The sequence below is a fragment of the Heterocephalus glaber genome, unplaced genomic scaffold, assembly GCF_053883595.1.
Source record: "Heterocephalus glaber isolate CG9 unplaced genomic scaffold, H.glaber_assembly_v1.0 deba00000594, whole genome shotgun sequence".
NCBI lineage: Eukaryota > Metazoa > Chordata > Mammalia > Rodentia > Bathyergidae > Heterocephalus > Heterocephalus glaber.
The window spans coordinates 34,312,599-34,586,493 of record NW_028258151.1 but is presented as its reverse complement, the minus strand read 5'-3'; the positions used below and the strand labels follow the sequence as shown (position 1 = coordinate 34,586,493).

At 49.8% G+C, this 273,895-nt stretch overlaps 13 protein-coding genes and 2 long non-coding RNA genes across 98 annotated transcripts in view; 9 read left to right on the top strand and 6 right to left on the bottom strand.

The window, feature by feature from the left end:
* The window catches only part of Nup160 (nucleoporin 160), a 39,624-nt gene extending 2,836 nt beyond the window's left edge, over positions 1–36,788 (top strand). The window contains exons 3-36 of one of the 3 annotated variants that reach the window (XM_004851811.4): positions 492–702; positions 1,130–1,352; positions 2,270–2,348; positions 2,851–2,965; positions 3,776–3,934; positions 4,610–4,687; positions 5,165–5,262; positions 7,319–7,403; positions 8,335–8,403; positions 10,769–10,852; positions 11,098–11,268; positions 12,442–12,541; positions 12,801–12,966; positions 13,384–13,511; positions 13,590–13,750; positions 15,904–16,037; positions 16,989–17,059; positions 18,004–18,163; positions 18,837–18,906; positions 20,066–20,164; positions 21,207–21,326; positions 23,479–23,574; positions 23,659–23,753; positions 23,832–23,928; positions 24,017–24,122; positions 27,028–27,188; positions 28,668–28,728; positions 29,921–30,031; positions 30,171–30,294; positions 30,586–30,687; positions 31,733–31,874; positions 33,860–33,985; positions 34,812–34,916; positions 35,926–36,788. In XM_004851811.4, coding sequence (XP_004851868.2) covers positions 492–702; positions 1,130–1,352; positions 2,270–2,348; positions 2,851–2,965; positions 3,776–3,934; positions 4,610–4,687; positions 5,165–5,262; positions 7,319–7,403; positions 8,335–8,403; positions 10,769–10,852; positions 11,098–11,268; positions 12,442–12,541; positions 12,801–12,966; positions 13,384–13,511; positions 13,590–13,750; positions 15,904–16,037; positions 16,989–17,059; positions 18,004–18,163; positions 18,837–18,906; positions 20,066–20,164; positions 21,207–21,326; positions 23,479–23,574; positions 23,659–23,753; positions 23,832–23,928; positions 24,017–24,122; positions 27,028–27,188; positions 28,668–28,728; positions 29,921–30,031; positions 30,171–30,294; positions 30,586–30,687; positions 31,733–31,874; positions 33,860–33,985; positions 34,812–34,916; positions 35,926–36,015 — 3,997 coding nt within the window. In that variant the 3' untranslated portion in view covers positions 36,016–36,788. Of the gene's footprint in view, positions 1–491; positions 703–1,129; positions 1,353–2,269; positions 2,349–2,850; positions 2,966–3,775; positions 3,935–4,609; positions 4,688–5,164; positions 5,263–7,318; positions 7,404–7,463; positions 7,530–8,334; positions 8,404–10,768; positions 10,853–11,097; positions 11,269–12,441; positions 12,542–12,800; positions 12,967–13,383; positions 13,512–13,589; positions 13,751–15,903; positions 16,038–16,988; positions 17,060–18,003; positions 18,164–18,836; positions 18,907–20,065; positions 20,165–21,206; positions 21,327–23,478; positions 23,575–23,658; positions 23,754–23,831; positions 23,929–24,016; positions 24,123–27,027; positions 27,189–28,667; positions 28,729–29,920; positions 30,032–30,170; positions 30,295–30,585; positions 30,688–31,732; positions 31,875–33,859; positions 33,986–34,043; positions 34,385–34,811; positions 34,917–35,925 lie in introns of those variants that run through there. The other 2 variants (XM_087205069.1, XM_087205070.1) reach the window with 2 other exon arrangements.
* Positions 36,789–42,296: 5,508 nt separating this feature from the next.
* LOC147829576 (uncharacterized) lies at positions 42,297–43,361 on the bottom strand. The gene is made up of 2 exons (XR_015448873.1): positions 43,141–43,361; positions 42,297–42,908 (listed from the first exon to the last, which is right to left on the bottom strand). It is a non-coding gene; the product is annotated as an uncharacterized LOC147829576 (long non-coding RNA).
* Positions 43,362–43,433: 72 nt separating this feature from the next.
* Positions 43,434–72,379, top strand: Fnbp4 (formin binding protein 4). 8 transcript variants are annotated; one of them, XR_015448861.1, is made up of 18 exons: positions 43,434–43,712; positions 44,747–44,836; positions 50,114–50,250; positions 50,554–50,740; positions 51,635–51,782; positions 51,873–51,993; positions 53,696–54,037; positions 54,995–55,205; positions 56,769–56,893; positions 58,019–58,123; positions 59,845–59,978; positions 60,911–61,098; positions 66,440–66,753; positions 66,836–66,980; positions 67,576–67,886; positions 68,124–68,216; positions 70,724–70,814; positions 71,182–71,339. XR_015448861.1 is itself a non-coding variant. In XM_087205071.1 (17 exons), exons 1-17 carry the CDS (start codon positions 43,478–43,480, stop codon positions 71,548–71,550), a joined length of 3,009 nt encoding a protein of 1,002 aa, XP_087061197.1. In that variant the 5' UTR covers positions 43,436–43,477; the 3' UTR covers positions 71,551–72,379. The 8 variants fall into 8 exon arrangements, 4 of the variants coding, with proteins under 4 accessions (XP_087061198.1, XP_087061197.1, XP_087061199.1 ...); XR_015448862.1 differs by lacking the exon at positions 68,124–68,216; XM_087205071.1 differs by lacking the exons at positions 68,124–68,216; positions 70,724–70,814 and adding an exon at positions 71,460–72,379 and having other exon boundaries at positions 43,436–43,712; positions 66,473–66,753.
* A 1,571-nt stretch (positions 72,380–73,950) lies between these two features.
* Agbl2 (AGBL carboxypeptidase 2) lies at positions 73,951–88,811 on the top strand. Of its 16 annotated transcripts, none has more exons than XR_015448867.1 (18): positions 73,958–74,215; positions 74,726–74,846; positions 75,079–75,142; positions 75,726–75,839; positions 76,816–77,001; positions 78,199–78,306; positions 78,893–79,046; positions 79,539–80,306; positions 80,648–80,804; positions 81,160–81,286; positions 81,754–81,854; positions 82,204–82,334; positions 85,274–85,340; positions 85,736–85,828; positions 85,987–86,133; positions 87,349–87,440; positions 87,740–87,829; positions 88,412–88,427. XR_015448867.1 is itself a non-coding variant. In XM_087205077.1 (18 exons), exons 3-18 carry the CDS (start codon positions 74,814–74,816, stop codon positions 88,562–88,564), a joined length of 2,598 nt encoding a protein of 865 aa, XP_087061203.1. In that variant the 5' UTR covers positions 74,103–74,215; positions 74,420–74,513; positions 74,762–74,813; the 3' UTR covers positions 88,565–88,811. The 16 variants fall into 16 exon arrangements, 11 of the variants coding, with proteins under 11 accessions (XP_087061200.1, XP_087061206.1, XP_087061205.1 ...); XM_087205077.1 differs by lacking the exon at positions 87,349–87,440 and adding an exon at positions 74,420–74,513 and having other exon boundaries at positions 74,103–74,215; positions 74,762–74,846; positions 87,740–87,934; positions 88,412–88,811; XM_087205074.1 differs by lacking the exon at positions 87,349–87,440 and having other exon boundaries at positions 73,951–74,215; positions 82,213–82,334; positions 87,740–87,934; positions 88,412–88,811.
* A 132-nt stretch (positions 88,812–88,943) lies between these two features.
* Positions 88,944–96,560, bottom strand: LOC147829575 (uncharacterized). The gene is made up of 4 exons (XR_015448872.1): positions 95,461–96,560; positions 94,515–94,732; positions 93,425–93,645; positions 88,944–90,611 (listed from the first exon to the last, which is right to left on the bottom strand). It is a non-coding gene; the product is annotated as an uncharacterized LOC147829575 (long non-coding RNA).
* Positions 96,561–96,624: 64 nt separating this feature from the next.
* Mtch2 (mitochondrial carrier 2) lies at positions 96,625–115,544 on the top strand. Of its 3 annotated transcripts, none has more exons than XM_004851813.4 (13): positions 96,644–96,813; positions 99,119–99,203; positions 99,345–99,451; positions 103,007–103,033; positions 105,275–105,337; positions 107,119–107,176; positions 107,548–107,599; positions 107,858–107,917; positions 110,193–110,286; positions 111,848–111,895; positions 112,703–112,770; positions 113,928–114,003; positions 115,337–115,544. In XM_004851813.4, the coding sequence occupies exons 1-13, from the start codon at positions 96,727–96,729 to the stop codon at positions 115,421–115,423; spliced, it is 912 nt and encodes a 303-aa protein (XP_004851870.1). In that variant the 5' UTR covers positions 96,644–96,726; the 3' UTR covers positions 115,424–115,544. The 3 variants fall into 3 exon arrangements, with proteins under 3 accessions (XP_021119828.1, XP_004851870.1, XP_021119829.1); XM_021264170.2 differs by having other exon boundaries at positions 96,646–96,791; XM_021264169.1 differs by lacking the exon at positions 112,703–112,770 and having other exon boundaries at positions 96,625–96,813.
* A 10,875-nt stretch (positions 115,545–126,419) lies between these two features.
* Positions 126,420–132,651, top strand: C1qtnf4 (C1q and TNF related 4). The gene is made up of 2 exons (XM_004851814.4): positions 126,420–128,189; positions 131,277–132,651. Exons 1-2 carry the CDS (start codon positions 127,310–127,312, stop codon positions 132,236–132,238), a joined length of 1,842 nt encoding a protein of 613 aa, XP_004851871.4. The 5' UTR covers positions 126,420–127,309; the 3' UTR covers positions 132,239–132,651.
* Positions 132,652–132,941: 290 nt separating this feature from the next.
* Positions 132,942–136,033, bottom strand: Fam180b (family with sequence similarity 180 member B). 3 transcript variants are annotated; one of them, XM_087205120.1, is made up of 3 exons: positions 135,848–136,033; positions 134,259–134,324; positions 132,942–134,036 (listed from the first exon to the last, which is right to left on the bottom strand). In XM_087205120.1, the coding sequence occupies exons 2-3, from the start codon at positions 134,319–134,321 to the stop codon at positions 133,641–133,643; spliced, it is 459 nt and encodes a 152-aa protein (XP_087061246.1). In that variant the 5' UTR covers positions 134,322–134,324; positions 135,848–136,033; the 3' UTR covers positions 132,942–133,640. The 3 variants fall into 3 exon arrangements, with proteins under 3 accessions (XP_087061246.1, XP_021119832.1, XP_004851872.1); XM_021264173.2 differs by having other exon boundaries at positions 134,259–134,329; positions 135,848–136,030; XM_004851815.4 differs by lacking the exon at positions 135,848–136,033 and adding an exon at positions 135,045–135,786 and having other exon boundaries at positions 134,259–134,329.
* Positions 135,951–140,919, bottom strand: Ndufs3 (NADH:ubiquinone oxidoreductase core subunit S3). The gene is made up of 7 exons (XM_004851822.4): positions 140,783–140,919; positions 140,608–140,673; positions 139,116–139,213; positions 138,759–138,908; positions 137,131–137,256; positions 136,928–137,047; positions 135,951–136,194 (listed from the first exon to the last, which is right to left on the bottom strand). The coding sequence occupies exons 1-7, from the start codon at positions 140,844–140,846 to the stop codon at positions 136,027–136,029; spliced, it is 792 nt and encodes a 263-aa protein (XP_004851879.2). The 5' UTR covers positions 140,847–140,919; the 3' UTR covers positions 135,951–136,026.
* Positions 140,920–140,950: 31 nt separating this feature from the next.
* Kbtbd4 (kelch repeat and BTB domain containing 4) lies at positions 140,951–145,300 on the top strand. Of its 3 annotated transcripts, XM_087205112.1 has the most exons (5): positions 140,993–141,032; positions 141,810–141,821; positions 141,882–142,487; positions 143,009–143,115; positions 143,775–145,300. In XM_087205112.1, the coding sequence occupies exons 1-5, from the start codon at positions 140,993–140,995 to the stop codon at positions 144,633–144,635; spliced, it is 1,626 nt and encodes a 541-aa protein (XP_087061238.1). In that variant the 3' UTR covers positions 144,636–145,300. The 3 variants fall into 3 exon arrangements, with proteins under 3 accessions (XP_004851876.1, XP_087061238.1, XP_004851877.1); XM_004851819.4 differs by having other exon boundaries at positions 140,951–141,116; positions 141,805–142,487; XM_004851820.3 differs by lacking the exon at positions 140,993–141,032 and adding an exon at positions 141,147–141,406 and having other exon boundaries at positions 141,805–142,487.
* A 407-nt stretch (positions 145,301–145,707) lies between these two features.
* Ptpmt1 (protein tyrosine phosphatase mitochondrial 1) lies at positions 145,708–150,261 on the bottom strand. Its single transcript, XM_004851817.4, has 4 exons — positions 150,016–150,261; positions 149,753–149,833; positions 146,764–146,955; positions 145,708–146,001 (listed from the first exon to the last, which is right to left on the bottom strand). Exons 1-4 carry the CDS (start codon positions 150,187–150,189, stop codon positions 145,858–145,860), a joined length of 591 nt encoding a protein of 196 aa, XP_004851874.1. The 5' UTR covers positions 150,190–150,261; the 3' UTR covers positions 145,708–145,857.
* A 9,975-nt stretch (positions 150,262–160,236) lies between these two features.
* Celf1 (CUGBP Elav-like family member 1) lies at positions 160,237–242,021 on the top strand. 45 transcript variants are annotated; one of them, XM_021264182.2, is made up of 16 exons: positions 160,237–160,396; positions 206,733–206,772; positions 210,966–211,121; positions 212,906–213,057; positions 222,661–222,848; positions 223,605–223,687; positions 224,031–224,079; positions 225,484–225,618; positions 227,827–227,906; positions 228,679–228,840; positions 230,705–230,780; positions 232,487–232,615; positions 233,434–233,499; positions 234,247–234,432; positions 235,471–235,614; positions 236,057–242,021. In XM_021264182.2, the coding sequence occupies exons 4-16, from the start codon at positions 212,954–212,956 to the stop codon at positions 236,182–236,184; spliced, it is 1,530 nt and encodes a 509-aa protein (XP_021119841.1). In that variant the 5' UTR covers positions 160,237–160,396; positions 206,733–206,772; positions 210,966–211,121; positions 212,906–212,953; the 3' UTR covers positions 236,185–242,021. The 45 variants fall into 45 exon arrangements, with proteins under 45 accessions (XP_021119841.1, XP_087061232.1, XP_087061230.1 ...); XM_087205106.1 differs by lacking the exon at positions 210,966–211,121 and having other exon boundaries at positions 160,238–160,396; positions 225,487–225,618; positions 233,386–233,499; positions 236,057–236,222; positions 239,223–242,021; XM_087205104.1 differs by lacking the exon at positions 210,966–211,121 and having other exon boundaries at positions 160,238–160,396; positions 233,389–233,499; positions 236,057–236,222; positions 236,310–242,021.
* Positions 242,022–242,169: 148 nt separating this feature from the next.
* On the top strand, positions 242,170–255,047 carry Rapsn (receptor associated protein of the synapse). 2 transcript variants are annotated; one of them, XM_004851847.3, is made up of 8 exons: positions 242,170–248,961; positions 249,262–249,600; positions 251,779–251,937; positions 252,335–252,433; positions 252,502–252,624; positions 253,073–253,126; positions 253,874–254,073; positions 254,777–255,047. In XM_004851847.3, exons 1-8 carry the CDS (start codon positions 248,770–248,772, stop codon positions 254,847–254,849), a joined length of 1,239 nt encoding a protein of 412 aa, XP_004851904.1. In that variant the 5' UTR covers positions 242,170–248,769; the 3' UTR covers positions 254,850–255,047. The 2 variants fall into 2 exon arrangements, with proteins under 2 accessions (XP_004851904.1, XP_087061240.1); XM_087205114.1 differs by lacking the exon at positions 251,779–251,937.
* A 4,019-nt stretch (positions 255,048–259,066) lies between these two features.
* Psmc3 (proteasome 26S subunit, ATPase 3) lies at positions 259,067–264,409 on the top strand. 2 transcript variants are annotated; one of them, XM_004851849.4, is made up of 12 exons: positions 259,067–259,373; positions 259,584–259,667; positions 260,308–260,433; positions 260,931–261,035; positions 261,120–261,182; positions 261,655–261,792; positions 262,124–262,267; positions 262,371–262,519; positions 263,093–263,189; positions 263,386–263,531; positions 264,054–264,135; positions 264,256–264,409. In XM_004851849.4, exons 1-12 carry the CDS (start codon positions 259,347–259,349, stop codon positions 264,364–264,366), a joined length of 1,272 nt encoding a protein of 423 aa, XP_004851906.1. In that variant the 5' UTR covers positions 259,067–259,346; the 3' UTR covers positions 264,367–264,409. The 2 variants fall into 2 exon arrangements, with proteins under 2 accessions (XP_004851906.1, XP_021119855.1); XM_021264196.2 differs by lacking the exon at positions 261,120–261,182 and having other exon boundaries at positions 259,095–259,373.
* A 1,682-nt stretch (positions 264,410–266,091) lies between these two features.
* Slc39a13 (solute carrier family 39 member 13) lies at positions 266,092–272,500 on the bottom strand. 8 transcript variants are annotated; one of them, XM_021264200.2, is made up of 10 exons: positions 272,344–272,500; positions 270,797–271,096; positions 269,122–269,235; positions 268,783–268,907; positions 268,289–268,390; positions 268,112–268,201; positions 267,355–267,465; positions 267,141–267,273; positions 266,928–267,027; positions 266,092–266,858 (listed from the first exon to the last, which is right to left on the bottom strand). In XM_021264200.2, the coding sequence occupies exons 2-10, from the start codon at positions 271,086–271,088 to the stop codon at positions 266,783–266,785; spliced, it is 1,143 nt and encodes a 380-aa protein (XP_021119859.1). In that variant the 5' UTR covers positions 271,089–271,096; positions 272,344–272,500; the 3' UTR covers positions 266,092–266,782. The 8 variants fall into 8 exon arrangements, 6 of the variants coding, with proteins under 6 accessions (XP_021119859.1, XP_021119860.1, XP_087061241.1 ...); XM_021264201.2 differs by having other exon boundaries at positions 267,355–267,405; positions 272,344–272,499; XR_015448871.1 differs by lacking the exon at positions 272,344–272,500 and having other exon boundaries at positions 267,165–267,273; positions 267,355–267,405; positions 270,797–272,262.
* Positions 272,501–273,895: the final 1,395 nt, after the last annotated feature.

The following is a 273,895-nucleotide window of genomic DNA, read 5'->3' as shown; positions in this document are numbered from 1 at the left end:
GATGTGGCTTAGTGAGAAGGCCCTGGGTTCAGTCCCCAGCACTACAGGGAAAAACAGTGTTTATAAAGGGACGGAGATACAGCTCAGTAGTGGGCCACCCCAGATTTAATCTCAGTAACATGCTGGCACACACGTGCATGCATGTTGCACACACACAAAGGCTGTAAAGTTTGGAAATGCCTCACTGAACACCATCATAATGAGATTTGAATTTTGTTAGGCTCCGGTTTTTTCCCCCGGTACTGGAAATCGAATCGAACTCATGACTTTGCTCTTGCCAGGCAGGCACAGCGCCACCAAGCTACATCCCCAGCCCTAGGCTGTTTTATAAATCTGTTTAATATGGTGATTTGGGATGTAAAAGTGGTCCATTTGTTTATCCATAATTGTCTGTTTTCCTGTCCAATTCTCCTATATTTCAGTGTGGTAGTCACTAAAAAAAAAAAAAGTATAAGCTCTTTAAGCCAGTGTTTTTTCTTTCTTTTTCACAGGAAGACCTCTGGGGATACTGTGGAACTGGTGGAGGAATCACTGGACATAAATCTGCTGAATAATGCAGTTCGCGTCAAATTCCAGAACTGCAGCATCTTACCTGGGGGGGTTTATGTCACCGAGACCCAGGCTCACGTGATTGTCCTGCTGCTGACCAATCAGTCAGTGCACAGGCTGCTCCTGCCACACCCTTCCCGGATGTACAGAAGTGTACGTTGTTCAGGTGGACTCGGGTCTTTCTCACCTCAGTGGAGTGTCACACACTCACTGCTGGGACAGGATTCTTTGGAACTAACGAAAATTTAGATTCCTTGTTAGTTCTCAGCAAGTGTACTGTGATAGTTATCATTTTAAATGATCAGGCATACATTTTAAGTTGATGAAATTGCTTTCTTTAAAAGAATAGCTTTCTTCTTAGACCCAGCTATTCTTTATAACCTTTTTTAGCATTGGAGGGGAACTAAGCAAAATTCAAGTTGTTTTGGTTTTTGATTTGTTTTTTTTGTTTGTTTGTTTTTTGTACCGGGGATGGAACTCTGGATCATTGCGCTTGTGAGGCAGGCGGCAGAACCACTGAGCTAAATCCCCAGCAGATTCTTTTGGTATTAAGGGCTCTCTCTTTTTCCCAACTCCCCAGGAGTTAGTAACAGAAAGCCAGATGCAGTCCATCTTCACCGACATTGGGAAGGTGGACTTCAGGGACCCCTGCAGCTACCAGCTGATTCCCACAGTGCCTGGCCTGTCCCCTCATGCTGCCGCATCGGCCGCCTGGCTCAGCAGTGATGGGGAGGCTCTGTTCGCTCTCCCATCTGCTGCTGGTGGTGTGTTCATCCTTAAACTACCTCCTTATGACAGACCTGGTAAGTGGCTTTCTCCTGACTCAGGAAATGCGGCATTAAGCCAGCCTCAGGTCAGCCCGAAGGAGCCCGATGCTGGTGTCCAGGCATTGGGCTTCAGATGAGGTGGGTAGCTGTAACTCGTCCTCCCATGTGGTGTGGGCACGCACGGCGGCTTCATCTGAGCCTGGTAGTAGGGATGGTTCCACCGTGTCCTCTTTCAGGCTGAGGTGTTGTAATTAAGATTGCCTCGAGGGAAACAAGCCTGGCTCCTGACCCTGCCCCGTGCCCACCCTCTCCCACCTGGCCCCTCAGAGCTGTTCCTGAGGCTGCTGCACTTGGAACACACACTGGGTTTGGCTGCTGCCCTGTTCAGTGCCTTCCCATGAGGTTGTCCTTCCCCTTGTCGATAACACCCAAGTCCTCTATCAGCCTGTGGTGCTTGTGCTCCCTGTGTCACATGGTCACTGTCCCTCTCCCACTCTGCTCCCCGCACATGTCCCACAGCTGCTTGCCCACTCTGGGTGCCCTCCTGCCTCAGCCACTTGCGTGGGACACGTGGCCCTCAGTGTGGCTCCTCTGTCCACCGCTCAGATCTGTGCTCCCTGCCACTTAGCAGGCCTCCCCAGCCCCTCTCACTGTTCAGTCCCTGCCCGTCCGTGTTGGCCTTGTCTCCGTTTATCTCCACCTCCTCCGTGGTGGACTTCAGCTCCATGAGGACAGGCCCCCTGCCACCTGGCTGAGGTTGATTAGAAAGAGGGCAGTGTGGCCTCCTGGGAGTGTGAAATGCCACTGCCACTGATGGGTACGGATTCAGGTGCTCCAGATGTGGCCCCTTCAAGGACAGAGACATGGGAGCTGCTGCCTGCTGTGACCTCCTTGTGGGCAGCCTCCCACTTTGGTTCTCTGAGTGCTCAGCCTCGGCCTGGGTCTCATTGCAGGGACAGTAGCAGTCGTGGAGCTGAAGCAGAGCTCGGTGATGCAGCGACTGCTCACAGGCTGGATGCCCACAGCCATCAGGTGAGTGGTGCTGGGCAGTTGAGGCCACGCCCATAGCCGTCACCACACTGGGCGGCGCTGGGAGCTTCGGGCTGTGGGCTCCAGTGAGCAGCGCACGGGAAGGAGAGGGCTGTACGTGGTGGCACGTCCTCCTGAAGACAGCAGAGATGTAGTTGCCTGGTGCCAGCATGTGCACTTACAGTCTCCTCCTTTGCTCCTTCTGCTAAGAGTGTGTTTATAATTTCATTTTCTTTTTTTGGTACTAGGGATTGAACACAGGGCCTCACACACACACACACACACGAGGCAGTGTTCTATCACTGAGCCACACCTCCAGCCCTTTTTATTTTGAGAGGATCTCACTAAGTTGTCCAGGCTGGCCTCAGATTGGAGGTCCTACTGCCTCAGCCTCTTGAGTAGATGGGATTACAAGTGTGAGCCCGACTTTATTGTTTCTTGGATTGGAAACTAGTGATCAGATGTTGCAGCAGTGAGCCTCTCCACCCCGGTCTTCTGTCCTTAGGGGCGAGCAGGGGCCCTCGGACCGCGCCCTCAGCCTTGCTGTCCACTGTGCCGAGCACGATGCCTTCCTGTTTGCCCTGTGTCAGGACCACAAACTGCGGATGTGGTCGTGCAAGGTGGGTGCCGCATCTGGCTGCTTCGAGAGGAACGGGCTGCCGAGAGGAGGGAAGGGGATCTTGCTGCTTAGGGATAACCAGATCCCTCAGCTCAGAAGTGAGGGGCCAAAGGGCCGGGGATTTAGCTCAGTGGTTCTGCCACCTGCTGCACAAGCCCAAGGACCCAAGTTCGATCCCCGGTACCAAAAAAAAAAAAGAAGTGAGGGGCCATTTCTAGGTTCAGTCTCATGTAGATTCATTTTGTGTTAACCTCCCACCTTTCTGGGTTTTTATGTTGAAAATTGTGAACCCAAAGGGCTGGGGATTTGGCTCAGTGGCCATGCGCCTGTCTTTGTAAGGTCCTAAGTTTGACCTCCGGTACCAAAAGAAAATTGTGAGCCCTACAAGAAGGTTAAAAGAGCAATACAAAGTATACTTTTTGTTTAAGAGCAACAAATATTTGTTTTTTTAATCGCTCTCTTTTTTGTTTGTTTTGGTACCGGGGATCAAACTCATCAGGGTCCTTGCACTTGTGAGGCAGGTGGCGGAACCACTGAGCTAAATCCCCAGCCTGCGCTCTCTCTCTCTCCCTCTCTCCCTCTCTCCCTCTCTCCCTCCCTCCCTCTCTCCCTCTCTCCCTCCCTCCCTCCCTCCCTCCCACCCTCCCTCTCTCTCTCTCTCCTCTTGTTTTGGGGGGGATTTTTTGTTTTTGTTTGTTTTTAGGGTTTTTTGAGACAGGGTCTTGCTGTGTAGCCCAGGCTGGCCTTGACTCTTGGCGATCCTCCTGCCTCAGCCTCCCTGGCTTCACTTGTGATCTCTTACCTTGCTCAGGACCAGATGTGCCTGATGGTCGTGGACATGCTGGAGTACGTGCCTGTGAACAAAGACTTCCGGCACACGGCTGGGGCGGGACACAGATTACGCCTTGCATACTCCCCCTCCCTGGGCCTCTACCTGGGGGCCTACGTGCACGCTCCAAAGCAAGGACAGGTAGGGGACGAGGAAGATGCGGGAACGAGCTGGAGGCTTGCGAGTCTCAGCTCTCTGCGCCCACCCAGATGTCCCAGGTGTCTCGTTGTTTGTAGGTGACGGTGAGTTTTCCTAGTCCCCCAGTGAGAAGGTCTTGAGGTAGGGTCAGGATGAAAGGAAGTGGAGAGTCTAAAGAAGTATGAAAGGAAGCCTTCAGAAAGCACATTTCCAAGTAAATGGTGGGAAAATGGCCTTACTGCACAGGGATGCGGGTGTGGTGCGGGGCGGTGGGAGGCTGATTTTTAAGAGAAGCTGCTCCTCACCCCAATGCGGGCTGCAGGGCACCAGGAGCAGCGCCCCAGGCCTGCGCCTGCTCTGGGCTCCCGCCACGTGTGCTCCCCGTGGAGCAGCTTGGCCGTGAGGTGGCTTTGTCCCCTGCGCTGTGCTGTCCTCTGGCCTCCCTGCCAGTGCCCGCCTCACCTCTGCTTGGTGGGCATGGTCCTGGTCTGGCAGGTGAGAGACTTCTAGAGAGTGGTGGCACAGCCCTACCAAACTGCACACCTAGAAGTGGCTACGCCAGTACATTTCATGTTGTAACTGTTTTCCGTGACGATTTGTGAGCACTAATAACCCTTTCACAGGAAAGTATCACGCAGGCTGTTTCAGCTAACACACTGTCACCTTGCGTTGTCACAGTTCTGCATCTTCCAGTTGGTGAGCACCGAGAGCAACCGCTACAGTCTCGACCACATCTCCTCCCTCTTCACCTCTCAGGTGGGCCACTAACCTGGGCCCACCACTCCAGCCTCAGGGATTGGCTGGAACCAGCCTTGGTGCCTGTGCCTGTATTCCTGGCTCCTCTGGAAGGAGGCCAAGGCAGGAGGATCATTTGAGTCCAGGAGTTCAAGTACAGCCTAGGCAACGTAGTGAGACTCTGTCTCGAAAACAAGTTAACAGGGCCGGGGAGTTAGCTCAGTGGTTTCGCTGCCTGCTGTGCAAGCACAAGAACCCAAATTCAATCCCTGCTACCAAAAAAAGTGAGCGAGCAGACAACTGCCCGTGACTGCACTGTGTAACAAGTGGTAGCCACTGTGGTCTACTTGGTGATGTGTGAAATGGTTTCCCTTGGTCTCCTCCAGTTCCTGTGGTCCGTATTTGTATGCGCTTACCCCCCACCCAGCACACACTACAGTGACCTCGCACTGCTGACTTCTTTCAATTCTGAACCCTGTTCTCCCCGCTTCTCCCTAGGAGACCCTGGTTGACTTTGCCTTAACCCCCACGGATGTCTGGGCCCTGTGGCATGATGCTGAGAACCAGACCATCGTGAAATACATCAACTTCGAACAGTGCGCTCCGCCGACTATCCCGCTGGCAGGGGACTGCATGCTGGGGCGGGGCTTTCCTTGGGGCCAAGTCAGGAGCTTCCATGGGGAGGGTTTTCAGCTGCATTTTGATGTTTTTGCTGTTTTGCAGTACTGGAAATTAGACGCAGGGCCTTATCCTGAGCTATATCCCCGGCCCAAGACGAGGTCTCACTGTGCAATCCAGGCTGGCCTCAAACTCTCAGTGATCCTCCTGCCTCAGCTTCCTGAGTGCTGGAATTATAGGCACGGGCCACCACATCCAGCTTCTGTTTCTAAAGTACCTTCTTTGCATTTTGTGGAATTCTGTGTTTGCTGCCTCTGTTTCAGGACAGGGTGGAGATACTGAAGGTTGTTCTGGGATAAGGAAAAGACATTGTTTCTTGAAGGAGAGTTGGCATATATCCAAACACTTCTAATCTGGAAGTGCTCTTTACTTCTGAGCAGACTCTTCCTGAAGTGCAGCCCCCTCATGTTCTCAATTTTCTCATTGTGAGATGAAAACCAGATTACATAAGTACAGCACATCTCAAACTTTTTAAAATGGGAAACTTATTTTCTTTTTTCAGAAAAAGAAAATGAAGTCAGGGCCGAGGATATAGCTCAGTGCCACAGCAAGCACAAGGTCCTGAGTTTAATTCCTGTTACCGGGGGGAAAAAAAGAAAATGAAGTCAGATAAATAAAGCAAAATCACTATTTTGAGTATAAAATGACAACGTAATATGTTGATAATCCCTAATATTAGATATATTCTGCATGTGACATTAGTAGTTTGTTTTGTTTGAGGTACTGGGAATTGAATGCAAGGAGTGCTGAGCTATATCTCCACCCCTTTAAATTATTTTATTTTTAGGGTCTCAATAAGTTGCCTAGGCTGTGTTCAAACTTTCGATCCTCCCATCTCGGCCTCCTGAAGAGCTGGATCACACACGTCACTAGGTCCACTAGCTTAAAAGGGTTTTTTTTTTGGTACCGGGGATTGAACTCGGGTCCTTGCGCTTGCGCAGCAGGTGGTGAAACCACTGAGCTAAATCCCCGGCCTAGCTTAAAAGTTTAATGGTTGCAAATATATTTTTTTAAACTTTCATTTTTAGGTTTGTTTCTGGTTTTTTGTTTTTTAAGACAGGGTCTCACTATGCAGTCCAGGCTGGCCTTGAACTCACAGGGTTCCTCCTGCCTCAGCCTCCCTAGTGCTGAGGTTACACCCCTGTGCCACCACACCTGGCTCTGAAAAACAGTTTTGAAGCAAACACCTATGCAAGCCCTGAGATACCCTTCAAGGAGTCCCTGGACACGGCGCGGGGACCCTGGAACTCCTGAGCCTTTTGGGTCCCTTGGTGCTACATCCCGGCCAGAATTCCAGGCTTGGTGCCCGGTCGCCTGGTCACTCCGTTCCACATTGTGCACACGAGGGCGCTGCTGTGGCACCGCTGGAGCCAAGCAGGCGGGTGGCACAGGTGCCTGAGTCCTGCACATGCGGCTGCCAGGCTGGGATTCACGCTGAGCCTCGAGTCCCACTCTGCCCGATGGGCCATGGCTCTCTCTGGGACTTTCCCCAGGGCGGATGTGAGCAGTGCCTAACTGTACCCACACTGTATCCAGCAGAATGCAGGTGCAGGGTAGCATGGACTGCGATTTGTAGATTTGTGGGTAGTTTTAATTTCAGACCTGCTGTGGCAGCACACACCTGAATCCCAGTGCTCGGGAGGCTGAGGCAGGAGGATTGCTGGGAATTTGAGGCCAGCCTGGGCTATGATACCCTGTCAAAAAAAAGAGTCTAGGAGTTTTAATTTCAGGAGGATCCCTATTAAAAATTGGTATGAAAGTCACATCTATAAAAACCAGGCTTGGGCTGGGGATGTACATAGCTCAACAAGAAGCATGTCCTAGCCCCTGCACTAGGAGTGCCTCTTGGGGTGGGTGAGCGCCTTTGTCTGTAACCAGCAGTGGCTGGTGGTGGGGCTTCAGGGCCAGCTCCGACCAGACGCTGCCAGCAGGGTAAGCAGCTCATGGACGGACCTGCCGGACTTGTCTCTGCAGTAACGTGGCAGGACAGTGGAACCCGGTCTTCATCCAGCCGCTGCCGGAAGAGGAGCTCGTCATCAGAGACGACCAGGACCCCAGGGTGAGCCCTGCTGCTCCGTGAGGCGTGCCTTGCCTTGGGTGTTCTTCTGAGCAGCCCCAGTCGGGTGAAATGATTGAAGCAGGCTGTGTGTGTACAGATCTGCCGCGACGAAGCCCAGCAATCTGGGTGCGCTTTTTTTTGGTTTTTTGAGGCAGTCTCACTATGTAGTCTAGGCTGGCTTTGAACACACTGTGTAGCCCAGGCTGGCCTCGAAATTGCTGCATTTCTCCTGCCTCAGCTCCCTCATGCTGGGATTATGGGATTACAGGTGTGTACCACCTCCCCTGGCTCCTGTAAAACCAATTTTTTTAAAAAAGAACGAGAGGAAAAAAACACAGCTGTATTAGTCAGGACTGACAGCTGCAGGTACCCTGAACTTACTGCAGGTCAGGGAGAATCAGGCAGCTGGTGCAGCTGAAAAGTTGGGGTGCCTGCTCCCTACCACGCGGGATGCTGCTCAGGGCTCCACTCCTGCTGGCCCCATTTGCCCAGCAGCCTCCTGGAGTGGCCTCCCTGGAGCCTCCCGGCACAGGCGAGTTCTCCATGTTCCTGGCTACCTTTCCCTCTGGGAGATCCCTTGGCAGCTTGTGTTTTGTTCGCATGTAGTCCCTACCACCATCCGTCCCTTTCCTGCCACCTGGAGCAAGTGCTTTACACAGCTGTGACCAGCTTGGCTTCGCAGTTCTCCTAGCAGCACGGACGCCCTGGAAGCTGGGGCCGCGTCTCCGAGTGAGGCTGGCCCTCCACAGCCTCATCCCTGGGGATGGGAGTGGCCACACAAGGGCCCTGGCCGCATGAACTGCAGCCGTGACCTCAGGGGAGAGCAGCCCGGCCTGCATGCCCCGCTGTCCAGATGCAGACCTGTGGAGACGTGAGGAACCATCCAGGGCGGTGTGCGGAGTGACCTAATGTCCTGTCCATGTTCTCACAGGAGATATATTTGCGGAGCCTTTTTACTCCAGGACGGTTCATCAGTGGAGCACTATGTAAAGCTTTACAGGTCAGCACGAGAGCATTGTGTGTCTGAGGCTAGCCCTGGTTTCACTGCTCTTTTCTGTTTTGCTGTGTTAAACTGAACGTGTGTTTGTGTGCAAACGCTGTGGTCATTACTTCAGATGTGCTTCCCACTGGAGCAGACGGCAGCCAGGCGGGAGTGGGCCATGTCCCCGGGAGCTGGGAGCACTTGGGTCAGAGAGCTGCTTGGCCTCCGTATAACCCCTACACTTGCAAGAAATGTAAAGTGCTCTGGGTTTCTTATTTGCTTGGTTAGTGTTTCGTTTGCTCTGAGACAGGGTCTCCCTGTAGTCTAGACTGTTCTGACATTGGCTGTGTAGCCCAGGCTGTCCTCGAACTCCTGACCTTCTGCCCCAGCCTCCCAAGCGCTGAGGTTATGGTGTGCACCAGGAATGAAACTGAGGGACTCGTGCCTGCCAGGCAGACCCTGTGCCGCTGAAGTACCTTCCCAGCCTGGAGAATTTTGATTATGCTATTTTTACACTTTTACTGGGACAGCGAATGTCTGACTTGGTGCCTATAAGAGGAAGACTAAAACTCTCAGGGGTGCTGCCACCTGCCTCACAAGCACAAGGTCCCGAGTTCAATCCCTGGTACCAAAAAAAAAGAAAAGAATACTTATATTTTTTAGCTTCTCAGTCACACAGTCTAAGAGGTGCTTAATGTCTTGCACAAGTTGTCTTCTTTGTTTTTCCTTGCAGTAGCAGGATCCATTCCAGGGTGCTCTGACACTGAGCTTCACCCGTGGCCCATTTTATGGGGATTCTGTTGTTGTTTTTTATTTTTTGGTAGCAGGGTTAGAACTCAGGACCTTGCACTTGTGAGGCAGGCACGGTGCCACTGAGCTAAATCCCTGGCCCCCTTTCTATGTTTTTGCTTTTTGGTTTTTTTCATAGAAAATCATTTACTGGTACATTTTAGATATACATAATGGTAACATTCATCACAGGGAATTTGTACCGGTACATAATGTATCTTGCTGTTTCTATTTTTTCCCCCAGTTCCCCCTCTCCCTTACGTACAAAAGCTTTGTTTCTATATTTTCCTTTGATTTTCTCTTTTTTTTCTAGTCCCTTCTTTCCTTTCCCCTTCCCCCTCCCTTGTTCCGTTTTGAAGCATGGTCTCCCTGAGTAGCCCAGGCTGGTCTAGAGCTTACAATCATCCTGCCTCAGCCCCCTGAGTGGCTCGGACTGCAGACGTATGCCACTGCGCGTGGCTTTCAGAAGCATTCTTTAAAATGACAGAGTTTGTTACGTTTTCTCTGACTTCGTGGTCATAGAACTGAGAGGCCCTCTGGTCCTGGGCCCTCCCGTGGGCCCTCCCTCAGCCTCTGGCCACCTCTGCCTCTCCCCAGCCGCGTTGCGGCCCGGTGTGGGCTGCTCCCTAGCCGTCTACTAACACGCTTCCGCTTGTGCTGCACTGCCACTCCGACCTCCTGGTGGCTGGTGGCTCCTTGCTGTGGAACCTCACGGACCGTTCCTCTCTAAAGCATAGGTCAGCTGCCGTTCTCCACACCCACAATGGGCAGCTCCGGAACTTTCTCCCTGGCCGTGCTTTCCAGGCCCTTGACTTTTCTCATGAGTCTTGGCTCTTAGTTTTCTCTTCTCTCTTTGAGAAAACTGTAGGATGGCGCAGTTGCCTTCTCTTAAGGGCTTTTTTCTCTTATCTCATCAGCACATCCTCCTTGTTAGCAATAATCAAGTGTCTCACACTATTTCTCAAGGCATTTCTGGCCCAATGAGATGTTAAATCATCTGTAAGGCATTTATCAAATCCTTGGCTTTAGAAGAATCCTTCCCAGTGGAGGGACCCTCCCCACCACTATTCTAGTTTGGGGGGGGGGGGCTGTGTGTGGTGGAATTAGGGTTGTGAAAGCTTCACACTGAGCTCCATCCCCAGCCCTCTTTATTTCAAGACAGGGTCTCACTGAGCTCCTGGGCAGGACTTGAACTTCCAGCCTCCTTGCTCTGCCTCCCAGGGTGCTGGGAGTGGAGCTGCCTGGCCAGGGCCAGCTTCTCGCTTCCTTCTGCTGTTTTAGCGTGTGTGCTTAGCATTATCTGCATCTTCCTTTCCAGCTGCACACTATCAGTTATTTCATTTCTGTAATGATCTGAACTGCTCTATGATAAGTCCCTGGTTCCTGGGCTTCCAGAGTTTATTCTGCTCTATCTAAACTACTACGCAATTGCTAGGATTTCTCTCAGAAATCATCTGTGCAGTGTTCAAGGGTTTTTCAAGCACACCCAGTCTCCATTGCATAGTTGGACATTGCTGCAGTGCCTTCTAAGCTGGAGTATTTGCTACTAGGTCATGGGTACTATAATTCTCCACCACACTGCTTTTAATTTTAGATTTTCTGCCGAGGAACCGAGAGGAATTTGGATCTTTCTTGGAATGAGCTAAAGAAAGAAGTCACTTTAGCTGTGGAAAATGAGGTGAGGTTTGGGTGGAGGAGGGCAGGCCGGCGCTGGGGCCTGTTGGGGCGTTCGAGACCCCGCCTGCAGAGTGCAAACACCTGAACTTCTCACTGGAGAAGCGCAAGCGAGGCTGCCGGCCAGCAGCATCTAATAGACACCAGTTGTCCACTTGGCTGTAGCTCATGAGATCATAGAGGACAATCATGTTCAGGGGGAGAAAGATCCCAAAGGGTTCAAAAGGTTAACTTCCTTTCTCCTGTCAGCTCCACAGCAGTGTGACAGAGTACGAGTTCTCCCAGCAGGACTTCCGGAACCTGCAGCAGGAGTTCTGGAGCAAGTTCTACGCCTGCTGTCTGCAGTATCAGGAGGCCCTGTCCCAGCCCCTCGCCCTGCTTCTGAATCCACACACCAACATGCTGTGCCTGCTGAAGAAGGTGAGCCACAGCGTGGGGCCGGAACACCCAAAATACAGCACATCTGCAGCTCACTTCTGCGCTGCTGGCCGCACTTTCTTGTACTTTATGTGGTTCCCGTGCTTTTCATATTTTACTCACTTTTATACCAAAGTAGTCTTAGACTTACAGAAAGAGCAACAGTAGCACAAGGCATCCCACATCCCCTTCATCAAGACTCATCATTTGTTAGCCTTTATTTGCCTTGTTTTAAGGGCCCGGGGGTGGAGACTAGGCCCAGGCCTTATTCATGCTAAGCGCACTCTGTACCACTGAGCTGTGCTGTAGCTTTTCTAGCACCATTTCCTTTCCATCGTTCTGCATTTCCTGCTCTCTGAACCACTTGAGAGCTGTAGACCTCGTGCCCTTTACCCTGAGCCATTTCAGTGTGAATCTATAAACCAGGATGTTCTCTCAGATAACCACAACGCAATTTGAAGATCGGGCAGTTTTGAGCCTGGCATAGTAACAAATACCTGGGAGGCTGAAGCAGGAGGATCTCAAGTTTAAGCCTAGCCTGGGCGATTTAGCAACTTATCAAGAACCTCTCTCAAAATAAAACATTAAAAGGCCTGAGGGTGTAACTCAGTGTGAAAGCCCTGGGCTCAATTCCCAGAACTGAAAAAAAGAAAAAAAGCAAGTTGATATTGTCATAATAGTATACAGCTTATTTAAATTTTGCCAGTTGTACCCATAATTATCCCTCCAGATCTAGGATCTAGCCCCAGTTCTTACATAATTAGCTGTGTCTCTTTAGTATAATCTTGAACTGATTATCTTTCACGACATTTGACAGTCTTTGCAGAGTACTTGTGTTACGTTACAGTGTCCCTTGACTTGAGTTTGTCTGTTTCCTCATTATGAGATTCATGATTTCACTTGTTTTGTTTTAGGCAGTGCTGGGATTGAAGCCAGGGCCTGGATGCGGGGCACTGTACCACTGAACTACACCCCCTGGCCCTGTCAGTTCTTTGAAGTGACAGGTCAGCTTGTTTATGTGTGTCATGTACAGCGTGATTTGTTGTTCCACGTGACACACTGGGCTGTCAGCCATTTCATCCACATGAAAATTCCCTGATGAGGCCCTGTGTTCAGTGCCCAGCACGACACACGCACCTGATAGGAGAAACATAACAGCAAGCTTTGTGTTTCCAGGGGTACCTGTCCTTCCTTCTGCCCACTTCCCTCGTGGATCACTTGTACCTCTTGCCTGAAGAGAACTTTTTGACAGAGGATGAGACAGCCATATCTGATGGTAATAATAATTGTCTTGTCTGTTTAATCCTCTCTCTACATGAACCATATGCTTTATGCCAGATGGATGCAGAAATCACTGACTGCCCTTGTGACCTCTCCTGGCCATGTTCCCTCAGTGTAGATATTTTAAGGAAAACCAAAGAAGCCTAAGCATCTCCGAGATCTCAGGTCCTTTGGCATCTGGTTATTAATACTTGGAATATATGAATTAGTGGGTCACTGGCTTGAGACTCGAGTGTCCCCTCTCTCACTTGCAGACGTGGAGGTCGCCCGGGACGTCATGTGTCTCATGAGATGCCTGCGGATGATTGGAGAGTCCGTGAGCACCGACATGACCGTGCTGATGGAGATGAACTGCTACAGCCTGCAGTCCCCGGAGAAGGCTGCGGAACGCATTCTGCAAGACCTGATCATTATTGATGTGTAAGCGGAGCTCAGGGCAAAGCTCGTTTCCTAACAGGAATTCAGCAATTTCTAGGGCCAAAGCCACGTTTTGAATGTGTGTTCAAGTGTGTAGAAAGTAGTGGCTTAAAGCTGAAGTGTTTTTCCTTGAATCTAAACAGATGTTTGTGCTGAGTGTGTGTGATGCTGGTCATCCAGCCTCGGGCCTCATGCGTGCTAGGCACATGCTCGCAAGTCTCTTTCTCTTGTTTGTTTTGTTTGTCACTCCTGAAGCAGGAGAAATGTGTTAGTGGAGTGAAACAAAAGTGTCTTTGTCCAGCATGGTCACCTCTACCCATCGAATGGGGCTGGCTTCCCGGGTCGTAAAGCGTTTCCCTTAGAGCACTGTAGACCCAGTCTCTGTGTTCTCACTACTCAGTTTCCCAACTGTCCTCTCAGAGAAAATGTGATGGAGGACGTGTGCAGCCGACTGCAGGAGATGCGAAACCCTGCCCATGCCATCGGGCTTGTTTTACGGGAAATGGACTATGAAACGGACGTGGAGACGGAAATGGGCTTCAACCCAGGTAAGAGGGAGAGAGCAGGCGCTCCTCCGAGTGGAGAAGAGGCCAAGGCCCATTCACCCGCTTCTCATCTTGTTCCAGCTCAGCCTTTGAACGTGCGCATGAATCTCTCGCAGCTCTACGGCAGCAGCACGGCGGCCTTCCTCCTGTGCAGGGCAGTGCACAGGGTCGCCAGCACTCGCTTCCTCATCTGCCGCGACCTCCTGATTTTCCAGCAGCTGCTGACGAGGCTGGGAGATACAGTAAGTGCCTCCTGGAGGCCATTGGTGACCCTCAGGCCTGGCGGGCCCGGCAGGCAAGATGCATAGCAGGATGTCATCGCAGAGCACGGAGACTGCTCACCACCCCATCCCGCTCTGGGCCTGCCCACTGCTCCCCAGGAACTCGTGGGCTGCAGCTGAGGAAGCAGCAGAGTCTGGGATCACAGGTTGAGAGCAGTGCGAAGCAGGCTGCTGGTTAGGAGCCTTGGAAGGTGAAGTGCGGCGTGTCCTCAGGCTGGCCGTCCCGAAATTAGCATTAGCGATGCTGGGTGCACTAGTAGAGTTCTCTTAATGTGCAGGAGAAACAAAGGAGAAGGACGTTTTTCTTTCTTGTTTCTTCCTCCTCCTCCTCCTTCCCCTCCCCCTCCCCTCCTTTTTTCCTTCTAAATTCAGGATCTCACAGAATTGCCAGTCTGGCACTGAACTTGAGATCCTGTTGCCTCAGCCTCCTGAGTGCAGAGAACAGAGCACTCTTTCTGCAGGACCAGGCTTCCCTGAACATAGTTTTGAGATTACACACTTTGTCTGTGGTCCTTCCAGCTCCATGCCGGGGTCCCTTTCCCATCCTACTCTTCCAAGTCCACCAGACTGCCTTGCCGTTTTGCAGTCTCCATCACCCCTCCACTGAAGGCGCCTTGTGAAAAACTACCCTTCTGAGCCGAGCGGGTTGGCCCACGCCTATGATCTGAGTACTCGGGAGGCCGAGGCAGGAGGATGGCTACAAGTTGGAGGCCAGAGCAAGACTCTGTCTCAAAAAAAAGATTAATTACTAAGTAAATCTGCCAGTCAGGTCCCTTTGTTATTCCTCCCTGTCCCTGCCCACCACAATGCTGGATGAAATCCAAGGCCTCTCGCCCCTTGTTTCTGGGTCCGCAATATCATTCGGGCCCGGCAGGGACATGGTCTGCTCAAACCATTTCCTGTTCTCAGGGCTCCCAGGGGTATTTACAGTTTTAAATCAGAATTCATTAGCTCAGCTGTGTTGTTAATGGTAGAATTTCAGATAAGAATAAGGAAAGCCTTCAATAGGAAGATAATTAAAGACATGAAGGAGGGCCGGGGATTTAGCTCAGTGGCATCCCGCCTGCCTCGCAAGCACAGGGTCCTGAGTTTGATCTCCGGTACCACAAAAAATAAAGACACCAAAGAAAAATGACCCGGCTCTGAGAATCTGTCACTTGGGTGACCCCTACTATGTTCTTTCCATCTGTAGATTCTTCTGTTTCTTTAGGGTGTATTTGTTTTTTTTAAAAACACTGTCATAGCTTTTGCCTTTTCTTTTGTTTTTTTTGGTACCAGGGATCGAACTCAGGTCCTTGCACTTGTGCAGCAGGCAGCAAAACCACTGAACTAAATCCCCCGCCTGCTTTTGCCTTTTCTAAACACAGAAGAAAATAGATGTTCATTTTAGAACAGTTATAAAATAAATGTAACCGAAAAACAAATTCATCATCATTTATCAAGTAGTAACCACTGTTTGCATTTTGACTTTTTTTCCCTATGCAAATAGTCTTTTGGTTTTACTTATAAAGTTAGAATATCCACTTAGAATTTTCTGAAACACAACCATCTTTATTCTCCCACGTGGCAATCTCGTCAGCCTCTCCCGCTCTGGGCTGACAGCAGCATCCTTGTAACAGTCCCCTCGTGCAGCCGTAACCCCCGGCGTCCTCCAGCCAGGCTGTGGCCGGTTCTCCCCACACCGCTGGCTTCCTGTGCGCCCTTGATGCGCTGTGCAAGGTGGGTTTGAAGAGCTCGAACTGACTGGTCCTGACACTGTTAGGCTGCCCGAGCTACTGAGCTTGCCTGTACTGCACACACTGACCCATTCTCACCAGCTCCAGCAGCGTTAGGAAGATGGACACTTCTGCTTCCTCTGCAGTTCTGGGCCCTTCCTTATGAGAGTTGCTTTGTCACCATCGCTCCCATGATTTGCAGACTGGTTTTGATTATCTGGGGCTCTTAGTGTTTGGAGAGCTGTTTTAACACTCGCTGCCCCAGAGTGTCATGGGTGCATTGCCTTGACAAGCCTGTGCCCCGTCATTGTGTGCGTGGTTCTCTTTTCCTCCCCCTGAACCCTAAGCGTCACCACTGCCACCTAGCACGTCGGTGTCCATCTTGCCTGTCACTCGCAGGGGATTCTGGGACCCGGCCAGCTCTTCCAGGCCCAGCAGGAGGTGCTGCATCGGACGGCCCCGCTGCTCCTGTCCTACTACCTCATCGAGTGGGGCACTCAGTGCTTGGCGACTGACGTTCCAGTTGACACACTGTAAGTCTCACTACCATGACTGCATTTAAAGAAAACCTGGCATTATTTTTTATTGTGTTGGTGAGGGGCAGTGCTGGAGATTGAACCCAGAACCTTAAAAAAAGTTTTTAAACATCATGCCATAAAATAATTCACCTTTTTAAAACTTTCATTGATTTTTCTTTGCTTCTTGTTTTATTTTTTGAGACAGGGTCTCGCTGTGTAGTTTGGGCTGGCCTTGCACTCCCAGTGATCCCCCTGCCTCAGCCTCCTGAGTGCTAGGATTACTAAAAGTTTCAAAGTAACTTATAAAAATGAAAATAATAAATATATACCTATTATTACACATGTACTGAAGGCAAAATAAGAGGAAAATAGAAAGGAAGTTAGATCGTACACAAACACATTGTGCTAGGCCAGGGATTTAACTCAGTGGTTCTGCTGCCTGCCTCGCAAGCACAAGGTCCTAAGTTCCTTCCCTGGTACCAAAACAAAAAAACAAAAAATATATTGTGCTAGTTTTTAAAAAGTAGGCCGAGAGCAAGTGTATTAGTACATCTGTAATCCCAGCACTCGGGAGGCTGAGGCAGGAGGATCACCACAAGTTCTAAGCCAGCCTGAGCTAATAGCAGGACCCTGTCTCAAGAAACCAAGAGTCGGGATTTAGCTCAGTGGTGCCGCCGCCTGCCTCGAAAGCACAAGGTCCCAAGTTCAATCCTTAGTACCAAAAAAAAACAAAAGCAAAACAGAAAGAGATGGAGCTTTTCCAGAAGGCGAGCTGTCCTGTCTGTTTGGCTCCTGATCTCGGGATCAGAGTGATGGCAGCAGTCTAGGTCCTGTTGTTCTGTAGGCTTTTGTTCTGTTTTGTTTGTGTGTTCAGTGGAGCCCATTCCCAAATTCACTTGACAGCGCTCTCATTAGGGGCCGAGGACGCACAGGTGAACATGTGACGCTCTCTTTCACTTCTCACAGGGAATCCAACCTGCAGCACTTGTCGGTGCTGGAGCTGACTGACTCTGGGGCTTTTGTGGCAAACCCGTTCGGTAAGGAGCAGCCTTGTACACCTTGGGCTTGGGGATGCGGCCTGCCATGTGCTCCCGCTGGCCCCAGGCTGGGAGCCATGGCCCGGGTCGCACCAGGCGTGGGCGAGGGTGCTGCACATGCCTGATGTGTGCCGCCTTCCTAAGTCCGTCCCACTGCGGGGCGTGTGGGGTCACGTGAGAGGCCTCTCAGGAGGCTGCGCCAAGCTCGAGGTGTCACTGCCATCCGAGTGCCTGGCTCCTGTTCCCATGCTCCTGCCTATGCTCCTGCTTTCCCCTCGTCTTAATGCTGTGGTGACGCCAGGCTTGGTGGCACACACCCATAGTCCCAGCTCAGGAGGCTGAGGCAGGGGTAAGGCCAGGTTGAATTAGAGAGCAAGACCCCGTCTCAAAATACAGTAATAACCCTTAAGAACCTGCTAACCGGATGTGGTGGCTCACGCCTGTCATCCCAGCACTCGGGAGGCTGAGGCAGGAGGATCCCCCTGAGTTCGAGGCCAGCCTGGGCTACATAGTGGGTTCAGGGACAGCCTGGATTACAAAGAAAGACCCTGCCTTTAAAAACAAAAACAAAAAAACAGAACCTACTGAGCCCTGGTTGCTTCTACTCTCACCCCGGCCCACAGACAGGGCGGCACCCCCCTCTCTCATGACAGCTGTTACTCTAGAGCACTCCCTCTGCGCTGTTCCTGCGTGACTCCTGGGACTTGCCATGTGGGAGGATCACCAGGGAGGCCCGGGTGTTGTGAGATCTGGGACGGGAAGCGACTGCAGCGTTGAGTGAGGGGCCTTCTCGCTGCGCCTGTGCAGCCCCTCGCAGTGTGCAAACCGCCACTGACAGTACCCGTGGCGCATTTCTTTGTTACGGGCGGGCATAAAGCGAGCGCATAAACTGCCTTGGTTGACAGCCGGTACACCACTGGTTGTCTTCACTTTGTCTTTTCAAGTATCCAGCCCACAGACAGTCGTGGAGTTATTCTTCCAAGAAGTTGCAAGAAAACACATTATTGCCCATCTCTTCTCTCAGCCAAAGGAACCACCGAGCCAGGCGGCACTGAACTGGCCGGAAATGGCTACCACAGTTACGAATTATTTATTGCAGCTTTTGTATCCTTTGCTGGAAAGCAATTGAAAGCTGTTTTCTATCTAGCCATCTAAGGGTCCTATTTTGCTTGGTGGCATCAAAAGGTTTTGTTCTGGTTTTGTGGGGAGTTGCAGTACCAAGGCTCAAACCCAGGGCCTGCCCCAAGCTCAGCACAGCCTGGGACAGAAATGCACTAGAAGTGCTTGTGTGCTCGGCTTTGATTACTCGCAGTGTCGGCCATCAAACAGGGTCCCATGCATGCGAGGCACACACTCTGCCACTGTTCACCCAGCCTAGAGCTCAGTTACTGCCGGAGCGGGTGGGGCTTGTGCGTGGACGGTCCTTTCCACTGCCCACTGGCAGGCCGTGGGGCCATGCAGTTGTTGGTGCCAGCGGACTCCCAGCACCTAGCACATAGAGCCACTCAGCAAACAGTGGCTACACGAATGTCTCTAGAAGACTCAGGTATGAAACGCGTGTGCACCAGCCAAAGGGTGTTCTTTCCTTCTGGCATTCGGGCAGCGAATCTAGGGCCTTGCACCTGTCAGGCACACACTCCGCCGTGGAGCTACTCCTGGCCTTTGTTGTTTTTTTGTTTTTCATTAAATGATTTCATGGCCTCTTGAGATTTGATACCCAATGTATGTATTTAAGTTTTGCCACCAGAAGCAGAAAGCTATCCTTATCCAGTGATAGGTGGCCCAGCAATCCCGGCTGTCTCTTCCTGGAGTGTCTGATGGGAAACTGTCAGTACGTGCAGTTGCAGGTGAGCTCTGCGTAACGCGTCAGAAAAGGTAGTGGCAGACTGGTTTTCTCTGTGAATATTAACTGCATTTTAATTGGGCTGTCTGTAAGAACCACTGCAGTTAAACTTGTGGCCAGATGTGGCAGTTTGCACCTGAACTCCCAGCACCTGGAGGGCTGAAGCAAAAGGATCATGCGTTCCAGGCCGGCCAGGGGTAACAGTGAGGCTCCTTCGGAAGCCAAGCTCGGTTGCACACAGACCTCAGCAAGATTTTCTCTGCTTCCTCCTCTCCCTCCCAACCCTCTGTCCCCAGGACTGAAAGTTGAATGGACCCAGGCATCCTCTTCACTGATCTACAACCCTTCTCACTTTATTTTGAAACAGTCTCGCTGAGTTCTCCAGACTGGCCTCAAACTTGCCATCCTCCTTGCCTCAGCCTCCGGAGGAGCCGGGATTGCAGACATGCAATACCAGGACTGGCTTCTTCTTCTTTCTTGATATTATCATTGCTAACATAATTTTTTCTAGAGTATCTTTTTTTTCTTAGTTGAGTTTTCTTTATACTAAAACAAATACTGTTGTCTTTATATAAATCCCTTACTGGGTCCTTAGTCATTGAACCAGTAAATAACTAAAAATTGGAAGATTGCTGAGATGTAAAGTATGTATATGTGTTACTGACTACTGTTTGTGTTTGCTTTTGTTGTTGTTGTTTGTTGTTCTTCTTCTTATTATTATTGAGGAGCCTAGACTGGGCTCAAGCAATCATCTGCCTTGGCCTCCCAATTAGCTGGGACTAGAGGTGCGCACCACTGTGCCTGGCTGTGTTTGCTTTCTTGTGCTATCTAGCCTGCCATGAGGATGTATTAAGGGGGCTGGGGATGTAGCTCAGTGGTTTCGCCACCTGCTGCACAAGCACAAGGACCTGAGTTCGATCCCTGGTACCAAAAAGAAAAAAAGGATTGGGTTTTAATGTCCAGATTATTTTAGGAAGTAAAATTTCACCCAGCATTGGGAGGTTGAGGCAGGAAGATTGCAAGTTTGACACCACCCTGGGCACCATAGCAAAACCCTGTGTCAAAAACAGCAACGGCAGCTTCAGTGCGGATCCCACACTCCCTTCTCCCTCTGCATCCCCCATCGTGTCCCTCTCCTCATAGGAGGTGCTTGTGTCTTCCAGGACTATATCCACCTGCTGCACCCCTGGTGTCAAGTCAACGTGGGCTCCTGCCGCTTCATGCTGGGGCGCTGCTACCTCATCACGGGCGAGGAGCACAAGGCAAGCCACACCGCCGGGCGCTGTCTTCCCGCAGGAGGACACTTCACTGCTTTCCGGGGTGGAGAGGGCGGGGGTGTCAGGCCTGGCTGCTTGTGCTGTGTGGTGGAGTTAGGGTGTGGGAGGTAAGAGGGAAACACGGAAACCCTCTTGCCCCCGCAGGTACCCCAGCACTCTAGGGGGCTGAGCCAGGAGGATCGTGAGTTCAGGCCTACCCTGGACAACTCAACAGCTCAGCAAGACCCTCTCTCAAAGCCAGAAAAATAAAGGGCCTGGGAACATAGCTCAGGGTGGAAGCCCTAGCTCAGTCTGCAGTACCACACAGGCACGCACGCACACAGCAATAAATAACAGCCCTGCACCCCAGTGCAGGTGTTTTTAGGGGGTGCATTTTTGTAAATCAGATGTATTAATGACATTGTTTTCATTGTATTTTTTGCTCTATGCAGTTTTTCTTTTTAGTATAATTGTTCACATTTTTTATTGTTCCTGTGGCTGTCTATTTTCTAAGCTTTTTTTTTTTCTTTTTGATACTGGGGATCAAACTTGGGTCCTTGCACTTGCGTAGCAGGCAGCGAAACCACTGAGCTAAATCCCTGGCCCTGTAAGCTTTTAAGTATGCAGAAGCTTCCAGAGTTTCAACAGTGAACAGTCACATACCTACCACCCAAATTCGACACCTGCTAACATGCAGCTGGAGGTGTTTTCTTACATATGTATCCACCAGTCTTTTATTTTTTCATTGATAGCATTTAGAAAAGAAATATAATTCAAGTCATATATCCAAATCTAAATTTGTTAGGGAATGAGTGTAGTAGCCCATCTTGAGTGATTGTGTTTCTGTTTTGACTTTGCTCAGCACATGCATTGCTCATGTGCATCACAGGAACTGAAATAAAGGCCAGGGATTTAGCTCAGTGGTGCCGCAGCCTGCCTCACAAGTGGAAGGTCCCAAGTTCGATTCCTGGTACCAAAAAGAAAAAGAAAAGAAAAGAAACAAGAACTGAAATAACCCCGCAGCTGCTCTGTGTCTTTCTTCCTCCAGGCCCTGGAGTGCTTCTGTCAGGCGGCATCGGAAGTGGGCAAGGAGGAGTTCTTAGACCGCTTGATCCGCTCCGAGGAGGGGGAGGTGGAGTCCAGCCCCAGGATGCAGTATTACGACAAGGTGGGCTGGGTGGTGTGGCCGCCACACCTGTGCAGAAAAGCACCGGAAATGCAGTGCAGCTATCCCTGCACTTCTCTGTGAAAAGAAAAGTGGACTTGCCTAGAGACTCCGTGAGCTTTGAACTGTTGATAAAATTCCTAACTGCATGCTGGTAACATGGATGTGTTACCTTGTGAACATTCAACCAGCTTGGTACTTCAATAAAAAGTAGAACCCAGCCAGGCGTGGGGCACACACCTACAATCCAAGCATTGGGAGGCTGAAGCAGGAGGATTGGAAGTTGGATTTTCCCAGAAGCAATTTAGCAAGACCGTATCTCAGAATAGAAAAGGGCTGAGGATGTAGCTCAGTGCTAAGGCGTGGGGTTCAATCCCCAGTAGTGGGGGGGATATATATATATATATGTATACACACCTGTTCACATTTAGGGGAGGGTGGATGCAGGTTAAATGGAACGGATAATCAAAAGTTCAAAGATCGGTGTTCACTAAAAATGGTCTTCAGGGTTTTCTAAGACTGGTGTTATTCACTGTGCTTCACATTCATCTGCAGCCTTTGTCCCTTACCGGAAATGCTTGGGGCCACAAATGATTTGCATTCTGGGCTTTTTTTGTACTTGCATACACTTTGTAAGATATCCTGGGGAGAGAACCCACGTCCATACCAGTTCCTTTGTTCCATAGACCACTGCGCCGCACACACCTGGCACACTTACCCTAAGTGCTGCGTCCAGGCTTCTGCCTCTCATGTGAGGTCAGATGTGGAGCTCTCCTTGCGCGGGAGCACACAGCACTCTGTTTCAGATTGGAGCATTTCAGATTTCCGATTTTTCACTAGGGATGTTCGACCTGCAGGGAAATTGTCTGTGTACCTTCAGTAAATCCTACTCGTGCATGGTGGCACACGCCTGTTACCCCAGTTCCTCGGGAGGCTGAGGCAGGAGGATAGCAAGTCTCAAAACTTAAAAGGGGTGCGGGCTGGTGATATAGCAGATCAGAGTGTGAGCCCTGGCTGGGTCCAGTCCCAAGAAGGAAGCAGGAAAAGTGTGCTGCGAGCAGCCATGCGCGGGATACTGGCATCAGGCCCTGGGAACAGGGCTGTGAACTCCAGGCTGCGCCCCACCTCCTGGTACTGCCATGTGGGCAGCACAGAGAAGAGACAGCACACATGGAACTGGTACTCTGAGCATACGACTGCCGCGCTGTGAGGGTGTCGGAAATCACACCATGGCCGGCTCTGCATGCCGAGGCCTGAGGCCAGGACTCCCACCGTGACACTGTCCTCCTGTACAGTGAATACCCAGAGTGGGAAGTCACAGTGTGAACCCTGCTTCTTACAGCCATGTCTTCAGGAGCTCACTTTGTCCCATTTGTCAAAGGTCAGAGCTGCGTATGGTGATGCCACTACGCCCAGTGCCCAAGAGGCTGAGGCAGAAGAACCTCTGCAGCCTGGGATTTGGGTGCAGCCTGAACAACATAGTGACACCCTGTGTTTTAAAGAGAAAAAGAGCCAGGCGTGGGGGTGCATACCTGTAATCTCAGAGCTCAGGAAGCTGAGGCAGGAGGATTGCTGCAAGTTTGAGGCCAGCCTGGAGCACATAGCAAGACAAAAACAAAGGAAGGAAAAGGACAGTCTAAAGCCCTACTATTCACTCATAGTTCTTGTAAGGGCTGAGTGTAGCTCAGGCTGAGCACTTGTCTCATGTGGGTGACGCCCTGGGCTCTAAAAATAAAAAAGTTGGTCAGTAGTAGTTTTTGTGCTGATCTACGGAGGGCGTGTTAGGTTTATCTCTTCACTTCATCTGTATCTGTGTTAACCCTAACTCAGTCCATCCAAATTTATCCAACTGGAGAGCCTTTCCGCTTGTATTACTGGAAAGACAAGCAGGTCTCACAGCGAGTCTGTAACGAGAGGACTGAAGGGCAGATGGCCCCCTGCCCACCTCAGCAGCTCTGCTTCTTTGTGGTCCTGGGGCTAAACCTAGCCTCGCACGGTAATAAGTAGGGCACCACCGGGCCACACCCAGTACCCCCTGCTCAGTACCTTCGGCTTCATCCTACCTTACCCGGATCTCTCTAGTTAATTTGGAAACATCTTTCAGTTTGGAGCACCACCACTGTGTATTTTAACAGCGTTTGCTCTGTCTGCTTAGGTTCTGCGCCTGCTGGACATCGTCGGGCTGCCTGAGCTGGTCATCCAGTTGGCTACAGCAGCAATAACAGAAGCAGGTGACGACTGGAAAGGTCAGGTAAGAGCAAACTGCAGTTCCTGTGCTGGGCAGTTCTCTGTGGAGATGGTATTTTAGTTTCTCTTGCTCTCTTTTGCTATCTAGGCCACCTTAAGGACATGCATCTTCAAACATCACTTGGATCTGGGTCACAACAGCCAGGCGTATGAGGCCCTGACCCAGATTCCTGACTCCAGCAGGTGAGTTCAGGGTCTCTGGGGAAGGCAGTGCACCAGCTGCATCCCACCGTGACAGCGCCCTTTGTCCCTTGCCCACAGGCAGTTGGACTGCTTACGGCAGCTGGTGGTCGTCCTCTGTGAGCGCTCGCAGCTGCAGGACCTTGTGGAGTTTCCTTACGTGAACCTGCACAACGAGGTGGGTTCAGTCGGCCACCACCAGCCAGAGGCACCGCTTGTCCCCGGCACTGTGCTAACCTCAGCGTCCCCTCGCTTCCCCCTTTCAGGTGGTGGGCATAATTGAATCGCGGGCCAGAGCCGTGGACCTCACGACTCACAACTACTATGAGCTTCTCTACGCCTTCCACATCCACCGCCACAACTTCCGCAAAGGTGGGTTTTGAGCCAGGCGCCAGCCTGAGGCCTCCTCGTTACTATAATCATGCTTTACAAAAGTACCACGTACAGCTGGGCATGCAGTTCAGTGGCGCTGCACCTGCCTGCCAAGTGCAAGGTCCTGAGTTCGAGCCCCAGCACACCCCCAATACAGTGTGTTCAATTATGTTAACATACAAGATTAGCTTACTTCACCCTTTTGAAGCTTACATATTGGCTTTGAAAATATATACTCCCTCCTGTTCTAGACTATTCCGTCATTTCCAGTGAGGTGGTATTGCACGCAGTTCTTGACTGCTAGTAAAGGAAACCTTAGCTTTTTCACTAGAGAGACCTTGAACTCTCACAGCTAGTTTCAACTTCCTGTGTCATTTTTCACTTGGGCGCCTTCCACCCGTATTTCAGTTCCTGAAACAAATTTCTCAGTTTTCATCTGCTTTGCTCACCTGAATATCATAGTGTTCCTTGGTAGTGGCGGGTGTGTTGTCAATCCCTCGATCTTATGGAAAGCCTTAAAGAGAGGAGTATATTTGATATTTAGGGTTATCAATGATATCCCTATTTCCTAGTGAATTTCTTTTCAAGCTGTACTGCAGAGCTATACCCCAGCCTCTCAGTCTTTTCATTTAAAAGTTTTCAAGTGTACAGAAAAGCTAGGACAGTAGCACAGAGAACACCCTGTATTACACCCTTCACCAGTCATTAACGTTTTACCACCTCACCCCGTCTGTCTTCTCTCCTTCCTCTCTCACCTTTTGACCGTAAGTTATGAGCCGGGGATGTAGCTCAGCGGGGCAGCGTCTGCCTAGCAAGTGCGAGTCCCTAAGTTCGATTCCTGGTTCTGAGAAACAGTTGCACAAGCATGACTCTTACCACGTAAATACTTCACATGTCTCTCCTCAGAGCATTCTCTTATGCAACCGTGATATAATTATCAGTTTAAGGAAATGTGGGTACTTTAGTATTTAAAATTTATGCAGTGTTATTGTTATATGCTGTTCATATTCAGATTATGATAATTATAATAATATTTCTAGTTTTCATTTAGTTTTGAGACAGGGTCTCACTATGTAGCCCAGGCTGGACTTAAATTTACTGTGTAACCCAGGCTAGCCTCGAACTTGCGGTCTTCCTGCCTCAGCCTCCAGACTGCTGGGATTACAGTGCTCCTGGCCATAATGGTTTCTATAATGCATTCCTCCCCGCCTGTCCTCACCCCTGACCCAGGGTCATACATTTAGTTATTTAGCTATTATTTCTCTTTAGACTCTTACTCGGGAGCATTTCTTTTAGCTTTACTTTGCCTTTGATGACGCTGGTATTTTTGAAGAGGATGTGGTAGTCCTCTTAAGATTGTTTTTTGTTTGTTTGCTCACTTGTTTGTTTGTTTGGCAATGCTGGGATTGAATCCAGGGCGTTCACCACTGAATTACACACCCAGCCCTTTTTTTTATTTTGTGTTTGGAGACAAGGTCTCACTAAGGTGCCCAGGCTAGACTAGAACTTGTGATCCTCCTTCCTCAGCCTCCTAAAGAGCTGAGATTTCAGGGATGTGTCACAACGCCTGGTAACGTTCAGGTCTTTAGAAACCAGGCTGTGCTTCTAACATGGTGTCTTACATATTTTGAAAGGAAAATACTGGCACTTTTTGTTTAGTTTTTAAATAGTCTTACTTAAAAACTGTTCTTTTTTTTTTTTCTTTTTGTTTCATTTTTGGTACTAGGGATTGAAATCAGGACCCTCACACTGAGCTACAATCCTCAGCCCTTTTTATTTATTTTAAGACAATTTTAATTTCATTAAATTCCCCACGTGGAACTTGAATTTGGGATCCTCCGGCCTCAAGCCTCTCAGCTTAAAAAAATTTTTAAGTGCTGTTTAGTTTTTGTGTCCCATGTTGTTCTAAAACAATGGATTTTGCAGGATTTCATCCAACCCTTGTAGCTAAAGTTTTATAAACATAAGAAGGTGAGCCAAGCATGGTGGCTCATGTCTGTAATCCTAGCACTCTGGAAGGCTATCAGGGGAGGATCACAAATTCAAGCCCCACCTGGACAGTTTAGTGACTTAATGAGGTCCTCTCTCAAAACTATAAGCTAAAAAGGGCTGGGGCCAGGCCTGCTGGTGTATTCCTGTAATCCCAGCACGCAGGAGGCTGAGGCAGGAGGATAGCCAAGAGTTTGAGCCCAGCCTGGGCTACATAGTAAGTTCAAGGCCAGCGTGAGCTACACAGTGAGACCCTGTCTCAAAAACACAAATAAATAAATAATAAATAAATAAAAATGGGCTGGGGTGTAGCTCAGTGTAAGGGCCCTGGTTTAATCCCTAATACCACACAGTAAATGAATGTCCTTGTCCTCAGTTCTTTTTGGTATACACCCAGAAGCAGGATTGCTGTAGCCTGCAATAGTTCTGTTTAATTCCTGAGGACCTGCCATGTTGCTTTCCTCGGCACCTGGACCCTTCATGCTTCTAGCAGTAGCACACAAGAGTTGCCATGTCTCCACATCATCACCAACACATGATCTTTTCTTTTTTTTTTTTAAAACCTGGTCTTCCTAGGTTTCTAAATCTTCCAGGCTAGGCTCAAACTTGGAATCATCCTGCCTCAGCCTCCTAGAATGCTGGGATTACAAGTGTGTACTCTCACACCCGTCTCCCACACATGATGTCTTTTCTGTAGCTCTAAGTAAATTCAACTTAGTCTTTTAAATTTTTTGTTTTGTTTTGTTTCGTTTTTTGGTACCGGGGATCGAACTTGAGACCTTGAGTTTGCAAAGAAGGCAGCGGAACCACTGAGCTAAATCCCCAGCCCTAGTCTTTTAATATTTGATGGGTGTAACTAGTTCTCGGTCTCTCCAAAGAGAACATTTTTTAATTCTCCTTCATTCCTGCCCCACAGCTGGCACGGTGATGTTTGAGTACGGAACCCGACTGGGCAGAGAGGTCCGAACGCTGCGGGGACTCGAGAAGCAGGGCAGCTGCTACCTGGCCGCCCTCAACTGCCTGCGCCTCATCCGCCCAGAGTACGCGTGGATCGTGCGGCCAGCTGCGGGCGCAGTGGTACGGAGCTGTGGATTCGGGTTGGGTTCGCTTCATCTCTGCTTTTCCCTCCTTATCGCTTTGTTTTATTTCAGATTTCTCCTGAGGAGTATGGTAACTACTTCTTTTGCAGCAGGTCACAGCACAGGTCACTGTTCCTTAACTCCCAAGTTCAGGCTCTTGGTGGAAGAACGTCAGCCAGGGTGGTTTCAGGTTAGAGAGCCTGGCTTCAGACAAGCTCCCGAATCTCTGCAGTTCCATTCTCCTCTGGTGTAGAGTAGGCTGGACAGCATCGGCCATATGGAACATTGTCTGGGGCTGGAAGACGATAATATGAGTACATTGCTTAGAACAGGGACAGCAGCAGCCAGACATGGAGGTGCATGCCTGGTATCCCAGCACTCAGGAGGCCGAGGCAGGAGGATCGCTGCAGGTTTGAGGCCAGCCTGGGATACCTAGTGAGTTCAAGGCCCGCTTAGACTACATACTGAGACCCTGTCTCAAAAATAAACAAAAAAGGGCCGGGGATTTAGCTCACTGGTTCTACCCCCTGCTTCACAAGCGCAAGGACCTGAGTTCAATCCCCAGTACCAAAAAAAAGGAAAAATAAACGAAAAAGAATAATGATGTGTCTGGCCTACAGAAAGTCCTTAATGAGTGCTTGCCACTTTTATTTTGATCAATTCTTTTTTTTTGGTACCGGGGATCGAACTCGGGTCCTTGCACTTGCGAGGCAGGCGGCAAAACTACTGAGCTAAATCCCCAGCCCTCAATCATATTCTTAATTCAGCGACGGTTACTGAATTAAAAGACACACGCTTGGAGTTTCCTGCTGTGCTGACTGGTCACCAGTGCCCAGCTCCTTGGTTAGTGTAGTTCCTGCATTTGCCAGGCTGTTACCCAGGTTACCAGTGGGGACTAGGACTCTGTAACCAAGGAAAATCACCTGATTTATATGGAGGGGAGGGCCAGGGATTTGGCTCAACGGTACCACGCCTGCCTTGCAAGCACAAGATCCTAAATTCAATCCCTGATGCCAAAAAAAAAAAAAAAAGGATATAAATATATGGAGGACAAATCCAGGGCCCTGGACTCAGGAACACATTAAATAACCAACTTGGCAAAACACTCCACTTCTTTGTCTGATAGTTCCAGTACCTCTAAGAATTGCTGTGCTGGCTAAAATAAAAATAATTTTTACTGAAGCCAGGCCTGGTGGCACACACCTGTAATTCCAGCACTCTGGGAGGCAAAGGCAGGAGGATTACAAGTTCCAGCCCAGCCTGGGCAACTCAGGGACTTAGTGAGACCCTGATCCAAGATAAAAAATAGAATGGGCCGGGAATGTAGCTCATTGCATAGGCCCTGGGTTCAGTCCCCAGTACTGCAAAAATAAAAATAATTCCTACTGAGAGAACTTACGCATGAAAGCTTCAATTCAGTTAATAATATCTAACTAAAAACACTAATTTTCACAGGTAAATCTCTTTTGTCTTCCAGTATGATCGTCCTGGAACATCCCCCAAGAGGAATCATGATGGCGAGTGCACGGCCACCCCAGGTGAGTGGGGCCTCACACCGGTCTGGCTGGTGAGTGGCTCTGTTATATTGGAGGAGACCTAGATGAAGGTGTATACCTTATATTATAATGCTTGTTACATCATCATTACAATGTTGTTATGTGTCATATTATACACGGTACAGGCCTTTTAAAAGGCAGTGAAATTCCTTTAGTTTATTTTCAACGTTCTAATCTGCTAAAAGCCTGGAGCACTTTGACAGTGCTGTATGATGATGAGAGTGATGAAGACACGTACACAACGAGAGTGGGGTATTTTTGGTGCCTGTTGCATTTGAATCAGCCCAGCAGCAAACCTTTCGCCATAGGTTCCTTGATGTTACATCGAGACATGACAACACTCTTGTTTTGTTTTTGTTTTTGTTTTTGGTACTGGTTTTCGAACTCAGGACCTTGCACTTACGAGGCAGGCAGTGGAACCACTGAGCTAAATCCCCGGCCCCCCTTAATTACTTTCTTGTTGTTAGGACAAAATACCCGACAACCACAAGTTGGAGGAGGAGCATTTTATTTTGTCTCGGAGTTTGTAGAGGTTTCAGTCCGTAGTCAGCTGGCTCCGAGGCAGGGCGGAATGGCAGAGGGGCCTGGAGGAGGAGAAACAGTCCATGGCAGGGCAGGCAGGAAGCAGCCTTCCTTCTTCTTTCCCTTTTAATTCCAACCAGGCTACAAGCCTGTGGTTGGTGGCACCCATAACCAGGGTGGGTCTTCTGGCTTCAGTAAGTCCATCATCCACACCAGAACCTTGCTAAACCATCAGTGGACTGACCCAGTACCAGAACCCATGATCCAGTCATGCCCAAAGTCCCATCCAAGAGTCCATGAGGCTAGGGGTACATCTCAGTATGTGCTGAGGTGTGGATGGGACACACCTGCTTTCATACTGCTTCTTTCCCGGGGCATGTGCGCTTCCTGGTGGAGATGGCATAGTCGTAGTGGCAGAGTCCAGGAGTGGGACCTGTCTGTGCCCGAGAAGCCCTGGCCTCACTGCCACTGCCAATGAGGCAGGAGTTGTCTGACTCGGCCATGTGGATGAGTTTCTTAACTTAGCTTTTTCCAAGCCCCCTCTCCTTCCTTCCTTTCTGCCTTGGAACAGCAGTGTTCTGTGGAACTGACAGCTTAGGTTCAGCTGGTCACTGCCCAAGTGTGGGGATTGAGTCTTTTCCTTCGGCCCCAGCCGCTCGGCAGGTGGAGATCCTGGAGCTGGCAGACCTGGAGAAGGAGTGCTCCCTGGCCCACATTCGGCTCGTGCTGGCTCGCCACGACCCGGCAGCAGTTGCAGTTGCAGGTAGGACCCCATCATGGTGCCCCCGGCCGGAAAACACTTGCTGGGTGTGAAGTGCGAGTCCCTGGCTTCGGCCTCAGGCCTGCTTCCTGTGCCCCATGCACTAACACTGGAGCACTAAAGCTGGCTCCCGCTCGCACAGGAAGCTCATCGGCGGAGGAGATGGTCACTCTCCTGGTGCAGGCCGGCCTCTTCGACACCGCCATCTCACTCTGCCAGGCCTTCAGGCTGCCCTTGACGCCAGTCTTCGAGGGGCTTACTTTCAAGTATGTGCAGTGACCTTTTCACACATTCACACGGGATGTCACCTTTCCACTCCTGTGAGGTGACGATCGCGCTCCAGTGGCCTACAAGCCACGTGCAGTTTAGAGAGGAGTTTTACTCAGTCCGTGCAGCAAGTCCTTGTGAGGCTCAAGGAGAAGGAGGAGCCAGCACTCCGCTGTGGATCCAGCTGCAGCCTCAAGCTAGTCACCGTCCGGTCCCGTCCCATCCCTCTAGTTCTGCTAGGAGAGTACAGCGGAGCCTGCGCAGCGCTCACAGGCGCCCTCTCCCTGCAGGTGCATCCGGCTGCAGCTGGCCGGGGACAACGCACAGGCTGAGGCCTGGGCCTGGCTGGCGGCCAACCAGCTGTCCTCCGTGGTCACCACAAAGGAGTCCAGGTAGGGCCCTGCTTCCCCCCGGGCCCGTGTCAGGGCGCAGCTCCCTTTCTCTGATCCCACTGTTCTGCACACATGGTTGCACTTTTCTCTTTCTTCCCTTTTTGGCTGAGTTTTGATAAAAGCAGGAGACTTTCCAATCAGGTTAACATTCAAACTAGGATGTCTTTGCCTATGAAATGTCTCTTCCACATCCCCTTTCTCAAAACTTAGTGTATTATGTTCTCAAGAAGTACTTTTGGGCTGGAGATTTAGCTTAGGGGTACCTCACCTGCCTCACAAAGTGCAAGGTCCTGAGTTCAGTCCCCAGTACCAAAAAAAAAAGAAACTACTTTTATCCCAGCACTTAAGAGGCTGAGGCAGGAGGATCACAAGTTTGAGTCCTACCTGGGCAACTTAGCAGCAAGACACAATCTCAAAATAAAAAATAAGAAGGGTTGGGACGTCACTCAGTGGTAGAGCTGCCCTAGGTTCTATCCCCAGGACTACAGAGAAAGAAAGGGAGAAAGTGCTCTTCGCTGGGTGTAGTGGCCCACGCCAGTAGTCCTCACTACTCGAGACTGAGGGGGGAGGGTCCCTTGAGCTCAACAGTTCAGAACCAACCTGGGCAGCTGGGCGTGGTGACATACGCCTGCCATCCCAGCCAGCCTAGGCCACATATCAAGGTCAGGGCCGGCCTGAACTGTAGAGCAAGACCCTGTCTAAATCCAGGAGTAAACAAACGAACAGCTTGAAACATTTCCTGCCACTCGATTCTCAGTCAGGGCATCTGCAGAATTCAGGGACCAGCGATCTAAGCTGCTCTCTTTTTTCTTTTTTTTTTTTTTTAAAGAAATCCTGAATAAACAGATCATATGGTACATCCACTTGCTCTGGTTTCTAGTACTGTCCCAAGGCACCCGGCCCCGCTCAGGGGTCTCCACTCCACTGTTAACGATTCACTTGCTTCTTCCTGGGCTAGGGATGCAGCCAGCGCAAAGACCCTGGGTTCAGCCCCAGTCCCACCTGGGAAACTGAAGCGCATATGTTCTTTTCGCTTTTCCTCAAGCGCTACAGATGAAGCGTGGCGACTGCTGTCCACGTACCTAGAAAGGTACAAGATGCAGAATAACCTGTACCACCAGTGTGTGATCAACAAGCTCTTGTCACACGGCGTGCCCCTGCCTAACTGGCTCATCAACAGTTACAAGGTATGTGCTGTCTTCACCTCACTGAAGAGGTGAGGAGCCTCCCTACTGTAACCATTGTAAATGATTTAGGGAAGCCAGGCACAGTGGCACACACCTGTAATCCCAGCGCTCTGGGAGGCTGAGGCAGGAGGGGTACAGGTTAGAGCCCACCCCAGGCAACTTAGTGAGACCCTGCCTCAAAATGTTTTTAAAAAGGGGCCGGGGATTTTGGTACCAAAAAAAAAGAAATGGGGCAGGGGGCGTGGGGATGTGGCTCAGTGCAATTCCCGTACCACCAAAAATAAGTAAATAATGAGATTATTAAAAAGCAAAAGGTGGGATGATAATTTATGGGGCCACACCGACATTTCAGGCAGCTTCTCAATCGCAGCTGAAATCACTGAGAACAATGTAACTTCACTGCTACACGGGCCCCTGGGCATTGAAAGTTCTGAAGGTTGGCAGCTGGGTTACTTTATTACCTGCTGTGTGCTCAGGAAGGATGAATTTCTGTGTAGAATAATGAGCATGCCCAGGGCGTGTTATCTCCTTCCTTACTCCAGATTTTTTTTTTTTTTTTTTTTGGTATGGGGGATCAAACTCTGGTCCTTTCGCTTGCGAGGCAGGCGGCAGAACCACTGAGCTAAATCCCTAGCCTGGGAGCTGTTTTCTAATCTGACACAGTGTTTCTCTAAATCAGTGCTATCAAAACTGAATTCGTGCCGGGGATTTAGCTCAGTGGTTCTGCTGCCTGCCTCAAAAGCACAAGGTCCTGAGTCCAATCCCTGGTACCAAAAAAAAAAAAAAACTGAGTTCATAGGTGTGGTGGTGCATGCCTGTAATCCCAGCACTTGAGAGGCTGACGCAGGAGAATCACCATGAGTTCGAGGTCAGCCTGGCTGCATAGTGAGACCCTGTCTCAAAAAGAGAAAAAACCTGAGTTCATGGATCACGTGTTAGTGTGGTTTTTATTGCCATGAGAATTCCTGAGGCTGGCTGACATTAGCAGCCTTATCAGCGCACCATTTTAGAAGCCGAGAGTCCAGGAGCTGCTGGCCCTGTCCCCTTGGCCTCCGGTGAGGCCCTCTGTGTGTGCCAGATGGAGGCCAGCGGGCATTCAGGGCTGAGACCCCTTCCGGCGTGCACGCTCTTACTCCTGAGGGCAGCATGATTCTCCTTGGGCTGGGAGCCTGGGGACCTCACACCACACAGGCCCGCCCCTCCCAGCATCAGCCACGTTAGGGCCAAGCCTCCCCAGCTCCTGACCTCAGGGTGCAAACTATATCCCAATACAGCCAATCACCTGCATCTGAATAGTGCGTGCTGGACGTCTTTAAAATAGACTCTGCAGCCGGGCATGGTGGCGCACGCCTGCCATCCCAGCACTCAGCAGGCTGAGGCAGGAGGATGGCTGTGAGTTTGAGGCCAGCCTGGGCTACATAGTGAGTTCAAGGCCACCATGAACTACATAGCAAGACCCTGTCTCAACAAAACAAAAAATAAAATTAAAATTAAATAAAATAGACACTATCATCCCAGCACACCAGAGGCTAAGGTAGGAGGATTCCCGTGAGTTGCAGGCCAGCCAAGGGACTACATAGTGAGACCTACCTGTCTCAAAATCCCCACACCACCAAAATATGTATATGTACAAGGATGTGTCCTGGGTCCCATCCCAGACTTAGCAAGTCATCCAGGTGAGAAGCAGGGCCCTTCTGCCCCGTGGGAGGAAGGCCCGTACGGCACTGCTGCTTCTCGCACATTCTCCAAACTGTCCATCTCTGTGGCTGGGAGCTGACGTGAACATGTGTCACTCAGCTCCCGCCCGCCAGGGAGACCTGCTGGCTTCCCAAGCTTCCATCCCGGGGTGGGCAGGCACTGAGCAGACAGCCTCCCGGGCCAGGTGGCAGACCAGCCCCTGAGGTACCCTCAGGTGGGGGCGGGTGAGGGCCAGGCCAGGCCAGGCCAGGAGCACAGGGCACAGCTCCAACCCTGGCTTCTTACAGAAAGTCGATGCCGCTGAGCTGCTCCGTCTGTACCTGAAGTATGACCTGTTGGAAGAGGCCGTGGACCTGGTCTCCGAATATGTGGATGCCGTGCTAGGGAAAGGACACCAGTACTTCGGAATCGAGGTGGGCGCACGGAGGTGTCCTGACGCCTGTGTCACCGCGCTCGGGAACGTGAGGCTCTGAAAGCAGACTGCGTGTGCACTGTGGGCTTCAAGCTTCGCCAGTTGTGACACAACCAAATACTGGCACTGCAGGATCTAAACAAAGTGGGAAGAGGGTTCCTCTTCCTCCATCAAAACTGGTTTGAGCTGGGCATGGTGGCGCACTTGGGAGCCTGAGGGAGGGGGATAGCTGAGAGTTTGAGACCACCCTGGGCTACCTAGTGAGACCTTGTCTCAAAATGAATGAGTGAACTTAGCGAAGCCATGTGTGGTGACACGAGCTCTAATCCCAACACGCCAGGAGCCTGAGGCAGGAGGATTGTAAGCTTGCGTCCCTTCAGGACACCTGTGGGAAGCCTAGGTTAGTGCAAAAGCCCTGGGTTCAGTTCCAGGTACCTGATAGGTTGATTGGCTGATAGGTTGATTAGATAAGATCGACCGCAGTGATTGAACTGAGAAAGGACAGGTTCCCCAGCTGAGAAGAGAAGGATGCGCACACACGCAGGCAGGCATTTCTTCCTTGTGGGGAGCGGGCTGGCCGTGGTGGTGCGCTCCTAAGCCCTATAATCCCAGCACTGAAAGAGGCCAAGGCAGGAGGATCCAAGTTTGAGTCCTGCCGGCCAGTTTAGCGAGACCCTGTCTCCAAAAGGCTGGAGATGTAGATGGTGATCGAGCTGTCCTAGGTTTGATCCCAGCACCGCATTGTACAGAGAGTCCTGTGAGAACAACGCCCCAGGAGAAAGGGTGCACTCTGGGGTTCCTTTGAACACCGGACGTTTTCCCCCCAGTTCCCCCTGTCGGCGACGGCCCCAATGGTGTGGCTCCCGTACTCCTCCATTGACCAGCTGCTCCAGGCCCTGGGCGAGAACAGCGCCAACAGCCACAACCTGGCGGTGAGTGGGCTCTGGCCTGTCTGCTACGAGTTCACACAGACCCAGTGCACTGGGCCTGACGTGGGCATCACAGGACAGCGCCTCCTGAGGCCTTAGCCTGGAGCACCCCAGGCCACGTGCACTGGGGACAAGATGGAGTCTGCTATGCTCACAGCCTGCTCCTGTTCCAGCGGGCAAGCAGGAGACCCATGACCCAGCCCTCAGACGCCCGAAGGCCGTGTAGGGAGGACCCATGTCCCCTTCCAGCTGGCTTTCAAGCACCTCCAGGAATAGTCTGGCTGGGCTGGGCGTGGTGGTGCACAATTGTATCCCAGCACTTGGGAGGCTGAGGCAGGAGGATCTCTTCAAGTTCAGGGCCAGCTTGGACTACATAGCAAGACCCTCTCTCAAAAAAAACGGGCCGGGGATTTAGCTCAGTGGTTCTGCCACCTGCCTCGAAAGTGCAAGGTCCCCAGTTCAATCCCTGGTACCAAAAAAACAAACAAACACTGATTCAGAGTGTTAGCTCTGTTTTTTTCTATGCTTTTTTTCTTTTTGTGGTGCCAGGGATGGAATCCAGGGCCTCACCATTGCTAGGCTGAGCTACATCCTATCCCCAGCCCTGTTTCTCCTCTTGAATGGTTTTTCAAAGTGTTAGGCAGGAGAAACCTGGTGTGATGGCACATGCCTGTAATCCCAACACTGGGAGGCTGAGGCAGGGGGATCCCACCCTGGCCGGGGTGAATTACTGACTTAGCAAGACCCTATCTGTAAATAAAAAAGGGTTCTGGATTAGGGCAGTGTGAAGGCCCTGGGGTCAATCCCCAGTACCAGGGGTGGGGGTGATGTGTATAAGGATTAAAAGCACTGTGTGTAGCAGGGAAGTGCAGCGATTCGAGTAGAGTACAGAGCGGTGAGTGGGTGGCGTCTCGGTTAGGTGATGTCCAGCAGGCAAAGTGACAGTGACAGGTGGCACTGGTCTTTCTTCAGTCCCCAGCTGGCGGTAACGATTTCCTTCTTTTCCCTATAGCTGTCTCAGAAAATCCTTGACAAACTAGAGGACTACCAGCAAAAAGTTGATAAGGCCACTCGGGATCTGCTCTTCCGGCTGAACCTGTGATCGCAGTGTCCCCAGCACTCTCGGGCCGTGCTGCAGGCGGCTTGGTGGCCAGGGGCACAGCCCACTGCCCTGGTGGGGTCTCCCGCTGGGGAGGGAGGGGAGCCGGGTTCGTGCAGGTGCTAACTGCCTCGATCTCGGCTGCTTTTGCGCTGTGCAGGAGTCACAGCTTTTTGGAGTTTCTACTTTTGTAAACTATGGAAGACACTGTTTACCTGCAGGTTAAACCCTCCCTCCCTTGCCGAGCGGCTGCAGTGTCAGCTTGTCCTCACCAACCTCGCACCGAGATCAGTCACGCAGACCTCTGACTGCCATACGTTTTCTGTGCCAATGGGACTATTGTGGTCCAGAACCAACAAGTATTTTCTGTATCGAAAACAGAGGCCAATGATTTTGTGTACTCTTTTCCTTATTTATTGTGAAGTTTTTATATGATCTTCAATAAAGTACTAATTTGCCTAGAGTAAATGATGAGGATCTGTTTAAAGGAGAATCATATTTTGAATCCAGCATTTGAGGCAAAAAGTTAAGTAAACTTTTAGCTAAGGAAGAATCGGAAACCCATTTACAAAAGCAGCAGACTTGCAAAGTAAATTCTGCTAACTTCTGAGATTTATAATAAGCTGGATTTGATCAGACTGCTAGTCTAATAATGTTGAATACAGAACCAAAATATAAACTTCACTGGATAGATTCAGTAAAATTTGGGAGAAAGCAAAAAAAATAATAAAAGCCTGGATTTTGTTCTGTATATTAAAATCTATCTTTCAAGGAAATGGTCTGGATACTACTTGCGTGAGTGCCCTTTGACTCCTCTTGAGTTTTTGGTTAGCCTTGAACTTTTATACTTTTTTTTTTTGGTACTGGGGATCGAACTCAGTTCCTTGAGCTTGCAAGGCAGGCACTGGAACCACTGAGCTAAATCCCTGGCCTGAATTTTTATACTTTCAATACCATGTTTATGTTGTTTTGTTTTGAGACAGGGTCTCACTCTGTAGCCCAGGCTGATCTCAAACACACCTCGATCCCCCTACCTCAGCTTCCCAAGTGCTGGGATTACAAGTGTGTGCCACCGTGCCCAGCACATTGTATACTTTTTTTTTTTTGTATACTTTTAATAATATGAGTTTTGCGATAGTACTGTTGATGGAAGATATTGAAGTGTATGGTTATTTTTAATATTGTTTTGTTTTTGTTTTCTGGAGACAAGGTCTTCCCGTGTAGCCCAGCTTGGGCTCAAACTCCTGATCCTCCTGCCTCAGCTTCCCAAGTGCTGAGGTCTCAGGTGTACACCAGCATCCCTGGCAATTTCATAGTCCTGAAAAAATTCAATAGAATGTCATGCATGTTGGTGCACATCTGTAATCCCAGCACTTGGGAGGCTAAAGCAAGAGGATCCAGAAGATTGTGAGGCCAGCCTGGGCTACAAAGTGAGACCTAGGGCTGGGGATTTAGCTCAGTGGTTTCGCTGCCTGCTGTGCAAGTGCAAGGACCCGAGTTCAATCCCTGGTACCAAAAAAATAAAATAAAAAGTGAGACCTTGTCTCAAAAAAAAAAAAAAAGCGTGTTCTGATAGAGCTAAAGCCTAAAAGGAGCAGAAACCCCAAAAAGCAGACGGCTTTCTCCAGACACTTGCCTTGTAAGCATTGCCACACAGGACACCTCCTCATCCTGCAGCTCACACACTTGCTTGGTAGCTGGGCTGTGACAGCCCTCAGACCACCCTGCAGCCATGCACTGCTTACCTTAGGTCAGTGCCCTGGACTTAGCATGGGTGACTCCATTTTGATTTGGTCACTAGGCCAGTGTCACAGCTCTGCCCAAACCAGTGGGCTCCATAGAAATTTCCAGAGCTGGGGATTGGACTCTTAGAAATCTTAACAGAAGAAAAGCTCTGAACCTGCCTGTGATTCCCAGCACTGCACATCAAAACAAAAGCAAAACAGCTACAAGTCTACTCCAGTGCTGACCACCTCCCTTGTTAATTCACAGCATGTTGTAGATTACTCACATTCCTCTCACTAAAGAAAGAATGTAAACGGGGTTTATTCTTAAATAGCAATTGGAGGCCAGTCATGGTGGCCCACCCCTGTAATCCCAGCATTTTGGGAGGCTGAGGTGGGAGGATTGCCTGCAAATTTGAGGCCAGCCTGGACTACATAGTGAGACTGTCTGTAAAAAAAATATTTTAAAAGGGCTGGGGGAGAGAGAAATAGAAGAGGAAGAGATAAGCAAGGCTGGAGGACAAAGGAAGATTATGCAAACTTTGGGAAACTGGTGAAGAGAGGAGGGAAAGGAAAGGACGAAATGACAGAACAAGAAAACTAGAAATTGTTCACACTCATATTAAAACCAAAAAAAAAAAAAACAAAAAAAAATGTCCAAGGCACATCTCTGCTGTCACTGGTAGACAACCTGGGCAGACAAGAGTCCAGATCTGTGTTAAATCCCAGCAAGCCAGCTGTAGATTTACAGTAGGGTAGTGGATAATCCCAGCAAGCCTGGACCTAGTTCCACTGATGTTCAGGCTAGTTTCTGGCTGTGAGGCTGGAACCCAATTTGTTCAACCAGCAACAGTCCAGTCCATGTGCCTCCTGCTGGTTAGAACTCCTTGAGCTCCTGCTGACTTGAACTTGGCAGCCTCATTGTGACACTGGGAGCCACTAGACGGAGCCAGCCCATAGCTGCTCTGAGTTCTGAGCTCAGTTGGCCGTCTCCAAGATGGCTACTTGCCAATCACCCTCTCCTGGGGGGCATCTGAACCTGAATAACTCACCAGCCACTGCAGTTTACTCCAGTCCACTGCATCCACTCCTGTGTTCCACTGGTGCATCTCTCTGTGAGGCCTCGGGTCACCAGAAGTCACTATAGGTCTGCAGGTTCAAGTTGCCTTTCCCAAGCAGTGAGTCAGGGCTCAGGGAGAAAGTGCGCTTGCTGCCTCCTTTGTTGAAGTCTCTCTCTGCTCTCCCTGTGGGCTTCAATTCTCACTTCAGATCCTGGGTCCCGGGGATCCACTTCCCTCCTCTCCCTCACATTACTATATTCCAATGTCTGGACACCAGATCTCAGAGAGGCTCTTTCTCTGATGCTCACCACTCTGCCATCTTCCCAGAAGTCTCAGCTTTTGAAATGAATAACAAATATTAAGAAAAGACTTACCAGTAAACTATGAGCGTGACTACATTTGAAAATACACATGTATTCATATGATGGTGTTTCCCAGCTTTCCCTTGTCAAATGTCAGCCCTGAGACTTTGGTTTTGCTGGAAGTGTCCTCAGGAGAGCCAAACAAAACAACACCCCTCAGAGCCCTGCACGGCAGGATTCACCCCTGTAATCCCCGAACTCTGAGAGGCTAAGGCAGGAGGATCACAGGTTTAAATCTGGACAGGCAATTTAGCAATTTAGACCCACTCAGCAAATAAAAAAAGGATGTGGGGCCAGGGATTTAGCTCAGTGGTTCTCCACCTGCCTCGCAAGTACAAGGTCCCGAGTTCAATCCCCAGTACCAAAAAAAAATAAAAGGATGTGGTTCAGTGTGAAGGCCCTGAGTTCAATCCCCAGAACCACCAAAAGGCAACAAAAATAAAAACCCTTGGGCCAGGGACTTAGCTCAGTGGTTCCAGCACCTGCCTCATAAGCGCAAGGTTCAGAGTTCGATCCCCAGAACCGAAAAAAAAACAAAAAACGATACAATCATTTGCTGGGGATTTAGCTCAGTGGTTCTGCCACCTGCCTTGCAAATACAAGGTCCCAAGTTCAATCCCCAGTACCGGAAAAAAAAAAAAACCCTCAGTAATTCCTGAGTTGTTAGGCTCCTGGAAGTAAGGGACCATGCCGTATTCTTCTCCCAGTTTCTCAAAGTAAGGAATTTTAGCCATCTTTCCCCATTTGGAACCTAGATATAAACAAAGTCTGTAAAGAACCAGACAACAAACAGTTTAGACTTTGTACTTCCTTCATGGGCTCTGTCACTTTTTTTTGTTTTGTTTCTTAACCACCCTTTTAAAATGTAAAGATCATGGGGCTGGAGATGTAGCTCATTGGCACCACACCTGCCTTGCAAACACCAAGGTCCTGAGTTCAATCCCCAAGGCCAGAAGGAAGAAAAAAAAAAAGTAAAGATCAGCCAGGCTTGGTGATGCACACCTGTAGTCACAACACTGAGAGACTGAGGCAGGAGGATCTCTGTGAGTTTGAAGCAAGCCTGGGCTACAGTGAGTTCAAGGCCCCATCTGAAAAAAAAAATTTTTTTTTAAACAAGTTCTAGGCTAGCCTAAGCAATTTAGTGATTTCAAGATTACAGGCACATGCTCAGCACTAAACAGCTTTTTAAAAAATTAACTGATACAGGCCTTGTACACCACTCCCAACCCCCTCCTGAGATTCTCTTGTTTCCTATGCTCCAATGGTTCTGTGAAGTAGCCAGGGTTGGCAACCGTCCTTTTAACTGTTACCTCTGGAATGTATGCCTCCCCTAGGTCGGTGGTGAACCTGTGGCACGCATGCCGCAGCCAACTGTTTATTATCGTTGAAAGCGCTAAAAGGTTCGCCATCACTGCCCTAGGTCCTAGGGCCTAGGAAAGCAGCTTGTGTGTTTAAATCTGGCTCCAGCCTGTTTTACAACAGTACCTGAACTGTGTAGATGAAAGGCTAGCTACCCAGCGTGGTAGGCACGACTGTAATCCCAGTGCTTTGGGAGGCTGAGGCAGGAGGATCACAGATTCCAGGCCAACCTAGGCAAGTTAGCAAGACCCTGTCTCAAAATAAAAAATAAAAATGAAAAAGGCTGTGGATGGAGCTCAGTGTGAAGGCCTTGGGTTCAATCCTCTGTACAGAAAAACAAAGAAATAAATGGTCAAATAAAAAATGACTCATTTATGGTAATAATAGCTACCACTGCTTATTCCAGGTTCAGCGTTGAGCTTACAACAGTGGTCTCATTTAATCCTCACAGGAACCCCCATGGATACTGTTACCAATGCTTTCCAGATGCCTTGGTTTGGCTTCGGAATTCCTATAGTCGGTTATCATAGTTTGCTCTTATTTTTCTGTGCATGCGTGTGTGTGTGTGTGTGTGTGTGTGTGTGTGTGTGTGTGTGTTGAACTGGGGATGAACCCAGGGTGTGATACATCCTCAGCGTTTTTATTTTTTTAAATTTATTTATTTTTTGGTACCAGAGATCCAACTCAGGACCTTGAGTTTGTGAGGCAATTGCCGGCACCACTGAGCTAAATCCCCAGCCCAGCCCTTTTTATTTTTGAGACCATCTTGACACGATGCCCAGGTGGTCTCAAGTTTACTCTCTTCCTGCCTCAGCCTACCCAAGTGCTGGAATTACCAGAGTGCACCACCACGCCTGGCCATATTTTACTGTCTCTTTCCTCAAGAAATAAAAATAAAATTGATAACAGCTTCAAAATGGTAAATTCTCTCCTGCTGTTGGCTAGTAAATTTTCAGAAATCTTGGGCATCTACAATCTCAGGACGCCATAAAAACCCAGATACTCTCTCCCATAGATGAGAAAAGGAAACTAATTCTGCCCTTATTTCAAGTTCGTGAATATATGTATTTTTCTTCAAAAACGTTTGTTGTGGTCCTGAGGCTGTAGTTTAGCGGTGCCTAGCAAGCACAAGGCCCTGAGTTCCATTCCCGGTACAAAAAAAAGGAAGTGCATTTTATATACAAGAAAAAACTGACAAACCCCAATTTGTCAAATCCCCTGCTATACTGGTGGATTTTTCAGTCAACAATCAATTTGAGAATGCATTCAAAATTTAGAATAGCGTTCTTTAAGACTGAGGCAGGAGGGGTGCATATCTGAGTCTAGTGTTGGCAACTTAGACTTAGTGGGACCGTCTTAAAATAGAAATTTTAAAAGACCTGGGGATGTCGCTCAGTGGGAAGGCCCTGGTTCAATCCTCAGTATCACAAAACAGAACACAGGGGCTGGGGATTTAGCTGTGGTTCCGCCACCTGCTTTGAAAGCGCAAGGTCAAGTTTGATCCCGGGTACCAAAAAAACAAAACAGAACACAGTAACGATGCCTATCCCATACGGTGGTTGTCAGAATCCAGTGCGATTCTACAAGCAAAGGGCAGAGTAACTGGCACAGTCACATTGTAAGACCGAGGGCCTTACCAAACGCTCCAAGGAGCTGACTAGTGAAGCACACCCAGGAATCCCAGCGGTGCCTTCAGAATGTAAGACCAAGAGCCTTACCAAACGCTCCAAGGAGCTAACTACAGCGAAGAACACCCGGGAAGGAACACACCAGACAAGTTGGAAAACATACCTTTATTAGTCTGGCCAGACGGCACTCCCAAAGCAAAATAGCTTAGAGAGGCAACTGGCTCAGAATCCGAGGCTGTTTTTATAGGGGGTTGAGGTGGAAGTTAACATATAGAGTTAAAGAAAAGGGGACAAAAGTTAGTGGTCGACTGTCACGTATTTATGGTCAGCAGACATTTGCAGCTTGTTCTAAAAATTGTGGTGCCCGGAACATCAGTTCCGGGCAAACAAGGAGTTGAGTAGTTTACTCTGGGACTTTAGATCTGTTACAGATTTTTATCTAGCGTCTCAAAACTAACAAGCATAACTCACATTTAATCACAATGGGGCTGGAGAAAAGGAACAAAGGTTATGTAGTCCCACAACATAGTAAATGCTCAATAAACATTTGATATTTTTAGTGTACTTGACTGGCAACCGAGTTACCTACTATGAAGAGCAACCACTGGTATTTCTTAAGCACAACACAGAGGTAGATGGGTACCAACAGGCCTGGTGACGAACGCCTGTAACCCCAGCTACGCGGGAGGCTGAGCCAGGAGGATTGCAGGTTCCAGGACAGCCTGGGATACGTAAGGCCTGAACTACACGTCAAGATCCTGTCTGAAAAAAACAACAAAAAAGCATAAATCTCACTTAGTAATGTCCAATGCTAAAACCAAAGTAAGCACAATAATGAGAGGGAAACTTGGAGAACCCAGAAAGCCATACAGCTTCCCCTCAACTCCCCATACAGCTTCTTAAAGGACAACGCGCACAGCCCAGCAAGAAGCAAGATGGAGGACAAGGCGGGTAAAGAAAAGACTCCGCGAAAAACGCATGGGTGGAACCCTACCTCCCCGGGAAGTCACCAAAAACGCAGGTCCTTCCTCACTATTGGCTAGATTCCCACAGTTTTTCCTTTTCTACTGGTTACCGCTTCTGATTCTAGGTCAAAATACCCAATCGCCTAACACCTCGGGGTCAGTGCCCGCCCTTCCGCAGAGGAGGAGGAGCCAGAAGACCGGCAAGGCCCAGGGCGCTTGCGTGCGCGTGCGCACTCTTGGCCGGTTCGAGGTTTCGAAGGGACAGCGGCCCGGGGGCGGAGCTGTGGCTCATGAATATTCATTACGCACCGCGCCGCGCCCGCCCCTCTCGGCTGCCGACGCTCGCCGCTCGCGTTCCGGCTCGCGATGGGGAAGAAGTCGCGGGCGGTACCCGGCCGCAGGCCCATCCTGCAGCTCTCTCCGCCGGGGCCCCGCAGCAGCACGCCAGGCCGGGACCCCGACCCCGACCCCGATCCCGACCCTGAACCGGACGCCACGGCGGCCGCCCCTAGCCAGCCCGCCCCGGCGGCGGCGGCGGCAGCAGCGACGACGGCGCCCGCGATCACGGCCGCCGCGGCCCCCGACGACTCCGCTTCGGAAGGTGAGGACGCCAGGAAGCGGCGCGGACTGGGTCGGGGCGGCGGCGGGCGCCATGGCCGCCGCGGAGCGCGCTGGGAGCCCGCGACCCCCGCATCCCGGCGGCAGCGAGGCCAGCGGGGTCTCTTCGGTGCCTCGCCCGCTTCCTTTCGGTTTTGTTAAGCAGAAAAGCGACTGGAACAAGCTGGCGCACTCGTATGAGTGCAGCTGCGCGGGAGGCTGAGGCAGGAGACCACCGCGGGCAACAACTTGAAACCCTGTCTCAAAAATTTAAAAGGGATGGTGATATGGCTTAGTGCCAGAGCGTCCCTGGATTTCATCCCCAATATTTAAAACAAAAGTTAAACCCTTTTTGTCATGCCAGACAAAGCCAAAGTGTCCCCAGATTTACAGGTGTCCCCAAAACTGATGGAGAAGTGGAACCTGCGAGTTTCCAAGTACTTGTGTTCTCCCTAAAATGGAGAGGTCAGGAAAACCTCAATCTTGGACGAAGAGTTCTTTGTAGGACTTACGTGCAGGGTTAGGCACTGGGACCATTTCCGGTGTTGAGACGTTACCTTAACTGAGAAGCAGCGTGGCCCGGCTGAAGCAGGAGGATCCCAAGTTCGAGCTCAGCCTGAGCGATTTAGGGAGCCTCAAAATAAGCGTAGGAAAAAAACTCTGGACCCTGGGAAATCTAAGATCAAGCCATTGACATCTGGGTTAGTGGTTCTTTTCCTTCCATACCCTTTTTTTTGTTGTTGTGCTGGGGACTGAACCCAGGGCCTTTGCACTGAGCTTCATCCTGGCCCTTTTTTAAATCTTGGGATAGAGTCTGAGTTACCTAGGCTGGGCTCGAGTTTAAAATCCTCCTGCCTCAGCCTCCGGAGTGCTGGAATTACAGGCATGCGCTGCCACCATGTGGGACCTTGCCTTGATTTTTTTTAAGTTGATGAAATTTAGATCTGCAATGTGAAACCACGGACCTGTCTGTCACCTATAGTGTTTTCTTGGTCCAAGCCCTGACTGCAGTTTCTTTTTTTCGTTTTCGAAATCTAGATGAGCAGGAAGTGGTGGTGGAGGTGCCCAGAGTTCAGAATCCTCCAAAACCAGTCATGACCACCAGACCCATGGCTGTGAAGGCAACAGGTAGAGTGATCTTTAATTGTTCTACACCTTCTCTTAGATCTTGTGGAGTTGCAAGTGAGCTCATGCGCAGCAGGTTTTGTTGAACACCTTAGTGGCCCCAGTTTATATTTTTTCCATAAGGGGAGTGCTTGTTGGTGTAGACATTTTGAGCAGTGCAGAATTTGTTGCTTTTTTTCTGTACCCAAAATGCTTTGTACTATTTCTTCTAACATGTGTGGAGTTTCATTTGTTTTTCGAGGGGAGCTTCTCACTTTGTACTTTATGCCAGCCTAGAACTTGGTACTGTGTTTAACCAAAAATAAGACCTAACTGGAAAATAAGCCCTAGCATGATTTCTCAGGATGCTGGAAATACAAGCCCAAGCCCCAAAATAAGCCCAGTTCAGCTCATCTGTGAGATGGATGCATTTAGTATGTTGGTGGCAACACGATGGACGTATTCAGTTATAAAGTAGTGATACATAAGTATAAATAAACAATACTGATATTAATACTTAAATGATAATACAAATTGTAATCATTTGTAAATACCCGAGCGGGTACCTGTGGACCAGAGGCAGAGGCCTCTGTAAACAGATGAACAAGACTTACTGCCAGATGACCAGAATACAGATGCACGTGCAGACAGACAAGGTTGTGTCTGTTGTGAATCTTCATAACTCAGTACGTCGTGTGTTGTAACAGATGTACAGTACTTAATGCACTTGTGTGAAATAAAGGAATGTTTTCTGAATTTTGGTGCCTGCAATTTTTCGTCGCTTTCATGTGTCCCATCATTCTTACTTGTCATCATGTTTGTTGCCACTCCTGTGTCATAAGTGTTCAGTTAACACTTGGTTTAATGGTAGACTTAAAGGGAATAATATTTTGACCCCCAGACAAGGTGAGTGCAAAAAGAAAGAGCTATTCCGTCGAGTACAAGAAGGGCATCGTGGAGGCCTCGCGGGGCAAGAATCTTACAGCTTTCTGCAAAGAGAAGAAGTTGGATCTCCGGATGGTCCGGAAGTGGCGCTCGGAGTACTCGCACCTCAGTCAGCAGGTGGACGTGGGGAACGCCAAGAAGCGCAAGTGCGGGTCGGGCCGGCAGGCGCTGTTCCCTGAGCTGGAAGACCTCGTCTGCGAGTGGATCGCTGACAGGGGAGCCAGGGCCCTGGTTGTGCGCAGGGCTGACATTCAGGCCTTTGCCCTGGCGCTGGCACCACAGTTAGAAATATCCCCAGATGAGTTCAAAGCGTCCCAGCACTGGCTGGATGGCTTCCTTCAGCGGTACCATTTGATCTGTCTGTAAGGTCTATGCCACTGTTCAAGCTGGAAGACTCTGGAGTTACTAAATGTGCGCTTGTGTTTGAGGCCTTGTGGCTGGCCCAGACTTTCCCAAACACCAGCTCTCCAGCCGATTCCTGGGGGTGAAGCTGCAGTGTTCTTGGCCAAGGATCTCAGAGGACTGGGTCTGAGGGGTGCACTGGTGAGGGAAGCACACACCTTTCCTGTCTTCTGGACGTTTGTGTGGACAGTAAGAAAGCCCCTCCGCTAATCACTAAGGGCATGAAAAACAGCACTGAATGCGCCTCTGGCATTTCTGTTCTTGACAGCAAAGGGGCCTGCTGCGCCAGACAGTTAACAAGGAAGTGGGGCGATTGAATGCCACCCCTTTTGGCCAGGTGGCCAGAGAGGCCTGCGAGTCTGGGTCTCAGCCAGCACTCACTGCGTAAGCACAGAAGAACTTGCTTGCAGCGAAAAGAACAGGTCAGAGTGATTCCCACAGGAGTGACTGCCTGTTTCCAGACTCAATACTACAGTGGACAGCCATGCAAGGACCATTTGCATGTGAGAGCCGATGACTATGTTGAAAATAGAATGGAGAGAAATCTTGGAAACGTGAGGCCTGGCCTACAGGATATGGTGACGTGGGCGAAGGATTCATGGGGTAAAACCACTGACAGCTGTGTTCCTGGATCCCTATGATCAGGCTGCATGGGCAAGAAGTCAAGGAGAGCCCTGTGGTGACACAGAGACGAGAGAAAGGTTCTACTGGAAATGGAGTTTGGGGTTTGGAGTGATGATCCAGAAGTTGACAGGACTGTGATTAATTAAATGTAGATTTCCGCGCATGAATAAAAGTAGGTTGTACATGACAAAAGTAAAACATCCCATGAAAATTTTGGGGGGAAATACAGTATGTAGCCCAGGCTGGCTTCAAACTTGGGATTCTCCTGCCTCAGCCTCAGGAATACTGGGATTACAGGTGTGGACCATCACTCCCAGCTCCTGGTGTTACTTTGTGACAGCTTTCTGGTTGTCCTACTGACTGGGTGTTCTTAGGGGATACGGTGACGGCTTCCTCCTTGTTTTGTTTTGTAACGGTCTGTCTCGGTGCCTGGCTTACATTTGTGGAGCAGAAAGTTGCTTGTGTAAATGTGAGCACAGAGGAGTATTTGCAGCAGTGGCTTTAGTTAAACCTGCGGTAGATCATCATTCTAGCATTCACTGTAGGACTTCAGTGCAGTTATTAACTGGCTGATCCTCATTTGTCTGTCAAATAGATTTTCTAGCCCTGAGTTATTTTGAGGATTAGATAGAATGTGCATGCTGAACTAGTGCTCTACCACCGAGCTACACCACCAGCCCCATTGCAGTTAGCTTGAAAGATCCAAATGTTGCCATACCATGGATTACGAAAGCTAAAACTTGCTAGGCATGACTGATTTTCATAGCACTCTGAGGCTGAGGAAGGAGGATCACAAGTTCAAGCCCAGCCCGGGCAACTTAACAAAACCCCATCTCAAAACTTTAAGAGGGCCAGGAGTAGGCCCAAGCCTCAGTACTGCCGAGAAGAAAAGGCTAACCCTCAGCTGTGACGTTTCAGAGCTACATAACACCACTTTGTGTTTGCAGACTGCTGTACAGATACTGCTTGATTTGAGTCTTCCCTAAGAATCGGGACGGTGGACAGAAGGCCCGCGTGCCTGGGGGGAGAGACCAAGGCTGCTGCGACAGTGTATTGCTTTTGCTCGGTTCCTACCCACTAGTTGGTGTAATGCAGCAGGAAGTGTTTGCCAAACGGCAACCACTGAAAAATGACTTTCCCTTATTTGCATGGATTTGTGTAACCAGTATTAAAGTGGATGTAAAATTTACTTTTTCTTCCTTCTCATTTCCTTCTCACGATGCTGGAGATCAGTCCTGGGGCATCGTGCACCTGGCAGAGCCCTGCTGCTCAGCTGTGTCACCTGCCCTGTTTCTTTCTCTCAAAATTACGTTAAAGACATCTGCCCTCCTCACTGGAAACTTGACACAAAAATGGACATAAGTTTTGAAAGATCAAATAAAATATTTCAAAGTTGAGTATGTTTAGATGAAAGAGTAGACCAAACTTCTAGTGCATTTTGGTTTTGTGGTACTGGGAATTGAACACAGGACATTTATTCCTAGCCTTTTGTTTTATTTGGTTTGTTTGGGGGGGGTTGGGGGGGGGTACCGGAGATCGAACTCATGACCTTGTACTTTCGAGGCAGGTGGCGGAACCACTGAGCTAAATCCCTGGCCCTGGTTTGGTTTTTTGAGACAAGTCCCCCCATGTAGTTCAAGCCGGCCTCAAACTTGAAGCAGTCCTCCTGCCTCAGCCTCCGGAGTGCTGGCATTACAGGTGTGAACCACCATGCCCAACTCCAGCCCTAATTCATTATTTTGAGACAGAATCTTACTAAGTTGCCTAGGCTGGGCTTGAACTTGATCTCTCTGCCTCAGCCTCCCAAAATGCTAGGGTTACAGATGTGTGCAACTGCACCAGCCTGTCTGGTACTTTTATAGTGGAAATGTTAGGTGTGTCATATGAAATTACCTCAGAAAAAAAATTAAGATACCGTCTATTAAGTTAGCTGAGTAGACCTCTAGAGCAGTGGGCAGTGTTTAAGCATCTTCGAGAAAAGAGTTGCTTAATGTGGCTCCATGGGTGAGTCCGAGGAGTGGTGTGCCCAAGTGTGTGTCACTGGGGCGAGTGTGTTTCCATGGAACATTTCAACTGCTGATAGTTTCTGGGACCCCAAAGGGTTTTAAAAAAATCTAGGTGAGCTGGTTGTCGTGGCGCACCCCTGTAATCCCAGCACTTGGGAGGCTGAGACAGGAGGGTCACCATGAGTTCAGGGCCAGCCTGAGTTAAGTAGTAAAACCCTGTCCCAAAAAAACCAAAAAAAGAAAAATACAGTTGAAACAACATTATGTATTCAGCACTGGTGAGGCCCTTCCCTTCAAAATCTATCAGTGCTGAATAGCAAAATGTGGGGTTTTTCCATTTTGAATTTTTCTCCTTTTGTAACTCTGCTCTTACAATGCTAAATTAAATGGTTGTGTTCAAAAATTCAGGAAAAGCCCAAAAAGAGTAAGAGGAATACATTTGGTCACTGGGACATGGATGTTGTCAAAGAAAGGTCCACCTAACCCTTTCATGAGTCTAAAATACAATGGCTGATCAAAAAATACAGTGTGTTTAAGAAAATTATTACTGTAGAAGACACATGGCCATGACTCCCCTCAAAATCCTCCCCTTGCCTTGAACGCTCATCCCATGGTTTTGCCACTTCCTGGAGCACTCTTGTTCTGTGAGTGTCTTCTAAGACAGTGTGATGCAAGTCTGGTGGATGGCACCCAACGCAGAGGCAGGCTTGAGAAGCCCTGGCGGGCGGTGTCCTTGCCTCACTAGATCTGCCACAGGAGTTCCTGAGGAAAACATTTTGAATTGATTCAGGACATCAGGGCATCCATGACAACACAACTAAAGAACACTCATGAAAGAGTACTGCAGAGCTGCTGCAGCAGTTGGCAGGAACCATGGGATAAGTGTGTTTGAGCAAGGGAGTGGGGTTTGAAGATGAATGCCATTGTGTCTTTTACTTTAATAAATTTTTAAAAATTTAGACATTAACTTTTTATTCACACCCTCCCCCCTTTTTTTTGTTTTTCCTTCTGAGACAGTCTCACTGTGTAGCTCAGGCTAGCCTGGATCTCGAAGTGATCCTCCTGCCTCAGCCTCCCCAGTGTGGGGATTGCAGGCATGCACCCTCACACCCAGCCACACCTCGTGTTTGGGAACTTGATCTTTGGAATACTTGACCTGCATACTAAAGAGTACTGAAGGCTAGTTTAGTGATTGTGGCCAATTTGGGGCTAGTTTCTAGTATGTAAATAAACTACACTGAAGAATGGTGGGTGCCGAGCTTCCTTGTCTGGGCTTCCCGGGATGCAGGCTCTCCAGTCCCAATCCCTCCCTGCTTGCTTCTAGGCGGGCTGTGCCTGCTTGGTGCCTACGCTGACAGTGACGACGATGAGAGCGATGTTTCCGAGAAGCCGGCGCAGGCCGAGGAGGCCAATGGGAACCCATCAGCTGACATCGACAGCACCCTGGCCAGCTTCCTGGCGGTGAGAGTTGGTCTCTGTCTGCTCTCTGCTGCACTCACCTCTCCTCTCCCCTCCCCTCTTACGGAAAGCTTAACGGGAAGGAGTGGAAGGGGAAGGAGGATCGGTGGGCTTGGGGAACTGTCACTGGAAGAGGGGAAGTTCTGGGTTTTGGTTTGCTTTGTGCAGTGCTGGAGGTGGCGCCCAGGGCCTCTAATGCCCTAGGCAAGTGCTCAGCATGACGGAGAATAGAGCACAAGCGATTGCAGGGTCCCTGGTGTCCAGCCCTCAGGTCACCCATGCGTGCACTGCCTGTTCCTCCTGCAGGAGATCGATGCCATCACAGCTCCTCAGCCTGCAGTGCCTGCAGGAGCTTCAGCCCCACCTCCGACTCCACCTCGGCCTGAGCCAAAGGAAGCAGCCACGTCAGCCCCGAGCTCCACTGTGTCCAATGGCACCAGTGCGACCCCGGCCCCAGAGTGGCATTATGACACACAGTGCTCCCTGGCAGGAGGTGAGCCCCAGCCCGGGGTCCTGGGGTGTTCCTGCAGGCTGGGCGGAGGACAGGGCTCCGGCGCTGTGTGGCTGGAGTGCACTGAGGATAGTGCACTGAGAACTCACAGAAGGTAATTTCTGCCTTTTGTAAGTTCAAGCCCCTAGGAGAGTCATCTGTAATAGGTAGTATTCTCCTATCCATTTATCTATTTTGTGCTGGGGGTTAAACCTAGAGCCTCACACTTGCTAGGTGAGAGCTGCTCTATCCAACCCTGTTAGGTAGTATTGTATGTTTGAGGTTTTTTTTTTTTGTACTGGAGATCGAACTCGGGACCTTGCACTTTCGAGGCAGGCGGTGGAACCACTGAGCTAAATCCCCGGCTAACTTCTGCCTTTTGACAAGTAACCTAGTACTGATCTAAACTCCAATGGATTATGCTGGGTAAGTTTAAAAAGCCATTATTTAAAAAGCATTTTGGGGCTGGGGATTTAGCTCAGTGGTTCCAGTACCTGCCTTGCAAGCGCAAGGTCCCAAGTTCGATCCCCGGTACCCCGCCCCCCCAAAAAAAGCATTTTGGGTTCAAAATACATTTTTGGACTAGCAAACTGCTTTCTTCACCATGTGTGCAAAGGTGTCTAAATGTCCACCAAATATGTAATCCTTAAGTCAGAGCAGAGTTCTCAGCTGTGAGCTGTTCTCAGTTGTGTGTGGCCCCAGAGACAGGCCACCACGTCTATGTTTTCAGCTGGGGCCTGGGATGCGCTAAACCCTGATGTAAGATTCACAGCCCTAAAAGCTGCACCAGCGCCGAGTTGGAGAAACCCTGTGAGATGCCGGGGCTTCGGAACACACTGGAGATGAAGTCAGAGACGTGCTGGGTCTGTGCTTCTCACGATCATTCTTTTCTTGCAGTGGGAATCGAGATGGGAGACTGGCAGGAAGTCTGGGATGAGAACACAGGCTGCTACTACTACTGGAACACGCAGACCAACGAGGTCACCTGGGAGCTGCCCCAGTACCTTGCCTCCCAGGTGCAGGGGCTGCAGCATTACCAGCCCAGGTAGGCGGCCTGGAAGAGGAGGGAGCGGCAGGGCTGATTGTGTGTCGATTGGCTTTGCCTGCAGTTCCTCTTACTAGGTTTGTTTTCCAGTTCTGGAACAGGTGCTGAAGCTAGTTTAGTGGTAAATGCAGACTCGTATACGAAGGAGAAGCCAGTTCCTGTCTCCAGCAATAAGAGTGGACCAGCCCTAGCCAAGCGAGAAGTCAAGAAGGTCAGTGCTGGGAGTCACCTCCGTGCTGCTGTGCACAGGGGGAGCTGTTGCTGCTGCGTAGCCCGGGTCTGCTCTGCATTCCCTCTGCTTCCTGCACCACGGAACCTGGGCTCAGCTTCACCAAGCAGGAGGCGCCAGGTCCCCATCCCATCCTCACTTCCAAGAGAACCACTCTGCTAGTCCACGGTTCCATAGAGCGTTTGCTTAAATTAGCAGACAGGGCGCCCTGAGAATTAAGTGTTAAGCTGGAGTGTCCCATGCAGGATGGCGAGAGCAGGTGTGTTAGCAGGCAGGGCTCCTTTTGGATTTGGAGCGCGTGTGTGCGTGCAGACATCAAGGGTGTGGGGCCGCGTCTAAGAGCAGAATTTGTGTATATTTCACCTGTACCTTTCACACATAGCCTGAAGTCGATCTTATACAGGATTTGTACTGTGTCTGTTGCATTTATTGTTTTTGTTTTGTTTTGAAGGTTTTGTTATGTGGGGTTTTTTGTGTTTTGTGGTTTTTTTTGGTACCGGGGATCACACTCAGGTCCTTGCGCTTGCACAGCAGGTGGTGAAACCACTGAGCTAAATCCCTGGCCCTGTTACATGGGTTTTTTTTGTGACTAGGTCTTACGTAGTCAAGGTTGGCTTTGAACTCTGAATCCTCCTGCGTCAGCCTCCTGCATGCTAGAATAATAGGCATGTGCCATGACACCTAGCTGGTGCATCTACATTTTTTTGTTTTGTTTTTTTGTTCGCCTTTAATGACACTAAGGGTTAGGTCTAAGGCCTTTACTGAGCTACATCCTTAGCCACCTTTTTTTTTTTGGTACTGGGGATCGAACTCGGGTCCTTGCGCTTGCGCAGCAGACGGCGAAACCACTGAGCTAAATCCCCGGCCCCCTTAGCCACCTTTTTTATTTTGAGACAGGGTCTCACTAAGTCAGTAGGTTACCCGGGTTAGGCTTGAATTGAAATCCTCCTACTAAACAGGAGGATTCCTTGAGGGCTTATAGGTGTATGCCACCACGCCTGCCAGTGTCTGCTTTTTGACCAAAGTCCTAGCACGAAGTCAGTGGTAGAATTTTCCACTTGACAGTGGAGAGGAGGATTTGGATTCCAGAGCAGTCCAGGTTTTCAGGTTAGGGTTGCTGAGCCTGTGCCAGTGATGGCGAACCTTTTCAGAGCTTTCAGTGATGCCAGCAGCCTGCTGCAGCACGTGAGCCATGGGTTCGCCTCCACTGCTCTATACCAATGGCACCTGAGTGGGTTTTTTTTTTTCTTTATTTTTTCTTTTTGAGACAGGGTCTCTCTGTAGTTCAGGCTGGCCTTGAACTCATGGAGATTCTCCTGTCTCAGCTTCCTGAGTGCTGTGATTAGGGAGGCCTGTGCTGTCACACCCAGCCTTTTTTCTTTCTTTCTTGGCAGTGTCAGGGATTGAACCCGTTGAACCATGGCTTTTGCACTAATTTGTACACACACCCTTTCCCTTGGAGACATTGTTCCGTTGCCCAGGTGTGACTTGAATTTGCAAACTCTCAGTCCCCCTGCCTCCCTCGTGGCCTCCTAAAGTGTTTGTGTTAGGTGGTGTGGCAGCACACACATGCACCGTGTGGGGCAGGCAGGTTTGTGCGCATCCAGCGTGGAACACAGCCGTGAACATGGGCTCCCGGGTGCGCCCTGGCGACTCCCAGCTGAGCCCGATGTGTTCTCCACAGGAGGTGAACGAGGGCATCCAGGCGCTCTCCAACAGCGAGGAGGAGCGCAAAGGGGTGGCGGCAGCTCTGCTGGCGCCTCTGTTGCCAGAGGGAATCAAAGAGGAAGAAGAGCGATGGAGGAGAAAGGTGATTTGTAAAGAGGAGACACCCGTTTCCGAGGCGAAAGAGACCAGCGCCATTGCAGAGGAAACTGCCACTCCAGGGAAGCCACCAGAAGTCCTGCTGGACGGCAGCGATGACCCCGCTCAGGAGGACCTGTGCAGCGTGGTCCAGTCCGGGGAGAGTGAGGAGGAGGAGGAGCAGGACACCCTCGAGCTGGAGCTCGTTTTGGAAAGGAAAAAGGTGCGGTTCTCCCCAGCTGCCGTGTTCTTAGGGCCATGGGCATAGCGTGCTGCCGGGCTGTGCGCGTCCCGCCTGCGTCCCACCTTCTGTGGGCCGGTCGGGCTGCGTAGTCAGCTCCCGCTGTGGTTCACACCTGACAAGCTTCCAGTGGTGACAGCCAGTAAATTCGGAAAGCTTTTCACCCTTGGGGAGCTAGTGTCAGCCTATTTTCTGCCTTTTCCCTGCTACCACCTTAAAAGGTCCAGTATGAAGCAAGGTCTGTTTTGTGTTTTCTTTCTTTTGGCTGTGCTAGGGGTTGAACCCAGGGTCTGGCATATGATAGATGAGAACTCTATGACTGAGCTACTTGTCTCTGCTAGTTCTTAAATTTAATTTTTTGTTTATTCATTGTTTGGTTTTTTTTTGTTGTTTTGTTTTGTTTTGCTTCTTTGGTACTGGGGATCGAACTCGGGACCTTGCGATTGCAAGGCAGGCGTTGGAACCAGTGAGCTAACTCCCCGGCCCTATTCATTGTTTTTTGTTTTTTTGTTTTCTTTTGGTACCGGGGATTGAACTTGGGTCCTTGTGCTTGTGCAGCAGGCAGCGACATCGCTGAGCTAAATCTCCGGCCCTATTCATTGTTTTTTGAGACAAGGTCTGTGCAGTTCAGACTGGCCTTGAACTCACTGTGTAGCCCAGGCTGTCCTCAGTGTCTCACCAGTCCTCCTGCCTCAGCCTCCCAAGGGCTGGGTAATCAGCTTTTGTAACGGTCCTTGGGGCCACGCAGTTACTGGGCGGCATTGGGGTGGAGCTCCGTGCTCGGCTGTGATACCAGCTGTGGCGGCAGCAGCACTGCCTGTTCTCGAGGCTTCCCATCCTGAGAGCTTGGCCATGAGTGTCATTCTGGCCGCTTGGGTTCGTAAATGCGGAGAAGCCGTTACTGTGTCAGTACTGACACCCGTGACTCCTGGTTTTCAGGCCGAGTTGAGAGCCTTGGAGGAAGGAGATGGCAGCATGTCAGGGTCGAGTCCCCACTCCGATGTCAGCCAGCCGGCATCTCAGGACGGGCTGCGAAGACTGAGGTCCAAACAAGGCAAGTGGAAGATGTTTGTCCACGCTCCCAGCCCGGAGTCCGTCAGCCGGAGCCCCAGCAAAACGGGACGGGAGACGCCCGAGAACGGAGAAGGCGGTACGTGGCATCGCACCTGACACTATTTCCCTTCGCGTTTTGCAGTGCTGGGAAGGGACCCGGGGCTTCAGGCCTGCAGGGCAGGGAGCTGCGCCCCACCACCACCACCACCACCGCCCCGTCCTGGTACTCGGAGGGGCGAGCAGTGTGGCAGGCAGCCTCGTCCCTCTACTGCACTGGGAAGGAAGCTCCCGGCTCGGAGTGTTCATTACCCTGGGGCCTCTGCTCCAAGGCTGACAGTATGGGCACGGAAGCTGAAGGCCCGTGCTTCCTGCCCCAGTGGAGCCAAGCGAGGACAGCCCAATTCCACAGAAAGCCCCAGCGTCTGCAGTCCCTTTGAGGTGCAGGTGGCCCGGGGACAGCTTCCCGGTTACCAGGAAGCTCTTGAGAAAGCTGTTTACATCTCCTCTTGGCCCTAATTCTGTAGTGGAAGTTAGCAGAAAGACTTGAACACCAAACCTTTGATGAGTGTGTTTAGCAGGAGATAATTTTACTCCCATTATTACCAAAAAATAATAATAATAGTAATAATAATAGTAATTGGAGGAGTGCTCCTGTGAATCTTTTTCAATCAACAGGATAAAAGAACATGAAGTAAAATTCTGAGCCGACACCTTTATTCTTATTCTCTACTCTTCTTATCCCTGCTGCATATTTGGGAGGTTTTTCTGGGTACTTTGTTTTAATCTTGTTTTGGTTTTTGGCAATACTGGGGATTGAACCAAGGGAATACTGAGCCACATCCCCAGCCCCCTTTTTGTTTTGTTTTGTTTTTTGAGACAGTCTCACTGTGTAGTCTAGGCTGACCTTGAACTCACTATGTAGCCCAGGCTACCTTCAAATTCACAGTGATCCTCCTGCCTCTGCCTCCCAAGTGCTGGGATTACAGGCATGCACCACCACACCCAGCCTCCTTTTTGTTGTTGTGGGGGTTTTTTTGTTTGTTTTTTTTTGGTACTGGCGATCGAACTTGGGACCTGGCGCTTTCGAGGCAGGCGCCGGAACCACTGAGCTAAATCCCCGGCCCCTTTTTGTTTATTTTGAGTCAGGGTTTCACTAATGTTTCTGCATTGGCCTTGAACAAGTGATCCTCTAGCCTCTTGTGTAGCTAGGATTACAGGCATTTGACATTGTGCCCATCTTGGGTGGTTTAAAATTAATGCTGCTCTGATTTTGAAAACTTTCTTCCTGCCCCATCCAGCTTGTTAGTACTGAAGATGGAACCCAGAACCTTCTCAGTGATCCACATCCCCAGCCACCTCTATTCCCCCTATTTTGGAGACATGGTCCGTCACTCTCAGTTGCCCAGGCTGGGCTTATGTTCACAACCCTCCTGTTTCAGCCCATCAGGTTCTGGGTTTAGAGCTGTGTGCCCCGACACCTGGCTAGAACTTTTTTGGGGGGGGGCTACTTTTTATCAATGAAGGAAAACAGGCAAAGGAGAGAACTGTGTTCTTTCTCAAATATGGCTGCTTTTGGTGTTAGGTGTTTTTGGTTTAATTTCATGTTTTTGTTTTTTGAGAAAGGGTTTTGTTATGTAATTAATTGTATTTTCTTTTGCAGGAATTGGTGCTGAAAATTCAGAAAAAATAGATGAAAATTCAGATAAAGAGGCAGAAGTAGAAGAATCTTCGGAGAAGTTGAAAGTACAAACAGCACCAAAAGTAGAAGACGACCAGGATTTGAAAGTATGCACATTACTCAATGTAACTTGACACATACTTTTTTGGAGTGGGGGTAGGTACTGGGGATTGAACTCAGGACCTTGGATTTGCCAGGCAGGTGTGGTGCCACTGAGCTACATCCCCAGCCCCAACAAATACTTTTTTTTTTTTAGTACCAGGGATCGAACTCGGGTCCTTGCGCTTGTGTAGCAGGCGGCGAAACCACTGAGCTAAATCCCTGGCCCTCGATAAATACTTTTTTAAAAGGCCAACCATTATACTACTCTCCAGTAGCAAGTGATAAGTCTATTATATTTAAGATTAAGCCTAAATTGAAAACCCATTTTGTCCTATTGTTAAGTGAAGTCCTGTTAAGGTTGAAATATGGAGCTATAGGACCAGCTTGATGCGGAGAAAATGTCGGAAAATTCTGTGCTAATTACTTTCTTTGGAGTTAAGCTTCATTGAAAAGAATAGCTCATCAGTAGCAAGTTCTCTGTGGAAGTACTGGAGACTAAAAGTCAGATTTAATATTAGGCAAAGCGCTTATATGCAAAGAAGGGCAACTTCAGCTCCAGTTGCGTCTCTGCCCTGACCTCTCATGGAAAACGGGATGGAGGAAGCCCTGCCAGCTTCTGGATCCTCGGGGCCAGCTCCAGGGCCTGGGCGTCCCAGGTGTGCAGTGGTCACCTGGGTCACCTAGGGACAGTGACAAGAAGAACCCCCACGTGTCCAGGGGAGACATCTTCGTTCTCAAAAACTGTCAGGGTTCTTTTTCCACTTTATTGAAGTGTAACTGACGGCAGTTGAATGTATTTAGCAGGTGCAGGTTTTTATGGATACGTTGTATCGTGATTGTTGGAAAGTGGCCAGTTAACCTAGGCCTCTCCCCCAGCTTCCTTGTGGCTCCAGTCAGGCCACAGCCCCCTCCTGCTCCTGCTCTTTCCTTCCCAATGGGACTCCGGTAGCTGAAGCCCTGCTTTTAGCTGTGGGGTTCCGGGCAGTGGCGTGGGTGCTAACTGATCGTCTCCCCTGGGCCTGGGGAGAGAGTGGCACTGGGAGCGGTACCCTCATTTCTGGCATCTGTAACAGGAGACAGAAAACGGTGCTGATTCTGTGTTTGTTGACTTTCTTTTCTTCCTGTGTTAGTTTCAGATTGGAGAGCTGGCAAACACCCTGACAAGCAAATTCGAATTCCTGGGCATTAATAGACAGTCCATCTCCAACTTCCACGTGCTGCTCCTGCAGACTGAGGTAACGGAGCCACCTTCGTTGCAGATAGTGTTCCTGTGAGACATGGAGTGGGAGGAATCTGGCCTGGTTGCTCCTCATCCGAAGTTTTATTATTTTTCTTTTTCTTGAGTTTGTGAGACAGGGTCTCAAGAGTTTAAGGGTGGCCTTGAACTGGCAGTGGTCCTCTTGCCTCAGCCCCCTGAGTGTTGGGATTATAGGCATACACCATCATGCACAGCACTTTACCTTCAATTTTAAAGGCTCAGGAAATAAAACTTTATTAGTCAAAGCAAAATGTAATTATGAGAGTAGATGCTAACAGTTCGTATATACTGACACTTTCGTCCTTCATTAGGCATGCTTTTTTTTTTGGTACCGGGAATCAAACTCAGGATCTTGCACTTACCAGGGACAGCACCACTGAGCTGCATCCCCAGCCCTAGGCATGCATTTTAATAAAGATCCCCACTCGCACACTGTGGATGGAACCCAGGGCTACGCAGTGGCTTCACCACTGACCCACACCCCCCAGCCCAGGCACCCCCCCCCCACAGTGGAATCTGGAATTGAACCCTGGCCCTTGTGGTCCCAACCCTTTTTTAGGGGGGAATGGATTTGAGACGAGCCTCGCTTATTTATTGTAGGCTGGCCTTTGAACTCACGGCAATCCTCCTGACTCAACCTCCTGAGTGCTGGGGTTATAATGTGTGCCACCACACTGGCTTCAGCTCTTCACAATGTTTTGTATCCTCAGGAATAGCGATCCTTTTACCCAGCTCTCCTAAGATGCTGGGGTTATACACGTGTGCTACCACGTCCACCCAGGACCTTTAGTTTTAATTATTAATAGTACTAAATTGAATTGTCTACCCAAAATAAAGGCCAAAGCCAAGAAATAAAATTATTGGGATGATTAATCTTAAATTCAGAGAGGAGGACAGAGCCAGTGCTACCCATTTTCACTGATGGTCAAACGTGGTCAGTATAGAAATATCCTGGAGTCCAATCTGATTTTTCAGGGCAAGTAAGTCTGTTGTTTTTAAATTAAGGTGAGGTGTACAAACCATGTGATGAGCCAGTTCAAGCCTGCCGCCTGTGTTTTGTTTGAGTGTGTGTGTGTTTGCACACATGAAACACATCTCCCTCTTTCTCTTCCCCAGCCGCTCCCTCTGCCTCTTGCTCCCTTCTCATTTGTGAAAGATCTATCTCCATGTGTCCTGCTGGTTCCTTTGTAGGGGTTTTTTTTTTTTTGGACCAGGGATCAAACTCAGGACCTTGTGCTTGGTGCCACTGAGCTACATCCCCAGCTGTGTCCTTTGTTTTTTGGGGTTTTTTGGGTTTTTTGGTACCGAGAATCGAACTTGGGTCCTTGCGCTTGCGTAGCAGGCGGTGAAACCACTGAGCTAAATCCCTGGCCCCGTGTCCTTTGTTTTTTAAGATTATTTATAGTTTGGTCCAGGGATGTAGTTCAGTGGTTCTGCCGCCTGCCTTGCAAGCCTAAGGTCCCAAGTTCAATCCCTGGTACAAAAAAGCAATGAAGAAGATTATTTATACTTGGAGTTTCTCCTGTAAGAGAAGTCACGTGATACTCAGGCCTGTAAAGTTTTACTGGAACCCCACCCATCCCCTAAAAATTGAAGTGAAATTTCTTTTCCTCTGTGGTGTGTTCTGCCGAGTTTCAAGACTTCTGTCCCTCTCGCCTCTGTCTCCTGACCAAAGCCTTCCTTTCTCTCCTTGTTTAGACTCGAATTGCCGACTGGCGGGAAGGGGCTCTTAATGGGAACTACCTTAAACGAAAGCTTCAGGATGCAGCAGAACAACTAAAACAGTATGAAATAAACGCCACTCCTAAAGGCTGGTCCTGCCACTGGGACAGGTACGCACTCTTCTCCCCCTTTCACCTTTCACCTTTGACACCTCAGACTCTTTTGTGATCACCGCCACATGACGCCACGGCGGCCCGGCCCGTGTGGAGACTGTCGCTGCTGCGCTTAGCGGCCCGGGCCGGCCGCACAGCGGAGAAACAAACCAGTGTTTGCAGTGTGCCATGTAACGGATTTTTTCCCAAGATCGGACCAAGCCAGTGTTTCCTCTCCAGAGTGCACGGAGTAGGGCGGGCTTGGGGGTTAAGCGCATGCGAGAGCTCTGTGCGCTTTACAGGACCTCTGGAAGCACCTACTCCTGATTAACCTCGGCGAAGTTAAGGGAAGCTTCGTGGCTGAAGAGTGAACGAAGAACAAGATTACTATCCTCTGCCAGCAGGTCAGACGAAAACATTTCCTTTTATATTTGGCTTTTCTTGATTTTTTTTTTTCGTTATTTGAAATCTTTGCTCTTTTATTTTTCAGCTCCCAGATCCTCTCCCTCTCTTTAGCTTTCACTGTGTTTGATATCAAGAATATGAACTGTGAATTCCACGGTCCAAGAGGGGAAGAGTCACCTTTCACAAACTGCGCTGTTCTCTTCTTTGGAAGGGAAATTAGTGTTCTAGGCGATTGAGTCCCTCCATTAATGCAGCTGCACCCTGTTACGCATTGGCAAAAAGCAAAAAGAGAGATGTTGTCAGAGTCATGTGCTGGAGCGGGGGCGCAGGGCTGTATTCACAGAGCTGCTGTGTGCAAATAGCTTTGAGCTCTCCCTGGTTCTCCCTCCTCAGTGTCAAAGCTCTTTGTCGCCTTTGTGAATAGCAGTCCGTAAGAGGAGGTTCATCCCCGTGCAAGCAGACTGCTGCACTGGGGCAGGACCGAGTGCAAGTGTCCTTGTAGGGGAGCGGGCTCTGAAACCTGTGTTTTCTTTCTTGTAATTTAGGGATCATAGACGGTATTTCTATGTAAACGAGCAGTCGGGCGAGTCTCAGTGGGAGTTCCCAGATGGTGAGGAGGAGGAGGAGGAAGGCCATGCACCAGAGAGTAGAGATGAGACTCTTCCCAAATCCACCTTGAAGGACAAACCTGGCGCTGAATCAAATGCCACAGAGTCCTCTGAGAACCCCACAGGTGAGATGGTTTACCCTGCCTGGTTGGACTGCACTGATTTTAGAAAACAAGTCAGGAATTTATCAGAAAAGAAAAGCATTTATGACATAAGCTAAATTTTAGAGTGACTTGAACTAAATGTATGAGTTATACTAAAATGAAGGCAGTGACTGGTTTGGAAATCAGCATAACATGGATCAGACTGTGCCCCCGAATGAGAAGAGGGACCAGGACCACTGTGTGTCTGCCGGGCATCATGGGCCACGCCTGTCCTTGCAGCGTTCTGGAGGCTGGCAGGTCGTAGCCCAGCTCGGGCAGTTAGTGACTTAGTGACACCTTGATGGTGCTTAGTCTCTCGGTGTTGCCACCACATTTGCCACTTCCACTGCTCTTTAAAGCGTCTTTGGTACAAATCAGAGTGACAGGAGGAAATGCCATGAACTGGTACCATACTCTTTTCAGAAGAGCTAGATGGAGCCAGGGATGTAGCTCAGTGGCACCTCACCTGCCTGGCAAGCGCAAGGTCCTGAGTTCGATCCCCAGGATGGGCGATGGGGGACCTAGATAATTGATCCTTGAAAAAATTGTCAGCATCATTCGTCCGTCACTTTCCTAATTGCTGGGAAAAATTACCTGACACCCATGGTTTAGAGGAAGAGAGGTTTCTTTTGGCTCCAAGGCAAGGGGCCTGGTAGAAAGGCCTGGGTAGAGGGAAGCTGAGAACAGAGGCACCCAGGAGGGAGATGAACACTTCTGGTCACACCCGGAAGTGACCAGACCCCTCCTCCCAAGACCCAGTCGGTGATAGCACCCCTCAGAGCATTCCCATCCAGAGCCCTGCCTGTGAGCAGCAGAGGCAAGGCGTGGGGAGCGCTCTCGGTCCAAAGCATCACAGCAATACAGCATGCAGCACTCAGACCCAGGACTCACCCCATTTAACAAGGGGGCTTTCATAGCCCCTTAGTTACTGTGAGGATCCAGTTAGCTCTTCAGAAGAGCCACAACTTGATTGCCACTTCATAAAAGAAACTACATTTCCCCCCATTCCATTTCACTTGGAATGGTAAATAAAGAAAATGGTAAAGCATAGACTATGACTTAACAACCTTTTGATCTTAAAACACATTAGCTGGTTGTTAAAGTTGCAAAGGCAAGAGTCTTCTCCCTGTCAGAAACAGTGGTCTGCTGGCTGCTGGCTGCTGGCTGCTGGCTGCTGGGTCCCGGTAGCAGTGTCCTGGTGATGCACAGATGATGCCCTCTGGTCCCTGAGGACCGAGGTCTTAGGCAGCCCGGACGCCACAATCAGCTCCCCTGAAGGCCGCAGTGACAGTTTCGGAACAGCGAAGGGCGGCTTGCGTCTACTCACATCTCCGCAGTGCCTGGCGTTCCTCTTGTGCACGTGGCCCTCCTTGGGTGCTGTGGTGGCCTTGCCTGCGGATCTCTGTAGTGCAGATGGCGCACTCCTGACTGCAACTGCGCCGCCTGTGCTGGGAGTCAGGGCCTCTGCAGTTGCTCAGCTGGAGAGGGCGCCTGGGAGCTGAGTAGCCAAGGAGCCGCAGAGCCGCTGTCCATGCCGCAAGGGCGGTGCTGCCCAGTGCAAGATCAGAGTCGCGCTTAGCTGATTAAAACAGAATAAACTGCTGCAGAGAAAAAAAAAACATTGACAAACTGACATTTATTTTCAAGCCTCTCTAGTGAGCATACCTAGAACATGATAAGCTTTGTCTAAATAAAATGCAAATCAGCCGGGCATGGTCACACATGTCTGTAACCCAGCACTCTGGGACGCTGAGGCAGGAAGGTTGGCAAGTTCAAACTCAGACTAGGAAACTTAGCAAGACACTGTCTCAAAATAAAATATGAGGGCCGGGGATTTAGTTCAGTGGTGCTGCCGCCTGCCTTGCAAGTGCAAGGTCCTGAGTTTGATCCCATACCAAAAAAATAAATAAATAAAACTTTAAAACCCGAAAAGGTCTGAAGGTGTAGCTCAGTGTAAAGGCCTTGTGTTCAGTACCCAGACACACACACACACACACACACACACACACACACACACACACACACACACACACACACACACGGTAAAGCCAGGTGTGGTGGTGCACTCCTGTAGTCCTGGTGCCTGAGAGGCTGGGGGCGGGGCTCACAAGTTTGAGGTCAGCCTGAATTATAGACTCAGAGTCTGTCTCCGAAAAGTGAATTTGTTTATTTATATATTTGTAATTAGAGAATACTTCATTAGTTTCTGTAATCAAACCCATGTAGGTAAAATGTTATATGTTTAATACAGCATATAACTCCCTATACAATAGAAAAAAATTATCTAGTGTTTCCAGACCAGTATTGTTGTTAATCTTGTTCAGTGCCGTTCTAAGTACTAGCACAGCTAGTTTCCAAAACTTCAGATTTTATATATAACAGTAATTACGGTATCAAATTTTAAGAATAAAAATATTGCAATTTCTGGAGTTGTAGCTTAGCACAGTCCCTGGGGTCACTCCCCAGTACTTCAAAACAAAATGAAGAAAGAAAGATAAAGAACAGTGGGCTAGAATATGTATGAGCCCATGGCTGCATCCCCAGCGTGGGGGCGGCGAACCTTGTAGAGACTTCAGTGACACAAGCAGCCTGCTGTGGCACACGCGCCACAGGTTCACCACCGCTGGCCTAGCAGCTCCAGAAGCAAAAGAGAAGAGTGACTGCACTAGGAGGCACCAGGGGAGTGTGGAGTTGGCTTTCTCTTTTGTGGTTTGGTCCTGGGACGGAAGCTGGGCCTCGCATGTGCCCCCTCGAAGGCTCTGCCTGCCACGCTGCAGGACACACCCACACTTGCACGGCCCTTCTCCACGCAAGCCCTCAATGGGTGGCACCTGGGTGTGCGGCAAGCGATCTCTTTGCTGCCTCACATGTCATTCAGGTTGCACCAAGCTGCCTTTTGTAACCTCCATGGAAACTGGCCTTTGATTCAAAATAGCAGTCATTTATTTCTCTGGGGGTAAATAAGAGAGGCTGCTTATAAATATAAATTTAAGGCTGGGGATTTAGTTCAGTGGTTCTGCCGCCTGCTTCACAAGCACAAGGACCCGAGTTCGATCCCCAGTACCCAAAAAATAAATAAACAAATATAAATTTATTTTAATCTCTGGACTTCAGAATTAAATATTTTCTTCCATGAGAGAAATGCTAACTAGATTAAGCGTAGAAACAAGGAGAACTGTCATGTTAGCAGATGTCGGTGGTATACAAGTCAGGGTTTCCTGGTTTGTCTGTATTTACGCCAAAGGAAGTAATTACCAGTGTTCAGGATGCAGCTTTTATGTTTTGAGTGAACGTAGTTTGAGATTCAAACATTGTAAGAATGCTCGTTGGTGACTAAATTTGTCAAGTGCGGTTTACTATTCACACAAGCTTTAGTTCATTCCGATGAGCATGATGGGAAGGCACGGAGCATGTTAAATTGACCTTGGCCTGCCGTGCATCCTGGGCCCCTCCACCCTGCAGCCTGTTACCCCAGCAACGTCACCAGTATCGCCCGGCGCTGCTGGGTGAGGAGCCTGCTGTTAACAGCTCCACTCCACATGTTGTGGCTAGTTTGGTAGAAGGAAGTTTAATTTTTAGTTAATAATTAATCTCCAATGTTTATTACCTTAGTTCTGATGTGATTATTTTATTTTGAGACAGGGCCTGGCTTTGTAGTTCAGGCTGCCCTGGAACTCGCCACCATGCCCAGCTAATTCTGTTGTAATCTTGATGTGCTGTGATCTAATTTAGGCTTCCTGGCCATACCCAGGCTTTGTCTGTAAGTTCACACATCAGTTAATATCACATAATACCAAATACAAAAATGTAGTGAGTCATTTGATTTCTTTTAGCTGGAAAACTGCATTTATGTTTTCCTAGTACCTAAGTTTTTCAGTGGCATTTTCATAGCAGTACAAGAATGTCTCCTCATATAAAAACAATGTAAACCGTATTAAGGTCTTTTTTACACTGTGTATCATGTATCTGTTCCATAAAAGCAGAGCTACTCTAAATGCCAAATACCTTCTGATTGCTTGGGTTTTGCCTTGTCAGACACTGCCAGTGCAGTATTTTGGGGTTTTTTGAGGCAGGGTCCCTGTGTGACCTACACTGGCCTTGAAATTTGCCATCCTCCTGCTTCAGCCTCCTGAGTGCTGGAGTTACAACCATGCACCACCACACCAGCTCTGTGCCACTTTAGACCATGAAACTTGACAGGTAACGTATCTGGAGTCCATGAAAAGTGAGATTTATCTTGAGATTTCTAAATCTCTTGGACTCGTGATATTTCAGCAGGCCGTCTTGGTGAGGTAGGAAGTACTCAGGGGAATCAGACTGGGCTCCGGCGTGGCCCTGGCACTGTAGCCAGGTGGTGTTGGGAATCAGTACCTGCCTGGGTTTCATTACCTTTAAAGCAAGAGGGTGAATTAGATGATTTCTCATGTCTCTTCTACTCCTAAATTCTGTGATTTTAGGGAGAAAATCCCTCAGCACTCCTGGGATGTAGATCTAATAGTCCCATATATTGTGGCACTTCCCTCCTGGCGCTAAGGAGGGATGGGGAAGGCTCCAAGTAAGTATATCCTCCCCCTCCTCTCCCTTCACCTTCCCTGCAGAGCAGCGGCAGGAGTCCTGGTGGCCGTCTCCAGATTGGAGAAAGGCTGGTGCTGCCGCTTTTCAGATGCAGTCTCTTGACTCAGACTTGAGCAACAGCAGTCTTAGATCCTCTGCATCCTGAAACACTGTTTTTGGAAATCTGAGTTTTCATTTACCTGGGGGATGTGCCCTCCTAAATTTCCCCTTTGGCATTGCAGAGCTAAGTGTGGCCCTCGCCTCACCTGGTTGCTGATTTACAGGTGCAGGTGACTCAGACACAGGAAGGATGCAGTCGGTGGTGGGTTTTACTCTAGCTGCTCAGCAGGCGGGGGCGGGCATGCGGGGAGCGGTGCCCGGTGTCCAGTGTCTCCGCACACTCGCTCAGAAGTAAAGGGTGGAGCCAGGGTCACAAGTGTGCACTTGGAAGCAAGAGGACCCTAGCCTAGTGTATCTCGGTCGAAACTGAACATCAGAAATGGAAGATTCTCAACTCCAGACTGAGGCCCGAGGGTCTCTGGGTCACAGGGAGCGAGGTGTGTGAGCCAGCCGGGGACGTGCTCGCCCCAGGCTGGTCCCTGCCCCTTGGCATGGAGGCCCCTGGGAGCCGAGCTGCGTCCTGGGTCCTGTCCCCACTTCTGACCCGCCTTGTGTGCTCGCTGGCCCGGCCTGGCCTGATGGCCGCGTCCCTCCAGCCCGCCTTGGTTCCCTGTGGCGCTGCTTCCCTAACACCTCTCTGTTTCCGTAGGTTCCCTTTGTAAAGAATCCTTTTCTGCTCCAGCATCGTCTGCGTCACTCATGCCGCTCACTCCCTTCTGGACCCTGCTGCAGTCCAGTGTGCCTGTGCTGCAGCCACCCCTGCCGCTGGAGATGCCCCCCCCGCCGCCGCCGCCTCCAGAGTCCCCGCCCCCGCCCCCGCCCCCACCCCCGCCCCCGGCCGAGGACGGCGAGATCCAGGAGGTGGAGATGGAGGACGAGGGCAGCGAGGAGCCTCCCGCGCCCGGGACAGAGGAGGACCCACCTCTGAAGCCGGCAGCACAGGCCGCCGTTGTCACCAGCCAGGTGGGCGCCCCGGAGGGTCCCAGGTTCAGGCCTGATCGGCACCAGGGGAGCAGGCCGAGCCCTGACCACATGTGTGTTTCAGAGCACTGTGGATGCCGCCATGTCCAGCCCTCCTTCCACTAAGGCGGTGAAGAGAAAGGCGGCGGAAATGAGCAGCGCAGTGGTTCAGCGGTCGGCCACCATCGGGAGCTCCCCGGTCATCTACAGCCAGCCGCCCGTGGCCACAGGTGAGCAGGGGACAGCGTGGTGCTGCCCACTGAGGGGTTTGTTTCCAGCATTGGACTCTGCAAGCTGAGGAAATGTTAGCGGTTTTGATTGCCGAGATCTGACACATTTCCTGCAGTTACTAAAGGCCGTCAGAGCAGCTCGGTGTGTGCCCTTCCACCTTGTTTTCTGTACGTCACACTCATTGAGTGGTTTCGATGTTTCATTACCTTAGTGCTAAATACTCAGCAGTCATGTTTTGCTACAGCAAGTGTGGCTTTTTTTTTTTTTTTTTTTTTGAGACAGTCTCGCTGTGTAGCCCAGGCTGGCCTGGAACTCGCAGGGATACTCCTGCCTCAGCCGCCTGAGTGTTGGAATTACAGATGTACCACCATCCCCAGCTGGCTATTGTTTTTTTTTTTTCTGGTACCGGGGATCAAACTTGGGACCTTGCGCTTGTGAGGCAGGCACCGGAACCACTGAGCTAAATGCCTGGCCCCTGGCTGGCTATATTTTTATGAGGAGAAGGTGTTTTGAAATCAACTTAGAAGCATTGTGATCCACGGTTCCCTTTTCCTTCTAGGTCTTGCTTTTCATAATGTTTCATCTTTGTGCTAGGTCTCCAGGCCACAGGGATTGGACACCAGCCCGTGTCCCTGAGCCACATGGCCACAGGCATGGGTCACCAGGCCCGAGGGTTGAGCCTGCAGTCCAGCTACCTGGGCCTCACGCCGGCCATCGTGAGTTACACCGAGTGCTCTGTCCCCATGGGAGTGACCACGGCCTCCCTGCAGCCAGTCCAGGCGCGCCCGGCAGCCGCTGCCATAGAGCCACCACCTCCACCACCGCCGCCTCCTTCTACGCTGCCACCACCACCAGCTCCCAAAGCGCCACCCCCGGAGAAGACAAAGAAAGGAAAGAAAGATAAGGTAGGTCTCCTCCAACGTGTTGAGACAGGGCCTTGCCAGGTTGCCCAGGCTGGGCTCACCCTCACAGGCTGCTAGGCCTACAGGCATTTGTGCCTCCCCACTTAGTTAAAATTAAGCTTTTTCAGAGTATGCCATTGAATCCCATTAGTACATTCACAGTGTTGTGCGATCACTGCCTCTACCCGATTACAGAACAGTCTCAGTTCCACCAAGGAACGCTCTGTATCCGCTCCACAGCCCTCCTGTTTATCCCCGGTGCTTCCCCGCGCTGCTGGTCCGTGTGACCCTGCAGGGCCTGGCCTCCACCGCTACAGTGTCTTCTGGGCTCAGGTCGGTGCACATCCGCTCCGCTCTGTCCCACCGCCTGCTGCTCCTGTGCCTGTCACCTCGAGTTAGGATCCAGTGCGGGCTTCTGGTCGCTGTCTTCGGCGCTTCCCAGGGTGTCCCACACTCAGGTCCTCCTGTCTGTCTCACTGCATCTTGGTTTCCGCCGTGCCCACCCTGGTGGGCATGAGGTGGCAGCTCCCTGGTTTGCTTCCCTTCTCCCCAGTGAGGAGCGAGCGGTCCTGAGTGTTTCCCAGGCTCTCTGGGGCCATCTGTCTGCCCCGAGAAGTGGCCCCGCCCCGCCCACGCCCAGCAAGTGCCTTGCTGCCAAGCTGCTTCCCGGCCCTCACCGCATCCTTTCACAGCCCAGCTCTGCTGCTCTGGCTGCCCTCAAGCGTGCCGTCCTGCCTCAGCCTCCTAAGGGGCTGGGGACAGGCATACTCGGCTCTTCGCCCTTTTTAAGTTGGGTTGTTTATTTTCTTACTGTTGAATTATAAGAATTCTGTGTATATTCTAGGCATAAGTCCTTTGTATCGTGCTTTGTTACTGCCTTCTACCTGTCTGTACTTTGTCCCTCCTTTGGTACTGGGATTTGAACTGGTCACTGAGCTCCATCCCCAGCCCTTTTTAATTTTCTGAGACAGGGCCTCACTAAGTTGCCCATCCTGGCCTTGAACTTGGGATCCTCCTGTCTCATCCTCCCAAGTGCTGGGATTACAGACATCCACCACGAGGTATTATATTTAGAAGTACAATTTAATCTTTTTTCTCTGATGTGAATTATCCTTTTGATAACATTATCTATAATCCATTGCAAGGTGATGAAGATTTGTTCATGTTTTCTTTTCTCTTTTTGGTACCAGGAATCAAACTCAGGGCCTTGCACTTGACAGGCAGGCACTGCACTGCTGAGTTACATCCCCGGCCCTCATGTTTTCTTTTAAGAGGTTCATCTTTTTTGTTCTTGTTGTTTCTGTTTTTTTGGTACCAGGGATCCAACTCAGGACCTTACGCTTTCGAGGCAGTGACGGAACCACTGAGCTAAATCCCTGACCCCTAGAGGTTCATTGTTTTAAAACTTATGTTTAGGCCATTTTGGGTAATGATGTTTCTTTTCCCGAACATGCTTTGAGGGAGGGAGCCAGCTCCTGTTTCGCACATGTGCTGCCAGTTTTCCAGCATGAGCTGAGGACCCGACCCCATTGCACGTGCTGGGGGCCGAGGGAGAGCATCTGCCCCGCCCTGCAGTGCTCGGACCTTGGCCTGGTTGCTGCACAGCACTGGCTCTGCAGCTCTGTTCTGTGTGGTACTGGTCGCACCCAGGACCAGACCTGCTGGACAAGTGCTTCGCCCCCCAGGCTCTGTCCTGGCCTCTCGCTGCCCCTCAGTCACACCCAGTTTGAACGTGGCGCTGCTCCCTGCAGCTCGTGCTGGCACTGCTTTCAGGAGCATTTGTGGTTTTCAGTGTGAATCTTCCTTCTTGGTTCAGTTTATTGTTTATTCTTTGGGGCGGTATTTTAAGTGGCATTGTTTTCATTTATTTTGGGGTTATTGATTGAGCATAGAACTGATTCATACCTGTGGGTCTTACCTGGGATTTTGAAGTTTGTTGGTGTTAGTATTCGTCTGCACACGTGTGTGTTGTGCTTCACGTCTGACTCCTGCCTGCCTGTACTTCCCCTCCAGTTGTCACACCTCTGCCACTGCCTTTTTTGCCCAACACCCTGAGCATCTAAAATATGTCATTGGTCTCATCAGAGGTCCCAGACAGGCTTTTTACAAACTATGAATTTCTCTAGTCAACAAGAATATTTGATAGCCGGCCGTGGTGGTGCAGGCCTGTGATTCCAGCGCTCCAGAGGCAGAGGCAGGACGGTCGGTCGCTATGAGTTCAAGGCCATCCTAGGCTACATAATGAATTCAAGGCCAACCTGAACTACATAGTGAAACTGTCTGAAAAAAACAAACAAAAAATAGAATATTAGGGATCAGGAACTGGGCATGGTAACAGACCTGTAATCCTAGCACTCAGAAGACTGAGACAGAAAGATCGCCACAAGTTCAAGGCCTGCCTGGGTTACGCGTATTGAGTTCAAGGTCAGCCTGAAGTACACTGGGAGACCCTGTCTCAAAATACAAAGGCTAGGGATGTAGTGAAGTACAGGAAGTACAGCGTACAGTGGCCTCAGTATTGCCAGGAAAAAGGCGGACCGGGTAAAGCTGGGCCTTTCCAGTAGCTTCTTCCACAGCAGCGCAGACTCTCTCAGTGAGGGCGTTTCCTGTGCGCTGTCAGGAGCTCTCAGCAGGGCTGTACTGGGACTCGAGTCAGACAGAGGCTCGGCTTCCACTGTCCTTTCCTTGCAGTAGAGAGTGGGTGGCTTGGAACGTCACTCAAGCAGGTGTGTGCATCTCCATGAATGGGTGGGGAAGTGCGTTGCCGGAGGGAGGCGCTGCGGGTCCTGCTGTGGCGGATCCACACGTTTTCCTTTACTTCCAAAGTGTGTTTACTATAGATAGGTTAGAAAATGAGGTGAAACCAAGGAAGAGTGACAAGTTACACCAGTGTCCTGGCGCTGACCGGCATCAAGCTGCCGCGGGGGCCAGGCGAGTCCTCTCCCCTTCCTCCTCCACACTCAGCTGCCCTCCTTCCTGTGCCTTGGAAAAGCTAGAGCTTTGCTTCCAGACCTCTTGGTTTATCCCTTGCCTTGCCGTGAGCACTGCAGTGAGGAGAAGGCCTGGGGCAGCTGCGCGGGGGTGGGGTAATCAGGGCCGGAGCTGCCTGTGCACAGCCCGGGTTCCGCCCATCCCAGCCCTGCAGAGCGTGAGGAGGAGCTGAAGGAAATCATTATCCGGATGGGACTCGATCCTGCCTTGCTGAGGTGCCCTACTCCTTAGAGACAGGGAAAGCGCTTAGTCTCCATTGCCTTACTGTATCTATTATGTACTTTCTGACCCTTAACCCTTGTTACAGGCGAAGAAGAGTAAAACCAAAATGCCATCTTTGGTAAAGAAGTGGCAGAGTATCCAGCGCGAGTTAGATGAGGAGGAAAACTCAAGTTCCAGCGAGGAGGACCGGGAATCCACAGCCCAGAAGCGCATTGAGGAGTGGAAGCAGCAGCAGCTGGTCAGGTGAGGGCAGCACAGCGGAGGAACCTGGGGGTTTCCACAAACGCGATGGCCGTGGTGTTTGTAGTTTCAGTGAGGGGTCTGTTTGCTTGCGGTGCAGTAACCTGTGTGTTGTCTTCACAGTGGCATGGCAGAGAGAAATGCTAATTTTGAAGCCCTTCCTGAGGACTGGCGAGCAAGACTAAAGAGAAGGAAAATGGCTCCAAACACATAGTTTAAATTTTTTTTAAAAAATTTTGTTTTGTTTTGTGTTGGTTCAGAGTCCTAACCAGTCTTACTGTTGTCCAGTAAACTAAATGTTATGGGGAACGTGCGCGCTTGCTGGTGAAGCACATTCGCGTAGTGTCATCCTCTCCTGCAGTGTCACTGTCTTGGTTTTGCCAAAGGAGGTGATGGGACAGCTTCGACCTGGCTGGCCTTACTCCGATGCTGGCCACCCCGGCACGGCAAGTATGAGCCTGCCGCCTCTGCGAGGCTTAGCGACAAGTGGAGGCTTTGCCTGCCTGCTAGAGCTGAGCTCCGTCCTAATGTGGCTCTGACTTCTACTCCGACAAGTGCAATTAGAAGCAGCTCTGCCTGCCTTGCTTGGCTTCAGACCCCTCCGCTTACCGCCTGGGAGCGCTGAGCTGTCGGCTGATGTGCCCAGGAGTCCTGTCTCACAGGCTGGGAGCCCAGTCATTTGCATGCCAGGTGGCAGGGTTCCATTGTGATACAGGCAGCAGTGGCCACGGTGGTTCAGATCCTCGGTTTTGAGAGATTTCCCCCGAATACACAGCAGGAAGTGTACCAAGGGCCACTCTGTGTCTAGTGTGTCCGTTGTACCCTGTCCCAGAGTCACCTCCCTGCTCTGTGAATGTGGACTCCATAAAATTCCAGTATTTAAAAGGCAGTTTGCTGTTGTACTTTCTGTTGTATCACAATCAGGTAAAGTCACTTTAAACTGAAGAAAAAACAAATTGTGTTTTAAAGCTGTTTTTATTTCTCCAATTTCTGACCTTGTAAATTTTGTATATATGCACTAATAAAACTCTTTTTATACTTGTGCTTGGTGGTTTTTTTAGTCTTCTAAACCTGTTACTTCAATTATGTAGCCAGGACTTATTTTCTGTCAGTTGGTGTTTGTGTACGGGCGAGGCCTGTGCAAAACTGGAGCTACTCCGGAGAGCGGCAGGGTCTGGGGCTGGCCATGGGGCCGGGAGGGCAGTTAGCAGAGCGGCCCTGCGGCCTTAGACGCTGCCCTGCAAGCTGGAGCTCTGCTTTCGGAGCTTGCGTCCTGGGTGTAATACCAGCTCTATTTGACCTGCTTAGTCCTGGAAATGATGTACTGTGGTTACCAGTTTGAAAAAAAGGTTACCCTTTATAGCTCCTCGATGAATGTAGCACACAGCCGATTATGTTCATATAAAGTTAACCAAAAGCAACAGTAGTTTGGATTCTACCCCAGTATATGCCTATAATTACGATTATATATGCATGTAATTAAAATTTTTTACCTACCACGTGTCACATAGGATGGTGTGGCAGATTTATTATTATCAAGGTGCCCTTTTTTGTTTTTGAAGCAAAATGTTTATTGGCATGTTTTAGGGGTCCATAATGCTAACACTCATCGCAGGGATTTCGCACCTCCACATGGTACACCCCAGCCCTTTTTTTCCCATTGCCCCTCCCCTCCCTACAGACAAAAGCTTTTGTCTCCATTTTTTCCTTCCATTTTCACTGTTGTTCTTGTCCTTTCCTTCCCCCTCCCATGTTCCCTTTTCCATTTGAACATTTTTTTCCCATTTCCCAGTGTTTTACACATTTCAGTCCTTATTTCCACTTAGGGTTTCACACACCAGAGACAATGTGGTATTTACACATGTGTGTCCGATTTATTTCACTTAGTATCTTCGGGAGGTGCATCCATTTAGCTAGAAATGTCTGGAGCTCAGGATGCCCATTTTGTACATAAAATTGTTATTTGCATAGGGTAAAATTATTATTTTTTTTTTTGCTACTGGAGATCGAACTCGACCTTGCGCTTGTGAGGCAGGTGACAGAACCACTGAGCTAAATCCCTGACCCACGCATGGGGTAAATTTCTCCAAATAAAGGCTATCAACATGCTGTTAAGTTTCTGTCTTAACTGAGCCAGGCTTGATGACGCATGCCTGTGATCCCAGCATTTGGGATGCTCAGGCAGGAGGATTGCCTGGAGTTCGAGGCCAGCCTGGACTACATAGTTCAGGGTCAGCCTGAACTACAAAGGAAGACTGTGCCGCAAAAAAAAAAAAAAAAAAAAAAGATTTTGTTTTAAATGCTCAAGTTTTCCAGACTTGGCCTTCCTCACCTGATACAGAATTGACCATTTTTAAGAATCTGGTGACTTGGGTTTGTTTCCTCCTATATGGTTGATTGCTCGCAGTTTTCAGCTAAGAAGGTGGTTTTTCCCGTCTGGCTGCAGGGTGGAGAGAAGTGGAGAGGGGAAGCCGCCCCCGGGAGCACTCAGTCCAATTTACACACTGGTGCAGGAATGAGTCCGGGTCCTTCGTGGGCGGGGGCCTAGATGACCGCAAAAGCCCCTTCGCCGGGCCTACCCGCTCCTGGCCCACGGTTGCTAGGCTACGCCGGCGTCCGGAGCTGGGCGCGGGGGCGAGCCTGTCCCGCGAGGCTGTACGCGGCCTCTGCCCTGCCCAGCGGGCTCCGCCTCACCTTGGAACTTCTGCTCCCCCGCTCTGTGACCCTCCCGGGCCAGGTAGCCCCAACCCCGGACCTCCCAGCCGCCAGATGGCAACGCCTCGGGGTGCCCCGCCCCGCTTCTTTCGCTTTCTTCCGGACGTCCTGGTGGATAACATCCCCCAGAAGGGAGAGAGACCGAGCCAGGGAAGCATCAGCAGGTGTGGTACTGGGGCTTGAGCTCAGGTAGCGTTGAGCTACATCCCAGCTGTTATTTCATTTTAGTTGTTTTTTGTTTTGTTTTGTTTTTCTGTAGCGGGGATAGAACTCAGGACCTTATGCTTGCCAGGCAGGCGAGGCGCCACTGAGCTACATCCCCGGCCCATGTCGTTTTAATCTTTTTTTTTTTTTTTTTTTTTTTTTAGTACCGGGTATCTAATTCGGGATCTTGCGCTTGCGAGGCAGGCGGAGGAACCACTGAGCTAAATCCCCGGCCCTCGTTTTAATTTTTAAAACAAGGTCTGGCTAATGTATCTCAGGCTGGCCTCTAACTCTCTTGTGTAGCATCCCAAGTGCTGGGATTATAGGCATGAACTCAGCTTCCCTTTTTATATTTCTGTTTTGACGTCTCCCTAATTTGCCCAAGCTAATCTTCCTGGGTCAGCGCCCCCCAGTAGCTGGGATAACAGCCATGCCCCCCCCCCGCGCCCCGCACACACGCCCCTTGGCAGCCGCAGGGCTGTCACTCTCCCGCCTCCGACCCGCAGCTTCTGTGTGAGCAGCAGTCCCCTGGGAGCGCGGGCGCCATGCGGAGGTAGCATGTTCCCTGCGCTGAAGACCGAGCTGCAGCAGGTGGGTCCGCTCCGCCCAGCCCCAGACTGAAGGTCCAGCTGCAGATCCCAGCTGGGCAGGGCAGTTCCCAGAGCTCTTTGTGCGGTTACGGATGGCTGTCCGTGTGTGTGTGTGTGTGTGTGTGTGTGTGTGTGTGTGTGTGCGCGCGCGCGTGTGTGTGCCCGTGCGCTTTTTGTGGAGACTCCGGGCTCCCTGGGAGAGGGTTCCCTGAGGGGGTGACTATCCTCCACAGCCGCTGCCCGACCCCTACGAGGACTTCATGCGCCGTCACCTGCAGTACTACGGCTACTTCCGAGGTAACCCTGACCGGCCGGCCCGTGTCCCAAGGGGGCTGTGCGCCCAGAGGGAGGGAGCATCCCCGAGACGCACTCTCAATGCCCATTGGTAGCGAGTGCTTCCTCCTCGCCTTGCTCTGCTTCCTCTCCTGGCCGTGACACACTCGCGCTTTGTCTGTCTTTGGGCCAACACTGCCATCTCTGCCCTTCAACTCACTGTGTACCCCAGGCTAGTCTTGAACTCGTGATCCTTCTGCCTCAGCCTCCTGAGTGCTGGGATAACTAGTGCCACCTCCACCACCACCACCATTTCTTCATTTTCGAAATGATTACTAGTTTGCTGAATTTCCGGTTTGCCAGATTCCGCAGATGGCCCAGGACAGGGGCCTCAGGCCGCCCTGGTGCTGGCGCCCTCCCCGGGGTTGGGCTCCCGCCGGCCGCCCCTCCCGCCGGCCTCGCTGCGCTCAGCTCTGCCCCTGCTCGCTCACGGCTGTGACCTGGGGTCGCGCTGCGCTCGCGCTCCGGGGCTGCGCGGCTCTAGGGGAGCAGGGGCGCGGTCGGGCCGGCTCGGGTGGGACCCGAGCGCTGACCCCGCTGTTCCTAGTGCAGAGTGGGCGCCCGCCCAGCCCCGTCCCCCCGCCGCCCGGCCCCAAGAGCGGCCGCCCCCGGGAGCGGGAGCCTGTGACCCGCGCCGCCCTGCCCAAGGAGACGCCGCAGGGTGAGTAGCGACCGCCCTGTCCTGCCTGACATCTGGCGGGGGGACCAAGGAGACGCCCAGCTGCCTGGGCCAGCAGGTGACGAACGCTTGTAACCCCGGCTCTCAGGAGGCTGAGGCAGGAGGATCACTGCGAGTTCAAGGCCAGCCTGAGCTACATAGTGAGTTCAAGGCCAGCCTGGACGACATACCAAGACCCTGTCTCAAAACAAACAAATGTTTTATGTACTATTTTTCCTAAAATGCTGATGGGTGCACTAAAGTTCCCTCTGTGGCACTCTGAAAGGAAATGAAGTAAGAAGACACAGTGAAAGCTGAGTGTAGTGGCCAGGACTGTCATCCCAGAGTCCTGGAGGCCTCAGGAATCTCCAGCCCGCCCCCCAAAAGGCACACTAGGTCTCTTTTTGTTTGTGTAACCCACTGTTTCAATGTCTTGGGATCATTATCTTTTTTTTTTTGTACCAGGAATCAACTCAGGGCCTCACACTTGCCAGACAGGTGCTGTGCCACTGAGCTACACCCCCAGCCCTGAATCATTATCTTTACCAAAAAAAAAAAAAGCCTGATTTACTGTAAAGCTTTATATCTAAATATTTAATAGACTGTGTATTATTATTATTATTTGGCAGTACTCTGATTAAACCAGGGCCTTTGCACTGAGTACACTCCCAGCCCTTTACATGTGTTACTTTTGAGACAGGGTTTCACTAAGTCCCGAAGTTGCCCGGGCTGGGCTCCAATTTGTAACCCTCCTTCCTCAGCCTCCCAGAGTGCTGGGATTACACACCACACCTGGCTGGACTATGCATGATTTTATCGTAACATTTTATGACTTTGAACCTGTCATGCGGTACTAAATTGCTCCTTAGAGGAGACACGGGATCACACGTCCGCGCTTAACCTGACTTAGCTGTCGCACGGGCGCAGCGAAGGCCCTGGGAGGAAAAGCACCCTTCCAGGTTCGCCCTTCCCTTCGTAGGTCGGCGGTCGCTGAGCCCCGCGCGGGTCAGGAGCAGACAGCTTCTCTACGACGAGCCCGACAGCGCCACCCCGCGGCTGCGAGAGCCCCGCGAGCTCTTCCCGGTGCTCTCAGGCAGGGGACCCCTGCAGGCTCCGCGCTGGCCGGTGGAGTGCGAGGTCATCAGGGAGAGGGTGCAGCACATCGGTGAGGGCCGCGTCCAGCGGCTGGTGGGTGCGAGCTAGGCCCCGGGATGATGCGCTTCTGGCCTCTGGCTGGGCCGACCCGGACGGGGTTGCTTTCCTAGAGTCCCAAACGCAAGGATCCTTAAAGCTGTTTCTAGGTTCTTTGTCTCTGTATTAATATGCTCGGTTGAATTTATATTCCAGGAAGGTTTTTAAACTATATTCTGAGGCTGGGTTTGGTGGCACATGCTTGTAATCCTGGCACTCGTGAGGCTGAGGCAGGAGGATCGCCAGGAATTTGAGTCCAGCCTGGGCTACATAGTCAGACCTTATCTCAAAAAATAAAATACAATAAAACAAGATTTATTATTTCACTGTATATGCTTTTTGTTAAAAGTATCCTCATAGTTTTTATGGAAAGAAACAAGGCATAATTAATTTAGGAACAAGCTGGAAATGGGGTTAGACCTGGCTGGATTTGACCAAACTGGACATTTGATAATCACTGCAATTTCGAGTACCAGTGTGTTTTTTGTTTGTTTGTTTGTTTGGTACCTGGGATGGAACTTGGAACCTTGCATTTGCAAGGCAGGGGGCAGCACCACTGAGCTAAATCCCTGGCCCTAATCACTGCAATTTCATATCAGCCGTGATGGTGCCTTTTATATTATTTCTCACTACATACTCTTTAAAATGTCTTCTTCCTAAGATGGATGAGCTTCAGACATTTCTAGCTAAATGGATGCACGTGAGACCATACTCTTGAGTGAAATAAATCAGACACACATTTAATACCACATTGTTTCTCCGGTGTGGGAAACCAAAAGTGGAAATAAGAACCAAAATGTACAATAGACATTGGTAAATGGGAAGAAAATGTTCAGATGAGAAGGGGAACAGGGGAGGGGGGAGGGGAGGGGAAAGAAAGGGAAAGAAAAAAAGAAAATTGAAGGAAAAGATGGAAACAAAGCTTTTGTACATAAGGGCAGGGGAATGGGAAAAAAAGCAGCAAGATATATTACGTACTGGTACAAATTCCCTATGATGAATGTTATCATTATGTATATCTAAAATGTACCAGTAAATGTTTTGCTAAAATATAAATAACTAGGGCCGGGGATTTAGGTCAGTGGTTTCGCTGCCTGCTGCACAAGCACAAAGACCTGAGTTTGATCCTTGGTTCCAATAAATATTAAATAAATAAAATGTCTCCTTCCAGAGTGGGTCCCACCAGAACCAGAATATTTCTATCAGTCAACAGGAAATGAAAAGGTCCCGGAAATTATGGGCGAAGAGAAAGGAACAGTTGTCTACCAGTTACAGTCAGGTACTGTCACCACCCTGAAGCACACTGAAGGATGTGTTGCGACAAAGTTACCACATACCTATTTTCCATAAGAAAAGTTAACTTTTGCAGGGGAGGACAAGGTCTTGCTATGTAGTTCAGACTGGTCTTGACCTCACTCTACAGCCCAGGCTGTCCTGGTACTCTTGGTGATCCTCCTGCCTCAGCCTCTGAGTCCAGGAACTACAGGCGTGTGTCATCACACCCAGTTTCTGTTTCTGTTGTTTTTTTTTCCCCCCTGGTACCAGGGATTGAACCCAGAACCTTGCATTTGTGAGTCAGGTGCAGCACCACTGAGCTAAATCCCCAGCCCTGTTTGTGTTTTGTGTAGAATAAGATTTCAGATGTTTTCAGATACTCCATAGAACGTCATTGAGCTGGGCGTGGTGGTGCACACCTGTCATCCCAGAATTTGGGAGGCTGAGACAGGAGGATCGCTGCCGATTTGAGGAAAACCTGAACATTTCTTTTGTTAACCCAGAACAGTGTTGGCAGGTAGGGGGCTCGGCACCTATTTGCTGGCTGCGAAAACTCTGAGCGGACCTGGCCTAAACTCTCTCGTCTTCAGTGCCCACCGAAGGCTCCTACTTCACCAGCTCGCGGGTGGGCGGCAAGCGCGGGTCGGTCCAGCAGCTCGCCGTGTCCCTGCACGGTCCGGAGGACGACACCCTGCTCTTCGAGTCGAGGTTTGAGAGTGGCAACCTGCAGAAAGCCGTCAAAGTGTGAGTCGCCGCGAGTCCGCTGTCGCAGAATGAGCGTAGGAGGGGGTCCGGAAGGGGAAGAGGTGGAGGGGGGGGGCCCGAAGAAGACGGAGAATCCCACTCCTGAGCTTCCCCAGAGTGAACTTTATCTACATCATCTCTCCGGCTTGCAGAAGAAAATGGAGCGCACTTAAGTCCCTATTAGTAAAAACATGTCCCAGACAGTAATAACTTCTCCAAGCCGGGTGTGGTGGGGCACACCTGCGATCCCAGAACCAGGAGGCTGAGGCAGGAGGATCGGCTGGGCTACACAGTGAGCGCCAGTATCAAAAATAAATAAATAGGGGCTGGGGATTTAGCTCAGTGGTTCCAACGCCTGCCCTGCAAGCGCAAGGACCTGAGTTTGATCCCCGGTACCAAAAATAAATAAGCAAGCCAAACAAGGAAGAGGATAAACATTAGGTAGAGCGTGTCCTGTGGGGGTGTGACCTGCCTTCTTTGTGCTCGTGACAGGGCCGCCTACGAGTACGAGCTCACCCTGCGGCCCGACCTCTACACAGACCGCCACACGCAGTGGTTCTACTTCCGCGTGCAGAACACCCGCAAGGACGTGCGCTACCGCTTCACCATCGTCAACCTGCGCAAGCCCCGCAGCTTGTTTGCCGTGGGGCTGCGGCCGCTGCTCTACTCGCAGCGCGACGCCTGCAGCAGCCGGGTCGGGTGGCGCCGGGAGGGCGGTGACATCCGCTACTTCCGGGGCGGCACCGGCAGCTACTGCCTCACGTGGACGGCGCGCTTCCCGCACGACCGCGACACGTGCTTCTGGGCGCCCGGCTACCCCTACACCTTCTCCGACCTGACTCGCTACCTGCGGGCCGCCGCGCGCGACCCGGCCCGGGCCCGCGTGTGCAGGCTGCGCGCGCTGTGCTGCAGCCTGGCCGGCAACCCCGTGTACCTGCTCACGGTCACCAACCCCGCGCGCGGCCCGCAGGCCGCCGCCGCCAAGAGGGCCGTGGTGCTGAGCGCGCGCGTGCACCCCGGGGAGAGCGCCGGCTCGTGGGTGATGCGCGGCTTCCTGGACTTCATCCTTGGCAGCTCCCCCGACGCGCAGCTCCTCCGCGACCTCTTCGTCTTCAAAGTGGTCCCCATGCTGAACCCTGACGGCGTGATCGTGGGCAACCACCGCTGCTCGCTGTCCGGGCGGGACCTGAACCGCCACTACCGGACCCTCCTGAAGGACGCCTTCCCGTGCATCTGGTACACCAGGAACATGGTCCAAAGGTGAGGCCTTCCGGCTGCTCAGGCTTTTGGTTGAGACCAGGCCTTGCTATGTAGCCCAGGCTGGCCTTGAACTCGCAATGATCCTCCTGCCTCAGCCTCCCAGTGCTGGGATCACAGGTGTGCACCACCATGCCCGCTTCAGAGTTGCATTTTTTTTTTTTTTTAGTACCAGGGATTGAACTCAGGACCTCACGCTTGCCAGGCAGGCACAGTGCCACTGAGCTACATCCTGGGTCCCAGAGTTGCACTTTTCCTAGAAGCAAAGGCACCAACAGTTGCACCTAGGGAAGCAACCTCGATGGCCCTCAGATCCCCACTGAGGCCTGTGTTTGCCCCCACAGACTCCTGGAAGAAAGAGAGGTTCTCCTGTATTGCGATTTCCACGGCCACAGCCGCAAGAACAACGTCTTCCTGTACGGTTGCAGCAGCAACAGCCGCAGGCACTGGCTGCACGAGCGGGTCTTCCCGCTCATGCTAAGCAAGAACGCCCCGGAGAAGGTGAGCAGGACCCAGGACCCAGGGCCGGGCCTCCCAGCCTCCCAGGCACAGTGTCTGAGATGAAGCTTTAGCTGTGTATTTCCTGAGACAGGGTCTCACTCTGTAGCCCAGGCTGGCCTGGAAGTCACAAGCGGTCCTCCTGCCTCAGCCTCCCAAGTGCTGGGATGACGGGCATGTGCCACCTGGCCCAGGCCATAAAACCCCTTGGCACCTCTCAGAGCAGATGTCTCATGAGACCCGCTTTAGGAAGGAGACCGCCCCATGTAGAACTCTAGGGAACCATCGCATTACACAGCCCTGAACCTGAGACTGCTGTTCCCCGTGAGTGTAAGCAACAGCGTGCGGTTCTCTGCAGTTCTCGTTTCAGAGCTGTAACTTTAAAGTCCAGAAGAACAGAGAAGGCACGGGCCGTGTGGTGATGTGGCGCATGGGGATCCGAAACAGCTACACCCTGGAGTCCACCTTCGGGGGGTCCACACTGGGTGAGCCGCTCAGTGCCAGCCTGGCACAGCCCGGGGCAAAGGCAGGGAGGCCCTCGTCGGCTGTGTGTTTGGGGACCCTGCACCCACATGTGGGGTGCGGTCTGGATGGAATGGCCTGGTGAACTGCTCAGCCTCTCTGAACCTGGTTTTCCTCTGCCAGTGACAAGGTCCCCGCTCTCAGGGCCGCTCAGGGAGGATGTACAAGTGATAAAACAGTACACATCATGCCTGCGCCTGCCACAGGGCAAACCTCAGCAGTGACAGTCACCATGACAATGCTCTTTTTATTGTCAAAGATTCTTCTACAAGCTGGGCCTGTCATCCCAGAACTTAGGAGGCTGAGGCAGGAAGACTGCTGCCAAGTTCAAGGCCAGCCTGGGCTACGTGCATAGCAAGACCCTGCCTCAAAAAAACCACAACAAACAAAAACCTCCCCATAGAGAGTGTGCCTTGTGTTTCATTTGCAGGCAGTAGGAGAGACACTCACCTCACCACCGAGGACCTCAAGGCTCTGGGTCACCACATCTGTGATACCCTCCTGGACTTCTGTGATCCTGACCAAACCAAGGTAAGACGGGCTTCGAGAAATGCAGTGAGCTCCGAATTATTTAAAACCCTGGCTGCCGCTGAAGGAAAGCACTTACTCCTGACTGTTCCCAGCCGCAGTCTGCCAGCCTTTCGGTGTCTACTCATTGCTTTTTTGGGTGCTGTTGAGTCAGGGTCTCACTGTGTAGCCCAGGCTGGCCTCGAACTTGTGGCGATCCTCCTGCCTCAGCCTCCCGAGTGCAGGCATCTCAGGCGTGCACCACCCTGCCCGGCTTTTCTTGTTACTGTTTTGTTTTTTGGTTTCCATGTACTCCGTATTTGATGACTACATAAACAGGTATCAAAAGTAGTTCTGTTCTTCACTGCAACAGTTCATTCAGTGTCTAGCAGAGCTTACGGAGCTGGTACACCAGGAAATCCACAGGAAACTCAGTGAGCTTGGACAAGATGTGAACTTAGAAGAAAACTGGAGTGACATCCATTTGTCTGACATTGAATCCAGGTAAGAAATTTCATTTCAAAGAAAAACAAGTGGACTTCATTTGCTTTGCTCTTTTGTTTTTGAGACAGGGTCTCACTATATAGTCCAGGCTAGCCTCCAGCTAGCAAATTTGATTATGAAAGCCATTCTTTTTTGTTTGTTTTTCCCTGGGTACTGGGGTAGAACCGAGGGCCTGGTACATGCTGGGCAAGCATTCCACCACTGAGCTACACCCCCAGCCCTTCTCTGTGGGGTTTTTTGTTTGTTGAGGCAGAGTCTCCCTGTGTAGCCTAGACTGGCCTTGAACTTGCAACCATCCTCCTGCCTCAGCCTCCCAAGTGCAGAGATGACAGGTGTGTGCCAGCACCCCCGGCCTGTTTTCGTTTTAATTTGTCGTTTTGTTTCCTCTCTTGCTGTCTTGGTGTTAGTCCGAACTTGGGGCCTCCACAGCCCCTTGTCCTGTAGACCCTGAGTTCAAGGCTAGTCTGGGCTACATAATGAGTTCGAGGTCACCACAAATTACAGAATGAAACCCTCTCTCAAAGAAGAAAAGTAAAGCATTACTGCAAAAGCCAGGCGTGCTCTCTCCTACCTGTAATTCTAGTACTCAGAGGCAGGCAGATTCCAAGTTGGAAGCCAACCTGGGGGGACAGAATGAGTTCAGAGCCGACCTGCACTACATAGTGAGACCCTGTCTCAAAAAACAAAAATCTGGCCAGGGATTTAGCTCAGTGGTTTCGCCGCCTGCTACGCAAGCACAAAGATCTGAGTTCGATCCTCAGTACCAAAAAAACCCCAAAAAAACAAAAATCAAGAAAAAGAATTACAGAAAGCAGCTTGGCAGCCTCTGGTCAGGAGGCCCAGGTCACCTCCCATTGGTCCTCGGGATGGCTCGGCAGGGCAGGCTGGAGGGTCCCAGCTGGCTCTGGGTACTGGCAGCTGAACTGGGCAGGGGACACCCGTTGAGCTGATCAGCCAAGGACTGGATGAAGGAGAACAGGAAGCAAGTGGGGCGCCCTCTCCCTGGCCCTGAAGAGCAGGGACAGTTTGTGGAGTGGCGCTTTGGATTAGTCTAGATGGGCACACAGAACTTTCGCAGGGAGAGCTGGGTGATAAACATAATACTCCTAGCCAGGCATGGTGGTGCATGCTTATAGTCCCAGCACTAGAGAGGCTGAGACAGTTTGGGGCCAGCCTGGGGCCAAGTTTGGGGTCAGCCCAGGCAATTTAGCAAGACTCCATCTGAAAATACAAAATAAAAGAAGGGCTGTGGATGTCACTCAATCCAAATGCCCTGTGTTCACCAGGGTGCACACCTGCATTCCCAGCACTAGGAAGGCTGAGGCAGGAAGCTCATCATGCATTCAGGGCCAGCCTGAACTACAGAGTGAGGAGCAAGACCCTGTCCAAAAAAAAAGAACCACACACATACAAAGTGATACTCCTGGTCTCTGCTCTCCAAATACTACCAGATTTGTTTATACAGAGCCAGGTGCACACCTGTAATTTTAGCTACTCAGGAAGCCGAGGCAGGACAATCCTGAATTCAAGTGCAGTTGAGGCAACTTAGTGAGGCCCTGTCTCAAAAAACAAAGCAGGTGAAGACTGGGCTACAGCTCAGTTAGAGGGCCCTGCTTAGCATGTGCAAGGCCTGGGTCCATCCCCAGTTCAAAGGAAAAACAAGAAGCCACGCGTGGTGGCAGACACCTGTAATCCAGCACTCAGGAGGCTAAGGCAGGAGGATTGCCGCACATTCGAGGCCAGTCTGGGCTACATAGTGAGAGGCTGTCTCAAAAAACGGGAAAGAAAACCAAGGTTTGTTTGTTTATATACTCAATACATTTTTACCAAGTACTTGGTAGGGGCCAGGGATGTGGCTCAGGCACCATTCCTGCTTGGCAAGCATGAGGCCTTGAGTTTGATTCCCAGTACCAAAAAAACACCCCCCAAAAAACAAGCACTTGGTAGGGTCTTTGGTAGGGTCTTTGTCCGGTAAAAGGGCCGAAAACCAAGACCAGACCAGGCCACAACAAGCCTTTATTAGGGGAATAGATCTGCCGGGGTGTCTCTGAACAAAGGAGAGACAAAAGCAACGGGGCAGGGAGAGTCTTTTATAGAGACTGGGGAGGGGTTTGTAGGGGCTGAGGTGGGGTTGAGTGAGGTAGTGACTAGGGAATGGAGAAGCCTGTGATGTCACTAGGTGGTAGGAGGTAAGTGAGTATTAGGTTACTCTCTAGGCGGGAACAGGGGCATGCTGGGAAGAAGGGTTTATTCTTTGGTGGGAGCAACCATCTTGGCATGATGTCACACAGGGGAGGGGGCAAGGCACCTCAGGAAGAGGGCAGCTACTATACATAATAGCTGCTGAGGTGGTGGGAGACCTATCAGTCTTGGCCTGGGAACAGAGCAGCCAGACAGGAATGGCTGAGGGGCGTCTGTGCCCAAACAAGTCCCAGGCCCCGCTGCCCTCTGGGAGTGCACACGGCAGCTCCTGTGGCTGCCCCCAACCCTGGCCACATGCAGCTCTGCCCCGCATGCTGTGACCTGGCTGGGTTGCACTGCAGTTGCCTGTACCTGACCTGCTGCCCGGCAGGCAGTGGTTCAGGACGAGTGAATGGACTTCGGGTCATGAATTTTTCCTGTCAGGTGTGGTGACGTGGCCTATAATCTCAGCTACTTGGGAGGCTGAGGCAGGAGAATCCCTAGTTCAAGGCCGACCTGGGCAACTTCGTGAGACCCTGTCTCAAAATAAAATAAAAATGGGCAGTGGGTGGAGCTTGGATTGGAGCACTTGCCTGGCATGGTCCATGCCTAGCAGCAGGGAAAAGTAATCTCAGTACTGGAAGCATAGAGAGCGAGTGGCAGACTGGGTATCCCAGTCCCACACGGCTGGCAGGTGTCACTTCCTGTGAGTGTTAGTCACGGCTGGCCGTGTCCCTTCTGCTTTCCTTCTGTGACAGCACCAGCGGTTCCGACAGCTCCCTCTCAGATGGACTCCCTGCTCACCTACTGCACAGGGCAGAGGAGGTGAGATTACTGCCTTGAAAATATCGTGCCCCTGGGCCAGTGCTGATGGCACAGGCCTATCATCCTAGCACCCTGGGAGGCTGAGGCAGGAGGATCACAAGTTACAGCCCTGTTTGGGCAACTTAGCAACCCTGTGTCAAAATAGACAAGAAGGGCTGTGGTGTATCTCAGTGTGAGGGTCCTGGTTCAGTCCCCAGTAGTGGAAAGAAATTCCTAACACTGCTGGGTAATTTGGTGGGTTGTCCAGGTGTCGGGATATCTGCAGAACATCCAGGAATGGGGCTTGGTGTAGAGCCCTGGCCTGCTGTGCCCAGAGCCCTGGCTTCGGTCCCCAACACCAGGAGGGAAAGGTCTGGGACCCTCGGCGACATGTTTCCCTGTACTTCCCCTGACAGGTGAGTCAGAAGATAAAGATGTTTCAGAAGAAGAAAAAGAAGCCACTGCAGACCAGAAAACAGCGAAATGAACAGTATCAGAACAGTAACTCGGTGGGGGAGTCAAAACTCACCGGAAGCATGGGTGCCTGCGGGGTCCAGGGGCCAGGAGAGGGCAGGCTTGACCGGCTGGGCAGCTGCGGGTGGAGGCTGGGGCCTGGGTGGTGGGGACCCTGGACGATGGCTCCTCAGGCCCCTGCTTTCTAAGACAGAAGCGCTTTGGCCGGGGTCTCGCTGGGGGACCCCTTGAAGGACGGGCGAGTTTTGCCACCACCCTGCAGAAGCAGCCGGCCTTTCTTAAACAGCTGGAGAATCCTGGCCCTGCAGCGGTAACACAGGAGAAAGTGAGACGCCAACAGGTAGTGGGCGTCACTGTCACACGGTGTTTGATTTCGCTCCTGCCCAGGGGGAGAAGTGCGGGCCAGGTGCTCCGGGGTGAGGCGTCCACACGTCCTTGGGCAATGCCAGTGCTTTGTGGCTTCCTGCGGTGCAGAGAGAGGCCGCATCCTGCCGCCCCGCCACCCGCAGGCCTCATATACCAGTGACACGACAAGCCCTTTCCTGGTGCTGGGGATGAAACAACCCTGTCTCGGGCCTGGGGTTTCCAGGGGCACTGGGGAGCGAGCAGGGATTTCCATTGCAGGAAATGGTTGGCCCTTCAGAGTTGTGTGGCTGTAAATCCTTGATTCTTTTATGTATAAAGATAGCTTTGGAGCTGGGAGTGGCAGCGCACACTGAGGCAGGAAGATGCTAAGTTTGAGCCCAGTCTGAGGAACTTATTGAGACCCTGTCTCAAGGTTTAAAATAATAAGGGGATTGGGCCGGAGATTTAGCTCAGTGGTTCCGCCACCTGCCTCGCAAGCACAAGGACCTGAGTTGGATCCCTGGTACCAAAAAAAAAGGGGGGTGATGGGGACGTAGCTCATTGAGAAGGCCCTGGGTTCAGTGCCGGGGACTGATGGGACTGAAGGTCCCTTGCGCAGTGCCAGGTACACGGGCACGGCCCCATCCTTCCAGCTGGGGCACAGGCTCCAGAGTGGGCCTTGAGTTCTGCTCCAGCCCTGCTGCGGATACAGGGCACCATCCCTAACCCACTGAGCTCCAGAATCTAAACTTGTGGAGGACCGGTGTCACAGCCCGGTGAAAAGTTCCAAGCCGGGAAACTTGTTTTATGCACAAAATTGTCAGAAATATTGTTTAGAATCAGCATTAGGCTAAGCGCAGGAGGCTACGAAGCCCAAGTGGGTTTCCTTGTCTAGATGTGTGTTGCATCCCCCAGCTTTCTCACCATGTATGGTGCATTACAAACCCGGTCTTCCAAACCTGGGAAAACACTGGGCATGGCAGCGCACACCTGTGAGCCTAGCATTCAGGAGGCTGAGGCAGGAGGATTGCCTCGAGTTTGAGGCCAGCTGGGAAGACTTAGTGAGACCCTGCCTCAAACAAAGAAAACAACAGTGGGAAAAATGTACTCTGACACACTTGTGTTGCAGTATTTCTGCTCAGTTGGTTTTCTGTGAGTTACTTTAGCAGCCCAGGACTCAGTTTCTGAATCTGAAATATGCACCCTAAAGGTCGTGTGAGCATTAGATTTGAAGCTGAAAAGTCCCTGCAGATGGGCACTGATAAACATTAGCCCTTTTGCCTGCTTTCACTGGACACAAAGGTAAGATTGTCTTACTATATGGCTCAGGCTGGCCTTGAACTCACTTCATAGCCCAAGGTGGGCTCCAATTGCAATCCTCCTGCCTCAGGCCCCTGATGCTGGGATTCAAGGCCAGCAGCACCAGGCCCTGCCCCCTTTCCTCCTCTTTGAATTGTCACTCTTTGGGTTTCACCTTTCTTGAGGTTGGGATGTCAGCATGCTCCAACACCCATGCATAGACAGCCCGTAAATGCTGTGTGCTCAGTACAATCCCAGTTTTCACCTAGGAAACTAAGTGAGGCTGAGCTCCTATATTTCAGACACAGTTAAGTGGAAGAGGCCGAGACGCTGCCCCGGCCCAGCCAGCACCTCCCCTGATCAGGCCAAAGGACAAGGAGAGGGTGCAGCAGGTACAGCATCTCACGGCTATGCCAACAGTTAATGCTGTAGTCTCAGCATTCAGGAGGCTGAGACAGGAGGATCACTGCAAGTTTGAAGCCAGCCTGGGCCATATAGTGAGTTCAAGGCCAGCCTGGGCTACACAGCAAGACCCTGTCTCAAAAAAACAAAAATGTATATGTATGGTATGAATGCCACCCACACCTTTACGTTTACTTCATTTTCTTAATGTTTCTAGTGGATTATTTCATTGTAAAAAATTTATTTGATTACGCCTATTATTTTTACAGAATACTAGGTCTCAGTGTGGCCTTTTCACACATGCACATAGATCCTCTGATCACCTCCATCGCCTGGGGGATCCCCTCCGTTTCTGCAGGGCTGTTGCTCTAATAACAGGGGTGTGGGGCCCTGACTTCCACACACGTGGGATCGCCCCTACCGGTCAGGCTCTGCCCTCCCCGAGCCCCCGGGAGCCCAGGGGACCAGGACAGACCCCTTCCGCGGTGCTGAGCCGGCCCTGGGGGAGAGGCTTGCCTGCCTCGGCCTCCCACCTGTCCAGCCCTGACCCGCACCTCTGCTCTCTCGCACAGGGGCAGAAGCCGGGTGCTCCAGCCTCCCTCGCTCCCCGGAGCCTCAGCAGCGCTCGCGGAGAGCCGGCGCCCGGGGCGCAGCCGGGCCGCAGGAGGGGCGGCAGCCTGGTGGCCTACCCGGCACTGCACGTGTGCACCTACCCGTGCCCCTAGGGCCCCTGGGGTGGGAAGCGGGCAGGAAGCCTGCGTGCGCCCCTCGCGCACATGGCGTCCAGGTCGCACCGTGAGCGCATGCGCCCCCCGCAGGTGCACAGCGGAGCGGCCGCGGAACGAGGCCTCGCCGCCCCCTGGGAGCGGGTTCTCTTGGTTCCGTGCGCCTTGTCTACCAAGACCAAGCTCTGTTTTAAACCCTTTGGGGGACCTTGCTATACAGAAATAAAATCCCTGTACTAAAGCTGTCTAGGCGTGTGATCCGCCTGGTTTGCTGAGGAGGGCCAGACGGTTCCCGCGGGCCAGGTGAGGGGTTCTGGAATCTGATGCTGCGCGTGGGATGTCCTACGGCTGTGTGCACGTTTACCTCGGTGGTTCCAATCTGTTCTCCGGCCAGGAATGGTGACCCAGGCCTGTGGTCCCAGCACTGGGGAGGCTGAGGCAGGAGGATCCACCCCTACCTCAAGGTCAGCCTGAGCTTCACAGTGAGTTTAAGGCCAGCCCGAACCACATAGCAAGACCCCGTCTCAAAACAAACCCAGTAACTAAATAAATAAATAGATAAAATCTGCTCTCAGGATCCCGCCATTCCCTCTGATGCTTTAGCCCACTATCCTCACATGGACAGATGTTGGCCACATCTTTCCAGTGCCTTCCACGAGCACCAAGCCTAGTGGCCACCTGCAACACATCCTGTCACTGCCAGGTCACACCCGTGGATGGGGGGCACACGCCTGCCTGTCATCTCAGCACCTGCAAGGCTGAGGCAGGAAGATCACCATGAGTTTGAGACCAGCCTGGGCTACAGAGTGAGTTCCAGGCCAGCCTGGACTACATAGCAAGACCCTATCTCAAGAAAAAACAAAAAAAGGGCCAGGGATTTAGCTCGGTGGTTTTGCCACCTGCTGCGCAACCGCAAGGACCCGAGTTCAATCTCCAGTACCAAAACGAAAAAAACAAAACCCCACTTTGCAGAATGGGGGTCCGCTAACTTCCGGCCTCCCGGCCGCACTGACTCCGTTTGTGCTGTCTGGAGAGGCAGAGGTGGCCCCAGGTTACAGAGGCCACCATCCACAACACAGACACCTCTGTAGCCACAAAGCCTGCTTTATCCTTCCAGTGACAAAGGTGAACTGTGGTACGGCCGGCTGACTGGGCCAAGTCCCAGGTGACATTTCTGTGGGTCTCCCAGGACCACTCCCACCAGCCCAGCACCGCCTGGGTCCCCTGCACTCCCCCCAAGCTGCCTGCTCAGCAGAGAAGAGCCCCAGAGCATCTCTATTACAGGCAGGGCTCACTCCACAGTGGGGTCTGAGCAGCTGAGCCGTGATCTATAAAAAACAAGATTCCTGGGCTGGGGATGTAGCTCAGTGGTTCCTCTGCCTGCCTCACAACTGCAAGGTCCTGAGTTCAATCCCCTGTACCAAAAACACCCACAAGATTCCTGCTGGGTGTGGTGGTGCACACCTCTAATCCCAGACTTGGGAGGCTGAGGCAGGAGGATCACTGCAAATTTGAGGCCAGCCTGGGCTACATGCCCCAAGCACCACACAAAAAAGAAAAGAATCCCTTAAGAGCAGAGAAAGATTGATTACTCTTAATCCAAAATTTGAGATCTAGTGGGCCAGGGATTTAGCTCAGTGGCACTCCACCCACCTCTCAAGTACAAGGTCCTTAATTCAATCCCTGGTACAAAAAAAAGGCATGAGCAATAAACAAAATTCAAGATCTCCCCAAATCTAAAATTCTATGAGCATCCAAATGATACTACAAGTGAAAATTCTGTGCCAACCTCATGTAACAAGGTTGTCACATGATGGGGTTTTGGTCAAAATGCAAACACAGAACACAGTTCATTCCGCTCCCCAAGGGAAAAACTCAGCCCCTTCAGCAGCAATACACACGTTCCTTTTATGCACAAGTTAGTAACAGTGCAGTGCCATGTGCAATAGCACGAACCTGTCTTCCCCACTACTGTGGAGGCTGAGGCAGGAAGATCACTTGAGCCCAGGAGTTTGAGTCCAGCCCGATTAACATAGTGAGACCTCATCTGAAAAGCAAACAAAGAAGAGAGAAAGTCAACGTATAAAATTAACCTCCTTAGCTGGCCGTGATGGCACACGCCTGTTACTAAAACCTCTGCAGTTAAGTTCTAGTCTCCTGCGAGCCACGGCAGTACACGGCAAATGACAGGACAGGCAGAAAACTCAGACTGAGAAGAAGCTGAGCTTCGGGTCTGATGAGTGCTGCTCTGGGCAGCAAAGATCAAAGCCCCTAGCTTACCGCACCTTTTATTCAGTACATTGGGAGAAACAAATGTAACAAATGACTTGCAGAGAGTTCAGTACATCCTGCATAAATAAGGTGTAACAATCCAAGAACAAGGAAGAACTCAGTAGATGTTTGTTCCTCCCAGGATGTTTTCAGCTCCCAGGATGTTTCTTGTCCTGGAGAATCACAGCATCACCCAGATCACTGAGGTCTCAGTTGTGACCCGAGGCCAAAGTGGAATTATGTCTCAGAATTCCATAGCTGGGCTGTAGGCAGGAGAACTAAACTAACCAAATAATTTTTCCCTAACATTATGTAGCATTGCTCCTGACAGGCAACTGAACAGGACCCTGTCTCGAACTAGTTTTAAAAGAACCAGAGATTTAGCTCAGGGGTGCTGCTGCCTGCCTCACAACCACAAGGTCCTGAGTTTGATCCCTGTACCAAAAAAAAAAAAGTTTTAAAGGGGGTAGGGGGTCAAGCTAGGCATGCAGCTTAGTGAGAAGCCCTAATTCAGTGCTCAGTACTGAGAAGAAAATGAAAAAAAGAGGAAAACCACCCTCTTCACAGCTCCGTTCAGTTGCCTTTCTCCCTCTCAGGTCCACTTCCTGACCCATTTGGCCCAGATTCCGAGATTTGTGACTTCACCCCCCCTCTTGCCAGCACTCCAGTATCCTCACCCTGCACCCTTCTGCCACAGCCACCTGCTCATCCCGAACCCTTGGACCCACCAGCCTTGCCATCCATCTGTCTTTTCCACTCCTGCACCTCAGCTGCCAAGATAGCTGCAGGAGAACCTGCCATCGAGTGGCCTGGTGCCGCCACACAGCTGTCTTCTCCCCTAGCTGCAGACATGCATCCTCTGTTCCTGACCCTGCACCTCCCCCTCTCTCCTTCATGGGCATTTCATTTCTCACTGTCTCTCTGGCTCAAGCCCAGGCACCCTCTCTCCCACCACTGCCCTCCCAGCCAGCAGCCTCACAAGGGCAGTGGATTTGGAAGCCAGGATCAGATCAGAAACGGTCAGAGAAAACTGTAGCTGCACTCAGAACTGTCTCTGGCAGGTTTGTTTATATCACAGTGTGGGCGAAATGATTCCAAAGCCATTTCAGAGATGTCATAAGGCTGAGCAAATGAATAAATGTGAGCTCAAGTGATCCTCTTGTTTCAGCCTCCTGAGTCCCAGGATTACAGCTGCATGCACCACATCTGGCAGTGGAAGTGTATGATTTAATTTCCAACATTAACACAATAAACTCGTTTCTCGCCTTTTCAGATCTTTTTCTATAAATATCAGTGCCCTTGTTTGCTAACGTGAGATCATAATGTAAACACTATAACCTGGCTTAATTCAGTCTTATCTTTCATGGGGTTTTTTGTTGTTATTTTGTTCTGTTTTGAGACAGGATCTCACCCTGGAGCTCAGGCTGTCCTTGAACTCCTGGTGATCCTCCTGGCTCAGTCTCCCAAACACAGGGATTACAGGCATGCACCACCATGCCCAATGTCTGACTTTCAGACAAGGAGATCATTCTGGATTTTCTGGGCCCATAAAAGCAGAAGAGGAAGGCAGGAGAGCTCAGCAGACATAGGGGAGTCACAAGCAGTGACTGAGTCCTGAAGGGGCTGGGAACACCCTGGTGACCGTCACCCTGAACAGGGGGCGCTGCAGCTTCTGAGGCCCCGACCCCTGCCAGCAACCAGCACGGGGGTGGGGACGCCATTCCCTAGGTCTGGTGGAGCTGTATCTGAACACTGCCACCATCCCGGAAGCAAAGGCCCCACAGCCTCCTGGTCGAGGCTGGGCAGCCAGCTCCTGAATCTCAGCCTGAAGAACCTGAGTGGAGAAATCAGCCTGTGGACTCTGGACCCGCAGAGCATGTGGTTGTTGTTTTCAGGTGCTAAATGTGAGATCTGCTACGGCAGCAACAGAAAACAAAATCAGCCTCTAACTCAAAAAGGTAGAAAGGGGCAGTCAAGGGCAGTGGGCAGACGGGAGGTGTGGGTGCTCTTGGAAGGCACAGGAGTTTCACTGGGGGACAAATAGAGGCCCTCGACAGCTGCCACCCAGAGAACTGGCTGGACTGTAAAGAGCCTGCTGTAATCTGGAGGAGTCCAAAGTCTTTCCTCAATTTCTCGAGCCTCTCCTGGGCCAGGGACCAGGGATCAACCCGGCTATCAAGAACAAAGTGAGTTGGAATGACGGTGCATTCTTGGCACTGGAGTACCCAGGAGGCTGAGGCAGGAGGATTGCCACGAGTTCAAGGCCATCCTGGGCTACATAGTGAGTTCAAAGCCAGAGTAGATTCTGTCTAAAAAAAAAAAAGTTGAAAAATCAAGGACAAAGTGAATTCTTTAAAAAAATTTGACACGTAATTGTACATATGCATGAGGTTCAAAGTGATATTTTAATACATGCATATGATAAATATTCTTTTTTTTTTTTTTTTTTGGTACGGGGATCGAACTCAGTTCCTTGCGCTTGCCCAGCAGGTGGCAAAACCACTGAGCTAAATCCCCGGCCCTATGATGAATATTCTTAAACAAGGAAGCCCTTTCCGTAACAGGCAAGCTTGCTCTGCAAACAGCTACCTCTGATCTCTGGTGCACTGGGAGCCAAGCAACAGACAGGCACAGACAGCTTCCTCTCGGCCCAGAGACTGCGTGGCCCTGGCCCCTGCGGTGGTGGCCCCTGCTGGGCATGGCTGTCTGCTCTTCTCCATGGCTCCCGACCTTCTGCACCAAGCTTCTGCTCCTCTCTGCCAGCCATGGCTGGCATCTGCGCTACTGAAGTCACCCAGGGTATGCAAGTCCTTTGGGAGGAAACAAATGCGGGGAGGGGAGTGTGGATCAACAGAAAATAAAGAGTATATGCCTTTTATATTGAGCATTTCAACCTCAGCGCTAGGGACAGTTGGGCCAAATGACTCTATTGTGGTTAAAGAAACTTTTCAGATATGATTATACTTTGTTTGGTTGGTTGGTTTTTGTTTGTTTTTGAGACAGGGTCTCACTATGTAGTTCAAGGTGGCCTCAAACTCACTGTGTAGCCCAGGCTGGCCTCGAACTCACAGTGATCCTCCTGCCTCAGCCTCCTAAGCACTGAGATGACAGGCATGTGCCACCTTGCCCAGCAAGAATGGGGATTTTTGGACACCAGCAATGCACAAATCCCTGAATAATCTGTCACTGACTGATGTCTAAAAGGTTTCTGGATTCAATTAAAAGCAACTTATAAATCACCACACGGGTAGCACACCAAGGCAGGAGGATTGCAAGTTCAAGGCCAACTTGAGGGGCCAGGGATTTAGCTCAGTGGTTCCAGCGCCTGCCTCACAAGCGCAAGGTCCCAAGTTCAATCCCTGGTACCAAAAAAAAAAAAAAAAAAAAAGCCAACTTGAGCAATTGAGCATGAATCTGTCAATATAAAGGGCTGGATGGGAATGTGGCTCAGTGCGAAGGTCCTGGGTTCATTTCCCAGTATCATACAAAAAATAAAAATAAATATATAGAAATCCGTAACAATTCTAAATGCTGCCATTTTTTTCTTTTTTCTTTCTTCTTTTTTTGTTACGTTTCCAGTGTGCTGGGCTGGGTGGGCGCACTGTCCCACCTTGCCCGGCCAGGAAGCAGAGCCTGCTATGCCCTTTGGTCTGTGGTCCAGGGAGGCAGTGTGCCCTACCTGGGGTCACTGGGTCACGAATGGCAGAGCCCACATTTGCCGCAGATCCCCAAATTCAGAGCCAGGGCTGAGGACAGGGCGGTGCTCATGCAAAGGAACCCGTTGCTGCCATTGCAATACAGTTTTCCAAACGTCATCTTGTGTGCAGTGCCCTTACTGCTCCTAGCACCCCGCGAGAGAAACAGCTGTGCTGTCCTCAGATGCAGATAAGAGGAAATCTAAGAGGGCAAAAGACAAATGGGTTGAAAGGCAAAGCTCATACAAAGCAAGGTTTCTTTTCTTGAGTATGAACAACACCTTTTAATGGCTTGTGTTTCTTATTTTTTCCCAAAGATTCGTAATAAAAATACATAGAATTTCAGGAATCACAGTACAGTGGGTGATGACAGAGTGGAACGGGACAGTGTGTGCAGTTCGATCCTCCCGGTGGGCAGGATTCACCCCAGGGAACCCTAACAAGCGCAAGGCTGCCACCCCTGCTGCCTGCTGTCTCGGGCGCTGGCACTGGGGAACCGTTCTTGAAAACAGAAATGAAAGTGAACGCGGTGGACGGCCTCACCCTGCCCTTTCCGTCCTCTTCACATACGCAGGTGCCCCAGGGCGCCGGGCAGACTCGGGTCCCTGAGGTGGCCCAGAGATGTGCTCTGAGGCAGCTGCTGCACTGCAGGCGATGGAAGTGAGGGGCCCAGAACTGCAGCAGGAGGCCGAAGTCCTCCGCCCAGGGAGGACACTGAGGACAGGCACTGCCCAAACCCTGCCAGCCAGTCGCCCATTCAACAGAAAAGGTCAAAACCACTGGGTTTTGAGTAAAAATCCTTCACATCCACCTGTGTTCAAAAATAATAACTTACCGGGCCAGGGATTTAGCTCAGTGGTTTCGCCGCCTGCTACGCAAGCGCAAAGACCCGAGTTCGATCCCCGGTACCAAAAACAAAACAAAACTTACCAAATTAGCAGCTTCCTTGAAAGAGCGATCACACTGTAAACCCTAAATCCAGAAAGGCTCACTTCCCCACGAAGGGAAAAACACGGGCGAAACAGCTGTGGCACCTCGCGTTTCCCACCACCGGGTCAGAAGGTTAAGCAAGGCAGGCAATTTCCCTGTGAGGGTCTCAGCCCCTCAGACTGACAGATTAACCACATCCGGCGAGGCGGCATCTGGCAAAGCAAGGTTTCCATCAGTTCTCCCCTACCACACGCCCGCTGGGAAGCGCTGTTTGATGTCTCACTTGAGCCCAGGGGAGAGGGCAGGGACCAGGGCTTTTCCCACGTTTCCTCCAACAGCCTGTGGCCTGAAGACCCTATCTTTGTGCAGTGAGTATTTGCTGAGGACCTAGCATGTGCCCGGCCCTGGAATTACACCTGAGACCACGGCTGTGTGGCTCCTGGACTCAACAGAGCTCAGTGGAGGGAGCAGACAGGTCAGTTGGAGCAGGTGCTGCTAGAAGCCAGGCAGGAAGTAGGGGAGGCTGGGCGTGGAGGTCCACACCTGTCTTCACAGCACTTGGGAGGCTGAGGCAGGATGCTAAATTCAAGCCCAGCCTGGATGTTAGCATGACCCTGTCTCGAAAGTTAAAAAGAAGCTATGGGTGTCGCTCAGTGCAAAGGCCCTGGGTTCAATCCCCAGTACCATAAGAAATGAAAGAAGCAGGTGAAGTTAGAATGGCACCATAAGTCGTTTCTGATGACATTCACTGAATGGCCGCAAGAGAGCAAGCTGAGACGAAGTCAGAATTAGCGAGTGCTCCTTGGCCATCAGACCTTCAGGACTGCACGGAACATCCGTTGAACCTAGGTTGATGGCTCCAAGGCAAGTGCAAGGCAAAGCCTAAGGAAGGAGTTTAACCTTCCACTCTTCTGACCTTGCGATTGTCGTCAGGGTCACACACACCCCTCGACCATGCCCATGTTCCCGCCTCCTGGACTCTTCAAACCGCGCATGCGCACCAGAAACTGCAGTTCCTGGCGGAGGGCTCAGCGCCCACTGCCAAGCCCCGCCCCTCCGCCGCACCCGCTGGCGAGCGCCTTTTCTCGAGGCGGGGCTGTGGGCGGGACCTGCCGGAGGGGGGGGCGGTGCGTGCGTGTGTGTGCGTGCTGCGTGCCCGCGCGCCGCGGGCGGGCCAGTGAAGCCGGCCGCCCCGGCACGTGATCTGGGACCGGTGGTGTCGCTTGGTGGCTCGGTCTGTCCGTCTGTCCGTCCGCGGGTGCCATCATGGCGGACGCGGCCAGTCAGGTGCTCCTGGGCTCCGGTCTCACCATCCTGTCCCAGCCGCTCATGTACGTGAAAGTGCTTATCCAGGTATGAGTCGTCGCCGTCCCCTGCCCGAGGCGCCCGGGGGTCAGTGCGGCCCCTTCTCCGCGCCGGTCCTTGGCGGGACGGCGCCCACCGCCCCGAGGGTCCCGCGTCCGCGCCCTGTCCCGGCCAACTGCCACCGTGCTGCCGGCGGCGGCGGCGCCCGAACCGGAACCGCGCTTCCGCCCGAGAGGAGCCTGGCCTGGGCCCCTCGGCGTCGACAGCCACGCCCGGGCCACCGCGCGGGACGCGATACCTCAGGTGGAGCCAAATCGGAAAGAAGAGAGAGCCAACATTGTTATTCCTTACTCGCTTTGCTTCCCATTTTTCTTCTCTTCTATTTATTTCGCTACTGTCACTACTGCCGTTCTCCTCAGAGATTTTAGCACTAGATACCCAGATAAACACAAGGACCCATTCAGAAGTGATCAGGAAGTCAGGTTTCAGAAGGGTCCATTGAGCTCTTCCCACAGCAAGAGTCCGTGTGGTTTATGACAGCGAATATCGCGTTCTTCCAGCTGGAAATCAGTTCCGCGGAGACTTTCAGGAGTTTAAGCAAGCCTTAAGCTCCCTAATGTTCCATCTCGCCTCCACTGGGTTTACTTTCTGATTCTTACATGGCATTCTGTATTCATAGGCAGGTAGACCAGTTTTTAGCTGATGATAGACTTAGATTGTATTTTCAGTTGCTTTTCTAAGCTTCCCTGAGAAGGACAGGTCATTCTTTTTTTCTTTTTAACCTTTGTTAAGAGTTGGCATAATTACCTCATTCATTGTACCAAGGAAGGAAGCAGTTTTTAAAGTCCAGGTTTTCTCTACCTTTCTGTGAAAAACATGAAGACAATAGAGAGGACCTTATTCTTGAGGTGTGACTGACAAATTACTTGTTGCTGTTGACCCATGTACATTCAGATTCTGTGTGGAGAGGCCTCTTGTGACACAGGTTATTTGCACCCAGAGCAGAGACATTGAGATGTACCGTGATGTTTAAAACAGGATTGGCACATTTGGGCCTGATGGCATCTGAGGTGACATTTTTCAGCATATCCAGTATGAACCCATTACTCAATAGTTCCCCTGGAGACAATGTTAAGTGACATTCAGAGCTCTTACCCCAAAAGCTTGAATATCCTTCATTCTGATTTCACAACATCGGGGTGCTGTCCAGTGTGTGGGTTTTGGTGAAATTCCCAAATACTCAGCTTTAAAAATAGTTCCATGATGGGCCGGGGATTTAGCTCAGTGGTTTCACCGCCTGCTGCGCAAGCGCAAGGACCCGAGTTCGATCCCCGGTACCAAAAAAAAAAAATAGTTCCATGATAGTAGACAGGAGTTATTTAATAGAATAGCTTACGGGCCAGGGATTTAGCTCAGTGGTGCTGCCGCCTGCCTCACAAGCACAGGATCCTGAGTTCAATCCCCTGTACCAAAACCAAAACAAACAAAAAATAGAATAGAGGGGCCGAGGATTTAGCTCAGTGGTTTCACCGCCAGCTGTGCAAGCGCAAGGACCCGAGTTCGACCCCCCCCATACCGAAAAAAAATAGAACATTACGAGGTAACTACAAAACAGAGTCAAAACTGTCCTGTAGCGTTGAGTCCCTCAAATATCCAAATAGCATCAAAAATCCTGAATAGACTCCACAAATACAATGGTAATCATTAATTTTATAGAATGCCCTCTGTTAGATTGTTAATGAGAATCAGTTCATTTAACAGGAACCTAGCTTGTGATCATTTCCTAAGTGAATTTCGCAGCTATGTCTACATTTGGCCCCTGAATGTTTTTGTCGGACCAAGTGATGCTGGCATAGTGGGCATCTTGTCTTGTTCAAACATTAAAGATGTCCTAGATTTTCTTCTGAAGATATTTTTTGAGTCTCCTCAGTAAAGTGTTTCTAACAAAAGTTTCCTTATCCCGTTTCAGTCATAAAAAAAAATTAGCTTTTCCAGCACCTGCCTTGCAAGCACAAGGTCCGGAGTTTGATCCCCAGGACCAAAAAAAAAAAAAAATTAGCCTACTTCATGGACTTTGAACTGGAGTTTATTGAACCTAGCCTTAATCAGTTCGACAGAACAGAAACCGAACAGGATGGTACTTTACCCTTTGTTGGAAAACATAAATTGCTTTTTTTTTTTTTTCTGGTACCAGGGATTGAACTCACGTCCTTGCACTTGCAAGGCAGCCGAGGCACCACTGAGCTACATCCCAGGCCCCAATTGCTTTTTTACTCGTGTTGTTTATTTAAGGCCCTGCCACCAAGGGATTCCTGGGAATGCTAAATGTTAACATTTTCCCTTGTTTTTAAAGGTGGGATACGAGCCTCTTCCTCCAACAATAGGACGGAATATTTTTGGGCGACAAGTGTGTCAGCTTCCTGGTCTCTTCAGTTACGGTGAGTGTCTCGGATTTATTTGGGAGCAGATGATGTTGAGGACCGGCAGGCAGGAGCTACTGGAGAACCTAAGGCCGGCCTGACATTTTCGTGTAACCATTTCTCTGAACTGGACCTGAAATCTCTGACTTGTGTTCCTAGCTCAGCACATTGCAAGCATTGATGGAAGGCGTGGGCTGTTCACTGGCTTAACTCCAAGACTCTGTTCGGGAGTCCTTGGAACTGTGGTCCACGGTAAAGTTTTACAGGTAAGAGGAAAAGCAATTCATTTTCTGTTGGATTTTAATTGCTTTTTATGTTCAGTTTATTCTACTGATTAAGAGCAATTTTTGTTCTGTTTTGTTGAGACAAGGTCTCACTGTGTAGTTCAGGCTGACATTGAACTCACTGTATAATCCAGGCTGGGCTCTGCATGTCTCGGCCTCTAGTACTGGGATTACAGTGTGTACCACCACAACCAGCGCATTTTTTCTCTTAAAAAAATATTTTTTCTTAAAATACCTATTCATCTTTCCTATATAGGTCAATATATTTTCATCAAAGAAGGAAAGATGCTGATGAAAACATTCTTTTCCCTAAAGTTAATTTTTTAAAATTTCTAATGCTATCTTTTTTTTTTTTTTTTTTTTGCTACCGGGAATTGAACTTGGGTCCTTGCGCTTGCGAGGCTGGTGGCAGAACCACTGAGCTAAATCCCCAGGCCAATAACACATTTTGTATTAAAAACTTTTTTTATAGGAAGAATGTAAGGTAACCGGGTGTGGTGGTGCGTGCCTACCATCCCTGTACTCTGGAAGGCTGAGGCAGGAGGATCGCAAGTTGGAGCCCAGCCTGGGCGACCTAGCCACTTGGCAAGACCTTGTCTCAAAAAATTTTTTTAAAAGGGCTGGGATGTATATCTCAGTGTTGGTTCAATCTCCAGTACCAAAAAAAAAAAAGAAAACAAAACAAGCCTCCAAATCAGGGGAGTTGTTACCTATGGGGAAGGGAAGGAGGGCCTGGGAGGGCAGTGCTCCTCTTGGCCTGTGTGTGTCGTTGCCTGTCAGGTATTTACCATGCTGTGCACTGTTCTGTGTTCGCGTTGGGGCCTGGTCACATCGAACAGCAGTGCAGGGTGGTGGTTTCCTTTGAGAAGGGGGAGGATGGAGGGAGGCCCTGAGCTGCCTCTCCCGCTCGGCTTGCATGTGAAGGAAGTGGAGACCTGAAACCCAGGAGGACAGAGGTGCTGAGGGTACCCGTGGCTTCCTGGGCTGTCTGCTCCTGTCTCTGTGCAGGGGACGGGGCCCAGCTCAGCACCACACCCCGGACAGCCTTCCCAGCATAGAGCAGTGCCAGCCCTTGGAGGGCATGTGCCTTGCTGGTGGGTGTGCAGGTGAATTTTAAATTTGTTTTGATATGTGTGAGAGATGTTTTCCAGTATGTCATAACTTTTTTCTTCTGGTGCCGGGGATGGAACCTGGGGTCTCCCACATGCTAAGCATGTACTTTACCACTGAGCCACACCCCCAGCCCATAAAGTTGGTTTTTTTTTTTTTTTTTTTGGTACCAGGGATCGAACTCAGGTCCCTGCGCTTGTGCAGCAGGCGGCGAAACCACTGAGCTAAATCCCCGGCCCATAAAGTATTTTTAAAACATCAGTACAGGGCTGAGACCCCAAAGCTTAGCTTCCGGTTCTAGCTGTGCTGACTGAGGCCTCTGCCACCCCCTAGAGTTCCTCCTACCTCGGCCCAGCCTCCCGTCTCAGGTCCTAGCACCAGTATGCCGAGGCCCGGGGCCTAGGGCGTGCTGTGTGTGTGTGTGTGTGTGTGTGTGTGTGTACAGGTACATGCGTGTGTGTGCCCATGTGTGTACCAGGCCCCCTGAGGCTGTGCTGGTGGCCTTACTCCAGGCCACTGCCATCTCCTGGTCTCCCAGGTCTCCCAGCTGTGTGCTGCGCCTGAGCCTGAGCCCCTGCACGGGCTGCCCAGGACATCCTGGTCACAGGAGCCTCGTGTGCAGATTGAGCTGGGCCCGGGTTCCCCCAAGCAGATGGGAGCAGCTGGCCCAGGCGGCCTCCAGATGGAGGCTGAAGAACAGGCAGCCAGAGACTGCTCCTCGGCTTCTCTGCCCCACTCGAGGGCATATCCTGCCACGGACAAAGCCAGCAGGAGGACCCAGGTGGTGTGGGATGCCATGGTGAAGCCTGGGAAGGGTCCTGAGGGCTGTGTGCACTGAGAGGCCGGAGCAAGGCTCGGAGGACCTGGTAAAGCACCAGTGCCTGCGGGGGACTTGGCCCTCAGTACGTGCCCAGTGCAGGGTGGACCTTGTGTTGGACCTCATGTCCTTTCAGGGCCTCCTTCCTCCCGAAGCCACCACTGTTCCCTCGGCTGCGAGTCTGGACGCGGCAAAGGCAGGCAGAGACAGAGTCCACCTGACAAGCATCACAGACACAGTTCTTTCTTTGTGATCCTTTGGTTTTGCCAGCTTCTCTTTACTTCTGATAGTAAAGCTGGTGATATTCTGATTGTTCTGATTTCTCAATTGTACTTACCACAGTGTCAGGATAAATTAACCTTTAAAGTTAGTGTTTAGAAAATGCATCTGCACACAGAATTGTCCTCTGCTATATTTATAAAGGTGTCATGTAGCCAGGTGTAATCCCAGCACTTGGGATGCTGAGGCAGGAGGATCACTGAGTTCAAGGCCAGCCTGAACTACACCGTGCGACCCTGTCTCAAAAAATAAATAAATAAAAATCTAGAAATGAGTGAAAATTTTCAAAAAGGCCTGAAACTATTAAGAGTTAATTGTAGCCACAGACCTACAATATAGTTGGAAGATAGCGCTTTGCTTAATCTTAACATTTCTCTCGCCTGTGAGTATATGAGGGGTGTGTGTGTGTGTGTGTGTGTGTTACGGGGCTTAGAACCTTGGGACTCTTACAGGCTACCCAGGTGTTGCACACCTGAGCTATAGCTCTAGTCCTTGCCTGCGATTAATTAAAAAAAAGAGTTCGATTCTCGGTACCAAAAAAAAAAAGTGTTTTAGCAAACTGGTAGTGCACACCTGTAATCCCAGCATTAGGGAGGCTGAGGCAGGAGAACTTCAAGCTCAAGCCTTGAGCTACACAGGGCTGCCTGGGCTACAAAGGGAGACCCTGTCTCAAAAAAAAAAAGTATTGTCTATTTTTTTAATCTAATGTAACCAGAAAGTAATAAAACCAGTTGTCATCCAATAAGGAGCTCAATTATCTGACTGTTGTATTTTCTGCTAGCCCACTTTCTGCTTCTGAAATATCTGCTATTCTTCCAGTGTTCTCTGGGCTTTGGTATTACTCATATTCTCTTCTGCAGAAGAGAAAAAGTTGTCATTTACCTGTTTATTTTCTTTGTGATACTGGGGATTGAAAGCAGGGCCTACACAATGCGCTACATCCCCAGGCCTTTCTTTCTTGTTTCTTTTGAGGTAGGGTCTTGCTAAATTGCCCAAGCAGGACGTGAATTTGCAGTCCTGCCTCACCCTCGCAGAGTGCAGGGGTTGCAGGCCTGTGCACCAGGCCTGACTTCCTTTGTTTTCACTAAGTTTTCATGAACACAGCTTTGTTCCTCCACCTGACCACCAGTATGTTAAGCTCTGCAGTGAGATCCTCTTGAAGACATTTATTTCCGGTTGATTAATTAGCAGTAGAAATTAATTGAAGATTTGCAGAAAAAGAACAAAACTAAATGCCAGTTCTTCTGTTTTCTGCTAATAGAGTTTTCATCTTGTCTGCCCTCACAGGATACACAAGTGGCCCTAACCCCTGTTCTCTGTTTCTTCCACAGCATTACCAGGACAGGGACAAGCCTGAGGTATGTTGCAGCTGCCCACTGTGCAGATCCCAACTCCCTTGCAGGCCTCCTGTTCCATCGAAGCCCAGTGCTGGCTGGGCAGGGCTGCTAGCTGGAGCCATTCTGTTTCAAACTGGCAACCAGGAGTGCTGGGGAGTGCTTGTGATCCCAGCACTTGGGAGGCTGATGGAGGAGGATAATTGCAAGTTCAAGGCCAGCCTGGGCTTCTTAGCAGACCTTGTCTCTAAAAAGCAAAAAACCTATCAAGATTTCTGTCTTTTCTGATTTTTTTTTTTAACTTGAGACTTTTTTTTCCCTTTTATTTATTTATTTACTTATTTATTTATTTTTGGTACTGGGAATTGAACTCAGGGGCTCACACTTGGCAGTGCCACTGAGCTACATCCCTGGCCCTATTAGTTTTTTTATGAGTACATGTGTGCACTACATGACCACATTTATCATAGGGAGCTGGTCCATGTACATAACACATCCTAATGCTTTTTCATTCCCTCCCCTACCCTCCCTGCTCCCTCCAACTCTTGATCCTCTTCCCATCTACAAAAGATCTTACTTCGATTTTTTTTGTTCGATTCTTTTTTCAAATGCCTTTTCCCTTCCTTCCCTTCCCATTCTATCTCTTGTTCCCCTTCCCATTTGAAAAAGATCTCTGTACTTTGTCTTTTATTTTGTTCTTTATTTATATTTTGGTTCATTTCTTTTTTTTTTTTTCCCTGTACCGGGGATCGAACTCAGGACCTTGCGCTTGTGAGGCTGGCACTGGAACCACTGAGCTAAATCCTGGGCCTTTTTATTTATATTGTGGATTTCTCATGTAAGAGAAACCATGCAAGCTGGGTGTGGTGGCAGATACCTGTAATCCCAGCACTTGGGAGCCTGAGGCAGAAGGATTCCGGTGAATTCAAGGCCAGCCTGGGCTACATACTGAGACATTGCCTCAAAAAAAAACAATGTTTAAGCTTGTGCACCTGATTTATTTCACTTACCTTTTTGGTCTCAAGGTGCATTTGTTTTCTTACAAATAACTCTTAAGTTTATTCTTCTTTATGACAGAGTAGTACTCTTTTGTGTATGAATACCACCTTTTCTTTTTTTTTTTTTTGGTACTGGGGATCAAACTTAGGCGCTTGTGCTTGCGTAGCAGGCAGCGAAACCACTGAGCTAAATCCCCAGCCCTACCACCTTTTCTTTATCCATTCATCTGCTCATGGATGTTGTAGGCTGCTTCCAAGATTTAGCTATTATGAATTGTGCTGCTGTACACATGGGTGTGCATGCATCACAGTGATATGATGTCTTTAACTCTTTTGGGACAATCCCTAGTAGGAGAAAAGTGGATCACATGGAATTTCTAGTTTTCATTTTTTAGGATCTTATTTTATTTTTGTTTGTTTGTTATTAGTTACTAGGAATTGAACTCAAGACCTTGTGCTTGCCAGGCAGGAGTGGTGCCACTGAGCTAAATCCCTGGCCCTTGTTTTGTTTCTTGAGACAGGGTCTTGCTGTGTAGTTCAGGCTGGCCTTGAACTCACTATGTAGCACAAGCTGCTCTCGAACTCAAAGTGCTCCTCCTGCCTCAGTCTCCCAAGTGCTGGGATTACAGCTGTGCACCACCATGTCTGGCTAGTTTTAGATTTTTTAGGAATCTCCATGCTGATTTCCATAATGGTTGTACTAGTTTACACTCCCAGCAGTGTAGAGGGTTCGTTTTTCCCCACAACCCTGCCAGCATTTGTTATCATTTGATTTCTTTTTTTTTCCCTGTACTGGGGATCGAACTCAGGACCTTGCACTTGCCAGACAGACAGGGTGCCACTGAGCTAAATCCCCGACCATCATTTGATTTCTTTTTTTTGGGTACCGGAGATCGAACTTGGGTCCTTGCGCTGCTTTCGAGGCAGGCGACGGAACCACTAAGCTAAATCCCCGGCCTGTCATTTGATTTCTTGATGATGGCCATTCTTTGGAGTGAGATGAAATCTCAGTGCTGGATTTTTTGGTACCAGGGATCGCATTTAGATCCTTGTACTTTCGAGGCAGGCGGCAGAACCACTGAGCTAAATCCCTGGCCCTCAGTGTTGTTTTAATTTGTGTTTCTCTAGTGACCAGCAGTGTTAAACATTTTTTCATGTATTTGTTGACCATCTATACTTCTGAGAAATGCCTGTGCATTTTTTGATTGCATCTTTTATGGGGGGGGGCATCTAATTTTTTTGTTTCTTCTCTGGTTTTGATTCCCAGGAGTCAGGACCTGGAAGTGGACAAAAAGAGGGTTCGCCTTCCTTTGACCAAGTTATCAAAGAGGTGAGAGGAAGTCACTCCCTGCTCTTTCCCTGGGTTAAGGCCAGTGCTTCCCTGTCTGTCCCCAGAAGAAAGTGAGCCTTCGACTTAATCCTAGGGACGGAAGGGAAGGGGAAGCTAACAGGGTTAGGACAAGGCGTATACCAACTCCCCTCACTGAATGTACTAAATAGCAGCAATGACAGGAACTACTGACTACCCAGGCTCAGGATGGTCATGGCAGGCATCCCCTCTGCCCTGTCCTGGCAGCCTTCTGATCAGGATGGCACATGGCACGTTCACACCATCACAAGCTACACTGCAATGTCCTGGGGTTCCAGTACAATTTTCGAGCCTTACTTTGTCGTCCTTAAAGGACTGCACCTGTGGGGACCAGAAGTGGGTCAAGGTATGGGGGAGGGGAGGGGCTGTGGACCACAGCGAGGTGTGTGTGTGCGCACCAGTCATCCGGCAAATAGTCATTTTCACACACGTATTCTGTGAAAAACTTTTGTTTTTCTTTGTTTCTTGAGACAGGGTCTCACTACTCACTACATAGTGAAACTGGCCTTGAACTCACTGTGTAGCCCAGGCCGGCCTCCCTGCATCAGCCCCCCAAGTTCTGAGATAACAGGCATGTGCCATAAAACCCACCCAAGAAAAACATTTTAAATTACAACAAATTGGGTTTTCCTCCTTGCCTAACATAAAAAAGACAGGAGAAGCCCTGGCTGTGGACATAGGTGGAATTCAGAGACTCATTTTGCCCTCTCTCTGGGGGTGGGGAGAGTTGGGTAGGCTCTGTTTGTTGACTTTGTTATTAGTGTGTATTTACAGACTGGTAGGCTTCATTTCACCATATTTGTATGTGCACTTAACGTGCTTTGATCTTTTCTCCACCCACTAACTCTCCCTCTTCCCTCCCTGTCCCCACTCATTTGGAGCTAGGCCTGGTGGGACTACAGGCCTGTAATCCCACCACTCAGGAGGCTGAGGCAGGAGCATTACAAATTGCCCAGCCTGGGCAATTTAGTGAGACCCTGTCTCAAAATAAAAGATGGGCCAGGGATGTAGCTCAGTGGAAAGGGTCTGGGTGCAATCCTTGTACCACAAAAGTAAATACATAGATTAGATAAGATAGCCCTGGGCCGGGCCCTGAACTCACCCTTAGAGTGAAAGGGAAAGGCTTTCAGCAGTGGGCACTGGTGTTTCCTCAGCTGCAGCCGCCACCCTGCCCCAGGTTCGAGGTACTGCCTTTGCTGTGGAGTGAGAGTGTGTGAGATCAGCCAGGAGAGGATTTTTTTTTTTTTTTTTGGTACCGGGGATCAAACTCGGGTCCTTGCACTTGCAGGGCAGGTGGTGGAACCACTGAGCTAAATCCCCGGCCCCCAGGAGAGGATATTGAAATGTGGGAGTGGGGGCAGCCCTGTGACAGGGCCTCTAGTGACTTCCCCTCCTCAGACAGCTCTGGGGAGAAAAATGACCCAGCCTAGGTGAGGGCTGGCTTTCAGGCCTGCGGGCGCATCTCCTATGTGCGCATCTCCTGTGCTGTGCTGCTGTGGGCAGCCCGCACAGTCTCATGAAGGGAACGGGGTGCCCTGAAAGAGCTCAGTGGCTGCTCTGCCTGGTCTCCCTGTGGCCTGCAGCCTGCCCCAGCCTGGCCGCTGCTGTCCAGATGTGTGATAGCCGCCGAGCAGTGTCACCCGGACCCACCCAGCCAGTCCTCGGGCTCAGGGCGGTGGGCACTGCAGTGCTGCCCCTGGCCCTTCACAGGAGCTTAAGTGTCTTCTGTTCATTGTTTCTAGACAACCCGAGAGATGATTGCTCGCTCCGCTGCTACCCTCATCACACACCCCTTCCACGGTATGTCCCGCCCTCACCCCAGCCTCCTGCAGCTGTGCTCTCCTGGCCAGTTAGGTGCCCAGGAGCTGATGAACGCACTGTGCCTGATATTTTTTCGGTGGCATTGGGGATGGAACCCAGGGCCTTTGCACTGAGCTACATCCCCAACCCTTTTTAAAATTTTGGGACAAGTCTCAGTAAGTTGCCATGCTGGGCTCAAACTCCAGGTCCTCCTGCCTCAGCCTCCTGAGTCCTGGCCTGACAGGCGTGCGCCACCACAGCCAGCTTTTCCCTGAGTTTTGCAGATAGTAAAGTGCCTTAATTGGAAATGCCTTTTTTTGAGGCTGTCTCTGCCGTCATAGTTTCACGAGTCCTTTCTCTGTGTCCTACAGTCATCACTCTGAGGTCGATGGTGCAGTTCATAGGAAGAGAATCCAAGTACTGGTGAGTGATCTTGGTGTCCCCGAGGCTCCTGACGAGGGTGGGGGAGCTGGCTGCCCATTGGCCCTCACAGGGCAGATCCGCAGGGGTCAGCTCGGATCACCTGGAAGACAGGATAGGAGGAAACCAGCCTGGATGGATGGCTGGGAGTAGGGCTGGGCCCCGAGCACAGGGAGGAGCAGGCGTGTGTCTGCTGGCGGGCGTGAGTGGGATCTCATCCAGCTGGGTCTCAGCACCGTCCCCTTTCTCCTGTGTGTGCAGTGGGCTGTATGACTCCGTAGTGACCATCTACCGAGAAGAAGGCCTCCTGGGGTTCTTCGCGTGAGTAAGCATTTCTTTGTCCGCGTGTGGTTCCTTTTGGTACTGAGGATCGAACTCGGGACCTTGCGCTTTCGAGGCAGGTGGTGGAACCACTGAGCCAAATCCCCGGCCCTCTTATGTGGTTCTTTTGGTACTGGGGATCGAACTCCGGTCCTTGCGCTTGCAGGGCAGGCGGCGGAACCACTGAGCTAAATCCCCGGCCCCTCTCTTACATGGTTCTTATGAAAGTGGAAACGCTTTCCTGAAAATATGGGTGGGGAATCTTCATTTACTTCCCGGGGAACTTTTGTTCCCTGGGTTTACTTTATGATAAGTTCCTTTTAGGCCCCTTCTGGCTTAAAGTCCTTGTTGTAAAAATCCCAGACCTTTACTCAGGTGCCGTGGTACATGCGTATTGTCCCAGCTACTCGGGAGGCTGAGGCAGCAGGTTGCTAGTTCAAGGCAAGTCTAGGTAATGGAGACCCTATCTCAAAATTTAAAATATAAAATGGGCTGAGGTATTTTTAGTTAATAAAAAGAGGAAAATTAATTTTTGAAAAATAGGAAAATCTGGGCTGGGGACTTAACTCAGTGGTTTCGCTGCCTGCTGCGCAAGCGCAAGGACCCAAGTTTGATCCCTGGTACCAAAAAGCAAAAAAGAAAAATAGGAAAATCATCTTCACATTTATTTTCCTTATGCCAAGAGAATAAAATTTTGTACTTTGGAAGAACTTAGTCTACTACACTCATTCTACTAACAGGAAATTGGAAGCTGCACATGGCAGCGCACCTGCGTAATCCCAGCTACACTGGGGGCTGAGGCAGGAGGTTGCTAGTTTGAGACCAGCCTAGTGAGACCATGTTTCAAAAAGACAAAAACAGGGCTGGGGTGCGGCTTAATGGTAGAGTGCACAGGTGAGCCTGTAGGTTCAGTCCCTAGCCCTGCAAACACAAAAACGTGACGTTATTAACTAAATGGTCTGCTTTTATTTCAGACTGCTTCCACATACTTGAATGTGTTTTCTGTTCTTTTCTTTTTTTTGAGACAGTGTCTGGCTATATAGTCCAGGCTGGCCTTTAACTCACAATGTAGCCCATGCTGGCTTCAAACTTATGGCGATCCTCCTGCCTCAGCCTCCTGAGTGCTGGGATTACAGGCATGTGCCATTCCACCGGCTTGAATGTTTTCTTACAGTGCTAGGAATTGAGCCCTCAGCTTTGCACATGCTAAACACCTGCTCCACTGAGCCACACCCTCTGCCTAAAATACCAAATACTAAATACTTAATCATAAATACTCTGGGCAATATGCAGGACCACTAGGATTAGTCTCATTTTTATTTTATTTTTTTATTTTTGGGGGTACCGGGGATCGAACTCGAGACCTTGCACTTGCATGGCAAGCTCCAGAACCACTGAGCTAGATCCCCAGCCCAGTCTTATTTTTAGAGCCTGAGAAAGCATTAGCCAGGTGTGGTGGCACCCATCTGTAATCCCTGAACTCTGGGAGACTGAGGCAGGAGGATCGCAAGTTCCAGGCCAGGCTGGGCAACTAACAATTGTCTCAAAGTTAAAAGCAAGAAAAGGGGGCTGGAGATGTGGTGCAGTGTGAAGGCCCTGGGTTCAATCTCTAGTCCAAAGAACAATGAGGCTCTTGCCATGCATGTGCTGCCTGTCACATGGTGATTGGAAGCTGGGCTCACACCTGCTCTTTCATCTGCAAGGTAGTGAATGCTCGCACCGTGGCTCCGTCTGCGTAGTTCCCTGTCTCTGGAAACATGTTTGTTTTTCACTACTGTGGCTCAAACCCAGGGGTGCTTTACCACTGAGCTTCATCCCGAACCCTTTGTAATTTTTTCATTTTGGAACATTCTCACTAAGTTCCCCAGGTATGTGAAACTTGCCATCCTCCTGCCTCAGCCTTCTGTAGTGTGCACCACTGTGCCTGGCTTGGAAACATGTTTTTGATGTCCCTCATCTCTGTATTTGGACCGTTCTTATCTTTTGGCCTGCCAAACTGGAGTATCGGATAGTTTCGTAAAGCCATATTTGAGTCTCTTCTACAGAGCACCTCCAAACCGTGGGCCTCCATGCTCAAAGTCAGTAGTAGATAGAGCAAGCCATATGTTTTCAGAGTCGGCACAGAAGCCATCCGGGCTGCTCTCCAGGGCAGGGCTGGGCCTGGACTTGGACTGGATGTCTGTCCTGTCTTGTCCCATCCCGAGCGTCTGTGTTGAGTGGATCCCCTCTGACCCGTGACACTGTGTGGCTCTCATCTCCACTGTCTCTTCATCAGGGGTCTGATTCCTCGCCTGCTGGGGGACATCATTTCTCTGTGGCTGTGTAACTCGCTGGCCTACCTCGTCAATACCTACGCACTGGACAGTGGGGTAGGTGTGGCCGTGAGCCGCCTTGGGCCACCTTGTGGGCCTTGGACCTCCATGGCGGCTGCTTTGCCAGACTGAGCACGATGGGGGTCAAAGTGATGAGGCCCATTTAAAAAGGCTAAGAGATGATCTACACTGCTGACTGCAGAGAGGTGACCTGCAGAGTCCCAAGGCGTGACAGGGCTGGGAGCGGCCCCTCTGGTTCAGGGCCTTAGGGAGGTCCTTTCCTTACTGACCCCCAAGACAGACAACACAGTGAAGCCGAGGAGGCTTTATCCCACATACTGGGTTTTCTGTGGTCTCTGTTACTTTTAACTTTGCTGGAACAAAATACCTGACACCCATAATTTAAAGGAGGGTTACTTGGGCTCATGGTTTCAGTGCATGCTCCTTTGGTTCTGAGGCAGACAGGATGCAGAGAGGCCTGGCAAAGGAAAAGCAGCCCCACTTTATGCTTGGCAGCAGAGAGAGGAGGAGGACCCGGAAGGGGGTGGGCCCAGGCCACGCCCCAGGGAACACGTCTTCGGCCGGCCCACCAGCCCGCCTTGGGATTGATCAGGACCTTGTGCTTGCTAGGCAAGCGGTTTAACCATGGAGCTAAATCCCTGGCTGGTGCTCCACCTTTAAATACAGGAGACTTAGGGGACATTTTAAGTCCAAACCTTAAAATCTGTGTAATCGAGGGTGTTTAGGGGACGCTAGGGCTTTCTAGAAAGTCTGAGGTTTTTTGAGCCAGCCTTTCCCGGAAGCTGTTTTCCTGCACACTGGGCTGGCTTCCTATGTAGACAGCTCCCTCCGCCCTGCCTCAGTGCCATCCAGAGCTGGCTTCGCACAGAGCTAGGGAGCTAGGGAGTTGTCTCTTGGATATTCGGTGAGCAGAGTTTTGCAGGGGATGTATTTTTTTTTTTTGGTACCGGGGATTGAATTCGTGTCCTTGCACTTGAGCAGCAGGCGGCGAAACCACTGAGCTAAATCCCCAGCCCTAGGGAGATGTATTTCTAAAGTGTGGAAAAATTTTTCTTTGCGGTTTCGGTACTCGGGATCAAACTCAAGACCTTCCACTTGCAAGGCGGATGCAGCACCACTGAGCCAAATCTCCGGCCCTGGAAAACATTTTTTAGTAATCACATATTTCTTTTGTTTTTGAAATATTGAGGTTATTACATTAGTTCCTAAACCATTCTAGGGCAATACAAGTTTCTGTGGCAGTTGTGAAACAAGTTGATCATTTAGATTGCTGGCTTTTATGCTCATAACCAGTATTTTATGTTTTATTCTCAAAATTAATTTTCAAGCACTGGGTGTGGTGGCACATGCTTGTAATCCCAGCACTCAGGAGGCTGAGGCAGGAGGATAACCACAAGTTCAAGGCCAGCCTGGACTACATAGTGAGTTCAAGGCCAGCCTAAACTACACAGTGAGACCCTGTCTCAAAATAAATAAATAAATATTTCAAGTTGTCCAAAAAATGCAATTTAGAAGTAAAATGTATTTCTATGTCTTTGGGGTTAATATTGGCTTAATTTTTTAATTCATTCTGATAGAGTCTCTTTTCCTGTTTCAGGTTTCCACCATGAATGAAATGAAGAGTTATTCCCAAGCTGTCACAGGAGTGAGTTTTTATACTTCTCCTAACCTCCTGGGAATGGTTGTGTTTTTTCTTTTAGGTCTGGCCTGTATGTGGGTGTGGTGCCTGCCTGCATTTAGGGAGGCTGAGGCAGGAGGCTGGCAGGTTTGGGTCCTTGGGAACACAGCCACAGGGCACCATGCCCAGCTCCTCACTGACTTTTCTTTTCTTTTTTTTTTTTTGGTACCAAGAATCCAACTCAGGACCTTGTGCTTGCCAGCCAGGCGGGGCACCACTGAGCTACATCCCGGGCCCCTGTCATTGACTTTTAAAGTAGTTTCTCTTGTCTTTGGAAGAATACTCCTATTTTTGTTTTTTGGTATGGGGGATTGAACTTGCACTTAGCAGGCAGGCACAGTGCCACTGAGTTACATCCCCGGCCCTGCTCCTATTTTCTTACAAGGTGTTTTGAAACGCTTTCTCTCTGTTGGTTATATTTACTTTTTCTCCAAAGTGATGTAGTTCAGTTTTATATGAATAAGGACTGGGTCCCAGGTATGAGCAGCCTTCTGCCCTCTTGTTAACATGTTGGATGGAGGCCAGGTGCAGGCCTTTAACACTGGCTGCTTGGAGGGCTGAAGCAGGATTGCAAATTGGAGGCCAGCCTCATCAACTTGGCAAGGGCCATCTCAAAATAAAATATGAAAAAAGAGCTGGAAAAATGATAAAGACCTGGGTGTGTGGCTCGGTGCCCAGGCTCTGTGTCCAGCCCCAGTCCTGGCAGAAAAGCGCTGTCAGGCCGGGTGGGCACAGTGGAGTTCAGGTCTCACAGAGCGGCCTCTCCTTTTGCAGTTCTTCGCCAGCATGCTCACCTACCCCTTTGTGCTTGTGTCCAACCTCATGGCCGTCAACAACTGCGGGTGAGTGCCCTGCTTTTTGGGTGTGGGTGGGAGCCAGGCCCTGGGCCAAGCCTTACAGCCCAGCTCCACCTTTTCACCTGGGAGCTGCAGCAAGGCACCTCTGACTGTCGTGCATGCTCTCCAGACCCCAGCACCAGCGTCTGCTCTCAGGCAGTGGCCTTCTTGCCTCTTCGGCCTAGAGAGGGCACTGGTAACGTCTCTCGGGTTTGCCTGCACCTGTACAATTGATGTGCAGTTGCCATGGGCATAGTAAGTCCTAGACTCAGGAGGGCAAGGTCGTCGTAGGTGTTGACGTTCGTGTGTTTCCTATGAATATGTCAGAAGGTGAGTCAGGCATCGAGTGACAACCAGTCCCCTTTTTCCTTCAGGGAGAAAGTGAGTTTCCCTCTCTGCCCTCAGCCAGGAAGTGCAGCGATGGCCTGAGTTGGGCAGAATCTGCCCCTCTCGCCACCTCCTGCTTCTTTCCATCCATTGCGCACTTGGAGGCTGAGTTAGACGCAATGCTCTTGTTCCCCGAGGCTCCTCTAGAGCTTGTGGCGGTGGGGACACCAGAGCAGGAGCTCGAGGTCAGCAGTGTTCAGATCCAAGTTTCCAGTGTGCTCTGTGGAAACAGCAGTTAGTTTTAAAGTTGTGTCTCCTGTAATTGCTGTGCACAAGAGTTTCATTTGTCTGCCACCAAGAATCGTAAATATAGGAAAGAATGAGATCTTACTTGTTGATTTGAAATGAAATACGGGGCTAGGGATTTAGCTCAGTGGTTCCACTGCCTGCCTTGCAAGTGCAAGGTCCCGAGTTGGATCCTCAGTACCAAAAAAAAAAAAATCCTTTGCCGGGGATTTAGCTCAGTGGTTTCGCTGCCTGCTGCGCAAGCGTAAGGACCCAAGTTCAATCCCCGGTACCAAAAAAAACAAAAAACAGTGTTACTTGAAATGAAATATGCAGGAGGATCCCTTTGAGATGTTTGGTCTTCCCCCTCCTCCAGTATAATTTGTTTCATTAGAACTAAAACTACCAAGTAAATAAATAAGAAAGTAGAACTAAAAGTGGCCCTCAGAGCTCTGCAGCAGGGAGGCATGTTGTCCGGGGCTCGCCGGACTGCAGAGCCCTTGTGGACTGGACGTGGACATGGAGGTGGACGGCCGTCTTCTCTCTTTCAGGCTTGCCGGTGGGTCCCCTCCCTACTCCCCGATCTACACTTCCTGGATAGATTGCTGGTGCACACTACAGAAGGAGGTACTGCTCTCCCCTGTTACTGATGTGATTAACTGTGCTGCTGGGGATGAACCTGTGGCCAAGCACTAAGCTGCATGTGCATGCACACACACCCCGCCCTGAGGCAGTGTCTTGCTAAGTCGCCCACACAGGGCTCAAATTCACGATCCTTCTGTCTCACCCTCTCAGAGACTGAGGGTACAGGCCTGCGCCACCAGGCCTGGCTTGTCTTTTTATTCCCCTAATTGCCTGTAAACCCCAGCTTAGCTCTTGCAGTCGCCCTTTAACTGCTAATGAAGGCACCCTTTACAGGGCGCTGCACCGGTCTTAGAAATCACCAGCAGGGCCCATAGGAAGTCACTGACGTGACCTAGAGCCATCCCAACGATCTCATTCCACTTATAAATAGGATCTAGGGTGGGCGTGGTGGCTCACACCTGTCATCCCAGCACCGGGGAGGCCGAGGCAGGAGGATTCCCACAAGTTTAAGGCCAGCCTGAGCTATATAGAGAGACCCTGTCATAAAAAAACACACATACCCCCCGAAAATGAACAGGAAGAGAATTATCCTAGTTTGAATAATAGCCTTGATTTCAGACTTGTTTTCACATTCACTTTGATTTGACTTGATTTTGTTCTTTTTGTTTGTTTAGTGAGGCAGGGTCTCACTATGTAGCCAGGCTGGCCTTGAGCTCTGGGCGATCCTCCTCTCTCAGCCTCCCAAACTGGGGTCACAGGTGTGCGCCACCATGCCTGGCTTTTGAGATTTTAAAATTCTCCTTAGAAACCTGACATTTGATTAAAGCGATAGCTAGTAGAGCACCTGCCTCACAGATGCATGAGGCCCTGGGTTCAATCCTCAGCACTGAAAAAAAAGGCTAGGCTTACGGGGTGCCTGATGGACTCCTTTGATTGCCCAGCTGGCAAAGTGGGAAAGCCCCAGTCCAAACTGGGCACGCTGTCTGAGTGAGAGATTCTTGGCTGTGAATGGCACCACATACCTGTGATCCCAGCACTCTGAGAGGCTGAGGCAGGAGGATCGCACGTTCCTGCCCAGCCTGGGCAGTTTATCCGCTCAGCAGGACTCTGTCTCAAAATGAAAGGGTTAAAAAGAACTGAGGATGTAGCTCAGTGCAAAGGCCCCAGGGTCAGTCCCCAGGATCACCCCCAACCCCTAACGAAAGAGTCCCTTGCCTTACTGAGGAGGAGGAGCCCAGCCTGTGAGCAGAAGCCTCTCTGGGCTAGGAGCTTCACCGCACCATAGACGCCTGCCTCTTGGGCACTGGGCTGCTTCCACCCTGGCTGGTGGCCACCCCTTCCCACTGGCCTCACTCGGGGCTCTGCTCTCTCGCAGGGAAACATGAGCCGCGGAAACAGCTTGTTTTTCCGGAAGGTCCCCTTCGGGAAGACGTACTGCTGCGACCTGAGGATGCTGATCTGAAGATGTGGGGCAGGGACAGTGACATTTCTATAGTACCAGACGCACGGAATGATGGGAGAGAATGTTGATTTCTATTCGGTGTGGTGCGTTTTTTAATAATCACTCGATCTTGGGAAACGGAGGCGATGGTGTCTGCCTGTTCTTCCTAGCATGGCACCAACCCTGGTCCCCCGTAGGACCCTGAGTGGGGACCGCTTTGCCCCTTTGTTTCCTGTAAGCAGAGAAGCGGCATTTCCGGGGCGCAGGCAGGCGAGAAGTAGAAGCAGGGGGCTGCCCCGGCGCCCTCGAGTGAGTGTACCACCGGAAGTTGGAAGCAAGCCCCGCCGGACGCCTTCCCGGGGGCCTCGAAGCCCCCAGCCCTGGGCTTGGCCGAAGCCCTCCTTTAGTTCCCTTGTGTTGTTACTGCAGGAGGCGAGGGGTTTTGCTTTTCACTCTTGGGAAAGCGCGTCTCACCCCACCTGGCCAGAAGTCCCCAGGCTCCCAGGACACAGCCCTGGCGTCTCACACGGGCGGCCAGGCAGGCAGCAGCGTAAGGGAGGAAGGGCCCGCCCACTCGGCTCCTGCCACACCCTGTGGGCGATTCCGGGGACTCCGGGCCGCAGCGCTCTTGGCCTCCACAGCAGCGTCGGTTTATATTCGCAGTACGTGTGGCGTTTTTCATATAAATATGTTTTCAGTACCTACTTTTTCCTCCCAAAAAATCCTCCAGTAAAGCCAATCTAGGCAAATGTGCCCCGTGATTTGTGTGTAACTGGCTGAGAAGGAACCAGGCCACCACCAGAGGGCGCCACGGCTTTGGCTGTGTCGGTGCCAGCTGTCTGGATGGAATCCGGAGGGCAGAGTTGGAGTCTCAGCCCTGCGCGGTGGTGCTCGCCTGGCACCCCAGCACTCGGAAGACTGAGGTAGGAGGATCACTGTGAGCTCAAGGCCAGCCTGGACTACCTAGCGAGAGCCCATCTCACAAAAGAAAACCCGCAAAGGCACTTTAGTTGGCCGCCCAAGGCATGGGGCCTGGTGTGGAGCGGGGGTGTGAGGCCCTGGCTTCCGCCAAGCACCGAGGTGGCATCTGGTCACTTCGGTCTTGCTGCCAGTCCAGGTCCGGGGCTGAACGTGAGGTCATGACCGAAGTCACGTTCACTGAGCGTCAGGACGAGCAGGGGCACTTCTGACGCCACGAAGGGAGGAAGAGCAGCTCCGGACGGCCGCCATGAGGTGACCGGAAGCTCCGCCTACAGGCGGTGCCGCCCATGTCCGGGGAAGTGCTGCGCCCCCAGAGGAGGGCCCGCCGGCCTACCTTGACAAGAAAAGTGGGACTTTCTGGGGCGGGCTACAGAAATGCCACGGCAAGAAAGCAGCCTTGGACTGCACACTGTAGCTTTTGTGATCCCAGCTACTGGGGGGTGGGGGCTGAGGCAGGAGGATCGCAGGTTTGAGGCCAGCCTGGGAAACTTCCTGAGACCCTGTCTAAAAAGCCTCCAGGAGTAGCTCAGGTAGAGCTCTCGCCTCCTGTGCAGGACTTAGGCCCAATGCCCTGTACCGCAAAAGGGAAAAAGAAAAGCAACCACAGGATGAAGGAAACTTCAAACATCAGCCCTGTACGCCAACTTTTCATTGTGCTCTAAACCCCCTGTGGCTTTGCTATAATTTCCCAGGTTAGAAATGGCCTCGCCCTCTTGCCATTGAAATCTTCTGTAAGATTCGATTTTTTTTTCTTTATTTTGGATACAAGTTTCAAACTTACAGTCCTGCCTCAGCCTCCCCAAGTAGCTGAGATCACGGACTGAGTTCTAAAGCCCTCTCTGTTTTGCAGCACCTGCCAGTCTCACTGTTCCCTAGCAAAGCTGCCTGGGGCTGCGTTACTTAAACCAGAGCAGGAAGAGCTGAGATCTGGTGAGCCCAATGGAGTTGGTGAAAAGGCAGGAGGAACGTCCAGCAGCTGCTGCAAAAAGGGAGGGAAGTCCGGGCAGCAGACCCTGCTCCCACTGCAGCTCAACGCCTCCTGCCTCGCCCTACCCGGGAGCCCATGGTCAGAGCTTGTGAATGAAGCTACTAAGTGAACCCAGGCTTGGGGGCGCCTGCCTGTAATCCCAGCACTGGGGAGGCTGAGGCAGGAGGACTGCCTGAGTTTGAGGTCAGCCTGGGCTGCATAGTAAGCTCCTATCTCAAAAAAATTCCTCATCTCTGAAATGAGCAATGGGACATTCCATCAGCACATGCCTGGCATGGTCGCTACTGATGTGTGGCAGCTACCTTGAGAGTCAGTTGTTCCGCCCAGACTTCGTGGGAGGCAGTGCGGATCCCAGGCTCTGCCCTCAGGCCTGTGCTTAGCATGCAGATAGACTCGCACCTAGTACCCCCGCACATCTGAATGAAGGTCTGACCACCCGCAGCTGTCCGCTCCTGAGGTCTGTGGGATCCTCAAGCCCTCTTCCCAAACCTGCATCTCAGACTTCATTTTTCAAACTTTTAAAAATTCTGGTGTTTTTGAGGCAGGATCTCACATTGTCATTCAAGCTGGCCTTGAACTCACTCTGTAGCTCAGGCTAGCTTCAAACTCGCAGTGATCCTCCTGCTTCAGCCTCCTTAGTGCTGAGATTCTAGGCATGCGCCACCATACTGGACTTGCAGCTTTATTAAGCACACTAGTGTCGCGCTATATCCCAAGCTAGAGACCGTGGTGGGGTCTGATGACTTGCCCAACCTCCACCTCCCCCTGCTGCTACTGAGCCACAGCCAGATGGTCAGACATGTCCCTGCAGGGTCATCTCCCCTCACCCACTTCGGCTGTCACAGAGCCTTCTCTGTCCCATCACCAGGGTGGGGTGCAGGAGGAGCAGGCCCAGAGGGGCGCCTGTGACTACCTGCCTCCCTGCCTGACGGCAAAGGTGAAAGTTTTTCTTAGCCCAGCGTGGTGGTACACGCCTGTCATCCCAGAACTTAGGAGGCTGAGGCAGGAGGATCTCGGCCAGTTTGAGGCCAGCCGAGCTATATACTGAGACTGTCTCAAAAGAAGACAGCCTTTCTAAGCATTCTGGAAATTTCTTCCCCAGCGTCCTCAATCCTTTCTGGCCCGCGTTGGCCCCAGTCGGCGGCCTCCCTAGCACCACACGTGGCCCCTGCAGCTGCTGTGTGTCTCTCCCTGCAGAGGGAGCTGGGCTATTTATAAACACCAGTGGGTGTCACTGTGCAGTCACAGCCACCTCCTACCACCCCGTCCTCTGTCCTCGTCCCCAGCTTCGAGTCCTGTCCTTCCACTCGGAGCCACCTGAAGGGGACACGAGTGAAGGTGGCATCTACACGGCTGTATGGGTGACTGCCGGGGCGCCCCTAGCGGTGGGAAGCTGCCCGCGCCCTGTCCTGGAGCTGCAGCCCCCGCTCCAGTGGCCCTCCTCACCTCAATCCCAGCGCTCAGGAAGCTGAGGCAGGAGCATCGGAAGTTCAGGCCCAGCCCGGACAATTTAACCACTTAGTGAGACCCCTTTTCAAACTAACCCCCCACGGGCCGGGGATTTAGCTCAGTGGTTCCAGTGCCTACCTCGAAAGCACAAGGTCCTGAGTTTGATCCCCAGTACCAAAAAAAAAAAAAAAACTACCCCCCCAAAACACACACCCATGTCATCAAAACCCTACTTGGTTTCCCAGGTGGAAAGGCTCGGGAGGGCTGAGATGCCTGACTGAACTCAGCTTTACTAACAAAAGGAATTCATTGGCTCAAAGAACGGAAATGAGCTGGGCATAATCCAGGGGTTCAAACAAGGCCATCCACATGGTAAGAAAACACCACCGGGCAGTGCCACACACACGGCTTCTAAGAATTTGTCATTCGGCAGAAAAGACAAGTATGTCCCTGCAGAACACCAACAAAACCCTCCGGGGTGGACCCTGGCTTAGAGTCCACCCTCGTCCGAGAGCCCCATGTCCCAGCTGCGGCCAGAACGCCACGTGGGCTGCACCCAGGGATGCTGAGGAAGGAGGCTCACCACGAGCCCGGCCTGAGCTATGTAGAGGGACCCCTAGCTCCATAGCTAAGGCTTGTGGCACCACAGAGCCGCCCTGGCCAACGCCAGAGCAGAGAGGGCCACACAGGGTCCCCGCGGGGAGGACCCGGGGCCCTTGGTGGGAAGCAGAATGCCCAGCCCCGCTCTTCTCCACTCTGCACGGAGCTCAGGCTGAGGAAGCCCCGCAGAGAGGCCCTGCCAAGTGGGAGCTACAGGGGCCCCTCACCAGCACCTGCCTAGAAAAAGCAGTGCGGCTTCGGGGGAGAAGTTCCTGGCTTTCAGTTAGACACTGAATGCCTCGCAGCTAGGAAGGAGACAAATGGGAAAACCACAACCTCAGAGGTCGCTCAGTTGAAGCTGGGCGTGGTGGTGCACACCTGTGATCCCAGCACTGGGGAGGCTGAGGCAGGAGGGTCACTGCGAGTTCGAAGCCAGCCTGGCCTACATAGTGAGTCAAGGTCAGCTTGGACTATACAGTGAGAACCTGTATCAAAAACATGAAAGAAAAGAAAAAAAAGAAAGAGAAGAGATTGCCCAGTTAGGTGGATTTATAGGCCATTAAATCACCATGCCTTTGGGCCCGGGATTTAGCTCAGTGGTTCTGGTGCCTGCCTTGCAAGCGCAAGGTCCCAAGTTCGATCCCCGGTACCAAAAAAAAAGAAAAAAAAATCACCATGCCTTTTCATCCCTGTTGGTTATTCAGTTGATGCACTCTGGCCCGGTCAGTGTGACAGTCACCAACAGCTGCCACCCTCTCTCTGCACACAGCACCACTGTTGGGAACAAAAGCTAATATTTAGATGTCAGAATCAAGCTTCTAAAATAACTCGAAACAGTGGGCTGAAAGCAGCAGGAGAAAATTGAAAAGAAGTGGGAAGGCCTGCATTTAGATTAAAAGAAAAAAATCAGCTGCACAAGGCGGGACTGAGGGAGCTGGGTGGCAGGAGGTGGGGCGGCTGGGCTGGGGGCTGGAAACCTCCAGGACAGCAGCCAGAAGAAAGCGGCTCTCCTGCTGCTTCAAGTCCTGGGTGTGAAGGGGAATGCAGTGAGCATGAACCCCGTAATCCACTGCCCTCCTGGGCCCTTCCCGAGCGTCTCTATGCACCCCAGCAGATGCCTTCTCTGGTCATCTACATGGTAGCATATGTATGCCTTCCTCTTCCTCCTCCTCCTCCTCCTTCTTCTTCTTCCTCTTCCTCTTCTTCCTCTTCCTCCTCCTCTCCCCCCCCCTCCACTTAACAGTGTGTCTGCGGGCCAGGGATTTAGCTCAGTGTTTCTGGCTCCTGCCTCACAAGCGCAACTTCCCAAGTTCAATCCCCGGTACCAAAAAAAAAAATGTATCTTTGTATCTTAAGAGTCTGGAATGGTGGTGCATACTATAATCCCAGTTATTTAGGAGGCTGAGGCAGGACGATCATGAGTTTAAGGCCAGCCTGGGCAATTAAGCAAGACCCTGTTTCAAAATACAAATTGGAAAAGGGTGGGGCCGTGGCTCAGCCCTAGAGTGCTTGGCCACAGTGCACGAGGCCCTGGGTTCCATCCCCAGCCAAACAGAAAAGTGTATCTTTGAGACTACTTCCTGATTGTTCTGTACAGGGCACAGAGCACTCTGTTTGGAAAGTGTGTCATAATTGAGTCATAACTGAAACCTCTATTGCTGGGTGCGAGGGCTTTTCCAATACAGTATTTGCCATTATGGACAATGTGGCAAAGAGTGACACAGGTCACTTTGCTCTTACAAGCAATTTGCTTTTGCATGCAATGTTCGGGTGAATAACATAACTTTCAGTGTGGGTGCCTGAGTTGGGGGCTCGCCCTGTCTTCATTTGCTGGATGTTGTCCAAGATCAGTAAAATTTATAACACACTATTGGTGAGTGTCGGCTTGTCCTCTCACTAATGTCTAAAAGCCTGTATCTCCGAATCTCACCAACAATGTGTTATAAATTTTACTGATCTTGGACAATTGGAGAGGCAAAATGTCATCATAATAGTCTTGGTTTGGTGGTGCACAATTGTAATCCCAGCACTCTGGGAGGCTGAGGCAGGAGGATGGCAAGTTTGAACCCAGCCTGGGCAACTTGGCAACTTATGGCGATCTAGTCTCAAAATAAAAAAAGGGGGCTGGGGGTGTCGCTCAGTGCAATGGCCCTGGATTCCATCCTCGGTAGTGCAAAGCAAACCTACAAAAAAAAAGAAGGAAGGAAGGAGGGGAAGGAAGGAAGGAAGAGAGAGAGAGAGAGAAGGAAGGAAGGAAGGAAGGATAGAAAGAAAAGAGAAAGAAGGAAGGAAAAGGAAAGAAAATGAGCAACAACGGAGGGAGGTGTCGCCACCTGCTGTTCACGCGCACTGTCCCCTCCCCTCCTCCCACAGAGCTCGCTCCGTCCCCCCCCCCCCCGCAAGCTCTCGCGTCCCTCGGGGCGCCCCACTCCTCCGCCCTGGGGCAACACAGCCCCGCCAGCATAGCATCCCTAAGGGCTCTGAGCGGGTGCCGGCCTGGCCGCCGTCTGGGCCACACCGGGAAGCGCGGGTGCGGTTCAGGGCAGCGCGCGCGAAAATAGCAGCCAGGGCCCAAGGCTTGGGGGCACTGAACCCGGGCCCGTGCGTGCGCGAAGCCTGTGCTCCACCGCCGAGCTCCATCCCAGCCTTTTACGCTGCGTTCCGTTCTGAGGCAGGGTTTCACAAGGCCACCGTGTTACAGGCTGAATCCAAGCCCGTCCTTCCCGCCTCGGCCTCTCAGAGCTGGAAGTCCGATGCACGCCGCCCCGCGCTGGGCTCAGCTCTGCCTTCCTCCGGGGCCGCTGTTGCGGCTGGACCTTGGAGCCCCAAGGGGACAGGGGACAAAGGGGGATTCAGAACTTGGTCCTCGCAGCCCCAGAGGGACCCCCGATGGAGGGAACCCCCGGGCCGAGCTGGCCGGGACAGCGGTCTCTCCTGCCGGCCTGTGTGCTCCGCCGCGCCGCCTCTTTCAGGTCTCCCGGCCGCTGCTGTCTTTCTCATTAGCTCCTCGGGTCGCAGGGGGGCCCTTGGGCTCAGCGCGCTGCTAATTCGCTGTAATCCTGAGGCGAGGCAGGAGGCTAATTACCTAGCAAGGGTGCCTCGGGCGGGCGGAGTCTGCCCTGTCTCCTCTGGATCCTCCTGCCCCTCCTCTCCCGTTTATCGCCCATCCTGCTTCCGGGGTAATCTGAAAATAGGCGGCGAGCGCACCTTTGCTTCCAGCCGCATCTAAGCCTCAGACCTGGCTCACCTGCCCTGACTTCCCTCCCAAACCCTTCCCTTTCAAAGCCTTGCGCAGTACCTGCCCCAAGCCACCGTCCATGCCACTTACATCTTTGTTCCTATTTTCACTTTTAATTAGATCTAACCTCCACTCCTCCAGCTGCACCTCCATCTCACCTGTCAAAGCCTTGTCCAAAATAAAAAAAGAAGAAATATCTGGGCGTGGTGATGCATGCCTATCATCTCAGCACTGGAGGCTGAGGCAAGAGCATTATCATAAGGTTAAGTCCAACCTGAACTACAGTACACATTGAGACCCTGTCTCAAAACAAAAACCCCCAAAAGCCTGGCACTACTTCGAGGCAGCATCCTTTGTGACCTTCGACTGATCCTCCAAGCAGGATGACTTCCTCCTTCAGCTCCCATAATACCCTGTGGCTCTCTCCTGGTGCCGATATGAGATATAATTTATTCTATTACTCTCTCATTCTTTGTGTCAATACCCACCCCTCCCACTACATAAGTAGCTCCTTGAGGGCAAGGTCTAGGGCTCCCTCCTCTCAGCTTCTTCCTGAGCACCTACCTGGTACTGAACCTTAGAACACTTCATTGTCTCCTGGCCCAAGGCGGTATCTGGAGCTCCAACCTTCAGATCCACATTCCAGGAAGAGGGAAGAGACAAGAAATGGGCCTCCGGACTGAGTTGGGCTCACTGCTTCCCTTCCAAGTCAAGAAGTCATCTTTGGGCCAGGGATTTAGCTCAGTGGTTCTGCCGCCTGCCTTGAGAGCAAAAGGTCCTGAGTTTGATCCCCGGTACCAAAAATAAAACAAAACAAAAAAAAGAAGTCATCTTTATTTTAATGATGAAATAAGAAGGCAGAGAGATGTTGAGAAGACAGGAGGCTGCAGAGCCTCAGGGCTAAGCAATGGGTTTTGGAACCAAACAGACCTGAGTTTGAATCCCATCCCTGCATTAAGCTCTTTATTCTTCATTTGTAAAATTGGATGAGTGATATCTACTTCAGGGGATGTTAAGAATGTTCGAAGGCTGGGGATTTAGCTCAGTGGTTCCAGTGCCTGCCTCGAAAATGCAAGGACCGGAGTTCGATCCCTGGTACCAAAAAAAAAAAAAGAATGTTCGATAGGAAAATGGAAGTGAAAAGCACTTAGCAAAAATGCCAAGTATTGGGCCGGGGATTTAGCTCAGTGGTTTCGCCACCTGCTGCACAAGTGCAAGGACCCAAGTTCGATCCCCGGTACCAATAAAAAAAAAAAAAAGCCAAATTTCCAGTGTCTTATTCCCCCAATAACAGCCAGAGACAAGGATTCAGTGCAAATAGTTTATTTAGGAGGTGATCCCAAGAAATGGGGGTGGGGGTGAGACAAGAAAAGAAGGAAAGACAGTAAAGCCCACAGATGTACGGAAAATATATTTAGTCCTCTAGAACATGCCCTGCCATGGGAGTCAGAATGGTCCCACCGAGGGGCCAGAAATCTGAATGTTCATCCTCCAGCTCGAATCCTCCTGGGTAAGGGTTCCCTGGGGTGTTAGCTCCCCAGCATGTCTCCCCCACCCATGCTCACTGCCCAGCCCAGCATGCCCACTGGAGAGACATGGTGTCATGGTTTAGATCTACCATGTTCCCAAAAAGTCTCATGTGTTTAGAGGTGGGGCTTTTGGAAGGTGATTGGATCATGGGGACATGGTACTTACTAGCGGACCAACTATTGATGAGTTCATAGCTGAATATGCTATTAGGAGGTAGGGCCTGGTGGCAAGAGGCAGATCTCTAGGGCAGTTACCTGGAAGTCCTTGGCTCCTCCCTTTTGCTTCTTGGTGGCCACAGATTGAGAAGCTTTGCTCTGCAAGGCCCTTCCATCATGCTTTCTGCCTTGCAGCCAGTAAACCATGGACTGAACTCACTTAAACCATGAGCCAAATTAAACCTTTCCTCTTTTTACCTTTTTTTTTTCTTTGGTACTGGGGATCGAACTCGGGTCCTTGCACTTTCAAGGCGGGTGCTGCAACCACTGAGCTAAATCCCCAGCCAAAACCTTTCCTCTTTTAAGTTCCAAGTGTCATGTATTTTGTCCCAGCAATGGGAAAGCTGACTAAAACGGAAAATTGCTACCAAGAATGGGGTTGTTGCTGTTACTATACTTGACCAAGTGGTTCAGAAGCCTCTGGAGCTGGTTCATGGGAGGAATTTAGAAAGATTTGGAGATGCAGGCTACAGAAGCCCTAGAATGCTGAAGCTGAGCTTGATGAGGGATTCTGGTCAGAGCTCAGAAGACCAGAATGCAGACAGTAAAGTCCAGGCTCAGGGGTTTCAGCTGGAAACAAGGACTCCCTTGCCATTTGGAGTAGAAGCTACCTGTTACATTCTTGCAAAAAATTTGTTTATATTTTGCCCATGTCCTGAGACTGAAATTATGGATGGTCTCATTTCTTTTATGCCTCTATTTCTCCCTTTTGGTATGGGAATGGTTAGTGTTTTTTATTGTTTTTATTATTTATTTATTTATTTATTTTGGTACCAGGGATCAAACTTGGGTCCTTACGCTTGCACAGCAGGCGGCAAAACCACTGAGCTAAATCCCTGGCCCTTGTTTTTATTTTTTTTAATCATTTTTTTTGGTATCAGGGATCAAACTCAGGACCTTGCACTTGGGAGGCAGGCAGTGGCACCACTGAGCTAAATCCCCAGCCCTACCATGTGTTATTGTACATTGGAAGTATTTAACTTTGTTTTTGATTTTTCACAGCTAACAGTTTGCCTTGAGTCTCAGAGACTTTGGATGAACTTTTCAGCAATGCTGGAACTGTTAAGACTTTGGCAACTCTTAGGGACTAAAGGCTCTTTGTATAATGAGGAAGACATGAGCCTTTTGGGGACCAGAGGTGACATGTTATGATTTAGATCTAAAATGTACCCCCAGAGTCTCATGCTCAATGGTGGGGCCTGCTGGGAGGTAGTCACTGGAAATGTGGCCAGGAAAGGTGTGTTCTTGTTCCCAGCTCCTCTCTTCTCTCACTGGTCTCTGGCTGCCAGGAGTCTAACAGTTTTTCTTAGCTATTCCCTTCCACCATGTTGTTTCTGCCTTGGAGCTGGTGGGCCATGGACCAAACCTGCTGAAATCATGAGCCCAAATCAACCTGTCCTCCTTCAAGACTGGGGTGTTGGTTACTGTGTCCCAGAGTTGGGGAAGTTAACTAAAACACCCAGGGAGCAGGAGCAGGTTCAGGAGCTGTGGGCAGGTGAACCCAGGCAGCCCTGGGAGTGTGGATGGATGACCACAGTACTGCTGTTAAAATCACTCTGGTTGGGCCAGTGATTTAGCTCAGTGGTTCCACCACCTGCTTTGCAAGTGCAAGGTCCTGAGTTCGATCCCCGGTACCAAAAAAAAAGTCACTCTGGTTGTACCACAGAGTGCCAGCACACAAGAACCACAACCGACCCTGGGGCTCTATGCTCTGAGCCCCGCTGCCCTCCACTCCTACTGTCCCCTCTGGTGCCCTGGACTTCCGCTCTGGTGGCCTTACACCCTGGGCTGCCCTCCACACCCACCAGCTCCTGGCACCATCTTTTCCTGTCCCTTCCCCATAGCTTCGCCTTCCCAGCAGTCCTGTGTTGTCTGCCTCTGCTCCACCCTGACTTCTCTAGTGAGGGCTCTTTTCTGGGGCCCAGGATAAGTGTCAATGACTCCCAGCTCCAGTCAGACCTCACTTTGGATTTGTATTTTTTTGTTTTGTTCCAGTTTTTTTTTTTTTTTTGATACCGGGGATCAAACTTGGGAACCTTACACTTGTGAGGCAGGCGCCGGAACCACTGAGTTAAATCCCCAGCCCTTGTTCCAGTTTTTGACTTTTTGAGATGGTCTCACTATTTCAGACTGGCCTTGAACTCACACTGATCCTCCTGCTTCAGCCTCCTGAGTGCTGGGATTTTTTGGTTTGTTTTGTTTCTTTGAGAGTGGGTCTCATCATGTTACCCAAGCTGGTTTGGAACTCCTAGGTTTAAGTGATCCTCCTGCCTCAGTCTTCCGAGTGGTTGGGACTATAGGTGCCAGTTGGGGTTGATTGATCTGGCCCCCACCAAACTGGCACACTATTGGAATCACACCTTTAAAAGAGCTATTCCAGCCAGCTGTGGTGGCACGAAGCTGTAATCCCAGCCCTTGGGAGGCTGAGGCAGGAAGATCCCCCCATGTTTGCAGCCAACCTGGGCTACATAATGAGTTGACTACATAGCAAGACCCTGTCTCAAAAAAAAAAAAACAAAAAGTGGGCCACCCTACTCTGCTGGTGCAGAGGGGTACCATGCCCTAAGACAGTAGGGGGTGCCACAGGTCGGCTTCCAGCCTTGCCCAGCCCTCCTGTCCCTCCCTGTGTGCCCTGTCCCACCCTGACCCTGCCTCCTGCCCTCCCACAGGCTGTGGCACAAGATTTTCAAGATGGTGAAGCAGATAGCTGTGGTCAGCCAAGGGCCAGAGGGGTGCTTTGCCTTGTTCCCCCCCCCCCCCGCTCCCCCAGCCAGCTGGAAACACTTCCTTCACTGCACAAGTTTGCCGCCTTTCCCCCATTCCCCCCATTCACTGCTGTGGCCTGGAAGCTTCACCACCCTCTTAGGACCGCCAGGCACTCTCTGCACAGAGGACTGGGCCCAGGGATGTCTGCAGAGTTCCAGAAGGGATGCTCCAGAGGGCAGAGCCCCAGCAGGGGGACCGTCCTGGAGTCAGGACCGCAGCGCAAGTCCCCAAGCTGCCACCTCCACAGCCCAGGCCCACAGCCAAGGGCAGGGGCCCCGCGGGGCAGGGTGTCCGTGTCCCCCTCTGCCCTTCCCAACCCTCCCCAGCGGGGCCCTGTGCAGCAGAGATTTCGGTCCTGCCCAGGGACCCCCTCCGTGTCATCCCTCCGGGAGGGACGCTCCGACCTGCTGATGTCGAAGCCTTTGTCTTCCTCCTGCGCCTGGCGCTGTGGGCATTTTCACAGCTGGAGGCGAGGACAGAAACCAGGGCGCTTTAAGCCTTCCTCCCCGGCGGGCGGCGACGCTGACCCGCTTGTCTTCCTTCAGCCCCTGGCCCCGAGGCCGCTCAGGCTGGACGTCTGTCCTCGTCTACCCTGCCCGTCCGCGTCTCTGCGCCCGGAGACTGCCCAGCCTGTGTGCTGCTCCCGTCCTCCCCTCCCCAAACCGCCGAGGAAGCTGATCTGTACAGTGCCCGTTTGGGCGCTGCCTCGGGCCTCAGTTTCCCCATCTGCTAACATGGTCAGTGCCGCCTGCTGCGCAGACCCAGAGGTCGCGGCGCCGAGGTCTGGCTGGGGAGGGTCCCGCGCTCGGCGCAGGCTCCGTGCGCCGCCTGCCCCTCCCCCCGCCGCCCGCTCCTCCCGCGTGGCCGTGCTCCCCTCCCCCGGCCGTCCGCTCGCCGTCCCGGGGTCCCGGCGCCCAGCTGCAGCGTGGTCAGTCCGCAGCCCCAGCGCCCGCCCCGCGCGCAGCCCGAGCCCGAGGCGGATCGCAGCGCGGACCGAACCGAGCCCAGCGCCGCGGCCAGGTGAGCGCGACTGGCAGCCGGAGCCTGGGTCCCCGCCTCGTGGCGCGGGGGTGGGGGCGCCGGCCTGGCTCCATCTCTTGAAAGGGGCATCAGGGCGCTTTGGCGTAGAGGAGGCTCAAGGGCTTGCGCTCCGGAGGGTGGAAGGTTTCGGGCGCCCTTGCCGGGGAGGGGGAACTTTTCACGAGAAAAGGATGAATTTCGGGGCTGATGGGGGTTGAGCTGGGGTGGGGACGGGGGGCTCGGAGACGCCCGCTCCCGGACATCCGCGCCTGGTGCCCGGGCTCCGGGGCTGCCCGACGCCTGTCCCAGTTTTGCTCTTTGAAGATGCCCGTGTGTGTGGAGCCTCCTCACCTGCACAGGGCCGGGAACTGCCATTTCCTCCCTCCTGAACCCCATCTGCTGGGGAGGGGGCCCAGCCGAGAAGGGGACCCAGGGCCCCGGAGGCTGGGAACCGCAGCGTGGGATCATCGTGTGGCACCGGCGGGAGGTGGCTGGGGTCAGGCAGGCAGGGGCTCTTGGAAGGGAGCAGCTAGGAAAGAAAGCAGCCCTGCGCCCTGAGACGGAATGCTGGAGAGGATTTTTGGTTTGCTTTTGTTTGCTTCACTTGCTTGTTTTCTCCTTCACGGTTGCTCCTACTATGCAGTCCCCTCGCCTCTTCTCCTGTGTTTGCAGAAAAGAGAAACTGAGGCAGGGGACAGGTTATCTGGAGATAACCCCTGTCTAAAAGACAAGAGTAGTGGGAAGGAAGGCAGCCCGAATTTGGAGTCAGCAAACCTCTTTGCAAGCCCTGCCTTAGTCCTCTGGGGATGACCTTGGCCTGGAATGTGCCCCTCTTGTTAGACCTCAGCGTTCTCATCTACAAATCAAGAGAGTGGTCACCCCCCAAGGTCGCCAAGACCGGATGTGTCCAAAAGAGCTTTGGTTCTTTGGTTTGGTTTGGTTTGGTTTTTGAGACGAGGTCTTTTTTTGGGTAGGGGGTACCAGAGATTGAACTCATGACCTTGGGCATTTGAGCCAGGGGCGGTGCCACTGAGCTAAATCCCCACCTGAGACGGGGTCTTGGTGTTCAGGTTGGCCTTGAACTTCCATGTAGTCCAGGCTGAGCTTAAACTTGAGGCGATTCTCCTGCCTCACACCCAGCTGAAAGGAGTTTTGTGGAAGGGAATGTACCGGATACTTTTGAGGTGAAACCTGCACCACTAGAGACCAGCCCTTCTCTCAGCCCTCACCAAGGAAGAACATCGTCACCCATAGGGTGCTTTTTCAGAGTTAGAGTACCGCATCCCTAGGGGCTGGTGGCTTGGGTCCCTAAGGTGAGAAGTTTGCCAGGTGCTGCTCCAGCATCCTGGCTACATTCCAGCTCTCACAGCCCTCAGATGAACACCTGGCCTGGGGAAGGCCACATCTGCTGGCCTGTACCTGGCAACTCCGCTCAGCAGGCCCCTGGCGGCTCCAGGCAACACAGAGCCACACACACAACAGGGCGTTTCCCAGAGAAGCTCTTGTCCAGCTCTGTCTCCTGCTTAGCGTTACTGCCTTTAGGGTTCTGCCCTCCTAGGACGAGCAATGGGATCCCGTGCACCCTGCCACCCTCCTCTCAGGGGCAGGGGTTCCCGAGTCCCTCACCCTGATGTCAAGGACTCAATTGCGGCCTCTCCCAGGGCCACCTGGATAGTGCTGGTGTTTGCAAGCCCTCATCTGCCATCTCCAAGTCCTCTCAGCGAGCTGGTGAAGCAGGTCCCTGCTCGTTACACGGAGCCCAGAGAGATTCAGAAGCTCCCTGAGGGCTCACAGCCTGAGCCTGGGGAGCAGGATGTGAGCTCAGATCTAGGTATCTGTGCATTCAGTTCCACCTCTGAGGAACAAAGTCAGGGGGTGGCTTCACAGCTTTACCAAGGCCCTGCCAGAACTTTGCTCCCTTTCCTGTCCAGCACCCCCTGGGTCTCTTCTGCCCCACAGGACCGTCACCTCCCTTTCCCTCTGATTTCACGGTGGGGGAGCTGCCTCAAATCCCAACTGTTCTGGCCTCCTCTGGGCAGGAAGGATGCCTGGGTCAGAGACCCTTTGTGAGGGTCAGGAGGGGTCAGGGAAAGGCCATTTCCTTTCCTACGCAGAGGATCTGAAACAGTCACTGTCATGGTGGAGACTGGTCCCAAGAGCTAGTGCCTGCCTTGATGGGAAGGCCACGGACCAGAGGGGACTACAGGAAAATGCAGCAAACCACAGGCTGAGGGACACTTAGCATGCTCTGGTCACCCCTGTGCTACCAGAGCCAAGAGTGCCGAGGGGCAGACAGGTGGGCTGGGCACACAGGGCTGCAGGCCTCCTGGGCCACCGCCTGAGTTCTGCTTGTCTGTGCTATGTGTGTGCAGCATCCACCCGAGAGGAGGTTCATGCTTAAAGGAAGGAAAGAGAGGTGGAGAATCACTGGCCTCAGTTCTGAAATGCAGCAGCCATCCCGATTGTCAGATGTGCACATTCCCAGGCCTCCGCCCAGACTCTGGGATGGGCCCAGCTGTGCGTGTGTGTTTTCATGATAATTGGGGAGTGAACCCAGAGCCGTGGCTCTGAGCTGCATTCCTAGCCCTTTTTATTTTGAGACAGGGCCTCACTAAGTCTGTAAGTTGCCCAGCCTTGCCTTCAACTTGCAGATGTGCATCACCACGGCTATGTGCTATTTATTTGGGGGTTTTTTATTTGTTTTGTTTTGAGACAAGATCTCTCCATGTAGTTCAGGCTGACCTTGAACTCACTATGTAGCCCAGGCAAGCCTCAAACAGGCAGTGATACTCTAGTCTCAGCCTCCCAAACTGCTGAGATTGCAGGTGTGCACCACCATGCCCTGTCTGTTTTAGTTGTTTCTTGGTACGGGGGATCGCATTCGGGACCTCGCACTTGACAGGCCGTGTCTATTTTAATAGGCCCTCCGTGTGACTCTGAGATGCTGACAAGTGTGGGGGGTGCTGACCTAGCCCTGGTTGCAGGAAAGCTGACAGCGATCCTTGGGTCCGGGGCAGGGCTAGGAAGAGCACCCCGTCTGCGATCAGTTCCAGGCGCCATGTTCCCCTCTCCCGCCTGTCTCCCCAGGAGCCATGCTGCTTCTCCTGCTTGGCCTGCTGGGTCCAGCTACCTGCTGGGCCCTGGGCCCAGCCCCCGAGCCAGGCTCCTTGGGGCTGCGCTCGGCCTTCTCAGCGGCCCGCACCACGCCGCTGGAGGGCACGTCGGAGATGGCTGTGACCTTCGACAAAGTGCTGGTGAACATCGGTGGCGACTTCGACGCGGCCACAGGGCGCTTCCGCTGCCGCGTGCCGGGCGCCTACTTCTTTTCTTTCACGGCCGGCAAGGCCCCTCACAAGAGCCTGTCGGTGATGCTGGTGCGCAACCGCGACGAGGTGCAGGCGCTGGCCTTCGACGAGCAGCGCCGGCCCAGCACAAGGCGCGCCGCCAGCCAGAGCGCCATGCTGCAGCTCGACTATGGCGACACGGTGTGGCTGCGCCTGCACGGCGCCCCACAGTACGCGCTGGGCTCGCCGGGCGCCACCTTCAGCGGCTACCTGGTGTACGCCGATGCCGACGCGCCCGCGCATGCGCCCTCGGAGCCGCGCTCTGCCTTCTCGGCGGCGCGCACGCGCAGTCTAGTGGGCGCGGACGCGAGCCCAGGGCCTCGACACCGGCCGCTCGCCTTTGACACCGAGCTCGTCAACATCGGCGGCGACTTCGACGCGGCGGCCGGCGTGTTCCGCTGCCGCCTGCCTGGCGCCTACTTCTTCTCTTTCACGCTGGGCAAGATGCCGCGCAAGACGCTGTCGGTGAAGCTGATGAAGAACCGCGATGAGGTGCAGGCCATGATCTACGACGACGGCGCCTCGCGGCGCCGCGAGATGCAGAGCCAAAGCGTGATGCTGCCGCTGCGGCGCGGTGACGCCGTGTGGCTGCTCAGCCACGACCACGATGGCTACGGCGCCTACAGCAACCACGGCAAGTACATCACCTTCTCTGGCTTCCTGGTGTACCCCGACCTCACCGCTGACGGCGACCCAGAGCTCTGAGGCCGCCTGAGAGGGGACAGGGACCAGGGTCGGGCCGGGTGCGGGGCGTGCATGCGGGGACCCCGCGCTTATCTCCACCAATAAAGTGCGCCTGCGCGGTCCTCACTGTGCGGCTTCTCTTACCCGGGGCGCGCTGAGCACTGCAGCTCGGGTCGGGGTCGGGTTCGGGGTCAGGTTGCCAGGGTGTGAGTGGGAATGTGAAGCATAGTCGCCTACCCTGTGGTGGGCCGAACCCTGTGTCCTTGTTCAGTCGGTCCCTCTTGATTTTGTTTTTCTGGTATACTCGGGATTGAACCCAGCCCTTCGTGCTGAGCTACATCCCCAGCGCTCCCACCCCCCGCCCCGCCTTGTATTTTTTATTTGGAGACAGGGTCTGGGTAAATAAATTGGTCGGGCTAGACTTGAACTTGTGATCCTCCTGCCTCGGTCTTCCTGAGTGCTGGGATTACAGATGTGTGCCACCGCACCTGCTGATTTACAGCCTTATTCTTAGGGCCCTTCTGATTTCTGTTTATGACAAGGGACAGCTTCCCAATGTAAAGCTAGGATAGAAGGAAACAGCATGTTTCTTCCAGCAGGGTGTGGGAATGGGGTGAAGGGTTGATGCACAGTTGCCCAGCCTCCTGCCCTCCCAGGACAAGGGTGATATGACAGGACATCCTTAGACAGCTTCTGCAGAAGAATGACACATATGCCCCAGGAGGCCAGAGCAGAGTCTTTTATGGGAAGAACTACAGTCAGCGGCCTCCCCCAGCTAGTCTGAGTGGGTGGGTCCCCTTCCAGCCTTGTTCTTGCTGAGATGTTCATGGGAGGCTTGTTGACCTGGAACCAAAGTCATTTTTTTCTCCCTCCCCAAAGATGTAATGTTCTTCCACCTGCTTTCCTTCCCTCCACAGAGAAATGCTTGAGAAGTCCTCTGTGCACAGGCCCAGATGGGGAACTGGGGATGGTGGTGGGGAGCAGAGCCTGGTCAGGCTTGAAGGGAATATGGGAATCAGGACTGAGTGCTGGGATTCCACAGGGCCTCTCCCAGATTGCCTGGGGCTGGGAGTTGGAGAATCAGCCCTGAGCTTGCTCAGAGCAGTTTCCCTTTCCATTGCTTAAACACACTTCTCAGTCCCGATACCTGGCTCCCACATATGCACGCTCGCACACTCTACCTACATGCCTGCCTTTGGCTGTGTGCCTGCTGCCTGGACCCAGGGCCTGGACTTACCGGCTTTCCAGGTCCAGAGAACAAGGTGGGGTAAGCATCAGGGTGGGGGTACCCAGGGTGCAAGTCCAGCCCGGAGCTCTGAGTAGGAAGGTCCAGGTGTCAGGTGAGACCCCCTGCCCAGCATGGGTCTGGATCAGGTCGAGGGGGAGGTGCCAGGAAGAGGAGATGGCAGGTGAAAGGGAGGGGTCAAGGGGCGGGGTCAAGGATGGAGGCCCAGGGCCCCAGTGAAGGGGGCTGACCCTGGGGACAGAAGCCCTTGCACAGGTCCCAGAGCACTTCCTGTGCCAGGAGGGTGAAGACATGGGCCCAACGACCCATCTCCTCAGCCTCGCTGGCTGCATGGAGCCGGTAGATGCAGGATAGGCCTGTGAGGAGCAGTTGCTCAAAGTCCCAAGGGCTAAGGGGAGGTCCCTCCCGGACACCCTGGAGCTGCTGCGGCCGCTGCTCAGTGCCCTCTAAGTCCCTGGGCACGAGCTGCTGCAGGAGGAGCCTGAGGCGGTGGCCTGGGCGTGTGGACGCCAGCTCCTCGTCCTGGATGTCCAGCTGCCCCGTGACGTCCAGTTCCAGACCAGCCCAGAGCAGCTGCAAGGGAAGCCATTTCAGGGGTGACTGTGGCCAGGGAGGGGGGCAGGGAGCAGGAGGGGGGCAGGAAGCAAGAGTGGGCCGGTGGGGTGTAAGCAGGCATAGGACCCAGGCTGGGCTGCCCCCACCCTGGTGGACCCATGAGGAGACATTTGGCTTCCCGACCTTGAGCTTAGAGACCACTGGACACTCCCACCCCCATGTCCCGGGCTGGGGAATGACCTCAAGCATCACTTCCGGTGCCTCTGGCTCCTTCAGGCCACCTCCCATGCCGGTGCTGTCCATGGGCTGCCCTGGGACAGCAGAGAGGACTCAGGCCCTGCACCCTCCACCCTGAACAGCCCAGTGCTCCCAGCTGCCAGGAGGGCCCCTCTGGCTCATCTTCTGCAAAGGGCAGGAGTGCCAGCTCAGGCCCTGCACCCTGTGCACACAGACACACAGACACCCACCCTCCCAGGTCTGGGCCTTAGGACTCCAGAGAATGACAACAAGCCCCATCACCATCCTGCCAAATGCCCAGGGCTCCTCTCTGTGCACAATGGCCTTGGTAAAAAGCCCCAAGCCAGTGGGTCCCAGGGCTATTCCCATCCACCTTCCCTCCCTGCAGTCATCTGGGGACACTGTGACCTCAATGCCAGTGACCCTCCACCAAGGACAAGGACCTCTTTGGGAAGGGCATACTGTTTGCCACGACTCTTCAGTATTAGATGGTGTGTAAGGTGAGGAGGATGGGATGGGGCAGTGTCTTCTGTCCCCCCACCGTGCAGTGCTGCCTCGCCTTGCAGTGACTGTCCCCAGACCAGAAGACCCTGCTGTGGACATCAGCCGGCACAAGCCCAGGGCCCAACTGTCTGGAGCCAGGTCACCAGGGCATCTCCAGGGCTCTGTGGAGTTGCTTGGTTCTGGGCCTTCGGTCCACACCATCACCTACTGCAACACCCAGCCGTCTGGTCCCCACCAGCCTACAGCTCTCTGCCCTTCAACGCTCTGCCCCTGAGGCCCCGTTACCTGCAAGGTGCTGGGTCGGAGTCACCCCAGGGAGGAGACAAATGGCAGCCACCAGATAAAGGGTCCTGGCCATGCTGCACTGCATCCTGAGTCTCACTCGCTCTAGCAGCTGCGGCCCCTCATCTGCCAACCACAGCTACACTCCCAACTTCCCACCAACTGCTCAGGCTCCACTCTGCGTGTCAGGCTCCGGGGCGGGGCTGGCTGTGGCCTTGTCACCTCCCAGGGGCTTTTCCACGCCTTAGGAATGAGGACTCTGCTTTGCCAGACGGGTGGGATGCGTAGTTAATGGAAAAAGGCGTTTGTAGCAGCCAGCTTTGGCTTGGCCTTCCCTGGCCAAGGAAATACCTCTGGCAGTGATCCTGCCTTCCTGTCTTCACTCCTAAAACATCAGCTACCGAGGCCAGCATGACACCCAGCCCAGTGCACTCCAGGGAGACCCTCAGCCACCGAGCATCAGCTGCAGAGCCCAGTCCTTCGGTGGGACGGTGAGTGAGCTGTGAGGTACCAGGGGGACAGAGCCCAGTGCTCCCTCCTCATGGGGGGGTTCCGCCCATGCTCCCAGACCCGTCAGCTGCCACCAGAGACTGCTGAGATGCAGGCTTTCTCCAGGAGCTGCCGATAGCCCTCAGCTCTCACTGGGGCCACGCCACACCCATCTCCAACCTTGTGCACTGCGCGCACTTAGAAAATCCCTCAGAAACACCCCAGTCGGATGTGGTGGTACGTGAATCACTGCAGGCTCAAGGCCAACCTGAACTACACAGCAAGACCCTGTCTCAAGAAGCAGAAAAGTGATGTACCCAGGCCTTCGGGGCACTCTGGAAGCTGGCTAGAGTCCCATCACGGCCTCCCTGCTTCCAAGGCAGGGTCTCCTCTGCCCTTTAAGCACACAGCAGGCACAAGTCCAGGCAGGAATTTATTTACAGTCTCCATGGCAGGCAGGAAGGGCACTCTCCAGGACCCGAATGCCTCCTGAGGGCTACTTGGCTTCGGGCTTCTGGTCTCCAGCTTGGAGCTTGGGAGTCTCAGGGGGCTGACGGTAGGCAGGGAAAGCCTCCCAAGGGCTGTTTAGGTCAAACTTGCGGAACTCTTGGGCCAGCTCCACTGGCTCTGCCACCACACGCTTCACCTCATCGTCATAGCGTAACTGCAGGAACACAGGCAGGTGGGTACTGAGAAGCACCATGGGGAACCCCCAGCCCCTGGCCCTCTGTTCTTGACCTTTATTTTCCTGAGACAGGGTCTCACTGTATAGTCCAGGCTGGCCTTAACTCACTACATAGCCCAGACTGGGCTTGAACTTGTGGTGAGCCTCCTGTCTCAGCCTCCTGGGTGCTGGGATTACAGGCATGTGCCACTATGCACAGCTATGTCCTTGACTCATCTCACCCTCTTTCCAGGCTCTGTCAGCAAGTCTCCATCCACACCCATCACTCATCAGGTCACACTCGAGCCAGCTAGTGCATGCGAGTCCAAGATGGCCTCTACCTCTCCCTGCTGCCAGCCCCATCAGACTGCCTACCAAACACCTTCCTGGGCCAAAACATCCCTCTCCCTTCAGGTTTGGGGGCCAACTGTGTCCTGAAGGCTGCCCTTCTCATCAGAATGACCATTACAGAAAGACCATAACCTCTGGTTGACTGAGGTTACAGCGCACCAGGCTTGACACATGCATCCTGCAAGTGCTGTTACTGTGACTATGCCTCCGATGAGGAAACTGAGTCACGGGCCAGTGGAGTAGCTTGTCCCAGATTACAAAGTGAGGCTGGGACTTGGATCCCAAGCCCAGCTCTATGCTACCACCATCCATAGACCACACACCTGCCGGGCCCAGGACCCCCAGGTTCCTGCGCCTACTACCCCCATTCCACAGCTCCTACCTCAACATAGCCAGACAGGGGGAAGTCCTTCCGGAAGGGATGCCCCTCAAAGCCATAATCTGTCAGGATCCTCCTCAGGTCAGGGTGGTTAGCAAAGAAGACTCCGAACATGTCCCAGACCTCAAAAGGAGATGTTCTTAGTAGAGCAGTGCAGCAGGGCTAAGCAGGGCTCAGAGGCAGGGCCCATCCGCCCACTAACTCACCTCCCTCTCATACCAGATGGCAGCCTTGAACACCGAGACCGAGGACTCGAGGGGTGTCAGCTCGTCCGTGTAGGTCTTCACACGGATCCGGGAGTTGAAGCGCAGGGACAGCAGGTTGTAGACAATCTATGGAGATCAGGGGTGTGGGAGGACCAAGAGGGCACAGCTTGAGGGGTCTGCGCAGGCAGTTTCTGGGGAGAGCATTCCTTGGGAGGATACAGGGTGGGTTAGGGTTCTACCTGTGACCCTGCCCTCCATTTGTTTTGTTTTGGTTTTTTGAGACAGGGTCTTGCTATGTAGTTCCGGCTGACCCTGAACTCACTACATAGCTCAGGCTGGCCTCAAACTCCAGAGTGCTGGGATTACAGGTGTGTGCCACCACCTAGCCTTGCCTTCTGTGTGAAGCTCAGAACTACGACTTACACATACTTCCTTCACTTGATGGACAGAGAGCTTTCTTATGGTACATGAGGTGTTGTATGTGGTTGACCTTAGCTTTGATCACACTGACTTCAGAGCTGTTTCGGTTTTTTGTGCTCAAGATTGCCCAGCTGCTTTCTTTCTGGGCTTTTTCCTTTTGTTTTTCAGGATGAAGGTGAATGTTCTCATTTAGTATCTTTTTGTGTGTGCGTGCATGTGAACCCAAGGCCTTGAGCATGCTAAGCTCATGCTCTACCACTATGCCAGCAATGGTGGACCTCTTAGGACTTTTCAGGGATACCAATAGCCCGGTGCAGCACACATGCCATAGTTTGCCACCACTGCACTAAGCTATTCCCCTCAGACCATATTTTTTTTTTTTTTTGGTTCCGGGGATCCAACTCGGGTCCTTTCGCTTGCAAGGCAGGCGCTAGAACCACTGAGCTAAAACCCCGGCCACTACCTTATTTTTAATTGCTGCTTTGACCATTCTTTCCCAAGTCTTTCCTTTGAGTAATTCTACCTATAAAGAAACCAGCATCCCAAACCCACCAGGCTAAAAAGATAAGAATCCCCCTACAATATCAAATGACTTTTTTTTTTTGTACCAGGAATCGAACTCCAGACCTTACACTTGCCAGGCAGGTGCAGCACAACTGAGCTAAATCCCTGTCCCTCAAATAACTTTCTAATTCTGCCAGTTAACAAAAATCCCCAGGACCAGCATAAGAAACCTGCTGGACAACAGAATATCAAACCTCCCACACAGGCTATGTTTCTGACATCTAAAATTGCTAGGAACTTGGAAGCCTTGCCCCTCCTCTGCTTCACCAATGCCTCCAGCCCTTCCTTGCCACCACCTTATTTGGCAAATTGGAAAACTAAAGCTCAGAAAAATCAAACAGCACTGGGCCTAGTAGCACATACCTGTAGTCCCAGCTACTCAAAAGGGTGGACCAGGAGCTCCCTTGCACTCAGAAGTTCAAGACCAGCCCGGGCAATAAGCCAGACCCCATCTCAAACCAACCCAAAGGGCCACACAGGCCACACAGCCAGTTAGGGGCAGAGCCAGGATTCACACTTACATCTACCTGATTCTGAAGCCCTAGTTTAACTGCTATGTTCTGTTTGCCTCAACTTGAAACCGTGTGTGAGGAGGTTATGGTTCCCTCAGGCAGCTGGTAGTACTTCATCACACCTCGACTGACCTCAAAACGGTTCTGCCGAGTTGGGATGTCTACTGCCGTCAAGTCAACCAAGGATTTGAACTGTGCATTGGAGTGATCCTTGAGGAAGGTGAGCACCGGAATGACCCCATCGGGATGGATACAGACTTCCAGCTCATTGAAGCAGGTCACCTGCAGCCAGAGGAGGGGTGAGACAGGCACAGCTGTGCAGGAAGGAGCCAAGTCCAGCTGGGATAACTCGGTTTGGGAGAGAAAAGAAGCCCAAGCTTGGGATGCAGGGATCTGTGGTTTCTTTGGAACCAGGCTGTCCACTCTCACATGGTCTTAGCACATGGCTATTTCATGAGTCAGACCCCAACTACAGTAGTGAGTTATTACCTGAACTTGCTGGACATACTTGGGCAGGATTTCAGCCACATACTCCCCAAAAGCTGAGAGCTGCTTGTGGGTCACCGCATCCTGTGGCCTAACAGTGGCTAGAAAAGAAATCGTATGAGAGAAGCACAGAAGCCAGCAACCAGACCTGTATGTGTCTCATGGGCTTGAAAAGGGTGTCAGCTCTCAGCAGGGTTCCCCATAGAACTTTAAGGAAGGTGCAGGTGGAAAATTTCTCTCCCAGAGACCAGGAAGTGAGGAAGACCTGAGGGAACATCACCTCCCCTACTCTGGACAGACTCATTATTGCAGCTGAGGTATCTGCCTCTTGAACCTGTCCACGGCTGTTCCTTCACACTGCTAACACAGCACAGAGTCATCTCTCCTGCCACACTACACCTCTTAAACAGAGGAACCAGAATTAGGCTTTTTTTTTTTAACCTCCTTGGCATTTAGCCTAAACCACATTCTCAAAGTAAGAGCTTAAGAGCCCTCACAGATCATCTTACTGAAAGATGTGTGTAGAAAACCAAAGCTGGCTTATGTGGACTATCACTTAGTATTGCCATATACTCACTCATGCAGCCCTAAATCACTGGTCACGCATATCACAGGGTGGGGAGTAATGGTGAAGAGTTCTGTGCCTCTGGCCATGGGCAGACCTACTGTTTCACTAGGTCTGTGATCCTGGGCAATTTAGTTACCTGGTCTGTTTTCTTTTTCTTTTTTTTTCTTTTTTTTTTTGGTACCTGGGATGGAACTCAGGTCCTTGCGCTTGCGTAGCGGGGAAACCACTGAGCTAATCCCCGACCCCTGGTCTGTTGTTGTTTTTTTTTGAGACAGGATCGGACTATGTAGTTCGGGCAGGGTTTTGTTTTTGTTTTTGCTTTTTTTGGTACCGGGGATCGAACTCGGGACCTTGTGCTTTCAAGGCAGGCAGCGGAACCACTGAGCTAAATCCCCGGCCCTCTGGCAGGTTTTGAAGTCACTGTGTAGCCCAGGCCAGCCTTGAAATCGCTGCAGTCCTCCTGCTTCAGCCTCCTAAGTGCTGGGATTAATGGCGCGCACCACCAAGTCGGGTTGTTTCTCGACCTATGTGTGGATAGTAAAATACTACCTACTTCATAAAGTTATCCTTAGAACTAACATTCTTCACTAAAAGCCTTTGTGAGGTGCCTGACATACAGTGAGCATATAATTACGGTGAACTACTACTCTCTGAAGCGCGAGTTTTGTTTCCTGTTCCTCAAAAGGTTGCCAATTTAATCAGAAAGAGAGGGTCGTGAAAACGGACGGGGCAACCAAGGCCGTAAGACAGCGGTGTGGGGCACGGGGAAGGCTCGATTCTGATTGCAAGGTGGAGACCACTCAAATCCCCAAGGACAGATTTGCAGGTCGCAGGGCAGGGGACCTTAGAGCAAGGACAAGCATCTGGCAAAGGGAAAGAAGAGCCCCGGGCGGCAAGAGGAGAGAAGCGCAGCCTGCACATACTCACGGCGCGAGTTGGCCGCAGCGCTCTCCCTCCGCACCCACTGCAGCAGCGCCGAGGGTCGCCCAGCCCCTGCACACGAGAGAAGAGGCACAGACTCACTGCTGAGGCCTGAGGAGTCCTCCGCGTTGGGCCCGCCACTGCCTCTGTCCCTGGCCTCAGCCAGCTGACCCCCGCTTACCCCCGGCCACCACTCTGGAGCCCGCGAGCCCTCGCCACCAGACCCTGGCCGCAACGGCCGCCATATTCCCCAGATGAAGCCCGGGCAGCGGAGTGAGGGACCACAGGACGCGGAGCACCAAGGGCACGGACCGGAAGCGGAAGTGTAACGGATCTTCTTCCGGGCGGTGAGCGGGGTTGGAAGCAGAAGTTCCGGGTTCCGGGTATCGGGATGAATGGAGGGCTTTCAGGTGAGAGGGCAAGACCATCAGGTTGAGAAACTGTGAGGTGAACGAAGCCCTAGTTCGGTGTGGAAGAAGCTGGGGCGAAGCAGAAGACGCTGAAGAAACGGACAGGTGAGAGGAGAAGGGGCGGGTGTTCTGGGTTCTACGTTTCACACCCCTCCCCCGCTCCCTGAGCTAAGCTTTAGAAGACAGCGGACGGTGAAAGGGGGCGGGGGCGCGGAGCGGTTTCCATGACGACCATTTCTCAGGTGACTCCAAGTGGAGTCAGGACCCCGCACAGCGTTATGGGCTTCTGTGTGTCCCGAGCTGGGGACAGTCTTTAGGGCGAGCGGGGTAAGGGTTGGGACAGAAGTTCAGAAATGAGCAAGAGGATTAAGGAGTTCCAGGCCTCGCCTCACAATGTAGGATCTGGACTCCGCGTGCAGGGAGGGGGAGAAGCCACCGGGACGCGGGGGGCTGGGGGTTCTGGTTCCGCTTCCGTGGGCCTCGCTAGTTTTATGCCTAAGTTACTTGGTTAGTGAAGCTAGTATCATAGGCGTTTTCTAGCCCTTTTCTTTCATGTGTTGGCCTAAATCCCAAGCCTTTTTGTTATATCCTGGGAAACCATATTTGATGTACTCTCAGGGAAACCAACAGAGTTGGGACTTTTATTGATTTCCTTAGGGGAGGGCTGCAACTGCAGGAAAATGAGCCCAGCTGTGGCTGAAGGTGCATGGCAGGAATGCCGCTGGCAGGGCCAGGACTAAGGCCAGTCTGGCCCATTTTGGTCTCAGTTTTTCCGTCTCCCTTCCCTTCTCAGGTCAGACAGTTGGAATCCCAGACTGCGGTTGTGAATTCCCCAAGCTCCTCCGAGGTGGTGTTGCTTTGCCAGAAGCTGACAGAAGTTGGCCACCATGGAGTCACCAGAGGAGCCTGGGGCGTCCATGGATGAGAACTACTTTGTAAACTACACTTTCAAAGATCGGTCCCACTCAGGCCGAGTGGCCCAGGGCATCATGAAGCTGTGTCTGGAGGAGGAGCTCTTTGCTGACGTCACCATTTCCGTGGAAGGCCGAGAGTTCCAGCTTCACCGGCTGGTCCTCTCGGCTCAGAGCTGCTTCTTCCGATCCATGTTCACGTCCAACCTGAAGGAGGCTCACAATCGGGTGATTGTGTTGCAGGATGTCAGCGAGTCTGTTTTCCAGCTCCTGGTGGACTATATCTACCACGGCACCGTGAAACTGCGGGCGGAGGAGCTCCAGGAAATTTATGAGGTAGCAGACATGTACCAGCTGACGTCTCTCTTTGAGGAATGTTCTCGGTTTTTGGCCCGCACGGTACAGGTGGGAAATTGCCTGCAGGTGATGTGGCTGGCAGATCGGCACAGTGATCCCGAGCTCTACACTGCTGCCAAGCACTGTGCCAAGACCCACCTGGCCCAGCTCCAGAGCACGGAGGAGTTTCTCCACCTGCCACACCACCTCCTCATGGATATCATCTCCGGTAGGCTGCGGGGGGGGGGGGCCCTGATGTTCAGTGGGTTTCCTCATTCTGGAGAAGGGAGCTGCAAGCTTCCTAGTTGGAGTTTAGGTTGAGGCCAAGCTTCACTGTTGTAGCAGCCGTCAGGGATGGAGTGCCTTACGGAAGCCGCAGCCAGGAAAATAAAAGCAGCAGCACTTTCTCACAAAAGGCAGTGAGGAAGCCAGGCATGATGGCGCACACCTGTAGTCTCAGCACACTGGGAGGATGAGGCAGGAGGATCCAAAGGTTGAACAACTTGGTGAGACCGTGTCTAAAAATAAAAAATGGACTGGGTTATATAGTTCAATTTGAAGGCCCTGAGTTCAATCCCCAGTACAGAGAACGAAGTAACTTTTTCTGTGCGTGTTCTTGTCTGACCTCTACTTGGCATATGTGCGTGTGTGTGTGTATCTAGTCTAACTCACAGTGGTGGTCTAATAAGGTGATTCTTTGAATTTCCTCTTCAGATTGTCACTGACTGTGCCTTACTCTGGCTCTCACAGATGGAGTTCCGTGTTCCCAGAACCCAACAGAAGTGATAGAAGCTTGGATCAATTTTAATAAAGAGGAAAGAGAGGCATTTTCAGAGTCACTCAGGACCAGCTTAAAGGTAAGGTGGATTCCTGAATCGCTGGGGCACCGTAATCTGCATCCATCCATCAGCTGGGCTCGCACCTGAGGTCTGCTGGGTCAATGGTCTCTGGCCAAAGCTGACAGGAGCTGGGAGGAGACTATGTCTATGAGCTCAGAAGCCTCCAATCTGTGAGCATCCACACTCCTTTTTGGTTCATCATTGTTTTGTTGTTGTTTGAGACAGTGTCTCACTATTGTGGGCTGCCCTTGACCCACTTCATAGCCCATGCTGGCCTCAAAGTCCCGATTCTCCTGCCTCAGCTTCCCAAGTGCTGGGATTTCATGTGTGCGCCACCATGCCCAGCTTCAAACCTCCTTAAGAGAACTCCTTTCATCAGTGAGTTAACAATCCTTGGGCTGGGGATATAGCTTAGTGGTGCTTGCTTAGCACGCGAGAGACCTTGGGTTTGACCTCAGAAAAAGGAAAAGATCCTTTGCCTGAACCACCAGCTTGTGATTGATCTTCTCTGCCCAATTCTCTGCACCAGCAGCAAATGTCTAAAGGAAGATGCGCAGTTAAGGACAGGCAGGACGGCAGACAGGCAGGAGACATGAGTGGGTTAGAGCAGGGCACCAAGAGAGGCTGGGCCTTTCGCTGAGAGCTTCCTGTCACTCACACTTTGATACCACCGGCAGGAAATTGGGGAGAATGTGCACATTTACCTCATCGGGAAAGAGTCCTCGCGCACGCACTCCCTTGCTGTGTCGCTGCACTGTTCGGAAGACGACTTCATCAGTGTCAGTGGCCAGAACAGCTTGTCCCACCAGATCACAGCGGCCTGCAAGCACGGCGGGGACCTGTACGTGGTGGGCGGCTCCATCCCTCGGCGCATGTGGAAGTGCAACAATGCCACGGTGGACTGGGAGTGGTGTGCACCGCTGCCTCGGGACCGGCTGCAGCACACACTGGTGTCTGTGCCAGGCAAGGATGCCATCTACTCGCTGGGGGGCAAGACGCTGCAGGACACCCTGTCCAATGCCGTCATCTACTACCGCGTGGGCGATAATGTGTGGACGGAGACGACCCAGCTGGAGGTGGCGGTGTCGGGGGCCACCGGCGCCAACCTCAATGGGATCATCTACTTACTGGGGGGCGAGGAGAATGACCTGGACTTCTTCACCAAGCCTTCCCGACTCATCCAGTGCTTCGACACCGAGACAGACAAGTGCCACGTGAAGCCCTACGTGCTGCCGTTCGCGGGCCGCATGCACGCGGCTGTGCACAAGGATCTGGTGTTCATCGTGGCCGAAGGGCACTCTCTGGTGTGCTACAACCCCCTGCTGGACAGCTTCACGCGGCTCTGCCTGCCTGAGGCCTGGAGCGCCGCCCCATCCCTCTGGAAGATCGCCAGCTGCAATGGCAGCATCTACGTCTTCCGCGACCGGTACAAGAAAGGAGACGCCAACACCTACAAGCTGGACCCTGCCACATCAGCTGTGACTGTCACCAGGGGCATCAAGGTGCTGCTCACCAATCTGCAGTTCGTGTTGGCCTAAGGCGGGCACATGGAGAGCAGCTGGCTCGTTTGCCCTCCCTTTTCCTCCAGCGCCCCAGCCACACTCCAAGTCCCTGAGCCCCAGTTCCTAGAACATGCTCTTCTGGACACTCAGTCCTCCCCTGAACCCCTGGGGTGATCTGTTGGGGGCTTTCTTAGACTGCAGCTCTGCTGGCTGCGTGCATCCAGCAGCACCAGCTTGTCCTCGCCTTCCCTCCACCCTGGGTCTCGCCTCCCTCTCCTGATCAGTGTTAAGTGGATGCAGCTGGTCCCAGGGCAGAAGGCCCCACCCCTCCTTTTCCCCTGCAGCCTGCAGCATGGCTCATTGAGCATTGCCCATGGAGAATGGGGATCAGGGTTTTCCTTGCAGCTTTGGGCAGGAGGGTGAACTAAGCTGAAGGTGCACTTCACCAGCAAGGGTCAGCTTTAGGACTCAGGTCCTCCTAGTGTTTTTTCATCCATCTGTCAGCAAAGTGACTTCGGTTTTCTTTTTAGACCACTCCAAGGGTGAGCCAGAAAAACAAGGAATTATTTCTAATTGATAGCAGAAGCTGTTTTTTCAAACTCAATATAATGTATAAGGTGTTTGTTTTTCTCAAAGGTCTAAGCTAAATTAAGAGCTATAATTACAAGTTCATACAAATAAAGGTTTCTGAAGGGCCAGAACATGTGGGATTGTGTTGAATCCCGAAGGGGAACTGATGTCAAACCCGAGCTCCCAGTCCAGCAGCACCCCATGTCCTTGTGTAAATACAAATCACCATTCCAAAAGCCCTGGGATTCTGACAGGTCCAAGAGCCAGAGCTTGGATTTCCTGTCTCTAGTGTTAAATGTCTGAGTTAGCTGGGCATGGTGGTACACACTTGTAACCCTAGCAGTTAGGCTGAGGCAGGAGGATTGCCACCAGTTCAAGGCCACCTAAAGTACATAGCAAGACCCTGTCTCAACTTCCCCACTCAAAAATCACAGAGTTATGGTGCTAAGTATCATTAGGCACAGTATTAGGTACACAATAAGTTTTTGTTGAAATTAGTGGGGTTTTTTAACCTTAATAAAATTTAAGCACACCAGTCTTCTTCTCCAGCCATGCAGCAGTGTTATTTGAAGATAATGAAACCAGGCAAAGGAAGCAAAGTGACCCACCACCTAGCACATTTCTGCCCTGTGGAGTCTGTAAATGTTTGTTCCATCTGGAGCGGAGCTGTCCTCGAGTCTCTGACATGTCAGGTGTCACCCTTGCCGCCTGTGGGGAGACGGGTGGCCTTGTGGAACTCCCTGAGGACCGTCAACTGGCCTGGCGTGATGTGGATGTGGTCCCGGATGCTGGCAATGGCTCTGATGGCCTCCTCCGGGCTCCAGTTGTGCACCTGAATCCGTACAGGATGGGGGTCAGCGGAAAAAGGAAGGCACGGCTGCCAGAGGACCCCAGAACTTTGTAAAAAACTCCACTTTAGGGGGTATGAACAAGTCACACTCCACTGCCAGGTGTGGTACTTGGAAGGCTGAGGACTGCTTGAGCCCAGGAGTCAGAGCCCAGCTGGGGCAGCTCAGCAAAACCCTGTCTTAAAATAAGAGGATGGGGTAGCACTATGTAGAGTGCTTACCAAGCATGCTCAAGGCCCTGGGTTCAACCCCACCCCCCAAGCAAAGAAGAGTCTAAAAATGAGTGTAGATATTTCTCTGTAGCTCATCAGCATGGCCAGAACAGAAATGGTTCGTTCATTCATTTAATTTTGTGGTACTGGGGATTGAACATAGGGCCCTGTCTCCCCGTTTTATACTGTTTCGAGACAGGGTCTTGCTAAGTTGCCCAGGCTGGGCTCAGACTTGAGCTGCTCCTGCCTCAGCATACAGGGATGGCAGGTGCACACCACCACACCCGGTTTACCCCTTGATACTTTCTCATTTTAAGTCTCCAAACCCATGAAGTCTGAGGAAGTGACGTCAGAGAGAAAAGACTCACACGTGTCCTGGCGGGCTGGCGGCAGCGCTGAGGTGAGCCGACCCAAGGAGCTCAGGTGCCGGGCCTGGTACCGCCCACCCCGGCAGCGTGAGATCCAGCCGTGGCTGCCTGCAGGGAGGCCCAGCAGCCGCAGTGCCACAGACTCCCAGCCGCACGCGCTCCCTACCTGGATCAGATATGCGGCCACCATGGTGGCGCTCCGGGAGCGGCCGGCCTTGCAGTGTACATAGACACACTGGCCCAGGGCCTCGTACTTCAGCGCGAACTGGACTCCTCTGTGCAGGTTGGCCAAGGTGGGGACCCCTGTCATGTCCACCGTGCTGAGCCGCAGCTGCTCGACGCCCACTTTCTTCCACTCCTGGCACCAGGGTCACCGCCAGGAAAAGCGAGGAAAGGAACCCACGATGGGCAGCGTGAAGGGGACACAAGGAAGCCTCAGGCTTTCCTACAGTGTAAATGCATATGCTCTTCTGTTTCCTTAAAGCCGGGCATGCTGGGACCCAGCACTCAGGAGGCTGAGGCAGGAGGATCACCACCAGCTAGAGGTCAGCCTAGCTGCATAGCAAGACCCTGTCTCAAATAAGCAGCTAAAAAAGTAAACAAATACATGTAAGTAAATAGTAAAAGCTGGGCATGGTGGCACACACCTGTAATCCCAGCATCTGGGAGGCTGAGGCTGGAGGATTGCAGCAATTTCCAGGCCAGCCTGAATTACAATGGGAGACCCTGTCTCAAAAAAACAAAAAATAAGTAAATAAATAAAATTAAAAGGCCTGGGAATGTACCTCAGTGTGAAGACTCTGGGTTCAATCTCCATTACTGAAAGAAAAGAGGGGGTTATCCTTTTAAAAGTAAAACATATCTTCCTTTGTTACTGCAAAATTATCACTTAAAAAGGAAGAAATTGAAATATACTCTCTGCCAAATCGGGCCACTTTATTTTGTGTGTGCATATGCGGGTGTGGTGCTAGGGATGGAACCCAGGGCCTTCACAGCAAGCCCCAGCCCCAGCCCGTTGTAAATTTAGAGATGGATCCTGCTAAGTCTCTACATTGGCCAGGCTGGCCTCAGACTTGCAATCCTCCTGCCTCAGCTTCCCAGAGTACTGGGATTACTGGGGTGTGCCATCACACTCAGCTATTTTTTGCTGTGAGGCTTAGGTATGCTGCAGCTACTCTTAACCTGTTTGGGAGGTATTGGGGATTTCAAGACCAAATGAAGGTCAGTACTTAATACTGCTCATAAAATTAACACAAACCGAGCACAGCGTTTTGCAGCCTGTGGCAGGCACCAGAAACCCCTGCAGAGTGGTTGACTACTCAGGACGAGGCCACCACCTCTGCGTTCCTTCATCAGTCTCCAGGGCTTGTAGGCAGGAATGTGCTATTTTAGCAAAGCCTCCAGACCATTCTCTGGCACACAGAGACATGAGAGCTGTTGCCTCAGAGACTTCCTTGCTAGTGGGCTAAGACAGCACCATCTCACAGAGGCCAGCGCCTCCCACCTAGGAACCGAGCATTTTCTGTGGGTGCCCATGAGATGCCCTGGGAGAGAGCACATTCACGAACATTTACCCTGTGGCTAAGGCCCCCTCGGTTTCAGGGAGACTCCAAGGAACTGCTGCACATCCTTCTACATGTGTGCCATGGGGCTGGGGGGCTGCAAAGCAACTGATCCTCCTGTCTCAGCCTCCCGGGTGCTGGGACCACAGGTTCAAGCCAGATGGGGGGTGGAGGTGGGGGTAGAGGTGATAAACTTGGCTGTTAGAACACCTTACACAGTTCCTTTCCAGCCTCATCCTCTAGTCCCTTCCCCAGCTGTAGGCACTGCATCCGTGACATCAAGCTCCACTCCCCAGTGCTCAGAGAGCGAGAGCGAGAGACAGACACAGACAGGGTGGAGAACAAACCCTGAGTCTCACATAGGCTAAATCTGCATTCTACCACTCAGCTGCACCTTCAGCCACTAAATAATACATTTTCAATGTGAGGCACAAACATTTGAAAGGTCTCTAAAAATCTATGGACTGAAATAATAGCATCTTAGCCGGGGATTTAGCTCAGTGGTTTCGCCACCTGCTGCGCAAGCGCAAGGACCCGAGTTTGATCCCCGGTACCAAAAAAAAAAGTAAAACGAAATAATAGCATCTTCATTAAGCTATGTGATGAGAAAGTTTTGGTTTTTTGTTTGGTGATATTGTGGATTGAACCCAGGGCCTTCACACTGAGCTACAACATCCCTACATCTTTTTTTTTTGGTACCGGGGATCAAACTCGGGTCCTTCTGCTTGCGCAGCAGGTGGCAAAACCACTGAGTTAAATCCCCAGCCCCTCTAGCCCTTTTAATTAAAAAAAAAATTAAAAATATTTTTCTTTTGAGACACCATCTCTTTAAATTTCCCAGGCTGGGGTTGAACTCAGATCTTCCTGCCTCCCCTCTGCCAGAGTGCTGGGGTTACAGGGGTGCACCACCGCCCCAGCCAAAATAATTTACTAAAAATAGGTGTTAAAACACTGTAAACATAGGGCAACCTCCTAATACCCATTGCAGAGGCCCCATAAGAAAGCGTTGACAGGGAACAACAATGAGGTTTTAGGCCTTAGTTGGACAGCACTGTGGATTTCCACCACCTCTTTCATAGGAATGCGGTAAGAAATCCCTCAAATCAAAGCCAGATAAACTGTGCGGGCCTGCACTTCCCAGTCATCTGGCAGAGTAGAGTGTGGGGCTGTTCTCCCCAGTGGGCAGGGCCTTCAGCTCACACCCCTAATGCAGCCTGACCCGCACACGCTTAGTGCCCAGAAAGTGGCTCTGCGATTTCAGTGACCGAAATTAAGAATATAACTGGATAAAGGAGTAAACAGACTTCCTCACTTTGTGAACTTACTCTGCTTTTGTTTGTTTGTTTTTGAGACAGGGTCTGGCTATGTTGCCCAGACTCGTCTCAAACTCCTAGGCTCAAGTGATCCTCCGGCCTCAGTCTCCTGAGTGCTGAGGCCACAGCTTCAAGCCAGGGCATGGAGGGGGTGTGGGGTCAACGTTACTGTGAAAGGCCCTTCCCGGTCCCCGGTTCCCTTCCGTCCCCTTCTGTCCCCACCCGCGGTCGCCGCATCCCGGAGCCCAAGCTCCTCTCTCCGGCCCGTCAGGCCCCTCACCTTGGAGCTGTTACACAGAAACCTGGTCTCGTACTTCTCGTTCATGGTGATCACCCCGCGCACGTTCTCGTCCTGGACCAGCTGCAGGGCACAGAGGGACCCCGGGGGCTCCTTCCCTGACCCTAGCCGGTCCCCCGGTTTCACCCGGTCCCCGGCCCCATTCCCCTGTACCCCAAACTCCCGTTTACCCTGTCCCCGTCCCCCCAGCGTGTCCCCTCCCCCGTCCTTGTTCCCCGTCGCCCACCGCGTCCCGCCCCGCCCACCTTGCGCGTCAAGCCCCGCAGCGGCAGCGCGCCCAGCAGCACGGTGCGGTCGATGCGGTGGTACCACTCGCGGTGGCCCGGGCCGCGCAGCTTCCCGCGGAGCACGGTGTACAGCAGCGTCGGGTAGAAGACCACGCGGGCCAGGCCGGCGCCCAGCCAAGCCGAGGGCTCCATCGGCCACCGGGCGCGGGGATTCCGGACCGGAACCGCGAGGGCGGAACCCCCGCGGACTCCGCCCCGGGGAGGGGACTGCGCAGTGGGGCCACCCGCCCAGCGGGACAGAGCCGGCTCGGGGCGGGGCAGCTGTGACGGGCGTGGCCAGTGCTCCGAGCTTTCGTTTTGTTTCATTTGTTTTCCCCACCACTGAGGGCGCTCGGTCGTCCGGCCCGAGGAACCCGGTGGCCTTCCCTCCCCAGTCTCAGGCCTGCCCCCTCCCTGGCCCAGACCCTACATGCGTAGTGTGAGATAATAAAGAAGAATATTCTTAAAAGCTCGCGCTGGGCGTGGTGGCTCAGGCCTGTAACCCGAATTCTCTAGGAGGCTGAGGCAGTAGGATCAAAGTTCCCTGGAGCAGCCTGGCCAATTTAGCAAAACCCTGTCTCCAAAGGTGGGGGAGGGGCTGGGGATGGAGCTCAATGTGAAGGCCGTGGGTTCGACCCCCACTACCGGAAGAAAAATTGGCATCCTGTTTACTGTTTGTTTTTTCTCTAAGTGGTATTTTTGGATATTATGCCACCTCACTGCAGATGGATGTAGATTAGATTTTATTCTTTCTCCCCCCAAAGCTGAGGACTGAACCCAGGGCCTTCACACTGAGCTACGTCTGAAGCCCTTTTTTATTTGGAGACAGGGTCTCCCTAAGTCACTGAGTTGCCCAGGCTGGCCTGGAGCTTGTGATCCTCCTGTTAGCCTCCCAGCATGCTAGGATCACAGGCCTGCACCACCATGCCTGTCTCCTCTTTAAGTTTCATTCTGAGACAAGGACTTGCTCTTTTGTTCAAATTGGCCTTGAACTTGCCATCCTCCTGCTTCAGCCTCCAAATAGCTGGGCCACAGGCGTGCTCTAAAGCAAACACCTGAGTGATCCTGACCTGCAGGTGCACTTGTGACCAGCGCGTGTTGAAGTTCAGGACACCTGTACACTGCTCCCCAGCTTCCTCATGTTCCTTTGTAATCCCTTCCTTTCTTGCCTGGCAACCACTGATCCACAGTTTATTAATTACCATTCTATAGAATTGTGTATAAATAGATGCGAATACTTTTAACTTTTTTTTGGTACTGGGGATCAAACTCGGGTCTTTGGGCTTGTGAGACAGGCGGCATAACCACTGAGCTAAATCCCCGGCCCCTATTTATAACTTTCAATGGTTATTATTAAATTTCCCTCCCAATACGCTGTATCTATATGCAGTAAGAGAGCCTGTTTCTTGTGTCTTTCTGAGGTGTGATCAAAACTATGGTAAATGCTGCAACTGAGTCCAGTGGAAACATTATGTCATAACCCAGGCGTGATGGCACATGTCTGTCATCCCAGCACTCAAGAGACTGAGGCAGGATGATCACCACTGAGTTTGAGGCCAACTTGGGCTACGTAGTGAGTTCAATGGCAGCCTGAACTACATAGTGAGACTTTGTCTCAAAAAAAAACAACACTGGAGCCAGGGATTTAGCTCAGTGGTTCCAGCAAGCACCTGCCTGGAAAGCATAAGGTCCTGAGTTCGATCCCCTGTACCAAAAACAAACAAGCAAAAAACAAAAAAACAACAACACTGTGCTAAGATCTCCCTAACTCATTAGATCTGACATCAAGCAACTTCAGGCACTTCCCCAAAGTCAAATTGACCACAAAAGGTAAATGTTGTGAATCAATTCAGGACACTGAGGCAGCCGTGACAGTGCAACTAAAGACCCTCACGAAAGAAGACTTCCAAGCAGCTGCAGAAAGTGGCAAGAACAATGAAAGAAGTGCATTCAAACCAAGGGGAGAATTTCGAGAGGGACTCATGGCAGTATGTCTTTTACCCCAATAAATTAAAAAAATTTTATACAGTCACTATATTTGTGATCACACCTGATAGTCCATAATTTATTTATTTTTTATTTCTATATTCCATAATTTGTTTATCCACTATTTCTAATTTGGGTTATTCTTTTGTTGTTTTTAGAGGAGCTATTATTATTTTTTCAGTATGGGGGATCAAACCTAAGGCCTTGCACATGCTAGGCCAGCGCTTTACCACTGAGAGGTCTCCCCAGCCCTAGTTGGGGCTGTTATTAATAAGACTGCTCCGAGTCATTTTTTGGTGTGGTTGTTTGTATGGTTTGGGTTGGGTTGGGTCTGTTTTTTTAGTATATGTGCTGCCGAAGCAAGCACAGGTTGGGTCTGTTTTTTGTGACAAGGTCTCACTATACAGTTCAGGCCGGCCTTGAACTCGCTATGTAGCCCAGGCTGGCCTCAAACTCGAGGTGATCCTCCTACCTCAGCATTTTGAGTACTGAGACCACAGCCATGCCCACCACACGTGGTTTACACATCATTCTTTTGTTGGAAAGAAGTACTTACTCATCTGTTGGGAGTGGAATTGCTGCGCAACAGGGGGTATGACTGTTTCCCAGTTTAGCTTTGGTAGATCCTGTCAGTCTTCCACAGGGGTTGGACTAATGTTTTTCCCCCACCAACAATATATGAGTTCCAAAGAAGGCTTCAGCTGGGCACTACGGCACATATCTGCAATTCCAGCACTCTGGGAAACTGAGGTAGGAGGATTGCAAGTTCAAGCCCAGCCTGGATAACTTAGCAACTTCATGAGACCCTGTGACAAAATAAAAAATAGAAAGGGAAGTGGATAAAAACAGAACTAAGATGTGTTATGTATGTGTACCAACTCACCAGGAGGAATGTAAGCATTATGTACTGCAAACATGTAGTAATAAAAATTTTTAAAATTAAAAAATTAAATGATTGGAAAAAATAAAAAGAACTGGGGGTGTAGCTCACTGTGGAGGCCCTGAGTTCAAACCTCAGTACAGGGGTAAAGAAGTGGCTTCCCTGGAAATGTCAGCAGGGAAATGCTGGTCTCATCAAAAGGTGCAGGGTTAACCAGACATTGACATGAAAGTCAGTGGGAGAGACATTTGGTGCTTATCTCACGTTCATGAAAACTAGAGCTAAACCCCAGATGTAAATGAAAGGTGAAAAGAATAAAGAAGTTGTTTTTATAACCCAGAGAAACAATTTTTCTTAAACAGAACACAGAAAGCACGAACTGTTGGGGCTGGGGATTTAGCTCAGTGGTTCTTCCACCTGCCTTGCAAGTGCAAGGTCCCATGTTGGATTCCCCAGTACCAAAAAGAAAAGAAAAGAAAAGAAAAGAAAACATGAACTGTGAAGCTGTAAATGGGACTTTATCTTTTTTTAAGCAAAACATTTATTGGTACATTTTAGATATACATGATGATAACACATCATAGGGAATTTGCACCTGTACATGATATATCCTTCCTCTTTTTTTTTAAGGAGACTTTATGAAAATTGAAAAACCAGTGTTCATCAAAGAAACCATTAAGAGCCAGGTGTGGTGGCTCATGCATGTGATCCTAGCTCTTGAGAGGCTGAAGCAGGAGGATTGACCTGAGATTGAGACAGCCCAGGCTACCTAGTGAATTCAAGGCCAGTCTGGACTACACAGCAAGACCTTGTCTCAAAACAAACAAAAGAAAGCATTAAGAAAATAGCAGTGCATCACATACTATAAGAAGACATAAAAAAAAAGACACATGTAACTTGTATTCAAAATATCTAAGAACTCCTACAAACCCATAAAAAAGATAAGCAATAAAAACAAGTCAGGAAAATGCTTTAGCAGGCAGCCCACAAGGGTAACACCAAATGGGCAATATACCTATGGAAAGGTGAATAAAATCCTGGGCCATTAGGAAAGAAAGTTAAATCACAATAAAGCCCCACTTCCAGAATGTGAAAGTCAGAAGAGCTGCTCTAGGCCACAGTGGTCGGACCCCCGCCCCCAGCATGTGCAGGGGTCCCGTCCTGCCCAGTAACTGATGGTGTACTTGAGGGAGCCCCGAGTGGATCCCACAAGGGTGAAGGTGTTGAAATTTAACCCCATGGTGAGGGATTAAGAAGACAGAAGATGAGTTTGTCTTTAGAAACGAGGCACCTGGGAGACAGAATTAAATAGGTCATCAGGGTGGAGACCCCATAATCCAATGGTGGTGCCTTAATCAGAGGAGACAGACAGACAGACGCCAGAAGATACTGCACACTCCTTGTCTCCTGACCCCTAAGGTTATTGCCTGATGCATCCCCTTGACCTTGAACCAAAACTGGGGGTCAAATAAGCCCTCCCCCCTTTTTTATGGTGGTTGGGATTTTGAACCAAGACTTTGAACATGCATGAGCTTGTCCACTGAGCTCTACCCCAGCTGGACCTCTTTTCTTTATAAAGTTACCCAGCCTCAACAGACAACCTACAATGTGGGAAAAAATTTTTAGCAGCTGTAACTCAGACAAAGGGCTACTATCTAGAATATGTAAAGAACTGAAAAAATTCAGACCCCCCAAATTCAAAGACCCAATTCAACAATGGGCATCTGAAATGAACAGACATTTCTCAGAGAAAGAAGTAAAAGCAGCAAATAAATATATGAAAAAATGTTCAACATCACTGGTCATTTGAGACATGCAGATGAAAACAACACTGAGAGTCCACCTCACCCCAGAAAGAATGGCTGCTATCAAGAAATCAACCAATAACAAATGCTGGCGGGGGTGTGGGGAAAAAGAAACCCTTCTCCATTGTTGGTGGGAGTGCAGACTGGTGCAACCACTGTGGAAATCAGTATGGAGATACCTCAAAGAACTAGGACTAGAGGTCCCGTTTGACCCAGCTATTCCCCTGCTGGGTATCTTCCCAAAAGAATTAAAAGAATCATACCACAGTGATATATGTGCACCCATATTTATAGTGGCACAGTTTGTAACAGCTAAAGCTTGGAAACAGCCCAAGTGCCCATCAACTGCAAACTGGATAAAGATGTGGGTTTTTTTTTTATAAAATGGAGTACTACTCAGCCATAAAGAACAAGAAACTAGAGACATTCATAGCTAAATGGATGCATATCAAGGCCATACTCTTTAAGTGAAATAAATAGGACACACGTGTAAGTACCAAATAGTTTCTCTGGTGTGAGAAACTGAGAGTGTAAATAAGGGTTAAAAGGATTAATAACTAATAATTGATACTTTGAAATAGGAAATGGTCCAAAGGGGTAGGGGTGGTGGGAGGAGATGGGGAAAGGAAAGGAGGAAAGGAAAAATTATGAGAAAAGAAAAAAAAAAGGAAACGATGTAAATAGAGAAGGGTGGAGGCAGTGAAGGGCGCACAGGCAATGGGGAAAAAATAAGAAGCAAGATCCATCATGTACAGGTACAAGTACTCAGTGATAAATGTAAATGAATTGTATACCTAAAATGTACCAATGAAAGAATTTAAGCAAAAAAAAAAAAAAAGTCACCCAGCCTCAGGCATTCCATTACACTGATGATGTTTTTTTTCTTCCTCTCACTAAGCTTACATCATGAACATTTTTTCCACAGTTAAATATTTTTCCCTATCATTATTTGAAAAAAAAATTGAAATTAAATATAATATCCTAGGTCAGGGATATAACATCATTTACTTTATCAATTTCCTTTGGTATCAAATTTTATGCTAAATAATGTTATGATTTCTGCACTTATCCATTATAGCTTTAGGATAAATTCCTAGCAAAGTATGTAAAATTTCAAATTCTGCCAGATTATCTGAATTTTATTTACACCCACATTTTCTTTTCTTTTCTTTTCTTTTCTTTTGGTGCCAGGGACTGAACTCAGGACTTTGCCCTTGCAAGGTAGGTGCAGTGCCATTGAAGTAAAGCCCCAGCCCTACATTTTCTTTCTTTCTTTTTTTTTTTTCTGGGACCAAACTCAGGACCTTGTACTTGCAAGGCAGATGGCGGAACCACTGAGCTAAATCCCTGGCCCTACATTTTCTTTTTTTGAGACAGCATCTCAATATATGTTTTAGGCTGACCTTGACTTCACTATGTACCCCAGGCTGGGTCAAACTCATGGGGATCCTCCTGCCTCAGCCTCTTCAGTGCTATGATTACAGGCGTGCACCACCACATTCCAGTCCCACTCAGATTTAGAGAAGTCTTGTTTCCCTGCACCCTTAGTAAAATTAGCTATTTTTTACTTTTTTTTTACATTGACTATTTATTTATTTATTTATTTATTTATTGAGACAGGGTCTTGCTATGTAGTCCAGATTGGCCTTGAACTTGTGGCACTCCTCCTGCCCCAGCCTCCTGGGTTTAGGGATTACAGGCATGCACCACCATGCCTGGCAACATTGGCTATTTTTATTTATTGATTGATTTTGGTTTTTGAGACAGGGTCTCAATATGTAGTTCAGGCTGGCCTTGAATTCACTATGGAGCCTGGGCTAGCATCCAACTCATAGCAAACTTCCTGCCTCAGCCTCCTAAGTGCTGGGATTACAGGGATGCACCACCATGCCTGGAAACATTGGCTATTTTTTTTTTTTTTTTGGTACTGGGGCTCAAACTTGGGACCTTGCGCTTTCAAGGCAGGTGCAGGAACCACTGAGCTAAATCCCTGGCCAACACTGGCTATTTTTTTTAAAAAATTTTGTTTTCTTTTTTTGATGGGATGGAACTTGGGACCTTGCACTTACTAGGCAGGCAGCAGAACCACTGAGCTAAATCCCCAGCCCCACACTGGCTATTTTTAAAAATAAATCTTGTGGTTTTGGGGGGTTTTTTTGGTACCAGGGATTGAACTCGGGTCCTTGTGCTTGCAGAGCAGGCAGCAAAACCACTGAGCTAAATCTCTGGCCCTTAAAAACAAATCTTAATCTATTTTTTTTAGCAGTGGCAAAGATCATTTGAAAAAATAAAAGAGGAAGAGTGAAGGAGAAATTGATTCTGCAGAATGAGCTTGGGCCAAGTAAAATAGGAAAAGCAAGATAAAAGTGCACCTTGGAGGATGCAGGGCGGGCTATGGTGAGAAATACCATGATACCCCTCATCTATTTTTGTTGTTATTGTTGTTTTGGGATAGGGTCTCCCTATGTAGTCCAGGCTGGCCTTGAACTTACTATGTAGTGCAGGCTGCCTCAAACTCACAGTGATCCTACTGCCTCAGCCTACAGAGTGCTGTGATTACAGGTGTGTGCCACTTCACCCAGCTAGCCCTAATCTTATTTATTTATTCATTCATTTTTATTTATTTATTTTTGGTACTGAGGATCAAACTCGGGACCTTGTGCTTTCGAGGCAGGTGGCAGAACCACTGAGCTAAGTCCCTGGCCCCTATTCATTCATTTTTGAGACAGTCTTGCTGTGGAGCCTAATCTTTTTTTTTTTTTGGCACTGGGGATCTAACTCAGGACCTCATGCTTGCCAGGCAGGTGGTGTGCCGCTGAGCTACATCACTAACCCTGAGAATAGTCTTTTTTTTTTTTTTTGTACCGGGGACCGAACACATGACCTTGTGCTTGAGAGGCAGGTGTGCTGCCACTGAGCTACATCCCCGGCCCAGCCTAATCTATTTTTAAGGCAGAAAAAGAAAAAAACAGAAAATGAAGCAGTAAACTTTATATGCTCTCAACTGGGCAGGGTGGCACATGGCTGTAATTCCAGCCCTCAGGAAGCTGAGGCAGGATGATCACCCCGAGTTCAAGGCCAGCCTGGGCTACGTAGTGAGTTTGAGACCAGCTTGGACTACACAGGACAACTCAGTGTCAAAAAACAAAACAAAACGGGGCTGGTGTAGCTCAAGGGCACTGGGGCTGGGGATTTAGCTCAATGGTTCTGCCACCTGCTTTACAAGTGCAAGGACCCGAGTTCAATCCCCAGTACCAAAAAAAAAAAAAAAAAAAAAAAAAGGCACTGCACTTGCCTGGCAAGTGCAAGGTCCTGAGTTTGATTCCCAGTACCAGATAAAAAAAAAAAAAAAAAAAAAGGCAGGATGAGAGAAAGTGATTTGGCAACATTGAATAAAGCCAAATCTAGGCTTAAAAAGAAAAAAAGTTTACAAGCTCTCTTAAATCCCACAGTCGGCTTTTTGTATTTGGACTGTATAGCATTTTGTCTGTGCTGCTGAAACCCTTTGAAGTTACAAGACTTGTGGGTGTTCTTCGTGTAGCTGTTCTCCCCTACTGGACTGGGAGGCTGTGCCTTCCGTGGTTACTAGATGCAAGAGGGACATCAGTTCCTGCCAGCAGATCCTCTCCCGCAAAAGGGAGCCCTTCATGGTTGGGGCAGATAAAATAAGGGAAGGTTTTTGGCTGCTTTTCAAGAAATATCTATTGAGGCAGACACCAAACAGCACTGGAGACAGAAGAGGATAACAAGACAGGTGTGCTCTTACGTAGTTCATGGACATGTTCCAGGACGCTTCTACAAGGTAGGCAATCCACTTTCTCTGTTTTACCCATCTCCTAGAGAGGCTTATTCCTCTATTCAGCACTTACTGAGCACCTATTTCAGTTGGGCAGCACCTGAGGGCATAGCAGTCAATAAAATGGATGGAACTCATGCTCGTGGGAGGAGACTGCACATAAAACAAGTAGAACATGTAAGAAAATATATACTTTATAGATGGTGACCCATGTTTTGGATAAAAACAAGGCAAGAAAGGGCGACGTGAAGCACAGGTTGCCTGTGAGCACATGTGTGAGCACATGGCGTGTGACTTTAAGTAGTGCAGTTTGAGAAGGTTGGGCTGCAAGGGCTACATTGTTTTTTTAATTTATTTTATTTTTTTGGTACTGGGGATCGAACTTGGGTCCTTGTGCTTGCGCTGCAGGCGGTGAAACCACTGAGGTAAATCCGCGGCCCTGAGAGGGCTACACTGAAGTTGAGACCTGCAGGAAGTGGGCTCCACGACTCCAGGGAGCACAAGAGACAAATTCTCTGCCTGGAACATTCTGTGATCTTGATCTACGGTAGCTGGGAGAGATAAAATTAATTGTGGTAATGTTTAGGACAACATTTTCTAAGCTTAAATGGTCTATAAATAGAGGGTGTTTTCAGTAAATTACACATAAGACTATTAGCAAGAACAAGATCATATATCAGCATTATGAACGGATATTAAACAACAGTACAATTAGGAAATATAATGTACAACCTAATTGTCCACTGTGTATGAAATCAGAAAAATTGTGGTTAGTCCCCGCCGCCAAAGGGAAAACCCTTGAGGTTTCAGCTTGGGGGTCCACTTGTTTTTTTTGTGGTAAGTAGGGTATAATCAGTACTTGTGGGTATAAAAATTATGTGCTCTGGGAAGCCAGATGATGTTGCAGAGAAATCATTTGCAAACCCATGAGTTATTTGTAAATTGATGGGGCCAAAAGTCGCAGGACTGAGTTTCCTCAATGTGCATTCCACTGTTTCATAAGATCTGGATCTAGGACCTGCTCGATAAACAACAGCAAACTGCCTTGTGTTGCTGTGTCGTTTTTATTCCATCTCGACCCAGGGGTTCGTAACTCTGGAGGCGTTCTTGAAACACCAATCTGGATTGAGGGGTGGGGATCATGTTCAAGTAGGTTAGAGCTGGGAGCCGAGAGTAATGGAATCCTGCGCCTCCGGGTGCCACACGCAGGGTCTTTGCCAAGTGTGCGCTCACCCTGCCGATCCTCTGGCAGACAGAGGCACTGCCCTAACCTGAAAGCATGCGCTCCCATCCCGCACGCCCGCACGGAAGAAAGAAGGCCTGGACGCTGCTGCTGATCCCGTGGTGCAAAAAGGAGGACGCGCCCTGTGCCCACGGGGGTCCAAGCTCCGTTCACTCTTGCACGCAATACTTTATTAAGTGTACATGCAGCGCCAGCCAGGGCTGCTTGCCCACCCCGGTCATCCAGAGCTCCTATGAGTTGCAGCGCACGGAGCCGAAAACTCCAGGGCAGAGTCTTCCCTCCAGCACAGCTTGGAGACAAAGAGATGCACCCCTGCAGCTCCCAGGGCGGAGGGCTCCGCCCGCGGGCCGCGGCTTCGGCGGGGTTGCAGCTCCACTCTCGGGCCCCAGGGGGCGCTGCAGCGCGGGCGCCAGTCCCGCCCCGCCCCGCTCCGCCCTCGCCTCTTCTCGGTGGTCCCTCCCCCTCACCGCCCTCCCCGCCGGTGGTAGCCGCCGGAAGTGCCGCCATTTTGGGTGTTCTGCTCTAGCGGCAGCGGCGGCGGCGGCGGGACGCGGAGGCTCCCCCGGGACTTGGCCTCAGCAACGAGGCGGCGGCGGCTGCAGAGTCGCAGGCAGCAGCTGAGGCGGCGGCGGGCTCAGGTGCAGCCGCTGGTGAGTGCGGCGGCCGCGGGATAACGGGCCACAGGGCCGAGGGAGGGAGGGAAGGAAGCGGCAGAGGGAGGGAAAGGAGGTGGAGGGAGGCGCCGCTGGGCGGGTCCGGTGTGGCCGGCCGCGGGTCACTGGGCCCTCGGGGCGCGGTCGCCGCGCTTTCCCCGCGCCCCGGGGCAGGACCTAGGTAGGGTCCCGGGTCGGGGTCTTTGGCGCCCTGGTTCCTGTCCCGAGCCCCGCGCTGGGGAGACCCGCCCTCCTCGTGGCCCGGCGGCTGCGTCCCCTGGCCGGAGTGTTCCCGTCCCCCCGCCGCTCTGCCGGACCCAGCCTGCCCACTCCGGACGCCCCTGCGCTGACCCCTGTGCCCCACGTGTGCCGGGTGCCCACCCTGGGGTGCCGGGGTCCCCGCCTCTAGAGAGCAGCGCTCCTCGCGAGTCCCGGGCGCCCCCGCGCCTCGCCCCACCTCCGCGGCGCCTGGCTCGCCCTCCCCCACGTCAGGTGCTCACCCCGTCAGCGCCGCACCCCGGGGCGCGGCCGGGGACCCGGCTTTGCGTTCCTGAGATTGAGGATGTCGGGCGGCGGTCCTCCTCCCGGCAGGAGGTCCCGGTAGTTCCCCAGGACCCTCCACACGCTCCAAGGGGCTTCTGACTGGTGTGGGTTCCTTGCCGTGGTGGAGGGGAAAGGTAGTGGCGGGGTTTCGGGGGCAGCCGGTTCCCAGCAAAATGCTGGCGGGTGGAGTCGGCGTTGCACGTTGATGACCGGGTCACAGGCTGCCTAACAGTTGAGAGGACGGGTGGTGTGTAAAGCCTGTGCTGGAAGAGGTCGCGAACACACAGGCATCCTCTGCGGGAACTTCACCTCTTAAAGGTCTTTCACGCTGTCTCTCTGGCAGTTCTCAGGCTATGAGTGCATTCTTTCACCTTTCCATGCGGGTGGCACTGTAAGTTTCGGTTTCTCCGTAGACCCTTGTTGAGAATGAAGGTGTCGCTAGGCACCCTGGGTTCCTTCGGTTTTAGCGTTCAGGAGTCCGCTGGGAAAATCTCCGAGTTGTTAGCACAGCGTGCACAAACTATTGCTGCCGACCTTTTCTCCCCGTGCCACTTCCTGTGTCCTAGCTTCGCAGAATACTGTATGGTTTCCAAACATGACTCGGGCGGGATCGAAGCAGCGTTGTTGGGAAAGCAGAGCGGGAGCTTTCAGCTGTTGCTTTACCCAGGAAGCCTAGGGTTCCCCTAGCGGAGACCGCACTGGGCCGGCCACCACCTGTTCGCGAAGGCGGGCTGTGGCCCATGCTTAGGCCTCCTCCTCCGGGCACCGGTCGTTCTGGCCCTCAGGCCACTTCTTGGATAACATCTCCGCTTGAGATGCATTGGCTGGGGGCTGTTAGAAATGGGAGCCCCCCCCCCCCCCGTGGAAATCGAGGCCCTCATAAGTCAAGGAATTATTTGCCCAGAGATCCGTAGCAAGTGCTCTTAAAGCAGTCTTAAGACTCCGAGGAGAGGTTCGCCTTGGGTTTTTTTTTTTTTTAATATAACCATATCATGAGCAGTAATGTAAATTGCCCTTTGAGGTGTGATGGGATGGAAAGAACCCTGGGTGTAAAGTTAGAAGGCCTGCATGGAAATCGATGCTCCTGTCAGGTTATTAGTTACACAACCTTGACCGAATCATTGAATTTATTTTAGGCTGCGAAATGGAGGGAATGGTGTCTTTCTCAAATGGTGCTAGCTCCCCTTGCATGCAGTAACATGTGAAAGTATTCTAGGCAGGCAGTGAAATCTGGAGTCGGAATGGTTTGTTTTTCTAAAGATTTCCATTATTACTACGGAAGTTACAGATTCATTATAAAAATACAGTTTAGTTAAAAGGAAGAAATTTAGTCATAGTTCTCTCACGTGATTAATATTTGGTTGTTATCTTGCCCATCCTTTTTACGTGCTGTAGAAGTGTTTGTTATTTACCGAAATAGGCTTGTCCTACTCAGTTTGGTGATGTTTTTAAGATTGATTCTTTAATTTTAATTTTTAGTAGTGTGTTTACGGTATATACCGATTACATCTTTTGTGTGCAGTTGGTACATACACATAACACATTTCTTTTTCCCTCCCCTTCCCCTGTCCTCCCCCTTCTCTCCATGTCTTGGTCTCCTTCCTGTTTTGAAGATTTGATAATAGGTGCTGGGCATGGTTTCTTTTCTGTACTCAGCCGCTTCTGCGCACTTGAGCTAGGCTACTGGATAGCTCAGCACAGATACAGGAAATCCCTCTTTTAAACACATCCCAGTCTGGAAGAGGGGAAAAGAAGGTGGCAGAGACCCAGTAGTTATTGTGTGTTGGGCTCTTGTGTGGTTTTTTTTTTTTAAGATTTGGTAAATGTGGAGCGTACGTCCTGAGTTCCATGACCCTTCTCTCCACTGCACTTTGGCTTCTGGAACTGTTTCCTGTGAGGCAACCTAAGGAGGAAGTGGGCTGTGAGGTGGTAGTGGCCGGGGGCTTGGAAGAGAAGCGCTGTCACCTGGGGGGAGGAGGAGCCCCAGCTCCTGCTCAGCCTTGGGCACTTCAGCAAATGACTGTCTTGTTTAACCAGTGACTGGATTTGCTTAAGCGCTTTCCTCTAGCTTTTTTAAAAAAATAAAAATAAAAAAGAGCTTTTAAAATTTTTTTATTTTTTAAAAAGAGCTTTATTAAGATCTAATTTATGTATCATACAATTCACTCTTTCACAGTGTAAAATTTGATGGTTTCACTATATGGTTAATTAGAAGAAATTGTTAGACTGGGGGTAGCTCAGTAGAGTGATTGCCTAGCATGTGTGAAGTTCTTCATTTGATCCCTAGAACTGCAAAAACAAACAAAAAGTAACAAGATTTCTCATTTGGCCATTTTTTATGGTTTTCTTTTGAGACAGATACTCACTGGGTAGCCCAGGCTGGCTGTGAAGTACAGGCGATCCTCCTGCCTTCCCGAGTACTGAGACTACAGGTGTGCACCATCACCCTGGCCTATTTTTTTAAAAATTTGATTTCTTAAAAATTTTTTGAAACAGTGTCTCACTGTGTAGCACAGGTTGGCCTTGAACTCACAGCAATCCTCCTGCCTCAGCCTCCTGAGTGCTGGGATTTATTTTTTGACACTGAGGGTGAACTCAGGGGCCTTCAACCTGAGCAACACCTTCAGCCCTTTAAATTTTGTTTTGTTTTTTTGAAAGAGGATCTTGCTGTGTAATTCAGGCTGGCCTTGAACTCACTATGTAGCCCAGGCTGGCCTCAAACTTGAAGCAGTCCTCCTGCCTTACCCTCCTGAGTGCTGGGATCACAGGAGTGCACAACCACTCTTGACTTAAACATTGTTTTTATTGTTTTGTTTGTTTTGGTACCAGGGATTGAATTTGGAACCTTGGGCTTTTGAGGCAGGTGGGGGAACCACTGAGCTAAATCCCTGGCCCACTTAAACATTGTTCTCGATACAGGAGCTCACTAAATTGCTCATGCTGGGGTCAAACTTGTGATTTTCCTGTCTTAGCTTCCCAGAGTGCTGGGATTTCAGGGGTGTGCCACCATTTATTTATTTTGAGACTGGGTCTTAACGTGTTACCCAGGCTGAACTTGAACTCCTGGGCTCAAGTGATCCTCATGCCTCAGCTTCCTGAGTAGCTGGACTATAGGCACACACCCAATATCTGATTGCTTAAAAAAAATTTTTTTTTTGGTACCGGGGATCGAACTCAGGACCTTGAGCGTACCAGGCAGGTGCAGTGCCACTGAGCTAAATCTCCAGCCTTAAAAAATTTTTATGGTGGTAGAAAACACATGACAGAATTTACCATTTTAGCCATTTTTAGGTGTACAGTTCTGTGGCATTAATTGCATTCACATTTTTAAGAAACAGTTTTCCAGAAGTCTGAAAAGGTCTTGTGTATATGAAACTTTATTCATTAAAGAACTGCCCTTTCAGTCGGGTGTGATGGTGCATGACTGTAATCCCAGCACTTGGGAAGCTGAGGCAGAAGGATCGAAAGTTTGAGGCCAGCCTGGAATACATAGCAAGACCCTGTCTCAAAAACAGAACTCTCCTTTTTCCTCCTTCCTTCAGCCCCTGGTAACTTTTTACCCCATACTGGGGGTTAAACGCAGGGACTTGCACATCGTGCTCTACCACTGAGGGGCCCCCTCCCCTGCCCCCGTGGTGTTGTAGATTGCAGCTGGGCCTTGCTGAGCCACATTCCAAGCCCTTTTAAAAAACCGTTTATTTTTGTGGCGTGAGCTCTATCTTCAGTACCTCTCTTCCCTTTTCTGAGGCAGGGTCTCACCAAAGTGCTAATTAGGCTCAGGAAGAACTTCAACTTGGGATCCTTTTGTCTCAGCCTTTCAGAGTGCTGGGGTTACAGGCATACTTTTCTGGTTTTTCATTTTCTGTGTGGTACTGAGGGATGAAACCTAGGGAGTGGTGAGCTATATCTGCAACTCTTTTAACTTTATTTTTCTTGGTACTGAGGATCGAACTCAGGACCTTGTGCTTGCCAGGAAGGTGCAGTGCGACTGAGCTAAATTTCTGGCCCTGCCACCTTTTTTTTGTACCGGGGATCGAACCTGGGTTCTTGCACTTGCAGGGCAGGCGGCCAAACCATTGAGCTAAATTCCCAGCCCCCATCCCTCCCTATTTACAAAGACTTTGTTTCCATTTTTCTATTTTCTCATATTAATTCCATTCCCCTCTTTTCTTTCCCCTACCCCTCCCACTTCCCCCTCTCCTTTGCCCCTTTTCTTCGTATTTCACATTATCTATTATACCTTTTAGTCCTTATTTACACTTTCAGTTTCTCACACTAGAGAAACTATTCGGTATTTACACATGTGTGTCCTGTTTATTTTACTTAAGCGTATCGAGGAGACACTTTCAAAAAGAAAAAACAAAAGGGGCCGGGAATATAGCTCAGTAGCATAGTACCTGCCTGGCAAATGCAAGGCCCTGAGTCCAATTCCTGGTACCAAAAAAGCCCCCCAAACTAGAGATTTATAGCTGAGTGGTAAAAGCGTCCCAGGGTTCGAATCCTAGGCTCCCCCAAAAGATTACATTTTATAGCATTTTGGGTTTCTTTTTGTGAGTGAGGGGGTACCTGGGATTGAACTGAGGACCTCAAGCCTGCCAGGAAGTTGCTGTGCTGCTGAGCTAAATCTCCAGCCCTAGCATTCTCAGAGGAGGGCTGCTCAACTTGTATGTATATATCCAAAAGTGGGGCTACTTGAACAACTCTCCAGCTGCTTTTTCATAGTATTTGTGCCACTTTACAGGGGAATGAACTTGGGACCTTGTGCTTGTGTGGCAGGCGGAGGCACCACTGAGCTAAATCCCTGGCCCTACTTTACAGTCTTTATAATCCCACCAACTGTGCACAAGTTTCAGTTTCTCCCTACCTCCTTTTGGGGTGGGGGGCTTATTTTGTTTTTTTTTGAGAGAGGGTCTCACCATGTGGTCCAGGCTGGCCTTGAACTCACCATGTAGTAGCCCAGCATAGCCTGGAGCTCGTGGTGATCCTCCAGCCTCAGCCTCCCTGAAGTGCTGGAATCACAGGGGTGTGCCACCACAACCAGCTCCAGCTCCTTGGTGTGTCCCCCCCCCCCCCCCCCCCCCCGCCTTTTGAGACAGGGTCTCACTGTGTAGTTTGTGTTGGCCTTGAACTACTCTAGCAGCGATCCTCTTGCCTCAGCCTCCCTGGGCTTGGTATTCCATGCGTGTGCCACCATGCCTGGCCCTTTGCCCATTTTTATTTTATTTTATTTTTTGGTACTGGGGATCGAACTCAGGACCTTTCGCTTGCAAGGCAGACAGTGGAACCACTGAGCTAAATCCCTGGCCCTTGCCCATTTTTAAATCGGCTTATTTGAGCTGGGGATGTAACTCAGTGGTAGAGCACTTGCCTCGTCCATACAAAGCCCTGAGTTTGATCCCCATCACTGCAAAAATATATATAGTGTATTTTTTTTTTTATTGTTGAGTTATAAGAGTTATTTTTTGGGTAGTAGCCCCTTATTGGTTGTATGATTTTCATCCATTTTTAGGTGTACAATTCAATGGCACTAATTACAGTTATGGAATCATCACCATTATCTTTCCAAAAATGTTTCATCAAATAGAAATAGAAACTCTGTAACCAGTAAGCATTAACTCTTGTCTTCCCTTGCCTCCAGGCTCTGGTTAGCCTCCAATTTACATTATCTCTGTAAATTTGCTTCTCTGGGTTTCTTGTAGCTGGAATCATACAGTACTTTCTTACCCTTTCACCTACTGTGTTGCTTTCAGGGTCCATGAATTTTGTAGCATGTGTCAGGACCCCATCCCCCCAACCCTGTTTTATTTTTGGTACTGGGGATTGAACCTAGCGCCTCTTTGTTGAGCTACATCCCCAGTCCTTTTTTTGTTTGTTTGTTTTGTTTTGTTTTTTTGAGGCAGGGTCTCCCTTTGTAGTTCACGCTGGCCCTGAACTCACTACATAGCCCAGGCTGGCCTGGAACTCTCAGCTATCCTCCTGCCTCAGCCTCCCTGAGTGCTGGGATTACAGGTGTGTGGCACCACACCCAGCTCCCCAGTCCTTTTTTTATTCTTTTGAGACAGGTCTAAGCTGCTCAGACTGGGCAGAAACTTGTGATCCTCCTGCATCAGCCCCCAGAGTGCTGGGATTACAGTTGACCTACCATGCATGCTAAGACCTCAGTCCATTGTACGGCAACTTTGCTCTGCTTCTCCCATCAGGAACGTCGCCTTCACTTTGCTCTCTTGCCTTCTTTTATAGTTCTGTAAAGATTATGGACTTTATTAGCATTCCTGCTCTAAGGATTGCCAATCATGGGGGAATGTCCACTGTCATTAAAACTTCTGAAAATTCAGACAGGTCAGTACACAGAATCTTATGCAGGAACCCATATCACAGTTTATAATGTCATTTTAATTTCTAATCATAATTGCCAATCTTTGTACAGCTTCTTTTTGTTTTGTTTTTTTGAGACAGGGTCTCACTTTGTAGTCCAGACTGGCCTTAAACTCATTAGGTACCCCAGGCTAGCCCTGAACTCTTAGTTATCATCCTGCCTCAGCCTCCCATTTTGTAGGTGTGCCCCACTGTGCCTGGCCCTCTTTGCCTTTTGGATCATGCCTCCTGAGGAATTCAACATTTTTAGTAATAAAAGAAATTAATATTAATTCTCAGGACATGGAAATATTCAGTCAACTCAGGGTCCCAAAGAAGTCTTACAGCTCTCGTGGTATTTAACACATAGGACTTTTATTTATTTTTGTATGTGTTTTGTTTTGAGACAGTCTCCCTCTGAGTTCAAGTTGGCCTTGAACTCACTTGTGGCAATCCTGCCTCAGCCTTCCTAGTACTGAGATTACAAGCGTGGACCACCATGCCTGGCAGGACTTTTTTTAAGTGTTGGGAAGATAGAATATCTTTTTCTCAAAACAACATGAGGGCCGGGGGATTTAGCTCAGTGGTTCTGGTGCCTGCCTTGCAAGCACCAAAAAAAATAAAAACAAGGTGAACCATTCTCTGATTATTTAAAATGTTCTCAGATTCTTGATTATTTTTGGCAATAGTTAGAAATAGATTGTATCATCAGAGTTCAGGTATTTCAGCTATTTAATTTGAGCTGGGTGTGGTGGGCCAAGCCTGTAATCCTAGCTATTTTGGAGGTTGAGGCAGGAGGACTACAGGGTCCTAGGCCAGGCTAGGTAATACAGCAAGACTCTGTCTCAAAATAAAATTTTAAAAAAGAACCAGGAATTGACTTTGTAGCCTTTTGGAGTAGAATTTCTAACAGATTCCAAAGTTGATTCCTATAGGTCTGGCACAGTGGTGCACACCTTTAATCCCAGCCCTGTATGAGACCCTGTCTCAAACCAAAACCAAAATTGATTGCTGTTACTATAATACTGCATTTACTTGCACCTTTTCACTAGAGGTGCTATGGTACACTGAAATGGTACAGGCAAGTAAAATACAATTAAAACTAGGATAATAAGTCCAGGGAATTAGACTTAACTATAATTGAGAGTTGGTTCTTTGGCTGTGGAAACTGTGTGTGTGCGTGCGCGCACGCTGCTGGGACTTGAACTCAGGTAGTGTTCAGCTACATCCCCAGCCCAAACTGTCTTCCAGCCTACAGTCCTCCTGCCTCTGTTTCCCAGGTAGCTGGGATTACAGATGTGCAATGCTATGGGTCAGTTGGTTGTTTAATCCTTAGAATGGAAACTTGTAAATTGAAAGAATGACATGTTCTGTGGAAGGGGTTTATAAATTCAGTCTGGAGAGCGTGGCTGTGGCAGCTTGTTGCCTTGGGTTTAAAGGTTGGTGTCACCACTGTGGCCCTAACAGTCTGGGCCGTCTCCCTGTCTTCCCAGCAGAGGCACAGATCCTGTGGTCAGGTGAGGTGGGACCTGGCTGGACAGTGACAGCGCTGCTTCATTGGCGTCTGTTCCAGCAGGTGGGCAGACTGCTGACCTCTTGGGCAGGAGTGCAGCTCTGCCAGGTAGAACAGAGAACCAGCAAGCGCCCAGCAGCACCATGCTAGGGCAGGAGCTGCTGAGCTGAGTGTTCCTGTGACTTCCCCTTTTGGGTGTGTTTTGTTTTGCATTTTCCTGGTCTTGTATGGCTAAAGGATAAGATTGTTTCCTAAAGTCCAATTCATGTATCTGAAATATATTGCTAAACAAGGCATTCTTCTCCACAGAACCTTTTGGCTCATTGCCCCTTGTAGAAGAAATACCTGGTAATGTGGTTTCCTATGTTTATCTTCATTTTTCTCTACTTCATGTGAGAATCTGTTGATAGGAGGCTTCTGAGTTCAAAGAAAATGAGAAAATAGAGATGAATATGTTGAATTTCTAGTAAAGGACACCTGAATCTCTTCTTAGTTTAATTAGATGATTAGAGTTGGAGAAAGTCTCTGAACTGATGGAAGATTTTTTTTTTTTTGAGACAGGGTCTCACTATGTAGTTGTCTAGCCTTAAACTCACTATGTAGCCCAGGCTGGCCTTGAACTAGAGATCCTTCTGCCTCAGCCTCCCAGGGTAGGGATCACAGGCGAGTGCCACCATGCCCAGGTAAAGACAATTTTCTTGATAAGATTTTTTAAAAATTTGTAACCTTGTCTTTGTCATGAAGTGGACTATTAGAACTTGCTGTGCTTGCTTCAGCAGCACATATACTAGACCTTGCTTAAACTAGAGATTTTTGTTGTGTAACTGTTTTGTAGTAATTTTTAAACCTTTGTTGTGCTGTAGAAATGGCGTGTATTTATTTTAAACTTCAGTGAATTCTGCAGTTCTAAACTTTTGCAGAATTTTATATCCACCATAAACTATAGTGATTTTCCATATTCTTTCTGCTAAGGATCTTTCTTATTTTAAAAACTTTTTCACAAGCTAGAAGGGTAAATACCAAAATTCTCTCTAGGCACTAGGATAAGGATAATATTTTCTCCTTCATATTTATTATTTTCTGATTTTTATACAGAGAACATGCATCTCATAAAAATGAAAAGTTATATTAAAATCAGCAGACTGTTTCCTGAAGGGCTGAGAAAGCCTAATTAAGAGGGACGGACTGCTTTAGAGTGTTTACGTCAGAGTGGCGTGGCATTCTGTGTGATGAGGCGCCGACTTTGTCCCTGCTGTACAGGAAATGGACTTGTTCTCAGAGCAGCTTTGCCCCTGTGGTGTGGAAAGTGGCATGGGTGAGAGGGGTGAGTTCAGGCTGGAAAGGAGCGCGCGCTGCCTTTGGACGGCTGTGTTCTGCTGGGCAGGATGGAGGTGACTGGCTTCACCTTCCTTGCCAAGTGAGCACTCTGCTAAAACTGTATTTATTTATTTATTTTTTGGGTACCGGGGATCAAACTTGAGACCTTGTACTTGCGAGGCAGGCGGCGGAATCACTGAGCTAAATCCCCGGCTAAAACTTTATTTTTGAGGGGAAATGTTTTTTCTTTGGGAGTTTACAAGTCTTGGTTCCAGAGTTTTTAAATTTTGTAGTGTTACATTTTTAATTTTGAAAGATCACTAATTTTGATTTATATAACATTGCTGTCCTTCAGCAGAGGGATCACTAAATTAGAAACTCTCACCACTTTCTTTTTGTTCTTTTACCTGTTTCCTGTGAGATTGAAACAGGTTCTTGGAGTGAGTGCAGGAATAGGATAGTTGGTGATATTGTGGGGTACTACTAGTCTGCTGTGAGTAGACTTTTTGTTTTACCCAGTATTATTTGGACATCTATTATGTTTTTGCCAGTTTGTTTTGCCCAGATAATTTACTGTAGGCTTTTTCCAGTTTCTTTGTGCTTGTCCCTTTTGTGTGTGGGAAACATTCTTTTCCGTGCCAGTCCCCTTCCCCCACACTGCAGTCACACAGCTTAGTTAGTGTTTCTTTCTTCCTGGAGGAATTGTCTGTCCGGGTGAGGCTGCTACTAATTCACCATGCTGGATTGTGTGGGAATTAACAGTGAGAAATACCTGTGTCACTCAGGGGCCACTTGCCTGATTCCAGTGCTGTCTGAGCGAGAGTTTTATTTCACCAGGCAGCGTGAAATTAAGTCAAGGTGATGGTGACAGCTTGAACACCGTCAGCTGGCTGGTGATTGCTACGTGATGCAGCAGGACTGCTTTGTGGTCGTGAGCCTTATGACGGACTTTCGTCGAGGATTTTTCACTGGGAGCTGTTTCTCTGGTGAAAGACTTACTTCTCAGGTGCTTAGAGTAAGAGGAGCAAGGATTGCATTTTATTCAGGAGTTTTTAGTCCTTCCTTGCCCCTGTTTTCACTTCCTGTTTGTCACAGCTAGCCTTCTTTATGAAGCTTTTCCATTTATTCATTCCAGTACTATCTTACAGGATGTGATTTAGTGTTAGTTTTTTGTTTTAATAACATCTTTTTTTCACTTCAGTGAGGGCTGGCTTCCTTGCTTCCTTCCTTCCTTTCTTCCTTTTTTTCTGGTGGTGGTGGTTTTGTGGATTGAACCACTCAGGGCCTTTGCACTGAGCTACATCCCCAGCTCTTTTTCTTTTTTTTCTTTTGTTTTAAGACAGGGTCTTGATAAGTTATCAAGTGCCCAGGCTGGGCTCAGCCTCCCAGAGTACTGGGATTACAGGTGTGCACCCCAATACAAGCTTATTTTAAGATGCTTTTATTTATTTTTTTATTTAATTATTAATTGATTTTTTTTGAGACAGGGTCTCATTACATAGGTCAAGCTGGCCTTGAATTCACTGTGTAGCCCAGTCTGATTTCATATGGCAATCCTCCTGCCTCAGCCTCTCTAGTGCTGGGATCACAGGTGTATGCCACCACACCTAGCTCAGGAGATTTTAAGCTTCTTGAGGATGGAAACAGCCTTGTTTCTTAACAAGTATTGTTTCCTGGGCAAATCAGAAACGCTTAGGAATTTGAATTGGAACTGAGTTTCAAGTTTTTAGGGAATAGGTCACCCGAATTAATAGAATTCAGGGCACATAATCTCAAATGAGATGCTCTGTTCTGTTGATTAATTCTAGTTTTTGCTTAAGCTAGCTTGAAGGTTTCAGTTATTTAAAACCTAAAGAGCTTTAAATAAGATTGAGTATACAGCACTTCATAGCTCTTTTTAAATTTAATTTTAGAATAATTATGTCAAAGATCATAGCTCTTTGGAAGGTTGTCACTTTTCCCCAGCAGTTTCCTCAGAGCCAACCAGAAAGCTGGTGGGAGCCAAATGTGGTTGTGCACACCTGTAGTTCTAATTACTCTGTGAGCTGAGGCAGGAGGATCACAAGGTCCAGTCCAGCTTGGGTAACTTATGTATTTTTTTAAATAGTGTATTACATTTATTGATTTGTATATGTCGAAGTAACTTATGATTTGATACTCTGTTTCAAAAGAAAAAAGCTGGGAATATAACCAGCACTTTGAGGTTCTGTGCCTAGTACACCCCCATTTCCCCAGGGCCGCCCCCTCTGGGCGCCCCCTCCCTGCCACAGTAAGGTTGCTGGTGATTATGGTTTGTCAGCAGTGTAAACAGTTGCCTGTGTTGTTGCTTTTAGTATATAGAATGCTTCTCGTTAGTGCTTTGCCAAATAGAGTTTTGTTGCTGATGCTGCCCCCTGTCCCTCATGGTTTTTGAGACAGTCTTGCTATGTAGTGCAGGCTGGCCTCGAACTTGCAGTGATCCTCCTGTCTCAGCCTCCCGAGTGCTAGGATCACAGATGTGCGCCACCACGCTTGGCTTAGAACTAGTTCGTTTTTTTTTTAATTCTAGTGTATTTGGTTTTGTTGATTTTTGTTTTGCAGTTAGCTAAATAGATGCTTCAGTAGTGAGCTACATCCCTGGCCTTGCTACTTTTTCAAAGGCATATAAGATCGATAAAATTACTGCTATTTCAGATAGGAAACATAAATGAGCCATCATTTTAAAGAAATGTTTGTTTGTGAGGCTTATGAGTTTGGTCTTCATTTCTAGTGAAGTAAGATATTTGTTTTATTTGTTTTATTTTGTTTTTGAGTCAGCCCAGGCTGGCCTTGAACTCACCGTGATCTCTTGCCTCAGCCTCTTAAATGCTGGGACTACAGGCATGTGCTTTTACGCCCAGTTACTATCTATCTATCTATCTATCTATCTATCTATCTATCTATCTATTGGTACCGAGGATTGAGCTCAGAACCTTGCACTTGTGAAGCCGGCGCCAGCATCACTGAGCCAAATCCCTGGCCCTACATTTATTTTAGTTTCCTGATTTTTTCCTCTTAAAAAAATGTTACTGGGCTTAAGTGGATTGCAAGGATTGAATGGTGGTTGAGACTTCAACCAGGGTGTTTGTGAGTAGCTGTGTGCCCAGGGGATGGATGGTGTCTGGTCCTGGGTCATCAGTTACTTCATGAATGATCTGTAACAGGAGCATCAGTGTTTTCTTTTGCAGAAATGCTAATGAGGGAGAGAAGGAAGCTCTGAGAAAGATGGTTTAGTTCTACTGCTTCTAATTTTGATTGTTTTTCTTCCTGTAGTCATACAGTTTTTCTTTAGTTGAAAGACTTTATTCTAGAGAAATGTAAAATTTCCCTTTAATATTTTTTTTCTATTTCTCTTTAATATTAATGAGCAAGAATTGAAAAGGGATAAGAACTAGCAATGAACAATGGATTTTGTATACACCCAGGAGGAATAGATTTGTACGGTGAAAGCCGTAGAAGACATTACTTGATGTGGATTTAACTTATGATTGCACACACCCACACAGACAGTATTAAGCCTTCATGTAGGGTATGAATGGCACTGAGCTGAGTGTTGTGCATGCAGGAGAATGAATAGTCCATGCTGTTGCAGACCAGGACTTGCCTGGGTAGGTACTTGGTGACTGTTTGTTAAGACAGTTCAGTGCTAAGGAGTAGGAACAGGAAGAAAGCTTCAATTTGAAATTCTATGAGTTTAAGTAATTGTTTTTTTTTTTTTTTTTTTTTGGTACCAGGAATACATAGAACTCTGGACCTTGCGCTTGCCAGGCAGGCACAGCACCACTGAGCTAAATCCCTGGCCCAGTTGTCTTCGGTAGATAGAGTACATTAAAGCTCCAAGGAGTTTTTTAGAAAAAAAATGTAAACTTTACATTGTGCCATAAATGCTTTGTAAAACTCTGTGAGCTTAGAACTTCATATTGGGTATTGGTGAACAAAAACAGAGGGTCCTAGATAACCCTCATTTTGGCAGTTTTCCATAGCTTCCTGGAGAAAGACAGATACTGCTGGCAGACGGCGCTCTTTTGCTTTTCTGGGCCAAGATACACTTTTCTAAATCAAACCAAGCAAATTGTAAACTAGTAGTAAGAATGAATAAAGCGCCAGGAGTTTAGATCTTCTTGTGTCCTTTGGTCTAGGTGGCCCCTTTTTGTCTCTAGATTGCCTGGTGTTTTTTTCTTTGTTTAGTACCGGGGATTGAACTGGGGACCTCGCCCCCTCAGTGTTCTTTCTTACCCCGTTGGGGTTCTGTTCAGAAAGTCCTTACTTACACCTGTCTCCTACTTCCTTCTTTCAGATGTGTGAGAAATAATTATGGAAAGACACCATGTTTATTCATTGTTTTTTGTTTGTTTGTTTGTTTTTGGTGCCGAGGATCAAACTCCGGACCTTGTGCTTTTGAGGCAGGGGCCGGAACCACTGAGGTAAATCTCTGGCCCTGTATGCTGTTTCTGTTTAAAAGCCTTTGGATACATTTACAAGTGCAATTTTTAAAAAAGCTTGCAAACCTCTTTACTGAACTAATTTGGGTTTGGGAAACTATTTCAAAACAGATTCCTATAGGCCACAGGGCGCACACCACACCTGTAATCAATCCCAGAGAGGTTGAGGCAGGAGAATTGACAGGAATTCAAGGCCAGCCTGAAATACATAGTGAGACCTTGTTTCAAAAAAAAAAAAGTACAAAACAAAGCTATGTAGATTTGCTACAGGGAAGCATAGGTGAGTAAATATAGTAAAAGGAGATAAAATATTTTTGCTACCTGTCTTGATGTCTCTTGGCTGCTTTTAACTGACATGATTTCCTGGTTACTTATAGCCATTTTGCTTTTCCCTTTGGGTTCCAAATTTCGGACTGCTCAAGTTGGTGATGGCTGTCCATTAACCATTTATGTCTTTTTTTTTTTTTTTGGTATCGGGGATTGAACTTGGGTCCTTGCACTTGCAAGGCAGGTGGTGGAACCACTGAGCTAAATCCCCGGCCCTAACCATTTATGTCTTATTAATAAAATTACGATAAAATTTTTAAAAATTTCAAGTTGCAGGGCCGGGAATTTAGCTCAGTGGTTCCGCCACCTACGTTGCAAGCGCAAGGTCCTGAGTTCAATCCCTGGTACCAAAAAAATAAAAAATAAAAAAGAAATTTCAAGCTGCTCTTTTATCAAATAGTTATGAATTTGTTTTTCAACATAGTTTATCTTAGTGGCATTTATATTTAGGCTTTTCAGTTATTTATTATTTGAGATCATTGAAAGGTTTTTATGAGCACGAGGATACTTCTTGATCTTTTTTAGGTATTTTGTAGCTCTTAATTTGGATCAGGCCTAGGATAGTTTGAAGTTCTAGATTGGCTACTATGATATCACCTGGATTTTTTTTTTTTTTTTTTTTTTTTTGGTACCGGGGATCGAACTCAGGTCCTTGCGCTTGCGAGGTAGGTGGCGGAGCCACTGAGCTAAATCCCCGGCCCTGGAATTTTTATTTATTAATGTTCATTTGTCTGTTGTACTTGTTCTGGGTTAAGTAAGATGTACAGAAAAACTTCATTTCTGTTCCAGGAAGCTTGCAAGTAGAAAAATGTTTTCTTCTGTCTTCTGACTGCTTCATTTCTCTGAACAAAGCAGATTCACAGAGTGGACTTGTGAAGCAGCTGTTCTGTCCTGTTCAGGTGTCTTCTGGCAGCATGGGCTCTGGTTCCGGGCCTGAGTGGCAGCACATTCAGCTGGCAGGGGCATCTCTCCCTGGATCACGTCGTGTTTGTCTACACATGGCAGATTTCTTGAGGTTTGGAGAACTTTGAGGTTTTAATTAGAAGAATACTAACCAGTACTACAATTTACACAAATACGGTCTGGAAAGAAAGAGCAGCATATCTAAGTCATTGAAACTGACCCTTAAGTGTGTATTTAAGGCGTCAATGTATTTAGTTATTTTCAAGAGAAAGCCAATAAAGCAGGTTTTAGTATTTCTAGAGTTGTATATTATATGGTAATATTTCTAGAAGAAAAATTGGATCCCCCTTTTTTTTTTGATACCAAGGATGGAACTTGGGTCTTTGCACTTGCAAGACAGGTGGCGCAACCACTGAGCTAAATCCCCAGCCCGATAAATGCTATATTGAGATGAAAGAACTTTATAATGTGCTTAATAAGATGAGACAGTTGTGAACCAGAATATCAAAAAAGGCCTTCAAAAATATTTTAAAAGCAAAATCAAAATGAAGTAGGCAAGTTTATGTTCTTGTGGGGCATTTGTGAATGCTTTCATCATTGTTCACCATATGCATAGCCATACAAAAATGAGTTTGAGTTCAAAACTAACATTATTTTGGTGATTATTAATTGTACAAGTGTATCAGAAAAGAATTTTTAGGTCCATTTTTTGAATGTCACATTGCTCAGTGTGCCCATCACTTTTTTTTTTTTTTTTTTTGGTACTGGGGATCGAACTTGGGACCTTGTGCTTGCTAGGCAGGTTCCGGAACCACTGAGCTAAATCCCCGGCCCCCCATCACTTTTAATGCCCTTGCCAGTGAGTGTTTCAGGTGTGGTTTATTTTATTTTATCTTGGGGTGTTGGAGATCAAACCCACTGTAATGTTGAGCTACATCCTCAACCCTTTTTTATTTTTATTTTTATTTTTATTTTTATTTTTTGTACCAGGGATCAAACTCAGGACCTTGTGCCTGCAAGGCAGGCGTGGTGCCACTGAGCTAAATCCCTGACCCTTATTTTTTATTTTTGAGAAAGTCTTGTGAAGTTTTTCAGACAGGACTCAGACTTCTTCTTCTTCTTCTTTTTTTTTTTTTCTGGTGCCAGGGATCGAATTCAGGACCTTGCGCTTTCCAGGCAGGCAAAGCACCATGGAGCTACATCCTGGCCCCTCAAACTTCTTTTTTTTTTTGGTACTGGAGATTGAACTCTGGTCCTTGCCCTTGTGCAGCAGGCAGGGAAACCACTGAGCTAAATCCCCAGCTCAAACTTCTTGAACTTAGGATTCTCCTGCCTTATACCTTTTAATTGAGGCAGAGCACAGATGTGTTTTCTAATATATACAGGAATGTATTTAGTTTCTTCCTTTTTGTGTGTGTGTGTTTTGAGATAGGGTTTCACTGTTTAGTTTTTAGGCTGGTCTTGAACTCACTGTGTAGCCCAGGCTGGCCTTGAACTCATGGTGATCCTCCTGCTTCAGCCTCCCAAATGAGATTACAGGCATGTGCCACCACACCCAGCTTTAGTTTCTTATAATCACAGATTTTTTTTCCTCAAAGACTTTACCTAAAAATAGAGACTTTGGGTCCAATATTAATGTTTATTTTTATCTTACCAGAAAATTAGTGAAAATGCTGTTGGCAGTCTTTTGCTTTCTTGATTTCAATACACTAGAGACTACTGTAATGAAAATGTAGCTGAGTTTTTGTTTTTGTTTTCTGGTACCAGGGATTGAACCTTGGGCTTTCGAGGCAGGCGAGGCAGGCGCAGTGCCACTGAGCTAAATCCCCAGCCCTGTAGCTGAGTTTTTAATGTTAGGAATTTGTTTCATGATCACGAGGACTTGTACTTTCAGGGCAATTAAGGTAATCAGATATTTTAGTCATTAGATATGGCATGGCTCTGAAAGAAATCTGTAATCTCAGGCTTTATCTATAGTGCATTTTCCCCTCATTTATTAAAACATGTAGTTATTATTCTTGGTCTTGATTTGACTAGTGACTTTTCACATAAAAATTCTTATACAGTACAGAGTTCTCCCTGATAAGGTATGTTAAATTTTAGTGAAATGAAAAGAACTGGTTCTCTCCGACCTCACAGTGACCCTGAGAGAAAACACAGGCAGGAAAGAGCAAGGGAGGGTGAGATGTGGGTGCTTAACCCCACTGTGTAGCAGGGAAGCCTCAGGTTAGTGACCTCAATGAGGACAGTAACTTATTTGGAACAATTATTATTATTATTTTTTTTGGTAGTGTGGATCAAACTCAGAACCTTGTGCTTGCCAGGCAGGCACTATACCACTGAACTACATCCCTGGCCCCAGGAACATTTATCTTCTAAGGAGCAGAACAGGACTGGATTGCCAGTCTTCTCAGTTCAAATGCTGTGCCCTTTTCTTGTACCTTTCTTGCTTATTGAGACCCAGTCTCATGGGAGTGATGAAGTAATTGTATACATATTTGTAACTGTTACATAGCAGTATAACTTCTCCACTGTTGTTTTTTTTTTTGGTACCAGGGATCAAACTCGGGACCTTGCCCCCAACCCACTTTTCCACTGTTAATCAACAGTATAAACTCAGTGTCTCGCTCCAGCAGTTCTTTGAGAAAACTAGGAAGATGGTCACATTTGTTAATTGCTTTGACAAGATGCTGTTTTTGTACCTTACCAAAATTATTTACTTGTTTGCTTATTGAAAAGTAAGAATAATTTAACCCTAACAGAAGTGGCAGAGAAATTTTGGGGAGGGGGGTTTGTTTGCTTTTTCTTTAGGTGCTAGGAATGAAAAATCCAGGCCTTGGGCCGGGGATTTGGCTCAGTGGTTTCGCTGCCTGCTGCGCAAGCGCAATTCGTTTTCTGGTACCAAAAAAAAAAAAAAAATCCAGGGCTCATGCATGCTAGGCAAGTATTGTACCAGTGAGCTATAACCTGTAGCCTGGAGATGTGGTTAAAGGCAGATAGCCTCTTCATATTTCCCTGAGTTCGTGTGGAAGTAACTTTCCCACCAGTCATTTAGTAGATGAGAGAGCTGGGTGTTCCACCTTTATTTGGTTCCTTTATGAGGTATGACATGAATGACATCTCTTGCCTTCTAGGTTTGTAGTCCTAGTTTTTCTTCTTAAAATTTGGTTCCTATCTTCCATTGTCCGTATCCCACAGCCATTCCTGGGCTTGGATATTGCATCTTAATTCTAAACAGCTTTTCTTGGTGGTAGTGGTGGGAATACTGGAGATTGAACCCAGGGCCTTCACGCTGAGCTACATCCCCTGCCTCCCTTTTTTTTATTTTTTACTTTGAGACATGGTCTTACTAAGTTGCCCCGGCTAGGTGGAAACTTGGGATCTTCCCATCTCAGGCTGTCAGTGCTAGGATTATAGGTGTGTGCCATCACACCTGATTTATCCAGTCCTATTCTGGGTGCTCCTAGAAAAGACAGAAAACCATTTTCTTTAGGTTGTCACATTTGCCAGACGGTCTGGTCTGTGATCATGTCCTCTTTTTCACTGGGCCCACACTAAAGCTTGTCCCAAGTGCTATCTTGATAAATGTCCTCTTTACCAATCTTGTGTTTCAAATCTTTATTTACAGGTGTTGATTCACAGTGGGGAAGAGCCATGTTCAGAAGTTTTTTTTTGGATAGTCTGAATTTTCTCCTTGTCTTTATCTCTTTGGTTCTGTTTATATTCTTTGTACCTCTATTTTCTTGAGCTTGTACCTTCAGACTCTATTACATCATCTTTAGGACTGTAAATAAAAGTTGGAAGATTTTAAAGTTAAAGTTCCCAGAATAATGCTGTCGCCCACATTGCACATATGTCACATTTGAATTTTCTAGTTAAGCCTCTAAATACACGTTTTATGTACAGTATGTGCAGTGTGCTTAGATTGCCATGAGAATTTAAACATTTTAGTCTTAAATGGTTCAGTGTTTCCCTCCTCTCCACCCCCATGCGAGGGCCTTTGCACTAAACCACAACTGTTTTAAAATTTTGATACATCATTTTGTTAAATTGCTATCTTGTTGGGCCGGGGATTTAGCTCAGTGGTGCTGCCACCTGCCTTGTGCAAGTGCAAGGTCCTGAGTTTGATCCCTAATACCAAAAAAAAAAAAATTGCTATATTGTCCAGACTGGGCATCAGGGTTTTTTTGAAAGAGGGTCTCTCTATGCAGTTCAGGGTGGCCTTGAACTCAACTGTAGCCCAGGCTGGCCTCGAACTCATGGCAATCTTCTTGCCTCAGCCTCCCAACTACTGGGATTACAGGCCTGTGCTAACCACTTTCAGCCTTTTTCTCTTTTACTGCTTTAGCTGAAGGCTAGCCTTTTATTTAACACACTTTTTACAAATTGATATATTAAGACAGTAGGTGTGCTCATATATTGCCTCTCACTGACAGGATGGGGAGCTGGTTTCTTTGCTTGCCTTTTTACCAGTTTCCTGCCTTCCAGTCTGCCATGCTCTGGTTTTTGTCTCTGTGTACTTGTCTCTACTACTTTCTTTGTACAGGTAGGATTAGAAATAGAAAACTGGAGGCTTTAATTTTTTTGGTTTTTTGGTACCGGCGATCGAACTCGGGTCCTTGCGCTTGCGCAGCAGGCAGCGAAACCACTGAGCTAAATCCCCAGCCCAGCTTTATGTTTTTTGGACAAAGTGAACCTAGGAGCTGGGTAGAGGTTTACCTAGCATGCATGAATCCCAGGGTTGATCCTAAGCAACACAGACACATACACATAGTGAGAGAGGAGCTATCTAACCCTAATCCTAATCTTTCAGACAACTAAGGAATTCTCATATGTAAGCCTCTAAGATGAACTGTAGTGGTAACTCATAAACTAAAATTGCTTGGAAACTTTAACAAAAAACATTGTATACTGGGTTTGGCCTAGGACTGTAATCCCTGCACTGTGAGAGGCTGAGGCAAGAGAATCAGAAGTTTGAGCCCAGCCTGGGCAATTTAGCCAAACTAGTGAGGATTTTCTCAAAATAAAACAAAAAGGGCTGGGGATATAGCTCAGTGGAAAGCCTTTGGGTTCAATCCCCAGGACCTACTTCCTCCCTGCCCACATAATAAAGTTAATTGTTCTATGATCTAAAATCTTTAGCTTCAGTTGGAATACATTATTTTAAATAATTCTTCAGGCTAATTATTATTGCTATTGTAGTAGTGGGGATGGAACCCAGGGGGACTCTACCCTCTGATATATACCCCTAGCCCTTTATTTTTATATTTTGAGACAGGGTCTCACAAAGTTGCCCGGGCTGGGCATTAAATTCTTCCTCCTCCTGCCTCAGCTTCTCACATGCTGGGATTACAGGTGTGACTCACTGTGCTTGGTTTATTTATTTATTTAGTTTTCTAAGACAGGGTCTCACTATGTAGTTGAGGCTGGCCTTGAACTCATTATATAGCCCAGGCTGGGCTCAAATCCTGGGACACCTCCCAAAGGCTGGGATTTACAGGTGTGTGCCACCACGCCCAGTGCTTGGTTTATTTTATTTTATTTTACTTATTTTCTTTTTTATTTTTTTGGCTTGGTTTATTTTATGAGTGGTTTCCTTTCATTTCTTTTTCCTTTTCCTCCCCCCTCCCCTCCTTTTTTTTTTTTTTTTCTACCAGGGATCAAACTCAGGACCTCGCACTTGCCAGGCAGGCATGGTGCCACTGAGCTACATCCCCAGCCCTGCTTGGTTTATTTAATTTAATTAATTAGTTTATTTTTGCTTGGTTTATTTTATTTATTTATTTCATACCAGGGATCGAACTTGGGACCTTGTGCTTTCAAGGCAGGCGGTGGAACCACTGAGCGAAATCCTCGGCCCTGTGCTCTGTTTATTTTAAATGAAAAGTAACACACTAATGTACAGTAAGCCCCTGTTTGAGAAATCAAGGCTGTTTGTATTCTTTAAAAATGAAATACCTAAGCCACATACATACTTAAGGACCCCCCCACACACACACACCTGTGCTGGTGATTTAAGATGTTTATTTTTTCAATATTGATTGATTCAACATCAAACTATGTAGTTCAGACTGGCCTTGAACTCACTGTGTAGCCTAACCTGAGCTCCAACTCACAGTGATCCTCCTACCTCAGCTTCCTGAGGTATTACAGGCATGCACCACCATACTCAGCAAGAGATTTTTAGTAACATGTTGAACACTTGTGTGTCTTCTTTTGTGGGACACGAATGTGCTTCTGATGCTGGAATTCTGCTGTATGTTTTTCAGGGCTCTGCTTTATGCCAAGAGGTCTGGATAGTGAGATTGATTTTTAAATTTGCTGTCATTTAGCATCATGTATACATCTTGTAGACAAGAAAATTTCAAAAGATTATTTTGCCAATAAAATATATTAAATAAATCCTTAGGTAGACCACTTGTTTTGTTTTGTGTTTTTGGTATCGGGGATCGAACTCAGGACCTTGCACTTGTGAGGCAGGCACTGGAACCATTGAGCTAAATACCCGGGCCTCTTATATCTTAAGAATTTGTTTTGGAAAGTTTTAGGGAGAATGTGTATTTATTTATTTATTTATTTTAAAAAATTCTTTTATTGGTACATTTTAGGTATACAATATGTTTACATTTATCATTGGGTGCTTGTACCTGTAACATGATGAATCTTGGTTCTTATTTTTTCCCCATTACCTGTGCGCCCTTTACCCCCTCCACCCTGCCCTACTTACATAGATTTCGTTTCCATTTTTGTTTTTCTCATAATTTTTCCTTTCTCTTCTTTCCTTTCCCCTTCCCCTCCCACCTCCCCTACACCTTTGGGCCTTTTAATATTTCAAAGTATCAGTTATTCATTTTAATCCTTATTTACACTTTCCGTTTCTCACACTAGAGAAACTATTTGGTATTTACACATGTGTGTCCTATTTATTTCACTTAAGAGTATGGCTTCAATATGCATCCATTTAGCTATAAATGTCTCTAGTTTCTCATTCTTTATGGCTGAGGAGTACTCCATTTTATTAAAAAAGCACATCTTCTTTATCCAGTTTCCAGTTGATGGGCACTTTGGCTGTTTCCAGCCTTTAGCTATTACAAACTGTAACTGTGCCACTATAAACATGGGTGCACATATATAGCTGTGGTATGATTCTTTTAATTCTTTGGGGAAGATACCCAGCGGGGGAATAGCTGGGTCAAATGAGACCTTTAGCCGTAGTTCTTCGAGGTATGTCCATACTGATTTCCACAATGGTTGCACCAGTCTGCACTCCCACCAACAATGAAGAAGGGTTCCTTTCTCCCCACTCCCCCGACAGCATTTGTTATTGGTTGATTTCTTGATAGTCATTCTTTCTGGGGTGAGGTGGAATCTCAGTGTTGTTTTCATTTGCATCTCTCAAATTACCAGTGATGTTGAACATTTTTTCTTATAGTAGACCTTTGAGGTACAGCTGCTAAAAAATTTTTCCCATGTTGTAGGTTGTCTCTTAGCTCTGTTGGTGGTTTCTCTTGCAGTGCAGAAGCTTTTTAATAAGATGAGATCCTAGTTGTTGATTCTTTCTGCTAGTTCCTGTGCTACTAAGGTTTTGTTCATGAAGTCTTTTCCTATGCCAGTGTCTTCAAGAGTTCTACCTAACTTATCTTCCAGCAAGTTTAGTGTTTGTGTTTTCATATTTCGATCTTTAATCCACTTCGATTTTAGTTTAGTGCTTGGAGAAAGATAGGGGTCTAGTTTTGATCTTTGGCAGGTTGAAATCCAGTTTTTCCACCACCATTTATGAAAGAGGCTGTCTTTTCTCCAGTGAGGATGGTTGGCTCCTTTGTCAAAGATGAGGTAGCTGAGTATGTCTGGAGTTGTTTCTACATCTTCTAATCTGTTCAACTGGTCCTCAAGTTGGGTTCTTTGCCAGTGCCGTGCTGTTTTTATCACAGTGGCTTTGTAGTATAGTTTCAAGTTGGGGATTGTGATACCCCCTGTCATGTCTCTGTTGCCTAGAATTGCTTTTTGCTATTCTAGGTCTCTTCTGGTTCCAAATGAATTTTTGGATTGTTTTCTCTAGTTCTGTAAAGTATATGTTTGGAATTTCAATTGTCATTGCATTAAATCTATATAGTATTTTTGGAAGTATGGCCATTTTTACTATATTGGTTCTTCCTACCCAGGAACAGGGGATGTCTTTCCATTTTCTTATATCCTCCTCAGTCTCCTTTTTCAGAGTGCTGTAGTTTTCAGTGTAGAGGTCTTTTGCTTCCTTTGTGAGGTTGATTCCTAGATACTTCTTTTTTTTGGATGGTTGTGGTAAAAGGAATTGTTTCCCGAATCTCTCTCTCAGTGAGTCTGCTATTTGTGTATAAGAAGGCAATTGTTCTTTGAGTATTGACTTTATATCCAGCTACTCTACTGAATCTGTCAATTACATCTAGAAGTCTTTTGGCAGAGTATTTTGGGTCTTCTTTGTAAAGTATCATATCATCAGCAAATAATGACAGTTTAAATTCTTCCTTTCCTATCTTTATTCCTTTTATTTCTTTCTCTTTTCTAATTGCTGTGGCTAATGTTTCCAGAACAATATTGAACAGGAGTGGTGATAGTGGACATCCTTGTCTTGTTCCTGATTTTAGCTTGTGAGTTTTCAGTTTTTGACCATTTAATATGATGTTGGCTGTTGGCTTTTCATAGATAGCTTTAATCAGGTTAAGATAAAGACCTTCTATTCCAATTTTCTGTAGGGTTTTTATCATGAATGGGTGCTGGATTTTGTCGAATGCTTTTTCTGCGTCTATTGAGATGATCATATGGCTTTTGTCCTCGACTCTGTTAATACAGTCTATTACATTTATTGATTTACAAATGTTGAACCATCCTTGCATCCCTGTGATAAATTGGACTTGGTCAGGGTGTTTGATCTTCTTGATGACCCTCTGTATTCTGTTTCCCAGTATCTTGTTGAGGATTTTTGCATTTATGTTCATTAGGGAGATTGGTCTGTAGTTCTGTTTTTGGGTTGGGTCTTTCCCTGGTTTTGGAATCAAAGTAACACTTGCTTCCAGGAATGAATTTGGAAGCTTTGCTTCCCTTTCAATTTCCTTGATGAGTTTAAAGAGTAATGGTGATAGTTCTCTAAATGTCTTGTAGAATTCAGCAGTGAAGCCATCAGGACCTGGGCTTTTTTTTGTTGGTAAATTTTTTATTACATTTTCAATTTCACTTATTGTAATTGGGGTGTTTAGAATTTCTGTATCTTCTTCATTTAACTTTGGCAATTCGTATGTATCTAGGAATCTGTCCATTTCTTCTGTGTTTTCCATTTTATTAGAGTACAGGTTCTCGAAGTAGGTATTAATCCTCTGGATTTCTGCTGGGTCTGTTGTCACTTCACCTTTTTCGTTCTTAATTGCATGGATTTGGGCCGTTTCTTTCCTTTTTTGGATAAGGTTGGCTAAAGGTTTATCGATTTTATTTATTCTTTCAAAAAACCAACTCTTTGATTCATTAATTTTTTGTATCACTCTCTTAGTCTCCATTGCATTGATTTCTGCTCTAATCTTTATAATTTCCTCTCTTGTACAAGCTTTGGGTTTGTTACGCTCTTCTTTTTCTAGGAGCTTGAGGTTTGGCATTAGGTTATTTAACTGAGTTCTCTCTGTTGTCCTAATATGGGCATTCACTGCTATGAATTTCCCACATAGAACTGCTTTCATTGTATCCCATAGATTCCTGAATGTTGTACTGTCATTGTCATTTACTTGTAGAAACTGTCTAATTTCTTCTTTAATTTCCTCTGTGACCCATTGGTTTTTCAGGAGGGTGTTATTCAATTTCCATGTGTTCATGGAAGTTTTGCAGTTCTTATGTTATTGACCTCCAGTTTTATTGCACTATGGTCTGATAACATACAGGGGGTAACTTCAATTCTTTTACATTTTCTTAGACATGTCTTATGAGCTAGCATGTTCTCTATTTTGGAGAATGATGCATGTGCAGCCGAAAAGAATGTGTATTCTGATTTTGTGTGTGTGGGGGAACACTCTGTAAACATGCATGAAGTCCATTTGTTCAATAGCTTGGTTCAGTTCTAGAATTTCGTTGTTAATTTTTTGTCTAGATGATCTGTCTGTTTGTGATAGTCGTTTTTGAAGTCCCCGACTACAATTACATTAGTGGTTATTTGATTTTTCATGTCCATTAATATTTGTTTTGTATAGTTGGGGGTATTTGTATTTGGTGCATATATATTTATGATTGTCATCTCTTCCTCTTGGATTGTTCCCTTCATAAGGATGTAGTGACCATCTTTGTCTCTCTTAATTAGTTTTGGTTTGAAATCTACTTTGTCAGCAAATAAGATTGCTACCCCTGCTTTTTTCTGGGTTCCTGTTGCATGGAAAACTGTTTTCCATCCTTTTACTTTCAGTCTATGAATTTCTTTTTGAGTTAGGTGTGTTTCTTTTTTTTTTTTTTTTTGGTACCGGGGATCAAACTCGGGACCTTGTGCTTGCAAGGCAGCTGAGCCACTGAGCTAAATCCCTGGCCCAGGAGTGTTTCTTGTATACAGCATATTGCTGGATTTTGCTTCTTAATCCATTCTGTTAGTCTATTTCTTTTGATTGGTGAATTGAGGTCATTAACATTGAGAGTTATAATTGATAGATATTAATCCATCCTTGCCATGATGTTTTGCTGTTGTTGGCTCTTTTCTTTCTTATCTTTCCCCCACTTTCCCTTTAGTTTCTTACCTTGCCTGGTGGCTTCCCTCTTTTGGGCCTCATGGAGTTGTGATCTTCATTGTCTTTTTCTAGGATATTGCTTAGAATTGTTTGGAGTGCTGGTTTGGTGTTCATGAAATTTCTCAGGTGTTCTTTGTCATGAAAGTATCTAATTTCCCCATTGACTTTGAAAGATAATTTTGCAGGATACAATAGTTTAGGTTGGAAGTTATTTTCTTTTAGGGCTTGAAATACTTCACACCAGGCTCTCTTTGATTTGAGGGTTTGTGTTGAGAAGTCTGCTGTGATTCTGATGGGGTTTCCTTTGTAGGTGATTCGTTTCTTTTCTCTAACTGCCTGTAGGATTTTGTTTTGCTGGGTTTCTGGGATCTTGACTATTATATGTCTATGTGTAGATTTTTTTTTGATCATTGTTAGTTGGAGTTCTATATGCCTCACTTATCTGTATGTCCAGTTCTCCACCTCTGTCTGGGAAGTTTTCTACTGTTACTTCTGTGAACAGTTTTTTTTTTTTATATCAATTGTACTTTCTCCTGTTTTTTCGTGGACTCCTGTCAGTCTTATGTTATTCTTCTTTGCATCATCTAGTAGCTGCTGGATTGATTTCTCGTGGTCCCTTACTATTTTGAAGAGATCTCTGTTTTCATGGTACTTAACTGCAGTCCTGTCTTCTATATCTGATATTCTATCTTCAGATTCCCTTAATCTGCTCTACATGCTTTCAATGGAGTTTTTAATCTCCTGAATACCTGTTTGAGTCTGTTTCATGGATTCCATTTCTTTTTTATGTTGGGCGATCATGGTTTCCATTTCTTTCTTATGCTGGGCATTCCTGGCTTCCAGCATGTTTCTGAGGTCATCTATTGTTTTATCTGTTTCTGTTTTGGAACCTCTAATCATATCTTTCATTCTGCTCACCATCTCTGTGGATATCTGGGAGGTGATTTCTGCTTTGAATTTTTCTAGAGCCTTATTCATCTGTTTTTTAAATTTTTTTTGGTACTGGGAATCGAACTCTGGACCTTGGGCTTGCAAGGCAGGCTACAGAACCACTGAGCTAAATCCCCAGCTCTTCATTCATCTGTTTTGTTACTTCCTGTGCTATCAGTTCAGGGTGTCCAGGTGGTTGATTATCAAGACTTTTCCACCTTGTTTCCCCCAGAATTTGCCTTTTGTGGGGTGGAAGTCTGAGTTTGTGCCTTGCTTAAATGTCTTCTCATTTTTGTTTTTGGTACTGTCCATGGTTTAATTCCTGGGTTGATACTTTGAAGTTGTTTATTGTAAGTATCTTTGTTGATGTATTTACAACCCTTATGGAATGATTGCTTCTCAGCGTTGTCTTCCAGATATAGCTGGTCTTTAGGTTTTGAGTCTCTGATGGCTCTGAGGCTGTCTCATTTTCATTATACCAGGAAAGATGAATGATTAGATCAATCACAACACTTTAGCCCAAGTGATACAATCAGCAACACAGTAGCATCAAGTACCTCTTAGAAAATGAGAATTTGTGGTAGTTATTAATCTATCAGCTTTAACTGTGAATTAAATCAAAATCGAGGACCAACCCAACATAGGTTTATAGTGAATAAACTCTTCAATATAGCAACTTTACCCTTCAAGATGGGGAGTTAGAAGGCATTAGGGACAGAGGAATAGGTAAGTAGAAGGATAGGGGAAGGTTAGCAGTGAGGCCAGAGGGCACAGGCAAGAGAAGGAAAGAGAAGAAAAGAAAGATAAAAAGGAAATACAAATTACAGGCAGAAAGGAACACAAAGGGAGATGAAGAACAATGTGGGACAGCAAGGGAGCGAGGCAGAGAGAGAGAGAAAGAAAAGAGAAAAAGAAAAAAGAGAAAAAGAAAAATTTTTTTTTTTGGTACTGGGGATTGAACTCAGGACCTTGTGCTTGCGAGGCAGGCACCAGAACCACTGAGCTAAATCCCCACCCAAAAATAAAAATTTTAAAACAGTACCAAATAAGTAAAAATAAAAAATAAGAGCAAAAAAAAAAATAGTGGTAATTTTGAAAATAACAAAAAATCAAAATGAAGGGCCTCCTTCAGGGTATGTCTCTGCTGTCACAGTAGACAACGTGGGCAGCAGTGTGCAGCTCTAAGTCAGTGAGTCTCAGCAAGCCAGTCACAGAATGTTGAGATTCAGGCAGATTTGTGGCTGCAAGTCCCAAGTTGAGCTCCCTGACCCCTGCAGGGTTGACTCCTGCCAGGTTCTACTGAAGGTTCCAGCTCCCCTTTTCCCTGAAGAGAGTCCAGGTTCCAGTGGAAGGTGATGCCTTCAACTTACCAAGCACAGTGGTCTGGTGTGCCTTTATTGCAGAGATTCTCTTCACTTTTCCAGTGGGCTTCAGTTTTCATCAGGGATCCTGAGAGAGGCCCTCTCTCTGTTCACTTCTGCAGCTCAGGACAATGGCCTTTATGCCCCCTGTGCCTCTGTAATGTGGATCCAAGTAGCTGTACAGCTGGGGTAGGGGTGTTGTCTCAGGCACCTGCCTGGCTAAGCTGGAGGCTGGTGGGCGTACCGGGAGTGGTGGTCCTCACCAGTTTGGTCTCCTGGTCGAAAGTGAGCGGAGCAAGCCGGACTGAGCAGGACACACTCAGCCCGAGCTTGCTCTGCCTGTGCCCACAGCTAAGCTGGAGGCTGGTCTGGAGAATGTGTATTTAGAATGTTAGTGTGTTTACAGTTCATGAACTTGGGATGGACACAGGTAAATACCAGATGTTTCCCTGATGGAGAGGAGCTAGTTGATGCTATTTTCTCAGGAGCCCCTTGGATGACTGCATGATGTAGCAGTGCTTCCTAACCAGGGATTACAATATGTCAGCATCAGCATTTTTGGTCCCCCACGTGGCATGTTATTTATTTATTTGTTTCTGCAGTGCTAGGCATTGGACCTAGGGCCTTCCCAGTGAGCTACATCCCCAGTGCAACCCCCATCCCCATTAAACATTTTATTTTGAGAGAGGTCTTTAAATTACCCAGGCTGGGCTCCATTCTCCTGCCTTAGCCTCCCAGAGTGTTAGAATTACAGGCATGAGGCCTCACTGCCTTGGAGCCAGCCAACTATGGACTGAAACCTCTAGACTTCCAGGAAGATGGTGGAATGGTGAACAGCAGGGAAACAGCCTCTTGAGATTTGGTGTCCAGATGCTGGAATAGAGCAGTGTGAGGAAGAGAGGCAGGCAAGTGGGTCCCCAGGAACGAGCAAGGATCTGAAGTGAGACTTGAAGGCCACCCATGCGGAGAGGGAAGAGAGACTTCAAAGCAGAAGAAAGAGGCAGCAAGCGGCACTTTCTCCCTGAGCCCTGACGTACAGTATGGGAAGGGAAACTCGAGCCTGGAGATGCACTGTGACTACTGGGGATCCTAGAGGCCTCCATAGAGAAACACATTGGTGGAATGGAGCAGTGGACACAGCAGACTGCAGTTATTCGGGTTCAGATGTCCTCAGGAGAGGGCAGTTGTCCAGTAGCCATCTTGGAGAAGGCAGAACTGAGCTTGGAACTAAAGCAGCTGCAGGCTGGCTCCATCATGGTGAGGTGGAACCAAGTTTGAGTTGGCAGGAGGTCAAGGAGCTGAGTTCAGGCCGGCAGGAAGCAAGTGTTGCAGGCTGAAAATGGATTCCACCCTCACAGCCAGAAACCAGTCTCTAAAGGTGTAGGCTTGCTAAGATTATCTACCACCCCAAGAGCTGGCTTGTTTGGATTAATCAAAACAGATCCCAGGGATTTAGCTCAGTGGTGCCGTTGCCTGCCTCCCAAGTGTAAGGTCCTGAGTTCGATCCCTAGTACCAAAAAAACCCCACAGATCTGGAGTCTTCCCAATTTGTCTACCAGTGATGTCAGAGACTTGCCTCAAAGTGGACTTTTTTTTCTTTTCTTGTTTTTTGTTTTCTCTTTTCTTGATTGTTTCTTCTTGTTTTTATATAAGTGTGAACATTGTTTCTAGATTTTTGTTCTGTTCTGTTCTTGTTCTTATTTCTTCCTTCTCTCTCCCTCCTGAGTTTTTCATCAATTTCCCAGTTTGCATAATCTTCCTTTGTCCTCCAGCCTTTCTTCTGATCTCTTCCTTTTCTTCTATTTCTCTCTATTTTTCCCCTAACCTCTTTGAAATTTTCTCTCCTGAGGGTAAAATCGCCACACTGAGGGCATATTTACTGCATACAGTTTTCTGGTTTGTTTTAGATTTTGGTATATAACTACAAATCTAGTTCACATGGTTAAAGGTGGCAAATTAATAGTTACCACAGTTTGTCATTTTTTAGGCTGTATTGATGCTATGGTTATTGCTGATGGTACTACTTTAGCCAGGGTGACATAGTTGTTCTAATCTGTTGTTCATCCTGATATGCCAAGACAGAGATTGCCTAAGGCTCATAAATAACAGTACTATAAGTCAGTGCCAAAGAACCAGGGGCTAGGGCAAATAGGCAGCAACTTCTCATCCCCCATAAATTGAAGAGGTAGGATCTTGCAACAGACTCAAAACCCGAAAGCCAGCTATACCTGAAGACATCTTTGAGAATTAGTCATGTCCTAAGGGTTCTAGAATTACAGGCATGAACCACCATGCCTGGCTTACTTTTAATTTTTTTTTTTTTGGTACCAGGGATCGAACTTGGGACCTTGTGCTTGTGAGGCAGGCGGTGGAACCACTGAGCTAAATCCCCAGCCCTATTTTTAATTTTTAAGTAGTTGTTTAAAATTTATTCAGAAGGCTAGGCAGAAATGTGTGAGATTGAAGAATGCTTGTGTTCTAGGAGAGATGTTAGGGTGGATAGCTTTAGAATGTATTTTCTCTAAGGTAGGCAGAAACTATGTTACATGAAACATTTCAAGTTGAAATTGCAAAGAACTTCAGAAATGGAGGGACCTTAGAAATGTGGCCCTGTGCAGGTGGACTTGGTGGGAGCGCCCCGGGGAGGACGATGGAGCAGGCTGTAGTGTGTGTCCTGTCTCTCAGTGTGTGTACCATTGCTAGTTTGTTCCTTACACTTTACCACTCACCCCTGTCGTCAGGCTTTATTATCTCGAGTGTTAATCTTATCCAGGAACTAGAGTATAGATAGGCATTGGAGGTCAGTGATAATAGGTTTTTATTTATACTGCAGTGCCTGTGATACTGAATAAATACACAAGCAGTGCACGCTGAGTACAGTCTACTCAGCCAGTTAATCCAGTAAAATCTGAAAAACAGAATCTATTGAGCCAGTCAACTGATTTCCTACCTTTGAAGAGTCCATTCTGGTCAGAAATTAAGCTTTTACATATTTCTCATTGAGATGAATCTGAATGTATTGTTCTGAGTAAAATTTTTGGAAGTTACACCTTTGGCTTCTGATTATATAAGCCAGCACACTGGGAAATGTATTTTAAAAGTTATAATTTATTTTAACTTGTGATGACCAGAGGAAGAAAAACAGACCCTGAAACAGTCCTGAGAGTTAGCAGGAGACCTTTCTTCTGGAAGCAGTAAAAGGCAAGTGACAGAATTATTCACACAAATGAGGACTAACCTTTTTTTTGGACCTCAGAATTTTAGGGTTTGAATGACAGATTGAGCCTCATGGCTATTGCTGATCTAGTAAGAGTCTGACTTGGTATTTTTTGCAGTCTTTTCTGTTTCCTGTGGCTGAGGAATCCTTGGTGTAAGTGACTGAAATTATTGGGAAGTCCCTTGACTGAAATAGAATCTCTTAGACGTTCCTTCCTTCAAGTACCAGCCAGTGTGTTTCTGTTTTCCATCTGGAGTCTGTGAACAGAATGCATGTGTGTGAGCTAATTGGGCTTTCACTAATGGCCCCCTTTCAGCAGCCATGTATGGGGAAAGCTGTTCAGACCCCTGCTCCTCCTCTCTGGGCGTGGAGTAGCCTGTTCTGCTGAAGCTGCTGTTCCACTCTGCAGCTTTCTGTATCTGTACAGCAATAGCAGGAGCAGCCCACTAGCAAGGCCCAGCATTGCTCTGTGCACCCACACTGCCTCCGACCTGCTCAGGGTGCAGCCATCGCTCACCGTTTGTGTCTTATGTGCGTCCATCTGCCTGTCTGTGTACATTTCTGTGGAGGACTGAGGTTTTCCAGGGAAAGATGTGACCTGTTTGTCTTTCTGTTTGGGTTCCTTTCAGCCTGTCAATTACAAATTGTAAGGGGCCAGGGATTTAGCTCAGTGGTGCCGCTGCCTGGCTCTCAAGTGTAAGGTCCAGAGTTCAATCCCCAGTACCCAAAAGAACAAATTGTAGACAGTGATTGAGAATCTCAGGCATGGGATGAAAAGCGAGATTTGTACTATTTTAACAAAATAATATCTTGGGGGATAGGATCCCAGAGTGGTAGTGTCAGAAATGGTCTTTGGCTTCCTTAACAAATACCCTCATTGAAGTAGTAGCATCCTTCCCTCTTTAAAAAATTTTTTTTTTTTTTTTTTTTTTGGTACTGGGGATCAAACTCAGGACCTTGCACTTGCGAGGCAGGCGCCAGAACCACTGAGCTAAATACCTGGCCCAGATTTTTTTTATTTTTGAGACAGGGTTTTGCTGTGTAATTCAGGTAGCCCAGGGTGGCCTTAAACTCATGATGATCCTCCTGCCTCAGCCTCCCAAGTGCTGAGATTACAGGCTTGTGCCACCATGCCTCGCTGCCTCTCTCCTCTGTAAAATAGGTCACAAAGATCAGCTTTTAGGGGTGGGAATTGACTTCCTTTCCTGGTACAAAAATTTCCAGACAAAATATAAATACAAAAAGATGGGAAGCACTCCTAAGAAATGATTTAGTGGACCGGGGATTTAGCTCAGTAGTTCCGTTGCCTGCCTTGCAAGCGCAAGGACCTGAGTTCCATTCCCGGTACCAAAGAAAAGAAAAGAAATGATTTAGTACATATCTTTCTGAAAGAGGATGCAGTAGGGGCTATTGCCCGAGCTGCTTGCTGGAAAGGAGCTGCAGGATGCTCTGTCCTTCTTGGCTCTGCAGCAAGCCTGTGGTAATGTGTGCACTGATTCCGAGTGCTGTTTCGAGGCTGGCCTTGCAGAGGCCTTGTTGCCTTTTGGTGTCATGTCTATTTAAGGAATAGTAGGGGACGTGACATGTTGACAGATTTCAGGCTATTTTCACAAGGTACTGGATTTGTTACTGTGTTCTGAAAGGATACTTTCTTAGTTTTCTAATTTTCTAATAAAACATGAATTTTGCATTCTTGATCAGTTTTAGTCTAAAGTCAAGTTCTCTGTTTTACAGCTTTCCTTCTACTCCTCCCCCTACCTCCTGTGAGTCATAAGCATGCCAAGTTGGGAATAGAATTTGTCAGCTGAGTGGGGATGAGACAGTTCTCTGCACATGTTTGCACCTGTGGCGAATAAGAAGAGAGGACTTTAAATGCTGGAAAAACACCGTCACCAAGGCATCTTCTTCAGGGCCCTGTGTTTGGTTGCAGAGTTCTGTGTGGTCACTGGCCAATAGGTTGTGGCTCTGAATCACTTAGGAAGCTGCTCTGCCGTTTGTTCTTTTTTTTTCCCCCGATACTGGGGATCGAACTCAGGACCTTACACTTGTGAGGCAGGTGCAGTGCCACTGAGCTAAATCCACAGCTCTGTAGTTTGTCCGTTCTTGGCATTGAATAATATGTGTGTTGGGCCTGGGGCCTGGTACTGAGTCTCTCATGGGTCCTCCACACTTGATGACTTTCTAAAACTGTTGAGTGAGGCTTTATACAGTACAGGTTCACTTCTTGTCAGTTCTTAGTGCCATCTCATTTTATTGTCCTAATTTTTTCCGTTTATGCTGTTAATCATTTTACACCCTATATAGGGGCTGCCATTGAAGATCAAAATAAATGGCAATTCTGTCATGGTGGCGCATGCTGGTGATTCCAGCACTTGGGAGGCTGTGGCAGAGAATCACTGCAAGTTCTAGGTCTGCCTGGGGTACATAGTGAGTTCAAGGCCAGCCTGAACTGCACAGTGAGACCTTGTCCTAAACAACAACAACAAAATAAAATAAATGGTAGCTCTTTTGTTCTTGACCTTTTTTAGAATTTATAATTTCCCTGGCCTCATTTTATTAGTTTGTATTTCCATTGTGTCTATTTTGAAAACTTTTTTTTTGGTACTGGGGATCGAGTGCAACATATTTTGAAAACTTTTGCGAATCTTTTTTGGTGTCCTGAGGGGAATCAATAAATGTTTATAAGTACATAAATATTTTCGTTGCCAAGTGGTTCAGTATTTCCTAACAAAGAGCACTTGATGCTTGTACTGGACCCTGACAGGCCCACCTGGAGGCTTATCAGTCAGCTCCTTCCTGGCTTCTCATCTACTCCTTTACCCTTCTCTGATGGGAAATATTCTGTATCACCTCAGGTACCCTGTTAGATAACAGTTGTCTCATCAAGGAGTAAAACTTGCTGGATATGGATAATGGTGCATGCCTGCAGTCCCAGCACTGTGGGCGGCTGAGGCAGGAAGATGGCAAGTTCAAGCCCAGCCTGGAGAATTTAGCAAATTAGCAAGGCCCTCTCAAGATAAAAAAGGGCAAGGGATGTAGCTTAGCACAAAGGCCCTGGGGACAATCCTCAGTACTGTGCAAAAAAAATAGAAAAAGAGAAGACTTTTGCAGAACTCATCCTCTCCTCCATGGACCTCAAGCTTAGTGCCTGAAATTACAAGAATAGTGAGTATTTATCAAGCACTTTCTGCACAATAAACAGTGTTCTAAATGCTCTTGACACGTGTAAATCCCTTAACCTAAGGAACATTCTGTAAGGTAGACCTGGTCTGTATAGTTGGTTTTTGGTTTTTGTTGTATATGTTTGTAGAACATAATGATTACATTCTTTTTGGGGGAGTTGGTACATGTACGTAACACATCTTAATTCTTTTTACTTCCCCTCTCCTGCCTACCCTTGTAGCTGTTTTTTAAATGAGGAAAAAGCGATATAAAGAAGTTTAAGAATTTGCCCAAAGTTACCTGGCTAGTGAGCGGCAAAACTGGGACTAGAAAGCAGAGGTAAGACTCAAGTCTGAGTGAGATACATCATAGACGTGGCAGTAAATATTTGTCTGTTAATTTTATTAACATGCTTGGAGTATTATTTGGGATTATTGAATAACCAATCATTCTAAGTTTCATTTTAGGATTTCCTTATGAGAAAGCCTATGATGTTGGTTGCAGGTCTTCATCACCTATGCTAATTCTTTTGGTTTTTTGAGACATGGTCTCACTGTGTAGTGCAGGCTGCCCTTGAACTCATGGTGATCCTCCTGCTTCAGCCTCCTGAGTGCTGGGATTACAGGGGTGCGCCACCACACCCGGCTGACATTATTTTATAAATGGTTTTAAAAGAACAAGCCAGGTAGGTTTGTGAGAGTGTCCCAAAAGTTGCTAGTGCATCTATGCTGGTACTAGACTGTTTACTGAAGACACTGAGAGCAGAAGACACTGAGAGTTGAACTGCACATCGGGAGATGCTTCCTGGGTGAGCATGGGAAGGGAGGGCTCATGATTTGCCTGGTCTGTGAGCTCCAGTCTACGTGAGGACACTTGAGCCCCCAGCCACTCCCACCCAGGGCTGCGCTGGGATTGTGAGTGGCAGGTGGCCGGGCGGGGCCACCTAGCAGGACCCCATTTAGAGGAGTCACGGTGGGGAATGACTGGCAGGCTCGGTAATCTCAGTAGAGAGTACTAGAAACGGAATGTGAGACAGCATATAGTCATGGGAAAGTGGTGCCAGATTTTTGGGACTTAGGAAGTCTTGAGAGAGATGGTTCTTACTTCCCTGTCTAAATCATATTTTTGTGCTGTGTGATCACAGTGTCCATGATAAAACATTCTTGCTACCCTCTACTGAAAGTATTTAGCCTGCCAGTAATGATCTCATCATGACTTTTTTTTGGTAAAAACAAAGCACTGACAAGTTTAATTTTGTAAAATAGTTTTTTTGTTTTTTAAAGGAGCAATTTGAAGGCAGTATGGGGTGATCATTTGAGTGGGGTATTTTTGGTTTTTTTTTTGGTACCGGGGATGGAACTCAGGACCTTGCGCTTTCGAGGCAGGCACCGGAACCACTGAGCTAAATCCCCGGGCCTTGAGTATTTTTTGAGACAGGGTCTCTCACTGTGTAGTCCAGGCTGGCCTCGAACTCCTGGTGATCCTCCTGCCTCAGCCTCCTGAGTGCTGGGATCACAGGTGTTCTCCACCACACCAGGCTTAAGTGGGTATTTAAATAGGAGAAGTTCTTTTAGGGGCACAGTTGGAGAGTGATGAAAGCATGATAATTAAGGTCACTTTTAAAAAACATGATAATATATAAGGAGATATTTAGAATTTGTCCTTAGGCTGTATATCCTTGGGGGTGAATCTGGCTATGCTGAGCATACCCCCTAATTGTCTGAATCAGAGAGGTAATTTTTGTACTTTGTGACATATAACCTGTCTCAGTGTCTCCACTGAAAGTCATTTTTAGCTCTGTAGAATTAAAATATTAAGAACAGAAAGAGATTGAATGACGTTTCCTGCTTTCAGCAGAACAGGACAAACCTCCTGAGACGTGGCCATATGGAAGCATCCTGCTTCAGTGCCCATGTGTTTGGGGTGAGGCTGGGGCAGATGGTGCAGGCAGGGTTCTTGGCTGCTTGGACAGGAGTTAGAAGCGGGTGGAAGTTACATGCTTGGCCCTGGGGAAGGGCTGCTATGTGTTGTCAGCTTTGAGGGGATGAGCACGCTGAGGGGAGAGAGCAGGGGCAGGTGGGGTGAGGAAGAGAAGGGTAGAGGCGGTGAAGCTGACTTGCATGAGAAAGTCTGCAGTTGGGGGTTAGGCCCCCCAGTGAGACTGGAGAGGAGACCGATCACAGCCCAGAAACAAGATTCCAGACGCCTCTTCTGTTCTCCAGAGCTGTCAAGTAAGATGCTTCAGGACTGTAGCATTTTTCTGTTTAAGCTGGAAACGGTTTTGATTCCTTTTTGAGATGCTAGACCAAAAGCTGTATTTATAGAACTGCTTTGACATATAATCTCACCCTGTCCCTTGCCTTCCTTACTGGAATCCAGCTAATGTTGCACCCTGTCTTTGCAAGAAAGGTTGATTGAAGAAAATTTAAATGTAGATTTACAGCTGAGTTATTGCAAGTATCCTGAAATTTGGTAAACAGGCCAGCCCAAGGTCTGCAGTCTAAGGTGCGTGAATGTCAGTTGAATTGCTGGGATAATTGATTATAAACAGTGTGAAGTAATTACACACCTCACACATGGTATACTGCTTGTTCACCTGGATGTGGCTGTTTCCACACAAAAAAACTTTGAGGCCAAGCAGGAAAAAATTACAAAGTCCAAAATGCTTGTTTTGGAATAGAGTATGAGGTGAGGTTTTTCTTTATTTGGTACTTCATAGTTTCAAGAGTTTTCTTTTAAAAATTTTCTGAAGAATAGGTAACATGTCCACATGTAAACGGTTCAGCCAGTACTCTACTTCTGCAACTGCTGTGAGCAGTTATTTCATTATCCTTCCAGAAGTTCTCTGTTCATATACATGCATGTGTGATTCTTCTCTTACTACATAGGTATATCCTGATCAGTTAGCTGCCATCCTCTTTAATAGCTACAGAATGTCCTGTTGTATGCTTATATTGTAATTTATTTAGCCTCCAAATGCTGGGCATGTTTCTAGGTTTTGCTGTTGTAAACAATGTTCTTATGAATGCCCCTTTACATACTTGTGTGTGTGTGTGTATATATATAAATATTATTTATTTATTTATTTATTTTTTGTGGAGACAAGGTCTTGCTGTGTAGTCCAGGCTGGCCTCCACTGGCCATATATTCCTGTCTCAGGCTCCTGAGTGCTGGGATTACAGGCAGAACTACCATGCCAGGCTACAAATTTATATCTTCTTCTTTTTTTTTTTTTTTTGATGCTGGAGATCAAACTCGGGTCCTTGTGCTTGTGCAGCCGGCGGCGAAACCACTGAGCTAAATCCCCGGCCCCTACAAATTTATATCTGTATGTAGTTGATTTTTTTTTTTGGTACCGGGGATTGAACTCGGGACCTTGTGCTTTTGAGGCAGGCGGCGGAACCACTGAGCTAAATCCCTGACCCTTATGTGCCTGTAGGCTGTATTTCTAGAACTGAAATTTCTGGATTCAAATGACATGTCCAACTTTCAGTATTAATGAGAAACTTACAATCTCTTTATATTTTGCAAGTGATAATACCTGTTGACGAATATCATCAGAGGGAGAGGTCTTAATTCAACACCAGTTAAACTACTATGCCATACACAGTTACTAGAATGAACACAAGACCTGAAGTGTCTGGATAATTTAAGAAACCTCGAGATGAGTTTAATTAGCAAGTCTAGCAGCCAGCCATCACAGCCAGAGAAGTGGCAGGTTGTGGGGAGGAGTGGGAACAACTTCCTTCCCCTCTTAACTTTTGGGGAATTTGATGATGGAACCTGAATCTACAAGGTTTCCCCCTCTACACACTTTGTGTTTTGTGACAGGGTCTCACTATGTAGTTCAGGCTGGCCTGGAACTCACTATGTAGCCCACGCTGCCCTCATACTCATGGCATCCTCCTGTCTCAGCGTCCCAAGTACAGGTATTACAGATGTGTACCACCATTCTTGGCTCAAATATTAGTTTCACCCACTAGTGATCTCTACCAGTTAGTAAAACATTTAGGGTCCATGGCCTGTTGTTGCTTTTGGTGCTCAGGTGTGTATCATGAGGCCATCTGTTCATCAGAATTAGCCTTTAAATTCCAGGCAGTTTTATATCTAAAGTTAATTAATCCCTTAAAAAGTAAAAAGCATAGTAATAATTGAATTTGCATACAGCACCTTGATTCAAGAAAGTCCAGTCTCAGTTACTAGTTGTAAAATTGGGTTCACTTAATCCATTCTCTTCATTTTAGTTCCCTTATCTCGGAAATGGGAGTGAAAATGCCGAAGAATCTCCCTTGAGCACTCAGAAAAAAATTATAAAGTTATTTCCAGAAGGTTATGTATGATAATGACTCTTCAGAGACATCAAAATTGTAAGGTAATTTTAAAACTAACTCTGACAGTGTTTTAGAAAAAAGCTAGTCCCATTCTGCCTACATGGTGCTAACATATGGCACAGACCTCATGAGCTACATGAGTGGGTTGAAATCAAGATGCAGTTGGAGAGGAGCACAGTGACTCACTAGATGAGACAGATTTGGCCTTCTGGCAGGGCAGTGAGTCTGAGGCGGGATTGGTGGCCGTGGAACATGGCAGATGTGAGCAGTTGATACAAGACTATTACGAAAAAGTCTGAGCCCTGGTGTTTAGATGAGGTGCTCTATCTGATGTCACAGTCTCTCTGTGGCTTTAGAGCTCCCACCTCTTCCACATCTGAAATTAGGTTCAAACTCTGGAGATGGGTAGAAGCCATCTCTGCCCAGAGTACATCACACACTGGCTTAGCTGCCATATGTAAGTTGCTGCTGCTACATCCAAAAATTTGTTGCCCAGTGTGGGCAGTGCTGCTGTGGGAAGGAAACAGAAAGGAGCTGTGAAAGAATGAGATTCCTTTCCTTTTCCTCTCTCCCAATCCTCAGAGCAGTAGAGCGCTATATCAAGAGCACAAAGGGACTGGTTAATGGATTTTGAGAATGATTTTGAGAGTGTGAGGGGTTTTTTTTTGTTGTTGTTGTTGTTTTAAAGTCTCACCATGTAGTTCAGGTTGGCCTTGAACTCACTATGTAGCTAGCCTAGGCTGGCCTTGAGTTTGGGGCAGACCTTCTGTCTCACTTCCCAAGCGCTGAGATTACAGACGTGCACAACCACACTGGCAGGAAGTGGGAAAACAGATTTTTAAAAATGTGTTTTTCAATCCCTGTCTGCTTCGTCTGAGTACCTCCAAAATGGGGTGCCTGTCAGGTGAGATGACCTCTTTGTTGTTGCTGTCTCCATTTTTTTAAGACAGAGTCTCACCATGTAGTGCAGGCTGACCTTGAACTCGAGACACTCCTATCTCAGTCTTCTGAGTACAGGGATTACAGGGGTGCACCACCATGCCTGGCATAACCTCTTGTTTAGATACATGTATGATAGTCATGGAAATATCATATAACAAAACGACAATCCAGGGAGGAAGAAGAATAAAGAGCTTAGCTCACCATCATCATTCAGCTTTAGTGTGTAGCACTGCTTTTGTGCCATTTCAGAAGATTTAATAATTATGTTGCCTTTGTGAAGTCAGTGTAGTTATTGGTTGTAACGTACAGGTAAAGATGCTATTGGCAAGTCAAGCTTTAATCCATTTTCAGCTCTGATCCTTAGAGTTAGCTGCTTATACGAAAATGTTTATGAAGTGAAAAAGGTCAGTTGTGCAGTAATAAACACAGTGTGATACTACATTTGCTAATATTACGTATTTGAGTATGTGTAGATCTTAATACATGTGTAGAGAAATTCTGATTGGAAATAACACAAAATGTGGTTCTGTATAAAAACAAATAAATAAAAAATTTAAATTGATGAAGGACAAAATGAATAAGTACAACTGCTGTTTAAAAAAGAAAAGTGGGGACTGCACATGATGTTTTTTATCAAAATGTCTACAATTTCAAGGAGAGTAAAAACCAGAAAGTGCAGATATTTATGCTCGGATATGTCTCATTTTTTAAAAATGTTCATTTGGTGCAGTGGTGAGTGCTTGTAGCTACCCAGAAGGCTAAGGTGGAAGGAAGGCTCATTTGTGCCCAGGAGTTAGAGGCCAGCCTAGGAAACATGGTGAGATGCTGTCTCAAAAGAAAAGAAAAGCTGTGTATGTGTATGTGTATACATATATATGTGTGTGTGTGTGTGTGTGTGTATGTACATGTATGCTTTTTTTTTAAGGGAGAGAAAAAGTTCATGACATGGAAGCTTTGTAGAGCAGATAATAAACTAAGGGACTTAGATTAACAATTGAAGGTCTAATACCTGTTATACATATACAGATACAAATACAGAAGAGGATAGACTTGTTGCTAACATGTATAATTTACAAAGTGGTAATAATTGGCAGCATAGTTCATTAACAAAAATTGAAAACTATTGTTAAGTTCTCCCAAGTATATTGCATATACAGTAGGGGTTGAAGCAGAAAACTGCTTAAAAATCTGTTCAGAGAAAATATAATAATAGATAACTTAGTGATAGTGTAATCTACTTCTATCCTCTAAGGATAGGAGAGAGTCAGAGAGAACCATTCCAACAGTGCTGAGCCCCTGAGAGAATTTGATGAAAGTTAGGAAAGCTTAGTGTTCATCTTCCCATGGTTTAGCATAAAGCAGAATAGAGCTAATAGCCCTCCTCTGACTTCAGAGAGATCTGGGGCCACTGGATTAAGAATTCTGATGAAGCTAGTTTTTAAAAATTGCTTTTTATATTGCACAACAATGTGAATATACTTAATATTATTAAACTATACGCTTAAAAGTGGTTATGGTGGTTAAATTTTATCTTTCACATGTAAATTTCTTCTTCATGTAAATTTCTTTCTCCTCTACCTCCATTTCTTTTCTTTTCTTTTTTGGTACCACAATTAATAAAAAGCTGAGAAGAAAATTGTTGCCACTCCAGAAAGGATGAGCTTACTGGCCAGTGTGGAGAAGGAGATGAGATTAGATCTGTTGATAAACTTCCCCACCAGGGTCATGGAGAGGACACACATAGATGGCCATTAGTCACTAAGGAGTCAGAAGGCTCAAACCGAGGCTTGAATCGTGGCATTAGACTAGCTGAGTAGCAGGAGAGCACACGTCATAAGGAAAGGAAAGGGTCCCTTGGGCTAGCCAGGGCAGCTTCCCAGCTAGTACTTTGATCTGCTTACTTGGCTTTCTAGAGCATAACAATAGTGAACATGCTTTCCACAGCAAAGAGCCCACTTGTTTTATTAAGCTGCCACATAGAAGGGAAGAGACAGAAGTAAAGGAATTACAACCCGACTAAAAGATAAAGCACACTTTTCCCAAATGACATCTATTACCCTTTGCGCCCTCTCTCTGTCTCTGTCTCTCTCTGTCTCTCTCTCTCTCATGCTCGTCCCCCCCCCCCTTTTGGTACTGGGGATCGAACTCAGGACCTTGCACTTGCAAGGCAGGCGGCAGCACCACTGAGCTAAGTCCCTAGCCTATTTCTTATCTCTTTCCTCTTCCAGTTAAAAGTTTTGTATTGGCTTGATTATATTCTGGGCATCTACTTACTCCCTTAGCCCTTTTAAGATACATAATTGAGGTTTTTTTACAGGTAAGGAAGCTGACACCTAGAGGAACAAATTAACTTCTTGTAAGTCACACCTCTACCAGGTAGCAGCAGGAGTTCTCACTGCCCTTAATCATGTTTCTGGAAGAGTCTCTTGTGACAGTTGAGACCTTGGGCATTTACCTGTGTACTTCTAAGATTTGCCTTGGAAGGACAGCCAGATTAAACTTCCTGCCCTTCGGCATTTATACAGTCTTTTCGGTTATTTATGTGCATGAACGTCCTTGGAGATGCGTTTTATTTGTTTATGTTTTGAACCGAGGGCCTCATCCATGCTAGATGCACACTCTGCCACTGAGCTACAACCCCCCTGATAATTTTTAACCTAAAGCAGCCTTTCACTGAGTGGCCCAGCTGCCCGGCTTTATCTGCCAGCTCCTTTCATTTTCCAGATCCTGTGATCTTGAGGGAATTAGGCCATCTCTTTGTGTTGGAGATCGGGTGGATATAAGAATGAAATATAAAGCATCCAGAACAGGACAGGGTATAGAGTGAGTGCTCAGAGACTGCTAGCTCCTGTTTATTGCCTATTTGGAAATAACTGGACATGTCTCCCACCTTCACTTGGTAAGGATGTAGAAACTTTAGATACCATGTGTAGTTATTACCATTAATATTCATTAATGTAAAGATAGAGAAATGTGCTGCTCAACAACCATTCATTTCAAAGCTGAATATAAAATTGGTGAATGCTCTATTTGTTTTGAATTATCCATGTTTTCACATTTTTCAGGAGACCTGGTAGCCTAGGAACCAGAAGAAACAAACGGTTGTTGCCTGCCTCACTTCCATGTTTAGGGGAAGAACACTTCAGGTTTTAAAAACTTCTAAACTATATAGTTGTCAGGTTCTTCATTACCTCCTGTCTTAATCAGAAAAGTTTTTCAAGGAATTATTCATAGCACTTACTAGCAGTAGAGAGACTTGCTGAGGAGGCCAAGGCCTCTCTGGAGTTTGTGACCCAGTGCCTGCTGTGCAAGAGCTGCTGCTGGTGACTAAGTCAGGGGCCATCTCCCTGGAAGGACTGAGTTTTGTCATATACTAAGCTTATAACTATATAGATTAGCAAAAGCCAGGAAGCTGGGCATGGAGACACATGCCCATAATCCCAGTATTTTGGGAGGCTGACATAGGATTGCAAATTCAGGCCCAGCCTGGACAATTTAGGGATTTCAATCCTGTTTAAAGAAAAGAAAAGGAAAAAGCTGAGGATGATGATTGCCCACCTATAATCCCAGCATTTGGAAGGCTGAGGCAGGAGGATTGCCTTGAGTTGGAGGCCATCTAGGCTACAATACATAGTGAGTTCAAGGCCAGCCTGAAATACATAGCAAGACAATGTCTGGAAAGTAAAATAAAATCAAACAACAAAACACAACTGAGAAAGGGTTAATTACCTTACCTCCTCTAAGGAAAGCATATCTGAGAGCTTTTGTATTGAGTGCAATTTAAAACTTCATTTAAGGTCTTACTTTAAACCTGTTAACATTTATTACAAGCAAACAATGCTGTTGTTAACCCTGGGCAAGCTTTCCTGTCAGCCCTCTCCCTGCCTTTTGGTGATCTCCCCTTTCCCCTCTTGGCCTGGCCCCCCTGAGTGACAAAGAGAGGTGGAGATGATGTTCATAGGAACAGGAGTGGGGGGGGGCACACGGAAATACAATGCAAACACCATCCAGGCTTCACAGAGCGGTGCACTTTTGTTTCCCACAGAAATAAAAGATGTAAAAAATTCAGACCTAAAAATGTTCATTTCCATCCAGGTTGGCCTCGAACTCACTGTGATCCTCCTGCCTCAGCCTCCTGAGTACTGGAATTACTGGTGTTCAGCACCATGCTTGGCCCCTTTTCGTTCTAGAAATTTTGGGGGGGAGTGCTGGAGATTGAACTGATGGGCTTGAGCGTGCATATGCTGAGCATGTGCTGTGCCACTGAGCTACTTCCCAGCTCCCTCCGAGTAAACTTTCCATGCAGTATGCAAATCTAAGTCAATAGTTTTAGGCTTTTTTGTGTGTGCATGTGGAGCTGCACATTGAATCCAGGGCATTGTGCATTTTAGGCACATCATTCTACCACTGAACTGTATCTCCAGCCTTTTTAATTTGGGGCGGGTAGCAGAGATTGAACTCGGGACCTTGGGTTTGCAAGACAGGCGGCAGAACCACTGAGCTAAATCCCTGGCCTCTTAAATTTTATTTTGAGATAGGGTCTCACTAAGTTACCCAGGCAGGACTCAAATTTGCGATTTTCCTGTCTCAGCCTGCCAACTAGCTGGGATTACAGGCACACCACTGTTCCAGTCTAGTTTTTTTGTTAGTATAGATTTTGCCTTAAACTCAAGTGTCATGCTTTATTATCAAAATTCGAAACATAATTCAGTCCATATGAAAAGCCAATTAAATATTTTTGTGTGTGTGAGATACAGGGGATTTAACCCTGGGCTGCATCCCCAGCCCTTTTTTACTTCAACACAGGGTCTCACTAAGTTGCTAAATTGCCTATGTTGGACTCAAACTTGTGATCGATCCTCCTTCCACATCTTCCCAAACCAATTAAACACATCCACACCTACTTTTTTTTTTTGGTACCGGGGATCCAACTCAGGACTTTTTGCTTGCGAGGCAGGCGCCGGAACCACTGAGCTAAATCCTCAGCCCTACACCTACTTTATTGAGAAGCACCTTGGTCTTCAGGGCGTGTGGGTTGGTCCACAGTTCCTTTGGGTCTTGTCTGGTGGTGCACTTCAGAGCTCTGACACTTCCCAGCTTAGGGGTCGCCCTGAGTGAATGGAGCATTTGTGTCTCTGGCTAGAGCCAGGCAGAGAGAGGTACAGCTGGTTGAGCTGTAAATGGAAGTTTATAGGAATTGGAGCAGCTTCATAGAATCAGTCTTTACTTGCAAGACTGTTCAGTAATGTTTAAAAATAAAACGAATTGGTTTTGTGGGTCGTCTCTTTGCTTTTACCTTCAATTAACTTCCTCATTTTCTGATTCTTTTGGTTTTGGTGGTTTACCACGATCCCAGGGCCAAGATGCATTTACAGAGGCAGGAACTTGGTTGCCTTTGAAGAGTTTCAAACCCTGCACCTACATGTTCTCTGCTCTGGGGAGATCGTGTGGAGAATGGCACTTTAAGAATGTAATCCTGATTGTTAAAAGAATTACACACCTTTTGGCGTTTTTATAACTGTCCCAAAGCACATGTTAAAAATGATTGTTTTGGGCCAGGGATTTAGCTCAGTGGTGCTGGTGCCTGCCTGGCAAGTGCAAGGTCTGGAGTTCGATCCCCAGTACCCGGAAAAAAAAGATTATTTTGATGACCCAGATGTACAGAATTCACCCTCATAAATCTTAGTCATTGTTCTGCTATTTGGTGAGACATTTAGGGGAAAGCACCCCCCCCCCAACCCAACCCAGGGCCTTTGCACTAAGCTGCATTCCAGCCCTTCCCCCCCTCCCTCCTCCTATTTCTCTTTTTTTCCTTTCTTCACCCTCTCCTTCTCCTTTATATTATAAGGGATTGATCCACCCAGGGCCTCTGCTGTATTCCTAATCCTTTATTAAATTTTGAGACAGGATCTTGCTAAGTTCCCCAAACTGGGCTCCCAACCTGCAGTCCTGCTTTCCTGAGTAGCTGGTATTACAGGCATGTTTCACCTTGTCCTCTTGTTGTCTTTTAAGCCCTTTAGTTACTTTAGTTCTATCTTTTAAGTTGATGCTGTTTTAAAATTAGAGATGTTAAATTCAGTTCATCTTTATGGAATTATGAACTTTAAAAATTGGAGAGGGAGAAATCCTTTTGCTTTATCTTCTGATGTGGTGACAAAGGTACTTTTCTTTGGAAAGAAGCTGCATATCTGGAATTCTGAAAATAGTAGGCATGGCCCACTTATTTTTCTTTCCTTGGTTTTTTAGAGTGAAGACCTAGTCCAGAAAGGGAGGTGTAAAGCTCCAGGTATGGGCTCCCTGCTGGATGGGTGTGCTCCATGGCCAGCTTTTAACCTTCTTGCATGAGGCCTGCTGTGCAGACATGAAAAGTTGCTTTCAGAAAGGTGATGGCTTCTTTACTACATTATGGGATCTCATTTGCAAAATGTCTGTCCTTGGGAAGCTGAAAGTGTTTTCTTGCTCGCTTTCCCAACTCTTCCTTCTTAGCTATTTCCCCAGGCGGGTTTGTCTCCACTAGGGGCTGAGGCCTGGTTCTTGAAGCAGAGTGGGGTGGAGAGGGCAGAACTACACACAGCAGCTCCCCAGGTGGCTTTCTCATTGCTTCCACCTCTTGTTGGAACTGAAACAAAGATGAGGATTGGACTTTGTGGATTCCAGAATTTGTTCAACACATTGATTTTTTTTTTTTTAAACACATTGATTTTTAAGTCCACATTGGAGTGTAAACAGTGTGTAAATTTAGAGCATATTGATTTAGAATTACACCTATAGCCGGGCTTGGTGGGGCATGCCTGTAATCCTAGCACTCTGGAGGCTGAGGTAGGAGGATTGCCACAAGTTCAAGGCCAGCCTGAGCTATATAGTGAGACCCTGTGTCCAAAAAAAAAAAAAAGACACCTAAGTTCTGGACTGATTTGGGATCTTGATTTGAAAGGTGGTCAAAATTGGGCAGATGCATTTGTTAAGCCTGGCTTTGTCCAAGGGAGAGTCCTGAGTTTATACTTTTGCCAAGAAGAATTATCATAGCAGGGAATCTTCTGGTAATCCTTATCTTTGGCACAGATTGTGGGAGGAGATGGGATTGCTTAAGGGTAGGGGGAGGAAATGAAAAACTTTTTTTTTTGGTACTGGTGATTGAACTCTGGACCTTGCACTTGTGAGGCAGGCTTCGGAACCACTGAGCTAAATCCCTGGCCCTGGAAAACTTTCATTTTCAAAATATGTTTTCAGGGTTGTGATGGGACAGGCCTGTAATCCTAGCACTCAGGAGGCTGAGGCAGGAGAATTGCTGTGAATTTGAGGCCACCCTGGGCTACATAGCGAGTTCAAGGCCAGCCTGAACTACATAGCAAGGCCCTGTCTCAAAAAAGAAAAAAGATGAGTTTGTTCCCTGGTACCAAAAAAAAAGTTCTGTTTTTCCTTCCCCCAGCCTTATCATATTCTCTTGTCAGTATGCCACACTATAGTTTTAAGTGCAGAGCAACTTGTACACAGCTAAATCTACTGCTTCTTTTCTTATAGTGGTTTTAAAATTTGAAATAGATTTTTACAGTATTTTAATTCTCTATTTCACCTCGCCACCAAGTTCAGACAATTTTACATTGTTTTCAACTTGCTGTAAATTTCCTAAGGTCCTCTGAGTTTAAGTTATTTTTAACTGTTATGTTTTTATAATAACAGCAACACAAAAAAAGCCCCCACAAAGTAGGATGCTATGGAGGTAATTGCCAATTTGAGCCAGCATATGATTACTTTGTTACTATCATTATCATCACCATTAATTTTTCTGAGGCAGGCTTTTGCTATGTTGCTCAGGCTGGCCTTGAACTTAAAGATCTTCTCTCAGCCTCCTATCTGGGAAAGGTACTCAATTTTTAAAGTAAAATTCAAGTCTCTGAAGATTGTAACCTAAAACTGCAGGTTTCTCCAGTTGGTTAGTTTTAAGGGGACATCAGTTGCTTGCTTCTTTCCTGTATCCCTTATATTATTGCACCACCAGCAGTTGCTGTCTCCTTAGTAAGGTTATGACTTTCCTAAAATTATGTTCTAAGGTTGTGACTGTTCTCTGGATGTTTATACTTTTAGTTTCCTTATATGGACTGATGGTGATTTTTTTTCACAACACAGGCATGTGTTTTTGTGTTAGTCTAATCTCTTCTGTGCTCTAGAAGCAGACTTCATGTTATTGCCCTTTCAGACACACTAAGTTTGTGGAGTAGACATGAAGTATGGTTCACGGTCACACCAGTTAGGACAGAGGTTTGCAGATGCCACCCAGGTCCTTTTGCTCAGCCCTGTTTCACCTGTAGGCCTAATGCTCTGCATTTCTAGCGCTTCTCTCTTCTAACCCACTTTTACATTATCCTCTTAAGTTTATCCATTCTTATATCAAGATCCAAGGTGCACTGTTCTCTTGAGTGTTTCCCTTATCTATATTGAACAGTTTTAATTATTTGGGTTCTTTTTTTCTCTTTAGAACTGGAAATTGGCACTGTGATACATCCCAGCCTCCTGCCGCTGCGGCCCCCCCTCCCCCCTTTGAGACAGCAACTTACTGAGTTATCCAGGCTGGACTCAAACTTGTGGTCCTCTTGCCTCAGCCTCCCAGAGTGCTGGGATTACAGGACTGCTCCACTGCATGCAATATTATTTGGGTTCTTGGTGCTCTGTCAGGCTGTCTGTACCTCCCCTCTCATCAGGCTTTTAACTACTGCCCTTAAAAGAAGAGGCAAATCAAACTGAGGCAGGCAACCAGAGAAAGTAGAGCAAACCACAAAGCGAATTCAGAGTGAAAGAACGGGAAGTAAAAGGAAAAATTAAGGTCACCTTCTGCAGCACAGCATAACCACTCCTGCCATCTCTAGTTCTTTCTTTCTTTCTTTTTTTTTGAAACCGGGGATTGAACTCGGACCTTGCAGGAAGGCAGCGGCACTACTGATCAAAATCCCCAGCTTCATCTCTTTATTTCTAATATGTCCTTTGTGGGGAAAGCTGGAATGTATGCCTAATTAAGAAATTTTTTAAAAAATTATGTGTGACTAACTGACTTTTAATTCTACTTTTTAATTTCCCTTAATATCTGCATTTTTGTATTTGCATAATTGTTTTTATTGTCACTTAACTTTATAACCCTTTTCTAAAATTGAGTGACTTGTGATTAATTTCTGTGTTTTCTTTTCCTACAAGCATGTTGAATTTAATTGTACAGAGATGAACTCTAAAGAACTGTCAAAGAGATGCACTCTCCATCCTGTCATAACATTTCCATCTTGCAGGTTTTTAAAGCATTGTTACTTTGTAAATAGCAAAATGGACTTTAGTAGCAATGTATACACAGGATCTCTACTCCCTGGTTTCTTTTAAAAAGTATTATAGGGCCAGGGATTTAGCTCCATAGTGCTGTGGCCTGCCTGGCAACTACAAGGTCCTGAGTTTGATCCCCAATACCAGAAGAATAAACAAACAAAAAACCCACAAAACTGTAGACTTCTTTTAAATAAAAATTCTATGATTGGGGAAAATGGTTTTAAAACTTTAAATCAGTGTTTCTCAGACTGCAGCTTGGTGAAAATTAGTGTAAGGCACACACATCCTTCCATACCCTGGAAAGCGCCCAGTGCCTCAGTCAGTTTCTCATGCTAAGTACTCTTGTTACGGATGTGATTCTGGTTCAGACAGAAAGGTAATTAGAATTCATGTATTGTAAGTGAGTAATAGGCAGTAATAACCAGTGGAATTACTTGAGGTTTGGTGATTCCTTTTTATTTATTTACTTATTTTTAATTTTTTATTTATATATTAATTAGTACATTTTAGGTATACGTTTACATTTATCACTGGGTGTTTGTACCTGAACATGATGTATCTTATCTTAGTTCTTATTTTTTCCCCCATTACCTGTGCACCCTTCACCCCCACCACCCTTCCCTATTTACATAGACTTTGTTTCCTTTTTTTTCTTTCTTTCTCATAATTTTTCCTTTCCTTTCTTCCCTTTCTCCTTCCCCTTCCACCACCCCTACCCCTTTGGACCTTTTCCTATTTCAAATTATCAATTATTTGTTTTAATCATTTTCATCCTTATTTACACTTTCAGTTTCTCACACTAGAGATACTATTTGGTATGGTGATTCCTTTTTAAAAGGAATTCTTAAGCTAGATATTCTGACTTGCTTATTGACTCATAGTTACTCCATGGGCCAGGTTGGATTTTTTTGGGTTTTTTGGTACTAGGGATCTTACACAGGATCTTGCGCCTGGTGCCCCTGAGCTAAATCCCCGGCCCCGAGTCCAGTTTGTTTTTGATAGGCGTCCTGTCAGCAGCTCCAGTACACATAGAGAAAACAGGACAAACCTCCCAGTGACCTGCTCGTTCCAGGGAGGCTGACAGCGCTGCCTGGCATCATGATGGGGTGATTGTACTGTGTGGGGTCACACAGTCTCCTCTCACTCGCACCTTGTTTCTGCTTCCTTTAATAGGATGGGAGAGAGCTTCTGCCACTGTACCTCCAACGTAAATCAGCTGAGTCCAAGGCTCGGACAGATAAACCACTTAGCTGCTGTTCTAGTTCTAGACTGTGGATGGTTATGTCTGGATGTTGGAGAGAAGACCCAGCTTCTGCCTTCCTGGGTCAGGTGCAGACAGGTGCAGCTGTCGTTACCCAGCCTGGAACCTCTAGGCCCGTGCCACACATGTTGCCTGCCTCTCATTAGGGATGGAGCTTGGTGGTAGAGATCTTGCCTAGCATGCTGCTGGAGGCCCCAGTTCTATCCCCAGCACTGAAAAAAAGAAAAACAAAAAACAGACACAAAAAACCCTGCATGTTCAAGAGTTCTTCATTCGTTTACTTCTTTACAGGCTGAACATAGCTTCTTCTTTGTTGTAAGCTGAGCTTGCCTAGGAGAAATCTTTGCAGTTAGACAAATCAAATGGTGAAAGTAGAAAGAAAGCCTGTGAAATTTGGGAGCATGCAGAGATGAAGTTTTAGAGTCACTGCCTAAATACTAAAATGCCACCATTTGTCATTTGGAGGGATGTGGAGCTCATTTGAGAACAGAGCACACATCTGCCTTGACTACTAAGTATACCCATCTCTGCCGCTCACCCAGAATAGAATGTTTATGTGTGTGCTTGGTACCCTTGGTTTTGGCAACACCCTCCTGAACCCCATTCTGGGGATCACACCCAGGGCTTTGCCCCTGAGTTCCAGCCCTGGCCTTATTATCCCTTAGAAAAGGAAAGAGAAAGTCAAGAGGCTTAGCCTGCGGCTCACTCTCTCTTCTCCTACATGTTTTAGTGTCGGTCCTTAATAGGCTTACTTCATTTTGTTTATCATCATTGTACTGGGTTTTGATTTTTGTTTCTTTAGCAAGATCAACAGAGAAATGAAAAGACGTTGTTTTCTAGTATACTATCAAGAAAGAGGCAGAATACTATTATTCCCTTTTTGTTTTCTGGCAAGTTAATTTTTTTTCTCTACGCCCTCTGGCAAGTTAATATTCAGAATTAATAAATTTTGTGTCTGCCACCTAATGAATATTATTGAACCAAAGACTTTTTTTGGTCACACTGGAGATTGAACCCAGCACCTTATGTGTGCTAGACAAGTGATCTACCACTGAGCTTCATTCCCAGGCCTTTCTAAATTTCATTTTGAGAGCAGCTACCCAGGCTAGCCTTGAACTCTCGATGGTCCCACTTCATATCTCTTAGCTGGGATTACAAATATGTACCATCACACCAAGCTGAACAAAGGATTCTTAATGTTCCCTCTGACCAGGACCCATTAGGTAACATACTTTACCCTCAGAACCTTTGAGAAAGCAGGGTCCTCTCCTGAGGAGGTAGTTGTGTGTAAGCAGCATTTCTCCTGGGCTTTTTACAAACACTTTGCCTCTGTCTTGCTTACATGACTGCTTTGAGGTTAGTTTGGATCCTAGTACTATGCTCATTACTGCCTTTGGTGCTCGGAAACTAAGTTTAAAACCATGGCCAGTAATCCAGGAGAAGATTAAAAACATTTTCAGACCACACAGTGACTTTGCCCTCCCCATCCCCCTCTTTCAGGTAGTTTTAGGCTTTGGGGAACTTGGAAAACTGATTTGCAGGAAGGAGCTTGGAGACGTGAAACAAGTTTGTGTTTCTTCTGCTCTGTTGACCACTGCTATCTTCATGGATCTGAAACTATTTATCTGACAGTGCACTTAGTACTGCTTCGCCAGGGAAAAAGCACACAAAACAAGCCTGGCGCATCAGCACTTTCATTGTGTTCGGCTGAGCCTCCCTTCACATGGTCACAGCCCGCTTTAATCCAGTCCTCCCCTTCCCTGCCCCTTCCCCAGACCTGCCTCTTTCTACAGCACTTACTGCTGGTTTCCCTGAGCTCCTGTTTCTACTTTGTGTTTTTTGTGGAGCCCAGGAAGCTAAAGCTGAGTATATTTGTGGATGAGACAAGTGCAGCAAGTTAATGTCATTGGCTTCTGAAGGGGACAGTGAGGTGATGGCTGCGTTTAAGTTGGATTTCCTTCCAGAAATGATGGTGGAGCATTGCTCTTTGAATTCCAGTCCTGTGTAAGTATTTTTGTTGTCTAATTTTTTTTTTTATCGTAAGCAGAGGAACTGGGCTGTTTTTGTTTTTACTTGGTGAAACTTGTTTCTTTCATTAAAAGAGGGAATAAAAGAGTTTTTAAAGGGGGGGGGGCGGGAATTGGACAAGAAAGCCAAAGTCTGAATTCTCTCATGCTGTTATTTTCTGTTTTAGTCTGATTCTGACCTTTAACTGCTCGTTTCTTCTGGCCTCTCAGTAAGTTCTTTGCACAAGGCTGCACTTGATACATGACCAGCCACAGCCCCTCAAGGTGCTGCTCAAGCCCTTCAAGGGCGAGTGTTTTCCCATATTGCTTTGGATTGGGCATGCACTTACACTTTTAGGAATAAAGTTTTTTTTCAAGTATCAAGTTCTTAAACTATCACAGAGGAGACTGGTGGTTATGGTGTTTTTGGTACTGTATATACCATTCTGTTTGTTTGTTTGTTTGTTTTCTGGTTTTGGTACTGGGGATCGAACTCGGGACATTGTGCTTGCGAGGCAGGGGCCGGAACCACTAAGCTAAATCCCTGGCCCTGTATACAGCATTCTGTATTGATGTCTAAAGTATAATTCTGAAGGGCCGGGAATTTAGCTCAGTGGTTCTGGCGCCTCCCTCCCAAGCTCAAGGTCCCGAGTTCGATCTCCAGTACCAAAAAAAACCCCACAAAAAACAATAAAGTATAATTCTGTACTTTGATTTCCCCCAATCTAATTGAAAATGCAATTTAGCACAGGATTTCAGAAATGTCAGATATCCCCCATCCTCCAAGAAAAGAAAAACTGGATTAATCTTGATTGGCAGTTTCCTCAAATAAATTGTGGATGTGGGAAGGAGAAACCCTGTTAGGTTGTAACATTGTACAAAGACTGCGTTGTACACAGCTGTGGCCACTGTGCCCTGAGCTACAGCTAATGGAGCCTGGATTCTGGACTTGGTGGAGGGCCCCTTTCCAACCCCTCGTGTCAAAATCTGAATTCTCACTTATTTCAGTCACTTTAACCAAACTTCCTTGGTGTCACTCACTTTAACCAGGTTTCAGAAAACTCTGTGCCTCTAAGGCAGACAAACCTTAGGTTGTTATTCAAAGCCAAGAGTACTGTATTAAGTGGTAGAGCATGTTTTATGCCTGTTTTATTTATTTATTTATTTATTTATTTATTTATTTATTTTTGGTACCAGGGATCAAACTCGGGTCCTTGCACTTGCGCAGCAGGTGGCGAAACCACTGAGCTAAATCCCTGGCTAGAACATGTTTTAGATAACAGGGATTGGAGTACATCTTTGAGGTTAGGCCTCCGTGTGTGAAACAGTCTGCCCTGGGATTGGATGTAACAGGTGTGGGCTGGTGGGGGCCTCAAGGCAGTCCTCTTGCCCTTTTGAAATGGATCCTGTGCTTTCTATGGAGGCTCCCAAATAAGGGTAATTTAGATAGGCCTTTGTGATAGATCTTTACTACTAAAATGGTTTTTTTAGCAGTATTTACCCAGTGAAATTACAATAAGTATAATCATTAAAGACATAGTGTGTAAGCTGTGGTAGTGCACACCTGTAACTCCAACACTTTGGGAGGCTGAGGCAGGAGGACTGCAATTCAAGCCCAGCCTGAGCAATTTACAGACTTAATGAGATCCTATCTCAAAATAAAAAAGAGGGGCTGGGGATTTAGCTCAGTGGTTCCGCTGCCTGCCTCGCAAGTGCAAGGTCCCAAGTTCGATTCCCGGTACCTAAAAAAAGGGCTGGGGATGTAGCTCAGTGTGAAGACTCTGAGTTCAGTTCTGGCTACCACCAAAACAAATAAACAAAAAACCCCATAATAATAATAAAGGACTAAGGCTTTGTGGTTCAAATTATCTTTGCATTATAAATGTTTTTTCTTCCTGTTCTTTGCTACTGCCTAGTGTTCAACCCCTTGTACACAGTGCTTTTCATACCCTATTTTATCATCTTTTTGGTTTTTGAGACAAAGTCTCACTGTGTAGCCCAGGCTGGTCTTTAACTCTAGTCCTGCCTCAGCACCCCCTAAGTATGGGATAATAGGCGTGTGCTGTCACACCTGGCTGGCTTATAGGTTTCTTTAGGCAGGCTGCCCTCAAACTCATGGCAGTCCTCCTGCTTAGCCTCCCAAGTGCTGGGATCGTAGGTGTGCGCCACCACACCTGGCTATTTTATTGACTTTTAAGAGGTTGGACTAATCCACTGTTTCACGAAGGCTGGGCCATGGACCATAGCACATACACCACTTGGTACTAAAAACTCAAGGAATTCATATGCTAGAATAAGGCTTGAGGCTGTTTTGGTGCACACTCAAGTTTTTTTTCTTTATCTTTTAGTCTTAACAGCCCTGAGCTTTAAATGCCTTCAGTTATCAGCTCTTCTTTTTTTCCATTTTGCAAAACATTTATTGGTACACTATTTGTTTTTTGTTTTTTGCTTTATTGTTTTTTCTGGTACCGAAATCAAACTCAGGACCTTGAGCTTGTGAGGCAGGCGTGGTGCCACTGAGCTAAATCCTCGGCTCTATTGGTACGCTTTAGATGTACATAATGATAACACTCATCATAAGGAATTTGCACCTGTACATGATATATCCTGCTTCTTTTTTTCCCATTCCCTTCTCCCCTCAAGTCCCCCTCCCGTCCCTTTTTGCAGATGCTTTGTTTCCATTTTCTTCTTCTATTTGTACTTTTTTTCTTGTCTCTTCTTTTCTCCCTCCCCTTTCTCTTCTTGTTCCCCTTCCCATTTGGGTTTGTTTGTTTATTGGTACCAGGAATTGAACTGAGGACCTTGCACTTGCCAGGCATGTGGCAAGCACGGTGTTTTTCTTTATTTTTAATGCAGGTATTCAGAGTTAGAGTTAACCAGAGGGTGGAATATTGTACTATTTTTTCCAGGTGCCTCTATTTTAGTACTCGATCTTCACCAAAACTTTGGCCATGGCTGTTTCCTCTCCATTCCAGATAAACCCAGTTGACAGAGGCCATAGGGGCTTGCCTGAGTTAATGTTGTCAACTGTTGGCCTAGCATACAAATTTAAAGATCCTTTCTTTCTATTTATTTATTTTTTTTGGTACTGAGGATTGAACTTGGGACCCTGAGCACCACTGAGCTAAATCCCCCGCCCACCTTCTTTTTATTTCTGAGTGAGTAGTAGTTAAACCATGTTGGGCCCACCCTGTAGGTACAGTGCATATCAACCACAAAGACAGGGAGAGAGGGAAATAGAGGAAAGGTCTTTTTGTGTGCATGTTGGTGCTAGCGATGGAACCCAGGGCCTCATGCGTATTTGGCAAGTGCTGTACCACAGAGCCACAGCCCAGCCTCTGAAGGTTCTTGACAATGGTGTGCGTTTGCCACCTCTTTCTTAGATATTCTTTTTTCTTCATTTCCTTTAGGCTGACTTTGAATTCACTATGTAATCAAGGTTGGCCTCAAACTTGTGGCAATCCTCCTGCCTCAGCCTCCCAAGTGCTGGGATCACAGTCGTGCACCACCACTCCTGACTCTTTCCTGGATTTTCAACCCTACATTAGCAAGAGGCTAAATCAGTGATTTTCTTGCTGAAGTGATTTGCCTGGGAATTGATCTAACAATGTGTGTTATTTCTAAATTTCTTTACAACACAGAAGAAATGGTGAAGGAATATGGAAGTTCTGGGGGACCCAGGTCCTGTTCTTACTTGGAATCAGTGTCCATGATTCTATGTGAGTCACCTTTAAGCATCCACTGGTTTCCCTTTGGTTGCACCCTAGCAGATGGGTGCTCTCCGGGGCTTGTGTCTCAGGCCTTTTGCTTAAAGGAGCACTTGTGTGCTCCTGCTTCTCGGTTCTCTATCTGTTTCCCATTGTCGTTTGAACTCTGATTTTATTCTAGAAACTACTCATCAGATACTTCTGTGTGGAGGCCTCCTCACATTTCCAGAATTGTGCTGTATAGCCCAAGAGTTCCATTAGCTGCTTCTTCCTTGCCTCCTTGGAGTTTGGCTGAACCTCTAGACCTAGTGGGCCCTAACCCCAAATTGCTCAGTCCTCCCTGCCTGAGCTCATCATAGCAACTGGTTTATGAATAATCCTCTGGATTTTTATGTTTCCCCACTTTATTTCACTAGATTATTGCCAATATCTTTTAAAAGGCAAGTCTGATCAATCTTTTGTTTTAAGGTTTTGGAATAAAGTCCAAGCCTGTCTTTGTGTCGTAACTGGGTTTCTCCAACCTGCCTCGGTATTCTTGTCAGCTTTGTAGTATTTTCTCCCCTTGCTTTCCCCCCTGATTTTCTGTTCTTCTGCTTTCTCACGTCCACTTTCTGCCCTTCTAAGGTTATCTTACTCCTCCGTTCTGTTCTCTTGCTATTCCTGACCCCTGGTGTCTGTTTCCTCACGCCCTGTGGCCTGTCCTAGCCAGCTGGTCTATTCAGCTTCAACCCCAGCACACACCTCCCCTCCAGGTAGGGTGAAGCCATAGTGGCCATGGCTCCTGGAGCGTGGACACAAGTACAGAATGTGTGGGGTGTTACAGTAGTCCTTCCACTTGTTCGGTGCCATCATCCCCAGAGCAGGCATTTCTCAGTCTGTTAAACAGCCCTGGGAAAGGTAGAGTCTGGCACCGTAGTGAGAACTTGGGAAGTAGTTTTTGTTTTTGTTTCATTTTGGTGGTTAGAGATGATTGCAGATATAAGATCTCCAGATATTTCCTCCAAATCTCAGAGAAGAAGGCTGGAAATCTTCAAAAGCAGATTGTTGGCTGATAGCTTTAGGACCTGATGTAACATCCCACATGTCAGAAGATCCCCCTTTTCCCAGTGAAAGTTACTTCTCACAACGTAGACACACTGTGTTTTGTTCTCACAAGAGAACTGGTAAGTAACTCAGACCCTTTTCATTTTCATAAATTTCTGTTCCCATTTTTCCATGACCTGGTATATGAGCTGGGGGTCTGGTGATGGTGGGTGGTGGCAGCCTGTGTTTATGCCTGCCTGGGAGGTGGGTGGACTGGTAAGTATCTGAACATTTTCTATTTGTATAATGGACAGAAGGAAATCAACAGATATGAGAAAGGAGAGAATAATAAAAGACATGACTCTTTTTCCCCCACTACAAAGGGTTAAACCTGGCCCCTTCACTTTGAGCTACCTCCTCATCGTTTTTTTTTTTTTGGCACCGGGGATCAAACTCAGGACCTTGTGCTTGCGAGGCAGGCGCTGGAACCACTGAGCTAAATCCCTAGCCCTCCTCATCATTTTTTATTATTTTTATTTTGAGCCGTTTCTCAAAGTTGTCAAGTTCTGCAGGATGGGCTTGAACTTTGATCTTCCTACCTTAGCCTCCCACAGTACTGAGATTACAGGCATGCACCACCACAGCCAGCTCAGAAATGGAAGAAAAGAAAAGAAATGGCTTTTAAACAGATGTGAAAGTCTTGTTTGCCAGTGTGTTTGGCTGAAAGGGAAGGTGTCAGATACTCCCTGAAGCTAGCACAGTCTCAGGGGTTTCCTTAGGCGTACACGTAGACTAGGCTGTAATGTTCATCAGACTTCTGCAGCAAGAAGACCTCAAAGCCATCTCCCCAGGACTCACATTGTACCTGTTCTGCATGTTGTACTCTTTCCCTGTTTGTCATTTTGGGTGCAGCGTGGCTTGGCTATGCTGCTATCCCTGCCACGCTGTCTAGTGATAAGCAATTCACATACTATAAAAGGTACACTTTTTTTTGTACCAGGGATTGAACTCCAGTCTTTGGGGTTGCGCAGTAGGCAGTGAAACCACTGAGCTAAACCCCCGGCCCAAAAGGTACACTTTTTCACAATTCAGTGGTTTCCAGGTAGATTCACATAGTTCTGTAGCCATTAGCATTAATTCTAAGACATTTTCATCACCCCAAAAAGAAACCCTATGCCCATTAGCAACCATTTCCTTCTTCTCAACCCCCATTCTTAGACAACTGCTTATGTTCTTTGTATACCTTTACCTGTTGTCAACATTACATATAAAAGTCATATAATATGTTGTAATTGCTTTTGCTGCTAGAAGCATAAACATAAAAAGAGATGGGTCCGTGCCATGCCTTTCCCCTAACATTTTTCCCACCATCTCTTTTTCCCTTCACTGTTGCAGAGCCTGATGTTTCTGTCTTCCATTCCACTCCCAGGTAGGGCTAGCAGTACTGCTACAGAAGATGAGCATTTCCATAGCTATAGCTATGGCTATGTCTCTGGGGGCTGCTGAGTTCACTGGTTCTTCCATGGCATGATGAATACAGATAGCTGGCTGTCATGGTACATACTTGTAATCCTAATGCTCTTGGAGGCTGAGGCAGGAAGATAACAAGTTCAAGCCTAGCTTGGCCTATTTGGTGAGTCCCTGTTTCAAAATACAAAAAGGCCAGGCCTGGTGGCGCTTGCCTATAATCCCAGCACTAGGAAGCTAAGGCAGGAGGATTGCTGTGAGTTTGAGCCCAACCTGAGATATATAGTGAGTTCACGGCCAGCCTGCACTACACAGCAATACCTTGTCTCAGAGAAACCAAAACAAAATTTTAACAAGTTAAAGGGCTGGGGGCGGAGCTCAGTGCAAAGGCCTTGAGTTCAGTCTGAGAACTGGAAAAACAAACATATCACTCACTTGGCCTGCATAGAGTTCCTTCGGGTGAGGGAGTAGACACAAATTGAGACTGTACCTAGTGATGAACAGAGTGAATCGGTGATGTGAGACCCTTGGCATATCGCACTGAGCCTTGTCCCAGGGGCTTTGAACCTTAAGGAGAGGGGAGCAGAGCGTTGCTGCTCATTTCTGCACACAGCAGCGTTGGAGGAATGGGTGAGTGACTGCTTGATGTGTATACAGGTGGGCGAGTGGCTGCCTGCTTCTCTCTCTCCTGTCTCTGGCTGACATTCCCACCTCCATTTTGAACTCCTCTTTTCCTGAGCTCCAAGGAAAGCCCCCTGCTCTTCTTACCCATAGCGTGTAGCATTTGAAACAGCGCTGAGCTGGTAAGTGTGTGCCAGGCTTCACTGGAGGAAGGAAGAGGTCAGTGCAGAGCTCCAGCTACAGGATCTCTCCACGGCATTCAACCTGCTGGAGAATTTGCTGCATCTGGCAGTGCATCTCAAGCCTCATCCCTCGCCCCCTTGTAAGATGCCGTAAAAATGACTTAGTAAAAAAAAAGTGTGAGCTTAGATTTCATGTTTATGATTAGATTGAACGTGCCTAAAGTGGCTCAAACCAATTTCTGTGACCATTTCCTGAGTGCTAGTTTGAAGACTACCTTGCTCCTCAGATACCACTCCAGGGGAACCTGCTGGCTACTGAATTGGCAGGTAGGGGAAAGGGGTCAGGAGCAGGCGGACTTAAGAAATCAAGGAGGACTTGGAGAGCAAAAGAACAAACAAGGACTGTTGTCTTGTTTTCCAAGTCTCCACTGGTTTGGGCTCTGTTGGAGGCCACATATATTAACTGTGCTTTTGCTTTTGCACGAAATGGCAACATAGAAATGTTGAAAATGGCACACAGATCCAGAGGGAAGGGACAAGCCAGGAGCAGTTGGCAGCATAATACAAACTAATAAGCCCCTGCCTATTCTAGAAAGAACTCTTCACTTCCTTGTCATTGAAACATACCCGAGCACCACTGGGGTTCTGTGTTCTCTCTCTCCTAAGAATAGAAATATGATGAAAAATTAGCAACATTTTAGTAAAATGCTTCTAAAACTGGTAATTAAAGTTGGGGGCAGGTTGTAAGGTGTGGCACCCATTGTTTGGATAGTCAAAGAGCTTTTGTCAGCATGGCCTGGTTTCTGTTGAAACATTAAGTTTTTTAATCTGATGTGGTGATGCGTGTCTGTAATCTCAACAATACAGAGGCAGGAGGCTGAAGCAGGAGGATCTCTGTGAGTTCAAGGCCAGCCTGGGCTACATAGTTCAAGACCAGCCTGACCTACAAAGCGAGACCTTGTCTCAAAACAAAACAAAAAAAACTTTAGTTTGTGTTAGATTCTGCAAAAGTGATGTGAAAACGGCCACTGTGGGTGTTCAGTTATGGGAGATTTAGAAATTTATTGTTTTGAGATTTAGGAATTTTAGAAGTAGAGGAGCTTTCGTAGATTCAGCATTCTTTTTTTTCTTATTTTTTTTGAGACAAGGTCTCACTGTGTACCCCAAGCTGGCCTCAAACTCATGGTGCTCCTCCGGCCTTGGCCTCCCAAATGCTGGGATTATAGCCATGTGCCACTGCACCTGGCCCAACCTTCTTAAGAATCATAAAAAATTATTCAGAAGATAGAGGTGGAAAACCTTGATTTTTCCATTGAAGAAAATTAGTGGGGGGTTTTTGTGGGGTTTTTTGGTACTGGAGATTGAACTTGGGTCCTTGTGCTTGTGCAGCAGGTGGTGAAACCACTGAGCTAAATCCCCAGCCTGAAAACTAGTATTTCTATGATTACCTAACAAATCCTGGAAGATTTAGCCAGGCATGGTAGTGCAGGCTATAATCCCAGTACTCAGAAGGTTGAGGTAGAATTACCCCAAGTTTGAACTACATAGTGAGACCCTGTCTCCAAAAAAAAAAAAAAACCTGGAAGATTTGAATATGATAATGTGTTAAGGAACAAATACTAAAAGTAAAACTAACCGTGCTAGTTCTTTTTGGAATTTAAATTGTTAATGGTTTAGATAAATGTTAAGAGTAAGATCTCCAAACAGTGGCAGAAAGACTGAAATTAATGATACCTTCTGAATGTAGACATTAGTAGTCCAAGACTCCCACTGGGTTCGTGGCAGAGATAAGAGTGAAGATATTAAAATAGTATTACAGGTTTGATGTAATAGGACTGAAGGAATTTGTGGATTTCACAATAATTACAGTTGTTGAAGGAATCCAACTGATAGTCTTGGAGCAATAGCAATGCATTAGATAATTTAGGGAAAAACAAAACCCTAGGGTAATGGTAGAAGTTTTCAGAGGCAAAGCTTTGTTTTGGTGGAGGGATATAATTCAAGAGCACTAGGGTTATGTTTGAGTCAGCCACATTCAGAGGCCAGTATTTTAGTCAGTTCTTAATGTGGTCTTGGGAATCAAGTGCTTCTCTTATAATAGTGACTGGAAAGAAACCTACCCTTGTCTTTGTGTACTCAGAAGAGTCCTGACGTCTGTCTGTAGTCAGTTGTTAACTATGGTTAAATATTATTAAAACTTGATCTTGCTTTGGGAGCAAGATCGTGTGAGTTCCTCTAAGAATTCTCACACTAGTCAAGGAGAAAGTGACATTGTCAGTTTCTTAGTTAAAACTAGGATACCCTAATCTGAATGGTGACTTGACTTTGACATTTAATGGAAAGAGTGGTCATGTTGAGGGAGGATAGGAAACTATGGTAAATTAACTAGAAATAGTGAATGAAGTAGAATTTTTTTTTTCTCCTACTTTCTCAGAAGTTGAGGTCTTTAAAGAAAAGAGAACTCCCTCTGGAGTGCAATAAGGATATATGACCTAGGCCGGGGATTTAGCTCAGTGGTTTCGCTGCGCAAGTGCAAAGACCCAATCCCTGGTACAAAACAAAACAAAAAAAATATATAACGTGTCATTTTATCCCGCACAGCTCAAAGAAGATGAACGGCACCCTGGACCACCCAGACCAACCGGATCTTGATGCTATCAAGATGTTTGTGGGCCAGGTTCCCAGGACCTGGTCTGAGAAGGACTTGAGAGAACTCTTCGAACAGTATGGTGCTGTCTATGAAATCAACGTCCTAAGGGATAGGAGCCAAAACCCTCCTCAGAGCAAAGGTAAGGTCTTTGGGTTTGTGACAGGGTTCAAAGAATGATCTGTCATTCCCACCAGGTGCATTCTGTCCCTTATTGCCAGGGTGCTCCTGTGGTCACATAGGGAAAAAAAAAATCTGTCCTTTTGTAGGAGTTGTATTTTCCAAACCAAACATACTTAATGGCTTAGAAATTAAACATTAAGATTACATTATAAGGATAACTTGTAAATTAGATCTGGGCAGTCTTCTGTGAGAGTTCCAGGTTCCAGAGACAGACCCATGGGAGCATCTCCATTGGTCTTGGAATGAAGTGGCAAAACTAAAATTGAAGTCAACCAGCCTCAGATGGCTTTCTTTAGGGTTTTGACTAAAGTAAGGGCCTAGAGACTGGACTGAGTTACAGAGCCCTCACGTGATGCAGTATCTGCTAGGAGGGACTTAGACAACTTTTTTTGCCATAATCTGCACAAATGAACAGGAAAGGAAAGGCTAAGCTACTTCCAGAAATAGCAGCAGAGTGGACATTCTGTAGGGGTGATAGTAGATCTGCATATACCCAGAGACATGCGCTCATCTTCCTGTGACCAATTTTAGAGCAACTTTCTGTGGAAGCTGTTCTGTGGTGCAAATGTGAGCAAGCTTGATTCTCACATTTGAAACAGCTTAGGATCTAGAAGCATGGGAATTATTTTATCTTTCTGGTGTAGTTAACCAAAAACATAAAGTACCATTGTTTTCAGAGTACTGGCTTGATTTTGTATAATCTGGTTTATTTCAGGGTGCTGTTTTGTTACATTTTACACCCGTAAAGCTGCATTAGAAGCACAGAATGCTCTTCACAACATGAAAGTCCTCCCTGGGGTAAGAAGGCTCCTAGTGAACAGAACTGTGTGGTTGTGATGCATGGGCTGTCCTTGCACGTATCAGGCACACGCTGGAAGCCGTCTTGGGGAGAGGAAGCCGCCTCAGGAATTGATGGAAAGGACAATGGAAAGAAGATAGGCTTAAAGCAAATCTCTCTGCCAAGAGCCTTGGCTTCTTGACTCACATTCTGTCTGTTGTGTTTTGTGGGGAGCATTCATGAGGCGGACATGAGTGCAGAGAATCTTCTAGGGCTTTAGTTAGGTGTCTTTCAGAGTCTTCATTTCTGGTTTGAATGCAATCCCTGTACATGAAGGTAATGTTCCTGGTTTTTCCTTTTCAGATGCATCATCCTATACAGATGAAACCTGCTGACAGCGAGAAGAACAATGGTAAGCAGACAGATGTCTTCCCCTTAGAAGATTTCTTCTTAGTTTGCTTGCTCTTTATGTTACCTGGATTCAACCATTCTGTAAGAAATCTGTCATCTGCAGGGGTTTTTTGCTTTGTTTTTTTGGGGGGGTACTGGGGATCAAATTCAGAACCTTGTGCTTTCGAGGCAGGCAAGGTGCCTCTGAGCTAAATCCCCGGCCCTATAGTTTTTTGTTTTTAATAAGTACAAAGCATCAGTGATAAAAATCAAGTGGACAAGGAAACATTATAAAACCATTCTAGAATGAACTGGAATGTCCTTGGAAAGTGTAATTTCTCATTTCTCATGGGCAGAAATGAGGGGGAGATGAACAAATCGGGAAGGAGAGTTTAGCCTCCAGAAAATCATTGCCTGAGCTCATGCTCAACAAGGACAAGGCCACAGTCAGCTCAAGCACTGCAGTCATGAAGCCCAACAGTGCAGAACAGGGCAGATCTGGAGCTGAAGGTGAGCTCAGACTTCCAGGCTTAGTGACAGGAGCTGTGAGGACATCAAAGTTGGTAGTGGGTAGAGGTCTATGATTAGCTTTGTTCCAGCCCCTCAGCTGTATCTCCCCTGATCCCAGATCTGCTCAGTCTTTCTTTAGAAGAGAATCTGGTGTAAGCCAACTTGAAAAAACTATATGAGAAGCAGAGATGTCTCCCAGGAGCACACTGACACCTGCATAGTGTGCTGTTGAAGATGTGGGTGCCCAGGGGAAAATGTGAGCAAGAGAATCCACGTGAAACTGGGTGGTAGTGGCTCTTTGAGGTTCATCTGGACAAAGCACAGAAGAACGATGTGCAACATGAGCTGAAAGTTTTTACTGTGTCACAGAAGCCAGGATGTTAATTTTGAATTCCTGGAGTTTCAGTTGGAAACAAAAATCAACTAAAGTATCATTCAAAGTAGAAGGAAAGAGAAGAAAGAATGTAGATAGTTCTCACTGAAAAGTGTCTTCTGTAGTTTTGATCACAACAAGTTTGAAAACCTCTTCTTTCATAGTATTGCTAGAAGGAGCAAACGTACTAGGTTCTAGGCAAGATGTGAAGTATTTTGCATTTAATACCTACAATTGCCCTTAGAGGCAAACCTGGCTATCTTTATTAATCATGTGAGAAAGCCAGTACACATGAGTTAAGTAAATTTGACAAGAGCCCAAAGCCTCCATATTTCATCTAAATACTTCCAATTATATGTAATTTTAAGATAGCACTTGTTACAAGAGGAGATGTGAAGTTACACAGAAAAGGGGTGTCTTAAAATCTAAAATTAGGGTATGAGGCAGACCCAGGATCCCCACCCCAGGTAGCCTGGCTCCTGACTCTACGCTGCACTGCCCTTTAGTAGCAGTGTTTAAGCATTTTGTGTTTTACTCTCTTAGCAGTGGAAGACAGGAAGCTGTTTATTGGTATGATTTCCAAGAAGTGCACTGAAAATGACATCCGAGTCATGTTCTCTTCATTTGGACAGATTGAAGAGTGCCGGATATTGCGGGGACCTGATGGCCTGAGCCGAGGTGGTACATTTCTAGCTTTAAAGATGATTGTCTTCAGTGTAGTTTGTTTAATTGGACCGCTGGAAATCCGATCTCTAGCCACACCTCCCCACCCCACCCTGCCTCAATACCCCTGTCATGGTGAGGTAGTTGGGCCTGTGGCTTCCTGCTAGACACCAGCTTCTGACCACTGATGTTCTGGGAGTCTGTCACCCGCCATGCTGAGAGTCACACTTGGTAGGGAGCACACAGGTGAAAGGGAAAATCACTTATCTTGAGAGTGCAGGCACTTGACCGTGAGAGTCCAGCAGCTTACCTGATAATGAATTGCCTTAAGTCTTAGCCACTCTATTTTAAGGTGAGAGCCCAATGCTTTCTTTAAAAGTAACATACTAAGGGCCGGGGATTTAGCTCAGTGGTTCCGGCGCCTGCCTCGAAAGTGCAAGTCCCGAGTTTGATCCCTGGTACCAAAAAATTAAATTAAATTAACATACTAAGCCAGGGATTTAGCTCAGTGGTGCCGCTGCCTGCCTCACGAGTACAAGGACCCGAGTTTGATCCCTGATACCAAAAAGAAACTTTGGGCTGGGGATTTAGCTCAGTAGTTCCAGCGCCTGCCTTGCAAGCACAAGGTCCTGAGTTTGATCTCCGGCACCAAAACAAATAAATAAATAAAATAAAATTAACATACCGGACCTCAGTGTAGTAGTGTGTGCCTGTGGTCTCATCTCTTCGGTGTCATGTATTAAAATGTTTTCTGTGTGCTTAGAGAGGATCATAATCCCAGGTGGAAGCATTTCTTCCTCCCTCCCATTTTCTTTTCTTTTTTGTAAAGGAATGTGAGGATATGATTCCTTCTTCCTCCCTCAAGCACTTTCTGTCCTTGTGTGGTTTCCTGGTTTTTCATTCTAGTACTTATTACCCTGCTGTGACATGCCTATCCCCTCTGCCAGCTCATCAGCCCCTGAGACTGGGGACCACATGGGTGCCATTGACATGGTAGTGGCATGAAATAGTTGCTCAAATCAGTGTGTGTCAGATAAACCATATTTTCCCAAAAATAAGACCAGGTCTTATATTAATTTTTGTTCCAAAAGATCCAATGGGGCTTATTTTTGGGGGATGTCTTTTTTTTTTTCCCTCATGTAGAACAATCCATATTTATTTATGTACAGAAGTCTACATTTATTTAAATACAGTCATATCTTCTGGAACATCATAACTCTCTAAACCCTGAATTCTGTCCTGAATGTTTTGCAACTCCATTTCCTATAGAACCAGTAGCCCTAGTCTCTCCTGTGTTGCCATAGAACTCTCCTTAAATGATTTCTTGTCCACGTAGCCTGCTTGTAGGGCTCTGGGAACACAGCTGTCGGTGATTTTACCCCATGAATTCTTCACTCAAGTCATGACCTCTTGCAGGTTGGGCTGTACAATGTTTCCATTAAATCTAGTGTTAATTGAAGACTTAGGAGACAGGAGTGGCAACAAAAATGATGACAGTTAAGAATAATGGGCCACACAAAAACAAAAAAATTACAGGCACCAAAATTCGGAAAACATTTATTTCACATAATTTCATTAAGTATGTCCGTTATAACACATGATGATTGAGTTATGAGGATTTCTATTAGACACAGTGACATCTGTCCATTATCGAGTGCACATGCTATTCAGGTGTTGTATCTGTACTCTGGTCATTTGGCAATAAGTCTTGGTTGAGTTCATCTATTTAAATAGGCTTTCACCTCTTGCCCAAAGGCACCCCCTTGGGTATTTACAAATACTTAGATCATTTATTTAAAATATTAATGTCAATATTTATATTTAATGTTATATTAGTAATATTTTATAATTGAACATGTCCGTCATGTGTTGCAGTGGTTATACCAAGTGCATCTGGCTGCTGGTGATCAATTTGCGGGGGGAAGATAGGGTCTCACTGTGTAGCTCAGGCGAGTCTTGAACTCACTAGGAAGCCCAGGTGAGCCTCGAACTTGCAGTGATCTTCCTCCCTCTGAGCTAAATCCGCTCCCTCAGCCTCCCAAGTGTTGGAATTAGAGGCGTGCACCACCACACCCAGCCATGGCTGACATCTTAATGGGGCTTATTTTGGGGGTAAAGCTTCTATTATAAGCATCCTGAAAAATCATGCTAGGACTTATTTTCCATTAGGTCTTATTTGGGAGAAATACAGTACAAGCAAATGAATGGATCTTCTCTTACCAGGTTGTGCATTTGTGACTTTTACAACAAGAGCCATGGCACAGACAGCTATCAAGGCAATGCACCAAGCACAGACCATGGAGGTAGGGAGCGCACAGGTGAAAGGGGAAATCACTTATCTTGAGAGTGCAGACAGTTGGCCATGAGAGTCCAGCAGCTTACCTAATAATGAATTGCCTTAAGCCTTGCCTGTCTATCTTAAGGTGAGAAACCCAATTCTTTCTTTAAAATTAACATACTGGACCTCAGTGTAGTACTGTTTGCCTGTGGTCCCATCTCTTCAGGAGACTGAGGCACAAGTGTCATTTGTCCTCACTCCCAGGAGTTTGAAGCCACCCTGGGTAACATAGGCAGACACCACCTCAAAAAATAAATCCATAAATAAATAAAACTAACATACTGGTGGGCTGGGGATTTAGCTCAGTGGCACAGCACCTGCCTCACAAGCGCAAGGTCCTGAGTTTGATCCCCAGTAACAACAACAACAGAAAATTAACATACTGGAAATAGTTGCTACTTTTTTTCTTATTTTTTTGGTACAGGGATCGAACCTGGGACCTTGTGCTTGCGAGGCAGGCACTGGAACCACTAAGCTAAATCCCTGACCCTAGTTGCTACTTTAAATTGTCTTTTGTCACATGTTTATCAGGAGGAGGGACCTTTGCCAATGTGTGAAATCAAAATATGGCTGCATGTTATCAAAAAGAGATTTCTGGGCCAGGGATTTAGCTCAGTGGTTCCGGCTCCTGCCTTGCAAGTGCAGAGTCCCAAGTTCGATCCCTGGTACCAAAAAAAAGAGATTCTTTTCTTTACCCCAAAGGAAGGATTTGATCCCTTAGTTTTGGTTTCTGCTAGGGCTGCTCATCCCCCATGGTGGTGAAGTTTGCTGATACGCAGAAGGACAAAGAGCAGAAGAGAATGGCCCAGCAGCTCCAGCAGCAGATGCAGCAGATCAGCGCGGCATCCGTGTGGGGGAACCTTGCTGGGCTGAACACTCTCGGACCGCAGTACTTAGCAGTGAGTCTTCGTGCTGTGCTTTCTGCGGGCTGTGCAAGCTCCCAGCTGTTTCTTCCTCTCCTGTCCCTCGCTGACAGACACAGTGGCATTTACAGCTTCTCAAATGCAGAGATCCTGTGCAAAGATTCAGGCACTGTGGTGTCCTTAAAGTCACGTTTGTCTGTCTGCCTTCCTCACTCTCCTGTCCTGTTTCTTCAGCTCTGTCTTAGGGTTTTGCTACATTTTTAAAGTGAAATCTTGATTATTTCATTTAAAGATTCAAAAATGCCTCATATTTCCCTGACTCCGAGAGATAAATCCCTGAGGGGATCTTAACTACCAAGCATCATTCTCCATGTCTCTTTCACCAGAGGCAAAGTGCAGCATCAAGATCCAGCATAAGATGTTAAAACTATCTGTTTTGTTTCATTTGCTTTTTGAGACAGGGTCTCACTATATAGTTCAGACTGGCCTGGAACTCACTACATAGCCCACGCTGGCCTCAAACTTGCCTCACGAGTGCTAGGATTACAGGTGTTCGCCACCATGCCGGACAAAGCTCTTCTCCTTTAGGTAGGAGATGGAGGTGCCACGTCCAGTGTGCACAGTCCACCAGTTGGGACTGAACACTTTGCCTGAGGTATTTAAGAAGACACAAGTGATGACATATGGATGCTGTTGGACTCTGTATGTGATGATACATCATCGTTCATTATGAGACTCTTTGGACATGTGGATTCGAACCACCTGAGTGCTAATGGACTAGGGCAGTGGTTCTTTGTGGGGTTGTGGACCCCTTTAGAAGTAAGAAAGAGCAGTGACATGGTAGCACATGTCTGTAATCCCAGCTACTTGGAAGGCCAAAGCAGGAGGATTGTGAGTTTGCGGTCACCCTGGGTAATGTAGTGAGACCCTGCCCAAAAGAAAAATGGAGAAGAAAACACAGAATTGGTAAAAAGTATTTGCATTGTTTTCATTCATTGTCCTTCTGACGGTTAGCTTGAAACCTGCCTGTGACCTCTGCCCTAGAGGGATTCAGGACCCACATCATATGTCTATAGCAATGGGAATGGGGTTTAATAAGGATCTGGTAGAAGACTGGTTTTCCATAAGGAACAGCAGTTGAGTGTGAATGGAGCAAAGGTTTTCATTAAGTTAATTGGGTGAAGGCTGTGACTTGCCAAGTCACAGAGTAAGGTTAGAGAGTCCCTAAGCTCATGGACAGACCTGATTTTACTCATGACAGGGACAGTCACCAAAAGAGAACATATGCCAGAGCTGGTGTGGACTGAGCTGTCCATCATTTCGTCATCTGAAGCAATGAAGACCAGTTTAGGGGAAAGGAGATAAATAGAGCTAGATAGATGGGGTGCTTGGGAACAGCTGATGAGTCATGAGTGCATTGTGACTTGTCAGAGGTAACACCAAGAAGTACTGTGAAATGGTCAGGTGTGACATTTAAAATAACTGTGTGGAGTAGAATCTGGGTATCCAGATGGGCACTGTTTGCAGAATAAGATGTGTTGGCCTAAGTAAGGAGAACTTGGGAGAGGGACTACAAATGTAGTTGTCCGTACACTGGCACTGATGGCAGTCGACTGTGTGCTGTGTGAGTTCAGCTTGTGCCCGTACTGTGCACTGCACGGGGACTGGGCAGCTCAGTATCCGTTGAACATGCTCTCTTCTGGCCTTGTGCTTTTGCTGTGTTGTTCTGTCCTGCGCTGTCACAGGGCTTATGCTTTTGTTGTGTCAGCTTGGGGTCTTGTCTTGGACTTTTCCTCTCTGGGGGCCTCTGCACTTTCGCTTTGCTGTGCTGTAGAGTTATACCAGATGCAGAACCAGCCCTCACTCTCACTCTTGTTCTGTTTTTTGGTGTAATGTCTAGCTTTATTTGCAGCTCCTTCAGCAGACTGCCTCCTCTGGGAACCTCAACACCCTGAGCAGCCTCCACCCGATGGGAGGTAAGTTTCTGCCGCCGCCTCAGAGGAGCAGCAGTGCCCAGGCCAGCAGACCCAGGTGCCAGCAGACTGAGAGTCTTGCAGTGTTTGTGCAAAACTGAACGAACAAACAAAAACAAACGCTCAGATGACCATCCCAGGGCTCAACTGTCTTGTCTCTGTAAGGTAGATCTGTTGCTAATTGGTGTCACATTGCTCCGAGGGGTGCTTCTGCCCGCCACCCTCCTAAGTCACTGTTCAGGAAGAAGATGGAAAAGAACTGTTAACACATAGGAGTTAACAGAGGTCATTCTGATGAGTAGGAAGTACAGGAGCTCTCCAGCCAAGGATGGCCCCATGCAGGTAGCTTCTCCACTAGGACCCAGGCAATGAGCGCACTCTGTGTCTCACACGTGCCGTTTCACAGGCCCTGTGTCTGGATTTACAGTGACCTGGGTCCATAGACAGTCCTAGCCAGGGGCCCACAGGTTGGTGGAGGTGAGAGAGCCCGTGCCTGCGTCTCCTGCACTAGGAAGTGAGGCACTTCATTTGAGAAAAGTGGGGTCTTCAGAGAACTTTGTTTTGCAGCGTGAAAATTTATAATAGTGGTTCACTTTGTCCTGGGGAGTTTAGTTTGTTATGGTTCGGGAAAGTTGCTAGATTGTGGTGGATGTGGTGTTTTTTTGTGGTTTGTTTGTTTTGTTTTTTGTTTTTTTGGTATCGGGGATCAAACTCTGGACCTTGCGCTTCGAGGCAGGAGGTGAAACCACTGAGCTAAATCCCTGGCCCGATGCGGTGTCCTTATTCTCACTTCTTAGCCCACTGCTGGCCCACAGTCTGCCTTTCTATTGCAGCGTCCATGGCACAATTTAGAGTTCTTCCTCCTCTGAACTGTGTTGTCTAGGTTCTGTTTGCAAGTTTTTCCCTAAATATTTTCCGCTCTTCCTTTGATGTTTAACCTCCTATTCAAGCACTGGTGTCTTTATTTTTTGTGGTATTGCTGTTCTCATCTGTACTGTCTCCTGTCGTTCCTCCTGGGTCTTGGCGGGGGCTCTTCTGCATTTTCTGCTTCTTTCCCTTCATTGCACAGAGCAAATCCCTGGAAAGTTGGAGTAAAGGGCTTGGACACAGTCCGATTCTGCACCTTAGCTTCAGGCATTGTTCCCTGGGGTTCCTGGCCTGCAGTATGGCACAGACAGGCTCCTGCTTTGATTTCCTAACTGCTCACCCCATTACTAATGCTTACCTGAGGTGTGATGCTATCTCATCTGCTAACTCTTCTCTGAGAAATGATTTCCGATTTCTTTTCATTGATTGATTAATTAGTTTTGTGGATTAAACCCAGGACCTTCACCCTGAGCTACATCCCCAGCCCTTATTTTTTTTTTTAAGAGTAGGAAAAATTTATTGAGAGAAAGACAGCTTCTGTCTAAGAGAGATGAGAGATAGAAGGGGACCAGAAAATGGGTTGCCCCCGCCCCTTACTTCATTTTTGAAACAGGATCTCACTAAGTTGCCCAGGCTGACCTTTACCTGAAATCCTCCTTCCTCAGCCTCCCAGAGTGCTGTGATTATAGGCATGTGCCACCATGCCCAGTGATATCTATCATTTTTGGAGCCCTGTGATACTGCTCGTAAGGCTCATTTAGAACAGTTGCTTCTGCTGCCATCTCTGGAGTGGGTATTGACCACCCTTACCTACTGGCTGACTCTTGGTTTGGCTGTTGCAGGGCTCAATGCGATGCAGTTACAGAATTTGGCTGCACTGGCTGCTGCAGCTAGCGCAGCTCAAAACACACCCAGTGGTACCAATGCTCTCACTACATCCAGCAGTCCCCTCAGCGTCCTTACCAGTTCAGGTAAGTGTGGGACAGGCGGCTCCTCTCTGTGTCACGTTGTGAGGCAGGGCTGTGTTGTCTGGACAGGAACTAAAGCCTATATCCAGAGGGGTTGGGTTACCAACTGCAAGCTTTCAAATGTCATCCCTGACTTATGAGAAATCTCTTTTTTTTAATTATTTTTTTTTAGAAATCTCTTAATTTTTACTTTGTTACAATCATCACTGGTCCATCCTACAAGGACAGTTACTAGAGTAGACCTGTTTCCAGATGGAATCCCTGGCTAGAATCACTCTTAGGCATCAGTTCCTGTAACAGGAGAGGACAAGTGATACCTTGGTGGTTGATTTTTTTTTTTTTAATTTTAAATTCTATTTTATTAGTACATGTTTGGCATACATAATTATTACATTTATCATGGGGGTTTTGTACATTTACATGGCACATCTTAATTCTTTTTCCCTTTCCTCCCTGCTCGCTCCATCTCTTGTGCCCCTTCCCATTTGAAAAAGATATCCCTTCTTCCTATTATCTTTTATTTTGCTCTTAAAGGAAAACCATGCAATACTTAAATTTGTGTATTTGGTTTACTTCACTTAATACTGTGGTCTCAAGGTGCATCCATTTAGCTACAAATGCCTGGAGTTTATCCTTCTTTATGGCAGGGTAGTGCTCCACTGTATATAAACACTGCATTTTCCTTATCCATTCATCTGTTGATGGACATATAGGCTGTTTCCAAGGTTCAGCTATTATAGATGCCCTGAACGTAACTCCTGGATTTCTAATAGCAGGGTCCTCACCCAGCTCCAGCAGCAGTAACTCTGTCAACCCCATAGCCTCACTTGGAGCCCTGCAGACACTCGCTGGAGCAACGGCTGGCCTCAACGTCGGCTCTTTGGCAGGTAAGGGGAGGCCCTGGTTGTCACCAGACCATTCCTTGTATAAGTAGCATATCTTGGCCCACCCAGGTAGTGCTGCCATTAGAGTAATTACAGTGGTCCAGAAAAGTTAGAAATGCTAATGGGATTTCAAGTCAGTCCTGAGTCAGTCCCACTCTTCCCTTCCTTCAGAGAAGTAGCAGTGATAGAAAACCTTGGAAGGTTACTAGGGAGCTGAGAACATGGGCAAAGTGCTGATGAAAACACTGCTTAGTACAGTGCTTAGCCTGGTGCTTAGTACGTAACGTAGGGTACACACAGTGAATGTTTGTTGATTGTGGACTGAACCCACATCTTATTGGTCACATGTACCCGTTTTAGTCCTAAGTCCTATAACTCATATTTTACCTTATCCCACCTGTGTGTGAGAATGGGGCAGAATAGCCAAAGGAGGGGATGGAGCCAGGTGTGAGTGGTGTCGGTTCTTCCACCCTTTGGAGGGAGGTGACGGGGAGAGCAATACCTGCGGGTGGCATTTTCTTCTAAAGTCTGAAACTGACCAGGTTGAAGCTGAGAGGTGAAGGGTGAACTGTGGGGGATGCCTCTCAGTATATTCATCTTTAGGGCTGGGGATTTAGCTCAGTGGTTCCGCCACCTGCCTCGAAACCCCAAGGACCCGAGTTCGATCTCCGGTACCAAAAAAAAAAGATAGGCTGGTATACTCATCTTTGGTGTTAGTGGAGTCATTAATCCCGCTCTTCCTCAACCAAGGGATGGCTGCTTTAAATGGTGGCCTTGGCAGCAGTGGCCTTTCAAATGGCACCGGTAGCACCATGGAAGCCCTCACCCAGGCCTACTCTGGTATCCAGCAATACGCTGCGGCTGCACTCCCCACCCTGTACAACCAGAATCTGTTGACACAGCAGAGTATTGGTGCTGCTGGAAGCCAAAAGGAAGGTGAGTGCCAGGGAGCCAGGGGTTGGGGGAAGGGGGTGGTGGCTGTCAATCCTGTACCTGAGCTGGGAGGCAGGAAAGGCTGGGGGACCCTTTGAGAGGTACTCAGAGCTGTGTTGGGAGTAGACAAAGCCCTGGAAAGGGCGATGCTTTTAGACTGTGCGAAGGGCCAGTTTTTACACTGGCCATGCTGTGTCTGCCGTTATTAGACAGTAACCTGTTTTGTCAGGAACCCTTCTCTAGGTTATAGAGCTGCCAGGGGAATTTCTGTGATATTTTCCTCACCTTCTGACCAGTACCTGTCCTCATTGAGGAGAAAGAGGTGATGAGACAGAAAGAGAGCCAGTGGGTTGGTAGAGTGGGAAATAGGTCCTTTGACATAAGTGGAATTAAATTCAGGAGAAGCTTTCTAGACAAGGCCTGGCAGTGGTTTGTAGGAATAGAAAGACCTGTGGACGCCTGTGCAGTTAGATTTTACTGGTTTTCTATCACCTTGTGAGGTTTAAGCGCTAATGTAGGAAAGAGACAAATACCTTCTAGTCCCTCCTCGCCTGCCTGAGAATGCATGCTTCCCTGCCCTGGAGATGTGTCACTGGGGGCATCTCTCCTGAACCAACATTTGATTGAATTGGGTTGGATTTTTAAATTTTTTTAAATTTTATTTCATTTTGTTTCCGGTTTTTTGAGACAGGGTCTTCTTGCTGTGTAGGTCAGGCTGGGTTGGAACTGACTATGTAGCCCAGCCTGCCTGCTTTAGCCTCCCAAGGGCTGGGATTACAGGTGTCCCTGCTTCTGGCCCAGCAGCCCACCCTCTGGCCAGTAGAACCCTGACATCCTTGGAGCCTGGCTCGGCACAGTGGGCGCCATGTATGACGGTGATTGCTCCTTGGTCCCCTGCCTTGCACTTGGAGAATTTCTTTCCTTCCCTCAGAGATGCTGTGTGTTGACTGACAGTTTGCATGTAGGTGGGGATGAAAGGCCGTCAGCACAGGGTGGTGAGCATGCTGGCTCTGACATTTTCCGTCCATGAATATTTTGAAGGTCCAGAGGGAGCCAACCTGTTCATCTACCACCTCCCCCAGGAGTTCGGAGATCAGGACCTGCTGCAGATGTTTGTGCCCTTTGGGAATGTTGTGTCTGCCAAGGTTTTTATAGATAAGCAGACAAACCTGAGCAAGTGTTTCGGTATGTTGACTTCTCTTCTGGTGTTGGGTTCGATGAAGTAGTTTACTCCTGAGAGAAGAAGCAAGGGACTTGCTGTTGCCCATAGTAGAACCAGCTGGGGTTGGGATTGGGCTGTTGTTCAGCTCAGCCTTGGGCAGCTCAAGTGACCTTTTCCTGAGCCTCAGATTTTTCACGTCTGGAGAGGAGATGATGATGTCTGCCCACAGCTCTGCTCTGGAAGGAAAAATAATGTATGAAACATGTCTTGCAAAAAAAAAAAAAAGTGCTAGGTAGCCAGCAGGTGGTACTGTTAGGGATTAATATATTTCTCATATTTCCAAAGTTTTGTCCCTGAGAAAAATTGGGACTTAGGAGAGACTAACGCATCTATCTCTTGCATATAGAGGACTGAGATCTGCCTTGCTCATCCAGTCCTCACCTGGGTCTCTGCTTGGACACACAGGTTTCGTGAGTTATGACAATCCAGTTTCGGCTCAAGCTGCCATCCAGTCCATGAACGGCTTTCAGATTGGCATGAAGCGGCTCAAAGTGCAGCTCAAGCGTTCGAAGAATGACAGCAAGCCCTACTGAGTGCCCCCCCTCTGAGACTGGAGTGAGAGGGTCTTCTGGTAAGTGGGGGAGGAGCACCCTAACGATTCGAAGCCCTGAGGCTGTGTGTTGGCAGCCCTGGACCCTGATCCCTGCCACTCTCACAGGCACAGCTTGCCCCGAAGACTCGCTACTGCCTTCTGTGGGAGTTTCGCTTCGTACAGAGGACGAGTTTGTGCTTTGGTTTCCAGTGTTTTACTTTGGAGTTTAGGTGCCATATCCTGAGGGGTTTTTTTTTTCCCCTTTATTTAAAGTTTGCTGTGTTTGTAACCAGTGTGTGTTGAGATGGACCAACACCAAACCACCCTGGGGGAGGGAGAATGGGGAAATATTTTAAAAAGATGAAGATCAGGATTTGCCCCAGACCACCCAAGAGAGAGAGGACTGAGTGGAACAAAGTATGACCCTTACTTAGAGTGTCCCGAGTGCATGGGGGCGGGCTGCTCTGGAGGAAAGGCGGGTGACCCGACACTTAGTGCCCTGCAGCTGCAGGCGAAAGCGGCTTCACAGCTGCCTTCCATGGAAAAATACTGAGTTTCTGCCACCTATTTTTCAAATTCTTGTCCTGGATTTCTGCCCCTCTTTCATAAAAAGGGGTCAACAATTCTCTGGAAATAAAGCATCTCTTAAATTAGCTAATTTATGCAAAAAGCAGGGAGATATCACCCATTCCTGGCCTTCAAGCCTCCATTGGTATCAGATTGCCCTGCCTGCCGGCCCACCCAGTGGCTGTTAGGAGAAACAGCCAAGGAGTTCATTTTTAATTAAATCAACATCAAATTAGACCCTGGCCCATTTCCAACAAATCCCCTTTTTAAAAAGGCCTCTGTGGATGACATTGCTGGGTCTCTTCCTTGTAGTTCATCCTGAGCCACAGTTTTCTCCTGAGGGCAGATCTACAGGGTTAGCCCTCAGCGGTGATCTGAAGCCACCCACTTGTGGGGGAGGAGCCTGTTCCTGGGTGTCCTGAGTCATAAGATCCCTCCAGGTTTGGGTGCTGCCTTGCCGCAGGCAGACTTCACACTGAGGAAGAGGCAGAGATGCGCTCTACTCCCTCACTGAGGCGTCCAGGGGTGTAGTATATTCCCACAGTTATGGCAGATGCCTCTTTCAGCCACGCCAGTCCCATTTTCTGCCCTTGGGAACAGAGAAACAATAGCACGTTTACAGCCTCTGGATGGATTTAGTGTTCACTTACCTCAGTATTACTGTGTTCGTTTTTGTCCTCGCGCTTAGTTAACTGCCCACTGCCTCCCATGGGCCTCTGGGCTCTGCCTCTGCTCCAAGAAATGCCGTGGGCTGGGAGCCTACAGATTCGCGCTGTTGGCGGTGCGCACCTGGCAGTAGCCCTGTTGGGGCAGACTGTTGGCCCCAGCCAAGGGCCGGGTGCCTGGATCCCTGGGAGCCTATCCTGCCCTCACCAACAGCAGAGCACAAAGTAGAGGGGTCACTGCTGTGAGTCATATGGGGCATGCCTGCTGTGCTGTACCTGAGGTAGAGCCAGGGCCTACCGTCTTGCCACAAATTGGTGGTACTGGATTATCCCACTGGAGCCACTCCCTTCTCACAGTGATAACCGGGCTTGTCCTCTGAGAAACGTGAAACATACCCTTCTTAAGCGGAACCACGTAAACTTGAATTCTGCACACTGGGAGAAATGTGTCCTGTGTTTCAAAGGAGAAAACTGTTCTAAAGGCTTCCAGGGTCATGATGGGATTTTTTAAATAAATGCAAAAAAGAAAAAGAAAAAACAAAACAAAACAAAAAAAAAAGAAAAAAAATGCTAGGTTGGGGGAGACTCTGTTCTGAATCCCAGCCAGCTGGAACCAAGAATGTCGTTTCTATTTTTATAGAAGTTTTATACAGCTCCGGGGTGGAGAATATTTATTACCTAAATTATATCTCTGGAAAAGGCCAGGATTTTATAGAATCCAGAATGTGATTGTTGTACACACAGGGTGCTGTGTATGATTGAAACTACTGACTTTCTGTGGCATTCGCAGCCCGGCTAACGTGCCCGAGGGGCGGCATTAATGCTGTGAATTGGCAGAGGAGAGAGCTGTGCTCCCCGGGCGCTGCCAACGCCAGGCTCCCGGCCTTCTGTTCTGTCTTCCTCCTTGGCCAGAGCTCCACACTCTCCCGCCCCTTCCTCAGCCCTGTTGCCCCCTTGCCCACGAGGCTGTCCTGGCCAGGTGCAGCCTGCCTCCTTGGATCCACCGAGGCCTTCCCCACTCAAGTTCTCCCTCCCAAGGGGAGCGCTGGCCCCACAGGGCCCTGGCTGCGAGCCCATCACCGTGACCCCACTGCCCAGTGCATTGCACTGCAGAGGCGCTGCCCTTGAGCACAGTTCTCTCCCGGGCCAAAGATGGTTTTGTGTAGAAGCTGTTCCCCTCCGAGTCTCACTGTGTGAGAGGGCTCAGCCCTGAGAGTGGAGACTTGCAGTCAAGTCTTAAGCAAAACTTTTCTGTCGTGGAGGTGTCACTTACAATGTTTTTTCTGCCGTAGTTTTGTTTCTTCCTTGGGTTACATCATGAAATTGATTTGCCTTGAATGCGGCCAGACCACTATCTCCTGGGCCCCACATAGGTGGCCAGGGCGGGGTGGAAGCTAAGGGCTTGGATTTCTGGGAACCAAGGGCTCTCCCATAGGATGGAGCAGAAATCCCGGCTCTCCGTGCTGAAGACCCCCCCCCCCCCAGCCTGCATCTGTCTCCCCCTTGGGGAGGCCCCACCCCGAGACCTCGTCCTCCATCACTGGGCGCTTCATGGGAAATCCAAGCCTTAGGTTCCCTTCTGTCTCTGGCAGCTGGATGTTTTCTCGGTGTCCTCCGTGTCCTTTTTGACTCTTCCCTGTGTCCATTGTTAGCATGTGCAAAGTCCCCTGTCGCCCCGCCCCGCCCCACCCTGCTCCTCATTTCAGGGCTGTCCACACAGTGAGTGTCCTGTTCTCTCTCTCTGTTTGGATGTATTGCTCTGTGTAACTCAGTGGGTCTCCCTCTTTCTGGTTTGTTTTTTTTCTAGATTCCTGCCGTTTGTTCATCGTTGTGCCTAAAGCATGTCGATGTGGCGTCAAGTACATCGTCCAAATCCCTGTCTCTTCAGCTTCTCTGATGCTTGAACTCTCACCTTTGACCTTGTGTTGATCTTTGATGCTGATGTGTATTTTTATTATGTTTGTTTCTTTCTTTGTTTTTTCTTTCCTTTTTTTTTTTCTTTTCCTTTTTGTGCTGCCAAAATTGGTTTTGCTAGAACGACTGCTGAAGGGGAAATATTTAAACTTGCATTTGAATATAAAAATCTATTTTTCTAGAACTTCATAAGATAACCACTTGATTTTGTGATTCCAATTCTTTGTAATTGTCTTCAGAGCAGCCCTACTAGCACATACCGCGTGGTGTTTGTGTTTCTGTGAACACACAGCCAGTCTGTTTCTAGGCTTTGTTTCTGTGTGCTTAGTTTTAAAGACAACTTTGAAGTAAATAATGAAATAAAGGGTGTCACTAAACCTTTGAGGCTCCTGAGCACATTTTGCTGATACAGTTTGTGGGGCTTGAGGAGACCACATGTGTTGTTCTTATTTTTGTTTTTCTGAGTTCTTGACTGCAAAACACACCTGAATCCTCTCTTTGACAGCAGGCTGCAGTTTGGGCCCCAGCTGTCCCTTTCACTTTTCTTCTGTGGTCTTCCTTGGGGTGACCCTGTTGGGCGCCCGGGATCTCTCTGGCCCATCCTTCAGCCCACGGCTCACCTCCGTGCTTGTCCTACAGTCTCCACAGCAAAATGTGATGCTTTGAGTTTTTTTGTTTTTGTATTGTTTTTGTGTTTTTATTTTGAATATTTTTCCCACTAAGATCATGCTCAGAAAAAACTAGTTTTGCATGTTTCCTGCTATTTCTTCACACCTTCGTATATATCACCTTCACCTCTCTGTTTTCTATAGTTTGTGCAAAAACTGACTGATTTAAAAGGGTTTCAAAGAAGCTGTTTTAAATTGTTGTGGGGTTGATTATTTTTTTTCAAGATTGTATTGTTTTATTTTGAAGTGGCAACTTTCTCCCTATTGCCCGTGGAGCGTGTGCCTGTGCACTTAGACTGTCACCTCGTGTGGCGTCAGGTCTGAGCAGGGTACCCAGGGTGCCCGGGACCTGGGCCGCTCCCCAGAGGGGAGGGGAGGGGAGGGAGCGGCAGGGAAGTGGAGACACAGCCTGCCGGCCAAGGGGCACAGGGGCACAGGAGGCCTAGCGCAGGACCAGCACCCAGCAAGGAGGGCGCTCTACACCTGCCCACGCTTTCCTGGGCCACAAGCACAATACCACAGTCTGCACACTGTTTACAGCCCTGAGCACCGCCCACCCTGTTCGCCGGGTCTTCCTGGCTCTGCTCTGCTGGCTACTGCGTTGGGGGCCAGGGCAGGAACACGTTTTCTTAATTGGGTGAAGAGCCACATAGCTGCTGTCTCTGGGTGCCAGGCCAGCCAGTACTTTGGCTCCCCGAGGGGAACTTCCCCTCTTCTCGTGTGGCACCGTCCACCGTCCAGCCTCGGAGTCTAGGGGACTTGAGGAAGAATGTGAATGGAGGGGGAGAGGCCAGAGAGGAGAGAAGGCAAGATGGTCTGAGGAGGAAGAGGGAGCAGGAGAGGAGTTGGTGGCAGGACCTCCCCAGGCCTAAAGTGCTGGGGATGGGACCGCCAGGGAGGAGGGTGCAGGAGTGCTGAGGGACGGGTGGGGTAGAAGCACTGGTCAGCACCGTTCACGCTGGGCTGGAGAGGAGTGTCCTCGGCAGGCTGCCAGGCCATGCTGGAGGCCACTCGTCCTGGCAGGAGGGGCAGCCAGGCCCCGGTGTCCACCAGGCTTGGCGATTCCTGGGGAGATGGGTGGGGAGAGCCAGGCCTGGCCCAGTGCCCACTGCACCCACAGTCTGACTGCACAGAGCCACCTTGAGGCAGGGGCGCCAAGGCTGCCTCCCTGGGATTGAGAAACTGTGTTTGCCAATATACTTTGCTTTCAATTCCAAGAGGAGCTCTGGGAAAACCTGTGGATAAAACCAAATGCCAAATGTTGGACGTTGTTTCCTTTTCCTTTTCTCCCTCTGATTGTTTTAATTGTTCTGTGATGGTTTTAATGGATTTGAGACCCTGGAGCGGCAGCTGCCTTTCTGATTTCCGGCTGCTTTTTGTGAATAATTTAAAAAGAAAAAAAAAAGAAACTTTACATTTTGGAGACAAACCTGTGTGAGTTTTTTATTGGTACAAACGTTGTATTTAACACTAGGGGTTTTGTACAGTTTTTTGCCTTTTCTACTAGAAAACAATGTAAAGTGATTTCACAATGTGAAGAGAAAAAAAATTGCCACTATGACCAAACGCACAGTCTGTTCTGCAGCAGCAACGGGATTCAATCAACTCAAGTCGAGATTCAGCCGTAGAAACGCTTTTCCTTGGCCTTGTTCGAGCTTTCCTTTCTTTCCTGTTTTGATTTGCAAAAGAAAATGTCTTTTTGTGTGAACTTGTGTTGTACTCTGTAGAAAATTATGGATTTTACTTTAATGGTTAAAAAAAAGGTAAGAAAAGCCTTTGTTGCTTTTCTCACCCAATCACAGTTTGTGTAGTGGATTAAAAAAGAAAAAAAATGTTACCAGTTTGGAGCAAGGGAGTATGTGTTTCAAAGGACTCGCCTTCCTTTTTTGTGTGTTTTTCCTTTTGTCCCAATGGGAAACCTAAATCTGTTTTAATTGCACAGACACACAGACAAAAAGTCATTTTGTATCTGCCAAGTGTGGTACCTTCCTTTGTTTATTTGCTATTAAACTGTTTGAGAAGAACAGATGCCACCTTCAGAGTTGTTAATTGCTGGGGTTGGGCTGGGGCGAGGTGAAGTTGGGGTGTGACTGATGGGGATGCTGGTCAGGCTGCTCCCTGGTGTCCCTGACTGTGCAGCTCCACTGCTGAACGAGAACCTGGAGCTGTCTCCACCGCAGTCCCTCTTCCGGTGCTGCAGAGTCCCTGGAAGCCGCCCCTCTGGCACGAAGCCTACAGTGAGGCAGACTTTCCACAGGCCTTTCAGCTCCAGCCCAGAGTGCTTATGCTTCGGAGATTCCTTCAGTTCACCACCCCGTGGTTCCGGGGCCACCCCTGGGCCTCTGAGAAACTTCAAGGTCACTTGGCCACTGGGCCAGGGGTCTCAGGCTGTTTACTAAAGAATGGGTCCTTCTGTGTCGCTGTCATCCTGACAGGACCCCGGCGACTCTGGGCAGCTTACAGCCAGCACTTGGGTGTTTGCAGCAGTGATTCTGATGAGGTGAGTGCTCAGGAAGGAAGGTCCTGAGCGCCAGCATCCTCAGGGCCTGGGAGCGGTGGCCTTCTGCCTTCTGGTGCCCGAGGGCACGGGGTGTGCAGGGCACTGAGAGCCCAGCACAGAAGCTGCTCGGGGACACAAAACCAGAATCTGTGCAGTGAGAGGCTTACAAGATCTTGGCAACCAAGTGTTACCTCTAGTACCATTCTCCTGTTTATTCTTTTAAAACATTAAAACCAGCATTTTGTGTCAGTATGCAGGTAGATTCACCGGCTACTCTCTGCTGATTGGCAGCAGTCAGGTGTTTGTGGCACAGGCCACGAGGTGTCCTGGCCCTTCCTTGCCGCCGTCCCTCTGGTACAGAGACACCACTGGGTTAGAAACCAGCTGCCTGCTGGAGCCTATCGTGCGCTGAGAATAAACCAGATTGCACTTCGAGTGCTCCTGCGGCTCCCCAGGTGGTGCTGCACCCTGCAGAGCACAGAGCAGCCCCCCCCCCCCCGGGCAGTCTTCTCCACACACAGGGTGGTTGGGTGGATTTGAAACAGCCTCACCATGTAGTGTAGACCAGGCTGGCCTCAAAGTCCTCCTGCCTCAGCCTCCCAAGTACTGGGATCACAGGTGTGTGCTGCCATGCCTCGCCCACACCTGCAGTGCTTTACTGAGTCTGGTACCAACTCAGCTGCTGTTTGTCTGATACTGTTCTTTGTTATTTACTGTGGCAAAATTCATACAGGATCAAAGTTGGCATGGTAATCTTTGCGTTTCTTTTTTTTTTGGTACCGGGGATCAATCTCGGGTCCTTGCGCTTGTGCAACAGGTGGCGAAACCACTGAGCTAAATCCCCGGCCCAGGGTTTCTTTTTTTTTTGAGACAGTCTCTCTGTGTAATCAGGCTGACCATGAATTCACTGTGTAGCCTAGGCTGGCCTCAAACTCACAGCAATCCTCTCAGCCTCCCCAGAGTGCTGGGATCATAGGCAAGCGCCACCACACCCTGTTCCGTTTTTAACTATAATTTTTGTGGTATTAAGTACATTCACAATGTTTGTGCCACTTAAATGTTTCAAATCAACCCAGAATGCACCTTTTCAACCTCACCTTATTTAGACTTTTTTGTCTTCTTTTTTTTGGAGACAGGGTCTCTCTTTAGTTAGTCCAAGCTGGTGTGGAACTCACCATGGTCCTCCTGCCTCAGCCTCCCAAGTGCTGAGATCACAGGTGTTCATCACCACACCCAGCTCTGACCATGATATTGGCAAAATCATGAGTTTGAGGTCCTAATTCTGTTTGACGTACGTATTAAATTTCATAACTATTTGTATGTTGGAGTGCTGTACTTCACACCACCTTCCCAGACCCCATTCCTGAGCCTGACTCTTGGTAAATGCGAGGGCGGTTGCAGGACAATCCTCTTCATCTATCCGGCACATTTTGATCTCTGGCTCAAGTTCAGGCTGGGAGAGCTGCTGTCTTAGTCTACCTTGGGATTTTCTAAGAACTTGATAGGAAAATTGGATAGTGAGTACTATGTAAGCATCTTTCACACTTAAAGCCTGTTGCTTTTTACAGTTTACTTGGGGCCAGGTGTGGTGACGCACGCCTGTAATCCCAGCTCTCAGAAGGATCCTCCTGTGCTACAAAGTGAGTTCAAGACTACCCTGAATTACACAGAGACACCCTGTGTCAAAAAATAACCAAAAGAGGTCCAAGGGTGGGGAACACTTGGCTAGCATGCATAAGGCCCCAACTAACTCCTCCATCTTGAATCTCTACACCTGCCTTGTCCCAGACGGTTACCCATTAGCCTATGGGTACCAGTATTAATTACCTCACACTCACCAGTCTCCTTTCATGAGTTCAGAAGCTGCAGTTCCATCATTGTAGTCCATGGTCAGCACTGTTGCAGACCATTACTTTGCTTTCAGAAAACAAAATCAAGCTGGGCGTGGTGAAACACATCTGTAATCCCTGTACTCTGGAGGCTGAGGCAGGAGGATCTCCACAAGTTCAAGGCTAGCCTGAACTACATAAAGAGACCCTGTCGGAAAAAACAAAATAAAGCCAGGTGTGGTAGCACAGTCCTGTAATCCCAGCGCTCTAGGAGGATTGAGGCAGGAGGGTCACAACTTCAAGCCCAACCTAGGCAACTCAGACTGTATCTCAAAAAAGGGTTTGTGCATGAACATGTGGTGCATGCCTGTGATCCCAGCACTTGGGGAGGCTGGGGCAGCTGAATCACAAGTTTGAGTCCAGCCTGGGGAACTTAGTGAGACTCTTGTCTCAAAACATTTTTGAAAAGGTTGGGGTTGTAACTCAGAAAGCCCTGGGATCAAACTCCTGTACTGCCAAGAAAAGAAAAAATACTTTAGTAACTGAATGAATACCCATCCCTGAGCCCACTGACAAACTCATGAGTAGTGTGCTTCCAGGACTTTTCTTGTATGGACAATGCAGAGCACTGTACAGCTCATTCTTCCCAGGTACTGTCCTGAGCGTGCTTCCACCTGGGGACACCGGCATCTGCCACTTCCTTTAGCATTCATGGCTCATCGGCCACCTGCTTGTGGGACACGGTGTTTCTAGTGTTGTCACTAGCAGAAATAAGAGCAGCTAGGGCCAGGGATTTAGCTCAGTGGTTCCCCCACCTGCCTCGAAAGTGGAAGGTCCCGAGTTCGATCCTCAGTACCAAAAAAAAAAGAATAGCAGCCAATTAAGCAGCATTAGTTCAACATCCTGTTTTCAGAGCAACCTCATATTTTATCATCTCATTTGCTGTTCCCAGAAAACTTGAACCCAGAGCAGGCACATACTGTGCTAGGCAAGCGCCCCACGACTGAGCTGCACCGCAGCCTGTGCTCTGCTTTGCCTTGAGACACGGAGCTGCTACCTGACAGCAGATGCCCCCAGCTGCCCCCCAGCCCCGTGCAGTTATGTGGCCCAGAAGTGGCCCTCTGTGGCTCTTTGCCTGACTTCGGGTGGCTTTTGACTCTGCTCGGCTTCTCTTGCTACCTTTCTCCTGCCCACCCAGGCCACAGCTTTGCAGTAGGCTCCTGGCGACTTGGTGGTGTGGCAGGCAATGGCACTGAGTTTCTTCGTGCTGCTCTCTGGTTCCCCAGTCCGGCCACTTCTCCCCTCCCCCTCTCGGTCCAGGACAGCGCAGTGGCTCAGAGAGGGGCTCCTAAAGTCACACAGATTCAGCTCTGGTCCCAGCTCTGTCTCTGGATTGCAGTGTGGCCAGCTCTCTGTGCCTGTTTCCTCATCTGTAAACTGAAGTGATGCTTCACTGAGGAGATAGTAGGGTTCTGTTGGTCCCCTGTCACTTCGCCGGGATCTCCGCAGTGGTAAAATCACAGCCCTTGCCCACCGGAGCCTGCCTGTAAGCTGGGACAGTCACTGCATTCTGGGGAGCATCCCGGAAGTTAAAGTCCTGAAGGCAGTGTTGGGCTGTGCTGTGTAGAAGCAGCAGGTGTGAGCACTTCGCCACTCAGGAGCTAAGACCCACCTGGGGCAAGAGAAGCTTTTATTTATCCTGCAGGTTTCAAGCTGGAGATCACTAGGGTCCTGGCTCCTTTGGGCTATAGCTGCCAGCTGTCCCCTCTCCTCTCCTGCCACAGCCTCATGGCTGCCTGCTGAGTGGGGGACCTACTGAGAGGACAAGGACCCCAGCCCGAGCTCTCAATGCCAGCGGCCCAGGCCTAGGAGCGCTTGCCCCTCCTGTCCCCTGGACCTGCTGCAGTATCCCCTCTGTCTGCCGTGGAGCCCTGAGCTGGCTGCTCACTTCCTGACCCGGGTCCTGACCTCTGGGTCTGTCGTGCTCTGTTCAGGCGAGCAGGCTGGGGCAGATGCGATGCTAAGCCAGCAGCATTGCAGCTTCAGGAGTAACTTGCAATTCCTTCTCTCCCTGCATTCACTCACGTGATGGATGCATTGAGTGACTGCTGTGCCACACCTGGCTCTGGGGATACCGTACAAAGGCCCTGCCCGAACATTTAATGGGGGACGATACTGAACAAGTGACCTCACCAGTCTCTGACACTAGAGATGAGAGCATCCAAATGAACTGCAACTCCATGAGAGGATAATAAGTGGATTCACCCCAGCAGGACTTGCTAGGTTGAAGATCAGATCGGAAGGAGAGGGAACTAGGAGGTGCAAAGGCCCTGGGGCGGGCAACCTGGCAGTTCATCAGGAAGCTGAGTATACAATTGCCATAGGACCCAGCATCTCCACTTCTAAGTATACACCAAGAGAAAAGCACGTCCACCTGATGATCTATACATGAAGGTTTATAGCCTTACTGCTAACAGCCAAAAGGCAAAACAACCCAAACGCCCTCCATAAACACAGTGTGATGTAGCCATACAATGAGTATTAACCAGCCATAAAGGGTGAAGAGGCGAAGCAGCAACCCTTGAAAACATACCAGTCACAAAAGGTCTCCTGTTGTGTGATACCCTCTTTCACCGGCTACTTTCAGGCTCTTTATTTTACTGTGGCACTGGGGTTGGGACCCAGGGTGGTGCGCGTCCCTGTCAGTTGCTGACCCCAGCTGCACCCTCGCCCTGGGTGACCCCCAAGTCTGAAATGCCCACAGCAGAGGGAGCTGTGCCCCAAGCAGCTCCCGCTGCAGAGCTGCTCTGTCTCGGCAGCCGGCAGCTGTGCTGGTTTCTGCCGGGCACCCCAGGCTGCCTTTGTCTGCTGGACTCCTCCTCATCTCCCCAGAGGTTGCCAGGCCATCTTCATCACCTCGTTCTACCTCCCTGAGTCCTGTAGAGCCCCTGTCCCCAAGTACTGGGTGGGGGATGTAGCTCAAGAGCTGAGCACTTGCTGAGCATGTGTGAGGCCCGGGCTTCGATTCCCAGTGCCATAAAAAAGAAAACATATGCATATAGCACATTCCTGAGGTACTGGGGTTAGGATTTCAACCTGCTAACTTGGGTTGGGGGACACAGTTCAGCCCTAACACCAGAGGGACCCAGAGTGAGCGCTGATGCACTCGGCATCTTTTGGGGCTTAATGATGGTGTTTTGGAATTAGTGGCAGTCAGGATGGTGTGAATGTACTAAAATCTACTGAATTACCCCTGAACAGAGGGCAGGGGAGGGGAGAGGAGAGGAGCTGGTGGTGGGGTGGGGTCCCTGCCATGGGGCTTCTCCACCCCGACCTCCAGGGCTCCAGGGGTCTGCTCTCTGCACATGACCTCTGCCTCCCCATAGTGGCCTTAGAGCTGTTAGTTAGGGACCTTTTCAAACCAGGGTTGGGATTGGAATCAGGACATTTTATTAATGTGTTTATTGATACTATGGTGTAACCCCAAGGCATTAGCGCTGAGCTACATCCACAGCCCACATTTTTTTTTCTTTTTTGGTACCAGGGATCGAACTCAGGACCTTGTGCTTGTGAGGCAGGCGGCGGAACCACTGAGCTAAATCCCCGGCCCTGTTTCTTTTGAGACAAAGTCTCACCAGGTTGCCCACGATGAGCTCAAACTTGAGATCCTCCTGCCCTAACTTCCAGGAGCATTAGCGTTACATGCTTTCGCCGTCAGCCCAGCTGGGGTGCACAGCATTGTCAGTGCCAGCACTGTTGGGTCCCTGGCACAACTGCATCATTCAGTGCTCATGCTGTCCCACGAGCCAGGGCACCCACCTTCGGTCACCACACAGCGGCAGCGGGAAGTGGCCTGGCGCCAGGCCAGGTGCCAGCCTTTTAGAGTCCCTTTTTGTCCTCCTACTGTTCTCAAAGGGCAGAAGAGGAAACTGAGGCCCAGAGAGGAAAATGGCTTGGCCAGGGTCCTGGGAGTTAGCAGGAGCCCAGGCTACAGCACAGGGACAAAGCTGGGGCCAGGGACATGTGGGCAGATGGGGAGGCAGCTCTGCACCAGCCCCCTGTCGTCTCTGCTTCTCTGCCAGGTTCCTGATGGCCACTCCCAGCAGGGGTGGGCACATGGGGGGCCAGCGAGACCCCCAGGGGCATGAGGCAGTCAGGGGCGGGTCCCCTGGGAAGCCATCCGGGTGGGTGTGGCCTAGGCCCACGTGACCCTGCTGCTGACATTCCTCAGAGGCCACGTGGCTCCAAGTGGCAGGGACAGCTGCGCACAGGGCTGCAGAGGCAGCTGTGTTCCCAGGGTGGCCCCTGCTCCCAGCCAGGCACCACTTGGCTCCTGCCGGCCGCTGCTTTCCTTCCTGGGGCCCACCCAGGAGGGGTCGTCCCATGAAGGCCTAAGGGTACGGAGGAGCCACTGGGGTCTCCGTGGGCAAGGGCCGAGGTAGGATGGGGCAGGACCAGACGAAGCAGCAGATCGAGAAGGGGCTTCGGCTGTACCAGTCCAACCACACGGAGAAGGCACTGCAGGTGTGGATGAAGGTGCTGGAGACCAGCCCGGACCCCGCGGGCCGCTTCCGTGTGCTGGGCTGCCTGGTGACGGCCCACTCAGAGATGGGCCGCTACCGGGAGATGCTCAAGGTGGGTGCTGCCCCGGGGTGGGCAGGACTGGGGCTTTGGATCCAGGCCAGGGGCCTTGAACTTATGTGTTGGAGCCTCTGACACGGAGCCCCAGGGCCCAGGATGTGGGGCCCGGAGCCCAGGTCTCAGACTCCAGTTCCAGCCTCCTGGTGGGGTTCTGTGTCAGAGCTGGCCGTGGGCTGCAGACGGCTCCACTGGGCTGGGAGGGTGCAGGCTCGGATCTGAACCCTTAGGTTCTGCTGCTTTGGCTGGGAGGTCAGCTGCAGGCCAAGTCAGAGCCCTGCCTCCCCGCCTCGGCAGTTTGCTGTGGTCCAGGTGGATACCGCCCGTGAGCTGGAGGATGCGGACTTCCTCCTGGAGAGCTACCTGAACCTGGCCCGCAGCACCGAGAAGCTGTGCGAGTTCCCCAAGACCATCTCCTACTGCAAGACCTGCCTCAGCCTGCCCGGCACCATGGCAGGCGCGCGGCTCGGGGGCCAGGTCAGCCTGAGCATGGGCAACGCCTTCCTAGGCCTGAGCCTCTTCCAGAAGGCCCTGGAGAGCTTCGAGAAGGCCCTGCGCTATGCCCACAACAACGACGACACCATGCTGGAGTGCCGCGTGTGCTGCAGCCTGGGCAGCTTCTACGCGCAGGTCAAGGTGGGCCTGGAGATGTGCTCCCCTTCCCTACAGCAACCCTGGGGGTCTTTCAGTGCCCGGCACATAGTAGGAGCTTAGTAAACTTGCGGGTGAACAGCCGTGGCTGCTCGTGGTCAGAGGGTGGCTGGAGGAGATGAGGGAATGCAAAGACAGCCACGCAATTCTGGCTTCCGGAACTGAACTCCATTCACTGTGATGGCAGGATTGGGGAGAGGCAGCTATATTTTTAAACCTTTTTTATTTTGAAGAAAACCGGATGAGAAAATAGAATAATACAATGAATTCTCATATAAGCACCACATAGATGGAATAATTGTGTGTATTTTTGCCACTTTCTTTTGGGTGGTATTTGGGATTAAACCCAGGGCCTTCACACTGAGGTACATCCCTAGCCCTCTTTTATTTTTACTTTGAGACAGGGTCTCATTAAGTTGGCCCAGCTGGGCTTGAACTTGGACTCCTCCTGCCTCAGCCTCTCAGAGTGCTGAGATTATAGGTGTGCACCGTCGCACCTGGCTCTCGGTGTACTGCAGAAACTGGAGGAACTGCCATATAGGGTGCCACATCTCATGTGTTTGTTGTTTCCTTGAGGACTCATTAATTTCTTCCTCTGTGTCCTTTATCCCTTATGGAGGGGAGGACAGAGTGACATGTGCAAGGTCACTTGGGGTGTGTTTTTACCGTACAGACACTGCCTTGCCCTTCATGCTGCATCACATCAGGGTGGTTAGGGCTTGACAGCTGCCCCCTCCAAGTTCAGGGTCGTATCTTCCTTCCAGGCGGGCAGGTTGACCCTCAGGCCGACACTTGGGAGGTGTCCTGTATCTTCAGCTTGGCAACAGTTCCCCAGTGGTCTTAACATCCATTGCTGTTCCTGCCGGACTCAATCATTTCAACTAATGGATGGTGATTTCCAAGTTCCTGGATTCCTTCCTCATTTATTAGCTGGGGTTTTTATCTAAAAGAAGACACTTCTCTCTTCAGTGTTACTCTGGAATATAGTTCCTCAAGGAAAGGCAGAACACTTTCCCCTTTTCTCTAATTGCCACTTTTCAGAGTGTCGGCACTGTGACCCTCGCAGGCCATGCTCGTCCAGCCTTCTCTCTGGGTATCACCATTACATCTTGAACTGTTTTCCTCTATTCATTCAGTCAACTGCAGTTCTCCCTCCCCTCCCCTCCCCTCCCCCCTTACAAGGGATCAAACCCAGGGCCTCCTGCATGCTAGGCAAGGGCTCTACTACTGAGCTACATCTCTAGCCCTTGTTAAGTTGCCCAGGCAGGACTCAAACTTGCAATCCTCCAGCCTCTGCCTCCTGGAGCATTGGGATCACAGGTGTGCACCACCATACCCAGCTGAGTTTTATTTTTAAGTGAAATGAGAAATGCCAGAGCATGTCTGTACACTGTTGGGAAGGATTCAGGAGAAAAAGAACACAGTGACACAGAGCCAGGGCTTGGGGGTGGCTGGCATGTGGCGGGGGCAGGGACAGGACGGGAAGGTGGGAGCATGGTGGGTGCACAGTTCCCTCTGGTCTTCTGCCCTCCTGATGGACAGGAGGTGACGCTGCGAGAGGAGGGCAGGGAGAAAATGCTTTAGGGCCTTGAGGAGTCCGTGGGAGAGTGTTGTGATGTCCTTTGAGCTGATGGTTCTGACAACTTGTCACTGAGCCCTGGGGGACACTGGCGCCCGTGGGGGGCACTGATACCCCCCACATGGCCCTGAAGCTGAGGTGTCCATGTGGGACTGGAAGCCAGCTGCTGGCTCCCATCCCTGCCTTCCCTTTTCTCCTTTCCCTTTCATGTCCTCTAGTTTTCTTTTGGAGCCAGGGTCTCACTGTGTGGTTCAGGCTGGCCTTCGATCCATTCTGTTCCCCAGGCTGGCTTGAACTCATGATCCTCCTGCTTCAGCCTCCCCAGTGATGGGGTTACAGGCGTACACCATCGAGCCCACTGCTTTCTCACCATTTCATTCATTCTTTGCAGAAACACGTTTTGTGTGTGTGCTAGGCCCAAGCACTGGGCTGGGCTCTTGGGATCCGGCAGCAGTGCTGATCAAGGCTGCTCTTCCACCAGGGTCCCTGACCTGGAGGCGAGAAGGGGCAGTGCCCAGCGGCACCCTGGAGCCCCCACATGGGCAGTTCCCATACTCAGGTCCCCTCCACCTGTGTCCCCACAGGACTATGAGAAAGCCCTGTTCTTTCCCTGCAAGGCGGCAGAGCTCGTCAACGACTATGGCAAAGGCTGGAGCCTCAAGTACCGGGCCATGAGCCAGTACCACATGGCTGTGGCCTACCGCCTGCTGGGCCACCTGGGCAGCGCCATGGAGTGTTGTGAGGTGGGGTCACAGGGAAGCAGCGGTGGGGAGGAACCAGGGCCACCACCTCAGGGCTGAACCCTGAAGGAAGTTTGAGCTCAAGTTCAGCCCTTCCAGCCCATCCTTAGGGGAGGGGATTCCCTTGGCCCCCGCACCCTCTATGGACCCCCAGAAGAATCGGGCAGGAAGGGAGCCAGTCTGCGGTGCCACAGACAGGGCTCAAATCCCAGCCAGGCTGCTTGCTCGCTGGGTCCTTGATCAAAGCACTTCTCCCCAGCCGTGGCTTCCTGCTGTCAGTCAGTGATGGAGCCACCCTGCCTGTGCTGGGGCCGCCGTGCTCGGGTGCATGAGGCCTCGGCACAGCACAGGTGCAGGCAGCTCTGAGGGCACTGTGACCCCAGCTGCACCCCCCTCGCAGGAGTCCATGAAGATTGCACTGCAGCACGGGGACCGGCCACTGCAGGCACTCTGCCTGCTCTGCTTTGCTGACATCCACCGGAGCCGTGGGGACCTGGAGGTGAGGTCACTGGGTTGGGTGGGGGCTCTGGCCTGGCCCAGCCTGATGCCACCCGCTCTGCTGCACAGACCGCCTCCCCCAGGTACGACTCCGCCATGAGCATCATGACCGAGATTGGAAACCGCCTGGGGCAGGTGCAAGTGCTGCTGGGCGTAACCAAGTGCTGGGTGGCCAGGAAGGCACTGGACAAGGTGAGGGCAGCCCTGTTCCGTGCCCCAGCTCCACCCACCACCCCTGCTCCAGGCCAGCCAGTGCCTCCGAGCTGCGGTGCCATCCGGGCCCTGGCTCCCTTGGGCCCCATCTCAAAAGTTGGCCTCAGCTGCTCCCGGGAGGCCGGGACAGTCCAACTTAACTTCCCAGCTCGGAGCAAGGTCACCCTGGCCCAGGGACCCATGGCTAGTGAAGGGCCCGTCTGGGACTCGAACCTGGGACACTCACTGACTCGCACAGTCTCCCAGCAGTGTGAGACAGGCATGTCCTGTCCATTCTGAACGTGCACAGGCTGAGGCTCCTGCAACTCTGCCCTTCTCTCCTTGCTCCTGTCACACACGGGGCAGCAGCCCTATCCTGTCCCTACCCATCTGCTCTAAGCCTCTGTCAGACCCCATGCCCGAGCCCCGGCCTTTGCTCACCTTGCAGGCTCTAGATGCCATCGAGAGAGCCCAGGACCTGGCTGAGGAGGTTGGGAACAAGGTCAGATCTGAATCTGTCTCATGGACCAGGGGTTCTGAGGAGAACCCCTCAGACCTGGGCGACCCTGAGCCCTGCCTGACCCCCAGCCCCAGCCCTGGGCGGGGGCGGGGGCGGGGAGGACACGTCATCCTACGAGGGGATTCCTCAGAGCCTCTGAGCATCACTAGTCTCCAGGCGGTGGCTTCCAGTCCCGAGAGCCGGAAGCACAGCTTCAATAGGTGTCACTTCCTGTCCTGTCTCTCAGGTGGCACCGTGGCCCTGTTACTGAGAAGCCCAGTGCAGCTCAGAGTCACAGATGTCCCTCACCCGCCCCCTGCCCTGGGTCAGGCCAACCGGGTTCCTTCCACAGCGAATGTGGCGTCTCCACATTCAGTGCATCACCACGTCCAGCCCAGATGCAGGGCCAGGCTCAGCGGTATGAGGCTTCCAGAAACCTGCAGTCGCTCCTGGGCCCACTGCGCTCGCCTTTGGCGATGTAGACTCAGGTTCCTGGGGTCCAGCTGCTAGAAATGTGGGTGAAGACAGGAAAGAAATGTGCTGTGGTTAAGGCCAGGCCACAGATGGGGGCCCTAAAATCCTCCAGAGAACGAGTAACCGGCAACCTCTGCTCTCCTACCCCATTCTGCTGGACCGAACCCAGGCCCAGAGAGGCTGGGCGTGCTGGCCCTCTGTCAGGCGGGCAGGCAGGGCAGGGCTGGGCTGCACAGCACCGACCTGGTCCCCGTCCCCGTCCCTTGTCCCCGCCAGCTGAGCCAGCTGCGGCTTCACCGGCTGGCCGAGGACATCTGCCGCAGCAAGGGGCTGCAGCGGGAGGTGCGCGCCCACGTCGTGCGCTTCCACGCATGCGTGGAGGAGACCGAGCTCTACTGCGGGCTGTGCGGCGAGGCCATCGGTGAGCAGAACGGCCGGCTGCAGGCGCTACCTTGCGCGCACCTCTTCCACCTCAGGTAAGGGACACCGGGCTGCAGCACGCCCCTGACAGGGCCCACACACACTGGCCTGGTGCTGCCTGGGGCCCAGGCTGCTCCAGGAACTTCCCATTCTACCGCTCAGAGCCCTCCCAGCTGCTGTGGGTGACGTCCTTCCTGTCATTACCAGAGGAATCCAGAGGCTTTGTTTCTATTAGGTAGGGGATCGAACCAAACCGAGGGCCTTCACATTGAGCTAAGGCCCCAGCCCCCTTATAAAAAATTCTTCAGGGGGCCGGGGATTTCGCTCAGTGGTTCCGGCGCCTGCCTCGGAAGCACAGCCCGAGTTGAATCCCTGGTACCAAAAAAAAAAATCTTCACTTTGGGACAAGGTCTCCCTAAGTCACTAAAGTGCCCAGGCTGGGCTCAAACATGTGATCTTCCTGCCTCAGCCTCCCAGAGTGCTGGGGTTACAGGCATGCGCCTCATGCCCAGGCCCAGCTGTGTTGTAAGCACTTCCCGTTTGCTGGCCCACCGAGCCCTCCCGCAGCCCTCCGGGTGGCCGTTCTTGCGTCCTTTCCCCAAGGATCTCAGAGAGGTCTATGTGAACCAGCAGGTCAGACCTCCAGCTTGCTCAGCGAGGGTGATGCCAGCCCCAGCCAGCTCCACTCTGCCTCCTGTGCAGGAGGCTCAGGGGGCGGGAACCTCCGCCTCAGTGCCACAGGCCCCTCTGCCCTCGTAGGTGCCTGCAGCGGAACTCTGCGTGGGGCTGCCCCAACTGCCGCCGCGCATCCATGAAGCCCGGCTTCGTGTGACTTCTGCCTTGTCCCGAGCTCCACCTTGCTCCCTCTTCGAGCTCGCTACCTGCAGCTGCACCAGAGCCTCAGTTTACCCCGGGTAGCCGCATGGCCTCCAGGGCCACACAAGGGCCTGGGCTGCCTCTGCTCCTCCACGGGCCTCCCCTGGCTCTTTGTACTTTGGTCTTTGTAGAAAAATAAACCGTTTGTACCTGGCCCTGGATTCTCACTCTCTCTGCCCTGTGGGAGGTTGAGGTTGGGGCTCCCACAGGGCCTCCCCAGCCACAGCCCCCCGCCCAGACCCCTAGGGCCTCACTGCCTTGCCAGGGCCCCGATATCTTAGTGACCTGGAGGTGGCACAGCCAGGGGACCACACTGAAGGCCATGTGTCCTGCACACCGTGAGCACTGTGCCAGGCCTATGAAGGGTTCGTCTAGTGAGCAGAGAGCATTCTGCACACAGGCTGGCTAAAATGTAGAAGAGAATATTACAGGGTTTTCTAGAAATTGAATATTAATGCACTGGCATAAACGCAGGGCCTGGCAGCACTGTCGTTCTCCCCAGGCCACAGCGGCTTCAGTCAGGCTCGGGCACAAAGCCCTGCTCTGCCACTCAGGTCTGCATGACCTTGAGACAGTCACTGTGCCTCTCAGAGCTTCCATTTCCTTGTCTGTACTAGAGAGGGACTAATGCTAATTCCTCAGACAGTGCTGTGAAGGGTTAGAGGGCCAGGTGTGGTGGTGCACGCCTGTGATCCCAGCATGCCAGGAGGCTGAGTCAGGAGGACCCAAAGTTTGAGCCTACCCTGTCTAAAAACAGTAGGAGGGTGGCGGGGATTTAGCTCAGTGGTTTCGCCGCTTGCTATGCAAGCGCAAAGACCCAAATTCGATCCCTGGTACCAAAAATTAAAAAAAAATTAAAAAATAAAAAAATAAAAACAGTGGGATGGTTGGGGATGTAGCTTAGTGGGAAGGCCCTAGATTCAATGCCCAGTTTAAGAAAAAAAGAAAGCACCGGGCGTGGTGGTGGACCCCTGTAATCCCGGCACCTGGGAGAATGAGCCAGGAAGATTGCTGTAAGTTTGAGTCCAGCCTGGACTACATAGTGAGACCCTGTCTCAAAAAAATCAAAATAAATAATAAATAAAAGTATTAGAGATAATGGATGGGATTTCCGGCATGCACTACCACTCCTGGCAGGAAGGGAGGGATTTGAACCCCTTATTTGCATGCCCAAGATGTAGAGTAGCCTTCCAGAAACTTCCCTGGTTTCAGGCTTGCCCCTGGGTGCCACAGTTCCCAACCATCCTGGAAGACCGTGGCTGCACTCACCTCTCTCTGTGACCACCTTCTAGCAGCTCACGGGTCAGATGGGTGCAGGCTGGGAGAGGGGAGGATGGGCCCTCACTGCCTGCTGTGCCCCTGGCAGGGGCCGCATGGAGGGAGAAGGAGGAGCACTGGGCAGGTGGGGACCAGCACGGCCGGGGAGCAGGGCCAGTCCAGAGCCTTGGAGCAAGTGACATGGCCCAAGGGGGGTGCGAGGGCACTGTGGTGAGGGGACAGTGAGTCGTATTATCTCCCTGCACCCCAGCTCCCCATCTGCTGGGCTGAGAACGAGGTCATCTGGGTGGGGACCATTAGTAAGGATCCAAGGTTGGGGGCCAGCAGGAGGCGGTGAGCAGCCAGGGGGCCAAGAAGAAACAGGGCCTAAGGGCAGGAACAGTGGCTGCAGGAGCCTTGGGGGACAGGTGTAAGGCCTGGTGAGGGAGAGGCAGGAGCAGGAGCTGGGGGAGCAGGAAGGACCCTCATCCTCATCCTCGTCCTGCTGGCGGCAGAGCGGCCTCGGGCCAGGAGCTGCAGGACAGCCTCTCGAGGCGGGTGTGTGGCACTGCTCCTGCCCTCTTCACAGACCACATGCTTACCCCTTAGCCTCTGTCTCCCCACATAAAATGGGGCGCTATGGACTCCACTTGGGGCAGCACCCTGTGAGCAGAGCCCGGCTCTGGCTTGGTGCCCTGCCCAAGATGTGGCATTATGGGGTCTCCCGTCTCCTCTTCTGTGAAAGCACCGCTCCTACTGTCTCCAAAGATCTTCAAGAGGAGGGCCTTGCTAGGCCTGGTGTGATGGCACACACTTGTATCCCAGCATTCAGCACTGAGGCCGGAGGACCACTGCAAGTTCAAGGCCAGCCTGGGCTACATAGTGAGACCCTGTCTCAAAAAAACAAGAAACAACAGAAAAGGGCTGACAGGGCCTACAGGGCTGTGGGGCCAGGGTCTCCCCAGTGCCTGAGAGCCCCATGGGACAGTACATCACACAGCTGGCGTGTGAGAGCCAGCACCCCGAGCCAGTCCAGGCTTGGACAGCACCCCCTGCACCCCTTCTACCCGCAGATGAATGGCCAGGTGTCTTGGTTCAATTTAGAACAAATGGGTTTCATCATCCTGCCTGGCTTTGCGTGTTCCTGTGCCTGGGTCCTGGGCTGGCTGCCTGGGGCGTGGAGCAGGGAGCAGGGCTCTGCAGAGCCCGAGTGTCTGAGCGGGTCTAGCAGCCACTTGTCCCCTGTGCGCTGCTTGGTGATGGGCAGGGCCCTTCTGTGGGGGCTCCAAGGACAGCCCCGCCCTAGGGGGCCCAAGCAGGGTAAGGAGGCGCCCAGGCTGGTGAAGGTCTTGGGGACATCCGAGCGGGGGGAGTATGTGTGGAGGTCCCACTGTGGGCCATCTTAGTGCCAGGCTGCTCTAGCCAGGACCTGCTATTCAAGAGAAACGGGGCCAGATCCTAGTTAAAGGCAGCTTGTGTCCAGTGCTCATGCAGTAGGGCAAAGGCATTTCAGTTCGGAGTACAGCAAAGATAGCTCTGCAGGGCTGGAGATTTAGCTCAGTGGTTTCGCAGCCTGCTGTGCAAGCAGAAGGACCCGAGTTCAATCCCTGGTACCAAAAAAAAAAAAAAAAAAAAAAGATAGCTCTGCAGAATGAGGGGCTTGGACAACAAAATTATTCAAAGGAGGCCCCCAGGGTACAGGGATTCTTGCCAACAGCAGGACAAGCAAGGACTGGGAAATCCAAGGTGGGAGACAAGGACTTGATGGGATATCAAGGATGACCAGACATCAAGGGTGGAGGGATTGTTACCCTGAGTAGGATTTTTGTTTGGTTGTTTGCTAGGGTCTCAATATGGCAATCCTTGAACTCATGGCAATCCTCCTGCCTCAGCCTCCCAATTGCTGGGATTACAAGTGTGAGCCACTACATCCCACCCCAGCTGGGCTTCTTGATTCCTGTGAGACAACTCTGAAAAGTAGAAATTTGAGGTCAGCAGCTCCAGTGCTGACAGTGACTCACTGATTGACCTTGGGAAAGTCACTTAACCTCTCTGAGCGCTGTGTGCTTATTTAGAATTGAGAATACTTCAGTCTTTCTACGAGGCAGATGGATGGAATAAAACCCTGCTACCTGAGGAAATGTTTTGTCAGCCCAAGTGACAGTTAGAGATCCTGTCTTAAAAACAACAAAAATGAACACACACACCCGATAATAAAAAGGGTTGGAGCCGGGCATGGCAGTGCATACCTGCCCTGCTCACTGAGATGGTGAACCAGGGACAGAGAACAAACGCTTGCAGACCCGAGCCCTGTTTCTAGCTACAGACTTGACATCTGAGCTCTTCCCACAGGAAGGACTCCCGTGCAGCCTGCACTGACATTTGCAGCAACAGCAGCAACTTCTCTCTTTCAAACAAGTTAGTGGGGAGCTGTGGTAGCGCATGCCTGTAATCCCAGCAATTAGGAGGCTGAGGCACGAGGGTCACTATGAGGCCATGCTGGACCACATGGTGAGGCCCTGTCTCCAAAGACTAAAACTAAAACAAAAAACAGGATAGCCCGTTTCTCTCTGCTAACCCTGGGTGGCCAGCTTATATTTAAATAAATATCAGCCGTAAAAGTGCGACGTCAGGTCACATGTCATTTTTTTGCCTTTCGCTTACGGCTAGAGATAATGTTTACAGTTTGGGAGACACAGCCTTTATGCAAATCCCCCAACTCTAAGGGGGTACGGATTCTGAGGTAGAGCGCAATCCTTCGCCAAGCCCTTTCAATTCTGGTTCAGATGAAACTGCATTTCCCTAGAGCCCTGTCGGCTCCCGTCTTTCTCCCGCCCCTTCCGGTTTAACACTCAGTCCCCGCCCCCTCGCGCCCACTGGCCAATAGCAGCTCAAATTCTCGCGCCCTCACAAACAGAACGAGGGCGGGAACGTTTCAGGAGCCACGGGGGAGGCTCTTGTGGCCGGAGTTTGGGTTTTGGAGTCGGAGAAGCAGATTCGCTCTGACGGCGAGTACAGAGATAATTCGGTCGGAGTCAGGATTTGCAGGAGAAGTTCGTCAGTGGTTAAGAAAAGGCTTCATAAGAGACGACGGTGATTTCCAGCCGCAGGTCTTGCCCAGACCCGTCTTCGGCTTTTTCCCCCAGGAAAGGAATCTGCCGCCGAACTCGCGAGTCCAGTGACTCGGCAGGAGAAGATGGCGACCGTGTGGGATGATGCCGAGGTGGGCGCGGGAGGGCTGAGTGTCTCCGGGCTGGGGCTGGGGCTGGGGCTGGGGCTGGCGGGATCCGGGCCCCTCGGATGTAGGCAAGGGTCCTGACTTCTTTATCGTGGATTCGGGGTGGGGAAATTGAGACCGCGAGTGGGCTTGGGGAGCGCGGGATGCCTGTCCGGGATATAAGTAAGTACAAGAAAGCATTTTTTCTTTAAACAGCAAGATGGAATTGGAGAGGAGGTGCTCAAGATGTCCACAGAAGAGATCATCCAGCGCACACGGCTGCTGGATAGCGAGATCAAGGTGGCCTCCGGCCCGCGACCCCAGGCTCCTCACCGCTTCCTTCCCCGTAGCTCATTTCTGGGCCGGGAAGCTAGAGCGCGAACTGAGCCTTGCAAGGAACGGGAAAAGAGATGGGGTGGTGGGGGACCAGGTCTGAGATACGGAGTGATCAGGCTGCCTTTGCCAACAGGTGTTTCTTTCCCTCAAGAGCCCTCCCTCCAGTAAATCTCCATTTTACAGATGACCAAAACCTGTATCCACCTGACTGAGAGGCCTGCTCTTTTCTCCAGTGCTATACCTGCTTCACCAGGAGATTTCCAAAGTGCTAGGCATAGTGGTGCAGCCTGTAATCCCAGCACTTGGGAGGCTGAGGCAGGATAGCCGTGAGATCAAGGCCAACCTGGGCTACATAGTGATTTCAGGGTTAGCCTGGGCTACTTAGCAACACCCTCCCTCAAAAACCAAAACAGGTGGTTTCCACATTTGCCTCTTGTCTTGACTTTTGTTGGATGTGGACATAGGCAGGCTGGGACTTCTGAAAGCTTTAGGTCTGGGTAGACATGCAGGAGAGTCCCCTGGGCAGCCTGGACCCCCACCTGTGACAGAGCCCTAAGTTAGCTGAGCCAAGGCTGAACATTGGCTTCCACCACCCTCATCCCAGATAATGAAGAGCGAAGTGTTGCGAGTCACCCATGAACTTCAAGCCATGAAAGACAAAATCAAAGAGAACAGTGAGAAAATCAAAGTGAACAAGACCCTGCCATACCTTGTCTCCAACGTCATCGAGGTGTGTGTGTATGTGGAGGGGAAGAGGGGATCGGTGGGCTTGGAGACAGCCTGGGGTGGAAATTCTGAGTCCAAACTGCATGTTACAGCTACTTAGAGGCCTCAGGAGTCTCCAGGGTCCCCTTCCGGGGGTGGGTGAGTTCTGTGCAGAGGCAGCGTCTAAAGAAAGATCTTCTTTGTTGTTGGGTTTTTTTTGGTACCAGAGATCAAACTCGGGTTCTTCTTTGAGTTTTGTTTCTTTGAGCCCTAGTCTCACTGTGTAGTCTAGACTGGCCTGCAACTCTAGAACTTACTGCCTCAGCCTGCTGAGTGCTGGGATCACAGGTGTGAGCCCCCATGCTCAAGCCAAAATAGATTTAATCAACAGCGTGAGTTATCTGCCGCACGTTTGCTAGGCTCAGCTATTTGAGAAATGAAGTAGGGCCGGCCAGCCCTGACAATGCCAGGGATTCTCTTGGCGTTGGGAAGTTCAAGAGGCTGAGTTCTTTCCCTTCTCAGCTGCTGGACGTTGACCCGAATGACCAAGAGGAAGATGGTGCCAATATTGACCTGGACTCTCAGAGGAAGGGCAAGTGTGCAGTGATCAAAACCTCCACCCGCCAGGTGAGGCGGCTCAGTGGGAGAGCTGAGGGGTGAGGGGCGGTGGCCCAGAGGACAGTGACCCAGACTGCCCGTCATCTCCCGCAGACGTACTTCCTGCCTGTGATTGGGTTGGTGGACGCTGAAAAGCTGAAGCCAGGAGACCTAGTGGTGAGTGGTGCCTGAGCCTAGGCAGGACTTTTCTCTTGCACTTCTGACATGTGCCAGCCGAGGCCCTGTCCCAGGCCCCCTCTTGCCTCTAAATCTTGGCACTGCAGCCCTGAGAGTCTGCTTGGTTGTTCTTGTTAGTTTTTGATTTTTGAGACAAGGTCTCACTAGGTGGGCCGGACTGGCTTTGAACTTGATCCTTCTGCTTCAGCTTGCAGGGCTGGGGTTACAGGCCTGTACCACTGCTGGTGGCAGCCTGCTTGCCCTTGATTGTTGTGTTGTTGGTCCCAGTCCCGTGTTTTGCTTTTTTTTGGTACCAGGGATCAAACTCGGGACCTTGTGCTTTGAGGCAGGCGCCGGAACCACTGAGCTAAATCCGGCCCCCATGTTTTGCTTTCACTCTGTGTACACTTGTAGCAGCTCATGAGTTAGCCCCTGAGCTGTGGCAAAGCTGACGGCTCCATACTGTGTCCAGGGTGTGAACAAAGATTCCTACCTGATCCTGGAGACCCTGCCCACAGAGTATGACTCGAGGGTGAAGGCCATGGAGGTGGATGAGAGGCCTACAGAGCAGTACAGTGACATTGGTGGCCTGGACAAGCAGATTCAGGAGGTGAGTTTCCCAGTTCTCCACCTCGCTGACCAGAGAGTGTCCACTTCCTGTGCCTCTCAGCCCAGAAGCCCAGGGTGGAAGTAGGGGTGAGGGTAGGAGGTTCAGGTCCCAGGTGACAAATAACTGACTTGCCTGGGGCCGGCACCAGGTCTGACACTCGGTCTCCTCTGCTCACCCAGTGTTTTCTACCCCAGCTTCTGGTCCTGGAGAGGCTGTGGCCAGCCTTGGTGGGTGTGGGGTCAGCTTGTGTCCCCAAATTGGAGCAGGAGGGGCACCAAGGTGTGGGCACCCTCAGGGCTTCACTCTCCTCACCCAGTCTTCTCCCTGGCAGCTAGTGGAGGCCATCGTCTTGCCGATGAACCACAAGGAGAAGTTTGAGAACTTGGGGATCCAGCCTCCGAAGGGGGTGCTCATGTACGGGCCACCGGGGACCGGGAAGACACTGCTGGCCCGGGCCTGTGCGGCACAGACCAAGGTGCGTGTCCTGTGGGGATGGGAGGGGTGGGCAGGGCCAGTGCTCTCCGCTGGGCTCCCAGGGGCCTCTCCTCCGGCCTGATGGCAGTGTTCGTCCCCTGCAGGCCACCTTCCTGAAGCTGGCCGGGCCCCAGCTGGTGCAGATGTTCATCGGGGACGGGGCCAAGCTGGTCCGGGACGCCTTTGCCCTGGCCAAGGAGAAAGCGCCGTCCATCATCTTCATCGATGAGCTGGATGCCATCGGCACCAAGCGGTAGGGTGGTGCTGGGGACACTGGCTGGGGTGACTCCTAGCTGTGCCACTGCAGCTCCTCCGCACCATGCCCCTCCTCCCTGGCCAGGTGCCCTGCTCTGCTTCTGGGTCCCAGACTCTTAAACAGCCTCCTGCTTCTGACCTCCCGTTCTCCCCACAGCTGCCCGCTGTTCTCTTCTCGACATGGAACGGGGCCACCTCCCCACGGGGACCCTCAGACCCTCACAGACACAGCCCACCCAGGCCTCCATCCTCACCCTGTCCCCTCTGCCTCCCTCTGCCCTCCTCCCCAGCCTCGGGCCACTTCTCCCCACACCTGCCCGACCCCCTCGGGTCCCTGTGTGGTTTGGAGCGGTGCCTTCAGCAGGGAGGCTGGCTGGGCCAGGGCTGCTTCTGTGCTGTTTGTCCTCTGCCCAGTGCCTGCTCTCGTGAGCCTCCGCGCTCCTAGTGCTGCCCCCAGCGATTCGTCCACCTTTTGAGTGCCAGTCGCTGTGCCCGAGCCCAGGTTGAGCAGGCTGGTCCCTGCCTGGCTCCAGGCCATGGCCTCAGTGTCTCGGCCTCCTGTGCCTCACAGCTTTGACAGTGAGAAGGCCGGGGACCGGGAGGTGCAGAGGACCATGCTGGAGCTTCTGAACCAGCTCGATGGCTTCCAGCCCAACACCCAAGTCAAGGTGAGTGCCCTGTCACTGCCTGGGCCGTCTTGGGTCCCCCGGCAAGCAAGTGCTGGGGCTGGAATTGGAGCCTACGTCTGCCCATGATGTATCCCACCAGCTTAGCCTCTCTGGGCTGCTGCTTGTTTCTCCTGGCAGTGCCATTGTGGGTGGATCCCTTACTCGTGGCTTTAAATCACTGTTTCTCTTTTCTCAGGTGATCGCAGCCACCAACAGGGTGGACATCCTGGACCCTGCCCTGCTCCGATCAGGCCGCCTGGACCGAAAGATCGAGTTCCCAATGCCCAACGAGGAGGCTCGGGCCCGGATTATGCAGATCCACTCTCGGAAAATGAACGTCAGGTGAGTGGAGGCCTCAGCAGGCGGACTGGCGCCTTCTCCACCCGAGCTCCACACAGCCCCGAGCCCTCCCTGCTGTGCACAGTACTGGTCCTTTTGCAACTCCGCTCCCTGTAGATCCCTTGGGAACCCAGGCCATTTGGGGCGCTCCGCTCCGGGGATCCACCTTCACCTCGCCCTCCCTCCACAGCCTGCAGGGAGCGGCTTTCAGCAGGTGGCAGACCTCTCCCAGCCCATTTTCTTGCTTGTGACCTTAGGGTTGTGGGAAGGATCAGGTGGCAGTGTGAGCACAGTCCTGGGCACAGGAGGACAGCAGGGAGCAGCAGCATGGTGCCAACTCCCCACTCTGCAGGGCTGCGTGAGGCCATCCTGCCTCTCCAGCCCTCTTCCTGGGCCTAGGAGGCCTAGAACCACCCGGGCCTGTAATGCCTCGGCCTCACCTCAAACCAGATGCAGGTCAGGCAGCCCGAGCAAGGTGCATGCCTGCCTCAGGCAGGTGACAGTTGCTCTGTGTCCTCTCCCCAGCCCGGATGTGAACTACGAGGAGCTGGCCCGCTGCACCGACGACTTCAATGGGGCCCAGTGCAAGGCCGTGTGTGTGGAGGCGGTGAGTGGCTGGGCGGGTTGGTGGCTCTGGCCGCGTCTCCTCCTGGACAGGGTGTGTGGCTGGGGGAGGGGAGCTGGGGTTGGGATGCAGGCAGCCCCCAGAGCTGTCTGTCCGCCACAGGGCATGATCGCACTGCGCAGGGGAGCCACGGAGCTGACCCACGAGGACTACATGGAGGGCATCCTGGAGGTGCAGGCCAAGAAGAAAGCCAACCTGCAGTACTACGCCTAGGCCAGCCGGGTGCTGGCTGCCTCAAAATAAACATGTCCTGTCCGCCCCGCCTCCTTCCTGGGCTCCAGGGAAGAGTGGGGACAGCATGGCAGGCCCCTTCCGCCCCCAGAAGCTTGGGCCCCAAACCAGTTGTCCAGGTGAGGCCGTCCAGGCCTTGTAGGCGCTGCAGTTGCTGCCTGATCCGAGCACCCTCAGCCCTCTCCGCACCCACTGCTCCTCGGAGCTCTCCAGGCTCCCTGCTTTCCCAGTTCCAGAGGGAAGGAAGAGAGGATGGCATCCCCAAGCCCGCGTGGTACTGGGGATGGAACTGTCAGGGACCACTGAGCTACATCCCCAACCTTTTATTCTGATGTTTTTTCGGTACCAGGGATTGAACTCGGGTCCTTGGCACTTGCGCAGCAGGCGGCAAAACCACTGAGCTAAATCCCCGGGCCTCCAGCCTTTTATTTTGAGACAGGGTTTTACTAAGCTGCCCAGGCTGGCCTCAACTTTGCAATCCTCCTGCCTCAGCCTGCCCAGTAGGTGGCATTACAGTGTGCCACTGTGCCTGATGTTTTACCTTTGTGCATTAGGGAGCTCTCTCCCTTGTGCTTGCTGACTTGTAAAGCCGGGTTTTAGGTCTTTGTCCTTGAAATGTCCCTCTTGTTTGCCAGCTTGGGGACTTCCTGTTAGGCCCCCATTCGCTCTTTCAGCTGCTTTTGGCTGAAAACCAGCCTTGGGCAAGATCCACTCTGACAGCCCTTCCAGCCAGTCTGAGGCCTTTCTGCCCACCCACCCTGTGCCTGGGCATGGAGCCGGTCAGTGGGGGGCTGAGCACTGCAGGCTGGACGTGGAGTCTCGTGTGGTCAGCAGAATAAGTCCCGCTCTATCCCAGGGGTACGGATGCGACTCGGCAGCTGGGCTGGGATGACAGCTGTGGGCTTAGCAAAGCCAGTGTCTGAACCCAAGGGCTTCGGTGGCTCCTGAACGTCCCTTCAGAACTTCAGCTGTGGCCAACAAGAGCCAGAGCTCTCCCCACGTTTCCTCGCCTCTACCACCCTTAGTGGACGCAGCCTGTAGTTGCAGAACTCCCTGAGGCCAGTGCCTCCCCAGCTCTGCTGGGGTCCTGGCTCACTGGCTGGCCCCACCGACCTAGCTTTGCCAGGATACCCAGTGACACCTACACTTTACTTCTTGGATTCTTCATTTATAAAATGGGCCCCTCCCTCAGTGGCTGGTAGCCCCAGGCCCGGGCCGATGAGGTTTGGGCTCCCATTCCAACCCCAACCCCCGGGAATTGAACTCAGGACCTTGCGTTTGCCAGGCAGGTGCAGGGCCAGAGCTAACTTCCTCGGCCCCTGATGACATTCTTGAGAGTTACTTTGCTGGATGGGCCACAATTAGGCAGTGGACCTCGCAATGCCCTGCCCCTAGAGCACGAGCCGGTCTGGTGCTCCCGCCTGCAGTCCTGACTGGGTGGCTTTGCTGACCGCACTGTGGGAAAGCAGCGCCCCCTGCTGTCTAATGTTCTTAGTCTCGACACTGATCCCGCTGAGACCAAACCTGGAGATGCCTGGATAGGATATCCGAGTGTGGTGTGGGCAGGCAGCCCCCTGGCTTGTGAGGGTCGTGGAGTAGAGAAAACCCTTCTCCGTGGGAGGGTCTGGGATGCTTAGCGACAGGCTTCTTACCCATGGTCGGCCACGATAGAGCTGCCACAGATGCAGACAGGGATCTGGCGGCGGCTCTGGTCTGAATATTTATTCTGTGCCGTCTACAGACAGGTATTTACAGATGCAGCTGAGACCACCCGAGTGCCTCACGACCTTGCAGACTCGCTCAGCCACTCCCTAAGCAGGGCCAGCCGGCTGTGGGCGGCCGCGTCCGGAGCACATTCCTGAGCGCTGACAGCGGCAGCCCAGGCAACCCAGCCTGTCTCGGCCGAGCCCACAGGAGGCGCCTGGCCCGGGCCGGTCACGGCCGCTCTGCAGGCTGCTGCATGGCAGCTGGCGGTAGCGAGAGCCTCGGCGCTCGCTGTCAGGGCACTGGTAGGGGACATGAGCGTGGGCCTGCCCTTTCTTTGGCTGGCCCGGAAGATGGACCCGAGGGAGGGCGCCCGAGCCGGGGCGGAACCAGAGGGGCCCACTCCCCCGAAGGCTGCTCGTCCTCCGGTCCCTGCAGCCCTGGGTTCCTCGAGCCACCCACGCCTGGGGTCCCGGGCTCTGGGGACCAGCGCTGATCCCCTGGAGGCGCAAGATGACCGGGTGTCGGGGAGGCGGGCCGAGGCCATCAGGTCACAGTGTCGGTCTCGCACACGCTTCCTGGCCAGAGCACGCGCACGCATACGTGTACGCACACACACACACACACACACACGCACGGTCACGGGCGAATCCGAGCGTCTTATTGCTGTGTGGGTGGGGCGTCGGTCACTTGGTCACTCGATGTAGAGCGAGAGCAGCACCATCACCACGACGCCGGCACAGAGCAGAAGCACCTGCTGTAGGGACAGCCTGCGGGGAGAGGGCGGCTCAGGGCGCCGGCCCGACCCAGTCCCGGGCGCATCCCCGAAGGGCACTCACCACGGGTCGTCCTCCTCCAAGAGGTCTGGCAGCACATTCACCAGGGCGATGTAGAGGAAGCCGCCGGACGTGAAGGGCAGGACCCAGGCCACCGTCTCCTCTGCGCAGGGGGAGACCCCGACTGGCTGCGAGCCTTGGGCACGAGTGTCCCGTGCCCGCCCCGGGGGAGTCAGGCCGGCTGCGCCCTCTGACGGCCACCACCCGCGCCCGTACCTACGCCCTTGGGTGACTGCGTACAGATGGCGAAGCAGGAGCCCAGCAGGCCCCCCAGGGCTGTGGACAGCTGCAGCTTGGCAGCGCTCCAGCGGTCGAAGCCGGCCCGGAGCAGGATGGCGAAGTCGCCCACCTGGACGGAGGCCTCCTGTTAGTTCACCCCAGGCCCTGGTGGGCCCGGTCCCTCCACCCCGAGGCCAGCTTCGGCACTCACCTCGTGGGGGATCTCGTGCAGCACGATGGCCACGGTGGTCAGGAGCCCCATCTGCAGGGACGGGAGCCTGAGTCCGGGGCTGCGCTGGCCGGCGCCCCACATGCCCACGCCCTACAAGCGTTTGGGCTGCTCAGAGCTGCCTCCCGCTGGCCTCTGCTGGCTACTGGGGGACAGCAGGGACCAAAACGGACGAAGAGCAGCCTCAAGGAGCCAGCAGCCTGGAGGGGATCGGGACTGGGGGAGGGGGCAGAGGGCTCTGAGGAAGAACATTTACACGGGGCAGTGTGGAAGGAGGACGCAGCAAGTAGATAGCACGGTGGGGCCACTGGGCCACAGGACGGAGGGCGGGGCCGGTGTAGACACATCTAGGAGCAGCACTGTGGAGCCTGGCAGCTTGAGAGAGGCTTCCCAACCAGGAGAGGGTACAGCAAGGACAGAGCAGTGTGGCTTGTGACAAAAGGTGCAGGTGACACGAATGTAATCCTAGCACTCTGGGAGGCTGAGGCAGGAGAATCCCAGATCCAAGTCCCGCCTAGGCAATTTAGTAACTTAGCAAGACCGTGTCTCAAAATTAAAAATACAAAGGGCTGGTTCAATGTCCAGGACTGACCGGGGTGGGGGAAAGGAGGTGGCGGCTATGGCAGTGTCCAGGAGAGCAACTGGGAGGGCTGGGAAGGGTTTGGAGCAAAGCCAACTGATCACGGTAGATGCCATGGTGCCCACAGAACGCCTGTGGCTGCCTGCCCAGCCCACTTACCTTCTTGCTCACGAGGAAGCTGGCAGCCACAGCCAGCCCATGGGTGAAGTTGTCTATGGTGTTGGCCAGCAGATTAAGATAGCCGCTGACCTGGGGAGGGGAGAAAGCGGGCTAAGCTGGGCCGAGCCGACCACTTGGCTTGGTGGCTGCAGGAGGGGACCCTGAGTGGCCACTCACTTTGAGGTTCCGGACCTCAGTGTTCAGGCTGGGCTGTGCCACCACCCGGACCGCACAGTGGCCGCCATTGAGCGCAGCAGCAGTGGGGTCTTTGCTGGAGGCCTAAGGCCGGGAGAAGACAGGGAAGTGACATTAGATGAGCCTACCCAGCTAGGGCAGACTGGGGAGGGCAACATGACAAGAGAATTGGTGTCTCTGACTGGGCTGGGCCTCTGCTGACCACAGAACCAGTGCCCCCAACTGAGCATGCTCTCAGCCCCTGCTGCTGTCACTGTCCCTGTCCTTGTCCTCTGTCAGAACAGCTGCCGCCCCCACTGCTCCTGGGCAAGAGGCCAGGAAAAAAAAGAGGTCCTCTTTTTACAGGGCTTTTTTTTTTTTTGGTACTGGACAGCGAACTCAGGACCTTGCACTTGTGGAGACCCCTTTTTTTAGGGCTTAACTCAGAACCTGGGCCTCCAAGCCCCATATGTTCAGGAGCCAGGGTCTGGACTCACCTGCCTGGACTCCTCCCTCTCCTTGCTGTCCAGGAACACCTTCTCCAACGCCAGGAAGGTCAGGAAGCCAGCAATGACCCACAGCCCCAGCTGCTGTTGCTGCTGCAGGCTCTGCCCCTCAGCTCCTGCAAGGGAGCACTATGCGCCATGCCAAGCCAGTGCCTGGACGAGGGCCTGGCCCTGGGCAGTGACAGGGGCCAGGGCCAGGGCTGGTGGCTCAGGATGGCCACACAGGCCAGGCACTGGGTGCAGCACAGTGATTCCTCCCGGGCAAGTGTCCTGCCAGATCCCTCTTCCCGCTGCAGGGCTAAGGCCAGGGCAGGCCAGGACCTCACTCACCAGGGCTGGCGCTGCATGTGTAGGCCCAGGCCTCCGGCAGCAGGTGCAGGAACACGTTGCCCAGCAGGCCCCCCAAGGCGAAGCTGAGCAGCTGCTTCAGGCGCAGGGTCCCGGCTGCATGGGAGGGTGGGGGTCGGGGACTGAGCGGCTGGGACCCCTGGCATCGCCTCTGTCCCACCCGGCTCACCGAGCTTTCTGCTGGTTCCAGCAGCTCACCAGTCTCCCAAGGCTGGACACGGCTGCAGCTCTCCTGGGCCCCACCTGCTGGCTAGCAATGGCTGGGTGCCTAGCAGGAACCCCTTGAAGCCCACCAGGGCCCCTACCGCAGCCTGCTTAGGAGACAGGGCTTCCAGCCCCACAGGTCCCAGCTCCCAAACCCACCAACTAGTGAGCTGCAGGCAACTTCTGAGATTCAGTTTCCCTGTCTGTAAATTGGATCTTGTGGGAATTAAATGACAATATTGAGCACTTATTAAATGGAAACTTCTTCTGAGCCACTGTCACAGAAAAGTGGCAGGGATGTGGGGACATTTGCAGGCTCACAGCACACAGATTTGGGAGTGCTCTATGAGCGCCATGTTCAGCCCAATCGGACGGAACAACTGAGGCTAAGGCCACTGGGTGGGGGTGAGGAGAGATCCCTGGGGAAGCTGCTACCTCCATGCTGTGACTTGCTAAGCCTGTGCCTCCCTTGTGACATGGAGCCATTAGTCCCCACCCTGACCCAGCAGCTGCCTTAGGGTGCTGGCTCCTAACAGAGCCCTGGGCCTGGCCCATCTCTGCACCCCACCCTCAAGTGGGAGGACTGGCACCCGAAGCGAAGCATCTCCCTGGGGTCTGGCTCACACAGGTACATCAGGCTATTTGCATGCACACGTCTGAGAAGCAAACGCCCTGCCCATGCTGGGCTCAAACCCCCGGGTCCCCTCCCCAAGCCAGCCCTGCCACCAGGGGAGGCTGAGAACCCAAGGGAGTGGCCCTGTGCTTGGCACAGGCTGCAGACGGGCTTTATGTGCACTGCTCACTTTCTCTCCACGTGAATGCCCGTGAGACAGATGTTTATGATGCCCATTTTGGAGGGCACTGGAGCTGAACCCAGGGCCTTGCATGTACTAGGTCAGACCTTTACCGCTGCCACTGAGCCACATCCCCCCTCCTATTATCCCCATTTTTAAGACTGGGAGGCTGAAGCTGAGTGAAGGTAAGGATCTTACTCTGTGCTTCTGAGCTGTTGAGTGGCAGGGCCAGGACTGGTGGCCAGCTAGTCTGGTAGTCCCTGTTCATAAGGGGTCTGGTGAAGCCGTGCGTGGCACTCCATACCTGTGATCCTGGCACTTGGGAGGCTGAGGTGGAGAACTGCTGAGAGTTCAAGGCTGGCTAGCCTGGGCTACCTAAGTGAGACTCTACCTCAACAACAACAAAAAACAAGGCTGGGGATGTAGCTCAGTGTGAAGGCCCTGGGTTCAATCCTTAATACCAAGAAGAAAAAGAGTCTGGTGAGTGTTTGCCGACAGACACAATGAACAGCTGCTCGAATGAATGAAAACATAAATGTGCATCCGGTGGCCACGGGACCAAGGTGACCCATCCCCATCTCAGACACGCTGTGACCTGGAACACGAGACCGGGGCTCCCACCCTGCTGGCTGCCCCTTGCTGCCACTGCAGTCACCCACCTTCTGAGCGCAGCATGGTCCCCATCTCCAAGGGAATGACAAGCAGTGGGAAGACCCCTGTGAGGCCCACGATGAGCGAGCCAAGGAGGGAGCAGATCCAGGTGTCCAGCCTGTCGCTGCTCAGCAGGGACCCCCAGGACTCGCTGTCCAGGCGACAGGCTGCTGCGGCCCCCCGGTTCTGGAGGGCTGGCTGGGAGCCCCCGGCCCTCCCCAGCAGCTGCAGGGCAAGGGTGATGAGGAAAAGGAGCCTTTGGCCGGCCATGCCACAGCCAGGGCAGGGACATCCAGGCATGCCACGTGCTGAAAAACACAGAGGCCCCTGAGGTGGGTGGCCAGCCTTGCCTACACACCTGCTCAGGACATGTGGCATTCCCACCCACGACCCAGGCAGCCAGGGCACCCAACTGCCTGGTGGGCACAAGCACCACGCATTTTTTCCTTCTGAGCCGGCTCCAGACTGTGTCGGCGGCAAAGCTTGTCCGCCTGAGGCTAAACTTTCCCTAATGACTGGGTGAGGCGCTGGCGGGCTCCCTCCAGCCACTGGCAGGCCCAGCCCAGACGGCTGCTCGGGCTGCCAGGAGAGGTTTGGTGCCAGGCTGTGCCCCAGTGAGGGTCCCCAGAGACTGAGAGCAGGGCAGTCTAAGATGATGGGGTGGCACTGGGGGACACAGGAGGGGACACAGCAGCGGAGCTAGATGGGACCATCAAAGCTGTGTCCTGGGAAATGAGCCAGTGTTCCTGGGGCATGGAGGTAGGCTGGGACTGAAGGATCCCTTAGTCTGGAGAAGCCTCACAGATGTGGATGGAGCACAGGCTTCCGAGACTGGTTAACTTGGTGCTCTGTGCTTGGAGCTGTTTGTGGGCAATTCCTGGGGTCCCTAAGCCTTGGAGACCTTGTCCTATGGGATGGGACTGGGTACCACCTCCGTCACAGATGGGCAGATGAGAAGAGCAGGATGAGGCAGGTGGACGGCACGGAGGAGGCACAGGGTCCCCAGCCCAGGAGCAATGTGCCCTGCCAGCGGATCCCAGGACTCGCGCGAGTCAGCCAAGGGGAAGTTCAGTCTGGAAACTCAAGCGTGAGGTTTAAATAATGTTCGGCCCTGCCCTATGCTGGCTGTGACCTTGAGCTGCCTCAGTTTCCTCCTGGGCTGAGGGAGAAGGCAGGGAGAGCACAGAGTTGCCTCTGGGAGCTGGGAAAGATACCCTCGACTGGGCTCTCCAGGCCTTAGCTCAGGAGAGCCCCATGGGACCAGGGGCTGCCACGGGGACCAAGGCTGCTGGCTGGGCAGGGCCAAGTCCCGAGCGGGCCATCAGAGGTGAGGGGATCGCAAGTTTGGGAGAAGGACAGACTGCAGGGGGAAGCTCATCAGAGAAGAGAGGGAAAGGAGACAGCAAGAGGGTGGAGGGTCGAGAAAGAGCCAGACCGGGGCGGGGGGGCGGGAAGGGAGACAGCAGATCCCGGGGACCGAAGGCGCCCGGGCAGCGAGTCCAACCCCGGGCTCTGGGAGGCGCTGGCCAGGGTCTCGAGGCCGGGTGTCACTCACCGTGCGGCGGCAGCGGCGGCGGCGCTCCGGGCGGGCCCGGCCATCCAGCTGCGGAGCCGCGCCCCGCCCCACCCGCCTCTGTCCCGCCCGCCCGGCCGCCCCCGGCCCGGCCCGGCCCGGAGCCGCCCCGGAGCCCGGCCACGTCACTTGGGGCCGCCCGGAACCCAGCGTGCCGCGCCTCGCTGGGGCACCCGGAGCAGCGCCCGAGTGCACTTCCGCCTCGGGACTATGGGGGACCCGAGCGGACAGCGTACTTCCGCTCGGGCTAGCTCGCGGGAGGGGGCGGGGGAGGGAGAGCCGGGCGGAAGTGGGAGCTCCACGGGTGTCGGGCTCAGCCCGGGCGAGGGTGGAGGCCCGCTGGGACCGCGATCGACGGCGCGGCTGTGCTTGCGGGTCTGGCCGCGGCTTCTCCCCCGGCGAGCAGTTTCGCTGGCGGCCGCACGGGGGCGCGCTGGGCCGCCGCCAGCGGGGAGGGCAGGACGCTGGGCGCTCCCCCGGATCGCCCGGGCCGCCGCTCCACGCGCAGGGAAAGGGGAAGTGCCTGCCGCAGGGAGGGGCCTGGCCAGGAGCCGCAGAAGAGGGAATTTTATTCTTACTCATCGAATTATTTTTATGCTTTGGTTTTTCACTGGGAACCTCAGGCCACTGTCTCCAGGACTTGTAACCCTTTGGGGTCCAACCCCGGGTGGCTCGGCCCTGCTCCTCAGAACACCAAACCTCTTCTCGCAGACCAGCGGGGCGCTTTGTGTGTTACCACGGCAACCGAGGCTTCCTGAACACCTACTACGTGCCGTCTACTTGGCCGTGCAGTGTCTCTCCCAGTCCTCGTGTTCTCCTTAGCCTAGGCGCACACGATGGCACGGACGGCAGAGCTCGAATTAACACCCAGGACCTGTGACATCGCCTGGCTCTGTGGGGCGGCAGCCTGGGGGCGCTCAGGAAAGGCACCGGCTGCTCGGCGGGGCGGGGCTGTGCCCGGCTGGGGCTGTGCTTACCGCGGAGGGCACTAGGGCGCCCCTGCGCCGGCGCCAGTCCTACCTCAGGCCCAGCTCCCTCCGCCCACGGTACGCGCAGCTCCGCAGGTGTCCGAGTGGAAGCCCAGGCGAGGGGCCTAGAGCAGGGGGAGACTCGGTGATGCTGCGCGGGACCGCTGGGATGCTCCCCACGAGCAGATAGTGCCCTCGTATGCAAAGCGCTTCACAGTACGCAAATGATTTCATAATAATACCGTCAGCATTCCGGTCGCTGGGCAAGGAATGGGCCAGGACGGGCCGAAATGCCACTGCCCACTCACTCACTGCCCTTTCCTCCCACTCGGCCTGGGATTTCTACCCTCAGACTATCGGATTAAAGAAACTAATGTCCGGCGGGCGTGGCAGTGCACACCTGGGATCTCAGCGTTTGCACTCTGGAGGCTGAGACAGGAGGATCGCTGAGAGTTAGCTTGGGCTATATAGGGAAAACCTGTTTCAAAAAAAACAAAAGAAAAGCGGGCCGGGGATTTAGCTCAGTGGATCCGCCGCTTACCTCGCAAGCTCAAGGACCCGAGTTC

What these genes read in the sequence shown, in the direction of transcription:
- Fnbp4 (XM_013074878.3), top strand. Translation starts at nt 43,478, where the DNA reads ATGGGGAAGAAGTCGCGGGCGGTACCCGGCCGCAGGCCCATCCTGCAG. An exon ending in CATGGCTGTGAAGGCAACAG is followed by an intron (nt 44,837 to 50,113) that starts GTAGAGTGATCT and finishes GCTTGCTTCTAG; the next exon opens with GCGGGCTGTGCCTGCTTGGT. An exon ending in GCCCGAGAACGGAGAAGGCG is followed by an intron (nt 55,206 to 56,768) that starts GTACGTGGCATC and finishes TTTCTTTTGCAG; the next exon opens with GAATTGGTGCTGAAAATTCA.
- Agbl2 (XM_021264160.2), top strand. Translation starts at nt 74,106, where the DNA reads ATGGCAACGCCTCGGGGTGCCCCGCCCCGCTTCTTTCGCTTTCTTCCG. An exon ending in GTACTACGGCTACTTCCGAG is followed by an intron (nt 75,143 to 75,725) that starts GTAACCCTGACC and finishes CGCTGTTCCTAG; the next exon opens with TGCAGAGTGGGCGCCCGCCC. An exon ending in AGAAAGTGAGACGCCAACAG is followed by an intron (nt 86,134 to 87,739) that starts GTAGTGGGCGTC and finishes CCTATATTTCAG; the next exon opens with ACACAGTTAAGTGGAAGAGG.
- Mtch2 (XM_021264169.1), top strand. Translation starts at nt 96,727, where the DNA reads ATGGCGGACGCGGCCAGTCAGGTGCTCCTGGGCTCCGGTCTCACCATC. An exon ending in ACGTGAAAGTGCTTATCCAG is followed by an intron (nt 96,814 to 99,118) that starts GTATGAGTCGTC and finishes TTGTTTTTAAAG; the next exon opens with GTGGGATACGAGCCTCTTCC. An exon ending in TCCTGGTCTCTTCAGTTACG is followed by an intron (nt 99,204 to 99,344) that starts GTGAGTGTCTCG and finishes TTGTGTTCCTAG; the next exon opens with CTCAGCACATTGCAAGCATT.
- C1qtnf4 (XM_004851814.4), top strand. Translation starts at nt 127,310, where the DNA reads ATGTCTGCAGAGTTCCAGAAGGGATGCTCCAGAGGGCAGAGCCCCAGC. An exon ending in GAGCCCAGCGCCGCGGCCAG is followed by an intron (nt 128,190 to 131,276) that starts GTGAGCGCGACT and finishes CTGTCTCCCCAG; the next exon opens with GAGCCATGCTGCTTCTCCTG.
- Fam180b (XM_004851815.4), bottom strand. Translation starts at nt 135,129, where the DNA reads ATGCAGTGCAGCATGGCCAGGACCCTTTATCTGGTGGCTGCCATTTGT. An exon ending in TCCGACCCAGCACCTTGCAG is followed by an intron (nt 134,330 to 135,044) that starts GTAACGGGGCCT and finishes CTGCTGTCCCAG; the next exon opens with GGCAGCCCATGGACAGCACC. An exon ending in CACCGGAAGTGATGCTTGAG is followed by an intron (nt 134,037 to 134,258) that starts GTCATTCCCCAG and finishes CTTCCCTTGCAG; the next exon opens with CTGCTCTGGGCTGGTCTGGA.
- Ndufs3 (XM_004851822.4), bottom strand. Translation starts at nt 140,846, where the DNA reads ATGGCGGCCGTTGCGGCCAGGGTCTGGTGGCGAGGGCTCGCGGGCTCC. An exon ending in CTCGGCAGAACCGTTTTGAG is followed by an intron (nt 137,257 to 138,758) that starts GTCAGTCGAGGT and finishes TGATCTCCATAG; the next exon opens with ATTGTCTACAACCTGCTGTC. An exon ending in CCCTGTCTGGCTATGTTGAG is followed by an intron (nt 136,195 to 136,927) that starts GTAGGAGCTGTG and finishes GTGTTCCTGCAG; the next exon opens with TTACGCTATGACGATGAGGT.
- Kbtbd4 (XM_087205112.1), top strand. Translation starts at nt 140,993, where the DNA reads ATGAATGGAGGGCTTTCAGGTGAGAGGGCAAGACCATCAG. An exon ending in CCTCATGGATATCATCTCCG is followed by an intron (nt 142,488 to 143,008) that starts GTAGGCTGCGGG and finishes TGGCTCTCACAG; the next exon opens with ATGGAGTTCCGTGTTCCCAG. An exon ending in CACTCAGGACCAGCTTAAAG is followed by an intron (nt 143,116 to 143,774) that starts GTAAGGTGGATT and finishes TACCACCGGCAG; the next exon opens with GAAATTGGGGAGAATGTGCA.
- Ptpmt1 (XM_004851817.4), bottom strand. Translation starts at nt 150,189, where the DNA reads ATGGAGCCCTCGGCTTGGCTGGGCGCCGGCCTGGCCCGCGTGGTCTTC. An exon ending in TTCTGTGTAACAGCTCCAAG is followed by an intron (nt 146,956 to 149,752) that starts GTGAGGGGCCTG and finishes CCCTGGTGCCAG; the next exon opens with GAGTGGAAGAAAGTGGGCGT. An exon ending in TGGCCGCATATCTGATCCAG is followed by an intron (nt 146,002 to 146,763) that starts GTAGGGAGCGCG and finishes GTACGGATTCAG; the next exon opens with GTGCACAACTGGAGCCCGGA.
- Celf1 (XM_021264179.2), top strand. Translation starts at nt 212,954, where the DNA reads ATGTCATTGGCTTCTGAAGGGGACAGTGAGGTGATGGCTGCGTTTAAG. An exon ending in TGACAGCGAGAAGAACAATG is followed by an intron (nt 224,080 to 225,483) that starts GTAAGCAGACAG and finishes TTACTCTCTTAG; the next exon opens with CAGTGGAAGACAGGAAGCTG. An exon ending in ACCTGATGGCCTGAGCCGAG is followed by an intron (nt 225,619 to 227,826) that starts GTGGTACATTTC and finishes TTCTCTTACCAG; the next exon opens with GTTGTGCATTTGTGACTTTT.
- Rapsn (XM_004851847.3), top strand. Translation starts at nt 248,770, where the DNA reads ATGGGGCAGGACCAGACGAAGCAGCAGATCGAGAAGGGGCTTCGGCTG. An exon ending in GCGCCATGGAGTGTTGTGAG is followed by an intron (nt 251,938 to 252,334) that starts GTGGGGTCACAG and finishes CCCCCCTCGCAG; the next exon opens with GAGTCCATGAAGATTGCACT. An exon ending in CTGAGGAGGTTGGGAACAAG is followed by an intron (nt 253,127 to 253,873) that starts GTCAGATCTGAA and finishes TGTCCCCGCCAG; the next exon opens with CTGAGCCAGCTGCGGCTTCA.
- Psmc3 (XM_004851849.4), top strand. Translation starts at nt 259,347, where the DNA reads ATGGCGACCGTGTGGGATGATGCCGAG. An exon ending in TCAAAACCTCCACCCGCCAG is followed by an intron (nt 261,036 to 261,119) that starts GTGAGGCGGCTC and finishes CATCTCCCGCAG; the next exon opens with ACGTACTTCCTGCCTGTGAT. An exon ending in GATGCCATCGGCACCAAGCG is followed by an intron (nt 262,520 to 263,092) that starts GTAGGGTGGTGC and finishes TGTGCCTCACAG; the next exon opens with CTTTGACAGTGAGAAGGCCG.
- Slc39a13 (XM_087205115.1), bottom strand. Translation starts at nt 271,166, where the DNA reads ATGCCACATGTCCTGAGCAGGTGTGTAGGCAAGGCTGGCCACCCACCT. An exon ending in GACCATGCTGCGCTCAGAAG is followed by an intron (nt 269,236 to 270,796) that starts GTGGGTGACTGC and finishes CCTCCCATGCAG; the next exon opens with CCGGGACCCTGCGCCTGAAG. An exon ending in AGAGGGAGGAGTCCAGGCAG is followed by an intron (nt 268,391 to 268,782) that starts GTGAGTCCAGAC and finishes TCCCGGCCTTAG; the next exon opens with GCCTCCAGCAAAGACCCCAC.